Raw genomic sequence first — 288,358 nt, forward strand, 5'->3', positions numbered from 1 at the left:
GTAAATTTTAGCTTTTTGCCACAGTTGTGTTCCTGGTTGTGTTTGAAGCAAAGTATTTCACCTAAAAAGTTGTGTTTATTGTTGGTGATTTCCTAACAATGTACACAACTTTTGTTAAAAGGTGAAATACTTTGCATAAAACACAACCAGGAACACAACTGTGGCAAAAAGCTAAAAATAGAGACCATGACAAGATAGCCAACTTTGGTTGGCAAAGGTATATACTGTTGGTACAGAAGGTACACAAGTTTGGTTAGGGCACAAATCTTTCACACTCTGTCATCCTGCCAGTGTACTCTGCCTTGAGGTGACATAAAGTATAGTGCAAAATTGTCCCTCATTACTGAAACCGTCACAGAACTTCTAGTGGTAATGTCATGGTAATCTTGCAAGGTGGTTTCTTCAGAGGTGTCCTCAATGGAAATGGGTTCCTTGCAGATAACAAAATTGTGGAGTACCACGCAAGCTTTGATCACCTCGTCCACAGTTTCTGTCTTGAGGTTGATCGCAGTCAATAGGACCCGCCATTTGGCTGTCAGAATACCAAAGGTACATTCAACCATTCTTCTTGCTCTTGTGAGGCGGTAATTAAAAATGCGTTTTGGTCTTGTCAATCCTCTGCTAGAGTACGGTTTCAAAAGGTGTTCTGAAAGCTGGAAGGCTTCATCCCCTACACAGACAAATGGCATAGGTGGACCAGATGTTTGCGGCAGCGGTCTAGGTGGTGGGAACTGGAAGGTGTTTCCATACAGTTTACGCCCCATGGCAGACAGTTTGAAAAATTGAGAGTCATTGGAGCGGCCATAGGCCCCAATATCAACCGCAATAAATTTGTATTCCGCGTCAGCGATGGCCATGAGGACAATTGAAAAATATTTCTTGTAATTGAAATATTCCGATCCCGATCCAGCTGGCGTTACAATGCGGATATGTTTCCCGTCCACAGCGCCCAAGCAGTTTGGAAACTGACATATCTGTTGAAACTTGTCAGCAATTTCAATCCACCTCTCTGTTGTGGGCTCTGGTAAAAACTCTTCAGCTAAGGAGTCCCACAGTGCACGGCATGTGTACTTCACAATTCCAGATATGGTGGAAATCCCGAGTCTGTACTGGAAATGCAGTGACGAAAGGGATTCTCCAGTTGCAAGAAATCTGTGGGGAATTAAAAAACAATAAATTAGTTTTAAATCACAGCATTACATACCAAAACTGAGCTATAACACTTGGAGATACAAACTACCACCAACAAGATTGCAGTGAAAGTGTGCTCTGATGCGATCACATCCAATAAATGTGGCTTACCTTAAAGTCACCATCAGACGCTCTGCGGGTGAAACAGAGAAGCGGCAATAGGTGTCCGCTTTTCTTATGAGGTGTGCAATGCGCTCCACCAAGTAATCAAAATTCTCCATTTTCATCCTAACATATCCAAAAAATTTATCCGGGTTTCGTCGAAGGTCCATGCAGAGTGTAGAATAGACCCCACGTGTCATTCTCTTGGCTGTGATGGGGTGGATCCACAAACGTCGTCTACGATGCCTGATGCGCTGCTGTCTCGCTCTCTCCTTCTCCAGAACAATCACCCTCAAACGATTCGCCTCCGCTATAAAATCCGCCAAATTCTTCAAAATATTTCCAATGACAACATCCATCTTCGCCAGTAACTTGCTCTTCTCTCCAACCTGCACTTTCTCCTCTACAACCTGTCAAAGAAGGGCTGTAGGAACATGCTATATATAGTTTTCCAGTAGCCAATCCCGTTCGGAAGGCCACAAGGGTCAATTTTAAAAACCGGATCCGGCGTAATCCGTCGAAAAACGGATGAACCGGATGAGACGGATCCGGTTTTGTCTGTCAAGAAAAAGACGGATCCGGCAGAAAACCGGATCCGTCACATCCGGTTTTACTAAACATTTGCCGAATCCGGCGTTCCGGCACGACGCCGGATCGCGCCTGATGCCGAAAACCTGATGTGTGAAAGTAGCCTTAGGGTTATACACTTAGGGCTCAATTTGTAAAAAAATTACCAAAATATTTGAAATAAAGTCAAAAGTGCTCTATATACATTTGGCATCACCAGAATCGTACTGACCTGGAGAATCATGTTACCGGGTCATGTCTACAGCAAAGGTTGAAAAACAAGCCCTATCCATCAGAAAAAAAAAATAGATAAAATTATGGAATTGTGGGGTAATTTGTTTAATCATTCTATCCTATTTGGAACTTCGTGTTTTTCAGTTACAAGACGTGCTGCAAAAAAACAAGTCCTCATACATCTATGAGGACAGGAAAATAAAAATTAGTTACGGCTTTTAGGAAAAAATATGGGGAGACAATAGCAGTAGCTATCAGTTTATACAGTATTTGTTGGAATAGTAATAACCCAGCTCTTAATAAAAGAGTTAATAATATTTACGGCTTTGGCATAATTGCAAAATTTGCACTAATCTACAACCACAATGGAAAAAACCTTTGCACTGAGCCAAGTATGTGTTTGGGCAGCTACTTTCTATGAATCTGTTTGCAGTAGCTACTGTATGTATGGATCACTGTTTTTCACTCTCAAAGATTTTTCCTATTGATGCCATAGAAAATGGCGCTTTTACAATTATGTCACACCAATAGATTTTTTTTCTGTTTTACAAACAGCAGAGCATATACCTGCAGCATTTGTCTACTTAATTGTATTTTCACTACTTAATGAAGTTAATATTGCAAAAGTAGCATAGTTTCATAGTTGTTAAAGGAGTATCACTACTGGACATCCCCTGTTTAATGTGTTAAGAGATGACCATATTGCCCATGTTTCTAACTTGAAGATCATGTCTAATGTTAATTTTGCATAGTGTGAATAGTGATATGCGCTGACGATGTTTGTATCTGTAGTGATCTGTGTTATTGGTGACGAGGCTATATTCTGCCCATCAACAGTTATTTAACAGGGACAGTTAGTTAAGTTTGGGACTAGCCCGGAGTGGGATTGGTCAAGTTGATGAGAGAGAGAGACAGTTTCCTGGGAGTGAGTTGAGAAATAACCCAGAGTGCATAGTAAGAGGACCTAAGATTCAGTGTGAGCACTGCCGCAGTTTGTGGGTGTCTCCTACTCTTGAGAGGAGACCGAGAAAAAGGGATAGCGTGATAAGTAGCAACAAAGAGGAAAGTGTCTGAGACAGAATGAATTACCAGAGAAAGGTCCTGGGAGAGGACACCTTTTAGTACAGCCCAGAGTTTACAACTAGTGATGAGCAAGCGCTAAAATGCTCGGGTGCTCGTTGCTCAGGTTGAGTAAATTGGAATACTCGGGTACTCTACCCGAGCAATGAGCCCAATGTAAGTCTATGGAAAAACCAAGCATTTTTGCCGTGACCCCCCTGTGGGTCCTTTTAAGGTCTAAAAATGTCTGAAATGAATAGAAACAGTGCTCTAATGACATGGGAACATCATGTGGAATACCCCGGGAAGCATTTCTGACTCCCAGGTCACAGCTGTGAACAATGTTGTCAGAGTCTTACGCCACTTTTACAGGCACACAATAAAACATACAAAAACTAAACCAAAATGGATTTTCTGGGAAATATGTAAAGTAACATCCTTTCCAGGGTAGTGATTTGTATGTAAGGCAAAATAAATAACCCCCCAAAAAAATGTTCTTCCACTAGTTGGGCTATGCTCATACTCAGCGTTTTTGAAGCATTTTTAAACTTTAGCATTGCTTTCAACCAAGACAAATGCATTCACTGGGAAATGTCATTTTAATATTTTACAATCTTATCTGTCCATGTGGTGTGTGACACATCATCAGACACATCCTGTTTCATTTATGAAGGAGGGAATCTGAAAGTCACAAAGTCTATTGTTATAGGGCCAGCAGTTGTCCCTCACTATTCTTAGAGAGCCATCAGCCGGCTATGCTTTGTTGTTCCCATTATTAAACATTGGGTCCCTTATACTGTTATTGCGTATGCAGTGGCAGGGCTGCTCAAAATTTGAGCGCACCCCAACAGCCCATTGAACAGACGTCGTGGATGACCACATGCAACCAAAGTTCCAAGTATTCATTTGTTACTCCCATACTGTTTACTTAAGCATTGAATGCAAGGCCTGCCCTGCACCAAAGTTACACGCACACCAATAAGCCTTTGAACCCACGCACTGGATAGCCACAGGAAAACCAAGTTTCCATTATTATGATATTTTTAAGTCAGCAAAATTTACCCGTGAAGTGAATACATGGCCTGCCCAAAATTTGCACGCACTCCATTCACCCAAGGAAGAAATGTGGAGGATGGTCTTATGTTTTCTTAGTTTAAAGGAGCTGGTCTTCTATACTTGTAATGCCCATACCCTTAGTGTATGGACTGAAAAAAATTTCCCCTGTGGGGAAACATCAACCTACTGTGTAAATATTTTTTTCACAGCCATCATAAACACCCTTGTAAAAAACTATAGTGGCTGTTGCATCACGGAACATGTTCACCACAATTTTAAAGGGAATCTGTCACCTACTTTTGGCGGGCGCTGAAAACGAGGTCGGTCCGGTCCAATGGGCGATGTTCCCGATGTTTGCTGCCTCCCCATCCTTGGCCGCCGTCCGCAGTTTTTTGAGGAGTAGGTGTCTGACATTTTTTGTGCGTGCGCTAAGCATTCTTGGCTCACGCACACGCAGTATGCTTTGCCCAACTGTGGGCAAAGCCGAAAAGCCTGACTGAGCATGCGCCGGTTAACTAAGCCCCGGAACACAGCAAAATACTTCTGGGGCTTAGTTAACCGGAACATGCGCAGTCATGCTTTTCGGCTTTGCCTGCAGTCGGGCAAAGCATACTGCGCGTGCGCGAGCTAAGAATGCTTAGCGCATGCGCAAAAAATGGCAGACACCTACTCCTATTCCTCAAAAACTGCGGATGGCGGCCAAGGATGGGGAGGCGGCAAACATCGGGAACACCGTGTGACGGACTCAGCTCCTGCTGAGCCCATTTTTTGAGTGGACCCTCTGGGTCGTGGCACCCACCCACCGAGGGCGAGCTGACCTTGTGAGAATCCACCCCCTATACAGGGAGTGTCAGGGGCAAGACCAAGGGGGTGAGCCACCACGACTGCTGGGACCAGACGGCCGGCTCAGGGGACACTAGACGAGTGTCTGACGACAAGGACGAGCAGGAAGCAAGACGAGACTAGACGTAGGTGCAAGGTATCTTCATTAGAATAACACAGGATCACATACAGAGTAAACAAGCAAAACGTGCAAGGTGCGCGCGTGGGCACGCCAAGGTCCATAAAATGGTACGTGCCAGATGGCACGCCTAGGCACAGGTAATGGCATGATGGCATCGGACTCCGGACTGCTGGCAAACCGACAGGGTCCAGGGATCAGGCTGCGGACGTCAGCTCCGGACATCAGGCCGCAGTCATCTGGTTCCGGACCTCTGGCAACGGTCGGCAGGTTCCGGGCATCCGGCAGGCAAACCAGGGTTCAGGCAAGGAGGCACGACAGATATCCAAACAGGGTGCGTGTTTAGGGAACACGCCAAGGTCCAAGGCTAGGTGCGTGTGTAGGGGACACGCCAGGGTCCAAGGCTGGGTGCGTGCTAGGAGCGACGCCAGGGTTCAAGGCAGGGTGCGTGCTAGGAGCCACGCAGGGGGCACGCCACACTGGCCAGTGCACACGGCTGTACACAAACACGTGGCACTTACCACGGCACAGGAGACGGCCAAGGGGAACCCACGCCGGGGTTCAATGCAAGTACAAGGCAGGGAACAAGGCAAGGAACACAAGCAGAAACAGAGCCAGGTCAGAGCGAGGACAGAGTCTAGCAGCGGAGCGTAGGCAGAAGCCCAGAGCCGGGCCAAGGGAAGACCTTGGGACTAGACAAAGAAATGAGCACTAAGGAGAGGAGAAACGGTGCGTGTGCCAGGGAGCACTACAGAGCACCATAGGAGAGAGCGAGGCAGAGCAAGCAAAGACTGAGACCATAGGGAGGAACACAAAGCAAGGAATAGCAAGGCAGAGAACACAGGGAGGACTACAAGTCAAAGCATAGCAAAAGCAAGACATGGCAAAACAGGCGAGGCAGAGAACACAGGAAGGACTACAAGTCAAAGCAAAGCTAAGGCGAGACATAGCAAAACAGACTAAGACAAAGAACAGCAGAAGGACTACAAGGCAAAGCAAGGGAAAGACAAACATGGCACGAGAGACAACACAAGACAAGAGGCGGAATACGAGCACGGAGCGTGTGCAGAGACGCACTACAGAGCAAAGTGCAAGGGCACAGAATAGAGGGAGCAACCCCACAGACCCAGAGCCTTGCAGGGAAGCAACACAATAATCAGGCCCTGAGCATAGGAAGAGGCGGCCTGATATAGGGCATAGCACCTCCTCCTCCAGGTCAGGACCAGGGGAGCACTTCCGGGATTCTAGACATGACGAGATGATAGCAGAACCAGACAGTGAAGGATCTTAGGAAACGTCACATGATCAGGGTTTCAGACATGACGAGATGATCACCGAACCAACCAGTGCAGGATCCTAGGAAGAACACATGATCCGGGATTCTAGACATGACGAGATGATTGCAGAACCAGACAGTGCAGGATCTTAAGAAACATCACATGATCAAGGACTCCAGACATGACGAGAAGATCACAGAAGGCAGAGCAGAAACGCAGGGATCCTGCAGCTCAGACATGAGGTGAGTCTGCACACAGCTCTAGCGAACATGCAGGACAGCAGACAAAACATGCGCATGCACATCGCTCCAGGAGTTCTTGAGACAAACAGACATGGCAGACGTGACAGTACCCCCCTCTTTAAGCCCCCTCTCACCGGGGCTGGAAAGAAGAAAAAAAAAAAAAAATTTCTTCGGCAGAAACCAGAGTTTAGTACAAACCACTCCAACAATGTTGATCCGACATCTGAAACGGACACCTGCACCGGTCAAGACACAGGAGCCGCTAACGAGACATGAAGATCCAGTGGAGAGGACTGCGGTTAGACAAGCAAGTCTTCTTACTCTGGCTGCCATCATTTCCAAATGAGTCCAGAGGTCAAGGGCCAGGTCTGATTTACATCAGAAGAGTGGCCGGGGTACCGCCATATTCAGGAGAGTCCAGGAGACAGAGCAGATCAGATTCTATAACAGACGGGTCATCAGACGGGTAGCCGAGGTACCAGCGGAGTCCATGGCCTGATTAACTGTGACGGACTCAGCTCCTGCTGAGCCCATTTTTTGAGTGGACCCTCTGGGTCGTGGCACCCACCCACCGAGGGCGAGCTGACCTTGTGAGAATCCACCCCCTATACAGGGAGTGTCAGGGGCAAGACCAAGGGGGTGAGCCACCACGACTGCTGGGACCAGACGGCCGGCTCAGGGGACACTAGACGAGTGTCTGACGACAAGGACGAGCAGGAAGCAAGACGAGACTAGACGTAGGTGCAAGGTATCTTCATTAGAATAACACAGGATCACATACAGAGTAAACAAGCAAAATGTGCAAGGTGCGCGCGTGGGCACGCCAAGGTCCATAAAATGGTACGTGCCAGATGGCACGCCTAGGCACAGGTAATGGCATGATGGCATCGGACTCCGGACTGCTGGCAAACCGACAGGGTCCAGGGATCAGGCTGCGGACATCAGGCCGCAGTCATCTGGTTCCGGACCTCTGGCAACGGTCGGCAGGTTCCGGGCATCCGGCAGGCAAACCAGGGTTCAGGCAAGGAGGCACGACAGATATCCAAACAGGGTGCGTGTTTAGGGAACACGCCAAGGTCCAAGGCTAGGTGCGTGTGTAGGGGACACGCCAGGGTCCAAGGCTGGGTGCGTGCTAGGAGCGACGCCAGGGTTCAAGGCAGGGTGCGTGCTAGGAGCCACGCAGGGGGCACGCCACACTGGCCAGTGCACACGGCTGTACACAAACACGTGGCACTTACCACGGCACAGGAGACGGCCAAGGTGAACCCATGCCGGGGTTCAATGCAAGTACAAGGCAGGGAACAAGGCAAGGAACACAAGCAGAAACAGAGCCAGGTCAGAGCGAGGACAGAGTCTAGCAGCGGAGCGTAGGCAGAAGCCCAGAGCCGGGCCAAGGGAAGACCTTGGGACTAGACAAAGAAACGAGCACAAAGGAGAGGAGAAATGGTGCGTGTGCCAGGGAGCACTACAGAGCACCATAGGAGAGAGCGAGGAAGAGCAAGCAAAGACTGAGACCATAGGGAGGAACACAAAGCAAGGAATAGCAAGGCAGAGAACACAGGGAGGACTACAAGTCAAAGCATAGCAAAAGCAAGACATGGCAAAACAGGCGAGGCAGAGAACACAGGAAGGACTACAAGTCAAAGCAAAGCTAAGGCGAGACATAGCAAAACAGACTAAGACAAAGAACAGCAGAAGGACTACAAGGCAAAGCAAGGGAAAGACAAACATGGCACGAGAGACAACACAAGACAAGAGGCGGAATACGAGCACGGAGCGTGTGCAGAGACGCACTACAGAGCAAAGTGCAAGGGCACAGAATAGAGGGAGCAACCCCACAGACCCAGAGCCTTGCAGGGAAGCAACACAATAATCAGGCCCTGAGCATAGGAAGAGGCGGCCTGATATAGGGCATAGCACCTCCTCCTCCAGGTCAGGACCAGGGGAGCACTTCCGGGATTCTAGACATGACGAGATGATAGCAGAACCAGACAGTGCAGGATCTTAGGAAACGTCACATGATCAGGGTTTCAGACATGACGAGATGATCACCGAACCAACCAGTGCAGGATCCTAGGAAGAACACATGATCCGGGATTCTAGACATGACGAGATGATTGCAGAACCAGACAGTGCAGGATCTTAAGAAACATCACATGATCAAGGACTCCAGACATGACGAGAAGATCACAGAAGGCAGAGCAGAAACGCAGGGATCCTGCAGCTCAGACATGAGGTGAGTCTGCACACAGCTCTAGCGAACATGCAGGACAGCAGACAAAACATGCGCATGCACATCGCTCCAGGAGTTCTTGAGACAAACAGACATGGCAGACATGGCGGACGTGACACACCGCCCATCGGACCGGACTGACCTTGTTTTCAGCGCCCGCCAAAAGTAGGCGACAGATTCCCTTTAACTAGTATCTTATATGTAATTTTTTAATAAGGCTTATATAAAATTGTTTCCTGACCGTGTTTTTTTCAATCTGCCGGTAGGAATTGATCACGTTCCTTCTTAGCAATTTCTTCTAAATTCTATTAACGGACGATGTCCTCCTCATGTCATATCCAATTGCGAACTACAATTTTAGCTAGTATCTTATATGTAATATTTTAATATGAAATATTGCCATTTCCTTTTTTTTAAATCTCATGAATTCTTTTAATATACATTCATATTGTCCCGTTTCTTTCCAATGAACTATTTTAATTATTGTTAATAATTACTTTTAATCAGTTATTCCTCTATCCATTAATTTTGTGGCTGCGATTTCCGCAAGTCCCCTTTTTATGAGCAAGTCCCTTTCTGCCTCTTATACAATTAAATTCATGTTACTGAATATAAATTTATATATATGCAATTTTTACAATTATACACCCCTCTTTTTACTCCATGTAATAATGACACACAAAATATTTTTTTTATTATTATTAATTCATAGATTTTTTATTAATTAATAATGGCACATTTTTATAAAGACATCAATTTAATTAATTTTAACTTTAATAAATGTTTCTCTTAGTAGGTGTTGGCACTTTTTTATATGTACATAAGTTCTTCATATATATTGAAACTTCCTTTGACTTGAACCTTGGCTCATTGGGCTGATGGATTCATTAATTTGTTTGAGCAATTTTGCGTTTTATTGTGATTCTGCTATTCCACAATTTTTCTTTTCTTTTTATCTCTTCTTCTGTACAGATATTCCGGCAAATGAAAATATTTAATTATAATTATAGCTTATTTTTTTGCATTTTATCAAATCTTGAATCTAGATTCTCATGTGCCGCAATAGGTGTCAGTTATATGAAATTTGACAATATTTGACATGTGATGCTTTTGGCACCAGATTTTGAAAGTGTTATCTATTTAAACAGCATGTGGGAATTTTGAACGTTTATAGCGTCTTCTGAAGTCTGGAGTCACACTTAACGTATAAAAAAAAACGGTACAATTTTGACGAACGAGAATTGCATCAATGTTTTGTGAACAGTGATCAGTATGTAATTCGTTTCCAATGTGAGGATGAGATTTGTAAGTATCCGTGTGACATCTGGCAGCTGTGGGACTGACTGTATGCCGGACAGGTATCATATATTGTTGCTTTTTTATTTTTTTTACAGGAGATCGAGGGCATCATTTTGATTAGCAGAAGAATAAAGATGGCAAAAATGTGTGGTCTGTAACCCCTAATTAACCCATATGCCACCTTTACAGGGCAGTGGGAAGAGAGTGGCTAAGTGCCAGAATTGGCACATCTTACAGATGCAACCTTTGGGGTGGCTGGGTCCAGATGTTTTTAGCCAAGGGAGGGCAATAACCATGGTCCCTTTTGTTACGGGCTGGCAGAACGCACCCAATAAATAAAGATGAATTAATAGAAGAGGTGCGTTCGCAGCTCGGGCCCACCGTGCAGAGGTGACCAACTGCTCCTGAACAATGAGGGAAAAACATGTAAGAGGAAAGCCGGACACCAGTCTGTAACCACTGAGCCGGTGCTTACAGGCACGAGCACCGTTACTTCAGGTAACATGTATCAACCAGCAACAACCACAACCTGTTAGTATCACAGGTCACAGTGGTGTGAACCACAGCTTGCAACGTGTGCAGTGTCCGCCACGACGGATGCCACTAACCAGCCAAACATCGGTGCTGGAAAGCGCATACATCGCGCACGGCGCTACTGTTAGCAGTGGCCAAGGAGGCCTATACTGGCAGACGCCCAAGGCGCTAGCGGTAGATGAGGAGCAACACTGCGGCGCTATGCAGTGTTAGAGCTAATGTGCTGACTCTAATTCCTAACCCTAACTCATGCGTAATATCCAAGGAGGGGGGAATTATAATGCATCAGTCACCAGGCTCATTCATCCATCATCATACATACACTAAATACATTAGCCTCAGAGTCTATCATAGCACATGGAGGGGTGGCCATGCCCTTCCGAGACCTTCCTGATCCTCCAGAAGGACTAATCAGAACTGGAGAAGGACCTGAGCATGTGACTCCCGATCCCCAATGGGAGATCGTTTCATGAGCATGCTCAGTAAGCTGAAGGAAGGACTTAGACTCTGGAGTCTTTTGCTGCTGGACAGGTTGCATTGCCATAACTGGACCAGAGGTGGCAGCAGCAACCGAACCCACAATGCTGGTGTGGGCAGAATGTCGGGATCATGGAGTCTGCTGAGCAGGCGCCACTGCGGCCGGAGGGGAATGGGAGACCGCCGACGGCAAGGCTCAGCATTCCCGCTGTGCAGCGCCTGAAACCCGACGCCTAACATTACCCCCTCTCCTAGGGCCCCCCTCCCTCTGAGCTTTGCTGTGCTTAAATGCCGCGATAAGGATCGGGGCATGGATATTCTCCACTGGCTCCCAGGTCCGAGCCTCAGGACCATGACCCTTCCAGTCCACCAAATAAAATTTTTTGCCACGCACCACCCTGCATCCCACGATGGCATTGACCTCGAACTCGTCCGAAGACAGATCGGATGTCCCTGCAGATGACTCGGAAAACCGGGGCAAGTGGGCAGGCTTAAGGAGGGACACGTGAAAGGTGTCAGAAATGGCCAAGTGGGGAGGAAGAGCCAGGCGATAAACCAAAGGGTTGACATGCTCCAGGACCTTGAAGGGACCAGTGTATCGCAGCGCAAACTTAGTGGACTCGGCCCGCTGCCTGATATTACAGGCAGAGAGCCACACCAAGTCGCCAGGGGCAAAAGTGAGAGCGGGACGCCGATGCGTGTCGGCAGACGCCCTCATTGTCTCCTTAGAGGCCCGGATGGCATCCTGAGTGCGATCCCATTTGTCGCGAGCCTCCACTGCACAGTCTACCACCCTGGAATCAGTGGAAGACACTGGCATCAGGACGGGAACGTGTGGATGCTGGCCATAACTAAGGAGGAACGGGGTCTGACCGGTGGAATCAGCTACTGCGTTGTTCAGTGCAAATTCTGCCCACGGTAGTAAGGATGTCCAGTCATCCTGCCTGGCCGAGACAAAATGTCGCAGATATGTGACCAGAGTTTGGTTAGCTCTCTCAACCAACCCGTTCGTCTTGGGGGGATAGGCGAAGGACAAATTTAGCTCAATGCTGAGCAGACTGCAGAGCTCGCTCCAAAACCGAGAAGCAAATTGGGGACCCCGGTCACAAACTATCTTGTCCGGCATACCATGCAAACGAAATACGTGCTTTATGAACAGCGCAGCGAGACCACGGGCAGAAGGCAGCCGTATGAGTGGCACCAGATGCACCATTTTAGAAAAATGATCGGTGACCACCCAGATGACCGTGCTGCCACTGGACTTGGGCAGGCCGACCACAAAATCCATGCCGACCATCTCCCTGGGTCTGTCTGCCACCAGCAAGGGGTAAAGTAACCCAGCCAGCCTCTGCCTAGAGGACCTGTTCCAAGCACAGGAAACACATGCCTGAATGTATTCTCTCGTGTCCCGAGCCATGTGCGGCCACCAATAAATCCTTGCCAGGAGTTCCGTGGTCCGCCTAGTTCCAAAGTGACCACCCACCCTGGACGCGTGAGCCCACGAGAGGACCTCTGACCGCAGGTGAGGAGGAACAAAGGTCTTGCCCGGTGGCACTGACTCAAGAGCTACCAGAGCCACGGTCCTCAGATTCTCAGAAGGGATGATTAGCCGAGGCTCAGCCTCCTCCTCATCCACTGACACTGCTGAGTAAGAGAGGGCATCAGCCTGGACGTTCTTTTCACCGGACAGAAAGTGCAGGGTGAAGCGGAAGCGGGAGAAAAAAAGACCACCTGGCATGGCGAGAGTTCAAGAGCTGGGCTGTTTGTAAGTGCACTAGGTTTTTATGGTTGGTTTACACCTGAAAGGGAAACCGGGCTCCCTCCAGGAGAAGTCTCCATTCGGAAAAGGCCAACTTCATTGCCAGCAACTCCCTGTCCCCGATGGAGTAGTTTCTCTCTGCCGGTGAGAAGGTCTTGGAGAAAAAGAAGCAGGGATGCTTCCAACCTTGAGCATCCTTCTGGAAAAGGACTGCTCCTGCACCGATGGAAGAGGTATCTACCTCTAGGATAAAAGGTTTATCCACATCGGGACGATGGAGGATAGAAGCGCCGCCGGCAAAATGGGTCTTAAGTGACGAGAAGGCCGTGCACACCTGTTCCGACCAGACCTTAGCATTGGCTCCCTTTTTGGTGAGGGCGACCAGAGGATCCACCAGTGTGGAGAAATGGGGAATGAACTGGGGGTAGTAATTAATGCACCGCTTTAAGAGAGTGGGGCTCCTGCCAGTCCATTACCGCCTGCAATTTGGCAGGATCCATAGCCAACCCCTGGGCCGAGATGATATAGCCCAGGAAAGGCAAAGACTCTTGCTCAAACTGACACTTCTCCAACTTCGCGAAGAGGGAATTCGCCCACAAGCGATCGAAGACTCTGCAGACGTCTCTCCGATGAGAGGCCAAATCTGGAGAAAAGATGAGGATGTCTTCTATATAGATCACCACCGAGGTGGAGAGCATATTGCGAAAGACATCATTCACGAAGTCTTGCAAGACAGCTGGTGCGTTACAGAGGCCGAAGGACATGACCAGATACTCATAATGGCCATCCCTGCTATTAAAGGCTGTCTTCCACTCGTCCCCTTCACATATGCGGATCAGGTTGTAAGCCCCCCATAGATCTAGCTCAGTGAAGATCCGGGCCCCACACAACCTGTCAAACAACTCAGAGATCAGGGGAAGAGGATACTTGTTTTTGGCAGTTGTGGCATTGAGACCTCTGTAATCAATGCACAGACGCAGCTCTCCACTCTTCTTCTGTACAAAGCAGAACCTCACCCCTGCTGGTGACACCAACTTCCTAATAAACCCTCTTGCCAGGTTCTCTCGGATGTATTGTGACATGGCCTCCGTCTCCGGTAGTGACAGAGTATATACGCGGTCTCGAGGAGGCTCCGCGCCTGGCGAAAAATCTATAGGACAGTCGTAGGGACGATGGGGCGGAAGGGTCTCTGCAGATTTTTTAGAGAACATGTTCGTGTACTGTTGGTAGTGTCTTGGGAGTGCGGAGAGGTATGCAGGACCCTCATTGGAGGCTACGCCTCACGCATCTACCCTCGCAGGTCTTGCTCCAACCCAGTATTCTCCCCGAGGACCACTCAATATGAGGAGAGTGGCAATGGAGCCAGGGAACTCCCAGGAGAACCTGGTCGATGCCCTCGGGCATAATGAGCAGAGACGTCTCGTGATGGGACGGCAAGAGTGAAAGCCCAAGGGGTGCTGTCTGAAGTGTGATTTGGGTTGGCAAGGTCGTACCGTTGACCACCCTGATGGAAGTGGCACCAAGGGAATTGCATGCCGTTGAGCGAAGGCCGAGGACATGAAGTACCCCTTTGCCCCTGAGTCCACACAGATCTCTACCTCCCAGGTGGAAGCACCATTCTCTAATGTCCCTCGGAAGGACAGTTTGGAGGAGAAGGTTCCAGTGTCTAGCAGGCCTCCTCTGACTACCACTAGACGCGATTGTTTTCTGACCACTGAGGGCCCCTGTTGGCCAGGTGACCAGGCTGTCGACACTGGAAATGACGTGTGGACATTCGCACCGGGCGCGACTTGGAGCCGGTGCGAGACACCTCCATGGCCTCCGGGGGCATGACTCCCAGAGGGGGGGTTCAAGAGGTTTAGAGAAGGCTGGAGCCAACCCAGGAATGGGTTTAGACAAAGGGGGGCCCTTGGCAAAAATTTAAAGTGGGGCCCCAAATGCTAACATTGTAAAATCATTTATGTTACATTCCATGAACAGTTGGCAGAGGGGCCTGGAGCCAGTGCTTGCACTGTGGCCCCCATATTCAGGGGCTTTATATCGGCCAACGGGTCTGCCACTATTAGCATTACACAGGAGCGTTGCTAGGGTCAGAAAAGATTGGGGGGCCCAAGCCCCAAAGACAAAGAGTTGTCCCCCAGCCCCCTCTTATTTTTTTTTTAACACTGCAGATAACAGCAGGGCTCCCATCCATCCTGCATCCAGCGGGACAGTCGCAATTTTGACATTTCCACCTGTGCAATTGTAGTTTTCCCGCACTGCAAATCAGACGCCACACCCACCTGTCATTTCAGAAGGGACTGTGTACCGATCGCCATACAATTCCCTCTATGCACGGCACACTCCAGAACAGAAGCCCTCCCCGGCTCATGTGACCAGTCACATGACTGCGACCTCATCCTATGTAACACCAGAGATAGCAGAGATAACTCTCTGAGAACAGATAATATAGTAGATGTCACCTGCAGTCCTATGTAACACCACAGATAGTCTTACTCTGAAACGCTATGGCAATGTTCACTTGCATTTTTTTCAGTAGCCAAAACCTGTTCTATTGGCAGTAAAAATGTTGCATTCAAAACACCTGTTTTTCAGCTTGTTTTCTGATGTTCTTTACACTTTTTTCAGCTTTTTTAAAGTGAGGATGTTTGCTTTGTCTACAGTATGTTTAAGGTCATGATCACACGTTGAGGATTCGGTCAGTATTTCACATCAGTATGTGAAGTCAAAACCAGGAGGGTGAGAAATCCAGAAGTGGTGACGTGTTTCTACTATACTTTTCCTCTGATTGTTCCACTGCTGTTTCTGCATTACAAATACTGATGTGAAATCCTGACTAAATACTAAACATGAAAACGACACTTAATAGTTTAATTCACCAAAACCACTTAAAAAATTGCAGCGAAAAATGCCATTGCAATATCTGCAGCTTTCTTTTTTATATTCTTTCATTGCTTTCTACGGGTGAAAACACACTGAATGAAGTGACACGCTGCAGATTTAAAAAGCGCTACAGTCCTGAAATTCAGTCAGAAAAAAAACAAGCGCATGCAGCAGATTTCGGAAATCGTTTTGCTGGCGCTTTAGAAAGCCGCTCTTGGCCACGTTCATATGCAGAATTTTTGCAGCTTTTTCTTCTGCAAATAAGAAGTTTACAGCATTTTACAGCACAAGCAAAAACTGAGATTTTCAGAGATCTCCTCACACCCTTTTATTTTCTCCTGACTGACTTTCCCAACTGCAGCGTTTTTTAAATCTGCAGCGTGTCCCTTCTTTCAGCAATTTTTTTCACCTATAGAAAGCAATGAAAAAGTTTTAGAAAAGCTGCAAATGTCGCAACGCTGTTTTTCGCTGTGTTTTTGGTGTACTCTAGACAAAATGAATACTATACACAAAAAAAACCAGCAAAAGCTCTAAGGGTCTGTGTGCGCAATCAGTAAACTCTGGATGCTGCGTACATCTCCAGCATCCAACCGGCAGCGGCCAGATGTTACAGCATAGTGGATGGGATGAACACATATGGAATCACCTACGTAAGATGGCAGCACTTTAGAGGGAGAACATGTCCGCTGCGTCCAAAGTGCTGCCATTACCGGATCATCTGCACATACGCTAAAAAATGGGCGTTTTGAAAGCAGTGTTTTTACTGCCAAGAGAGCCGGCTTTGGCAGCAACAAAAAAAAAATGCACCAAAAACGCTGATTTCTATGCACACCTGTACTAGTACTATATATATGTATGGTTTACCCTTATTATTTCACATGGAAATTAATTTATTTCTATATCATAAATCCCCTGATTCAGCAGACAATATCCCTGTCTTGTGTCATCCAGACAGTAGTGTCAGGAGGTCGCCCTGTCACATTACAAGCAGTGATTAGTGACTGTGGTCAGAGCCGATGCTGATTGCTGCTGTATGTGGCTGTGAATCTTGATCCTACAGCGATCAGCACAGAGCTCTGGGACCACAGTGAGGAAATCACTGCACTCTGACCTGTTATTGCTGCTCTTACCAGGTTCTGTGGCTTTACTTAGGCATATCCATTCTCCGGACAGTGCTAGGTGCAGCCATGATCAGGACTCAGGACATACAGAGCTGCAGGCATCTTCCTGGCTGTCACTGTGCTGTAATCGGCCCCTCCCCTCACTCTCAACTTTTAACCTGACTGCAGGGAGAAAGAGACAGGGGGGCTCAAGGGGCTTTGCGAGAGACACTCCAAGACTTCAGAGCAATGCACAGCATTATTCACTGCTGTACACCCTCTGGGCACTTGATAAATGGGCTGCAGATGAAGGGGGCCCCCTTTGTAGGTGGGGGCTCCAGGCATCTGCCTGGTTTGCCTGTCCCAAACGCCGGCCCTGAGCCAACCTAACCCTCGGTTTGGACTGAGAACGCTCCAACCCGCGCTCCGTGAAACGGAGATCTATGCAGGTGGAGACGGTAATCAGTTCCTCCAGACTAACAGGAACCTCCCTGGTGGCTAGAGAATCCTTAACGTGCTCAGCCCAACCTCTCCAGAACACAGGGACAAGTGCTTTCTCAGGCCATTCCAGCTCGGAAGCCAGTGTTCGAAAGCAGAAGGCATAATGGCTAACAGAGAGGGGTCCCTCTGTTAGTGCCAACAACTAGAGAGAGTGTGTGACCCGTAGCCCCAAAAAGACCTGCTTTAGAGAAGTCAGGAACTGAGCAGCACTCAGAACCACGGGGTCACCACGCTCCCACAATGGAGTGGCCCATTCCAAAGCCCTGCCCGACAGGAGGGAGATGATAAACCCCACCTTAGCGTGCTCTGAAGGGAATCGTGTGGCCAGTATTTCAAGCTGGATAGAGCACTGGCTCACAAAACCCATACAGGTGGCGCTGTCACCCGAGAACTTGTTGGGCAACGGGAGACGGGACAATGTCAGGGCAGGAATGGATATAGAGGCGCGGGAGACCGCCTCTGCTGCCTGCCGCCTGGACGGCGACTGCAGTGACGTCCGCAGCTGAGGCTGAGCGCACGAGAGCGGACAACCTGCCCTCCAGGTGCTGGACATATCGCTGCAGGTGCTGCTAGTTCGTCATTGTCAGCCAGACCTGGCACTATGATAATGTTACAGGCTGGCGGAATGCACCCAATAAAGAAAGATAAAATAATAGAAGAGATGCGATCGCAACCCGGGCCCACCATGCAGAGGTGACCAACTGCTGCTGAACAATGAGGTAAAGGCGTGTAGGAGGAAAGATGGATGTCAGTGGGTAACCACTGAGCCGGTGGTAGCAGGGACGAGCTCCGTTACTTCACGTAACACGTACCAGCTGGCAACAACCGCAAACTGTTAGCGTCACAGGTCATGGTGGTGTGAACCACTGCTTGCAACCTGTGCAGTGTCCGCCCTGACGGATGCCACTAACCAGCCAAACAACGGTGCTGGAAAGCGCACACGTGGCGCTACTGTAGCGGACGCTGCGGTAGCAGTGGCCAAGGAGGCCTATACTGGCCAACGCCCAAGGCGCTAGCGGTAGATGAGGAGCAACACTGCGGCGCTATGCAGTGTTAGAGCTAATGTGCTGACTAATTCCTAACCCTAGCTCATGCATAATATCCAAGGAGGGGGGAATTATAATGTGTCAGTCACCAGGCTCATTCATCCATCATCATACATACACTAAATACATTAGCCTCATAGTCTATCATAGCACATGGCGGGACGGCTATGCGAGCCTTTTATTGCTGTGCCCTTCCGGGACCTTTCTGATCCTCCAGATGGACCATTCAGAACTGGAGAAGGACCTGAGCATGTGACTCCAGATCCTAATGGGAGATCGTCTCATGAGCATGCTCAGTAGACTGAAGGAAGGACTTAGACTCTGGAGTCTTTTGCTGCTGGACAGATTGCATTGCCATAACTGGACCAGAGGTGTCAACAGCAAGCGAACCCACAATGCTGGTGTGGGCAGAACGCTGGGATCATTGAGTCTGCTGAGCAGGCTCCACTGCGGCCGGAGGGGAATGGGAGACCGCCAACGGCAAGGCTTGGGATTCCTGCTGCACAGCACCTGGAACCTGACACCTTTCTAGGCTTTTTGTATCTGATCTCAGTCACTGGCTTTCCCTTTCTGGTGCAGAAAATTGCACGGGAGCCCATTACCAGTTTTTTCTGTGAATACATTCTTTTATTAAGTACCTACAGCTCCAAAATTTTACACACACGTACTACTAACAGTAGTAGTCACTGACATATATAAATTGAACTGTTCTGCAATGGTTTACTGTATGTAAACCATGTCTCATATCCTGCCGGCTTTTGCAATGAATTTACAGAAGCTGACAAATGAATTAAAAGCTATTCTGCTATCTATATTTCTATGAAATATATATATATATATATACGAATATATATGTGTCACTGACATATATATATATATACTGTGTATGTATATATATATATATATATATATATATACACTGATCAAATGAATAAAGGAAACGCTTAAACAACAGACTATAACTCCAAGTAAATCAAACTTCTGTGAAATAAAACTGTCCACTTAGGAAGCAACACTGATTGACAATTAATTTCACATGCTGTTGTGCAAATGGAATAGACAACAGATGGAAATTATTAGCAGTTATCAAGACACCCTCAATAAAGGAGTGGTTCTGCAGGTGGGGACCACAGACCACATGTCAGTACCAATGCTTTCTGACTGATGTTTTGGTCACTTTTGAATGTTGATTGTGCTTTCACACTCGTGGTAGCATGAGATGGACTTTACAACCCACACAAGTGGCTCAGGTACTGCAGCTCAACCAGGATGGCACATCAATGAGAGCTGTGGCAAAAAGGTTTGCTGTGTCTGTCAGCGTAGTGTCCAGAGGCTGGAGGCGCTACCAGGAAACAGTCCAGTTCACCAGGAGATGTGATGGGGGCCGTAGAAGGGCAACAACCCAGCAGAAGGACCGCTACCTCTTCCTTTGTGCAAGGAGGTACAGGAGGAGCACTGCCAGAACCTTGCAAAATGACCTCCAGCAGACCACAAATGTGCATGTGTCTGCGCAAACGGTTAGAAACCGACTCCATGAGGATTGCCTGAGTGCTCGACGTCCACAAATGGGGGTTGTGCTCACAGCCCAACACCATGCAGGACACTTGGCATTTGCCACAGAACATCAGGATTGGCAAATTTGCCACTGGCGCTCTGTGCTCTTCACAGCTGAAATCAGGTTCACACTGAGCACATGTGACAGACGTGACAGAGTCTGGAGACGCCATGGAGAGCGATCTGCTGCCTGCAACATCTTTCAACATGACCGGTTTGGCAGTGGGTCAGTAATGGTGTGGGGTGGCATTTCTTTGGAGGGCCGTACAGCCCTTTATGTGCTCGCCAGAGGTAGCCAGACTGCCATTTGATACCGAGATGAGAACCTCAGACCCCTTGTGAGACCATATGCTGGTGTGGTTGGCCCTGGGTTCCTCCTAATGCAGAACAATGCCAGACCTCATGTGGCTGAAGTGTGTCAGCAGTTCCTGCAAGATGAAAGCATTGAAGCTATGGACTGGCCCGCCTGTTCCCCAGACCTGAATCTGATTGAGCACATCTGGGACATCATGTCTCGCTCCACCCACCAATGTCACGTTGCACCACAGACTTCCAGGAGTTGGCATATGCTTTACTCCAGGTCTGGGAGGAGATCCCTCAGGAGACCATCTACCGCCTCGTCAGGAGCATGCCCAGGCATTGTAGGGAGGTCATACAGGCACGTGGTGGCCACACACAATACTGCGCATCTCTTCCTTGTCATGAGGCTTTTCCACTGAAGTTGGATTAGCCTGTAATTTGATTTTCCACTTTGATTTTAAGTATCACTCCAATTCCAGACCTCCATGGAACATTCATTTTGATTTACATTGATAATTGTTATGTTTTATTGTTCTGAACACATTCCACTATGCAATGATTAAAAATTATTTATTTGTTACTGGAATACCGTATTTCATTCAGAGATATCTAGGATGTGGTATTTTAGTGTTTCCTTTATTTTTTTGAGCAGTGTATATGTATATATATATATATATATATATATATATATATATACACATATATACTGCATATATATATATATATATATATATATACTGCATATATATATATATATATATATATATATATATACATATATATATATATATACACATATATATATATATATATATATATATATATATATAGTGGGTTCAGAGAGTATTCAGACCCCCTTACATTTTTCACTCTTTGTTTCATTGCAGCCATTTTGTAAATGCAAAAAAGTTATTTTTTTCTCATTAATGTACACTCTGAACCCCATCTTTCCTGAAAAAAACAGAAATTTAGAAATTTTTGCAAATTGGTTAAAAAAGAAAAATTGAAATATCACATGGTCATAAATATTCAGACCCTTTGCTCAGCATTGAGTAGAAGCACCTTTTGTGCTAGTACAGCCATGAGTCTCCTTGGGAATGATGCAACAATTTTTTTACAGCTTAATTTGGGGATCCTCTGCCATTCCTTACAGATCCTCTCCAGTTCCGTCAGGTTGGATGGTGAATGTTGGTAGACAGCCATTTTCAGGTCTCTCCAGAGATGCTCAATTGGGTTTAGGCCAGGGCATTGGCTGGGTCTGTCAAGAATGGTCACAGAGTTGTTCTGAAGCCACTCCTTTGTTATTTTAGCTGTGTGCTTAGGGTCATTGCTTTGTTGGAACCTTTGGCCAAGTCTGAGGTCCAGAGCACTCTGGAAGAGGTTTTCATCCACGATATCTCTGTACTTGGCTGCATTCATGTTTCCTTCAATTGCAGACAATTTTCCTTTCCCTGCAGCTGATAAACACCCCCATAGTATTTTGCTGCCACCACCATGTTTCACTGTTGGGATTTTATTGGGCAGGTTATGAGCAGTGCCTGGTTTTCTCCACACATACCGCTTAGAATTATCGCCAAAAAGTTCTATCTTCATCTCATCAGACCAGAGAATATTATTTTTCATAGTCAAGGAGTCCTTCATGTGTTTTTTTTTTAGAAAACTCTATCCAGGCTTTCATATGTCTTTCACTGAGGAGAGGCTTCCGTAGGGCCACTCTGCCATAAAGGCCTGACTGGTGGAGGACTGCAGTGATAGTTGACTTTGTGGAACTTTCTTCCATCCCCCTACTGCATTTTTGGAGCTCAGCCACAGTGATCTTAGGGTTCTTCTTTACTTCTCTCACCAAGGTTTTTCTCCCACGATTGCTCAGATTGGCTGGACGGCCAGGTCTAGGAAGACTTCTGGTGGTTTGAAACCTCTTCCATTTAAGGATTATGGAGGCCACTGTGCTCTTAGGAACACTGAGTACTGCAGAAATTCATTTTTAACCTTGGCCAGATGTGTGCCTTGCCACAATTCTGTCTCTGAGCGTCTTGGCCAGTTCCTTTGACCTCAGGATTCTCATTTGGTCTGACATGCACTGTGAGCTGTGAGGTCTTATATAGACTGGTGTGCGCCTTTACAAATCAAGTCCTATAAGTTTAACTAAACACAGCTGGGCTTCAATGAAGGAGTAGAACCATCTTACTGAGGATCACAAGGAAATTGAAAACATGTGACGTAAATATGAGTGTCTGAGCACAGGGTCTGAATACTAATGATTATGTGATATGTCAGTTTTTCTTTTTTAATAAATTTGCTAATATTTCTACATTTCTGGTTTTTATCCATCAAGATGGGGCGCAAAGTGTACATTAATGAGAAAAAAATGAACTTTTTTGCATTTAGCAAATGGCTGCATTGAAACAAAGAGTGAAAAATTTAAAGGGGTCTGAATACTTTTTGAATCCACTGTGTTTATACAGTATCCATTCTATCTATTCTATTCTAACCTGTCAGTGTGACTTTACTGTATACTGCACATGAATTGCCAGCTTTTCAAAGGACACTGGTGCATATTTTTCGCAAGTCACACTGATAGTCCATGTGTTGTGCTAGTTTTTCTCGCACCCATATACCTGCATTGGCGATTCTCGGCCGATATACGGTGCTAATCACAGCATGCTGCGATTTCACTCACACATATAATATGGCCGAGAAAAAAATGGATGATGGGAGCTGCCCCTTAGATTAACATTGGTCCGAGTGCTATGCGATTTTTTTCTCACATAGCACTCGTCAGTTTTCCTCTCTAGTGTGACGCCGGCCGAAGAAGAAGTCATTGTGACTTTGAAACGCGTTGAGTAAATAAACCATCATCTTTTATCTATAACACGCCTGGACATTCATTTTTACAGCAGCGCAGATATTATCCACAAAATTTCCAGATTGTGTAAACATTTTTGGAAAGTGCATCATAAACACCCTTGAAAAAAATGACTTGGCAGTTGCATCACAGAACACGTTCACCCTGGCGATCTAGTGGAGGTGTCGGAAGAGACATGGAGGATGGCCTCTGAAAAATGGTTTCTCAGTTTAACCCCTTCATGACCGGCACTTTTTTTGGATTTGTGTTTTCATTTTCCCATCCCCTTCTTCCCAGAGCAATGACTTGAAAAAATTCCAAACTTTAAAAAAAAAAAAAAAAAAAAAAAGTGCCATTTTCCGATACCCGTAGCGTCTCCATTTTTCAGGCTCTCGGATTGAGTGAGGGCTTATTTTTTGTGCACCAAGCTGATGTTTTTAATGACACCATTTTGGTGCAGGTACAATCTTTTGATTGCCCGTTATTGCATTTTAATGCAATGTCGCGGCGTTCAAAAGACACAATTATGGCGTTTAGATTTTTTTTCCCGCTACACCGTTGAACGATCAGGCTGATTCTTTTTTTATTGACAGATCGGGCCATTCTGAACCCAGCGATACCAAACATTTGTATGTTTTATTTTATTTTATTTTTTTTTGAATGGGGCGAAATGGGGGTGATTTGAACTTTTATATATTTTTTATGAACAAGGGCTGGATTAGGGCAGACTTAACCAACCAGAAATGAGTGTCATTGAAAATTTTGATAATGCGTGGGTCACGGGGAAATGCAGCGCAACACAAAGTCTGCCATGCGAGTCAGACTGCTAACTGGCAAGACTTTCATGTACGCAACAACAGGATGATTAACTATGCTGTCCTTCTGCACCTCCTCCTCCCTGTCCTCAGGCCATCCATGCTGAACAGACGGTATGACAGTTGTGCTGTAGTACTGTCTATAGCGCATGAAAGTAGCTCCTGTTCTTCATCTTCCTCATTGTCAACCTATCCACGTTGGGATGACATGAGGCTGGGCTGTGTGTAATCACCCTGTATGGTTCCTTGCTCCATGTCTCATGCTCTACCTGCAATGTATCCTCTTTCATTGTGAGCAGAGAACTTTTCAGGATGCAGAGAAGCAGAATGGTGATGCTAATTATGATGTAATCGCCGCTCACCATCTTGGTGGAGTACTCTAGGTTTTGTAGTATGGTACATACGTCTGACATCCATGTCCACTACTGAGGTCTTATCTGTGGAGTCTGAACTGAATACCAATGGCTTTGTTGTTGCTGGTAGTCAACTACTGCCCTCTACTGCTCACAAATCCTTTCCAACTTATGCAGTGTAGAGTTCCAACTCATGGGGACATCACACACCAGTCGGTGAGTCGGAAGCTGCAAACGCTGCTGAACCACAGCAAGGACAGTTGAAGCTGTAGCTGACTTTCTAAAAGGGGCACACAGGTGACGTACTTTGACAAGCAAATCTGGCATATCTGGGAAGGTTTTGAGAACCCCCACTAAACTACGAGGTTAAGCGCATGGGCTAAGCATGGTACGTGTGGGAGCTCACCTCGCCTCAGAGCCTCCACCAGGTACCAGCTATTGTCACATGCAACCATTCCTGGCTGTAGGTTCAGAGGGGTCAGCCACAGATCTGCCTGCTCTTTCAGAGCTGTCCACAACTCTACAGCATTGTGTAATTTGTCACTTAAGCATATGAGATTCAGCACTGCCTGCTACCGCTTGGCTGAGGCAGTGCTGCAGTGCTTCCGCTATGTTAACCCAGTGTGCCGTCAGTGAGATGTACCATCCCTGGCCACAAGCACTTCTAATCCTATGTCTTTACGATATCTCACTTTCCTCCACCTTTTTGGGCTGATTCAGGATAGCACGGCATACTTTGCTGTTTAACCTTTGCATCATATGAATTGTGTCCTATGCTCATATGACCGCATTTTTCACTTGTACATACTTTTGCTATATATTGTTTTACTTTATTTTTATAATTTTTTTGACTTAATATTTAATCCTGTAGTAACTGAGGAAGGTCGCCTCAGATAGAAACGTTTTCTGTGCTTTGTTTCAACGCAATTAAGTTGAGTGCTAGGTTCTATTTTTACTGTTCAATATGTGGCCTGTATTTTTTACTTTTTGTTTTTTTACCGCAAAACAGTATATAGAACTAGGGTAACAGACAGTAGAAACAGTTGTATGGAGGCCTGAAATGTCACAATTTGTATCCCACAGATAGATGAGGTGTTCAATATGTAGCCTATATTTTTCCACAGCTAAATTGTGTCAATAAGTAGGCTAAGACACTATAAAAAAAAATTCTGTGGAGGGGTGAAATGACACAATTTTGAGTGCAATGATATGCAATCCATGTGGCGGACAAAACCCAGTGTAAAATATCTGCCCTGCAGCTAAAATATTTTGGCAGCTAAGTATTTTTTGGCAGCAAAATGGTCTCAAGAAATTTATATAAGACACTCCATAAAATTCTTATAGTACCACTCACATGTGATGGCTGGGACAGGCAAACCCTTTAAAAAAGCTGCATTCTCTCGTTTTACTATGGGAAGGATCTGGTTATATTCTGCAGCATCAACAAGCAAATGGAGAAAAAAAAAGGGGCTTTGGATTGTTTTGGAATAAAATAATCATGATTAAGATGCTAAAAAAATGTTCTTGGCCACTGATACCTGGGGCTATGTATATGCGGTCAATATATGTAATAGGCAGCAGCAGACAGTAATGGAATGGAATGGACTCTCTTGATATATGCAATGAAGTATGTCACATACAATGCCTGCAACTGATATCTATATACCCACAGACACTCCCTGCCTACCTAGCACTGCAATCTATATATCCCGTAATTAGTCATTAGAAGGACTGTTGATTAAGCTGTATTTGTGTATTCTATTATGGTATACCTACACTAGCGTATTAGCCCCCAAATCTGTCCCTATCTCGGCAGCAACTCTCCCTACACTGTCTGATTCCGGAGGTGACTGTGACGAGCAGGGCGGCGTCAGGTCTCATATAGACCTGATGACACAGTGCCGCCAGCCAATCTCTGCAATGCCATAACCAACATGGCTGTGGCATTACAGTGCATGGTACACAATCCCTGCATATTGATTGGCGCTCTAAAGAGTGTCAAACTTGCAGGGCGGGGATTCGAACTCCCACCGAGCAAACCCGAAAATGCTCGGCGCTCACCGGGTACCGCAAGTGCAGCGATGCTCGGACGAGTACCGAGCATTACCGAGTATGCGACAGGACAGAGAACATGGGACTGAGAGAGTGACCCAGGTGAGAGTTCTAGAGCTTTAGAAAAAGAGAAGAATGAATAAACAGAGGCAAAATATGTGCACCTTTGCTCTACTTAAGAACCACATCCTCAAAATCATTATTGGTCCCAGAGGTCGGACTTGCAGCGATCAACATGATGTTTCTTATCCTTTGGATGGGGGAGAGCTTGAAATAGCTTTTTAATTAATTGACAATCACAGTATCATGTGGCAGAGATTAAAATGCCAGTTAGATGGACATCATTTTTCTGCATCCATATGGGCAGAAATGGGATTAAATACAATAAAATAAAGTTTTCCTCATACCTATTCATGATACTGCAACTCAATGCTGGCCCTGTGCTTGCTCCTTGAGCCCTGGCTCTGGTCTTCTCTTCACCGATGCTGACTTGGTCTCGACACATGTGGAGTGACGTGAAGGGTTGGATGATGATATTACACACATCAAGACCTGGCCAGAGCTGGAAACACCCAATGAAGAGAATAATGAAGCTGAAGATTAGGGGACAACCGGAGGACTATCAGGAAGCTGGGGCGGTACATGCAGATGAGTGGTGAAGCAAGTATGATATTTATTTATAATATGACCCATCCATTTATTACACTTTATTATAAGCTGAGGTTTCTTCAACGTTAAACAGCTTTTTTTTCTAACAGAAAACAGGGAAAACTTGATTTGCATCAAAAAAATTCAATGTAAATTGAATTTCCTGGTTAACATATTTATTAATGACCTTGTAGGGGGCATAGAGAGTAGAATTTCAATATTTGCAGATGACATGAAACTCTGCAGGGTAATCAATACAGAGGAGGACAATTTTATATTGCAGGAGGATTTATGTAAACTAGAAGCTTGGGCTGATAAATGGCAAATGAGCTTTAATGGGGATAAGTGTAAGGTCATGCACTTGGGTAGAACGAACAAGATGTATAATTATGTGCTTAATTGTAAAACACTGGGCAAAACTGTCACTGAAAAAGACCTTGGTGTATGGGTGGACGACGAACTCACATTTAGTGGCCAGTTTCAGGCAGCTGCTGCAAAGGCAAACAACATAATGGGATGCATTAAAAGAGGCATAGATGCTCATGAGGAGAACATAATTTTACCTCTATACAAGTCACTAGTGCGCCCACACTAAGACTACTGTGTACAGTTCTGATCTCCGGTGTATAAGAAAGACAGCTGAACTGGAGCGGGTGCAGAGAAGAGCGACCAAGGTTATTAGGGAACTAGGGGGTCTGCAATACCAAGACAGGTTATTACACTTGGGGTAACATAGTTTGGAAAAACGAAGGGTAAGGGGTGATCTTATTACGATATATAAATATATGCGGGGACAGTACAAAGACCTTTCTAATGATCTTTTTATCCTTAAACTTGAGACAAGGAAAAAGGGGGCATCCTCTACATCTGTATGAAAGAAGGTTTAAGCATACTCACAGACGCGGATTCCTTACTGTAAGAGCAGTGAGACTATGGAACTCTCTGCCATATGATGTAATGAGAGATTCCCTACTAAAATTGAAGAAGGGACTGGATGCCTTTCTTGAAAAGTATATTGTTACAGGTTATATATTATTATTTATAATTATTATTTATTTATATAGCACCATTGATTCCATGGTGCTGAACATGAGAAGGGGTTACATACAAATTACAGATATCACTTCCAGTAAACAAACTAACAATGACAGAGGGTAGAGGACCCTGCCCTTTTGGGCTTACATGCTACAGAATGGTGGGGAAGGAGACAGTAGGTTGGTGGGTTGCAGCAGTTCCGGTGTTGGTTGAGGTGATATCTCTGATAGTGGTGAGAGAGAAGGAGGTAGTGGGGTCATTGCAGGCTGTAGGCTTTCTTGAAGAGGTGGGTTTTCAGGTCCTGTCTGAAGGATCCAATTGTGGTTGAATGTCGGACTTGTTGAGGCAAAGAATTCCAGAGGATAGGGGCAATTCGGGAGAAGTCTTGGAGGCGGTTGGATGAGGAGCGAATAATTGTGGAGGAGAGAAGGAGGTCTTGGGAGGACCGGAGATTATGTGAGGGAAGGTATCGGGAGATTAGTTCAGAGACATATGGGGGAGACAGGTTATAGATGGGCTTGTAGGTCAGTATTAGCAATTTGAACTGGATACGCTGAGGGAATGGGAGCCAGTGAAGAGATTTGCAGAGGGGAGAAGTGGAGGAGTAGCGAGGAGAGAGATGAATTAGTCGGGCAGCAGAGATAAGGATGGACTGGAGAGGTGTGAGGGTGTTAGCAGGGAGACCACAGAAAAGGATGCTGCAGTAGTCGAGACGGGAGATGATGTGGGCATGCACAAGCATTTTAGTAGATTGAGGGTTGAGGAAAGGACGGATTCTGGAAATATTTTTGAGCTGGAGGCAACAGGAGATAGAAAGAGCTTGGATGTGCGGTTTGAAGGACAGGACAGAGTCAAAGGTTACTCCGAGGCAGCGGACTTCCCGTACTGGGGAAAGTGTGATGTCATTAATTGTTATAGCTAGGTCAGGTAAGGAAGATCTGTGAGATGGAGGTAAGATGATGAGTTCAGATTTGTCCACATTGAGCTTGAGGAAGCGAGAGGAGAAAGAGGGTATGGCTGATAGACACTCTGGGATTCTGGACAGCAGAGAGGTAATGTCTGGGCCAGAGAGGTAGATCTGAGTCTCCTCAGCATAAAGGTGGTACTGGAATCCGTGGGACTTTATGAGTTGCCCCAGACCAAGTGTATAGATTGGGAAGAGTAGGGGTCCTAAAACAGAGCCTTGGGGGACTCCAACAGAGAGAGGGTGGGATGAGGAGGTGGTGTGGGAGTGGGAGACGCTAAATGTGCAGTTGGAAAGGTATGAGGAGATCCAGGATAGGGCGAGGTCTTTGATGCCGAAGGAGGAGAGGATCTGTAGTAGGAGGCAGTGGTCAACTGTGTCGAATGCAGAGGACAGGTCTAGAAGCAGGAGTATAGAGTATTGTCCATTTGATTTGGCTGTAAGTAGGTTGTTAGTAATTTTGGTCAGGGCTGTCTCAGTGGAGTGATGGGGCGGAAACAAGATTGTTGATTGTCAAAGAACAAGTTAGATGATAAGTGGTAGGAAAGTTCAGCGTGGACGTGCTGCTCCAGGAGTTCGGATGCGAATGTGAGCAACGATATTAGGCGATAGCTTGACATAGCGGTTGGGTCGAGGGTTGACGTTTTAAGGATAGGCGTGATTGGGGCATGTTTGAAAGCAGAAGGGAAGGTACTGGACGTTAGTGATAGGTTGAAGAGGTGGGTTAAGGATGGAATAAGTGTGGTGGTGAGGTTGGGGAGGAGGTGGGATGGAATGGGGTCAAGTACATAGGTTGTGAGGTGCGATTTGGAGAAGAGACAATTAAGCTCCCCTTCAGTGATGTTGGAGAGTGAGGTTATATACACTAGTCTCCTTGATATTGCGGTGATCCAGGGAGCTAGTCTGATTGCCGTATGTGGAGTCAGAAAGGAATTTTTTTTCCCCAATGTGAAGCTTACTGTTTGCCACATGGTTTTTTTTTTGCCTTCCTCTGGATCAACATGTTAGGCTATGGTTTGAACTAAATAGACTTAAAGTCTTCCTTCAACCTTAAATACTAGGTTACTACTGTATGTTACTATGTAAATTTGCGCAAATTTTGAATCATATCAGATTTCTAAATTCTTCTAAATTCCTGCAATTCTTTTCATTGTTGGGCAATAATAAATCATGTTATTGCTTTTACCATTCAGTAAGATTCATTAAACCACCAAAGAAATGATGAAAAACAATTATATCCTCCAGCGGTAATGTAAAGGCGTTAAGCTGAAATTAGCTGGTCCGTTTCTCCTATCTCTATGGATCTTCTTTGGTGATTTGCTACTACAGTTTTTAATGTGATCAATAAACCTTACCTATTAGATATTTTTGGGCTACTGATGGAGGATACAATTTTTTTTTTACCTTGTATCTCCATGTTTGACACTGGGATTGCTCCGTGCGCTGCCTTACAGACGAAGACTGCTAATCAACATTTGGTGAGCTGACTATTCCTCTACGCCTCATTCCCTTCTGTTCTTTAAGTATTGGCACCAGAGAAAAACTTTAAAAGTCAAAATATGGAACATTTGCTGTGGGATAATCAGGCTTATTGCAACCTGTCATGTCCCACGACTTTGGAATCTTACAGTATTGCGATTGTATTGTTCCTATTACACTACTATGAAATCAGATTTGCCTTTTACAAGTTTGTCTTGTCTCTCTCCCTGTAGCCCAGCCCTGATGTAAGCAACACCTCCCTTCTTCCTCCTGTGTCAGTGTATGTCAGCCATATTCCTCTGAGGCTCATTCCTGTATATCTCTGGTTCAGAATGGTCTTTTCACCGACTGCAATTGTGCATATCTACAAGAATTCAGCTTGAAAATAAACCTTCTTCTGGAATTTTCATACATGCCTCTGCAGTCGAGTTTAAGCTTTCTGATGTTTCCATCTGATGTTTCCTTCATGTAACTATTGGTTCAATGCAGACATCCATAGAAACACGGTCCTAAGAGCCACATACATTCAGTCTAGTTATGGAGTCAGAATATCAGACATTCATTAGACATAATAGAGTTTAATAATTTTATTGCAACAATTTTTTAAACATTTCTAACATCTTCTTGGCATCCAGATTCACTTCCAGTGGGAGCAATCTAGTATGTCACTATTTATTAGAGATCAGCGGATCCATTGGAAGCAAATCAAATTCGCTTGGAATTTTTGCCCAAAATTTGACTTTTGAATATTTGGGGATTCTATTCAAAGCGAAGGGACAAATGCTAACTGTCAATTTGCTGGAGTAATTGTAAAGCATGGAATGAGTGAAGAAAAAAGTATGTAAAGTATACAGATAATGCTCACCTCTCAGCAGCCTTCAACTGTTGAGCCGTACAGCTCACTCTGGCGTTAGTGTCTCCATCGGGTAGGCTCTGGCGCTGACTAGATCTCACAACATCGTGGCATCAGGAGAAGAAGCATGTCCTGATGCAACATCAGGCCTACTCAGTACCATGAGACCTCATGATATTATGAGGCCTGATCCGCAACCAATGCACTGAAGAGCGACTAGAGCCAGAGGGAGTTGAACAGGTGCAAAAGATATATTTTTTTAAATTTGCATTTATTAAACTTTGTGGTCTCACAAGATCGCCGGAGATAATAAATGTCTTTAAAATTTCAAATTTGATTTGCATGAAATACATTTGACATGAATCAAATTTTACAAAATACAAAAAAAACTCTAGATTTTCAAAGCCAGCTTACCCATACACCCCGGTGTGTGAGATCCAATATCAATCCAGGAGAAAGTCTGCACGGAGACCAGAGCAGGAGCCAGCCACGAAAAATTCAAATGAAAAAATAAACCTTTAAACTCCAGCGGACAAAATCCAGGATGCAAATTTTAAAAAGTTTTTTCTTGCATTAGCAAAGATTTTTATTATTAAAGTCCATCATAAAATAAATCCACACTTCTGGACAGTAGATAAATAGATTAGGGGAAGGGGGGGGTTAGCCTCTCAGACATTTCATTTAAATTTTACAAAAATCACACAAATCTGCTGAATCTGAATTTCCATTCTAGTCCTGTAGTTAACTGTTCATAAGGCTAACTCTAAATTGCACATTCCCCATAGCATGACATGACTGCCTCCTATGAAAGTGAATTTTTCTCTTATGAAAGGCAACAAAGCCTGAAGTGAGGATCAGCATTTAAGCCTATATTGTCCTTTAACAATTAGCAAAGAATTTTTCTTAGACTTGAACATTTTCATCCCTAGAAAGCATCTTCAATTTGAAGGGCAACTATAAATTGGCTATAGATGCACAGTATGTCTTATCTGCGAGGGATTGCACAGATTTCATAGGGTAATGGAGAACTAAGTAATCCCACTGCAGGTGAAAGGTCTAGCTTTGCTCCTGATGGAGCCTTGAATGTAAAGTTTTGTAGCAGGGTTGTGAAGAACAGGAACAATTCCATTTTTGCCAAGTTCTCTCCGGCACAACTTCTTTTACCTGTATAAGAAAAACGTTGGAGTTTGAGTACCTGGTTAGAGGTGATGTGAATATATCAGCAGGGTAATCTGTGGTGAATGGACAGGGGACATTTAAACTTCTTCCTACCTGCCTGCATCTAGAGCTCTTGAGTAGCTGGCCTAGTTCAATGTCACATAACATTGCAGCCGGAAAATCAATAAATAAGCCAGAGATGCCATCAGTTAAGAAGTTGTTAGCAAGGAACATATATGGCAGCAAAGGATTATTGATGTGGCTTGTAGAGTTGAGCGAAACAGGTCAGCCCGATTCATAAGTCGCCGACTTATGGCAAAGTCGGGTTTCACCGACCGAAACCCGACCACAGCGTGAAGTCGGCCATGCAGTCGGCAAAACAGGTGCCAAAGTCGGATTTCCCAGAATGCTTGCACGTGACTTTTTTCAGCCTCTGAGCAAGGTGTGGGCAATGACATGACATGTGCAGCGTCTGGGGAGAGAGAGAGGTTTTGCGCACTTTAAAAAAACGGTCCGGCATGTAGGTGTGCTTCCTGTCCTCCACTCCCTGCCGACTTTTCTTCCCCATTGATTTGCATTGGGTTTCATGTTTCAGTCGGCCTTCGACTTTTCCCGATAGTCGGCGGATTTCGCTCTACTCGACTTTTGAGAAAGTCGGGTTTCATGAAACCCGACTCGACCCTAAAAAAAGGCAAAGTCGCTCATCTCTAGTGGCTTGCAAATCGATCTTCACCATCTCTAATCATGAGACACTCACTGATCTCTGAAAACTAGGCTATTGGAAGATTATATATATGTATATTAGGAGTTTTAAATCTTAGACGTTTGGTCAAGGGCCACAGCTCAGGAGGCAGGAACTTGTATCTTCTAAATAGCGGAGTATGGATGCAGTAGAAAGCCTATACTTTCTACTGCATCTATACTTTGCTGTGGTGCGTGCACTCAAGCAAGAGTTGAATGATCCCATCTCCCAATTCACAGCTCTCATGTATCTGCTCAAAACTAAAGTGCATTAAATATTAAAATAAATACAGTTGAAACCAGAAGTTTTCATACACTATATAAAAAGACACATCTGCATGTTTTTCTCAATATCTGACATGAAATCAGAATAAACCTTTCCCATTTTAGGTCAATAAGGATTACCATAATTATTAATATTTAACAAATGCCAGAATAATGAGAGAGAGAGAGAATGTTTTAAGGCATTCTTATTACTTATTTCAAAGTCAAAAGTTTGCATACATTTCATTAGTATTTGGTTCCATTGCCATTACACTGAATGACTTGGGTCAAACGTTTGGGATTTCCTTCCACAAGCTTCTCACAATAGTTGGTTGGAATTTGAGCCCATTCCTCCTGACAAAACTAGTGTAACTGATCCAGGTTTGTAGTTCACATTGCTCGCACCGGACTTTTCAGATTTGCCCTTAAATTTTCAATAGGATTGAGATCAGGGCTTTGTGATAGTCGCTCCAAAACATTGACTTTGTTATCCTTAAGTCACTTTGTTATATTTTGGCAGTATGCTTCGGGTCATTGTCCATTTGGAAGACCCATTTCTACCCAAGCTTTAATTTCCTAGCTGATGTCTTGATATGTTGCTTCAGTATTGCCACATAATCATCTTTTCTCATGATGACATCTATTTAGTGAAAGGCACCCCAGTGTTACACAGTTGGGATTTGTTCTTAGGCTTCCAAACATCTTCCTTTTTCCTCTAAACTTAAAGACTGTCATTATGCCCATAAAGTTAAATTTTAGTTTCAACAGAACACAGGATTTATCTTCAAAAATTAACTTCTGTGTTTCTGTGTGCATTTGCAGACATTAGACTTGCTTTTTATTTTCTTTTGGAGTAATGACTTCTTCCTTTCAGAGTTGCCTTTCAGCCCATGTTGATACAGTAATTGTTTCCCTGTGGATAAATATACATCTTACCAGCTGCCGCCATCATCTTTACAAGATTTTTGCTTTTGTCCTTGGGTTGATATGCAAATGTCGGACCAAAGCACTTTCATCTCTGGGACACAGAACCATTTCCTTCCTGAGCTGGACATTCCCATCTTGTTTATACTTGTATATAATTGTTTGTACAGATGAGCGAGGCACCTTCAGGTATCTTGAAATTGTACCCAAGGATGAGCCGAACTTGTGCAAGTCCACAAGTCTCTTTCTGATATCTTGACTGATTTCTTGAGACTTTCCCATGATGCTACACAAAAAAACAGTGTCTTTCAGTTGTGCATTGAAATACAACCACAGGTGTGTCTCCAATTAACTCAGATGTTGCCAAAAAACCTATTAGAAGCTTCCAAACACATTACATCATCATATGGGCCATCCAGAATTAAAGTCATAGTAATCTTAGTGTATGTAAACTTTTGACTTTGCAGTAAGTAATAAAAATTAGAGGTGAGCAAATTTCTTAAAGTTCAGTTTGGCTCACGATTGCTAAATTTGCAATATTCGCCGATTTAATTGTCAATAAAATTGCTAAATATAGCTGAACATGCATATCACAAAAGCCGGTGTTTCCCTAGCTGTGTGACGGCGTGGGAAACACTGGCGTAGCGTTCCTGATCAATGGTGAAATTATCCCCGCCTGTCAGAGAGCGGCGATTCCCACGCTGTCAGAAGACAGCGTGAGCACTCAGCTGTGATAGGAGGTAAAAAGTTACCTCCGGTCATTGGTGTCAGCTGATGCGACTACAGCTCCCATCAGCAAACACTTGCTGCTGCTGCTAATAACTCCATGGGTTCCCCTGTATTTTTGATAACCAGCCAGGAAAACTCAAAGCTGGAGGCTGCAACCCTCACCTATCAGCATTAGAAAGGTCGGTTATCAAGAATAGAGGGGTCCCCTCAAAAGCCGGCAATTTATGTGCTGCATTCATTAAAACCACAGCATGACAGGTTAGAATAGAATATTATATATATATATATATATATATATATATATATATATATATATATATACAGTAGCTGAAGAGCCCAGCGTTGCCTGGGCATAGTAGCCAACTGTGCTTAGTTATAACAAATTATAATGATTATTTTGCACATAAAAACCATGTATCTAATCCTATTCTGTGCGATACTGTCTGCTGAGCCATGTATCTAATACTATTCTGTGTGATACTTTGTGCTGAGTTGCGTATCTAATCCTATCCTGTGTGATACTGTCTGCTGAGCCGTGTGTCTATTCCTATCCTGTGTGATACTGACTGCTGAGCTGTGCATCTAATCCTATCCTGTGTGATACTGACTGCTGAGCTGTGTATCTAATCCTATCCTGTGTGATACTGCCTGCTGAGCCATGTGTCTAATCCTGTCCAGTGTGATAATGACTGCTGAGCTGTGTATCTAATCCTTTCCTGTGTGATACTGACTGCTGAGCCGTGTATCTAATCCTATCCTGTGTGATACTGGGCTCCCCCTGCAGTCTGTGTCAGAGGGTGGTCTGTGTTGGCACGGTAATAAATTGTGTTATTTCCAGCTTCACAGAAGGATGATAACATGATAGAAATGTGTGGGGTTAAAATTTTGCCTCACAACAAGCCTATGACGCTCTCGGTGTCCAGACGTGTGACTGTGCCAAATTTTGTGGCTGTATACATATGCATACATACACACACACATTGAGCTTTATATATATATATATATATATATATATATATATATATATACTGTATATATATATACTAGCTGAAGAGCCCGGCGCTGCCCGGGCATAGTAACTAACTGTGGTTGGTTATAGCAAATTATAATTATCCTCCATCCCATAGTCCCATGCCCATATACCCATCATACATATCCACCATCCCGTAGTCCCATGCCCATATACCCATCATACATATCCTCCATCCCATAGTCCAGTGCCCATATACCCATCACACATCCTCCATCCCATAGTCCCGTGCCCATATACATATCCGCCATCCCATAGTCCCGTGCCCATATACCCATCATACATATCCTCCATCCCATAGTCCCATGCCCATATACCCATCATACATATCCTCCATCCCATAGTCCTTTGCCCATATACCCATCACACATCCTCCATCCCATAGTCCCGTGCCCATATACCCATCACACATCCTCCATCCCGTAGTCCCATTCCCATATACCCATCACACATCCTCCATCCCATGCCCATATACCCATCATACATATTCGCCATCCCATAGTCAAGTGCCCATATACCCATCACACATCCTTCATCTCATAGTCCCGTGCCCATATACCCATCATAAATATCGTCCATCCCATAGTCCCGTGCCCATATACCCGACATACATATCCTCCATCCCACAGTCAAGTGCCCATATACCCATCACACATCCTCCATTCCATAGTCCCGTGCCCATATACATATCCGACATCACATAGTCCCGTGCCCATATACCCATCATACATATCCTCCATCTCATAGTCCAGTGCCCAGATACCCATCACACATCCCCCATCCCATAGTCAACCATTATGACATCATAATGAGCGGCGGGGCTTAAAACCTATGATGAATCAGCGTCGCCATGGCAACCATTATGACATCATAATGAGGGGCGGGGCTTGATACGCACACACTGTTTCCCCATTATGTAGATAGGGGCATTATGACATCATAATTAGGGGGCGGGGCTTGACACGCACACACTTTTTCCCCAGCATGTAGACAGGGGCAAAATTGTTTGGTGAATTGGAACGTGCGGGGTTAAAATTTCGCCTCACAACATAGCTTAGGACACTCTCGGGGTCCAGGCGTGTGACTGTGCCAAATTTTGTGGCTGTAGCTGCGACGGTGCGGATGCCTATGCTGGACATACACACACACACACATAGATACACACACATACATACATACATACACACTTTGAGCTTTATACATTAGATATATATATATACTGTATACTGCTCAAAAAAATAAAAGGGAACACTATGCGATTTGCAACAGGCTGTTTGTGTTCGCTTTATTTCTTTGAGCTATATATATTACATAGATAGAAGAAAAGCTGGCACTTCAGCAGCTGCGGTAGTGTAAAATAACAGCAGGAGCCGACAGGATAGAAGAGTTAGATTACATACAGTAAATACAAATATAATAGGTAGATATATAGATGTATTTGACAAATAGACTAACTGAAAAAAAACCCTATTAAAATATAACTTTTATTAAGTACAAAAATAACAATATAAAATTGCACAGATGTCCCCTATTATAAAGCCTAGTAAAAAACAGGCTATTGTATTGCTGGAAAGAGATAAGGTATAGCAGTCAAACCAAATCTAACCAGCTGAATCTGCCAATCCAATCATGTGGTCAGAAAAACCTGAATCATAGCAGTTAAAAACTGCACAATACTATTATAGCCCAAAAACATCAAAAAACGGAAAAAAAGGGGAAATGGACATAAAGAAGATGTATAAAAATTGATAATACATGCTACCATCTGATAATAATTTCACTCAGCCGATGTGAAGAAAAGAATGACCTGGCCCTATACAAAATGACTATCTGAACACCTACTTAGGTGCGGAGGTTGGCACCCTAAGAAATACGAGAATGGCGCCCCCGCTCGTGCGATGGCTATCCATAATCTCCTATATCATCCTATAAGATGACAGATTAGAAACAGAGGGCCAGATGGCCTGTATCCATTTGCTTAGAATATCTTCATGAATGCAGTAAAGTAGATTTATACAATCATATATGCATGTGAGGAAAGGTAGAAAGTCCAGACAGTCTGAATAGATGCATAACACTCACACACAGTTGAACCAGTTACATATAAATTTGTAGCAAATTATGCCCTTTCCCAAAACCACTATGTTATGTATATGAAGTATATATAAAAATTGTCACATCAAGTACCCAGATAACAAACTGCCTATTAGACACAATGATGAAACAGTGGTAGGTAAACAGGAACGGCTTATCTGATAACAAATTGTCAGAAATCATGAAAGCAAACAAAGACACCACTGAATGTGCCAGATTTTCAAGTCTCAGTGTAAATTACTAGGGGTGCTACAGCCACTCCAGATATCACATATATATCGTACCCCTAGTTTAAATCACCAGATACTGACAACAATAAGCCCATTCATGGGGAAAAAAAAAAAATCGCCTCATCAATTGGATTAGTCTCCACTGCCAGACCTCTCTGACCAATATGCATCTCTCCTGATGAACCCGCAGTAGGGGGAAATGCGTTGAGAGTGTGCGGACTATATCTGAGGAATGATGTTATCATGGACCTTATGGATATCATTATGAAGGAGTATATATTCACAGATAAGTACTGTTTTGTTTTTTTTCACCCCTACTAATTTACACTGAGTCTTGAAATTTGGCAAAAATTTTGAAAATTTTCCAATTTCCCAACTTTGAATATTTATGCCCTTAAATCACAGAGATATGGCCCACAAAAAACTTAATAAGTAACATTTCCCACATGTTTACTTTACATCAGCACAATTTTGGAACCAAATTTTTTTTTTGTTACCAGCGATTTCTCATTTTTACCACAAAATTTGCAAAACCATTTTTTTATGAACATTTGAAGTCATCTTAAGGGGTCTATATGATAGAAAATACCCAAAAATGAAACCATTCTAAAAACTTCACCCCTGATGGTACTCAAAACCATATTCAAGAAGTTTGTTAACCCTTCAGGTGCTTAAAGTGTTTAAAAAAATTTAACATTTATCTTTTTTTCACAAAAAAATTACTTCAGGTCCAATTTTTTTTAATTTACCAAGGTAGCAGGAGAAATTGGACTGCAAAAGTTATTGTGCAATCTGTCCTGAGTGCGCTGATACCGGATATGTCGGGCAACCACTGTTTTGGTGCATGGCAGAGCTCAGAAAGGAAGGAGCGCTGTTTCACTTTGTCAATGCAATATTAGCTGGAATTGTGATTGGACGCCATGTCACATTTGGAGAGCCCCTGATGTGCCTAAACAGTGGAAATCCCCCCACAAGTGACGCCATTTTGGAAACTAGATCCCCCAAGGAATTTATCTAGATATGTGGTGAGAACTTTGAACCCCCAAGGGTTTCATAGAAGTTTATAACGTACAGCCGTAAAATTAAAAAATCATATTTTTTCCAAAAAAATGATCTTTTCACCCCAAGTTTTGATTTTCCCAAGGGAAACAGGACCCCAAAAGTTATTGTGCAATTTGTCCTGAGTACGCTGGTACCCCATAAGTGGGGATAAACCACTATTTGGGCGCATGGCAGAGCTTGGAAGGGAGTAAGGGCCATTTGACTTTTTCAATGCAGAATTGGCTTTACGCCATACCGCATTTGGAGAGCCCCTGATGTGCCTAAACACTGGAAACCCCCCACAAATGATACCATTTTGGAAACTAGACCCCCCAAACAACTTATCTAGGTGTGTGGTGAGAACTTTGAACCCCCAAGAGCTTCACATAAGTTTATAACGTACAGCCATAAAATTTTAAAAAGTCATATTTTTTCCACAAAAAAAATCTTTTCACCCCCAATTTTTATTTTCCCAATGGAAACAGGACCCCAAAGGTTATTGTGCAATTTGTCCTGAATACGCTAATACCCCATATGTGGGGGTAAACAACTGTTTGGGCGCATGGAAGTGCTCAGAAGGGAAGGAGCACCGCTTGATGCAAAATTGGCTGGAATTGAGATCATGCGCCATGTCGCGTTTGGAGAGCCCCTGATGTGCCTGATCAGTGGAAACCCCCCACAAGTCATCCCATTTTGGAAACTAGACCCCCAAGGAACTTAACTAGATGTGTGATGAGCACTTTGAACCCCCAAGTGCTTCAGAAAAGTTTTTAACGTCCGGGCGTGGAAATAAAAAAACATCACAATTTTTCCACAAACAGGATCTTTTGGTCCCCAATTTTTTATTTTCCCAAGGGTAACATAAGAAATTGGACCCCAAATGTTGTCCAATTTGTTCTGAATATGCTGATACCCCATATGTGGGAGAAAACTACTATATGGGCACACGTTGGGGCTCGGAAGGGAAGTAGTGACATTTTAGAATGCAAACTTTGATGGAATGGTCTGCGGATGTCATGACGAATTTGGACTGCCCCTGATGTGCCTAAACTGTGGAAACCCCCCACAATTGACCCCATTTTGGAAACTAGACCACCCAAGGAACTAATCTAGATGTGTGGTGAGCACTTTTAAAAATATATAAAAATAAAAAAATCATATTTTTTCCACAAGAATGATATTTTGCCCCCATTTTTTTATTTTCCCAAGGGTAACAGGGGAAATTGGACCCCAAAAGCTGTTGTGCAATTTGTCCTGAGTAGGCTGATACCCCATTTGCAGGGTAAACCACTGTTTGGGTACATGGCAGAGAAAAATATGTGTACCCATATCCTTTTTGTACTTTTATTGTTTTTTTTCTATTTGCGAAAAAAAGGAATCTATTAGGGAATATTTTTTATATTTATTTAGGAATTTTTAAAAATTATTTTTACACTTGTTTTTTTTTTTTACTTCAGCGATCTGACAGGCACTGCAGGAGGCTTTCTCAGCGCCTGCTCTCAGCAGGCATTGAGAAAGCCGCCTCACTGCAGGACCCCGAAAACCCCCGTGGCCATAATGGATCTGGGGGCCTACAGGGAGGAGGCCCAGAGGAGCAGGCAAGGAGCCCCCTCCCTGCGTGATTCTTCCCTATGCCGACGGTTAATGTGCCAGGGGTGGTACGTGACCACTCCTGGCACACAGTGCTAAGTGTCAGCTGTGATAATCAGCTGACTCCCGGCCATGACCAGCTGCGCTCCCCCCATGAGCACAGCTGATCCCGATGACGTACTATCCCATCCACGGTCATATGGGCCCGGGTCCCCTGGATGGGATAGGATGTCAAATGTCAGAAAGGGGTTAAACCATACTTACAACCTCACCTAATTCCATCGAAGCCCTGGATCTCCAGTAATAAACAAAAAAAAATAAAACATTATACCATACCTGTCCCTCGCTCTCTCCCATGCCATAATCCATGTCTGGGGGAGAAATGGTTTTCAACCTGGATGGTGCCATGATGTGACAGTCCAGGCTGAAAACCGTTGGTGACTGAACTGCTGCTAGCGAAGCCTCAGTGACTAGTGGTGACGTCACTGAGGCTGCGTTCCCAGCCGGGCTGAACTGCGGTGCATCGTTTTTCACCCATTGAACGGGAGCCGAGTCTGCTGAACCTGCCAGAGTCTGCTGCACACGCCAGTGCTTCCCTCAACCATAGCCGAGTTTGCTGCACCCGCCAGTGCTCACCTCAACGGCAGCTGAACTAGCTGCACCTGCCAGTGCTCACCTCAACGGCAGCAGATCCAGCTGCACCCGCCAGTCCTCACCTCAATGGCAGTCGATATTGCTGCACCCTCCAGTGCTCATCTCTCTATCAAACTGTCCTGTCTGCACCTGCGATTCCTGTCATCTTCTCTGCCTGCCTGCACCTGCTGGCCATCCCCGGGCCATTCCAGCTATCTGCTCCTAGGGATCAGCCGCCATCTACCAAAGGTCAGTCCTGGAGTAGCACCTGGATCACATCCCTTGTCTCTTCAAGGACTGCACTGCAGTGTCGTTAGCTGCTGGTTGTTCATGGTTAGATTGGGTGAGGATCCTAGTCACGTCTCTCCAGGTTTTCCTTGGGCTTTGGCACAATGGTTTCACCACCCAGCCGGTTACATTAGCAGTCTTTACTGATAAGGGAAACCGAGATTTCCAAAAAGGGTAAGGATCATGATTTGTGGACACCACCGGCCTGGGCTCACTGATCGCTCTATTTGCAGCTCCAGGTTTCTTCAACTTCCCCCAGAACATCTCATGCATTGACTATATGGGTGTCACCTTGCTGGAAAATTTTTTTGTGACTGTGACCCTGGATCTTGCAGGACTTCATATGGGCAAGTGTTCTAATCATCTACTCTGCATTGCTTCTTATTCATCCTTTCTATGTATGTAAGAGACATTTTATCTGGCATTCGCTGTATTTGTTGCAGTGTTAAGGGTGGATTGAATCATTTTGACTCCTATTTTTTATCAGTCCATCTAAATATTTTTCTATGTCATATTTATTCCATGGCCTAGATGCTTCTCCATTTTATAACTTGTTTGGGCACCTATCCCAAGATATCAAAAACAGCTCATAGTGCATATATATTTTAATATTTCTTATATTATATTATATTACATTATTATAGTGCTTTTCTTCCAGTGCTATCAGTTTTTTCTGCCAAAGTTATATATTGTGGCCCATTTTCATTGTCTTCTGTGCATAAGAACTGTGTTTATCTTGTCTTTGGGAGTATGCATAGCACAGAGGTATATGCCTGTTTTTGGGTTTCAATCATACTTTATAGACTGTTTGATTGAAACCGCTGATGCTGCTGTGATCACAGGACTAATATCAAGATGTAAATCAAAAATGCAGTACAGGATAATAATGCAAACTTAGATTTAAATTTTGTGGCACGGTTTAAACAATTCACTTTACCTTATATAAATGCATGATGCCATGAACAGGAAATGAGGGAAAGAGATTTACCTAATGAGAAGGGAATGAAGGCTTCATTCTTCTTAAATTTTCCTTCTGAGTCGAGAAAGTGCCCAGGATAAAACTCTTCTGGCTTCTCAAAATAAGCTTTATCTTTAAAAATAGAGTGAAGTAATGGAATGACAGTCGTGCCCTGAAGAAACAAAAGGTAAAATAAATTACCATAAAAAATATAAACTATAACGAAAATATTATAAACATATTGATTAAAATATTGAAAGGAAAACACACACACAGACTTAAGTTATAAAAGAAATCTCCTAACCTTTGGAATATTATAGCCCCTGAATGTGACGTCCGTAGTTGTGGCATGTGGGAGGCTTCCAGGTGCGATGTCCCCAAATCTTTGTATTTCATGAATGACAGCGTCAGTATATGGCATTTCCTTTCTATGTTCTACTTGAGGTTGAGCAGATCCAATAACATTTTCAATTTCATTTTGCACTGTTTCTTAAAGGTAAAAATGGAATGTATTGTGAGTTACAATGCAAATTCTGAAATATATAAAACAAAGTACAAGTTCAATATATGTTAGTCTTGCAAAACAAATTTTTACTTTGTTATTCTGGAAAGATATATACAGTGTCTTGCGAAAGTATTAAGCCCCCTGGAACTTTTCAACCTTTTCCCGCATATCATGCTTCAAAACATAAAGATACCAAATGTAAATTTTTGGTGAAGAATCAACAACAAGTGGGACACAATTGTGAAGTTGAACGAAATGTATTGGTTAGTTTAAATTTTTGTGGAAATTCAAAAACTGAAAAGTGGGCCGTGCAATATTATTCGGCCGCTTTACTTTCAGTGCAGCAAACTCACTCCAGAAGTTCATTGTGGATCTCTGAATGACCCAATGTTGTCCAAAATGACTAATGATGATAAATATATTTCACCTGTGTGTAATGAAGTCTCCGTATAAATGCACCTGCTCTGTGATAGTCTCAGGGCTCTGTTTGATGCACAGAGAGCATCATAAAGACCAAGGAACACATCAGGCAGGTCCATGATACTGTTGTGGAGAAGTTTAAAGCCGGATTTGGATACAAAATGATTTCCAAAACTTTAAGCATCCTAAGGAGCACTGTGCAAGTGATCATATTGAAATAGGAGTATCATACCACTGCAAATCTACCAAGACCCGGCCGTCCCGCTAAACTTTCATCTCAAACAAGGAGAAGACTGATCAGAGATGCAGCCAAGAGGCCCATGATCGCTCTGGATGAATTGCAGAGATCTACAGCTGAGGTAGGACAGTCTGTCCATAGGACAACAATCAGTCGTACACTGCACAAATCTGGCCTTTATGGAAGAGTGGCAAGAAGAAAGCGATTTCTCAAAGATATCCATAAAAAGTGTTATTTAAAGTTTGCAACAAGCCACCTGGGAGACACACCAAACATGTGGAAGAAGGTGCTTTGATCAGATGAAACCAAAATCAAACTTTTTGGCAACAATGCCAAATGATATGTTTTGCGCAAAGTCAACACAGCTCATCACCCTGAACACACCATCCCCACAGTCAAACATGGTGGTGGCAGCATCATGGTTTAGGCCTGATTTTCTTCAGCAGGGACAGGGAAGATGGTTAAATTTGATGGGAAGATGGGAGGAGCCAAATACAGGACCATTCTTGAAGAAAACCTGTTGGAGTCTGCAAAAGACCTGAGACTGGGACGGAGATTTGTCTTCCAACAAGACAATGATCCCAAGCATAAAGCAAAATCTACAATGGAATGGTTCACAAATAAACGTATCCAGGTGTTAGAATGGCCAAGTCAAAGTCCAGACCTGAATCCAATCGAGAATCTGTGGAAAGAGCTGAAAACTACTATTCACAAACAATCTCCATCAAACCTCACTGAGCTCGAGCTGTGTGCTAAGGAAGAATGGGCAAGAATTTCAGTCTCTCAATGTACAAAACTGATAAAGACATACCCCAAGCGACTTGCAGCTGTAATCACAGCAAAAGGTGGCACAACAAACTATTAAGTTAAAGGGACCTAATAATATTGCACGCCCCACTTTTCAGTTTTTGTAGCCCCCTCAGATTGTAATGGATCCCCAAAGTATAATGGAACCCTATCAGACTACAATGTAGCCCCCCTCAGAGTATAATGCAGTCCCCCTAAGAATATCATGCAGCCCCCATCCCATCAGAGTGTACTGCAGCACCTCTCAGAGTATACTGCAGTCCCCCTCAAAGTATATTGCAGCTCCCCTCTGAGTATATTGCAGTCCCCTCAAAATATACTGCAGTTCCTCTTAGCGTATAATGCAGCACTGCATAGAGTATAATACAGCCCCCCTCAAAGTATTATGCAGTACCCCTGAGAATGTAATGCATCCCCACACACACATAGTATAACTTATCGCCTTTTAGAGTATAATGTAGCCCCCTCAGAGTGTAATGTAGCTCCCTCAGAGTATAATGCAGCCCTCTCAGATTATAATACAGCCCCCTCAGAGTATAATGCAGCCCCCCTCGGAGTATAATGCAGCCCCCCTCAGATTATAATGCATCCATCCTCAGAGTATACTACAATACCCCTCAGAGTATAATGTAGCCCACTCAAAGTATAATTCAGCCCTCCACACACAGTGTAATGTAGCCCCCTGATAGTATTATATAGTCCCCTAAGAATATAATGTAGTCCCCTCAGAGTATAATACAGCCCTATCAGAGTACAATGCAGCCCCTTTTCAGAGCATACTGCACCCCCCTCAGAGTACAATGTAGCCCCCTCAGAGTATAATGCAACCCCGCACAAACACACAATAATATTCAGCCCCAATACAGTATAATGCAGCCCCCACACACACAATATAACGTAGTCCCCCATATACACACTATAATGCATCCCCCTACACAGACACTATAATGTTGTCCCCCCACACACAAAGTATAATGTAGTCACATACGCATGCACGCACACACAAATATACACATATAAAATGCTCACCTCTCCTCCTCATTCCCTCGTTTCTCTGTCTTCTGCAGTGTTTCATCAGCCTTACTGTTGGCACATTGTGCCGCACAATGAAGTGACATCATTGTGCGCCTGCTGAGTCACAAGCAGAGGGGAATTCTGGGGGAGAGAGCATCATCCGATGCCCTCTCTTCTCCCCTCCATCACTGCTGTCAACTGTATCAGCATCTATGATGCAGATAAGTTGAATCAGTGATGCGGGTAGAACTGGCGCCGGGCCTCTCATGGGCCCCACAGTAGCCATGTGGTGTGCCGCTGTTGGTGGCACGTCACTTGCTGGGAGCCCCTGGAGGAATGGGAGCCCTAGGCAGTTGCCTGGTGTGCCTGCCCCTAACACCCGCCCTGCTATTGGAGAAAAGACACGATACAGGTACAATTGAACCTGACTGTTTAGGTAGTGCAAATCCATTTGCTGATGTTTTATATGCTGGTGCACCAACTTGATGCACCAGCAGAAAAAAAACATCTGGTCCATTATGTCATATATTTTACTCTTCAGCAGTGTATGAAATAGTGCAGAGCATTTTATTTTGACCAATAAGCATGAATAGAATTTCAAACTGTTCAAATTTTGGGGTATCTGTGAATATTATTAAATTCGACTAAAAGTTAATTTTCAAAGGATCAATTTGATCCCCTCTAGCATAAACCTATCCCATAGAAATATCAGAAAATCATGCTTTGCTTTGTTTTTGTTTGCTTGCCTCACCTTTCAATGCTGATAATTTCACTCCACTCTTTTCTGGATATGCCACACACAGAAGAGAGGTAACAAATACCTTTAACAACCACTACAATAGAGCAACTTTGAAAGCCTTCACAAAAGCTGCAGGAGTGATCAGCTCAACATAGGGTCTTATCCGAGGAGTATGACAGGCAGTAGATTCAAAATTACAGTCACCTTTTATGAATATCTAGAAAGCATGTTATAAAGCACTTCCGTTGCAGCAGATCCTTGGATGAGTAACTGATCATACGATTTTCAGGACAGAAAGGAAAGGTTTTTGGATGATTTCCATGCTTGCTGATAAATGATGAGACATATATTCCAGAATGTCAACTGAAATTGTGGTTTAATCTATGTGTTTCGAAGTACAAGAGACCTCTTCATCAGGAAGGACCACAAATATAACAAAGGAAGCAAGGGTAATGTTTAAATAGTATAGGGATTTCACTACACTATTTAATTGTAACGCTTGCTACCTTTGTTATACTTGTAGTGTAAATCATCCACAAACCTTTCCTTTCTGTCCTGAATATTGAAAACATGGCAGATCCACAAATTTCACTTTAATTTCCAAAATATTTAAAGATTGTACTAGTATTCGCCAAATATATGGTATACATAGACTAATCATTGTATGATTTGTAAAATGTATATAATATTATTATATCAAATCAAAATTTGGCACCATTGACTTTTATATCTTGTGCTTTAAGGCACCGGTGACATCACTCTACAGATACTGTACCTCTGGGTCACATGCTTGATCACCAGGTATCATGACTATGTCCTCTTTATGACATGTACACAATGCTTACAATTGCATTTAGATAACACAATGAAATTAATAAACTGAGGTACATTTAGTGCCCATTGCGGTACCATAAATTACTACATTGATGCAGTACAGAAATCTATGTTTGTATCTGTTTCAGTTCATTGTTCAGTTACAATTTTATATTACTCACGTACTTTGGATTTCAGGATATTTGATCATTAGCAAAAGGCCCCATCGCAGTGTGGTCGATGAGGTCTCCATTCCAGCAGCAAATAGGTTGCCCACCAGTTTGACCAAGTTTTCATCATGAAAGTATAAAGTAGATTCTGGCTTATCCTTTGTAAGATATAAATATACAGTTTGGGTAATTATTTTATGAATTGAATTATGCAACTTAAAGCTTAAGATGATCTGCAACACAATACATAGTATTAACACTATAATAACTTTGTAACATATAATATGAAAATTTCAATTGTCTGTACCACAGGACCAGCAGCCTGCATTCATCATAAATAGCAGACAGTAAGGATGGGGATATAGTTTCAGTGTATCAGATGGTTTCCTGAAAGACTGAGTGACAAGGGGGAAGATAAAGAGCAACAATTGGTGTTAGACAATGTTTGATCCTAAAAAGACTAAGGATACATTTTCATTTTTGTCTTATTTTTTATGTCAATAAAGGGAAATATTGCTTATATCCAAAGCGTTAAATCCCCTATATATAAATCACATAACAATGTACATCCAGATCTCTGGAGATGGACTTGTAATGTTGAGATTTTTGATATTGTTCAATAATTTTTGATTCTCAAGTCGTCGGACGGTTTTCTTCTCCTCTTTCTGTTCTCCATGCTTAGTGTGACTTACACAGACACACAATGCAAAGTCAACTTCTCACCCTTTTGTCTGGTCTCAGGTGTGATTTTCAAATTGCCCACACCTGTTTGAACAAGTTTTTTACATAAATAAAAGGTGTGACCTGCCTTTTTTGTAGCTGGGCATTATATTGATGTGGTCTCCCATAGCTGTGTGTCCATTAGCTGGCCGCAGTCCTTCTCAGTGCATAACCACATGCATGTTGAGCCAGTTTACTGGTCATATTTGGTATATGTTTGAGCGCCCGACAGGGCAGTGGGGATACTTGGTACCGGACTGCTTCTTAAAGGGGCAGTGTCACAGCGGCTGTGACCCAGTCCATGACCCTGGGCATCCAATAAAAGGGGAGTATTTACAAGGGATGAAAAATAAAGGGTTTGTAATGAGTTTGTAATGCCACCTGTGGTATCTGATCAATAGTGACCAGCACTGCAGTCTGGGACTGACGGTGATGCAGCAGAGTTGGTAGAGCTCCCCACAGGTAGAGCTTTGTCCCAGGGCAGGTGAAAGATTTTGAAGAATATATGATGATGTAGTATGGAGCAAGGGATGTAGCCGTGCTGAGAGGATGACACAGGAAGAACTCAAAGGACACAACAGAGTGACGCTTCCTTTTAACTTTTATGGTGCTTTGTAGGTACAGTCCAGGGCTCAAGTTGCAGTTGGTACAGGAGACAGTCAGCCTGGAAGCAATTTGGGAATCTCTCCATACAAGTTGGATGTGAGGCCTCCTTTCTAGCGCTATTCTGAAGTACTTGCAGTTGTGCACTCCACTCAAGTTCCTCTTTCTGTCTGTTACTTAGAACTCCACTCGCATGACAGGCAGCTGTAGCCTCATTCTCTGGCTCACACGTTGCTGCTTTGTCGTTGAGTCTCAGTTGGGAACAGAGGGTCTGCAGCCTCTTATCCTCCGGATTTTGTTGTGGAACCATTAGCATCCACACAGCCTGGGACTCCGGTGCCCGGTTTCTGGCGCTTAGGCCTGGAGATGAGCTCTGCTATAGCTCCGATCTCCAGCTCCTTTTCCCACGTCCTCTCTCTTCCCTGTCCACACACTGACTCCCTTCTTCCCTCCCCCTGACCAGAGAGAGCAGCTCCCCTCAAATTGGGTTTAGAGCTCCCTCTGCTGGCCTACAGCAGGAACTGTGTTGAAAGTAGGAACTATCTGATAAAGAGATCCCTTCACTGCTTCCAGGCATGACATCACTCTCCCTTAGAGGGAGGTAAGGTCACTGTGGCAACCATACTCCTGGGGGTACCACACATATCACTTGACATCTGGTAGGGTTTTTAATGTTAGCGATAGAACTGTCCCAATTATGGTCGCTCTGAAGAGGTGGGATGGTTTTCGCATTTTTTTTTAACAAAAAACATGTTAACTAAGTGCCATATATTTTCATGCACTATGCTATTTATTTATTGCAGGGTTTTTAATCATTATGGTTATGTGTTTGGTTAATTTTGGAAAGGTGGCTAATTTTATCCTGCCCACTTTTGGGTTTGTGTGTGAAATTTTGCTCAATTTACCTTTTTCCCCTTTTTTTGTGTTGTTCGAATACACACAAATGAAATAAACCTGTTTAACAAAACATGTGTGATTGCAATCATTTTCTTGGAGAAATAACTAATTTTCAGAAGCAATTTCAAGGGTGCCAACACTGCAAAGAGCAACTCTCTCTGTAGGAACCGGCACCCCTATCACAACCTATGCCAATAAAATAGAAAAGTTGCAACTTGAACATTGACTACAAATTCATTTAGCTTATGATTGTGGCTTCATTAACATAGGTATGGGATGTCAAAACATGACAACTCTTTCAAGCATCATATATTGTGAAAAACTTCATCATAAGGCGTAAAAATGGGGAGAGCAATCTAAAACTGTATCTTCTAGGATACACTGAAGATTCAGTCACAATGCATCAAAATAGATGGTGGTGAAAAAAGTGATACATGGAAGGTGGTGTTGGGTAGGGAAGGGTCTGAGGGTCTCTAGAAAGAATTTGGTATGTGATTGGGCCATCCGATAGGTCACAGCAAATTAGATTGTGACTTCCTGCCTATTATTAGAGCATGTATTAGACAAGCTGTCATACAGGAAATCACATGACGCCCATATTAAAAGTTTTACTATATATCCATGTAATTGGGATGGGATGAAATAAAAAAACACTGCTAAAATTTTAATAGTTAGTTAGCATTATATGAAGAGAAAAAAAAAATTTAAAGGAGTGTTTCTGTAAAGGCAGTCTGACAGCAATTGTGACCTACAGGGGTAACTAGAAGCCTACTTTTTAAAGGGACTCCTAACAGCACAGAATGACTATGCAAACTAAGTCCCGTCACTCAGTGTATCATGGCAGGGCCAGTTAGTTGAATACACCTTTCCACTTCCTTATTTTCCCTCAATCTCGACCCCCTTCCTCTTTGATTAACAGCTCAAATTTCAAAGAGCCAGAGAAGGGTGGAGAGAGATCGAGACAAAGCAGGTCTGAAGGACGATATACACATTTGGTAAAAATTGTTGGTACCGCTATTTTAATGATAGCATAACCCACAATGGTGACAGAAATAACTTGAATCTGTCAAAAGTAATAATAAATCAAAAATCTATGAAAATGAACAAATGAAAGTCAGACATTGCTTTTCAGCCATTCTTCCACAGAATTAAAAACAAAATGAATCAAATTCATGAAATAGGCCTGGACAGAAAAGATGGTACCCCTGAAAATAATGTGACAAAAGGGACATGTTAAATCAAGGTATGTCCACTAATTGGCATCACTGGTGTCTACAATTTTGGAATCAGTGAGTGGCCTGTATAGAGGGCTACAGATATTCACTGCGCTGTTTGGTGACACAGTGTCTATTACACTCAAAATGGACGAGAGGAAGTGAAGAAAAGAGTTGTCTCAGGAGATTAGAAAGACAATTATAGACAAAGTTGTTAAAGGTAAAAGTTGTAAGACCATCTCCAAGCAGTTAGATGTTCTTGTGACTACAGTTGCACATATTATTCAGAAACTTAAGCTCCAAGGGACTGTAGCCATCCTCTCTGGACGTGGCTGCAAGAGGAAAATTGATGATATATCAAAGAGACGGATAATACGAATGGTAACAGAATAGCCCAGAAAACTTCTAAACAGATAAAAGGTGAACTTCAAGCTCAAAATACATCAGTGTCAGATCACACCATCCGTCGTTGTATGAGCCAAAGTGGACTTCATGGGAGACGACCAATGAGGACACCTTTGTTGAAAAAAAATCATAAAAAAGCCAGATCGGAATTTGCCAAACTACATGTTGACAAGTCACAAAGCTTCTGGGAGAATGTCCAATGGATAGATGAGAAAAAAACTGAATTTTTTGGCAAAGCACATCAGCTCTATGTTCACAGATGGAAAAAAAATGAAGCATATCAAGAAAAGAACACTGTCCCTATTGTAAAACATGGAGGAGGCTCTGTTATGTTCTGTGACTGCTTTGCTGCATCTGGCACAAGGTGTCTAGAATCTATGCAGGGTACAATGAAATCCCAAGACTATTAGGGGATTCTAGAGAGAAATGTGCTACCCAGTGTCAGAAAGCTTGGTATCAGTCACAGGTCATGGGTCTTGCAACAGGATAATGACCCAAAACACACAGCTAAAAACACCCAAGAATGGCTAAGAGAAAAACATTTGACTATTCTGAAGTGGCCTTCTATGAGCCCTGACCTAAATCCTATTGAGCATCTTTGCAAACAGCTGAAACATGCCGTCTGGAAAAGGCAACCTTCAAACACGAGACAACTGGAGCAGTTTGCTCTTGAGGAGTGGGCCAAAATACCTGTCGAGAGGTGCAGAAGTCTCATTGACAGTTACAGGAATCGTTTGACTGTAGTGATTGCCTCATAAGGATGTGCAACAAAATATTAACTTAGGGTACCATCATTTCTGTCCAGGCCTATTTCATGAGTTTTATTTTTTTTTTTAATTCTGTGGAAGCATGGCTGAAAAGCAATGTGTGATTTTCATTAGCTAATTTTCTTAGATATTTGATTTATTATTACTTTTGTCAGATTCAATTTCTTTCTGTGACCATTGTGGATTTTTCTGTAATTAAATGAGGGGTGCCAACAATTTTGACATGTCTGCAAGTAATTGCCTTCGCTATGAAGCACTGAGCATCTGTACTTGGCTTGAGCAGTCATTCTTTGCTGACAGAGTTCCTTTAACCACTTAACCCAGGGAACTTTTTTCGGATTTGAGCTTTCGTTTTTCTCTCCCCTTCTTCCCAGAGCTATAACTTTTTAATTTTCCATCAATATGGCCATGTGAGGACTTGTTATTTGCAGGAGTTGTACTGTTGAACAGCATCATTGGTTTTGCATGTTATATACTAGAAAATGGGAAAAAATTTCCAAGTGCGATGAAATTGCAAAAAAATGCAATCCCACACTTGTTTTTTGTTTGGCTTTTTGACTAGGTTCACTAAATGCTAAAACTGACCTGCCACTATTATTCTCCAGGTCATTACAAGTTCATAAACACCAAACATGGCTAGGTTGTTTTTTGTCTGAGTGGTGAAAAAAAAATTCCAAAGCATATTCCGATAACCGTACAATCTCAATTTTTCGTGATCTCGGTTTCATGGAGGGCTTATTTTTTGCTCGCCGAGCTAACATTTTTAATGATAACATTTTGGTGCAGATACGATCTTTTGATCACCCGTTATTGCATTTTAATTCAATCTCACAGCAACCAAAAAAACATAATCCTGGCGTTTTGTCTTTTTTCCTCGCTACGCCGATTAGCGATCAGGTTAATCCTTTTTTTATTGATAGATTATATAAATAAATTAAACCAAATATGTGTATGCTTGATTTTTTTTATAGTCTTATTTTGAATGGGGTGAAAGTGTGCTGATTTGAACTTTTATATATTTTTTAAATTTTTTATATTTTAAAAAATTTTTTTTTACTATTTTTCATGCTTCAATAGTCTCCATGAGAGACTAGAAGCTGCCATAAACCGATCGGCCCTGCTACATAGAAGCGATGATCTGTTCCCCTCTATAAAGTAGAATTACTCACTTGCTATGAGCACCGTCCACTGGGTGGCATTCACAGCAAGCAGTCACTGACAACCATAGAGGTCTCCAGGCCTCCAGTTGACATGCCAACTCACTGGTGACCCGCGATCACTAGACGCAGATCACCAGTGGGTGGCTTTCCGCTGCGATTGTCTGAAGTGCTTGTTAAATGCCACTGTCAGCATTTGACAGCAGCATTTAATGGGTTAATAGCAGCAGGTGTACCGTGATTCCACTCGCAGGTATTGTGGGCACATGTCAGCTGTTCAAAACAGATGACATGTCCCGGGAAAGATATGGGCTCACCACCGGAGCCCACATCAAGAGAGGGAGTAAATGTACTCCCGATGTGAGAAAGGGGTTAATCATACTTTCCTGTACTTTCTTTCAGTTATAAAGGAATTTAAGCATTTATGCCTTACAATAATCACTCAGGTAGATGTCAGGGGTTTTTGAGCATTTAATGAAGAGATCTCTAAGATTTCTGAAACTTAATATGTAAAAAACAGAATTCATCGTCATTCCCGCATCTCACTCGATCCCCCCAACGGACATATCCATTAAAGTAAATGGCTGCCCACTCTCCCCAGTCCCACAAGCTCACTGCCTCGAGGTAATCCTTGACTCCGATCTCCCTTTCAAACCACATTTCCAAGCCCTTTTCACTTCCTGCCGACTTCAACTCACAAATATTTCACAGATCCATACATTCCTCAACCAAGAATCTGCAAAAACCCTAGTCCATGCCCTCATCATGTCCCACCTTGACCACTACAACCTCCTGCTCTGTGGCCTCCCCTCTTACACTCTCGCACCCCTCCAATCTATTCTAAACTCTGCCGCCCGACTAATCCATCTGTCCCCCTGCTATTCCCCAGCTTCTCCCCTCAATCCCTGCAATGGCTCCCCATTACCCAAAGACTCCAATTCAAAACCCTAACCATGACATACAAAGCCATCCACAACCTGTGTCCTCCATACATCTGTGACCTCGTCTCCCGGTACTTACCTGGACGCAACCTTCGATCTTCACAAGATCTCCTTCTCTACTTCCCTCTTTATCTCCTCTTCCCACAATCGCATACAAGATTTTTCCAGCGCATCCATCCTACTCTGGAACTCTCTACCACAACATATCAGACTCTCGCCTACCATGGAAACCTTCAAAAAGAACTTGAAGACCTACCTCTTCCAACAAGCCTACAACCTGCAATAACCACAGATCGACCAAGCCACTGCACAACCAGCTCTAGCCTCGCCAACTTTATCCCCACCCATCCCTTGTAGATTGTGATCCCTCGCAGGCAGAGTCCTCTCTCCACCTGTACCCGTCGTGACTTGTATTGTTTAAGATTACTGTACTTGTTATAGTGGTTTGAAAAAACCACTATATTGTAATCCGAACGCTGCTAACTTATTCTTCTTCTTCTTATTATTATTATTAAGTTGATTTCCGCAATTAATGCGGCCCGAACCGCTACACGCACAGACTCCGTTGAGGTGTCGTTTCGAAGCCAGCGTCCATGAGAGGTGTGCTAAGTATTTTTCGTGTCGATCGGATTTGTAGTTTTTGCACAATTTGCGTTTGAAAATTTTTTTTCCCGTCATTGGAATGCACTGTCTCCAATGCTTTTCAATAGGAAATGGCAAAACGTGCCCTGAGGCGATTGAAATGACAGTTGAGCTCATTGATATGCGCAGGCACACCCAGTTACTATGCCAACGCCTACGAACTTCACTTGAACCCCAGCACAGAGCCTCTGCCACATAATATCAGCTCTTAAAGCGAAACCCACAGCACAAATGCAAATCTAGCTTCATCACATGACACATGCCCCTAAGAGAGAATGTGTGCGCCAAAGTGGATTTAAAAGAAGCCCAGTGAGCCAAACTAGCTCTTAAAGGGCCAACGCGCCAAAGTGATTGTTAAAGGGCCAGCACACCCAAATGAGTCTTAAAGGGCCGACACACCAAATCGGAGACTGAGCCACCCCGGCCTCCAAATCGGAGGCTGAGCCACCCCGGCCTCCAAATCGGACAATGAGCCACCCCGGCCTCCAAATCGGAGGCTGATCCACCCCGGCCTCCAAATCAGAGCCTGATCCACCCCGGCCTCCAAATCGGAGGCTGATCGACCCAGGCCTCCAAATCAGAGGCTGAGCCACCCCGGCCTCCAAATCGGAGGCGAAGCCACCCCGGCCTCCAAATCGGAGGCTGAGCCACCCCGGCCTCCAAATAGGAGGCTGAGCCACCCCGGCCTCCAAATCGGAGGCTGAGCCACCCCGGCCTCCAAATCAGAGGCTGAGCCACCCCGGCCTCCAAATCAGAGGCGCAGCCACCCCGGCCTCCAAATAGGAGGCTGAGCCACCCCGGCCTCCAAATAGGAGGCTGAGCCACCCCGGCCTCCAAATCGGAGGCTGAGCCACCCCGGCCTCCAAATCGGAGGCTGAGCCACCCCGGCCTCCAAATCGGAGGCTGAGCCACCCCGGCCTCCAAATCGGAGGCTGAGCCACCCCGGCCTCCAAATCGGAGGCTGAGCCACCCCGGCCTCCAAATCGGAGGCTGATCGACCCCGGCCTCCAAATAGAAGGCTGATCGACCCCGGCCTCCAAATCGGAGGCTGATCGACCCCGGCCTCCAAATAGGAGGCTGAGCCACCCTGGCCTCCAAATCGGAGTCTGATCGACCCCGGCCTCCAAATCGGAGGCTGATCGACCCCGGCCTCCAAATCGGAGGCTGAGCCACCCCGGCCTCCAAATCGGAGGCTGAGCCACCCCGGCCTCCAAATCGGAGGCTGAGCCACCCCGGCCTCCAAATCGGAGGCTCATCGACCCCGGCCTCCAAATCAGAAGTTCAACGATCCCGGCCTCCAAATCAGAGGCTCTTTGACCTCGGCCTCCAAATCGGAAGCTCAACGACCCCGGCCTCCAAATTGGAGGCTGAGCGACCCCAGCCTCCAAATCTTACCCAGAGTGGCCCCGCCCACCAAATCGGACCCTGTGGGGCCCCGCCCACCAAATTGGACCCTGAGAGGCCCCGCCCACCAAATTGGACCCAGAGTGGTCCCGCCCACCAAATTGGACCCAGAGTGGTCCCACCCACCAAATTGGACCCAGAGGGGCTCCGCCCACAAAATCAGACCCAGAGGGGCCCCTGCCACAAAATCAGACCCTGAGGGGCCGCGGCCACAAAATCGGACCCTGATGGGCCGCAGTCACAAAATCGGACCCTGAGAGGCCCTGCCCACCAAATTGGACCCAGAGTGGTCCCGCCCACCAAATTGGACCCAGAGGGGCCCCACCCACAAAATCGGACCCAGAGGGGCCCCTGCCACAAAATCGGACCCAGAGGGGCCCCGGCCACAAAATCGGACCCTGAGGGGCCCCTGCCACAAAATCGGACCCTGAGGGGCCCCACCCACAAAATCGGACCCTGAGGGGGCCCCGCCCACCAAATTAGACCCTGAGGGGCTCCACCCTCAAAAGCGGTCCCTGAGGGGCCCCACCCACAAAATCGGACCCTGAGAGACCCCGGCCACAAAATCGAACCCAGAGGGGCTCCAGTCACAAAATCAGACCCTAAGGGGCCCCGGTCACAAAATCGGACCCTGAGGGACCCCAGCCACAAAATCGGACCCTGAGGGGCCCCACCCACAAAATCGGACCCTGAGGGGACCCACCCACAAATCCAGACCCTGAGGGGCCCCGGCCACAAAATCAGACCCTGAGGGGCCCCAGCCACAAAATCAGACACTGAGGGGCCCCACCCACAAATCCAGACCCTGAGGGGCCCCAGCCACAAAATCGGACCCCGAGAGACCCCGGCCACAAAATCGGACCCTGAGGGACCCCAAACACAAAATCAGACCCTGAGGGGCCCCGGTCACAAAATCGGACTCTGAGGGGCCCCACCCACAAAATCAGACCCTGAGGGGCCCCAGCCACAAAATCGGACCCTGAGGGGCCCCACTCACAAAATCGGACCCTGAGGGGCCCCACCCACAAAATCAGACCCTGAGGGGCCCCACCCACCAAATTAGACCCTGAGGGGCCCCACCCTCAAAATCGGTCCCTGAGGGGCCCCACCCTCAAAATTGGTCCCTGAGGGGCCCCGGCCACAAAATCGGACCCTGAGGGGCTCCGGCCACAAAATCGAACCCAGAGGGGCTCCAGCCACAAAATCGGACCCTGAGGGGCCCCACCCACCAAATCGGACCCTGAGGGGCCCCACCCGCAAAATCGGACCATGAGGGGCCCCTCCCGCAAAATCAGACCCTGAGGGGCCCCGGCCGCAAAATCAGACCCTGAGGGGCCCCGCCGCAAAATCAGACTCTGAGGGGCCCCGGCCGCAAAATCGGACCCTGAGGGGCCCCGGCCACAAAATCGGACCATAAGGGGCCCCACCCACAAAATCGGACCCTGAGGCATCCCGGCTACCAATACAAGCCCTGAGGAGCCCAGGCCACCGAATCGGATCCTGAGGGGCCCCACCCACCAAATCAGACCCTGAGGCCAAAGTGGCCCCTGAGAGGCACCCACACTTAAAACAGATCCTGAGTTGAAAGTCTTACAGGGGCAGCAGGCAAGTCTCTCTTAAAGGGGCAGCCCGGGCACCATTTCAAACCACTATCCGTACTTCCTTCAGGAAATACACAGCTAGTATTATTATTACTATTCAGTTGATTTCCGCAATTAATGCGGCCCGAACCGCTACACGCACAGACTCCGTTGAGGTGTCGTTTCGAAGCCAGCGTCCACGAGAGGTGTGCTAAGTATTTTTCGTGTCGATCGGATTTGTAGTTTTTGCGCAATTTGCATTTGAAAAACATTTTCCTGTCATTGGAATGCACAGTCTCAATGCATTTTAATGGGAAAATGTTGCCATAGGGAAAACATGGGGCAATTGCGGGGCCCTGGCGAGATGGGAGGGCCCACTCATGCTGTCTGGGATACCCGCCGGCCGCCGCCACGCCCCCCATGTACTGACCCCGTCCTGCGCCCTCCGCGAGGGACCCACGCAGTGACGCAGCCCCTTAGGCTGAGTGCATACGTCTTTTTAGCCCTGCGGATTTCTTCCTTTTTTCCTGCGGTTTTATTGCGGTTTTTGTGCGGTTTTCCCCCTGCGGATTTGGAGACAGGGGAGATGGAAAACCGCACAAAAGAAGTAACATGCTGCGGATTTTGTACCGCAGGAAAACCGCGTCGAAAAATCCGCAGCGTCTGCACAGCGGTTTTTTTTTCCACTGATTTTAAGGCTACTGTACTTCACAATGCGGATATGCAACGCTTCTGCGCGGTAAAATCCACTGCGGATCCGCTGCAAATCTGCATCGTGTGCACACAGCCTTAGGGCCAGCAATGATCATCGCTTCCTTCGGCTGTAATCTGGTGTGCGGTGCAGGCACAGGACCTGTGATGAGGTCACAGGAGGGGAGGAGTCAGGGGTCACATGATCAGGGCGGCTGCAGGACTCTGCTGTGCTGGTCGCTTGTCATTATGGTGCTAGTCTGGATGGATGAGGTAACGTTTATGTGTGGGACAGTGGGGTCAGGGAGGTGTTTACAAGGTGGATGTAGCAGAGCTGTGTGTGTACTTGTGTGGGGTCAGGAGGGGTTTACAAGGTGGATGTAGCAGAGCTGTGTGTGCACTTGTGTGGGGTCAGGGAGGTGTTTTACAAGGTGGATGTAGCAGAGCCGTGTGTGTACTTTGTGTGGGGTTAGGAGGGGTTTACAAGGTGGATGTAGCAGAGCCGCGTGTGTACTTGTGTGGGGTCAGGGAGGCGTTTTACAAGGTGGATGTAGCAGTGCCGTGTGTGTACTTGTGTGGGGTCAGGAGGGGTTTAACAAGGTGGATGTAGCAGAGCCGTGTGTGTACTCGTGTGGGGTCAGGAGGGGTTTTACAAGGTGGATGTAGCAGAGCCGTGTGTGTACTTGTGTGGGGTCAGGAGGGGTTTAACAAGGTGGATGTAGCAGAGCCGTGTGTGTTCTTGGGTGGGGTCAGGAGGGGTTTACAAGGTGGATGTAGCAGAGCCGTGTGTGTACTTGGGTGGGGTCAGGAGGGGTTTTACAAGGTGGATGTAGCAGAGCCGTGTGTTCTTGTGTGGGGTCAGGAGGGGTTTACAAGGTGTACGGAGCAGAGCCGTGTATGTACGAAGTGTACAGAGCGGAGCCGTGTGTTTATGGAGCAGAGCTGTGTGTTTATGGAGCGGAGCAGAGCCGGGGGTGTACGGAGTGAAGCCGCGTGTGTACAAGGTGTACGAAGCGGAGCTGTGTGTGTACTAGGTGTATGGTGGGGAGCATTTATACCTCCCGAGTCCCAACCGTCCCGGATCCAGCGAGACAGTCCCGATTTTGAGAGAGAGAGACTGCCCCAGCCGAGAGCTTACTTTCCCCGCGGGACACAGGAGTACACAGCAGAGCCCCACGAGCAATTTAAAACTTGCACGTAACGTTCTGCCGGAATTGACGTGCTGGAAGCTGACCAGAAATTAGGAAATTTCAGCAGGAGATTGTGACGGAACCATGGAGGCACTTCAGGGAATGCTTCAGATCCATCACCGTGTCCTCCTCTGACACAGCGGACAGCGGGATCGCCTTGGAATCGGGGATGTCGGCCATGTGAGCGGATCATGATATGTCCTGCACCAAGAGGCTCAGGTGGGCACTACAATGGGAGCTGGGGTGCTATAGTATCTTTATAGAATCTTTCTGTCTCTGTTCTTTCTCTCTCTCTCTGGCCCCGCCCACCAAATCGGCCCCCGAGTGGCCCCCACAGTTAAAATGGATCCAGAGTTGAAAGTCTTGCAGGGGTAGCAGGCAAGTCTCTCTTAAAGGGGCAGCCCGGGCACCATTTCAAACCACTATCTGTACTTCCTTCAGGAAATACACATCTAGTTTTTATAATGTATACCCCTCCTCACATGTAAAGCACCATGGAATAAATGGCGCTATAATAATAAATAATAATAATAATCTGAGAGCACTTCAGGCATGAGAACCACCCTCCAGAGCACTTGTTGGAGATGTGCTCGCTTTGGTAAGACTTAACTTTCACATTCATGCTAATGCTAAAACTGTACTAAATTGTATGTTTAAAGTTGTACTCCCATCTCTAAGATCATATCCCAATATGTAGTAGGTTAAGCTTGCTGTAAAAGAGAAATAGCACAACAGTGCACTTTATCCGGTGTGCAGATAACAATGGCAAGTAATACACTCACCAATTGGAGTTTTGTAACAGGCAATGGAGGATTTGCTGCTGCAGAACCACAGATCCACAAGGGACCAACATAGAAGATTCAGGATAGGAAAAATGTGGTCAGACAATCCACGCTGCAAATCACTAAAAACTCGGATTGTTAAAACAGTGGTCTTTATTCTACGTGTTTCAGAGTCTCACGGAACTCCATCCTCAGGAAAAAAATGCCAGGTGGTTTTTTCCTGAGGAAGGAGTTCTGTGAGACTCTGAAACGCGTAGAATAAAGACCACTATATTAACAATTCGAGTTTTTAGTGATTCGCAGCGCGGATTGTCTGACCACATTTTTCCTATTCTGAAATTAATATGTAGTAGGTGTAGTAATATTACCGAATGCCTCCAATTAGAAATTTAATATAGTTCTGATTCGCTATGTCACTTACCGCATGTGCAGGGCATTGCAGAAGCTTAGGTATCCATGGTTATGACTACTGATGAGCAAATTGCTTGTTATTCGTTTGAGGTTCTAGCACTATGGTACTCAAGATACTCTGCACTCATCCGCCATGCCTGATTCCCCATTCAGCACTATTTCTTCAGCCAATAAACATGAGAATATTACCTGACAATCATGGAAATGCAACGGCCATTTTTGCTACTGGCATTACTGTGATTGGCCGGCTGCATCATGCCATCGGGTCTATATAAGAACTGATTATGAAGAGGAGGATGAATGAACTCATGGAGATCAACATCCGACACTGCGGAGACACCATCACGTGTTTCTCAACGCAGTGATTCTAGAGCACTGCCCCCATCCCTTATGGGAAATATGCAAAACATGCAAAACAGAAGCCGCGGAGACACCATCACGTGTTTCTCAATGCAAGCTTTTTTAATGACCAGCCAGGTCTTTGTCCGGGAAGGAACAACCACGGGAAGGGCAGTCTCAGGAAGGGCAGTCTCCAGCTTGCGTTGAGAAACACGTGATGGTGTCTCCGCGGCTTCTGTTTTGTATATAAGAACTGATGACACACTATTGGGCTCCGTGCATCCAGAGACAGTGTAGTGAGAGAAGCTGTTGGAGAAGGGACAGTTTGCCTGCGCTCCAGTACCTGCTGGTGCAGGTACTTTTCAGGGCTAATTCACAATATTGCTGCTAGCTGTAATTAGTGCATGCTTAGCTGCGGGAGTAGGGCTAGCTTATTACAGGCATTTAGGCAGGGTACATTGCGTTATAGTGTCTGCAACCTTAAAGCAGATGCCTCTATAAGGGCTAATTCAAATAGCTTCTATTCCCAAATAATACTGCTCTGAGCTGCAATTAATGTAGTGAAAGTTTATTTAGAAGGGTAAGTATTTTAGAGGTATCTATTCGGGGATTATGTCCTTACAGCGCTTTGTGCTGGCACCTAACAGCATAAAGTCTTTTTTGGGCAAATTTTAATCAGTTAAATTCTCATTCTCTGAGATTAAATTAGTGTAGGAAACATTTTTGGAGAAGTGAGAGAGTATCTTAGGAGGCATCTATTTCAGGAATATGGCTATACAGTCCTTTGTGCTATCACATCACAGTACAAATTACTTTCAGGGATAATTCAAAAAGCTTTTAAACTCAAATAATACTGTTCTGAGCTGCAATTTGGTTAAAGAAAGTTTATAGTTAAGGGATATTTTCTTAGAGGTATCTATTCAGTGATTATTATTACCTTCCCGTTCTTCATGCTGCAATCTAAAACCAACAGTCCTTATCAGGGTTACATGTATTGTATTCTATTCCCTATTATTACCGATGTTAGCTGCATTTAGTGAAAAGAATAGGTGCTGCCAGAGGGATAATGTGGATTTAAAAAACAAACCATGAACCATAAACCCTTTTTGGGATGGGAAGAGATGCATGGGAATACACCCAAAGTAAAATGCAACATCTAACCCCTGGTCTGGGAACGTAACTAGTGATAAGCAAGTATGCTTGCTGCTCGGGTTTTCCAGAGCATGCTCGGGTAGTCTCCGAGTATATGGAAGTGCTCAGAGAATTAGTTTCTGTTGCTGCAGCTACATGATTTTCGGCTACTTGACAGCCTGAATGTACAGTATGTGGGGATTGCCTGTTTGTTAAGGAATTCCCACATGTATTCAGGCTGTCAAGTAGCCGAAAATCATGTAGCTGCAGCAACAGAAACTAAATCTCCGAGCACTTCCAAATACTCGAAGACCACCCGAGCATGCTCAGTGAAACCTGAGCAATGAGTATACTCGCTCATCACTAAACTTAACACGTGTGAGTGATCTTGGTAACAGTTGTTTGGCTTCACCTTCTAGCCACTCCACTACCTCTTCTTGCCTGTTGCGGTGCTACTTATCCCATCACCAATGAACTGCTGTGCTTGCTCTTCATGGCAGTTTGCCGGTTTGAGTCACTGACTTCAATATCCTCCACCTCGTCTTCTACTTATGCAATTTGGTCCTCCTCCTGTCTTGTTCAATTATCAATGTTACTTGTCAAGTGTGTCTCATTATCATCAACCGCTTGAGACTCTAATTAACGTGCCACACTGTTATTTTCTTCTGATGTGACTGTACAGATATTTGGCCATAATTACATAAGATCTCCTCATGTCCTTTTTGAACTGTCCAAGAAGAGAGGCCAGAATCAATAAATGCAAATGTCAACACTCGCTCCTCGGTGTGTCCAAGCATTATTATTATTATTATTTATTTATATAGCGCCATTAATTCCATGGTGCTGTACATGAGAAGGGGTTACATGCAAAGTTATAGATATCGTTAACAGTAAACAAGTTTACAATGACAGACTGGTGCAGAGGGGAGAAGACCCTGTTCTTGCGGACTTACATTCTACGGGATAGTGGGGAAGAGACAGAAGGTCGGGGGCGCAGCAGCTCTGGTGGTGATGAGGCGGGAGCTCAGGCGGTGGTGAGAAGGCAGAATGGTTATTGCAGGCTGTAAGTTTTCCTGAAAAGATGGGTTTTCAGGTTCCATTTGAAGGATCTGAGGATGGTGGATAATCGGACGTGTTGAGGCATGGAATTCCAGAGGATAGGGGATATTCGGGAGAGATCTTGGAGGCGGTTGTGTGAGGAACGAATAAGTGTGGAGGAGAGTAGGAGGTCTTGGGAGGATCAAAGATTACGTGAGGGTAGATATTGGGAGATTAGTTCAGAGATATAGGGAGGGGGAAGGTTGTGGATGGCTTTGTAGTTCAGCGTTAGTAGTTTGAACTGGATTCGTTGGGGAATTGGGAGCCAATGGAGGGATTTGCAGAGGGGAGAGACAGGGGAGTAGCGAGGAGAGAGGTGGATTAGTCAGGCAGCAGAATTGAGGACAGACTGGAGTGGTGCAAGAGAGTTAGCAGGGAGGCCACAAAGGAGAGTGTTGCAGTAGTAAAGGCGGGAGATGATGAGGGCATGTACAAAAGTTTTAGTAGATTGAGGGCTGAGGAAGGGATGGATTCTGGAAATATTTTTGAGTTGGAGGCGACAGGAGGTGGCAAGAGTTTGGACGTGTGGTTTGAAGGACAGTGCAGAGTCGAGAGTTACTCCAAGGCAGTGGATTTCAGGTGCGGGAGAGAGCGTGATGCCATTTACCATAATAGATAGATCGGGTAGGGAAGATACGTGAGATGGAGGAAAGATAATGAGTTTAGTTTTTGTCTACATTGAGTTTTAGGAAGCGAGAGGTGAAAAAGGAGGATATGGCTGATAGACACTTCGGGATTCTGGACAGCAGAGAGGTGACATCTGGGCCAGAGAGGAAGATCTGAGTGTCATCTGCATACAAGTGGTACTGGAAGCCATGGGACTTTATGAGATGTCCTAGGCCAAGAGTATAGATGGAAAAAAGTAGGGGTCCCAGGACAGAGCTTTGGAGGACTCCAACAGAGAGGGGGCGGGATGAGAAGGTAGTGTGGGAGTGGGAAACGCTGAATGTGCAGTCAGAAAGGTATGAGGAAATCCAGGACAGGGCAAGGTCTTTTATGCCAAGGGAAGAAAGAATCTGTAGCAGTAGGCAGTGATCAATTGTGTTAAAGGCAGAGGACAGATCAAGAAGAAGAAGGATGGAGAACTGTCTGTTAGCTTTGGCTGTGAGTAAGTCATTAGTAATTTTGGTCAGAGCAGTTTCAGTGGAGTGCTGGGGGCGGAAGCCAGATTGCAGGATGTCAAGGAGGGAGTTAGATGAGAGGTGGGAGGAACGTTGAGCATAGACATGCTGTTCAAGGAGTTTGGAAGCAAATGGGAGCAGTGATATGGGATGATAGCTGGGAATAGCAGTTGGGTCAAGGTTTGATTTTGTGAGGATGGGTGTTATGGTGGCATGTTTGAAGGCAGAGGGGAAGGAACCAGAAGTTAGGGATAGGTTGAAGAGATGGATTAGGGCTGGAATGATCATGTTAGTGAGGTTTGGGAGCAGGTGGGAAGGGATGGGGACAAGTGCACAGGTGGTGAGGTATGATTTGGAAAGGAGATGAGTAAGCTCTCATTCAGTGATGTTGGAGAGGGAGGTTATTAGGGAAGGTCAGAGGTCTGGTATGTGGAGTGGTTGGGGTGGTGAAACTGTAAAGGTTTGCCTTGTTTGGTCTATCTTGTTTTTGAAGTAGGTGGCAAAGTCCTCAGCAGAGATGAGGGGAGTTGGAGGTGGCAGTGGTGGGCGGAGGAGAGAGTTAAATGTGCTGAACAGTTGTTTTGTGTTGTGGGATAATGAAGATACAAGGTTTGTGAAATAGGTCTGTTTAGCAGAGGTGAGGGATGATTTAAAGGCAAGTGTAGCTTGCTTGAAAGCAGTGAAGTTGTCTAGCAGGTGTGTTTTCTTACAACACCGCTCCGCGACCCTGGATGCTTGTCGAAGCTTTTTGGTGAGGTTGTTGTGCCAGGGTTGCCTATTGGTGTGTCACACTTTGCCATGCATGAGTGGAGCGACTGAGTCTATGGCTGATGTGAGGGTGGCGTTGTAGAAAGCGGTGGCACTGTCCATGTTGTGGAGTGAAGATATGGAGGACAGATGTAGAAGAGAGTCTGTGAGTGTCTAGGTGTGCAAGGTTTCTGCGAGGATGTGCTAGTGGCTGGACATGGGGGGCAGGTGAGAAGGACAAAGATGAGAAGGTGAGTAGGTGGTGGTCAGATAGGGGGAAGGGAGAGGTTTTGAGATTGGGTAGGGAACAGAGTCAGGTGAAGATGAGGTCTATTGAATGTCCATCTGTGTGGGTGGCTGTGGATGACCACTGAGTAAGTCCAAAGGATGAGGTAAGTGACAGGAGTTTGGAGGCTGCTGGCTGGTGGGTGTCAATGGGGATGTTGAAGTCCCCCATGATGATGGTAGGGATGTCAGAAGAGAGAAAGTGGAGGAGCCAGGTGGAGAATTGGTCGATGAAGGCAGTGGCTGAGCCCAGTGGTCAGTATATGACAGCCATTTGGAGATTAGATGGAGAGTAAATACGGACAGAGTGAGCCTCGAAAGAAGGGAGGATAAGGGAGGGGGTTATGGGATCACTTGTCTCCTGGAACTTGCTATGGTGGGAGGAAGGAGGATCAGGTTGATTTTTAGGTGGTCCAGACTCTTGGCTACTGAGACTGAACTGTGTGGAAGACAGGGTGATGCTGGTCAACATACTTGGAAGCATTATCTGCCATACAGCCCACCACCTGTTTGCACGGTTCTGCTTAAAGCGTGTTGTTCACCAACCGCCAGAAAAATGGGACAGTAAACTAGGTCTCATGGTTGAGCATATCTGCTGGCCCTACAAAATTTATGAGTGTATTTATGAGTTCTACTTGTAGTGTGGGTTGAGGAGGGTGTACAACCAGTAATCAATTTTGTCTTAAAAGCATATAACGCGTGGGTCTCGGGAAATGAAGCTGTACATAAAGATAGCCATGACTGTCAGACTCCCAATAGCTAAGATTTCCCAGTTATCACAAGAAAAAGGACTTTCCATCTCCTCCTCCCTCTCCTCCTCCTAATATTTCAGTATTGCTGTTTAATTAGCAAAAAGGCAGTGAGGCAGATAAGTTAGAATAATTGCTACACTGTCAACCGATGAGCTAACCAAAAATGATTCATTTAGTAATAGCATCTTTTTGAAATAATATAAAAAGGATCTCCCAATCCCAGAATTTAATGAGGTGCCTGTTTGCACTCTCAAGTTTTATCATAGAGGACTGCCTGAGGGCGCTCCCAAATTAATTGTAAAGGGCCTCCTCAGGATCCTCCCAAATCAATGATAGAGGGCCATATGAAGACCCTAGTAATTCTATGGTAGAGAACCACCTGAGGACCCTACCAATTGTATGGTAGAGGACCACATGAGGGCCCTGCCAAATGTATGGCAGAGGACTGCCTGAAGGCCCTCCCAAATGTGCAGCAGAGGGCTTCCTGAAGGCCCTCTCAAATGTTTGGTAGAGAACCACCTGAAGGCCCTCTCAAATTTATGGTAGAGGGCCACCTGAGGGCCTTCCCAAATTAATGGTAGAGGGCCACCCAAAGGCCATCCAAAATGTATGTTAGAGGGCCACCTGAGGGCTCACCAAATGTACGAATGAGGCCTACAAAAATTCTGGTTGAGTGCCACCTGATGGCCTTCCCAAATTTATGGGCCAGCCGACATTCAGGGATTGGGTGGATTTCCTGTACCTAAAGGTATTTGGCATGGTATTGAGTTCAATGTGAGGAACCCCCGAAATGGGACTTCGATCCATGGTGTGTGCAAGTCCTTGTTGAATAGGTCCAGGCTTAGCTAGGTGTCTCTCATGGAGTTCTATTAACGGAACAGTCTGCGGCGTCGGCCTGGAGTCACCTCCTAACGAGGAGGGTAGCGGTGAACTGTCAACTGGTCGCCAACCAGCAGAAATGATCTCTGTCAGGGGTCTGTCAGGATGGCCTGCACCAACAACCAGCTCCACCTTAACTGAGGTCACAGAGCTTGACCCACCACACAGCATTCCCGCATGAGCTCTCCCTCTTTTCCTGCATTGAGCACTATGTAGTCCTGCCTCGCCTTCCCCAGTCACATGACCCAGTTTGTCCTGCACTTTCAAACTTCCCCCCTGCAACAAGGGTGACAGCCCCGGCAGTTCTGGTACCGGCATGTAAAAGATACCCCTGCTGTGGTACTCCTCCTTACATTCTCCCTCTCTTTCAGCTCGCCATTCCACAGGCGAGAGTTTTTCTATCTCACTCTGGCATTCTTCCAAGCCTTGGACTATCTCTTGCCAGACAAACTGATTTTGGTTATAGTGAATAGGTTGTACACCTGCAGTGGAATGTTTGGAGCGCCGTAAAGCAGAAGGAGTGGTAGATTCCATTGGCCTGACTACATCAGGTTGTCCTTGGCGACTGGTAGACATGTTTCCCCTGGCCGGACTGTCAACGTCAGATTCCTCCTCTTCATCTCTTACATGGATCGATGGAACTTCACTCTTGATCTTCCCCTTTGCAACAGCATGGATGACAACCCCAGCATTTCTGGAACCGGTGTGTAAAAGGTACCCCTGCTCTGGTACTCCTCCTGACAATGGCATGGGTGTTTATGGCACATCCAGCCCATAAACTGCAGTGCTTCCCAGGACTCACATCCAAAGATGATATTCCATATTTTTTTATTTCATAGGTTAAAAAAGAGATACAACGCATTTCGGATAGAGTGTATATCCTTCATCAGGTAGACATAAAAACACAGTACAAATCCTAATAGTATAAAAATTCAGTTACACTTATATATAGTAGCAACCTTTTATCCCAGTTTCAGAAACTTGATTTAGGGTGTGGACCAATTTCAGGAACACAGTTCAGGAACACACCCACTGATTGATCCAACCTTGACAGCATAGATGCAAGACGGAAAAGAAAAAAAAAAAAAAAAAGGAAAAAAAAAAAACCCAGAGAGAAAAAAAAGCAATGTTCACACTCTCTCTATGATATCATTCAATCCATTTGGATATAATGTTCCCAGACGATATATCCAAAACATTTCTTTCCGGTTTAAAAGAGCATTCCTATTTGCAACACCAGAGGGTATCTGCTCCACCGGAGTTACTTTTATGTTAAAAATTTTGTTAGGTTTAATTAGTAGATGCCTTGAGAGACTATGTTTTAAAAAGCCGTTTTTTGCTCTATTTCTGTGACCATTAATGCGGGACCGCAGTGTCTGCACAGTGCGTCCCACATATTGCAAACCGCAACTGCATGTGATTACATATACAACAAAATCACTGTTACAACTGAGTCTTTGTGAAATCTCAAAGACCTCACCAGTACTCAGTGGCGTAGCGTGGGTGGGGCGGGGGGGCGGTCCGCCCCAGGCAGCACATGTGTGGGGGCTGCGCGGCAGCAGCAATTTCTCTCTTTGGGAGAAGCACAGAGGCAGTGAGGCTGAGTCACAGTGCAGTGCAGCGGCGGGCAGGGAGCAATCACAGCAGCTCCGCTGCCTGCAAGCGGCAATAGCAGGAGCGGAGCTGCAAGGTTCCGTCCTGCTTCCTGCCCAGAGGCCGCGCTTCCTGTTTCACACAGAAGCGCCGCTGAATGACGTCATCATTCAGTGGCCGCTGCTGTGTGAGCGAGGAAGTGCGGGCGATGCTGCAGACAGGTGAGAGGAGAGAGGTGGTGTCTGTGTGTATGTCTGTCTGTGTGTGTGTATATGTCTGTCTGTGTGTGTGTGTATACAGTATGTCTGTCTGTGTGTGTGTGTGTGTGTGTAGGTTAGCCTGGCCCTGGAGGAGATGGGGACATGAGAAGACTGTGATGGGGAGAGAAGGCCATAATGCCTGGGCCTGGGGTGATGGGAGAAGGCCATGAGGGGGTAATGGGAGAAGGCCATGATGGGGGTGATGCAGAGAAGGCAATGATGGGAGTGATGGAGCAGACAATGATGGGAGTGATGGGGTGATGGAGAAGGCAATGATGGGGAGAAGACAATGATGGGGTGATGGAGCAAGCAATGATGGGAGTGATGGGGAGAAGGCGGTGATGGGGTGAAGGAGAAGGCAATGATGGGAGTGATGGAGCAGGCAATGATGGGGGTGATGGAGCAGACAATGATGGGGGTGATGGGGTGATGGAGCAGGCAATGATGGGAGTCATGGGGAGAAGGCAGTGATGGGGTGATGGAGAAGGCAGTGATGGGGAGAAGGCAGTGATGGGGTGAAGGAGAAGGCAATGATGGGACTGATGGAGCAGGCAATGATGGGGGTGATGGAGCAGACAATGATGGGAGTGATGGGGTGATGGAGCAGGCAATGATGGGAGTCATGGGGAGAAGGCAGTGATGGGGTGATGGAGAAGGCAATGATGGGAGTGATGGGGAGAAGACAATGATGGGGTGATGGAGCAGGCAATGATGGGAGTGATGGGGAGAAGGCAGTGATGGGGTGAAGGAGAAGGCAATGATGGGAGTGATGGAGCAGGCAATGATGGGGGTGATGGAGCAGACAATGATGGGGTGATGGAGCAAGCAATGAAGGGAGTGATGGAGAGAAGGCAGTGATAGGGTGAAGGAGAAGGCAATGATGGGGAGAAGGCAAGGGTGGGGGTGATGGGGAGAAGGTAATGATGGGAGTGATGGGGAGGGCAATGATGGGGTGGTGGGGGAAAAATAAATGATGATGGGGTGGTGGGGGAGAATGCAATGACGGTGGTGGTGGAAAGGGCAATAAATGGGGGTGGTGGAGGAGGAGGAAATGATGGAGGTGGTGGAATGGGCAATGATGGGAGTGGTAGGGGAGAAAGCAAAGATAGTGGTGGGGAGAAGAAAATGATGGAGGTGGTGAAGAGGGCAATGATGGGGTGGGGGAGAGGACAATAATGGGATGTGAGGGGAGGAGGACAATGAGGGGTGTGGGGGATTGGGATGGGAGGAAGGGGGACTTATAATGGCCTTAGGAACAGGGGGAGGTGGAGGAAGACATTATAATTTATTATGTCTGACACAGTCCCTTAGTATATAGTGTACTCACTATGTCTAATACAGTCCCTTAGTATATAGTGTACTCACTAATTCTGTATAACACCATCCTTAGTTACATAGTTTCCTCTTTTATTATGTATAACTAGAGTTGAGCGAAACGGGTCGAAAAAATTCAAAAGTCGCCGACTTTTGTCAAAGTCGGGTTTCATGAAACGAAACCCGACCCTAGGATGAGGTCGGCCACGAGGTCGGCGACTTACGCGCCAAAGTCGCGTTTCAAAAGTTTGTTTTGCGCTCTTTTTCAGCCAATCAGGATCCACGGACACTGTGGGCAACGTGATGACATAGGCACGGGTCACCACCATCTTTCAGAAGGGCATGCAAGTGATTGGCTTGCTTTGGTGGGCGTCACAGGGGGTATAAAAGGGCGTGCACGCCGACCGCCATCTTACTTCTGCCGATCTCAGTATAGGGAGAGGTTGCTGCTGATTCTGTAGGGAGAGCGTTAGGCAGGGAAGAAGACCAAAAAACCGCTTCTGCTGCTAGCGATTTGGCCTGCACAACACACCAGTCACTGTGTGTGCAGTGCAAGGGGAGGCTATATAGTGGTGTATCAGTGGTGTTGGTTGTTGGGCTGCCTTCTAAGGCTTCCTGACAGGCTGGCATTGCTGTTTACCCACTGCTCCGCAAACTGCTTTTTTAAAAGCAATCCAATCTCCCTTATCCTCTAGTCACTTTGGTCACAGCTGTGGCATCGAGCCTGTCACATAGCGCTCAGATATTCATTGGGCCTCAAACTGCTTTTTTAAAAGCAATCCCAATTTTTTTTTTTGTCCTGCTGAGAAGAAAAAAAAACTGCTTCTGCTGCTGATAGCAATTTGGCCTGCACAACACACCAGTCACTGTGTGCAGTGCAAGGGGAGGCTATATAGTGGTGTATCAGTGGTGTTGGTTGTTGGGCTGCCTTTTAAGGCTTCCTGACAGGCTGGCATTGCTGTTTACCCACTGCTCCGCAAACTGCTTTTTTAAAAGCAATCCAATCTCCCTTATCCTCTAGTCACTTAGGTCACAGCTGTGCCATCGAGCCTGTCACATAGCGCTCAGATATTCATTGGGCCTCACACAATCCAAAAGTGACCAGTGTCCAAAAGTGTGTGCAGAGATTCAAAATCTCACTTATCCTCTAGTCACTTAGGTCACAGCTGTGCCATCGAGCCTGTCACATAGCGCTCAGATATTCATTGGGCCTCACACAATCCAAAAGTGTCCAGTGTCCAAAAGTGTGTGCAGAGATTCAAAATCTCACTTATCCTCTAGTCACTTAGGTCACAGCTGTGCCATCGAGCCTGTCACATAGCGCTCAGATATTCATTGGGCCTCACACAAACCAAAAGTGTCCAGTGTCCAAAAGTGTGTGCAGAGATTCAAAATCTCACTTATTCTCTAGTCATTTAGGTCACAGCTGTGCCATCGAGCCTGTCACATAGCGCTCAGATATTCATTGGGCCTCACACAATCCAAAAGTGTCCAGTGTCCAAAAGTGTGTGCAGAGATTCAAAATCTCACTTATTCTCTAGTCACTTAGGTCACAGCTGTGCCATCGAGCCTGTCACATAGCGCTCAGATATCAGTGGGCCTCACACAATCCAAAAGTGTCCAGTGTCCAAAAGTGTGTGCAGAAATTCAAAATCTCCCCTGTCCTATAGACACCTTGTACCTTGTTTTACATACTATATAGTTTGTTGGATTTTGTCTACATTTCTACCAAAAATGAGGAAGGCTGGTGGAAGAGGCCGTGGAATTGGGCGGGGGTTGGCAGCTGGTAATGATGGTGTTGGTGGTGGATCTGATGGTAGTGGCAAGAGCAAAATAGGACCGAATGCAGGAGGTGTTGAGCCTGCGTCATCATCTGGCTACATAAGGCCTCGAACGCTTAGTTTTCTAGGAGTTGGCAAAACGCTTTTAAAGCCAGAGCATCAGGAAAAAGTTTTGTCTTACATTGCTGACTCAGCCTCCAGCTCTATCGCCTCCTCTTCTTCAGTTGTAAAAAGTAAAAGCACTAAGTCGTCATTGGAGGCTCATGTTCATGAACCACACCTTTCCTTGTGTCCTTCACCCCAACCAAGATTGAAGGATGACGCAGGCCATACTACTGATTACTCCATGGAGCTGTTTTCACATACCATGCCTGGATTATCAAGTCAAATGGTGAATTACCCAGGCCAAGATGAATCTGACATGGAGTGCACTGATGCACAGCTGCTGATGGATGATTCTGCTGGTACATTCACTCAGAGCACTACATTGTCCTCGCAGTGTACAGAGCCAGATTCTGACCCTGATGAGACTCAGGTGCCCCTTCCCGCACACAATACCACCATACATGGTGACACAGAGGAAGGTGCACATGACATAGAAGAGGAGGTGATGGATGACCCAGTTGTTGACCCAGATTGGCATCCATTGGGGGAAGAGGGTGCTGCTTCCAATAGCTCAGATGAGGAGCATCCACAGCAGACATCGACATCGCAACAGCTGTTATCTGGCAGGCCCGGAGCACTCCAAAGACAGGTTACAAACATAAAAAGAGTTGCTGGACAGCTTGTCCAGAGGGTCAAAAGATCACAGCGTGCTAGGCCGCAAAATGTCTGCCAAAGTAGGAAGAGTGCAGTGTGGCACTTTTTTGAACAAAATCCTCATGATCAGGCCAAGGTTATCTGTAAGAAGTGCGCAAAGACCTTTAGCCGAGGGAAAAATCTGAAAAATTTGAATACCAGTTGCATGCTTAGACATTTAACCAGCATGCACTTGCAAGCGTGGACACAACACCAAACCTCAAGTGCCACATGTGCAACTGATCACAACGAAGGTAGTCATCAACGCTACATTGTTTCCCCCACTGTAAGCCCACCAGTTAGCACAGCAGCAAATGTTGAGGTGTCGTTGCAAGGCCACAGCAGTCAGGGAATCCCACTGTTATATCAACGAAAGACTGATTCTAGGCCATCAGAAAGAACACCAATTCCATCACCATCATCAACCCTCTCTCAGTCCGCCCTGTCGACCGCTACTTCCACCATATGCAGCTCTCAAGTCCAGCTCACCCTCCCAGACACTATGAGTAGGTCAAGAAAGTACTCAGTCTCTCATCCGCGTACACTGGGTTTGAACGCCCACATTGCCAAACTAATCTCGTTTGAGATGATGCCCTTTCAGTTGGTGGAAAGCACAGCTTTCCGCGAACTCATGGCCTATGCAGTACCACGCTATGACCTACCCAGTCGCCACTTCTTCTCTCGCAAAGCCATCCCAGCCCTCCACCATCATGTGAAAGACCGCATTGTCCATGCACTCAAGCAGTCAGTGAGCGGAAAGGTGCACCTCACAACTGATGCATGGTCCAGTCGGCATGGCCAGGGCCGTTACGTGTCCATCACTGTGCACTGGGTTAATGTGGTGGATGCAGGGTCCACAGGGGACAGCGGTGGTGGGACAGTGCTGCCTAGCCCACGGTATAGGAAACAGTTGGCTGTAGGCGTTCCACCCTCCTCCTCCTCCTCCTCCAGAAGCGAAAGCTCGTCCACAGAGCGCAGTCGTACGAGCACTCCATCTGCAGCTGCCACTGTTGCACACGATGTGTCCCCCTATCGAGCAGCTAGTGGAAAGCGTCAGCAGGCTGTGTTGCAGATGATGTGTTTGGGCGACAGACACACCGCCGAGGTGCTGGCCGAGTACTTGAAGCGACAAACTGAGTCATGGCTGGGCAGTGTACATCTTGAGGCAGGCAAAGTAGTTAGTGATAACGGCCGTAATTTTGTGGCAGCCATAGCCCTTTCAAAACTCAGCCACATACCTTGCTTGGCTCACACCTTGAACCTGGTGGTGCAGTGCTTCCTTGAAAATTATCCGGAGTTAACAGCCCTGCTCCAGAAGGTGCGAAGACTGTGCGCGCTCATCCGCCGGTCGCCTGTACACTCCGTTCGTATGCAGAAGCTGCAGCGATTGCTCCACCTTCCCAACCACCGCCTCATTATCGACATTGCAACAAGGTAGAACTCCACCCTGCACATGGTGGAGCGGCTGTGCGAGCAGAGGCAGGCCATAATGCATTTGTGGGAGGATACACGGCCAGGCACTTTGAGAGCAGACATGGAGTTGACAGGTGTGCAGTGGTCGAAGCTGAAAGACCTCTGTAAAGTCCTTCAGTGTTTTGAGGAATGCACACGGCTGGTAAGCGCAGACGACGCCATCCTAAGCATGAGCATCCCACTTATGCGTCTGCTCATGCAAACTTTGACGCACCTTAAGGAGCAGGCGTCTGCAGCCAATGTTGATGAGGAGGAAGAGGAGGAGGGAATCCTTGATGACATTCAGCCATTGTCTGCTCAGGGACCTCTCCTGGACGAGGTGGAGGAAGAAGAGGAGGAGGATGAGGATGATGGGGATGATTACTTAGGGGAGGAGGATGCATCTCGTGGGGCAAGTGAAAATGTTGGCGTGGCAAGGTCTGGTACAGGGTTTGTGCGTGACTGGAGGGATGTGGATTTGCCAGAAAGTGCTCCTCCAACCAGCACTCGCAGTGCATCATTGACACCGGGAACATTGGCCCACATGTCAGATTATGCCTTGCGGATCCTAAAAAGGGACCCCCGCATTGCCAAAATGATGAACGATGACGACTACTGGTTGGCCAGCATCCTGGATCCACGCTATAAAGGCAAATTACAAAACATCATGCCACAGGAGAACCTTGACCTAATATTGGCTAATAAACAAGCAACTCTGGTAAATCGGTTGCTTGAGGCATTCCCAGCACACAGCAGCGGTGATGGTTCTCACACGAGCCGTACGGGCCGGGGGCAGCTTGGCAGAGGTGTTCGTGGTGCACACAGCAGAAGTGGCGTTGGAGACAGGGGTTTCATGACAATGTTGTGGAGTGATTTTTCAAATACCGCTCACACAACTGGTAATACTGCATCGATGGAAAGTGACAGGAGACAGCAGTTGTCAACCATGGTTACAAACTACTTTTCCTCCCATATCGATGTTCTCCCACACAGGTCATTCCCCTTTGACTATTGGGCCGCTAAACTGGACACCTGGCCTGAATTGGCCCAATATGCCTTACAGGAGCTCGCTTGCCCAGCTGCAAGTGTGCTATCGGAAAGAGTCTTCAGTGCAGCTGGATCAATCCTGACAGAAAAAAGGACCCGTCTGTCAACCCAAAATGTGGATGATCTAACCTTCATTAAAATGAACCATGCATGGGTTTCCAAGGATTTTGTCCCACCTTCCCCTGATGACACATAGGGTGACAGAAAAATGGCTTGCTTTGGTCCACCTCTTCCTGGAACTTGACCTATTTCGCCTTTTGCATCAGCTGAATGTCCAACATCAACATATGCCACTTTCTAAAACTCCCTAACTGTGCTGCCTCCCCCCCATGGCCGGGGTCACCACCTAGCGCACGACACCGTGTGAGTGCTGTTGCCCTGGACAGGTGGGTAGGCCGACTCTTGGGCGCGGGCACTGGCACAGGGTCCCTCATAGTGCAATCAAGTGTCTCTGACTGTGGTGGTGCACACCCGCCGTCAGACACACCGCTGTACTATGAGGGGCCCAGTGTCAGTACCGACGCCCACGAGTGGGCCCCCCTTGCTTGGGCAGGGCTCCAGCATTTGCAATCTTTACCTCTCCCTGCTCCTCCTCTGTGTAATCTGGGCCGTCAAATCCAACTGTGCCTTCCACCGTCTGAGCCTGCCTCCTGAGACATATATTTTGAATGTGTACGCTATCCATACATGTTATCCGGGGATACGGTACCCTTTCTAACCTTTGTGCAATCACGTGCAATCCATACTGGGCCTAACACGTCTGAGCCTGCCTCCTGAGACATATATTTTGAATGTGTACGCTATCCATACATGTTATCCGGGGATACGGTACCCTTTCTAACCTTTGTGCAATCACGTGCAATCCATACTGGGCCTAACACCGTCTGAGCCTGCCTCCTGAGACATATATTTTGAATGTGTACACTATCCATACATGTTATCCAGGGATACGGTACCCTTTCTAACCTTTGTGCAATCACGTGCAATCCATACTGGGCCTAACACCGTCTGAGCCTGCCTCCTGAGACATATATTTTGAATGTGTACGATATCCATACATGTTATCCAGGGATACGGTACCCTTTCTAACCTTTGTGCAATCACATGCAATCCATACTGGGCCTAACACCGTCTGAGCCTGCCTCCTGAGACATATATTTTGAATGTGTACGCTATCCATACATGTTATCCAGGGATACGGTACCCTTTCTAACCTTTGTGCAATCACGTGCAATCCATACTGGGCCTAACACCGTCTGAGTCTGCCTCCTGAGACATATATTTTGAATGTGTACGCTATCCATACATGTTATCCAGGGATACGGTACCCTTTCTAACCTTTGTGCAATCACGTGCAATCCATACTGGGCCTAACACCGTCTGAGCCTGCCTCCTGAGACATATATTTTGAATGTGTACGCTATCCATACATGTTATCCGGGGATACGGTACCCTTTCTAACCTTTGTGCAATCACGTGCAATCCATACTGGGCCTAACACCGTCTGAGCCTGCCTCCTGAGACATATATTTTGAATGTGTACGCTATCCATACATGTTATCCGGGGATACGGTACCCTTTCTAACCTTTGTGCAATCACGTGCAATCCATACTGGGCCTAACACCGTCTGAGCCTGCCTCCTGATGTATAGACATATATTTTGAATGTGTACGCTATCCATACATGTTATCTGGGGATACGGTACCCTTTCTAACCTTTGTGCAATCACGTGCAATCCATACTGGGCCTAACACCGTCTGAGCCTGCCTCCTGAGACATATATTTTGAATGTGTACGCTATCCATACATGTTATCCGGGGATACGGTACCCTTTCTAACCTTTGTGCAATCACGTGCAATCCATACTGGGCCTAACACCGTCTGAGCCTGCCTCCTGAGACATATATTTTGAATGTGTACGCTATCCGTACATGTTATCCGGGGATACGGTACCCTTTCTAACATTTGTGCAATCACGTGCAATTCATACTGGGCCTAACACCGTCTGAGCCTGCCTCCTGAGACATATATTTTGAATGTGTACACTATCCATACATGTTATCCAGGGATACGGTACCCTTTCTAACCTTTGTGCAATCACGTGCAATCCATACTGGGCCTAACACCGTCTGAGTCTGCCTCCTGAGACATATATTTTGAATGTGTACGCTATCCATACATGTTATCCGGGGATACGGTACCCTTTCTAACCTTTGTGCAATCACGTGCAATCCATACTGGGCCTAACACCATCTGAGCCTGCCTCCTGAGACATATATTTTGAATGTGTACGCTATCTATACATGTTATCCGGGGATACGGTACCCTTTCTAACCTTTGTGCAATCACGTGCAATCCATACTGGGCCTAACACCGTCTGAGCCTGCCTCCTGATGTATAGACATATATTTTGAATGTGTACGCTATCCATACATGTTATCTGGGGATACGGTACCCTTTCTAACCTTTGTGCAATCACGTGCAATCCATACTGGGCCTAACACCGTCTGAGCCTGCCTCCTGAGACATATATTTTGAATGTGTACGCTATCCATACATGTTATCCGGGGATACGGTACCCTTTCTAACCTTTGTGCAATCACGTGCAATCCATACTGGGCCTAACACCGTCTGAGCCTGCCTCCTGAGACATATATTTTGAATGTGTACGCTATCCATACATGTTATCCAGGGATACGGTACCCTTTCTAACCTTTGTGCAATCACGTGCAATCCATACTGGGCCTAACAGCGTCTGAGCCTGCCTCCTGAGACATATATTTTGAATGTGTACGCTATCCATACATGTTATCCGGGGATACGGTACCCTTTCTAACCTTTGTGCAATCACGTGCAATCCATACTGGGCCTAACACCGTCTGAGCCTGCCTCCTGAGACATATATTTTGAATGTGTACACTATCCATACATGTTATCCAGGGATACGGTACCCTTTCTAACCTTTGTGCAATCACGTGCAATCCATACTGGGCCTAACACCGTCTGAGCCTGCCTCCTGAGACATATATTTTGAATGTGCACGCTATCCATACATGTTATCCAGGGATACGGTACCCTTTCTAACCTTTGTGCAATCACGTGCAATCCATACTGGGCCTAACACCGTCTGAGCCTGCCTCCTGAGACATATATTTTGAATGTGTACGCTATCCATACATGTTATCCAGGGATACGGTACCCTTTCTAACCTTTGTGCAATCACGTGCAATCCATACTGGGCCTAACACCGTCTGAGCCTGCCTCCTGAGACATATATTTTGAATGTGTACACTATCCATACATGTTATCCAGGGATACGGTACCCTTTCTAACCTTTGTGCAATCACGTGCAATCCATACTGGGCCTAACACCGTCTGAGCCTGCCTCCTGAGACATATATTTTGAATGTGCACGCTATCCATACATGTTATCCAGGGATACGGTACCCTTTCTAACCTTTGTGCAATCACGTGCAATCCATACTGGGCCTAACACCGTCTGAGCCTGCCTCCTGAGACATATATTTTGAATGTGTACGCTATCCATACATGTTATCCAGGGATACGGTACCCTTTCTAACCTTTGTGCAATCACGTGCAATCCATACTGGGCATAACACCGTCTGAGCCTGCCTCCTGAGACATATATTTTGAATGTGTACGCTATCCATACATGTTATCCAGGGATACGGTACCCTTTCTAACCTTTGTGCAATCACGTGCAATCCATACTGGGCCTAACACCGTCTGAGCCTGCCTCCTGAGACATATATTTTGAATGTGTACGCTATCCATACATGTTATCCGGGGATACGGTACCCTTTCTAACCTTTGTGCAATCACGTGCAATCCATACTGGGCCTAACACCGTCTGAGCCTGCCTCCTGAGACATATATTTTGAATGTGTACGCTATCCATACATGTTATCCGGGGATACGGTACCCTTTCTAACCTTTGTGCAATCACGTGCAATCCATACTGGGCCTAACACCGTCTGAGCCTGCCTCCTGATGTATAGACATATATTTTGAATGTGTACGCTATCCATACATGTTATCTGGGGATACGGTACCCTTTCTAACCTTTGTGCAATCACGTGCAATCCATACTGGGCCTAACACCGTCTGAGCCTGCCTCCTGAGACATATATTTTGAATGTGTACGCTATCCATACATGTTATCCGGAGATACGGTACCCTTTCTAACCTTTGTGCAATCACGTGCAATCCATACTGGGCCTAACACCGTCTGAGCCTGCCTCCTGAGACATATATTTTGAATGTGTACGCTATCCATACATGTTATCCAGGGATACGGTACCCTTTCTAACCTTTGTGCAATCACGTGCAATCCATACTGGGCCTAACACCGTCCGAGCCTGCCTCCTGAGACATATATTTTGAATGTGTACGCTATCCATACATGTTATCTGGGGATACGGTACCCTTTCTAACCTTTGTGCAATCACGTGCAATCCATACTGGGCCTAACACCGTATGAGCCTGCCTCCTGAGACATATATTTTGAATGTGTACGCTATCCATACATGTTATCCAGGGATACGGTACCCTTTCTAACCTTTGTGCAATCACGTGCAATCCATACTGGGCCTAACACCATCTGAGCCTGCCTCCTGAGACATATATTTTGAATGTGTACGCTATCCATACATGTTATCCGGGGATACGGTACCCTTTCTAACCTTTGTGCAATCACGTGCAATCCATATTGGGCCTAACACCGTCTGAGCCTGCCTCCTGAGACATATATTTTGAATGTGTACGCTATCCATACATGTTATCCAGGGATACGGTACCCTTTCTAACCTTTGTGCAATCACGTGCAATCCATACTGGGCCTAACACCGTCTGAGCCTGCCTCCTGAGACATATATTTTGAATGTGTACGCTATCCATACATGTTATCCGGGGATACGGTACCCTTTCTAACCTTTGTGCAATCACGTGCAATCCATACTGGGCCTAACACCGTCTGAGCCTGCCTCCTGAGACATATATTTTGAATGTGTACGCTATCCATACATGTTATCCAGGGATACGGTACCCTTTCTAACCTTTGTGCAATCACGTGCAATCCATACTGGGCCTAACACCGTCTGAGCCTGCCTCCTGAGACATATATTTTGAATGTGTACGCTATCCATACATGTTATCTGGGGATACGGTACCCTTTCTAACCTTTGTGCAATCACGTGCAATGCATATTGGGCCTAACACCGTCTGAGCCTGCCTCCTGAGACATATATTTTGAATGTGTACGCTATCCATACATGTTATCCGGGGATACGGTACCCTTTCTAACCTTTGTGCAATCACGTGTAATCCATACTGGGCGTGAGAACGGCTGGCGAGCTGTTAAGCAAGCTACAGCACCTGTGGTTTGCACACGTAAGTTTTTCATTTTTTCAGGAATGACGGTTAGGCCTAATTCCGGAACTGCAGTTGACCTGCACTTACTGGGAAATCATTGTTCACGGGTAATAATTGTAATCAGTGATCCCCATCACTAACGTTGTTCAGCGGGTTATCTGCACCTGTAAGCGACAAACACTGGCCTTTTCAGTGTAGCGCACATGCAGCCACGGACATGTAAGGGCATGACACACCAGTTATTGGCCAATCTCATGTTCCAGAGCCTCACGTGTCCCTCTAGTAAGCCGGACTTGGACCACGGGGCATGACGGAGTCTCGTTCGTTAACGGAATTAAGCTTGCAATGTGTGCATCTGTTCTGTAGCTGGCATGGTTGAGGTTTCCCAGGTGGAGTCGAATTTAACCGTAGGCTCCACTCCTGGTGGTGCCCTTCTGGACATTCCTTTAAGGTTCAGCTTTGCAACCATACTGCCCACGTAAAACAAACACTTTGCCTTCATGAACGCTGTTTGGAGGGTCATGACTCGTGGGAATAACGCCGCCCAAACAGTTAACCTGCTAGAGAGATCGTTCGTTGCTCCCAAGCATGACATCACACTCCCTAGGAAGAAGGTAATGCCACTGTGGCGACCGTACTCCTGGGGGTGACACAAGTGCACTGATGCCCAGCCACTGCTCGATGAATCTGCTGGTACATTGACCCAGACCACTACATTCCCCTCGCACGCTACACGGCCTGAATCTGACCCTGATGAAATTCAGGTTACCCTTCCCATATACAGTTCCATCTTACACGGTGACAAAGAGGAAGCTGCAGATGAAAGTGCAGGTTCGGCCCACCCGCCATCAGACACACCACCGTACTATCAGAGGCCCTGTGCCAGTGCCGTAGCCAACGAGTGTGCCCCCCCTGCTTGCTCAGGATCACAGCACTTGCAAGGTTGAAATACTGTGCAGTGAGATGGAAGATGGGGACGACGAGGAGTCCAGACTAGTACAGGGATTCCCTAGCGAGGAGACTTATTTGATTGTTTTCAATGTTGGGACAGCAATTTTTGGGGAGCACTATACTCTGGAGACTGATAGATGGGGCCCACCATACACTGGAACATTCCAAAGGTGGACATCAGACACTGGAGCAGCATTTACAGGGCCCATTATACACTAGAGCATTAGAAATGGGGCCCATTATGTTTGGAGCATTATTTGGGCCCATTAGACAGTGGAGCTTCATCCATGGGGACCAACATATACTGTAGCATTATGTGGAGCTCATCATATACTGTTTCAAACATTATATGGGACCAATGATTCTGTATGGAGAAATAGATGGGCCTTGTCATGAGATGTAAAAAGTGAAGTATTTTTCATTGTACTATACCGCTATTTCTCTTCCGTATCGGAGCATGATGAGTTGTGGTATGTGTTAAAGGGGCGCTCTTTCGCCCAGGGCACATGAAAACCTGCAGCCAGCCCTCCCCCCCCCACAACTTTAGCCAAATAACCCCCATTTTTCAGTGCGTAACTTGTATTATGAAGTTAATTAAGGTTGACAAGCTTAAGTAAGAAGAATTGATGCCTTTGGCATTCAAATGGGCACTGTAGGTGTGTTTCCTGTCCTCCTCTCACTGCCGACTTTTATTCCCCATTGACTTACATTGGGTTTCGTGTTTCGGGACGACCCCGACTTTTCCCTATAATCGGACGATCTTGCTCGACCCGACTTTTGGAAAAGTCTGGTTTCACGAAACGAAACTCGACCCTAAAAAAACAAAAGTCGCTCAACTCTATGTATAACACCATCCCTTATTACGTACCATCCTCTCTAGTTATATATGATGCCGTCCCTTATTATATAGCTTCCTCTGCTGTTATGTATAGTGCTGTCTCTTACATAGTGTATTCTTGTTAATTTTGTTATTTACAGTGCCCTCTTTTATTACATAGCCCCCTCTCTTTTTAGATATAAAATGACTGCTGATCGAGGATCCGGTGACCAGACTACCAGTCCATCAGCTCCTCCATTAGAAAGGAAGCTTTCCCATGCTCCATCAGCCATCATTGCATTATACAGCTAACAAGACAGGACGGTACGCAATAAAAAACAGGGCTCTATATAATCCAATATGTAAGGTCTGTCACATTATTAAAAATTATTATTAAAAAAGCCATTAGGTCTTCATCCAGCATCATCAAGCTAATACATACATATATATAGAGAACTGCAAGAAGATGAAAGTCTAGAAATAATAACAGCAGAGTTAGTAGCAGACTAAAAATTAGATCTTTGAGTGTAGTGTGGGCTCTTCGGATGCTTCCGGATTATCAACGTCCAAAGGGGCGGCAAATTTTTCAACCGCCCCGGGCGCCACAAACAGTTGCTACGCCACTGCCAGTACTATTACATTTGATAGTTTTAGCCCCGTGATCTATGATCCCACAGGTACAACATTTTTTAGAGGTGCATTTAAAAACTCCGGTTCCTTGAGAAACACCACATAAAATTTGATCCATACTTTTTTTTTATAGTTTTTTCCTTTTGAATCCAACTGTTTTTTTAATTTACTGGGGGCCACCAAATTTTTCAAAGTTTTCCCCCTTGCACCTCTAAAAAATGTTGTACCTGTGGGATCCTACATCACGGGGCTAAAACCATCAAAGGTAATAGTACTGGTGAGGTCTTTGAGATTTCACAAAGACTCACCTGTAGCAGTGATTTTGTTGTATATGTAATCACATGCAGTTGCGGTTTGCAATATGTGGGCGCACTGTGCAGACACTGCGGTCCCGCATTAATGGTCACAGAAATAGAGCAAAAAACGGCTTTTTAAAACATAGTCTCTCAAGGCATCTACTAATTAAACATAACAAAATTTTTAACATAAAAGTAACTCCGGTGGAGCAGATACCCTCTGGTGTTGCAAATAGGAATGCTCTTTTAAACCGGAAAGAAATGTTTTGGATATATCGTCTGGGAACATTATATCCAATTGGATTGAATGATATCAAAGAGAGAGTTTGAACGTTGCTTTTTTTTTTTTTTTCTCTCTCTCTCTCTGGGTTTTTTTTTTTTTTCTTTTCTGTCTTGCATCTATGTTGTCAAGGTTGGATCAATCAGTGGGTGTGTTTCTGAACTGTGTTCCTGAACTTGGTCCACACCCTAAATCAAGTTTCTGAGACTGGGATAAAAGGTTGCTACTATATATAAGTGTAACTGAATTTTATACTATTAGGATTTGTACTATGTTTTTATGATACCTGATGAAGGATATACACTGTATCCGAAACGCGCTGTATCTCTTTTTTAACCTATGAAATAAAAAAAATATGGAATATCATCTTTGGATGTGAGTCCTGGGAAGCGCTGCCGTTTATGGGCTGGATGTGTTTTTCTTGATTTACTCATCCTGTGTGAGCCTGAACCTGGCTCTTTCACCTGGATCCACCCGAGGCAAGCTGCAAGCCCTGTCTTCTGGGAAGTATCCCAAAAGGAAGGATTTTTGAGGATACATAATCCAAAGCTTTATAGTCTTCTATCAGGTGAGTGCATAAAATTGTGCACCCTTTAAAGACTACAATATTGTGTTTACGCACTTAGGGCGCCGCGAATTGTCTGTTCTCTCCCAAACAGGGTTTTCTTTGGCATGGGTGTTGTTATGAGACACGTGCTGATGTAAGGCGAGGGATGTACGCCACAATGAGGCTGCGGAAACCCAAAGTGTCCCCAAGTCTGAAAGGCAAGATTTCCAGGGCAAGAAGTCTGTAAATATGACCATTTAGCCTGTGGGTGGCTGGGTATTTTGCTTGTGCTATAAGACATTTGGTAAGGACAGCTTAAACCTACGTTGGGACAAGCAGGTGGAAGTGTTTAATGATTGTGCTTGTGAATGTGCAATGGCAGTGGCAGGGCTCGACACATGCATGTGTGCCTCCTGGACAGGGGGATTGACAAGCACAAAGCATTCTGTGCACTTTCTTCTTCCATCTCTGTCTGGTCTATATGAAAACCTTCCTCTTTAACTGTGAGCAGGGAGCGTTTGAATAGATATATGCAAATTGTCTCTTCAGAAAGGAAGAGGACTAAAACTATAGTGCCTCCTAGAGGAAGTAGCAATCCTAAAAGACAATATCAACTCTCCAACAAGCTTTGTCACAGGACTTAGGATAAAAGCCAAGGTTACACTAGAGTTCTGGTTTTCTTCCTCTTGAGCTGTATAAAGTGTTTGATATGAGTAATGTGCACCCAGGCATTTTATTGCTTTCTCATCACTAGTTACGACTTCTAATATAGTGATAGTTAATTGTTACTGGTTGTAATCATGGATACCTAAGCTACTGTAATGCCTTGCACATGGGGTTAGCGAAGTAGCTTATCAGAAAAAGTATACTACATTTCTAATTGAAGGTATTTGCTAATCTTATTATTATTGTTACTACTACTAATACAAGGCTAGTTTCACACTAGCGTTCTCGGGCCAAGCGCAGGGCCGCCACTAAGACCCGCCCCCGGCCGCGTCCCCTCCGGTCAGTTCCTCCTCTGATTGCATGACTCTGCATGCAATCAGTGTACCCTATATTTAGCGTTGGGTATGCTTACCGTGCGCTGGTCGGGTGCTGGTTTGATTTTACTAGCGCTGCACCCTTTTCACGCTGCGCCCAGTGCGCAAAAATGCAACACAGCATGTTTTTGTGTGCTGGGCGCAGAGCCAGCAAAATCATACCAGCGCACGGCCAGCTAACGGTCAGTGTACCCAACGCTAAATATAGAGTACACTGATCGCATGCAGCGTCTTGTGATCCTAGGAGGAGCTGACCAGAGGGGGCACAGCCGGGGGCGGGGCTTAGCGGAGGCCCTGCACTGCACCCGAGAACGCTAGTGTGAAACTAGCCTAAGATCTTGGAGATGGGAATACCCCTTTTAGGACCTCTACTGCTCTCCTATTCTGAACGATCAGCATTTTATAGGAACAAAATTTGCTGACAGACCCCTTTTAAATACTAGCATACCATACCTCTTGTTGCTTTGCAAGGAAGGCATCAATAAGGTTTCTCTGATTGTTCACATCCAGTTCTCTCTGCTTTCTTGTGAAGGTCTCCCTTACAAAGTTTTGCACCTCGAGGTGGTTTTTGCTCATTGTTCTATGACTCCCTGGCAGCCAGCCAACCAGTGAGGGATAACTGTTGTATAGCTTCAAATACAAAAAGTCACATTATTCCATCAAATATATATATATATATATATATATAAAAAGTTTCAAAACTCACACAAACTAAGAGTTATTCAACAATCAAAGCATAGATAATAATAATAATAATAAATTTTATTTCTATAGCGCCGACATATTCCGCAGCACTTTACATTTCAGAGGGGATTTGTACAGACAATAGACATTACAGCATAACAATAATCACATACATCATAACAGATACCAAGAGGAAAGAGGGCCCTGCTCGCAAGCTTACAATCTATGAGGAAAAAAGGGAGACACGAAAGGTGGGTGGTAACAGTTGCCCTGATTGTATGGACCAGCCATAATGTTAAATGTGTAACAGTACCGACCCAGAGGGCTAATGGATGCATAAAGCATGTGGGAACATGATGCGGGGATCCTGGTTATGGTAAAAACTTTTGGCTGTGCCACATAGGGATAGATTAGGTTAATGTGTTGAGGCGGTAGGCCAGTCTGAATAAATGAGTTTTCAGGGCACGCTTAAAATTGTGGGGATTGGGGACTAATCATATTGACCTGGGAAGTGCATTCCAAAGAATTGGCGCAGCACGTGTATAGTCTTGGAGACGGGAGTGGGAGGTTCTGATTATTGAGGATGCTAACCTCAGGTCATCAGCAGAACGGAGGGCGCAGGTAGGATGGTATACTGAAACAAGGGAGAAGATGTAGGGTGGTGCTGAGCCATGAAGAGCTTTGTGGGTGAGGGTAATAAGTTTGCACTGGATTCTGGAGTGGATGGGTAGCCAGTGTAATGACTGGCACAAGGTGGCATCGGTGTAACAATTGGCGAGGAATATGATCCTGGCAGCAGCATTCAAGACAGATTGGAGGGGGGAGAGTTTGGTAAGAGGGAGACTGATTAGAAGAGAGTTACAATAGTCAAGACGAGAATGAATAAGAGAAACAATAAGAGATTTTTTGCGGAGTCAAAAGTAAGAAAAGGTCAAATTCTAGAAATGTTTTTGAGAGCGAGCCAGTGATCGTATGTGGGGGACAAAGGAAAGCTCGGAGTCAAGCATGACCCCAAGACAGCGGGCATGTTGCTGGGGAGTAATAGTGGAACCACACACGGAAATTGCAATGTCGAGTATAGGTACATTAGTAGTGGGAGGAAACACAAGGAGTTCAGTCTGACAGGTTCAGTTTCAGATATAGTGAGGACATGATGTTAGACACAGCGTTTAGACAATCGCCGGTGTTTTCTAGAAAGGCTGGCGTGGTGTCAGGAGAAGAAGCGTATAATTGGGTGTCATCAGCATAGAGATGGTACTGGAAACCAAATATACTGATTGTTTGACCAATAGGGGCAGTGTACAAAGAGAAGAGGAGGGGGCCTAGGACTAATCCTTGAGGAACCCCAACAGTAAGGGGAAGATGAGAGGAGGAGGAGCCAGCAAAAGATACAATAAAGGAACGGTCAGAGAGAAAGGAGGAGAACCAGGAGAGAATGGTGTCCTTGAGGCCAATGGAATGGAGCATAGTGAGGAGGAGCTGATGTTCCACAGTGTCGAATGCTGCAGAGAGATCCAAGAGAATTAGCATGGAGTAATGACCTTTTGATTTAGCTGTAAGCAGATCATTAGAGACTTTAGTGAGGGCAGTTTCAGTAGAGTGTAAAGAGCTGAAACCGGATTGGAGAGGGTCGAGAAGAGAGTTATCAAAGAGATAGCGGATAAGACGGTAGTAGACCAGGCGTTCTAGGAGTTTAGAGATGAAGGGAAGATTAGAGACTGGTCTATAGTTAGCGGCACAGTTTTGGTCGAGGGATAATTTTTTAAGTAGTGGATGTATGACGGCATGCTTAAATGAGGAGGGAAAGATACCAGAAGAGAGCGAGAGGCTAAATATTTTAGTTACGTGAGGGGTGACAACAGGGGAAGGGGACTGGAGTAGATGTGACGGAAATGGGTCACTGGTGCAAGTGGTTGGGCGAGAAGATGCAAGGAGCCTGCATACTTCTTCTGTGACTGGTTCAAAATCAGAGAGTGAGCTAGATGCAGTGAGGGAGGGAGGACAGTGCATGGTATAAGGTGATTGGGAGATAGTTTCCTGTTGGATCTGGTCAATTTTTTCTTTGAAGTAATTGGCCAGATCGTCAGCTTGAAGCTCTGTGGTTGGACCCTGTACTCTTGGGGTGAGTAGAGAATGAAAAGTGTCAAAGAGATGTTTAGGGTTATTGGACAGTGAGGTGATGATGGTGTTGAAATTGTTTTTTTTGAGGTGAAGGGCAGTGTTGTATGTTTGAAGCATAAACTTATAATGGATGAAATCTTTTCGGGTAGGTTGGATTTTCTCCACAGACGTTCGGCGCACCTGGAGCACCGCTGCATGAAACGTGTTTGCAGGGTGTGCCAGGGTTGTCGCCGTCTGTGTTGTGGTGTTCTAAGTATAGGAGGTGCAAATTCAACCAGGGCACTCTGAAGTGTTTCATTGTAATGCTTCAGTGCAGAATTAAGACATGAGAGGGAGGAGATAGGAGCCAATGAAGACTGCAAGTTCTTCATAAGGTTCTGGGTGTTAATGGCCTGTATGTTTCTATAAGTATGGACAGTGGGGGTGACCTGAGCAGCCTGGCAGTTCTTGATAGAGAATGAAAGAAGGTTGTGGTCAGAGAGCAGGAGAGGGGAGTTTGCAAAATCATCCACTGCACAAATCTGAGAGAAGACCAAGTCGAGGGAGTTTCCATCTTCATGTGTTGGAGAATTAGTAAACTGCAAAGAGCCAAACGAGGAGGTTAGAGATAAAAGGTGAGTAGCAGATGGGGAGAGGGGAAGAGCAATGTGGAAGCCAAGTGGCAAAATGATCCAGGAACTGATGGGAGGGGCCGGGAGGACGATACACCACCGCCACTCGCATGGAGAAGGGGGTGTAGAGTCTGACGGCATGGACCTCAAAAGAAGGAAAAACAAGTGAGGGTACTTGAGGGATAACCTGAAAGGTACATTTGGGTGATAGGAGCAGACCAACGCCTCCACCTGCTCTATTGTCTAATCTTGGGGTATGAGAGAAGTGTAGTCCACCATATGAAAGAGCAGCAGCAGCTGCTGAGAAAAAACTTTTTTTCACCCATGAAACTCAGACATCTCATGCACCAAACATTAAAGTTAAGAAACTGAAAAATAATGAATGTGAATTTTCTTTCCCTGGTCTTTCTCATTGGCCAAATCACTCCACCCATTATTTAAGCTGATTTAAAAAGTATGTGGAGTTTTCTTGACACTCAATGTACTGTATTTTAATCCATTAAATCATTTGTTTCATAGGAAAACTTCTTAATTATTTAATTAATTTACAATAGGTTGGACTAATTTTTGTGCACTGGCTGTCAGATTTTCGAGGAACCTGGAAAGAAGACAGAAGCAGTAAAGCAGTTTTTTGTCCTCTGTTTAAACATACATGTGTTTGTAATCAATAGAGGCCCCCAAAATATTATATTTTATTATAGATAAATTTCAAGCCTATAAATTTTATTATTTATGGAGCTACATTGGTAACAAAAAAGTCAACGAATACTTTCTGTGATAACATATTCATAGTTACATTTGAAATCTGCATTATTATTATTATTATTATGCATTTATTCCATGGCGCTTTACATGTGAAAAGGGGAAATATAGACAAGTACAATAAGCATGTGTAAGACAAGGGACACACAAGTACATAAGGAGAGATGACCCTGCCCGCGAGGGCTCACAGTCTATATGGATGGGTGAGGATACAGTAGGAGAGGGGAGAGCTGGTTGTGCGGTGGTTCAGTAGATTGAGGATCATTGCAGGCTGTAGACTTGTCGGAACAGGTGAGCATTAAACTTCATTTTAATTTTGGGGGTGAGGAGTGTTAAGTAAGAATTAGTGATGAGCGAACGTGCTCGCCACTACTCGTTACTTGCCCAAGTACCACTGTTCTCGGTGGACTCGGCGAGCACCAAGCATTTCCAGGATTACTCGGCGGGAACTTGGGTCTCCACCCAGCAATTTTGGCCATCTTAAGGGACCCAATAGCCATGCAGGGGTTGTCTGCCAGGCACTGTAACGCCACAGCCATCTTTGTTGTAGCCTTGCAATGATTGGCTGGCTGCACAGCATCATCAGGGGTATAAGAGACAGGACGCCGCCCTGCTTGCCGCATTCAGCTCCGGATTGAGATAGTGTAGGGAGAGCGGCTGCCAAGAAAGGTTCACATTTGGGGATTTATTAGTCAGCGTGGGGTCTACCATCCTAAACAACTCAAATCCAGCTAAACCAACAGTCCTTCTAAGGACTAATTCCGGAGTATATTGGTTCCAGTGTTAGGCAGGCAGGGGAGTGTACGTTGCTCTATACACATCAGTGCAAGGCCTGCAGGCACTGTATGTGTGTATATAGATATCATTGCATACATCAAGAGGGTCCATTCCATTACTGTCTGCTGCTGCTACCTATAGCATATATTGACTGTATATAACTAGCTCATGGTGTAATTGGCTAGGAAATTTTTTTTTTGCCAGGTTAATAGAGATTATTTTATTGCAAAGCTTACAGAGCCCTTTTTTTCTCCATTTGCTTTTTGACACTGCACAATACAGCCAGATCTTTTTCTTAGCACAGCATGAAAATGCAGCAATTTTAAAGGGGTCCCAAAAATCACTTTTGAGTCATAGCTCCCAAGCGTCCTGATTCCCGCGGGACAGTCCCGTTTTTGACACCCCCCTCCCGCATCCCTCCCGGGACGGTATTTTTCCCGCATTTCACTGAGCCGCCACGTCACGCCCCCCATCCACCGACGCCATGCTTGCCGTCCTAGATTAACGCACCGCAGCCTGCAATGATGTGGCGGGGCTGTGTGTGTTCTGTCTGTGCGCAGCGGACCTGTGAGAGGGGAGGAGTCAGGGGTCACGTAATCAGGGGCTGTGTCTGCCTCCATGTCTGTCTGCACTCTGCAGGAGTCTGGTCTGCTGTGCTAGTTGTCATGCTGGATGACGTAAAGTTTCTGTGTGGGGTCAGGAGAGGTTTACAGTGTGGATGTAGCAGAGCCGTGTGTGTACGAGGTGTATGGAGCAGAGCTGTGTGTGTACGAGGTGTACGAAGAGCCACGTGTGTATGAAGTGAGCGGAGCCGCGCGTGTACGAGCTGTATGGAGCGGAGCCGCGCATGTACGAGGTGTATGGAGCGGAGCTGCACGTGTACAAGGTGTGGGGAGTTGCGCCACATGTGTACGAGGTGTACAGAGCGGAGACGCATGTGTACGAGGCATACGGAGCGGAGCCACATGTGTACGAGGTGTACAGAGCGGAACAGCGCGTGTACGGGGCGTACGGAGAAGAGTCGCGTGTGTATGGTGCGGAGCCACGCGTGTACGAGGTGTACGGAGTGGAGCCACTCGTGTACGAGGTGTATGGAGCGGAGTCGTGTGTCTACTTGGTGTACGGAGCGGAGGCGCGTGTGTACTTGGTGTACGAAGCGGAGCCACGTGTGAATGGGGTATGCGAAGCCGTGTGTGTGCGGAGTGGAGCCATATGTGAACTGGATGTACGGAGTGGAGCCAAGTGTGTACGAGGCATACAAAGTGGGCGTTTCCCACGGACACAGGAGTACACGGCAGAGCCCCAAGGAGCACTTTACAACTCGCACATGACGTTCCACCGGAAGTGATGTGCTGGAAGCTGATGGGAAATGAGGTAATTTCATGACGAGATTGTGACAGAACCAGGAATGCTTCAGATCCATCACCGTGTCCTCCTCTGACAGCAGGATCACCTTGGAATCAGGGATGCCGGCCATGTGAGCGGATCATGATATGTCCGGCACTGGGAGGCTCAGGTGGGCACTTCAATGGGAGTCGGGCTGCTATAGTATCTTTATAGAAACTTTCTTTCTTTCTCTCTGTTTATTTATTTCTCTGTTCTTTCTTTCTCTCTGTTTCTTTCCCATTCTCTGTTCTGTCTTTCCCTCTCTTTTTCTTCCTCTCTCTCTGTTCTTTCTTTCTTTTCTCTCTTTCTTTCTTTCTTTCTCTCTGTGCTTTCTTTCTTTACTTCTTTCTTTCTCTCCCTCTTTTCTTTCTCAGTCTCTCTCTGTGTTCTTTCTTTCCCCTCTTTCTTTCTCTCTATCGCTCTCTTCTTTCTTTCTCTCTGTTCTTTCTTTCATTTTTTTCTCTTTCTTTCTTTCTCTCTCTGTTCTTTCTTCCCCTCTTTCTTTCTCTCTATCGCTCTGTTCTTTCTTTCCCCCTTTCTTTCTTTTTTTCTCTTTCTTTCTCTCTCTCTCTATTCTCTCTTTCTTTCCCCTCTTTCTTTCTTTCTTTCGCTCTCCCTCTGTTCTTTTTTTCTGCCCCCTCTTTCTTTCTCTCTCTGTTCTTTCTTTCCCCTCTTTCTTTCTCTCTCTGTTCTTTCTTTTTTCTTTCCCCTCTTTCTTTCTCTCTGTTCTTTCTCTCTTTTTCTCTGTTCTTTCTTTATTTCACCTCTTTATTTTTCTCTGTTCTTTCTTTCTTTCTTTCTCCTTTCTTTCTCTCTCTCTGTTCTTTCTTTCCCTCTCTGTTCTTTCTTTCCCCTCTTTCTTTCTCTCTGTTCTTTCTTCTTTCTCTCTCTGCTCTTTCTCTCTCTGTTCATTCTTTCTCTCTCTTTGGTATATCTGTGGCATGCCTCATACAACCGTGTGATAAAAATTTGGGCATTTTAGGCCTAAATTCCATTTTTCTACAGTCTGTCACTCTAGTTATATACAGCACTATTTTGCATTAAAAAAAACAGGCGACATATTTGGCAGTGTGGTATCTCCGTGCCAGGCCTCATATATCTGCGTTGTCCAATTTTGTCCATTTTTTTTCCTGTCTGTCACTCTAGTTATATAAAGAACTATTTAGCACTAAAAAAAAACAGGCCACATATTTTACAGTGTGGTATATCTGTGACACGCATCATACATCCATATGCTAAAAATTTAGGCATTTTAGGCCTAAATTCATATTTTTTCCTGTCTGTCACTCTAGTTATAAACAGCACTATTTAGCTTTTTTTCTTTTAAAAAACAAGCCACATATTTGGCAGTGCGGTATCTCCATGACAGCACTCATTTATCTGTGGAAAAAATTTGGCCATTTTAGGCCTACATATTCTAGTATTTTTGCAGTCTGTTACCTTACTTATTGACACCAATTTGATAACCCAAAAATTTTTTTAACTAGAGTCCAGATAGGTTAAAGTGTGGTTTTCCCGCACACGCATCACATTCAAGTTCACTCCCAATTCAGCCATTTGTAGTGAACGTGTATAATCTAGTCCATATGGACGTGATGGTGATTGTGTGTAATACAATGGCCGCAGGGTAGTTTCTGCGGCCGCTCTAGTACCCACTGCGCTGGAGGCTGTTTCATCTCCGGTATGCTGTCCACTTTGGGGACACAAATGACTGCAGACCGAGACCAGAAACAAATATAACAACTCAGCTTTATTCTCTTCAGGGCACAGCACGTCCACCATGGCTACAGGACTCTTTACTCGGTAACAGCAATACATCTTCATCTACAGCAGTACGTCACTTCTTCCTTCACTTCACACGTATGAACCACACAGACAAACTGACACGTCACACGGAGCACGATGAACACGGAACACTTCTCTTCTTCCAGAGCCCGACTTCAGCCCACAAAGATACCTGACTTATCCGTTACAGCTCACCCCTTTACGGCACTGTTGCTCCTGTACGTGTCCTAGGTTTGCAGCTCAATAGATTCTTCACAAAGCCTCCGTACTCCAGCTGCTACTCCCACAGGGGACTCTCCCATGGATCTCCCTGGCTTGCACTTTTCCAGACACGAGCTGGAATCAATAGACTGGCTTGGGTTGTCACTTCAGCTCTTCCCTTACTATCTGACTTGACCGATGAGACTCCTTCTTCCGTCTCTCTAGCTTTACAGTCCCCAGTCTCTGACTGCAAGGCTTCCAGTACCACTACATACTGGCTACTGCTGTAGGCACTCCGCTGTTCTTCACTTCTGTCCTGTGTCGCTACCCCCGGCTCAACTGACTCTGGAGGGAAAAACTCTCTTCTTTTCTGTCTCTTACTAGCAAATCCTCTCAGGCCCTCTCCTAACAGTCTTCTCGCTCAGTGCCCCATCTAGTGGCCCTTTTCTAATACTACAACTAACTATCTATCCAATGTTGTGTGGACGCAAACACACACACAACATACAACACACAGATAATACACAATAATGTTACTATTTACAGGGCGAGGCCCTTGACCTCCTTACTGGTTCATGCCAAGGCCATGGACAATCTTCAATTGGGCCACCAAAAACACCCACATCTTCTCGCTGGACCTTAGTGTCCAAAGTACCAGGGGCCCGTGGCAAGAGAGCACTATTGAAGCTAGAGCAGTGTGAAAAATGTGTTGGTTGGATAGCAGATAAAACTTTTAGTTACTTATCCACCACCACCAGCACCCTGTCTTCCACATGGTCAAGTCTGAGTAGCCGTGAATCTGGACCGCATATTTCTCACCCTGATTCTCCTTCCTCCCACCATGCTGAGTGCCCAGAGACAACTGATACCACACTCGGACACTCCGAAGAACTGTTCAGTTTTCCATTTATAGATTTGTGTCTAACGCCTGGTCCACTTCAAGCGGGGCAAGATGACATTCCATGTAGCAATGCAACATATTTGAGCAGCCACTGTCACAAGCTGTAAACGAGGATGAGACACAATTGCTGGAAAGCCAGGAGGAGGCCCAGGGTACGTAAGTGGAAGATGAGGTGGTGGATGATATAGTAACTGACCCAACATGGCAGGAGGACATGGAGAGTGAGGACAGCAGCACAAAGAGGGAGGGAGGCATAGCACCCCTTCAGACAGGAAGGAGCAGTGTGGTGGCTGCAGACAGAAGGCAGGCAACTGTTCCCCATAACATCAGCGTGACGGAAGTTGCCAGTCCAACTGTTAGGTCTTCCCGAGTCTGGTCATTTTTTAAAGACTCTGCCGATAACCCCAAACAAGTAATTTGCAACACCTGTCATGCCAGCATCAGCAGGGGTAGCAAAACTACCACTCTTACCACCACCAGCATGATCAGACACATGGCAGCAAAGCACCAGACTTTGTGGGCCCAATCCCAGGCTCCAGGAACGTTGTCTGCGGGTGACACCACTGCTTCTTCCACTGTTGTGTGTGCAAGCCAATCCCCTGTCCACGGTGCATGCAAAGATGCCTCCTGCCCGTCATCTGCCTTTCCCACAGTCAAATAGCACCATCATCAAGCACGTCCATGTCCTTGTCCCAGTGCAGCCTTCAGTTGTCCATACCCCAGTCATTGGAACGTAAGCGGAAATTTGCAGCCAACGCCCCAAAGGCCACATTACTAATTTCACACATTTCTCATCTGCTTGCACTCGAAATGTTGCCTTTTAGGCTCGTGGAGGAGGAAGCTTTCTGCAACCTGATAGCGGCAGCCGTCCCAAGGTACTCGGTCCCCAGCCGCCACTATTTCTCCCGCTGTGCCGACCCGGCATTACACAAGCACGTGTCCCACAACATTGTCCTCAACAATGTAGTTACTGGGAAAGTACACCTAAACATGGACACATGGACAAGTGCTTGTGGGCAGGGACTTTACATCTCGCTGATGGCACACTGGGTTAACATAGTGGAAGCCTGGACCCAGTCAGACCGTGGGATGGAACATGTCCTCCCGACACCAAGGATTGCGGGCCCTACGTTAATCAGTGTTGCCCCCACAGTGTACAGCTCCTGCACCTCCTCCTCCTCTTCAGCCTCCATCTCCGAATTGAGCACATTAGTCCAAAGCTGGAAGCACTGCCAAAGCCAAGCGGCAACAGGCTGTGCTGAAGATAATTTGCTTAGGTGACAAACCGCACAATGCTGAAGAGTTGTTGACAGCTATGAAAGAGCAAGCAGAAGTGTGACTGACACCTCTGAACCTCCAGCAAAGCGTAGTTGTGTGTGACAATGGCAGGAACCTGGTGGTGGCTCTGAGGCGAGGCGAACTGACATACGTAACATGCCTGGCCCATGTGCTTAATCTCGTTCTTCAACGGTTTCTGAAAAACTACCCAGAGCTGCCGGATCTGCTTGTGAAAGTACACCGCCTGTGTGCCCATTTTAGAAAGTCAGGTACAGCTTCACTTGCCCTTGCCGTGCTTCAGCAGCGATGGCAGATTCCAGCTCAATGACTGGTGTGTGATGTCCCCACACGTTGGAACTCTACACTGCAAATGTTGGAATGGATTTGTGAGCAGAAGAGAGCAGTTGTTGAATACTAGCATCAACAAGTCCATTGTTATTCAGGTTTGACTGCACACGTAAGACCTCAGGAGTGGACATGGATGTCAGACATATGTAACATCCTCCAGAACTTTGAGGAGTCCACCAAGATGGTGATCGGTCATAATTAGCATCACCATCCCACTTCACTGCGTTCTGAAACTCTCTCTGCTCACAATGAAACAGGATGCATTGCAGGCGAAACACAAGGACATGGAGCAAGGAACCATACAGGGTGATTACACACAGCCCAGCCTCACGTCATCCCAACATGGATTGGTTGACAATGAGGAAGAGGATGAGGAAGAACAGGAGCTACTTTCATGCACTATAGATGGTACTACAAGGACAACTGTCATACTGTCTGTTCAGCGTGGATGGCCTAAGGACAGGGAGGAAGAGGAGGAGTAGGAGGAGGAATGACACCTTGGTCAGTCATCCTATGGTGAGGACATGGAAGGCTTGCCTGTTACCAGTCTGGCACGTATGACTGACTTTATGTTGGCTGCCTTTCCAGTGACCCTCGTATTGTAAAAATATTGGGTAACAGTCATTACTGGGTAGTGACACTTTTAGACCCACGCTACAAGAAGAACTTTCAATCTCTTGTTCCAGAGGCAGACAGGTGTACTAAAATGGTGCAGTAAGAGAGGGTCATTGTTGAAGAATATTAAAAAAATTCCCATCTCAAAACGCTGGCAGCAGACATAACAGTTTGTTGGACAACCAAGGAGTACAGGCGAGAGAGACTCAACTCCAATCCAGCAGATACAGTGGAACACTGGCAAAGTTCTGGGAGAGTTTTCTAAGATGCTCCCATCACCCTGGCTCTGAGGTGCGGGGTAATGTCGCAAGGAAAGGAATGTTTGGGAAGATGCTGAGAGAGTACCTTGCTGACCGTACCAACATCCTCTGTGATTCCTCTGTGCCTTTTAAATATTCAGTATCCAAGCTGGACACATGGCATGAACTCGCTCTCTACACCTAGAAGGTCCTGGCCTGCCCTGCCGCTAGCATCTTGTCAGAGCTGGTTTTTAGTGCCGATGTTGGAATTATCACAGATAAGCGCATTCACCTGTCACCTGTCAACTCTTATAAAAATGAACAAGAGATGGATTGGCAAATTATGGCAGCGAAGCATAACCTCCAATGTAGTGTCTTTTTGGGAGGTGTATTGCCATGCACCTCTTCATACCCACACATGGGTATACGCTTCCTGATTTTGGCTATTTGGTATTCTCCTCCTCCTTCTCCTCATCCTCACTATCCACCACCACTCGAACACCAGGGTGAACGTATTCCATCATGATCCAGCCACTCTAGTTTTTGGCAAGGGTGAAATGATGCCTGTCACCAAATTTAAAAAAAATATGCACCCCTCGAGGGGAAATTTTTCTCAGCCCATACACTTAGGGTATGGGCATTAAAGGTCTAGGAGAGCCGTTTCTTTCAATTGGGCCTATTTTTTAATGAGACCTTCCTCCACGTCTCATCATCCACCGCCACTAGATCACCAGGGTTAACGTGTTCTGTGCTGTTCCAGCCAGTGTCAATTTCCTAACAAGTGTGGGTGGTTATACTGGGCGTAAAATACTTGTTATGAAAAAGGTTGCGGTGTACCCCACAGGGGAAAATGTTTGCCATCCAATACACTTAGTGTATGGGCATTAAAAGTCTAGAAGACGCACTCCTTTAAATTGAGCATATTTTTTAATGAGGCCATCCTCCACGTCTCATCATCCACCGCCACTAGATCACCAGGTTTAACGTGTTCCGTGCTGCTCCAGCCAGTGTATATTTCTTAACAAGGGTGGGTGGTTATGCTTGGCGTAAAATACTTGTTATGAAAAAGGTTGAGGTTTACTGTCATGTTCCATTATTTAGAATCATACAGACAGTACTGCATTTAATCATATTGTTGGTTTTCATTGCTGTATATAGATCTGTCCCTTTTAGAGGTTTCCTCCTCCCCCCTTGCATGTGACTCTCATTTCCGTAACCCCTCCCTTCTTCTCCATCTCTGAGTCTTTCTCCATCTTGGAGACACATGTTTTATACAGCTTTGTACAAGGAAAGTCTCTTTTTACCTACTGTACCTGTGCATTATGCAAGGATTCAGCTGAGAATAAACCTTCTACTGGACCCTTCAAACGTGCTCTCTTCAGTCAAGTTAAAGCTATCTGCGGACATCAGTAAACGTGAGTAACGGTCAACAGACTCCATGGGATGGCAGTCTGAGCGCCCAACACTTACAGTTTGGCCATAGAAGCAGAATAGTAAAAAGAGACTCCTGCAGTTACATATGTTAAGTCGTCTCCAGCTTCTACAAGTCAGAGCAGACATCAGAAGATCTGCTTACATCATATAGAGACCATCAGCTTGTGTGCAGCATAGCCCCTCTTCCAGCCTTCACCCTGCAGAGACTGTAGCAGTTCATATTACACAGATGTCATCTGTAGAGATGAGCGACTTTGCCTTTTTTAGGGTCGAGTTGGGTTTCATGAAATCCGACTTTCTCAAAAGTCGAGTCGAACGAAATCAGCCGACTATAGGGAAAAGTCTAAGGTCCGACTGAAAACACGAAACCCAATGCAAGTCAATGGGGAAGCAAAGTTGGCAGGGAGTGGAGGACACCTACATGCCAGACCGCGTTTTTAAAGTGCGCTAAATCTCTCTCTCGACGCTGCACATGTCATCTCGTTGCCCACAGTGTAAGTCCTTACTCATTGGCTTGCTCATTGGCTGAAAAAAATAGTCACGTGCAAGCATTCTGTGAAATTCGACTTTGGTGCTGGGCTCGCCGACCGCATGGCTGACCTCACGCTATGGTCGGGTTTCGCTCGGCGAAACACGACTTTGGTGAAAGTCGGTGACTTTTGAAACTGACCAACCTGTTTTGCTCAACTCTAGTCATCTGCCTGTGAATTACAATGGCTGAAGGAAAGTCTGCAATATCTTTACATGAGGACTCAGCCACTGACAGACGCAGGCGCTCTGCTAAGCCGTCAAGGAATGCTATAGAGAACCTTGAAATCATTAAATATGAACTTTCTTGTAATATATCCGTCTTATGGTAAAGACTGCAGAGTCACATTAACAGCATCTCACAGTATGCCTTTCACGAGTTACCACCAGAGGGAGCCCTTGAACAATTGTACTCCGCGTACCAGGCTTACAAAGACATTTGGAGAAAATACATCTCAACTCTACTGAAATTAAATACGAAGAAAAAACACAAAAATTGAGCTTGGTTTGAGTGGAGACACATGCATCATAAAACCTACAAAATACAAAGTGAGCAAAAACCCTGCTGTAACTAAATAAGTAAAAGCAAAAGTGCATCTATATAATACAGATTTTTTATTAATACTGTTTTTGATCAAAAAGTCTCATGAAAGCCATCCCACCACGACACGGTAACTCTGTTCGGGATAGTCCTAAACTGTCTAATATTAAAAACCTGGGATGGCTTTCATGTGACTTTTGATCAAAACAGTATTACTGAAAACTCTGTATTAGTTAGATGCACTTTTGCTTTTACTTATTTAGTTACAGCAGGGTTTTTGCTCACTTTTGTGGGTTTAAAATTAAATACATCAGAGTCGTTAAAGGAATGTCAGGTCAGCTCAATGCCGAACGAGATAGCACCGTGCCCGACATCGTGAACAAAACAGAAGCAAAAATCCCACAAATGTCAGAAGTGACATCGCACAGATCCAGGTCTGCAAGGAGCTCAAAGCACTCAATCAAGTCAAGCTCATCAAGGTACTCAACCCTCAGTGAGCAGTTCATAAGAGTGCATGCCGAAGCAGAATCTACGAAAGTGCAAGCCATTTTCGCCCAAAAGAAAGCAGAGATAGAAATGGAATCTGCAAGCAAGAAAGCAGAGATGGAAACCAGTAGCATAGCTACCGGGGGGCAGAGTGGGTTCTGAGGGGGCCCACCCGGATCTCTTCTCAGCCAGAGGATGAGGACACAGGAGGGGAGGAGTCGAGATCACATGATCAGGGGCCTCAGTATATGCACTATGCAGGACTCTGCTAAGCTGGTTGTCATGGTGCGCTGGATAAGGGGAAGTTTATGTGGGGGGTTAGGAGGGGTTTACAGGGTGCATGTAGCAGAGCCGTGTGTGTACGGGGTTTATGGAGCGGAGCCGTGTGTGTACAAGGTGTACGGAGCAGAGCCGCGTGTGTACGAGGTGTACGGAGCAGAGCCGCATGTGTACGAGGTGTACGGAGTGGAGCCGTGTGTGTATGAGCCGCGTGTGTATGAGGTGTACGGAGCCGTTTGTGTACGAGGTATAAAATAGCGGAGCCACGTGTGTAAGAGGTGTACGGAGAGAGCTGCGTGTGTACAAGGTGTACGGAGCAGAGTCGCATGTGTATGAGGTGTACGGAGCAGAGCTGCATGTGTACGGGGTGTACGGAGCGGAGCCGCGTCTGTGCGAGGTGTACGGAGCGGAGCTGCGCATGTTCGAGGTGTGCGGAGCGGAGCCGCATGTGTACGATGTGTACAGAGTGGAACTGCATGTGTACGAGGTGTATGGAGCAAAGCCGTATGTGTGCAAGGTTTACGGAGTGGAGCCATGTGTGTACAAGGTGTACAGGGCATGGTGCGTGTGTACAAGGTGTACGGAGCAGAGCCGCATGTGTACGAGGTATACGGAGTGAAGCCATGTGTGTACTGAGTAAAGCCGTGTGTTTGTGAGGTGTACGGAGCGGAGTCATGTGTATATGAGGTGACAGAGCGGAGCCGTGTGTGTACGAGGCATAGAAAGTGGAACCGTGTGTGTATGAGGTGTGCGGAGCTATGCGTGTACAAGGTGTATGGTGGGGAGCATTCATACCTCACAACCATCTCGATTTTGAGAGAGAGTCTGCCCCAGTCGTGAGCTTCCTTTCCCGCGGACACAGGAGTACATGGCAGAGCCCCGAGGAGCATTTTATAATTTGCACGTGACATTCCACTGGAAGTAACGTGCAGGAAGCTGAATGGAAATGAGGTAATTTCGGGAGGAGATTGTGATGGAACCATGGAGGCACTTCAAGGAATGCTTCAGATCCATCACCGTCTCCTCCGACAGCGCGGGCAGCGGGATCGCCTTGGATTCGGGGATGTCGGCCATGTGAGCAGATCATGATATGTCCTGCATCGGGAGGCTCAGGTGGGCACTACAATGGGAGCCGGGCTGCTATAGTATCTTTATAGAATCTTTCTTTCTCTCTCTGTTTGTCTCTCTATCTGTTCTTTCTCTCTCTGTTCTTTCTCTCTCTTCTTTCTTTCTTTCTTTCTCTCTGTTCTTTCTTTCCCCTCTTCCTTTCTTTCTGTTCTTTCTTTTGCTCTGATTTTTCTTTCTTTCCCATCTTTTTTTCTCTCTAATCTCTCTCTCTCTGTTCTTTCTCTATGTTCTCTTTCTTTCTCTGTTCTTTATTTCTTTCTCTCTCTCTCTGTTCTTTCCTCTCTCTCTGTTCTTTCTTTCTCTCTGTTTTTTCTCTCTCTCGCTGTTCGCTCTTTCTCTATAATGTAGCCTCCTTCATATGGTATAATACAGCCCCCCCAAGAATATAATGTAGCCCCTTCAGAATATAATGCACCCCCCTCATAGGGTATCATGCTGCCCCCCTCATGGGGTATCATGCTGCCCTCCCTTATATGGGGTATCATGCTGCCCCCCCTCATGATGGGTATCATACTATCCCCCCCATCATACAGGGTATAATGCTGCCCCCTCCTCATGCGTGGTATATCATGCTGTCCCCTCATACGGGTATCATACTGCCACCACCCCATAAGGGGTATAATAATCATGCAAACAGGACTCACTATATAAATTTAAAAAAAAAACTATACTTGGCTCTCCTCCTCACTCCCATGCTGATTTCAGCGGCGACTCTGCTCTGATGTCAGGAGCTGTGTTGCAGTCCGACCGGCACACAGTGGGGACGCGATGAAGTGACGTCATGACACACCCACTGTTTGTCAGAGGAAGAGGGTAATGATGGGAGAGGGAGCGTACTGTGACGCTCTCTCTTCCATTATTGCGGCGTGCACTGGGGGGCCGTGCTAACGCCACAATAATGGAACATATATATTATATATTATACAGATATACACCGGCACTACCAATAGAAAGGGAGGGCTGCTGGTGCCTAGACAGAAGCTGTGCTTGTTCTGCCAAAAAAGCGTTAATAAGTAAATAGAGAAAGGCACCTCACAGGAGGATTCACAGACGATAACGTGAAAGTGAAAGTCCTGCCTTTCACACATAATCCCGATACTCAAAGCATGCAGGAGATAAAAATCTACCACAGCAAGATACACTGATGAACGGTAAAGGACTTATACAAACTTACCCTAGCTCTGCTGAATGAAGGTGCTGTGCTGATCACAGTGAATGATCCACAGAAATGCAGGATAAGCAGGTGAGAAGCTGGGAGGATGAAGTGAATGAGCTCGGCTGACTGGGGTGCAAGTAATGAAGAGAGCTGGGCAGAGCCAGGATAGCTCCGGCCGGTAGCGTCCTGGATGCACAGCTGAGGGGGGCCGACACTGTCCTGCACTGACAGCGTGTGACGTCAGAGGCTAAGGCTACGGAGCCTAGCTAGGGCCAAAAACCTACGCGCTTCAAAGCAAAACGTGCTTCTTCATCAGGGTTACTGCCCACCCAGTCTAGCTGTCATATATAGTGTGTATAAGTTCAAACACCTGTTTAACTCTTGGATTGAACACGCACCCCCACCCTCCCAGTAAAAGGCTAATTAATGATTAAAATAATATCATACATTTAAAAAGAAAGAGAAAAGAATAGCCATAGCGTATACCTCACAAAAATGGGTTGTAATATTGAGAATAATAAGGAATGTTAAAAACTATAACTTTATTATGCTGATAAATTTTTTAACATTTTAATATGAATAAAATCGAATATGAATATATAAAAAAAAAAAACTATGCGCGTAAAAATAAAATATGTTCCACCTACTGCGACTACTCAAACAAAAAGCAGATATCGAAAATATGAATACAGAAAATATGGTAGGGGAAGGCAAATGCATCTATCTAAAAAATAAAATAAATAAATAAAAATATTTGTAAAACCACATAATGTATATATGGCTAATAAAATTAGTCATAAACAGCCTCTATGTATGCATTTCACAATACTAATATTGGTTATAAACGTTGTTCTATTGCATACCAAATATTAGTATAACTAGTGAGTATAATGATTAAAATTACTTGTATATAAATACCCCTTATAGATAAAGTAAAAATACAGTTTGAATATTAATAAAAATAGAATAAATGTGAAAGAACTGGTTAAAAATAGTTAATAGGTACATGAAACCTCTAATGCAAGCATCCATATGTATTCATTTGTCTACAATCATATTAGAAGGCATATAATTCCAGTTCATGATTCAGGCCTTTTGGGGCCAAACTGTCCAAGGAGAATATCCAATAGGACTCTGCTCTAGACACTGCCTTGAGGAAATCACCCCCTCTCTGGTTATGATGGACCACCTGAATGCCGCAAAAGTGAACGCCTTTCAAAGATTGGCTATGTTTGTCTTTAAAATGGCGTGAGAGAGGGTGCCCTATAAAGCCATCAAACGACGTTTGGTGCGGCCCACATACAATTTGTTACATGGGCACCTAATGCAATATATAACCCCCCTGGAAAAACAGGATATGTTCTCTGTGATATTAAACTCTATCGTACCACTGGAGTTAGAAAAGGTCAATTGGCGTGTCTTTTTAAAAGAGGTGTTCATACACCCAAAACACCCTCCACATGGTAAAAAGCCTGTATTGCCTTGATTGAGGGCCTTCCAGGGACCTAAAGGGCCCCTGAAAGCCATCTTTGTAGTTGGGGCCACAAGGTTCCCTAACGTTTGTGACTTCCTATATACAAATCTAGGGTTGCTAGGGAGGAATTCCCCTATCACTTTATCCTTCTGAAGGAATGGCCAATGTTTGCATATAATGTTGGCAAACGTATTGTAACCCATGTTAAACTGAGTAATGATTGGGAGTTTTGAAATCTGTTCCTGTATACTAGAGCCTGTAAGGTCATTTAATTGCGTGTTGCTGGTCAAGTTTTCTCTAGAAATTGAGTCAATGTCTTGCCGAGCCTGTTCAAGTAGGGCACTAGGGTACCCCTTATCCAAAAATTGTTGAGCTAAATGATCAGCTTCACTATTAAAATCATCCATTTTAGAACAGTTACGCCTAATCTTCGTGTATTGCCCTTTTGGTATATTTGTGAGCCAGAGCGGAAGGTGGCAACTGGTGATATGGATAAAACTATTTGAGTCAACCTCCTTCCGGTGGCATCTGGTATTCAGTCGGTTGTTTTCCACATAAATATTCAAATCTAAGAAAGTCACACTACTTGTACTAATATTTGGGGTAAACTCAAGGCCATAAGAGTTCTCATTAAGGCTAACAATAAAGGTGTTTAACTCAATTTCAGAGCCTTCCCATATAAACAAAATGTCATCAATAAAGCGACGCCACATAAATTCATTCTGCATTAAATTCATTCTGCAGCACAATTATTTTGTTTATGAGGGTAATTTTTATCTTCAGACTTTGGGTACAGCTATGGGGACGCGATTTGCCCCAAGCTATGCCAATTTATATGTTGCCAAGTGGGAGGAGTCGCATATTCAGCCTTTTAGACAATTACGTCCAGACTTAATTATGTCAGGGATATCACTGAGGAAGGTGCCAGGAAGGGCGCCGAAATGCGTAGGAAGGAATAAAGAAGTACTTTGTTACTACATCTTGCATCCCAGGTGATTTTGTGGATTCAGCAGCGCGGACTGTGGCACATCTTGCTTCCCATATTCTCTGGCAGTGTTTCTCTTTTTGTCTTCCAGGTTTCTAGGACGCCGTTGATCATCATCGTAACACATCATGTCAAGTTGAATCAACATGAAATCTAAAGATTTCAGACAGGGAGTGTCATGTTCCATGATTTAGAATCATACAGACAGTACTGCATTTAATCATATTGTTGTTTTCAGTGCTGTATATAGAGCCGTCCCTTTTAGAGGTTTTCTCCTCCCCCTTGCATGTGACTCTCATTTCTGTAACCCCTCCCTTCTTCTCCATCTTTGAGTCTTTCTCCATCTTGGGGACACACGTTTATACCAGGGGAAGAGTCTTGAGGAGATCATTTGCATATTCCCAGTGCCTTCTGGGATAAGTGAAGAGTCTCCGCGAGCTCAACAATCACTGGGTTTTGGCCGTTGCAGCTGAAAAGAGGAAATCGGAAAACCAGGGGAAGAGTCTTGAGGAGATCATTTGCATATTCCCAGTGCCTTCTGGGATAAGTGAAGAGTCTCCGCGAGCTCAACGATCACTGGGTTTTGGCCGTTGCCGCTGAAAAGAGGAAATCGGAAAACCAGGGGAAGAGTCTTGAGTCGGCGCGCGAAATTTGGCACATCTTTCATCGTTTTTAAGAAATCTCAAGATGGAAGAGGCCAGGAGCCATTTGGTGAGCTGTATTTCTTGCTACATGTTCACAGATTTACCAGTGGAAAAGCCGAACTTCACATGCCACAAATGCAAGCTTGTGTCCCTGTTGGAGGAAAAGTTGCAAAATCTCGAAGAGAGGTTAGCTACGTTGAAGATCATTAAGGAAGGTGAAGAGTTCTTGGACAGAGCAGAATTATCTCTTCATGTTACAGAAAGAGAAGAAATTCGAAGTGCACCTGAAGAAACAGAGGAATGGAGACATGTGACCCAGAGAAGCAGGAGGATCAGGAGGCAGTCAGCACCCATACTGCTCAGAAACCAGTACCAGGCTCTCACGCAGGAAAACGATGAAGAAATACATCAGGATAAGACTTTGCCAACAAACAGCAACCTTGTACGCCCTCAGAGTCCTCCAGGATGGAGAAAGAAAAATGTTGTGAAGAAGAAACGGAGAGTGGTAGTCATGGGGGATTCCCTGCTGAGAGGAACAGAGGCCGCTATCTGCAGACCGGATATAACTTCAAGAGAAATGTGCTGTCTTCCAGGTGCAAAAATTAAAGATGTGTATGATAGGATATCAGGACTCTTCAGACCTACAGATGACTACCCATTCCTGCTACTACATGTGGGGACAAATGACACCGCAAGAAACGACCTGGAAACCATCTGCAGAGACTTTGAAGACTTAGGCAAGAAAGTGAAAGAACTGGGAGCGCAGGTGGTCTTCTCTTCCATCCTCCCAGTGGATGGCCATGGAACAAGGAGGTGGAATAAGATTCTGCAGGTGAACAACTGGCTACGTCGATGGTGCCGTCAGCAACGATTTGGATTTCTGAATCACAGAGTGAACTACTTATACGATGGACTACTTGCTAGAGATGGGGTGCACCTTACGAAGACTGGAAAGCATGTATTTGGAAGTCGCCTTGCTACACTTGTAAGGAGAGCTTTAAACTAGAACAACATGGGAAGGGAAGTAAAAGACCAGAAAAAGCCATACACCTGACAAATGCTATTGAGAACTCTGCTATTAGAAGTGGAAAGGAAGAACAAAGACGAAATAATCTAATTAATAAAAATATTGGAGAAAGAGAAACCAATCACAAACTAAAATGTTTCTATACTAATGCACAAAGCATGGGCAACAAATAAGGAGAATTGGAACTACTAACACAGGAAAAGAAATATGATGTCATTGGAATCACTGAAACTTGGTGGGACAATACACATGATTGGAATACAAGACTAGAAGGATACAACTTATTTGCAAGAAACAGACTTGATAAACGAGGAGGGGGTGTTGCATTGTATGTTAGAAAAGCGTATATCTGCACAGAGATTGAAGCTTCAGAAACTGGGAGTTCTGTGGAAACTGTTTGGGTAAGAATACAAGGACAGAACAATGGAAAGGACACCATTGTAGGCATTTACTACAGGCCGCCTGTGCAAGCCGAAGATATGGATGAACTCTTTATGCATCAGATGGCCAAGTTCTCCAAAAAATATGATATAGTTGTCATGGGAGATTTCAACTATCCAGACATTTGTTGGGAATCTCTCTCAGGCAAAACTAACAGGTCAAGGAAATTCTTATCCTCTCTTGCTGACAACTTTATCTTCCAAAAGGTAAGGGAGAAAACAAGGGGAACTGCTACCTTGGATCTAATCCTTATAAACAGGGAGGAAATGGTTGAGGAGGTAAAAGTGGCTGGGACCCTAGGAGGTAGCGACCATGCTATTTTAGAATTTTGGATAACTAGAGGCGGAAGACCTGTGAAGACTCAGACGTCAAGGTTAGATTTCAGAAAGGCAGATTTTAAGGGATTCAGAAAGAGAATTGGAGGGATCCAATGGCTGGATATCCTTAAAGACAAAAATGTCCAGGAAGGATGGGAAATCTTGAAAAATGAAATTCTCAAAGCACAGTTGTTAACAATTCCGAAAAGAGGGAAGAATAGGAAGCATTTAAGGAAACCAGGATGGATGAACACAGAACTTAAGCACATGCTAAAAAGGAAGAAAAAAAATGTTTATAAAATGGAAAGAGGGAGGCATATCTAAAGAAGAATATAATGCTGTCTGCAGAACCTGCAGGGCACAAATCAGATTAGCTAAAGCTGAAAATGAGCTGAGGCTTGCAAGAGATGTCAAAAGCAATAATAAAGGATTTTGGGGATATGTCAAAAGTAAAAGAAAAGTCAAAGATGCTATAGGATTTTTACAGGATGAAAATGATGAAATGGTAAGACAGGATGTTGAGAAGGCTGAACTTTTAAATTCCTATTTTGCATCTGTTTTCTCTCAGAAAGGAAATGCAACATCAACTGTTATTCACTGTCCTATTAAGGGAATAGAAGAATCCAGGATATCTATAAACAGAAAGATAGTGAGGAAACACTTAGCTAACCTAAATGAATTCAAGTCTCCAGGTCCAGATGAATTACACCCCAGAGTACTGAAGGAGATAGCATAAGAAATTTTTGAACCCCTCTCCATAATCTTTGAAAATTCTTGGAGAACAGGAGAAGTGCCAGAAGACTGGAGAAGAGCAAATGTTGTTCCTATCTTCAAAAAGGGGAAGAAGGTGGACCCAGGCAACTATAGGCCGGTGAGTCTGACTTCTATACCAGGAAAGATCTTTGAACAAATTATTAAACAACATGTATGTCAATACCTGGATAAGAATGAAGTGATTAAACAGAGTCAGCATGGGTTTGTAACTAATAAGTCATGTCAGACTAACTTAATTTCCTTCTATGACGGTATCACTGATTGGGTGGATCAAGGAAATGCTGTAGATATAGTATATCTTGACTTCAGCAAAGCATTTGACAAAGTCTCTCATACAATCCTTATTGAAAAAATGACTAAGTATGGAATGGACAAGGCAACTGTTAGGTGGATTCATAACTGGCTTAGTGATCGGACCCAAAGAGTGGTCGTAAATGGCTGCACATCCAGTTGGAAGAATGTCTCAAGTGGGGTACCACAGGGCTCTGTCCTGGGCCCTGTATTGTTCAACATCTTTATCAATGATTTAGATGAAGGAATTGAGAGTAAACTGATTAAATTTGCTGATGACACAAAGCTAGGAGGGATAGCTAATACTAGAGAAGAGAGAGAGAGGATTCAAAAAGATTTAAATAAACTGGAGAAGTGGGCAGCAACTAACAGAATGGTTTTTAACAGGGAGAAATGCAAAGTACTACATCTGGGCAATAAAAATGAAAAAAGCATATATAGAATGGGAGGAATAGGGCTAAGTGACAGCACATGTGAAAAAGACTTGGGTATACTAATAGATCACAGACTGAATATGAGTCAACAGTGTGATGCAGCAGCAAAAAAGGCAAATGCAATTCTAGGATGTATTAACAGAAGCATACAGTCTAGATCACGTGAAGTCATTATTTCCCTCTACTCCTCTTTGGTCAGACCTCATCTGGAATATTGTGTCCAGTTTTGGGCACCACATTTTAAAAAAGACATCAACAAACTGGAGCAAGTTCAGAAAAGAGCGACCAGAATGGTGACCGGTCTGCAAACCCTGTCTTATGAGGAAAGGTTGCAGGATTTGGGAATGTTTAGTTTGCAAAAGAGAAGACTGAGAGGAGACTTAATAGCTGTCTACAAATATCTAAAGGGCTGTCACATTGTAGAAGGATCAACTTTATTCTCATTTGCACAAGGAAAGACTAGAAGCAATGGGATGAAACTGAATGGGAGGAGACACAGATTAGATATTAGAAAAAACTTTTTGACAGTTAGAGTGATCAATGAGTGGAACAGGCTGCCACGAGAAGTGGTGAGTTCTCCTTCAATGGAAGTCTTCAAACAGAGGCTGGACAGACATCTGACTGGGATGATTTAGCGAATCCTGCTTTGAGCAGGGGGTTGGACCAGATGGCCCAGGAGGTCCCTTCCAACTCTACGATTGTATGATTCTATGATTCTATGATTATATAGCTCTGTACAAGGAAAGTCTCTTTTTGCCTACTGTAACTGTGCATTATGCAATGATTCAGCTGAGAATAAACCTTCTACTGGTCTCTTCAACGTGCTCTTTTCAGTCAAGTTTAAGCTATCTGCGGAGATCACTAAACAGGAGTAATGGTAAACAGACGCGATGGGATGGCAGTCTGAGCACCCAACACTTACAGTTTGGCCATGAGGCAGAATATTTTCCCCACAGGGGAAAATGTTTGCCAGTCCATACACTTAGTGTATGGGCATTACAAGTCTAGGAGACCTGCTCCTTTGTAATGGGACATTTTTTATGATGCCCTCCTCCATGTTTCTTCCAAGGGGGGATTTGGGTTATTGGGGTGCATATGACTTGGTAGCAGGGCAGACCTTGCAGTCAATGCATAAGAAAACAGAATGGGAGTACAAAATGAATAATGTCAAGTGGATTTTCCTGTGCCCATCCAGTACCTTGGTTCAAAGGCATATTGGGGTGCATATGACTTGGCAGTAGGGCAGGCCTAAAAAATGAGTACTGGAGTACAAAACGAATAATGTGAAGTGGATTTTCCTGTGTCCTTCCAGTACGTGGCTTGAAAAGCTTATCTCGGTGCATGTAACTTTGAGACAGGCCAGGCCTTGTATTCAATGCAACATTTTTTCAGGAAGCTCTCCTGTACCTCTCGTGAAAGGGGTATTGGGGTGCGTCGCAATTCTTGGCTCTGTGACTTTAAGAGTTCCTCTTTCATAAATGAAACAAGATATGTCTGCTTATGCATCACACACCACATGGCCAGCTAGGGTTGGTAAATGTTACAATGACATTTCCCAGTGAATGCATTTGTATTGGTTGAAAGCAATGTTAAACTTGCACAACGCCTCAAAAACGCTGTGTGTGAACATAGCCCAAGTGGTGGAGGAACATTTTTGTTTTGGGTTAATTATTTTGGCTTTGATAAAAGTCATTAACCTGGAAAGGATATTTCTTAATATATTTCCCAGCAAAATCCATTTTGTTTTTGCTTTTGTCGTTTTTTTGGAGCGCCTGTAAGAAGGGCGTGAAATTCTGACAACATTGTTTAGAGCTGTGACCTAAGAGTGAGAAATGCTTCCAGGGGCAGTTGCCATGATGTTCCTGTGGCATTTTAGCAGTGTTTCCATTACTTTCTGACATTTTTAGACCTTGAAAGGACTCCCAGGGGGATTGTGGTAAAAATGCTCGGGTCATTGGGCTCGTTGTTCTGTCCGAGTATCTGAGTATTCCAATTTACTCGACCCGAACAATGAGCACCTGAGCATTTTAGTGCTCGCGCATCACTAGTAAGAATTTCTTTTTCTTCACTTTATATATGTTTTTTTCTTTTTTACATTATATTTTTACTAACTTTTAGATTTTTAAGTACTACTAAAATTTAGCATTTTATTACTTTAAATTTGCCTGTTTCATTAACATTAACAAAATTTGATTCATTGAAAATCATCTCAAGAATGAAAACTGTCTTGATAAGAAATGTCAAATCAATGTCAGATCAAAGCATAAGATAGCGAGATTCTGAAAACCAGAACAGAAGGAAAGAGTTGACTGAGTTACAGAGAGATCAAGGTGAGATGAATCAGAAAACTGACTGGAAGACTAGGACACTGAGTGAGACAGGTCTTTGTACTAGATGGACCAGAGCATGCAACGAAGTGAGTGTCTCGTCTATGACTTTCTTAGGCTTCAACAACCTACAAGCAAGTTCCAGCCATATTGGCATTATCCCTTTAAAAGGAAAAAGTCAAGGAACCGCATGAAGAAAAGATGACTTTTATGGACTGTAATGTGTTACTAGACTGGTTTGTGCAGAAACAAGTGAGATCCAGAGAATTAAAAGAAGTGTAGAGAAAATGTATAGAGATACTTAGTGATATTGAAGCATATGAGAAGAAATATGCCGCTGCCTCATGTATATAGTTGTCATCAGACTTTTTGTTCAGTAAAACTATATTTTTGAAGTACTGTTGGTCTCCCTCATTGTACAGTGAATCATCTGGTCCTGGAAAACCAACAACATCATTTGGCCTTCACCAGTGGAACACCCTCACAGCACAAGCCCACATACCCGACCAGGAATCGCACTTTCATGTAATGTGTCGAGGAGCAACAGATGAGTACATCACCCACTGCTATTGTTACTACAGTTTTGAGACACAAATGTTGGTGACAGAGCAGACACTGGAGCATTAGCAAGCCACTGGCTATGCTGCCTGAGCAAAACACCCGCCTGCGTTTCTCTGATGTGACTTCATCTGGGAAATTGTGCATTTTTCCTGGCATCTAAATGAAGCCATGTGCAAATACCCATAGTACTGTCAAAGTGATCTCAACATATATAGTGGTGGGTAAATGGAGGGTAGCAGTTTATCAATGCTGTGCTGTCACACACTATCTGTAATGTTTAATCAGTGCTTTATGGCTTAGTTCCTTTAATCTATAGTCAAGCAAAGATGTCATTCACAACTCACTGTATTTCCTGATGCTGCTTTTATACAGACCTGATTAGCTGTGCTATAACTTGTTATTTGTCAGCTTCAAGCATCAGGAGGAAACTTGAAGGGTCACACCTGAGGTCATATGAGCCTTCTCTTGCTCTTTAATCTTATGCTTTGTGAAAAATGTCAGGAAGAATTTTTTGGACAATATATGTGAATGGAATCAAATTGTTTGAATACTCCAGTTTAAGGAAATTTAATCTCTTATCAAAGGAAGCAGCTTTATAACTTTTCATAACATTAAAAAAAAAAACCTTTTGGCTAAGCTATATATGGTCCTGGAAATGTAAAACACCATAAGTTAATAAGATTAAAGAAGTTGTCACATGACACCGGCTCCCATTAATTCCTGGAGTCACTGTCCCCGCTGTTATGATTGGGTCACTGAGGAGGAAAGCAAGACCAAGCTAAGCCACAGAAAACTAGAGAGGTTGGTAACTAAGCGGATTGCAGTCCCTGATCCTATCCACACAACTAGCAGTAGCTGTGGAGCGTACATACGATGATTCTAGACACCTCGACACAGCCGGAGAACTAAATAAGCCTAAAGCAAGAAAGGGGAAAACTAACCTGCCCCAGAACAGACCCCAAAGGAATAGATAGCCCCCAAACATATATTGTTGGTGAGACAAGATGAAAACACAAACGCAGGTAGGAAAATAGACTGAGCAAAAGATGGGACCCACACTAACTAGACAGGACAGGAAAGGAAAGACTCTATCTGCATTCACGCAAAAAAACCCTGCAAAACATGCCCTGCTAGAAAAATACTGAAGTCACTAGACTTCGCCCGCTATATCAGCACTCTGGTATATTCTGAAAGCAGAGCAAAAAGAGGCCAATCTAATAATGGACAAAAACAAACTGGCACAAACTGTAACATAAGGATGGAAACTAAGCACAGCCCCAACCGGGGCTGGCTGACCACACAAAACTGAAATAGACAAAACCAAATCAAATGTGAACAATAGCAAAAGAACACTTAGCTTGAGCATGCAGAGACAGAGCTGGAAGCTAAGTCCTCAGGAGGCAGGAAAAATCACCAGCAGGGATAGAGGGAGTCGGCTGTCTAAAATTCAGTCAGAGACTCCAGATCTCCGGTCATCCTCCTCATTATCAGGTGGCAGGCCTCTGTTAATTAGATCAGCTCCATTACCTCTGGTAACCACCAGAGGGAGCCTGGGATGAGAACTCGCGACCCCTCTATCAATATAACCAGCTCCACTACCTTCACTTATAACCAGAGGTAGGCCAGAAAGAGAATGCACAATACCCCGCAATGACGGACAATCAGCATCTTCAGTGGTACGTCTAGCAGCTTGAGAGCAGGTTGACCACACTTGAGCAGGCCTTTTCAGCTGTGGACCTCACCACAATAGTAGCACAAGCAGCCGCTGAAGCCACTACTAAAGTTACTACTGCAGCTCCTGTTTCCTCTGGGAAAGGCTTGTAGAGGGTTTGTGAATCAGTGCTCAATCAACCTTGAGATAATAGCTTCACGATACCAAACACAGCTAACCAAGGTGGGTTTTATAGTTTCCCTTTTGTCAGGCAGGGCGTTGGACTGGGCTAATCTATTTTGGGAAAGAGATGATCACCTGATCCTTAGCGCCTCTCGTTTTCTGATTGCCCTGAAAGAGGTTTTTTGGGGGCCAATTTTTACCCATGATACCGCACTCCGACACCTGGCTTTAGCTCAGGAGTCATCCTTGGATAGCCAGTTTGCCATTCAGTTTTGTTCCCTGGCTACCCAGTTGGAGTGACCTGATAAGTTTCTAATATCTATCTTCTGGAGGGGATAAGCTGATCATGTCAGGGACGCTTTGGCCACTATGGAGATTCCAACTTCCCTGAAGGAACTAAAATCAATGGCCACCAGCATAGATCTGCGGCATGTTGACCATGGTTTGGAGCGAGCTCATACTAAACCTATGGTTCTGTTGGCTCCGAACTTCGCCAATTCCATGTGTCCCTCAACTCAGGTTGATGACTCTGTAGAGCCCATGGAAGTTTCTCGAGCGGAACCAATTTCTCACTCTGTACGTCCGCAGCCGACTTGTTTTGCCTGCAGGCAAGGCGATCACTTTGCCAATAAATGTAGCAAGTATCAGAAAGAGTCACAGCCTGAGGTGGCCTTGGGGGGAGGTTCACTAGTTCCTGTTGAGGTATCACCCAAGTTGGCTTTTGGAGTTTCTCTGACATATGGGTCAGATACTCTCACAGCACAGGCTTGCGTGGTCTCCGGGGGCAGAGGGCAATTTCATGTCTGCTACCTTTGCCCAACAACACGAAATCCCATTGGCAATGCTACCTAAGCTGAAGTCTTTTCCGGTAGCTAACGGGGCTATTTTGACAACCCCAGTTTCCCATCAGACTGTCCCCTTTACCCTCTCTGTGTCTCGGAACCATCAGGAGATGATCTCCTTTCTAGTTATTTCTGAGGGTATGGATGAGGCACTTTTGGGGATACCGTGACTGCGCCTCCATTCCCCCCCAGATTGATTGGACAACAGGTAGCATACAAAAATGGGGCAGTTTTTGTGAGAACCTATGTTTCAAGGCCCAGGTTTTCCCAGGCAAGATCTATGTACCATCCAGTGCTTCAGCCAACCATCAAAAACATATCCATGCCTCCCAGCGTATGGTGGCTTTCAAGCGTGGTAACATTGTCGGGGAGGGGGTGTTAGCGGGGTGGGGGGTAATGTTAGGCACTGTGATTTTTCCACTGGGCGGGGTAGATCCCAGGCCTTGTCTTGTACTGTGGTCTCCCATTCATACTCAGCTGCTGGGATGACTGATCGGCACAGACTCTGGCCCCAATGCCTTGCCCAGGCTCATGCTGCATGTGTAGTTGCTGCTGGCTCTCCAGCTAAGCCTATGGTTACTACTGGTATACACATGCAGCGTTGTACTCTAGAGTCTAAGACAAGATTTCATCCTACTGAGCATGTCCGTGATGTGGCACCTTCTCATTGGTGCTCAGATGTCAGCTGCTCTGGTGATGTGGCAGCTTCAGATTGGTCCACAGGCAAGGTCCTGTCTGTCTGAACATGAGCTTAAGATATAAAAGGGTCTCAATGGCGCACGTCTGTGCTCTAGTATCACTTGTGTTTTGTGTGTGAATGGACACGCTGCCACTCTGTGTACATGTATGCGGCCTCTAGTGCGACAATTATGTGTCTAGGCAGGCAGTGTAGGGTGGGAACTTTCACTTGGCTCAGCATCTGACTCTGGGTGTCCTAAGTCGTATGTGTGAGTCTGCACAGCCGACTTCAGAGTGAGCACAGCCACCAGCCTAGACTTCCCAGGGGGGTTAAGCGATAGGGACCCCAACTAGCATCATAATTGTCCTACTCCTGTGTTTTCCAACATGGTAGAGCTTAAGTGTTCAGTTGTCTTAATACCGCTGTGTGGAGTAACAGAGCTAGTACACCGCGCACAGTTCACACTGAGTGACATTTAACTCAGTGTGACTGTAGTGATTTCTCGCAGCCTTGCTCTGCCATTGTTTTAGCTGCGGTTTCTCCATCACTGTATGGTGGACCCTGGGTTGCGAACGCACTTTATCATTATATTTTATTTAGTGTGTTCTGCCAACCCTAACACTGGGCTTAGATGTTTTAGTATGTTCCTTCTGCTTGTTTTTTTTTACAGATATTCAAGGGTGTATCAATAACTGTCGCAGTGAACGCAACTATACAGTAGTGATGGGGGACTGACACAGAGCTGCAATAGCTATTCAAGCCACTAGTCAATTAATGGCTGGTCGCTGATGTCAGCATACTTGTTGTTGGTGACATTTCTACTATGCGGCGCCCATCCCCATTGCACCAAATATGAAGCAGGAAAAGCACGCTACTCATAGTCATGAGTAAGGACAGGTAAGAAAAATGGCTAATTTTTTTATTGTCAATGTGTTGAAGAAGAGCGTCAGTTCAGGGGACATTATTATGCGACAGAACAAATTATTACAGGATAGGAACAGGACTTAAGACATTAATACAGTGGCTTGCACATCTGACCAATATACTGATGGGGTCCTATGTCACATTTTGCACCAGAACCCTTACAACTCTAGTTACATGACTGCCAATATCCCATTTCTTCTGGAATAGTGATAAAAGTATACATACCCGAACCATCCTACTTTCCATGATCCTGATAATTTCATTCACTAGATAAATGAGTTTTATGATTGTAGGATCATCATATTCATATCTTTGACCCAGCAGGATGCACACGATTATGTTGGCCACAGCAGCAGTTAAGATGGTTTGGTTATTGAATGGTTTCCCTGAAAATACAACATGGGGAAATGTTTAGTTCAAGGAATGAAAATAAAGTTTGTTGGGTCAAAAACAACACAAAATTAAACTAATTTATTTGCTACTTTGTATGTCATTACCGGTATGTGGGATTGTTCTAATTAAGGTTTTTATTACTCCAATCCATCTAAAATAAAAATTAAGCAACTTTCCAAACACTCTTGATAATAACAAGAAAAATCATCCTTCTGTTTTGACTATCAGGCTTCTGTGTAGACACATGAAGACATTTTATGAACTGAATTACCTCCATGAGATCTGATTGCCTGTAATAAGCAGTCACACTCTTCGGTGATCTTGTTTTCTACATCCTTTCTCCCCATTCCATAGTCTCGTAATGTAGATAGAGTGAATCTTCTCATCACTTTCCAGTTCTCTCCATTGGAGAAGAGGATACCTGCATGGATAGAGGACAGGTAATTGCTGTTAAAATAATTGCTAAAAATTGATGCTATGGGATAAGCCCAAGCCAGTTCTCCAGCCTTGAGGAGTTTTGTATACAGCAGTATGTGGCTTATAAGCTCTATGCATATGCATTTTTGACAATGTTATCATGACAACCCCTATCTACTGTATACTTTCCAATTAGAGGTTCTCTTTACATGACTTATCTTACTGGGTGCCGTACAAGAGATGTCTAGCTGGTCACTGTTTCACTGGTAACATCCGTTTCTTTGCAGAGACAAAGGAAGAAGAACCTGGTGTGAGCGGCTGATCATCCCATAGCTGCATTTTGAAATAAGTGATGGTATTCTACTCCTCAGCATTCATTCAACGGAAGTTATTGGAAAAACTTAATTACATTATTCATTTGACATGATTGATATTTGCCATGAGAGAAAATTCACTCAGCAATTCCAGAGATGGTGAATCACTCTATTTCCACAATCTTCAGTAAAATACTTTAGTATCTACCCAGTACCTGTGGTCTGTGTTGATTCTCAATTTTCTGAATTATAATGTGCTTTACTTGTTGTTCTCTCTCTCTGATCCTCTGTAAGCATATTATTTTTGTGTCTTGCTATTATTCCACCTTGAATTATTGTGTTCCTCTTGTCCTCACTCCCTTCCTTTTACATCCCCCTTCTCACCTTTGATTTTATTTCAATTTGTCAAACAAAAAAAGTTTAGCAGTACTAAAAAACAGATTGTGGGACACTTTCGAGAAATGGCCGGTCCACTGGTTACACAAGCAGATCAACTCAGCGCCGAGCTGCTAGTGTACCTGATATGAAGATTAGAAGGATTCATCTACTGTACATGATGCCACCCCACACAATAAACCGATGTGATGTTGCACAACGTCCTCAGCAAGAGCCAAGCAGGGTTCATGCCAAACCACCACACTACTGACCACAAATACACCCTGCACAGCCTCATTCAGAGACACGTCCACAATACAAAGAACGGGAAGATATATGCCTGTTTCGTGGACTTTAAAAAGGCCTTTGATTCGGTGTGGCACCCAGGCTTATTCCTGAAACTGCTGGTGAGCGGAATAGGAGGAAAGACCTACGATGTTATCAAAGCTCCTACACTGAGAACCTCTGCAGAGTGAGTGTGAACGGCAGAAGAACGGCCTATTTCCAGCAGAGCCGGGGAGTCAGACAAGGCTGCAGCCTAAGCCCAACGCTCTTCAACATTTACATCAACGAGCTGGCTACCGCTCTGGAATCTTCCACAGCACCATGTCTCACCCTCCATGATGCGCAGGTGAAATTCCTGCTGTATGCAGATGACCTGCTGCTTCTATCACCAGCCGAGAAAGGCCTCCAAGGCAACCTGAAAATCTTAGAGAAATTCAGCTCCACCTGGGCACTACCGGTCAACCTAAAGAAAACCAACATCATGGTTCTCCAGAAGAGAAAGAGAAAATCAGACGAGCACACTTCATTTGTCCTCAACAACTGTGCCCTTACAGGAAAGGACAAATATACCTACCTGGGCCTAGAGATTCACCGGTTAGGGAGCATCAAACAAGCCACAGAGACCCTGAATGACAAGGCCTGCAAAACCTTCTATGCCATCTGAAGGAAACTCTACCATCTGAAGCCGCCAGTGAGGGTCTGGTTAAAAATCTTCGACTCTATCATTGCCCCAATCCTGTATGGCAGTGAAGTCTGGGGTCCTCACACCTACCCAGACTGGTCAAGGTGGGATTCAAGCCCAACAGAAATATTCCACCTGGAATTCTGCAAGCACCTTCTCCAAGTCCATCGGAGTACCTCCAGCAGTGCTTACCTGGCCGAGCTGGGCAGATTCCCTCTACACCTAACGGTTCTAAAGAGGGCACTGTCATTCCGGGCTCACCTACATAGGAGCAAACCAAGCTCCCATCACCATAAAGCCCTGAAACATGTAGGTGAAACAGAAAAACCATGACCCTTGGAACAGCTCACCCAAACGCAACCTGACCAGAACACCAATCAGAACAACCTGTCAAAAGCCAGAATCAAGAAGATGTTAGACGAAGGCCAGAAGAGGTACGTAAGTGACTGGAAAAACGACATCATCAGCTCACAGAAACTGACCATGTACCGGAGTCTACAGAGAGACTACAGACTGGCCCCATATCTGGAGAAACTCCCAGATCCCAGAGACCGCAAGATCCTGAGCCGATATAGACTCAGTGTCCACAGTCTGGCCTTCGAATCCGGCCGACACAGGCAGAGCTACAAGCCCAGGGAGGAAAGACTGTGCCAACACTGCGACCAGGAGGCCCTGGAGGACGAAACCCACTTCCTGCTACACTGCCCCAAATACCCAGCAGTGAGGGACGCTCTCTTCAGGAGACTCTCACATCTCTTCCCGGATTTCATCACCATGAAGGAGGAAGAGAAAACATATCCTGCTGGGGGTAGAAGAGAGAGCAGTGGAGATAGCAGCGCAATATGTGAGCGAATGTCATAGACTGTGAGAAAGAGAGCTATGATATACCATGGACTTCTATGGCCCCCTCCCTGGATATGCCCCATGCCCCCCCATTCACCTTCCCTATGCCATGGACTTCTATAGTCCCACCCTGGATCTGCCCCATCACCCATCAACCTTTCCTACAGCCCCTACCCAACATCCCTACAGTCCCTATCCCTATTCCCTTTTGTACATTTGCTTTAGCAAAACTAATGTGTATTTAGTCCTGCCAATAAAGCTTCTTTGAATTTGAAATTGAATTTGAATGTTTCTTCATGAAGACCTCTTCATGGCATTGCCTATATAGTCTCCACTTCAGATAAAACTGTGGCTATAATTATATCCAAGAGAAATGGGACTCAACACTGAAGAGGACATACCTTCATCTGGAGACCACGTTTGCAAAGAAATAAAAAGGCCTTCATGAGGGAACATTACACCAGTCCTGTTTCCAGGATTCTAGTGTGGGGTGGTATAATATATGATAACTGGATTCCTCTAGTCTTCATTCCCAGTGCACTAATAGCTTGGAGTTATATTGATTTGGTTGCGTAACTGTGGTGAGAGCATTTCTACTAATTGTTTCGGATCAGTTTTTCAACAGAACAGCACCAGACCCCATGCTACTGTAAACAACCTGTGTGGCCTAAACCTGCTACCATGGTCTTTAGCACCTCTGCGGACTCATCTCCCATCAAGCACATCTGGAACGTCCTAGGTCAGAAATTACGATGGGAACTGCTAGAAGCGGATCCTTATGATTTCTATGCTCAAGTGCATTTAGCGCCACAGAACCTTCTAGAAACAATCACTGATAACCTCACTGATAGCAACAAAGGTGAAACAGTTTGTGTTTTTCTGTGAATGACACTTATATACAATACAGAAGAAAACAAGAACTTTCAAAATTTTTGAGTTCTTGCAATTTCAAAGCTGAGGAAAGTATGAGATGGCATCGATACTGATGACATAGCCTTATGACTGGTCATCCACATAACATAGATTGGGGTCTGACACCCAGAACCCCGAACTTGCAGTTTCCACTTCAGCTGAATGTAAAATGGTGGGCAGAATTGGAAAAGCACAGCTCTGTGCACAATTTAATAGCTGTTCTCAGGTAATGTTCCCTTTACCCTCACCCACAGGATAAACTGCATCTTTTGAAACATTGCCTAGCAGTGACACTAATTACCTTGTGAAAACAGACAAATGGGTATGATCTCACTGTAATAATTTCTATATATACTATTCTCACGTCTGCCACCAATTATTCCCATTTTCTTGTCTAAGGTGCCTCCATGTTTTCTCGTGATCCTACTGCATAAACACATTTTTTTAACTACAAATGCTCTTTTGGATATACCTGTTCTGTATATATCTTGTATATATTTTGTCTATTTTTGATTCTTATTGTATATATTTTCTCTTTTTTCAGCGACTATGTGATAAAGGCCGCTATCAGGCCGAAACGTCAGCTGTCGCTTCATCACCGTCAAGAAATAAATATTCACTTTAAGCATATTCTACGTGTGCAGTGATTCTATACTGAACTCAGGTAATGTTAGTCAGCTTCTATTCATGTAAATAGGAGCTGAGCTGGCTGCCATGGATCTGCAAACAGCTGATCAGTTGGGGTGCCCGGAGTTGGACTCCCAATATTAAGTAATCAATATCCAAGTCCCAGAAAACCCCATGTAAAATGTTGTAATAAGATATTCAAAATTATGAAGCTTAGAAAAAACCTAATTTAGGCTAGTTTAACACTAGCGTACTCGGGCGCAGCGCAGGGCCGCCGCTTAGCTCCGCCCCGGCCACGCCCCTCCGGTCAGCTCCTCCTAGGATCGCATGACGCTGCATGCGAGCAGCGTACCCTATACTTAGCATTGGGTATGCTGATCATGCGCTGGTCGTGCGCTGGTATGATCTTGCTGGCGTTGCGCCCTTTTGGTGCTGCGCCCAGCACACAAAAATGCAACACAGCACGTTTTTGTGCGCTGGGCACAGCGCCAAAAGGGCGCAACGCCAGCAAGATCATACCAGCGCACGACCAGCGCATGATCAGCATACCAAACGCTAAGTATAGGGTATGCTGATCGCATGCAGCGTCATGCGATCCTAGGAGGAGCTGACCGGAGGGGACGCGGCCGGGGCGGAGCTAAGTGGCGGCCCTGCGCTGTGCCCGAGAACGCTAGTGTGAAACTAGCCTTATTTGTATAATACCTGTGTGGTCAGTACACAGGATGGCATGTAACTTCTTACAAAGAACATTCATTATATGTGGAGGAAAGACTACTGGTAGCTAAATAGGAAAGAGTTCTTTACAGTTAGAGCAGTCAGACTGTGGAATGCCGACCACAAGAGGAAGTAATGGCCAACAGTATAACAGTAAGTACAGGAGAGCTGGATGCTTTGCTTACATCCAATGGCATTGTGGGTGATAACAAATCTAGTGAAAGCGAATGTAGAAATGGTGGCGAAAGGTTGAACTTTATGGACCCTAGTCTTTTTTTTCACTTATGTAACAGTTAGTATTCGGAATCAGATATCATTTCAATATCGTTTATTACTTACCATGCTCGTTTGATACTTTAGAACCTATCGCCGTACACGGTCTGCCAGCAAATTCCTCGGCGTGGTTGACGAGAGCATCTTTCACCGTGTCATAACCACACAGGATAACCAGCCTTTGGGCACCTACATAGACTGTGAATATTGGTCCATATTTCTTTGACATCTGGATAAACATAAGATATTAGGAATATATATTAAAATTATTTTACAGCTTATCATTAAAAGCCTCCATTGGATGCATTTTTTGCCGCAGCTAGTCTACATGTCGAATTCTGTTGTCTTCAATGCTGACAGAAAATCTAATGCCCTAATATCCTTTTCCTGAAAAGTGTTTTCTGATATTTTGTAAAAAGTGAGCCACAAGGAAAAAAATTAAATAAAATAAAGAAGTATCTCATAGTCCCCTATCTGACAAACTGTTGACTTCAGGACTGCCGTGCTGGTGGTGGTCTTCGGTCTCTGGTTACTTCCTGTGGCAATGGTGTATTATTCATACACACAGTCCCCACCAGGGAAAAATATTGATGTTGAGCACAGGGACTGGAGTAATCCATGACTGCAGAATCCACAAAGGGTTTGTTTGTTGTTTTCATTAAGAGGACATGAAGGTGCTGATTAAACAAAATTATAAGATTTATGGGATTTATAAATTGAAGGAGTGTCTGGGACTTCAAAATTGGTGTCCTATCTTTTGGAGAGGTCATCAGTGTCTGATCCTTGGGGTGCGGCATCCTGCATTCCCACAAATTAGCTGTTCCTGCTGCTGTCATCATCTAGAACTGCTCCATTCTGTACAATCACAGGAACATCACCATCAAATGTATAACAACCACAGCTGGTTGCTACACAAGTTGCCTCCTATTGGTATGTATAACATTGAAATTTCATTACTCCTCTAGAAAATAATAAAAAACAAAGATAATTAGTGCATAAATTGGCTAATTCATGTAAGCCCAGCAGCCACAACAAGGCAATTTTCTTTACTGGGAACTTAACCTAATGTGTTTCCTCTCTTGGGTTGATAGCTTACATTTATATGGGTAGGTAGGATCCTGCTGTGATTAAAACCACCATAGGCTGATGGGTTGTGTGCTCAGTCAGATAGCCTATGCACACAAACATCAAAAGAATAGCAATCACTTCCAAAAAGAACAGGTGTGAACAGGTGCATACTAAAAGTAGCAATCTCCATATATAACTATCAGACTATGGTGGTTTTAATAACAGCAGGATGCTACCTACCCATATAAATGTAGGCTATCATCCCAAGAGAGGAAACACAATAGGTTCCCTGCAAAGTAGATTGTCTTGTTTTGGCTGCTGGGCATGCATGAATTGACAGAATTATGTGCTAAATATCATAGATTTTAACTTTTCTGGATAAGAAATGAAATTCCAATTTCATATATTTCATGTTTACATGCTATAGCAATAAAGAGTGCAACTTTATTTGTTAGTCCAATTGGTATGAATATGGGGTACATGTGCAGTACCTGCCACAGCCACTATTGCATTGATAGAGCTGCGCAGCTCCGCAACTTAGCATTTCTGAACCCAGCACCAGGAAAAGCTGATCACACCCCCATGGATCAGACATTGATGACCTATCATTAAGAGTTTTTAAAAATATGCTGAATCTTATATTGGAATAAGATTTGAAGCACATTAATTGAAGTCATGAAGTCAATACTGTACAAAAGCATTGACAAGTAAAGCCATATGCAATCGGAACACTCCGCCAAGAATAAGAATCAAAATGTAATGCACACTACATCTGTACATACAGTGGAGAGTCTCTTACCTCTGTGAAGGACTTTTGGGGATTTAATGTGTTGATCACATGCATATTTCCTATGATCGGTAAAGGCATAGGACCAGGAGGGTAGTTGATGGATTTTTTCTGGTTCTTAAAAACATTGACCAGAATTAAAATGACCACAAAGGACACGAGAATGAATATGGGATACATCATGATCATGTCTGCAAAAGCCTAGAAAACAGGGAATAAAATGCAGATAATTAAATATTCAGTGTTCTCAGAATCAGGGAACCAATCCCTCAATCTGCCACAAGAGCAATGGCACAAAAACATCCTGGAAGGGTTGGAAACTTTAAAGGAACAGTCCAGACAACTAATACCCAGCAAATTCCGCCACTGGACTGAAAGAGTGGACCATGATGCAAGTAAAATCAAACCTGTGTCCTGTACCCTTCCTCAAGTCCAGCAATACGCAAAAAACACATCAGCTTTGCCCTGAATGTTCCCAGAAAAATCCACTTTCGCTGATCCCGGCTCACAGGACATGGCGTCCACCAGTGGTGATATAAACTGAAAGCTACCAAACTTTCATAATAAATTTAATTATCTCTCATGCTTAAAGCTAATGAGAAATAAAATTTATATTTTAGAAAATCCGTTCCTTCGGTGCATATAAAATAAACCTTATAGTAAGTGCAGGCGGCTCCTCACCTCGTCCCCATACTCGGGTGAATCAATTTTGTCAATATAAGATCCATATAAGCTTTAGACAAAGACCTGCACTTGGGTTCATATTTGTGACCACATAAAAACAAATAATGATCTCATCTATTCTCTAAGTCATCCCAAGGAGCCCGAGTCGTCCTCGCGTATGGCTGGTCTACTGGTCAATACAGGAAAAGCTGGGAGGATCGTCAGTGTGAACATTTTATGCTATGTTCTCATACAACTTTTCTTAGGGCTTTTTTCTGCAGTGATTTTTGGGGTAAAGATTACATGTCTGCTTGTTTAATAAAGTTAGTTTAATTCAGCAAAAAATGCTTGTTGCCTTTTTTCACTTTTCCATTGATTTTTATGGGTGCAAAAATCGCAACAAAAAGCCGGAAAAATGGCAGGTTTCCTCACTTTAGCATCATTTTCATCCCTTATGTCTTCCTAAATACATTCATATTTCCTTGATACATTACCTTCATTTTCTACCAAAGCGAATAGCTTTGGCTAGTAATAGGTTAAAAACAACATATTTTTATTCTCACCTGTCCTAGGTCCACCCTCACATTTCCCAATATTACAGCTATCCCCCAATACTTTGCTCCCTCTCCCTTTGGTCTTGTGTTGAAGTTAGGAAGGTCTTCTGGTGCCGATCAGGGTTGATGAGGTCAAGTTGGGGTACGACACACATCATTGGCAAAACCAAAGGAAGTGAGAGGAGCACTGGTTAGGGAACGACAACAGGTGAGCGGTGGACACCAAACAATATTTTATTGTCTAACTTCTTCCTGACTTGATTGAATGAATCTATGGGGTAAGTAGATAAATCTGTCCGGTGCAAAATTTGGAAGATTTGCTTATTTCTATATGTGATCTTATATTTCTTCCCATCTATTGTACCTTCTAAATGGGTCACCCAAAAACGTATAGCAAATTCACACATAAGACCCCCAATCAATTCTTTGCACAACTATTATTTCAAAATAAATTATGGCGGGAAAAATAAATAAAAATTGTTCTTTGCGGCGGTGCGCTCTTCATAGAAAATCTGCAACCAATACTTCAATCGTAAGCACATTGTCGCAATAACTAAGCACCAACCGACATTGTACCATTTTCTTGACTAAATCTAGTAAGTTTAGGTTAACAAATGTTTTCTCGGAAGTGGAAGCAAAATCAGCTGAGTTTTGTATAGAGGTATACACTTAAGGAAACACTGCATATTTTTTATGATTTTTTTTTCCTTTGTGCATTTTCTAAAGAGATTTTGGAAGCAATTTTGTTTTTTTACCCCAGTCTGTCAAGTCCAAAGGACGCTAAGCAATATCAAGGTTGGAACTGATTCTGGAAGAAATCCACCTCGAAGTAGTAGCAAGACTTTTATTTTAAAGTTTTCAGAAACCTCATCTGGAAAAATAAACACACCACTCATCTTTTGAATAAAAGAGTGGATTTTCCATTTAAATGGAAGATTAATCATTATGGTTCACTCACACTGGAAGAGTAGCCAATTCTATGGATGTATGCAACACCTCGAACTGCACTCAGAATTCATCAGAGTGCAGTCTGAAATACACTGAACACTGACTCACAGATTGGAAAAGGTGGACACTTTTTCTGCTCACAGCTCTGTGTGAACATACCTGTCTCCTTTCTCATTTTCTTACTAAAAAGTACAAATTCTATCTGAATGAGCTCACTGATTCACATTCAACTGATGCCCTTGTCATCTGCAAAAGAGTTAAAAATAAAAAACAACAATATTCCTCACCTTTCCATGGAGATGCTGCTAATCCATTTGTCCCACGATGGGTCTAATTCTGCTACATCTAGATGGCAGGCTGCATGGTTGCATGATGCGACCATACAGCTTGTCATCCAGCAGAAACACTGAGCAGCATGTGCTTAGTGTCTCCCTGTGAACTTCTATTCCCTGTCTGAGGGCACAGCGAGCGTGATAAAGTTCTCCAGCTCGAGGTGCCATCAGACAGGTCCTGTGAGTTCACAGCCAATGAAAGTAACTTCACCTATGTGATGTGAGGGCAGTGGGAAATTTTCAAACTCTCTTGCAGATGACAATGGTGTTGATGGAATGAGCGAGCTCATAAGTATAGTTTAATTAGGATTTATTAAAGGAGTCTGTGTCTTTCTTTTAATTAAAGAACTTTATTCTAGGTATCTGTGTTTTCATGCAATGTGACTATAGGGTTAGTAATGGGGGCATCTTATTGATGCCTCTCCATTACTAACCTCGGGGCTTGATATCACCTGACAATACAATGGTAACATCAACCCTCCCAAATTTCACCTCACTTGCCACCGCTACAGAGCAAGTGGGAAGAGCGAGGCTAAGTGCCAGAATTGACGCATCTTATCATCTTTTCTGGGGTGGCTGACAGCTGATGTTTTAAGCCTGGGGGGCCAGTATCCATGGCCCCTTCCTAGGCTATTAATATCAGCCCACAGCTGTCTGCATAGCCTTTGCTGGTTATTAATTATATGGTGACCCTACGTAATTTTTTAGGATCCCCTATTTTAATAGCCAGTAAAGGCTAAGTATGCAGCTGTGAGCTGATATTAATAGCCTGGGAAGCTCCTTGGGTATCACACCCTTCCTAGGCTATAAACCGCAGCCACGAGCTGTTGGCTTTCCCTCTGCTCGTTAAGAAAATTATGCGGGAGCCCACGCCATTTTTTTCAGAAAAAATATCTTTTTTTAATTAAATACATGTACAGTAAGCTACACACACACTGTACTCATTGTATTTGTAACAGATATCTGTATATCTATCTATTCTATGTGCATTTACTGTGTGTCATCCATCTCTTCTATCCTGTTGGGTCCTGTTGTGATTTTAGAAACTCGTCTGACCTTAACACCATAGAGAATCTATGTGGTAATTTCAAGAGGAAGATGAGAGACACCAGACTCAACAATGAAGATGAGCAGAATGCTGATATCAAAGCAACCTGGGCTTCCATAACATCTCAGCAGTGCCACAGGCTGATCGCCTGCATGCTGCTCTGCAGTGATGCAGTAATTGATGCCAAAGGAGCCCCGACCAAGTATTGAGTGCATTTACAGAATAAACATTTCAGTAAGCCAACAATTCGGAATTTGAAATCATTTTTTCAAGCTTGTGTTATAAAGTATTCTAATTTATTGAGATAATGACTTTTGGGTTTTCATTGGCTGTAAGCCATAATCATCAACATTAAAATACAGTAAGTAAACACTTGAAATAGATCACTCTGCTTGTAATGACTCTATATAATATATGAGTTATACTTTTTGTATTAAATAACAGAAATAAATTAACTTTTTGATAATATTCTAATTTTGTGAGATGCACCTGTACATACAGTCATATGTAAAAGTTTGGGCACCCCTATTAATGTTGACCTTTTTTCTTTATAACATTTTTGGTTTTTGCAACAGGTATTTCAGTTTCATATATCTAATAACTGATGGACTCAGTTATATTTCTGGATTCAAATGAGGTTTATTGTACTAACAGAAAATGTGCAATCTGCATTTAAACAAAATTTGACCGGTGCAAAAGTATGGGCACCCTTATCATTTTCTTGATTTGAACACTCCTAACTACTTTTTACTGACTTCCTGAAGCACTAAATTGGTTTTGTAACCTCATTGAGCTTTGAACTTCATAGCCAGGTGTATCAAATCATGAGAAAAGGTATTTAAAGTGGCCACTTGCAAGTAGTTCTCCTATTTGATTCTCCTATGAAGAGTGGCATCATGGGCTCCTCAAAACAACTCTCAAATGATCTGAAAACAAAGATTATTCAACATAGCTTTTCAGGGGAAGGATACAAAAAGTTGTCTCAGAGATTTAACCAGTCAGTTTCCACTGTGAGGAACATAGTAAGGAAATGGAAGAACACAGGTACAGTTCTTGTTAAGCCCGGAAGTGGCAGGCCAAGAAAAATATCAGAAAGGCAGAGAAGAAGAATGGTGAGAACAGTCAAGGACAATCCACAGACCACCTCCAAAGACCGGCAGCATCATCTTACTGCAGATGGTGTCACTGTGCATCGGTCAACAATACAGCGCACTTTGCACAAGGAGAAGCTGTATGGGAGAGTGATGCGAAAGAAGCCGTTTGTGCAAGCACGCCACAAACAGAGTCGCCTGAGGTATGCAAAAGCACATTTGGACAAGCCAGTTACATTTTGGAAGAAGGTCCTGTGAACTGATGAAACAAAGATTGAGTTGTTTGGTCATACAAAAAGGCGTTATGCATGCGCTGTATTGTTGACCGATGCACAGTGACACCATCTGCAGCAAGATGATGCTGCAGGTCTTTGGAGGTGGTCTGTGGATTGTCCTTGACTGTTCTCACCATTCTTCTTCTCTGCCTTTCTGATATTTTTCTTGGCCTGCCACTTCTGGGCTTAACAAGAACTGTACCTGTGTTCTTCCATTTCCTTACTATGTTCCTCACAGTGGAAACTGACTGGTTAAATCTCTGAGACAACTTTTTGTATCCTTCCCCTGAAAAGCTATGTTGAATAATCTTTGTTTTCAGATGATTTGAGAGTTGTTTTGAGGAGCCCATGATGCCACTCTTCATAGGAGAATCAAATAGGAGAACTACTTGCAAGTGGCCACCTTAAATACCTTTTCTCATGATTTGATACACCTGGCTATGAAGTTCAAAGCTCAATGAGGTTACAAAACCAATTTAGTGCTTCAGGAAGTCAGTAAAAAGTAGTTAGGAGTGTTCAAATCAAGAAAATGATAAGGGTGCCCATACTTTTGCACCGGTCAAATTTTGTTTAAATGCAGATTGCACATTTTCTGTTAGTACAATAAACCTCATTTGAATCCAGAAATATAACTGAGTCCATCAGTTATTAGATATATGAAACTGAAATACCTGTTGCAAAAAACAAAATTGTTATAAAGAAAAAAGGTTAACATTAATAGGGGTGCCCAAACTTTTACATATGACTGTATATATGTGTCACTAAGGCTGGTTTCACACTTGCGTTTTTTTGCGCTGGATTTTAGCGCTAAAAAACGCATGCTTTTTTTCCCCTATATTTTGCATGGGATGCGCTTATGTGCGCATACACATGCATTTGTATGCGTTTTTCCGCGCATGCGTTTTTTTGCGGTATGCGCTCGGGCGCACAAAATGCATCCTGTTGCATTTTTTGGGCATCCGACTTGCCTCAAAAAAACGCATGCGCGCGCAATGCGTTTTTTTTACAGCAAGACACCCATTATAAGTCTATGGGTTTGCATATGTGCGCATTGGCATGCTTATGTATGCGTTTTTTTGCGCATGCGTTTTTTTTTTACCATTAGACAATGGAATTTAGGGGTTTGGGTTAGAGTTAGGGTAAGTTAAGGGGATTTAGGGTTAGGGTTAGGGTTAGCTAGGGTTTAGGGTTAGGGTTTGGGTTAGGGTTAGTAGGGTTTGGTTAAGGGTTAGGGTTAGTATGGTTTGGTTAAGGGTTAGGGTCAATGTTAGGGTTAGGGTTAGGGTCAGGGTTAGGGTCAGGGTTATGGTTAGGGTTAGGATTAGGGCATGGTTTGGTTAAGGGTTAGGGTTAGGGTCAGGGTTAGGGTCAGGGTTAGGGTTAGTAAAGTCATGGTTTGGGTTAGTGTGAGGGGCCACCTAATGTTGGAAAAAAATGCAAACGCGGTAAAAACGCACTAAAAACGCATACAAATGCATAAAAACGCTGCGTTTTTTTCATGCATGCTCATAAAAATGCTTGAAAAAAACACAGCATTTGTATGCGTTTGTATGCGTTTTTTCAATGCATTTTTTTGCGGGAAAAAGAAGCTGCAAAAAAAAGCAAGTGTGAAAGTAGCCTTACATCTGTATATCTAGGTATTGCATATCTATTCTATCCTAAACTCTCAGACTGTGATTTTACTGTATGCGGCACATGAATTGCCGGCTTTTATTCTATCTTCCTATCTTATATATGTTTTTTTTATGAAAATTTCTTTGAAATCGATGTGTAAATGACATGAAAGCTATGAGGGATAGCTAATGCTAGAGAAGAGAGAGAGAGGATTCAAAAAGATATAAATAAACTGGAGCAGTGGACAGCAACTAACAGAATGTTTTTTAAAAGGTATAAGTACAAAGTACTACATCTGATCAATAAAAATTAAAAAGCATATACAGAATGGGAGGAATAGGGCTAAGCAACAGCACATGTGAAAAAGACTTGGGAATACTAATAGATCACAGACTAAACATGAGTCAACAATGTGATGCAGTAGCAAAAAAGCCAAATTCAATTCTGGGATGAATTAACAGAAGCATACAGTCTATATCAGGTGAAGTCATTTTGCCTTCTACTCCTCTTTGGTCAGGCCTCATTCTAGAATACTGTGTCCAGTTTTGGGCACTACATTTTAAAAAAGACATCAACAAACTGGAGCACGTTCAGAGAAGAGCAACCAAAATGGTGACCGGTCTGCAAACCATGCCCTATGAGGAACAGTTACGGGATTTGGGAATGTTTAGCTTGCAGAAAAGAAGATTGCGAGGAGACTTAATAGCTGTCTACAAATATCTCAAGGGTTGTCACATTGTAGAAGGATCTTCTTTAATCTCATTTGAACAATTGAAGACTAGAAGCAATGGGATAAAACTGAATGGAAGGAGACACCGATTAGATATTAGAAAAAACTTTTTGACAGTTAGGGTGATCAATGAGTTGCTGCCAGTGGTGGTGAGTTCTCCTTCAATGGAAGTCTTCAAACAGAGGCTGGACAGACATCTGTCTGAGATGGTTTAGTGAATCCTGCTTTGAGCAGGAGGTTGGACCAGATGACCCAGGAGGTCTCCTCCAACTCTGCACTGTTTCTGTGACGTAGAGTTACTCTATGTAAAAACTTAAAATCGCATTGCAATCGGATAGTAATAGCACTGCATTAGGATGTAAATCAGATGCTACTTGTGAAAAATCAGATTGTACTCGCATGTCAGTCACATGACAATTGCATTACACTCGTGAGACTCTCGGCATGGAGACTTGGACCAACTTTTCATATGTACTCCGGCCTTAGGTCAGGGTCACATTTGCATGTGTGATACGAGAATCCTGCGCGAGTCTCTTGCATCAGTACCCGACACTGCTTCCGGCACTCAGGACCGGAGTGTGCGGCTGCATGTATTTCTATGCAGCCTCACACTCGGTCCCGAGTGCCAGCAGCAGTGCTGGATATTGAGAGAGACTCGCGCTAGTTTTTCACATCACACACGCAAGTGTGACCCCAGCTTAAGGGTATAGATCACTTAATTGTTCAACCAAACCTGAAAAACTGCAATTTGTTTGCTTCTCTGCGTTTGCTATAAAATGGTCAAAATTTAAGATGGAAAACAAGTAGGAGGAAAGGCGCACTGAACTATTTGGCCACACCAAGGGTGCACAAAGCACCAGTGCTTGGTTTGAACAGTCAATCTGTGATGGCAGAATCCCTTTTTAGTAGCTATATGGTAATTAAAAAGTAAGGTTTGAAACTGGAAGAAAAACTGTCAAAAAGAGCGCTACCAAAATATTGTGTTGAACGTTTGCTTCTCACAATCGTCAATGGGTGTAAAAATGATGTACCCCAAGGTTGAGCACTGAGTCCACTATTATTATGGAAAAGTGTAGTTATTTAATTAGGCATCATATGTTCTAACATAAGAAAAAGTAGGAGAGTTACAAATCATTTTAATACTAAGGGGCCAATTCACCAAAGCAATTTCTGCAGAACTCTAGCATAACTTGCTTTGAAAAGTTGCAAAATTTATGCACAACACAAAACTGAGCAAAAGATTTGGGAACTTTTAACATTTTGGCATTTTCACGAGAGTCACAATCTTCCTCATGCATCTTAAGGCCTCAGACGGGAGACCACAACACACTGCCATCAAGAGAAAGCAAAAATGTGCATGAACAGAGAAACACCAAGGGTGAGAAAATTAAAACATGTTAATATAAGGAAGAAAGGGAATGCTAAAGAGAGCCAAAAGAAAAAGGAACAAGTGTACCCTCCCAGAAACCAAAAGAGGTGAAACGAAGATGAACTGAGAAGGAAAATAAACAGACTCACTGCAGGATTTGAGTTGGTGCTTACCATGCAAGGTAAACCTTTTTGCTCAAGGTCTGGAACTCTGAAACCAAAGACCAATTAGAGGTATAACCAGCAAGGAAGTACAGTGAAGAATGAACATATAACACTGAGCCGAGAATGTGACAGGACGTACCAAAACAGATAAATGGAAAACACGAGGATAAAAGAAAACCTAGAAGGGAGAACAAAGAAAATTGGAACCATCAGCATTTGGACAGGGAAGAAAAATCAATAGCTCAGCAGACTATGAAACTGACCACGGAGCAACACATCAGCAGATCAAATCCCTAAACTGAGCCATATCACTGTCTTGATCACTCAGATTCTTGCACTTGTCCATATTTCCTGCAAAAAATCTGTCAGTTTAACTTTATGCCTAATATATCTGACCCGTGGAGTGCCAAAGGTACTTGATTGTCAATGTTCTTCAAGTCACTTGTCAGTGATTTTGCGGGAAAGCTACAATACATGGCAGCCTGCTATGGTGCGAGATCTAAAACGGATCAGTGAATTAATAATTGATTGTCAGAAATCAGTTTGCAAACCCACAAGACTCATTGTAGATTTCAGATGTATCTAAAAGCATTGTAATATATTCAGTGCACCTAAAACTATTTCTTACATTTACATTACATGCTTATATTATATTCAATGAAGGTGTAAATATCAGCAGAGAAAGTTCTCACCGTGCAGTGTCGATCATCCAGCCAGCTCTGTCTTTTCTCTGAGTTGTGTGCTATATATGTGAATATCTAAGCCTTCTACTGACAGCATCTGTGATTGATGTCCATCCCTTACATTACCATGTTGCTTTACTTAACCCCTTAGGGTGGATTCACATGGGATAGATATTGGGAACATTTCACAATTTAATGCAGCTTTTTTGAGCCAATGTTAGAATGCATTCAGAAAGAATAAGAGCTATGAAAGGAAGGTTATACTCTGTACCTCCTACTAATGGAGCCAGATTTGACTCAGTAGAGTATGGTAATTTTTTTCCAAAAAGGATGCACCAGAGAAAACACTAAAACTGGGGGGGGGTAGAAATACACTGCAAAAAAATTATACCTCCCTAATAAAATACAACCATCTGGCTGCAGTTTTTCTTGCAGTAAAATAATTGCAAAACCCCTCTTCTAAGAGCTCATCCACGTGTCCATGTTTAAACACTAGTTGTGGGCGAGCACTAAAATGCTCGGGTGCTCGTTGCTAGGGTCGAGCAAATTGGAATACTCGGGTGCTCGACCCGAGCAACGAGCACAATGTAAGTCTATGAGGAACCCGAGCTTTTTTGCCGTGACCCCCCTTCCCCCGGAGGTTTTTTTAGGGTATCAAAATGTTGGAATTCTATGGGAACAGTGCTCAAATGACACGGGAACATCATGGGGAAGACCCTTGGAAACATTTATGACTAGGTCCCTGCTGTGAACAATGTTGTCAGAGTGTTACGCCACTTTTACACTAACACATACAAAAAAAAAAACAAAATGGATTTTCCTGGGAAATATGTTAAGGAACATCCTTTCCAGGGTAATAATTTGTATGTAAGGCAAAATAAAGAATATAAAACAAAATGTACCTCCACCACTTAGGCTATGTTCACACGTAGCTTTTTGATGCGTTTTTGAACTTTAGCATTGCTTTCACCCAATACAAATGCATTCACTGGGAAATGTCATTTTAACTTTTAACAACCTTTGCTGGCCATGTGGTGTGTGACACATCATCAAACACATCCTGCTTCATTTATGAAGGAGAGACTCAGAAAGTGCTTTTTTATAGGACTATCAGGCAGCATTAATATTCTTAAATGGCCATCAGCCAGCTATGCTTTGTTGTTCCCATTATTAAACAGTGGGTCTCCTATACTGTTATTGCCTATGCAGTGAGTGGCAGGGCTGCCAAAATTAGGATGCACCCCAATACTCATTTGATGAGATGCACAGGAGGACCTCATGACAAAAATGTTCCCATTATAAGAAAGTTCGTCTCCCATAGTTTTTGCCTATGCATTGAATGCAAGGCCTGCCTTTCCCCAAAGTTACATGAACCCTAATTAGCCTTTGAACCGACATATTGGATGGCCACATGAAACCAAAGTTCTCATTATTATTTATTTGGTACTGCCATACTGTTTGCCTATGCATTCAATTTAAGGCCCGCCTTGCCACAAAGTTGCATGCACCCCAATAACCCTTTGAACCGACTTAGTGGATGACCACATGTAACAAAACAAATAGACCAGTAATGCATTAATCCTAAAGAAAGTGCTGATGCAATAAAGCTATAGTGCCAATCTAATATGAAGCTCAATGTGTGTGTGTGTGTGTATGTTTGTAAGTATGTATGTATGTATGTGTGTATGTCTGGGATTGGCATCTGCACCGTCACCGCTACAGCCACAAAATTTTGCACAGTCACATGTCTGGACCCCGAGAGCGTCATAGGCTATGTTGTGAGGCAAAATTTTAACCCTGCACGTTCCAATTCACCAAACAACTTTGACTATTATTCTTATCATTTCTATGGTGTTATAATCCTTCTGTAAAGCTGGAAATAACACAATTTATTACCGTGCCAACACAGACCACCCTCTGACACAGACTGCAGGGGGAGCCCAGTATCACACAGGAGAGGATTAGACACACTGCTCAGCAGTCAGTATCACACATGATAGGATTAGATACACGGCTCAGCAGTCAGTATCACACAGGATAGGATTAGATACACAGCTCAGCAGTCAGTATCACACAAGATAGGATTAGACACATGGCTCAGCAGTCAGCATCACACAGGAGAGGATTAGATACACAGCTCAGCAGTCAGTATCACACAGGAGAGGATTAGACACATGGCTCAACAGTCAGTATCACACAGGATAGGATTAGATACACAGCTCAGCAGTCAGTATCACACAGGATAGGAATAGATATACAGCTCAGCAGACATTATCACACAGGATATGATTAGATACACAGCTCAACACACAGTATCACATAGAATAGTATTAGACGGCTCAGCAGACAGTATCACACAGAATAGGATTAGATACATGGCTCAGCAGTCAGTATCACACAGGATAGGATTAGATACACAGCTCAGCAGTCAGTATCACACAGAATAGTATTAGATAGATGGCTCAGCAGACAGTATCACACAGAATAGGATTAGATACATGGCTCAGCAGTCAATATCACACAGGATAGGATTAGATGCTCAGCTTAGCAGTCACTATCACACAGGATAGGATTAGATACACGGCTGAGCATTCAGTAACACACATGATAGGATTAGGTACACAGTTCAGCAGTCAGTATCACACAGAATAGGGTTAGATACACGGCTCAGCAGACGGTATCACACAGGATAGGATTAGATACACTGCTCAGCAGGCAGTATCACACAGGATAGGATTAGATACACAGCTCAGCAGTCAGTATCACACAGGAGAGGATTAGATACACGGCTCAGCAGTCAGTATCAGACAGGATAGGATTAGATACACGGCTCAGCACACAGTATCACACAGAATAGTATTAGAAAGACGGCTCAGCAGACAGTATCACACAGAATAGGATTAGATACATGGCTCAGCAGTCAGTATCACACAGGATAAGATTAGATGCACAGCTCAGCAGTCAGTATCACACAGGATAGGATTAGATACACGCCTGAGCAGTCAGTAACACATGATAGGATTAGATACACAGCTCAGCAGAAAGTATCACACAGGATAGGGTTAGATACACAGCTCAGAAACAGGATGTGCCAAAGGAGAGGACATTTTCATTCCAAGAATTCCACTCATTCCATCTGATTTGATTTTTGATTTTAAATGCCTCCAGTTTCCAGTTCACCTGCTGTTTGCAATGTCCATTAACAATGCTCAGGGACAGTCCTTGAAAGTAGAAGGGATCGATTTGTAATCTCCATGTTTTTCTCAAGGTCAACTTTACATGGTCTGTTCAAGAGTTGGAACTGCCAAAAATCTGTTCATCTTTACACCGAAAGGAAAATCCAAAAATGTTGTTTATCAAAAGGCTCTTGAATGAGTAGAAAATAAAATACTATCAATACTTGGGTAATCGTTTAGGTAATTTGTGTTGCAAATCTGTAGTGTTGAATATATGATGTGAAATGTTTTTATGTGCAATATAATCATTATTAGTGTTGAGCATTCCGATACTGCAAATATCGGGTATCGGCCGATATTCGCTGTATCGGAATTCCGATACCGAGTGCCGATATTTTTCAATATCGGATATTGGAATCGGAAGTTCCCATAATGCAAAGAGCCACTGCTGTGGCTCTGATTGGCTGCCGAAATGACGTCATCATGATGCGCGGTCTGTGCGCATCATGATGCGCCGTCAGTTCGGGCCTTCCGGGGGGGTCTATGCCGACTGCCCGGGGTTCTGTACCGGCCTGCCGGGGGTCTGTGCCGACTACCCGGGGTCTGTGCGGACTGACGGGGGTCCGTACCGGCCTCCCGGTGGTCTGTGCCGACTGCCCGGGGGTCTGTACCGGCCTGCTGGTGGTCTGTGCTGACTGCCCGGGGGTCTGTGCCGAATGCCCGGGGGTCTGTGCTGACTGCCCGGGGGTCTGTACCGACTGCCCGGGGGTCTGTACCGGCCTGCCGGGGGGTTGTGCCGGCCTGCCGGTGGTCTGTACCGACTGTCCGGGGGTCTGAGCGGACTGCCGAGGGTCTGTACCGGCCTGCCTGGGGGCTGTACCGACTGTCCGGGGGGCTGAGCGGCCTGCCGGGGGGCTGAGCTGGCCTACCAGGGGGCTGTGCCGACTGTCCGGGGGTCTGTGCAGGTTGCGGGGGTCTGTGCAGGCATCGTCCGATGGGACTACAAGTCCCATCGGGCGATGCCTGCTACCATGATGGTGATTGACACATTAGCCAATGATGAGACAGTAGTAGTCCCATCATCCGGCCTATGTGTTGAAAGAAAAAAAAAAAAAAACATACTACATACATACTACATGCTACATACATACTACATACATGCTACATACATGCAACATACATACATACTGTATATATACCACATGCATGCAACATGCATACCACATATATACTACATGCATGCAAGATGCATACTACATATATACCACATATATACTACATGCATGCAACATGCATACTACATATATACCATATATACCGGGGGGCTGTGCCGACTGTCCGGGGGTCTGTGCCGACTGACCGGGGGTCTGTACCGGCCTGCCGGTAGTCTGTACCGACTGTGCGGGGGTCTGTGCAGGCTTTGGGGGGCTGTGCCGGCCTGCCGGTGGTCTGTACCGACTGTCCGGGGGTATGAACCGGCCTGCCGGGGGGCTGTGCCGGCCTGCAGGTGGTCTGTACCGACTGTCCCGGGGTCTGTGCAGGCTGCGGGGATCTGTACCGGCCTGCCGGGGGGCTGTGCCGGCCTGCCAGTGGTCTATACCGACTGTCCGGGGGTCTGAGTGGACTGCCGGGGTCTGTACCTGCCTGCCGGGGGGCTGTGCCGGCCTGCCGGTGGTCTGTACCGACTGTCCGGGGGTCTGTGCAGGCTGCGGGGGTCTGTACCGGCTTGCCGGGGGGCTGTGCCGGCCTGCCGGTGGTCTGTACCGACTGTCCGGGGGTCTGAGCGGACTGCCGGGGGTCTGTACTGGCCTGCTGGGGGGCTGTGCCGGCCTGCCGATGGTCTGTACCGACTGTCCGTGGGTCTGAGCGGCCTGCCGGGCGTCTGAACCTGCCTGCCTGGGGACTGTGCTGGCCTGCCGGGGGGATGTGCCGACTGTCCGGGGGTCTGTGCAGGCTGCGGGGGTCTGTGCAGGCATCGTCCGATGGGACTACAAGTCCCATCGGGCGATGCCTGCTACCATGACGGTGATTGACACATTAGCCAATGATGGGACAGTAGTAGTCCCATCATCCGGCCTATGTGTTGAATGTAAGAAAAAAAAAATACATACTACATGCTACATACATACTACATACATGCTACATACATGCAACATATATACTACATGCATGCAGCATACATACATACTGCATATATACCACATGCATGTAACATGCATACTACATATATACCACATATATACTACATGCATGCAACATGCATACTACATATATACCACATATACCGGGGGCTGTGCCGACTGTCCGGGGGTCTGTGCCGACTGCCCGGGGGTCTGTACCGACTGTCCGGGGGTCTGTGCAGGCTGCGGGGGTCTGTACCAGCCTGCCGGGGGGGCTGTGCCAGCCTGCCAGTGGTCTATACCGACTGTCTGGGGGTCTGAGCGGACTGCCGGGGTCTGTACCTGCCTGCCGGGGGGCTGTGCCGGCCTGCCGGGGGGCTGTGCCGACTGTCCGGGGGTCTGTAGCGGCCTTCCGGGGGGCTGTGCTGGCCTGCCGGGGGGCTGTGCCGACTGTCCAGGGGTCTGTGCAGGCTGCGGGGGTATGTGCAGGCTGCGGGGGTATGTGCAGGCATCGTCCGATGGGACTACAAGTCCCATCGGGCGATGCCTGCTACCATGACGGTGATTGACACATTAGCCAATGATGGGAAAGTAGTAGTCCCATCATCCGGCCTATGTGTTGAATGTAAGAAAAAAAAAATACATACTACATACTACATACATGCTACATACATGCAACATATATACTACATGCATGCAACATGCATACTACATATATACCACATATATACTGCATGCATGCAACATGCATACTACATATATACCACATATACCGGGGGGCTGTGCCGACTGTCCGGGGGTCTGTGCCGAATGCCTGGGGGTCTGTGCCGGCCTGCCGGGGGGCTGTGCCGGCCTGACGGTGGTCAGTACCGACTGTCCGGGGGTCTGTGCAGGCTGTGGGGGTCTGTACCGGCCTGCCGGGGGGCTGTGCCGGCCTGCCGGTGGTCTGTACCGACTGTCCGGGGGTCTGAGCGGACTGCCGGGGGTCTGTACCAGCCTGCCGGGGGGCTGTGCCGGCCTGCTGGTGGTCTGTACCGACTGTCCGGGGGTCTGAGCAGCCTGCCGGGGGTCTGTACCGGCCTGCCGGGGGTCTGTACCGGCCTGCCGGAGGGCTGTGTTGGCCTGCCAGGGGGTTGTGCCGACTGTCCGGGGGTCTGTGCAGGCTGCGGGGGTCTGTGCAGGCATCGTCCGATGGGACTACAAGTCCCATTGGGCGATGCCTGCTACCATGACAGTGATTGACACATTAGCCAATGATGGGACAGTAGTAGTCCCATCACCCGGATAATGTGCTGAATGTAAGAAAAAAAAAATACATACTACATACAGTCATGGCCAAAAGTATTGACACCCCTGCAATTCTGTTAGATAATACTCAGTTTCTTCCTGAAAATGATTGCAAACACAAATTCTTTGGTATTATTATCTTCATTTAATTTGTCTTAAATGAAAAAACACAAAAAGAATTGTCCTAAAGCCAAATTGAATCATAGAATCATAGAATCGTAGAGTTGGAAGGGACCTCCTGGGCCATCTGGTCCAACCCCCTGCTCAAAGCAGGATTCGCTAAATCATCCCAGTCAGATGTCTGTCCAGCCTCTGTTTGAAGACTTCCATTGAAGGAGAACTCACCACTTATCGTGGCAGCCTGTTCCACTCATTGATCACTCTAACTGTCCAAAAGTTTTTTCTAATATCTAATCTGTGTCTCTTCCCATTCAGTTTCATCCCATTGCTTCTAGTCTTTCCTTGTGCAAATGAGAATAAAGTTGATCCTTCTACAATGTGACAGCCCTTTAGATATTTGTAGACAGCTATTAAGTCTCCTCTCAGTCTTCTCTTTTGCAAACTAAACATTCCCAAATCCTGCAACCTTTCCTCATAAGACAGGGTTTGCAGACCGGTCACCATTCTGGTCGCTCTTTTCTGAACTTGCTCCAGTTTGTTGATGTCTTTTTTAAAATGTGGTGCCCAAAACTGGACACAATATTCCAGATGAGGTCTGACCAAAGAGGAGTAGAGGGAAATAATGACTTCACGTGATCTAGACTGTATGCTTCTGTTAATACATCCTAGAATTGCATTTGCCTTTTTTGCTGCTGCATCACACTGTTGACTCATATTCAGTCTGTGATCTATTAGTATACCCAAGTCTTTTTCACATGTGCTGTCACTTAGCCCTATTCCTCCCATTCTATATATGCTTTTTTCATTTTTATTGCCCAGATGTAGTACTTTGCATTTCTCCCTGTTAAAAACCATTCTGTTAGTTGCTGCCCACTTCTCCAGTTTATTTAAATCTTTTTGAATCCTCTCTCTCTCTTCTCTAGTATTAGCTATCCCTCCTAGCTTTGTGTCATCAGCAAATTTAATCAGTTTACCCTCAATTCCTTCATCTAAATCGTTGATAAAGATGTTGAACAATACAGGGCCCAGGACAGAGCCCTGTGGTACCCCACTTGAGACATTCTTCCAACTGGATGTGCAGCCATTTACGACCACTCTTTGGGTCCGATCACTAAGCCAGTTATGAATCCACCTAACAGTTGCCTTGTCCATTCCATACTTAGTCATTTTTTCAATAAGGATTGTATGAGAGACTTTGTCAAATGCTTTGCTGAAGTCAAGATATACTATATCTACAGCATTTCCTTGATCCACCCAATCAGTGATACCGTCATAGAAGGAAATTAAGTTAGTCTGACATGACTTATTAGTTAGAAACCCATGCTGACTCTGTTTAATCACTTCATTCTTATCCAGGTATTGACATACATGTTGTTTAATAATTTGTTCAAAGATCTTTCCTGGTATAGAAGTCAGACTCACCGGCCTATAGTTGCCTGGGTCCACCTTCTTCCCCTTTTTGAAGATAGGAACAACATTTGCTCTTCTCCAGTCTTCTGGCACTTCTCCTGTTCTCCAAGAATTTTCAAAGATTATGGAGAGGGGTTCAAAAATTTCTTCTGCTATCTCCTTCAGTACTCTGGGGTGTAATTCATCTGGACCTGGAGACTTGAATTCATTTAGGTTAGCTAAGTGTTTCCTCACTATCTTTCTGTTTATAGATATCCTGGATTCTTCTATTCCCTTAATAGGACAGTGAATAACAGTTGATGTTGCATTTCCTTTCTGAGAGAAAACAGATGCAAAATAGGAATTTAAAAGTTCAGCCTTCTCAACATCCTGTCTTACCATTTCATCATTTTCATCCTGTAAAAATCCTATAGCATCTTTGACTTTTCTTTTACTTTTGACATATCCCCAAAATCCTTTATTATTGCTTTTGACATCTCTTGCAAGCCTCAGTTCATTTTCAGCTTTAGCTAATCTGATTTGTGCCCTGCAGGTTCTGCAGACAGCATTATATTCTTCTTTAGATATGCCTCCCTCTTTCCATTTTATAAACATTTTTTTCTTCCTTTTTAGCATGTGCTTAAGTTCTGTGTTCATCCATCCTGGTTTCCTTAAATGCTTCCTATTCTTCCCTCTTTTCGGAATTGTTAACAACTGTGCTTTGAGAATTTCATTTTTCAAGATTTCCCATCCTTCCTGGACATTTTTGTCTTTAAGGATATCCAGCCATTGGATCCCTCCAATTCTCTTTCTGAATCCCTTAAAATCTGCCTTTCTGAAATCTAACCTTGACGTCTGAGTCTTCACAGGTCTTCCACCTCTAGTAATCCAAAATTCTAAAATAGCATGGTCGCTACCTCCTAGGGTCCCAGCCACTTTTACCTCCTCAACCATTTCCTCCCTGTTTATAAGGATTAGATCCAAGGTAGCAGTTCCCCTTGTTTTCTCCCTTACCTTTTGGAAGATAAAGTTGTCAGCAAGAGAGAATAAGAATTTCCTTGACCTGTTAGTTTTGCCTGAGAGAGATTCCCAACAAATGTCTGGATAGTTGAAATCTCCCATGACAACTATGTCATATTTTTTGGAGAACTTGGCCATCTGATGCATAAAGAGTTCATCTATATCTTCGGCTTGCACAGGCGGCCTGTAGTAAATGCCTACAATGGTGTCCTTTCCATTGTTCTGTCCTTGTATTCTTACCCAAACAGTTTCCACAGAACTCCCAGTCTCTGAAGCTTCAATCTCTGTGCAGATATACGCGTTTCGAACATACAATGCGACACCCCCTCCTCGTTTATCAAGTCTGTTTCTTGCAAATAAGTTGTATCCTTCTAGTCTTGTATTCCAATCATGTGTATTGTCCCACCAAGTTTCAGTGATTCCAATTACATCATATTTCTGTTCCTGTGTTAGTAGTTCCAATTCTCCTTGTTTGTTGCCCATGCTTTGTGCATTAGTATAGAAACATTTTAGTTTGTGATTGGTTTCTCTTTCTCCAATATTTTTAGTAATTAGATTCTTTCGTCTTTGTTCTTCCTTTCCACTTCTAATAGCAGAGTTCTCAATAGCATTTGTCAGGTGTATGGCTTTTTCTGGTCTTTTGCTTCCCTTCCCATGTTGTTCTAGTTTAAAGCTCTCCTTACAAGTGTAGCAAGGCGACTTCCAAATACATGCTTTCCAGTCTTCGTAAGGTGCACCCCATCTCTAGCAAGTAGTCCATCGTATAAGTAGTTCACTCCGTGATCCAGAAATCCAAATCGTTGCTGACGGCACCATCGACGTAGCCAGTTGTTCACCTGCAGAATCTTATTCCACCTCCTTGTTCCATGGCCATCCACTGGGAGGATGGAAGAGAAGACCACCTGCGCTCCCAGTTCTTTCACTTTCTTGCCTAAGTCTTCAAAGTCTCTGCAGATGATTTCCAGGTCGTTTCTTGCGGTGTCATTTGTCCCCACATGTAGTAGCAGGAATGGGTAGTCATCTGTAGGTCTGAAGAGTCCTGATATCCTGTCAGACACATCTTTAATTTTTGCACCTGGAAGACAGCACATTTCTCTTGTAGTTATATCCGGTCTGCAGATAGTGGCCTCTGTTCCTCTCAGCAGGGAATCCCCCATGACCACCACTCTCCGTTTCTTCTTCACAACATTTTTCTTTCTCCATCCAGGAGGACTCTGAGGGCGTACAAGGTTGCTGTTTGTTGGCAAAGTCTTATCCTGATGTATTTCTTCATCGTTTTCCTGCGTGAGAGCCTGGTACTGGTTCCTGAGCAGTATGGGTGCTGACTGCCTCCTGATCCTCCTGCTTCTCTGGGTCACATGTCTCCATTCCTCTGTTTCTTCAGGTGCACTTCGAATTTCTTCTCTTTCTGTAACATGAAGAGATAATTCTGCTCTGTCCAAGAACTCTTCACCTTCCTTAATGATCTTCAACGTAGCTAACCTCTCTTCGAGACTTTGCAACTTTTCCTCCAACAGGGACACAAGCTTGCATTTGTGGCATGTGAAGTTTGGCTTTTCCACTGGTACATCTGTGAACATGTAGCAAGAAATGCAGCTCACCAAATGGCTCCTGGCCTCTTCCATCTTGAGATTTCTTAAAAACGATGAAAGATGAGCCAAATTTCAACCAAATTGAAATGGTTTTTCCAATTTCCTCTTTTCAGCTGCAACGGCCAAAACCCAGTGATCGTTGAGCTCGCGGAGACTCTTCACTTATCCCAGAAGGCACTGGGAATATGCAAATGATCTCCTCAAGACTCTTCCCCTGGTTTTCCAATTTCCTCTTTTCAGCTGCAACGGCCAAAACCCAGTGATCGTTGAGCTCGCGGAGACTCTTCACTTATCCCAGAAGGCACTGGGAATATGCAAATGATCTCCTCAAGACTCTTCCCCTGGTTTTCCAATTTCCTCTTTTCAGCTGCAACGGCCAAAACCCAGTGATCGTTGAGCTCGCGGAGACTCTTCACTTATCCCAGAAGGCACTGGGAATATGCAAATGATCTCCTCAAGACTCTTCCCCTGGTTTTCCAATTTCCTCTTTTCAGCTGCAACGGCCAAAACCCAGTGATCGTTGAGCTCGCGGAGACTCTTCACTTATCCCAGAAGGCACTGGGAATATGCAAATGATCTCCTCAAGACTCTTCCCCTGGTTTTCCAATTTCCTCTTTTCAGCTGCAACGGCCAAAACCCAGTGATCGTTGAGCTCGCGGAGACTCTTCACTTATCCCAGAAGGCACTGGGAATATGCAAATGATCTCCTCAAGACTCTTCCCCTGGTTTTCCAATTTCCTCTTTTCAGCTGCAACGGCCAAAACCCAGTGATCGTTGAGCTCGCAGAGACTCTTCACTTATCCCAGAAGGCACTGGGAATATGCAAATGATCTCCTCAAGACTCTTCCCCTGGTTTATCAATTTCCTCTTTTCAGCTGCAACGGCCAAAACCCAGTGATCGTTGAGCTCACGGAGACTCTTCACTTATCCCAGAAGGCACTGGGAATATGCAAATGATCTCCTCAAGACTCTTCCCCTGGTTTTCCAATTTCCTCTTTTCAGCTGCAACGGCCAAAACCCAGTGATCGTTGAGCTCGCGGAGACTCTTCACTTATCCCAGAAGGCACTGGGAATATGCAAATGATCTCCTCAAGACTCTTCCCCTGGTTTTCCAATTTCCTCTTTTCAGCTGCAACGGCCAAAACCCAGTGATCGTTGAGCTCGCGGAGACTCTTCACTTATCCCAGAAGGCACTGGGAATATGCAAATGATCTCCTCAAGACTCTTCCCCTGGTTTGGATATAATTCCACACCAAACATAAAAAAGAGGGTGGACAAAAGTATTGGCACTGTTTGAAAAATCATGTGATGCTTCTCTAATTTGTGTAATTAACAGCACCTGTAACTTACCTGTGGCACCTAACAGGTGTTGGCAATAACTAAATCACACTTGCAGCCAGTTGACATGGATTAAAGTTGACTCAACCTCTGTCCTGTGTCCTTGTGTGTACCACATTGAGCATGGAGAAAAGAAAGAAGACCAAAGAACTGTCTGAGGACTTGAGAAACCAAATTGTGAGGAAGCATGAGCAATCTCAAGGCTATAAGTCCAACTCCAAAGACCTGAATGTTCCTGTGTCTACCGTGCACAGTGTCATCAAGAAGTTTAAAGCCCATGGCATTGTGGCTAACCTCCCTAGATGTGGCCGGAAAATAAAAATTGGCAAGAGATTTCAACGCATGATTGTGCGGATGTTGGATAAAGAACCTCCACTAACATCCAAACAAGTTCAAGCTGCCCTGCAGTCTGAGGGTACAACGGTGTCAACCCGTACTATCCATCGGCATCTGAATGAAAAGGGACTGTATGATAGGAGACCCAGGAAGACCCCACTTCTTACCCCGAGACATAAAAAAGCCAGGCTGGAGTTTGCCAAAACTTACCTGAAAAAGCCTAAAACATTTTGGAAGAATGTTCTCTGGTCAGATGAGACAAAAGTAGAGCTTTTAGGGCATAAGCATCAACATAGAGTTTACAGGAGAAAAAAGAGGCATTCAAAGAAAAGTACACGGTCCCTACAGTCAAACATGGCGGAGGTTCCCTGATGTTTTGGGGTTGCTTTGCTGCCTCTGGCACTGGACTGCTTGACCGTGTGCATGGCATTATGAAGTCAGAAGACTACCAGCAAATTTTGCAGCATAATTTAGGGCCCAGTGTGAGAAAGCTGGGTCTACCTCAGAGGTCATGGGTCTTCCAGCAGGACAATAACCCAAAACACACTTCAAAAAGCACTAGAAAATGGTTTGAGAGAAAGCACTGGAGACTTCTAAGGTGGCCAGCAATGAGTCCAGACCTGAATCCCATAGAACACCTGTGGAGAGATCTAAAAATGGCAGTTTGGAGAAGGCACCCTTCAAATATCAGGGACCTGGAGTAGTTTGCCAAAGAAGAATGGTCTAAAATTCCAGCAGAGCATTGTAAGAAACTCATTGATGGTTACCGGAAGCGGTTGGTCGCAGTTATTTTGGCTAAAGGTTGTGCAACCAAGTATTAGGCTGAGGGTGCCAATACTTTTGTCTGGCCCATTTTTGGAGTTTTGTGTGAAATGATCAATGTTTTGCTTTTTGCTTCATTCTCTTTTGTGTTTTTTCATTTAAGACAAATTAAATGAAGATAATACCAAAGAATTTGTGTTTGCAATCACTTTCAGGAAGAAACTGAATATTATCTGACAGAATTGCAGGGGTGTCAATACTTTTGGCCATGACTGTACATACTACATGCTACATACATACTACATACATGCAACATATATACTGCATGCATGCAACATACATACATACTGCATATATACCACATGCATGCAACATGCATACTACATATATACCACATATATACTACATGCATGCAACATGCATACTACATATATACCACACATATACTACATGCATGCAACATGCATACTACATATAAACCACATATACCGGGGGTCTGTGCCGACTGCCCGGGGGTCTGTACTGGCCTGCGGGGGCTGTGCCGGCCTGCCGGTGGTCTGTACCGACTGTCCGGGGGTCTGTGTAGGCTGAGGGGGTCTGTACCAGCCTGCCGGGGGGCTGTGCCGGCCTGCCGGTGGTCTGTACCGACTGTCCGGGGGTCTGAGCGGACTGCCGGGGGTCTGTACCGGCCTGCCGGGGGGCTGTGCCGGCCTGCCGGTGGTCTGTACCAACTGTCCGGGGGTCTGAGCGGAATGCCGGGGGTCTGTACCGGCCAGCCGGGGGTCTGTGCCGACCTGCCGGGGGGCTGTGCCGGCCTGCCGGTGGTCTATACCGACTGTCCGGGGGTCTGAGCAGGCATCGTCCGATGGGACTACAAGTCCCATCGGGCGATGCCTGCTACCATGATGGTGATTGACACATTAGCCAATGATGGGACAGTAGTAGTCCCATCATCCGGATAATGTGCTGAATGTAAGAAAAAAAAAATACATACTACATGCTACATACATACTACATACATGCTACATACATGCAACATATATACTGCATGCATGCAACATACATGCATACTGCATATATACCACATTCATGCAACATGCATACTACATACACTCACTGGCCACTTTATTAGGTACACCTGTCCAACTGTGTGTTAAAACTTAATTTCTAATCAGCCAATCACATGGCGGCAACTCAGTGCATTTAGGCATGTAGACATGGTCAAGACAATCTCCTGCAGTTCAAACCGAGCATCAGTATGGGGAAGAAAGGTGATTTGAGTGCCTTTGAACGTGGCATGATTGTTGGTGCCAGAAGGGCTGGTCTGAGAATTTCAGAAACTGCTGATCTACTGGGATTTTCACGCACAACCATCTCTAGGGTTTACAGAGAATGGTCCGAAAAAGAAAAAAAATCCAGTGAGCGGCAGTTCTGTGGCCGGAAATGCCATGTTGATGCCAGAGGTCAGAGGAGAATGGGCAGACTGGTTCGAGCTGATAGAAAGGCAACAGTGACTCAAATTGCCACCCGTTACAACCAAGGTAGGCAGAAGAGCATCTCTGAACGCACAGTGCGTCGAACTTTGAGGCAGATGGGCTACAGCAGCAGAAGACCACACTGGGTACCACTCCTCTCAGCTAAACTGAGGCTACAATTTGCACAAGCTCATCGAAATTGGACAGTAGAAGATTGGAAAAACGTTGCCTGGTCTGATGAGTCTCGATTTCTGCTGCGACATTCGGATGGTAGGGTCAGAATTTGGCGTAAACAACATGAAAGCATGGATCCATCCTGCCTTGTATCAACGGTTCAGGCTGGTGGTGGTGGTGTCATGGTGTGGGGAATTTTTTCTGGGCACTCTTTGGGCCCCTTGGTACCAATTGAGCATCGTTGCAACGCCACAGCCTACCTGAGTATTGTTGCTGACCATGTCCATCCCTTTATGACCACAATGTACCCAACATCTGATGGCTACTTTCAGCAGGATAATGCGCCATGTCATAAAGCTCGAATCATCTCAGATTGGTTTCTTGAACATGACAATGAGTTTACTGTACTCAAATGGCCTCCTCAGTCACCAGATCTCAATCCAATAGAGCATCTTTGGGATGTGGTGGAACGGGGGATTCGCATCAGGGATGTGCAGCCGACAAATCTGCGCCAACTGTGTGATGCCATCATGTCAATATGGTCCAAAATCTCTGAGGAATGCTTCCAGCACCTTGTTGAATCTCTGCCACGAAGAATTGAGGCAGTTCTGAAGGCAAAAGGGGGTCTAACCCCTTACTAGCATGGTGTACCTAATAAAGTGGCCAGTGAGTGTATATACCACATATATACTACATGCATGCAACATGCATAATACATATATACCACATATACCGGGGGGCTGTGCCGACTGTCCGGGGGTCTGTGCCGGCCTGCCAGGGGGCTGTGCCGGCCTGCCGGTGGTCTGTACCGACTGTCTGGGGGTCTGTGCAGGCTGCAGGGGTCTGTACCGGCCTGCTGGGGGGCTGTGCCGGCCTGCCGGTGGTCTGTACCGACTGTCCGGGGGTCTGAGCGGACTGCCGGGGGGCTGTGCTGGCCTGCCAGGGGGCTGTGCCGACTGTCCGGGGGTCTGTGCCGACTGTCCGGGGGTCTGTGCAGGCTGCAGGGGTCTGTACCGGCCTGCTGGGGGGCTGTGCCGGCCTGCCGGTGGTCTGTACCGACTGTCCGGGGGTCTGAGCGGACTGCCGGGGTGCTGTGCCGACTGTCCGGGGGTCTGTGCAGGCATCGTCCGATGGGACTACAAGTCCCATCGGGCGATGCCTGCTACCATGACGGTGATTGACACATTAGCCAATGATGGGACAGTAGTAGTCCTATCATCCGGCCTATGTGTTGAATGTAAGAAAAAAAAATACATACTACATACATACTACATACATACTATCTATTTACCACATATATACTACATGCATGCAACATGCATACTACATATATACCACATATATACTACATGCATGCAACATACATATACTACATATATACTACATGCAACATACATACTACATATATACTACATGCATGCAACATGCATACTACATATATACTACATGCATGCAACATGCATACTACATATATATTCTACATATATGCTACATGCATGTGTCGTAGCTGCTTTTGTTCTGACCAAGCGTCAGCTGTCCATATCACCAGTGAGTCCCAATTGTGAGGTTTCTCGCCTTTCTGTTTGCAAGCGCTTGGAGACAAAGTGACACACACACGGCTCGTGCTAAATCACTTTATCTGACGTAATGAAATATAAGACATGTTTTTATATCATTTACAACAATATGTGACTCTATGGAGCTCATTTGTCCTCCACCATCACCTCAGGGTCGTACGTACCTTGTTTACAATATACCCAGAACACGTTGTTGAGAACAAATATGATAACAAGTATAGTTTCCTTGAAGACAGAGACTACTAGTCTACATAAGAATAATTCTAGCAATAATAAGGCAAAAGGCAATTGAAGTCTTAAAGGCATTTAAAGGGATATAAAAGCAAACCATTAACTCTTCTATATCAATTTCCCCCTTTTGTAAATGGTATAACCTTTGCCACAGGGTCAGCTGATGTCCACAAAGGAGCTGCTGTCTCATGGGTCTAGTACCCATAAGGGGGCTTCCTACCTGCTTCGCCCATCCACCCTCAGTGTGGACTCTCACTTTCCCCATCAGCAATGGCCACCTGGGGTCTATGATACACTACAGAAGGTTCAGCCTTAGATTTTTTTTCCACACATACATTATTCAGTAGCTTAAGTAATACATATATTAGTGCTTTTACGGCTACATAAAATAAGCAAAACAACAAAATTTGCATACAAGTCTATATAATGCCAAAAATCCATCCTGCAAGGCCATTAAACCAATTTGCTGGATTTAGGAAAGAGAATGTGTTACCCACCAGGAGTCTCTGTTTGCACTGTGTTGTTTTAACCATTGGTCTCTAAGTTCACCTATTTTGTCTATACTGGCCCTGATCTGGAGATTGCCAGCAGGGTCGATATAATTACAACAGGTGGGACCAATTATCTGACACATTCCTCCTTCTTTTGCTGTCAGGTAATCTAGTACTATAGTATGTTGGTTAGTAACTACGATTAATTGTCTCTGTATTGTATTAGTTTCATTAAGAACTTCAAGAATCTGGAAAATCTGATCGTCCAGGTAGTCGGTAGCTTCCACTAATTTATCCCACATTTGTGTTATGAAGGGGTATATTAGCATACTACGGAATATTTTATTTGTTATCCCCATTTCTACTAGATGCGGCCTACCATTTGGTCGGGGCTTATTATCTGCAGCCCTTTAATACAAAGTGTGAATTGGGACTGCTGCAGTGTCTATTTTACTATGAGGAACTATGAAAGTGGCTGGTGTTATTTTGGCAAGAGTGCAGACCCCTCTTATGTCTGGGCTCACCCACCTGTGGGCACGATGTCCGCAAACCAAGAATACTCCATCAGGGAGAACACAAACGTGACCAGGAGTCTGTATACATTGGTATAAACTCAAAAGTCCTGACATAGGTTTATGGGCACACCAAGTATTATTCATTTGTTTTCCCCTTATACCAGATGTACATTTACCCCTTTCTTTCCTTATTATTTTACCCGTAGATGCTCTACAGCCTTCAGAACCATCTTGGTACACCGTTTCATTAACCTGTGTTTGATCATGAGTGTATATGCGGAAGCAATTATTGTCCTCACCACAGGTGTTTGCTCCAGTGTGTTGAAGACTAAACCATAGTCCATCATTGGGAATGGGGTCTGAGTGAGGGATTTCAGTCCTCCTCCTGGCGACCATATTTCCGACATCTGAATCATATTCCCGCCACCACATTTGTACCTTAGGCCGCGTTATATTAAACTGAAACCAGGGATTAGTGACCCATCCGATTATAGCCAATGAGGCAGATATATCACGGGGCACATCTTTTCCCCAAAACCTAGATTGAGTCCAAGTCTCATTGTGCATGCAGTGTGGGGTTAATACCTCCCATGGCTCCAGAGGTAAGGCTAAGTACGGCATAGTCCTCGCAGATACTGGGCTGTGTGTACAGATCCAACAGTCTTTCGGTTTCTGTCCTTCCATGTCCTTTATAAGAAGGGCATGATGCCGAATAAGTTTGTTGTCCCAGTCAACATTTAAGAGTTTGCCCTGTGTCTCTGTAGAGTGCAGTAAACCTGTCACTGCCAGCAAGGTGATGAGGAGAACAGTCATTCTGCTGTTGACAGGACCTTCTTGCAGTGACTGGCGTGGATCCAGGTGGGCTTTCCCTCAAGTTTTACTGAGGTGGATGTGGTCAGCTGGACTTGGAAGGGGCCATCAAATCGTGGGTCCAGGCTCCTTCTCACGTGCCTGCGTATAACCACCCAATCACCTGGATTCAGCTGATGCACATCTGCACTGGCATTAGGATCTGGAATGGATGAGAACACATGTTTATGCACCACATTAAGTCTTTCCTGTAAGGCCTGGACGTAGGCTGTCATAGACCCGTGTTGCATTTGTAGCACCTGTGGGAAGTACAGACCAGTCTTTGGTGCACTACCAAACAGGACTTCAAAGAGAGACAAGCCTGTCTTTCTATTTGGAGTGTGTCTGACTGGATAGAGTGCAAGAGGCAAGCACTCTACCTGGCTCTTTCCTGTGTCTGCCATGGCCTTTTGAATTTTCAGTTTAAGTGTCCCATTTAGTCTTTCTACCTTCCCACTACTTTGTGGCCTATATGGTGTATGAAATGCTTGCTGTACACCCAGGGCCTGCATGACTTCCCTCATTATTTCTCCCGTGAAGTGTGTACCCCTATCACTTTCTATGGTTTCTGGGACACCATACCTGCAGATCAGTTCTTTCATCAGCTTGTCTGCAGTTGTTTTAGCAGTTGCACATTTTACCGGATAGGCTTCCGGCCAACCAGAGAAGAGATCTACACATACTAGGACAAATTCATACACTCCTACCTTTGGTAGCTGTATGTAATCAATCTGCAGTCTCTGAAATGGGTAGAGAGGCCTAGGTGTCGCTTTCTTAGGGACTTTTACTGTTTTACCTGGGTTGTGCTGTGCACAGATGAGGCATGATTGTACAAGTTTCGCGGCTGCGTAACTGAAACCAGGAGCGATCCAGAAGGCATCTACCATGGCACACATGTGACTTTTTGAGGCGTGCGTGGGGCCATGTGTTGCTTGCGCCATAATCGGAAACAGGGACTTCGGTAGACACAACTTATCCTTATTCTCCCATACTCCATTTGAGTTCAGCTCAGCTCCCAGTCTCCCCCAGTGTTCCTTCTCTGTTTGGGCAGCCTGTTGCTGGAGAGATTTCAGCACATCTAAGCTCAGTGTGGCTGGAATATGCTGACTCCCCGCCACCGTCCACTGCTTCCTAGGCCACCTGGCTGCTACTTTAGCAGCCTCGTCCGCCCTTCTGTTGCCTTCTACCTCCACGGAGTCACCTTTTGCGTGTGCTTTTACCTTGACAATGCCAACCTGGACTGGTAACATCAATGCCTCCATCAATTGTTTCACCAGCTCTGCATTTTTAATGGGCTTACCGGCTGATGTAAGGAACGCTCTGCTTCTCCAGATAGGGCCACAATCATGGGCTATTCCCCATGCATAGTTCGAATCAGTGTAAATATTAGCGACTTTACCTGAAGCGGCTCTACACGCCTCAGTGAGTGCCTTTAACTCTGCCTCCTGCGCCGACATGTGAGGAGAGAGTGGTTCAGCTTGGATTACCTCATGTGAGGATACTACTGCATATCCAGTGTAGAATCGTTTTCCTGGTGGTATCTGGAGCCATCTACAAAAAACTCAAAGTCTGCATTAGGAACAGGTTTTTCATGAACGTGTGCAAACCCAACTGTCTCCTGACTCATTAGTTCCATGCAGTCATGTTCATGTGTCATGTCAAAGTATTCTTCCTCACTTGCTAAAACGGTCACCAATTCCCCCTTTTCTGAATCCACAGGCAGGAGGGTGGCTGGATTCAGAATGTTACACCTTTTGAGGGTGACATACTCAGGAATTAGTAGAGCACACTCAAGTCGCAGCTGTCTGGCCATAGACAGATGTTTCGGTTGAACTTGTACGAGTATGGCATGGATGTCATGTGGGGAATAGATTGTTAAAGGAAACGTCAATGTGATCTCACATGCCTTTCCTAGTAGCAGTGCCGCTGCTCCTACCGCACGGACACACGTAGGTGACCCTCGGATCACTGGGTCTAATTGTGCTGAGTAGTAAGCTATTGGTCTGTTTCCCTCCATGTTGTTGTGTCAGTACTGCGGTAGCATGTCCTCTCTGCTCCGTGCAAAACAAGAAAAATGGCTGGTCATAATTTGGAATGCCTAAGGCCGGGGCTGAAACAATGAGCAGTTTGAGAGAATGGAAGGAATCAATTGCTTCTTGAGTGAGGTCATATGGGTCTGATGACAAGCAGTCATCATTTGTGAAGCAGACCTTATCCAAGGACTGCAGTAGGTCACTAAACCTAGGAAGGTGCGTAGATGCTGATGTGACCTGGGTAGAAGGAGATTTTGAATTGCCTGTTTCCTGTCTTCAGTCAGGTGTCTTGTACCTTCGGCAATACAATGTCCCAAAAATGTCACCTTTTGTTTGCAATACTGTAATTTGTCACGTGAGACCTTGCAACCCTTTTCTGCTAAAAAACATAGCAAGGAAACTGTAGCTTCCTTGCAGGACGTCTGGTCCGGGCAGCAGAGCAAAAGGTCATCCACGTACTGCAAAAGTACTCCCTGTGGATGAGGTGGTTGCCATTGCTCAAGGACCCCTGCCATTGCTGTTGAATAGACGGTAGGGGAGTTTTTTCCTCCTTGTGGGAGGACTGTCCAACAATATTGTTTACCTTCATGAGTAAAGGAAAAAAGATCCTGACAGTCAGGTTGCAGTGGTACAGAGAAGAATGCATTTGCCAAATCAATGACTGTGAAACATGTTGCTGTTGCTGGGATCTGTGACAGTATTGTGTGTGGGTTAGGGACAATGGACGTCACACTTTCCGTAACATCATTAATAGCCCTTAAGTCATGAACCATCCGGTAAGTGTCAGGGGAACCCTTTGGTCCTTTTTTCTTAATGGGGTACAAAGGGGTATTGCAGGGGGAAGATTTTTGCACCAGAACCCCTGCCTTAACATACTCTTCAATATCTCTGCTCAGGGCCATTGATTTGGCCAGGCTCAAGGGGTATTGCTTTAAACAAGGAGGAGTGGTTCCTTCTTTCAGTTTAATCATGACAGGGGGAATGGGCAGCCGACCCACATCAGTTTTTCCCCTTGCCCAAACAGTGTCGGGCACTTGTCCCATTTCCTCATCCTCAGGCATTTTGGTGTCAGGTGTTAGTTTCACCGCTTTTGTCATATACACCATTGTCGCAATCTTACACAAATGTTTATCTGAGAGGGGACTTGTGACTGTAATACCCTCAGGAGAGTACTGTATCGCAGTCAGCACATCTGCTCCCAGTAAATTCATAGGGGTATTGTCACTAACTATAAGTTTTGTAAGCACCTCTTGGCTATCTCGTAATTTTAGTCTTATTTGTTTAGTCATAGGGGCTTCTGTCACTTGCCCCTCTACCCCCACACATTCCACAATCTCATTAGTAATCATGTCTGGCATTATCAAGTCTCTGTGTACCACAGTCCCGGCTGCCCCAGTGTCAATCAAAAATTCTGCCTCTTTCCCTCCCGGCATTGTTATGGTGGTCATCAAGGCAGGACCAGGTCCGGAGGGGACAAGAACAGGGTACACATTTGTCACTGGGTTGCCAGTTTCCTAGTCTGTATGCGAGGGAGGTGGAAGATTGGTCTGCTTATTTTCCATTACAGGGTTTCTGCAATGGCTGGCATAGTGCCCATTCTCACCACAATTCCAGCACTTCACTGTTTCCATGTCCTTAGGTCCCTTGCTACGCCTCCACTGTTTTCCCTGTGTTCCAGCATACATGACAGGTCGTCTTATTGTCCTAGTCTGTTCAACTCCTTTTGCCACCTTTAGGAGATCTGTTGGATCTACATTTCTCCATTCAGGTCTGGCTGTCTGTACTGCGTCTCGTAAACCTTTGCTCATACCGTCAATGAATGCATTTACCAGTATCTTAACGTCAAGTGGGCTTATTGGACTGTACCCCATGTCTGCCCATTTCAGCTGTAACCGTCCAAAGTACATCTCCACACTCTCTCCTTTTTGCTGTGTCACGTCAGTCAGGAGAACGGACTGCTCTGATAGTTTTACTATAGCCCATTGTTTTAGTGATTCACAATATATCTCCCCAGACCGTGCAGATTTATCATCCATGCCCAGAGCTTGATCCTTTGTCATATCTGTATGTGTTTTAATTATGTGTCCTAGTACGTCACCTGCCTTTGAACTCACCAAGCTCTCTAGGTCTGCCCAGGTACACTTATATGCCCGCTGTATTTCCTTTAGTTGTCTGTAAAACGGGAATGGTTGGTTTTCAGGGTTAGGCAATTGTTTTAACATAGCCAGCTGATCAGAGGGGCTCCAGGGATAATACTCCTGTTTCTGTCTTATTCTAGTCACCATTTTCGGTCTCGCTGTGGGTACTTCTCTAGTCATAGGTCTGGTCGTGGAGGTCACTGGATGATCGGTGGGCATGACATGCTGCTCCCTAGCTTCCTCTTCCTCGGGCCCACTACTAGCTTCTTCCCCAAAAGTCAATGCTCTCTCTAGTGAGTCAGCTTCCTCTGTCACTACATGTGATCTTGTCCGGACAGGATTTAGTGCAATTTGCTTAGGTCGGGTTGCAGTACAGGTCATACAAGTGTTTCTCCAGCCTAAGTTTGGCTGACCACAGTGTTTACAAGTCCAACTGTCTTGTCTCAGTCTCTGAAGATGCAGAGGTGGGGCGCTAGCAGTCATAGATCTTTGTGTATCGAAACAGTCATAATACACCCTACTTCCTACTGTAGTCTCTTTACATCCATACTGTTGTATTTCTTCTGCCACACGACACCATTTATTCACTTGTTGCTCTTTCTTTTTGTCTTTTATCCACCCCCTATTCTCCTCTCTGAAACTGTGCCATTTTTGTACATCCAAACATCCACACTCTGGCATTTTCGCCTTTTTAAATATTGGTCTCACATCTTTTACTGCTTCCTTTCCTTCTCTGTCTTTCACAATCTGCATAGCTGTCTTGGATCCTATTGGGGGCACCGATCGCATACAGAAAAAGTTGCCCATGGCTTCAACCTTTTTCTACCGACAGCTCACCTTTCTTCTGAAATGCCCTCCCAGTGTGCCTGGACCTCTGTCTTACAGGCCACACTTAGCAAGTCAGAGAGAGCCTGCCAAGGTGTAGCGGGAAGGCTCCTTGCCTCTCACCCGGTAGACCTACAGGATGTAGCGGGAAGGCTCTCTGCCTCTCACCCGTTAGATCAGCTGGCTAGAATAGGATCAGGCCTGCATCCTTCCAGCCCAGCTCCATGGATTGTTGTGGGAAGGCTATTTCAACTTTAGACAGCTCACCTTTATTCTGAAATGCCCCTCTAGTGTGCCTAACCATATCTACGGGCGGCCACACGTAGCAAGTCAGAGCGAGCCTGCCAAGGTATATCCAGAGGGCTCCTTGCCCTCGCCTCTCATCCACAACAATAAAACCTGCTGACTAAAGTAAGAAGGCCCAGGTGTGATAGGCCTCTAACCCACTTTATCAGCCATACAGTCGGCTACCTCCTCTGTGGATCCACAGTCAGCTATGCATCAATCATTTGACTTGAAGCAGATGAATCTTTTACCAATCATTCAATCACACTGAAGATCAAACAATCTTCCACAATTTTTCTTAAAATAGGCAGTTTCTTTCCTCCCCTCTTTGTACAGCACTGTTGCTTTAAACAAACCACAAATCTTTCAGCGCGTACCTTGAGGTTAGAATTACAGAGAATTTTGAGCGCAGCTCGTATTCAGCAGAGATAAGAGATAAGAGTGAAGGGAGAAGAAAAAATTACGCAGCGGTATCATTCCCCCCTCCCATCAGACTGTAGTATCTTTCACTGAATTCCTTAGTTCTTTAGACTTAATCAGAATCAATCTCCTCAAAACCCTCATCAATCTCTGGTGACCACTGAACTTCACTGTATGGGCAAATAACTGTACAATGTGAGTATCCACGCCTTGCCCTTGCCTGGCCAAATGATTCCAGAAAACTTACCAATGTCATACCACATATAACACGAGTTATATCATTACTCAATTCATTCAATCTCAGATGCAGATTGAAATATCTGTAAAGTACCCGTCCTGGACCTTGCACTAGAACTGGAAAGGTAACAACATTAGGAGTCCATGAAAAAATTCTGTAGGGCTCTGCCCCTTGACTTAGTACCCCTAGAACTCCTCTGCAATCTTCACAGAATGGTGCAAATTCATCAAATTCATTCATGCGTGCACATTCGGGGATTTCTTTTTTTTTTTTCCTCTTTCACTTAGCGGTTATTTGATTTTACAAAAAGAAGATAGCAAAAATCCCTTATCTCAATCACTCCGCCTAATTCAGCTCAAAATGAGTTGAATGATGTCCTCTGTCACATATAGAGGACCACGCCTAACGGAACCCCTCATCAATCAGGGATTTATTTATATCCCTTATACTCAATTACTCATCTCTCATCTCATTCAGAGGTTCTCATAGACATAAATACAAGGATTCACACAGCCTGCCTATCTTGGACCTTGGATTTAACACCTTAACCTACAGCAGTGTCCACTGTCACCCTTGAGAACACCAAAGCCAACTTTTTAAACAACAAGAATCAATGAAAACCAAACCAACCAAAAACAACCACAGCCCTATACAAAATACAGCCTCATATGATTTTACTGCAAATCAAAAACAACAACAACAACAACCACTGCACAGAGTCTATCCCAGACTTTGGTTGTGCTACACAGTACACCAGTTCACAACCAGTTAGTATATTAGTATATTGCTAGAGCAGATTGACAGATAATACAGATGACAATTATTATCTTATTACTCTATTATTCAACTCTCATACAGACATACTCACCACTCACTGGTGATGTGGGTTCTTTTGAACCGTGTTGCACAGTCTTATCCAGAGATATGTAGAGATCCCTAGAGAAGCTGTAGATGCAGAATCAATGTAAGAATAAATGTTCTCACCTGCTGCAGCCTGGATTCTGCATATTCAACCTCCCAGGAAGCTCCCACATACGGATTCTGAATAGGCTGGTTTCCACGGCCCCCGTTGGGCGTCAAACTGTCGTACATACGTACATACATATATACTACATGCATGCAACATGCATACTACATATATACCACATATATACTACATGCATGCAACATACATATATACTACATATATACTACATGCATGCAACATACATACTATATATACCACATGCATGCAACATGCATACTATATATACCACATACATACTACATGCATGCAACATACATATATACTACATATATACCACATATATACTACATGCATGCAACATGCATACTACATATATACCACATATATACTACATGCATGCAACATACATATATACTACATATATACTACATGCATGCAACATACATACTATATATACCACATGCATGCAACATGCATACTATATATACCACATACATACTACATGCATGCAACATACATATATACTACATACATGCAACATATATACTACATGCATGCAACATGCATACAACATATATACCACATATATACTACATGCATGCAACATACATATATTCTACATATATACTACATGCATGCAACATACATACTACATATATACCACAAGCATGCAACATGCATACTATATATACCACATACATACTACATGCATGCAACATATATATAATACATATATACTACATGCAACATACATACTACATACATACTACATATATACCACATGCATGCAACATGCATACTACATATATACTACATGCATGCAACATACATATATACTACATACAATACATACATATAGACATACAGTACATATAACATAGAGTACATACTCACCATCACTTGTCACTTTAATCCCCGAAGCCATTGTCATCTATGGAATAAATATTAAAATAACAAAGCACCAATATACTCACCCCTGATCCACAGAAGTCCACGGGTGTCCCACGACGATCTTGCGTGGAGAACAGCAGCATCAGCTGATGCTACTGTTGTCTACGGGCTCCAGGAAACCAGTGTCGGGAGGTAGGTATCCTTCCGCCCTGTATTCCTCCGCCTACCTCCCAACACTGGTTTCCTGGAGCCCGTAGAGAACGGTAGCATCAGCTGATGCTGCCGTTCTCCACGCAAGATCGTCGTGGGACACCCGTGGACTTCTGCGGATCAGGGGTGAGTATATTGGTGCTTTATTATTTTAATATTTATTCCATAGATGTCAATGGCTTCGGGGATCAAAGTGACAAGTGATGGTGAGTATGTACTCTATGTTATATGTACTGTATGTCTATAAGTATGTATTGTATGAATGTATTGTATGTAGTATATATGTATGTTGCATGCATGTAGTACATATGTAGTATGCATGTTGCATGCATGTGGTATATATGTAGTATGTATGTTGCATGCATGTAGTATATAAGTATGTTGCATGCATGTAGTATATATGTAGTATGCATGTTGCATGCATGTGGTATATATGTAGTATGTATGTTGCATGTAGTATATATGTATTATATATATGTTGCATGCATGTAGTATATATGTGGTATATATGTAGTATATGTATGTTGCATGCATGTAGTATATATGTGGTATATATGTAGTATGCATGTTGCATGCATGTGGTATATATGTAATATATATGTAGTATGTATGTTGCATGCATGTAGTTTATATGTAGTATGTATGTTGCATGTAGTATATATCTTGTATATATGTATGTTGCATGCATGTGGTATATATGTAGTATGCATGTAGTATATATGTGGTATATAATGTATGTAGTATGCATGTTGCATGCATGTGGTATATATGTAGTATGTATGTAGCATGTAGTATGTATGTAGTATGTATTTTTTTTTTTTTTACATTCAACACATAGGCTGGATAATGGGACTACTACTGTCCCATCATTGGCTAATGTGTCAATCACCGTCATGGTAGCAGGCATCACCCGATGGGACTTGTAGTCCCATCGGACGATCCTGCACAGACCACCGCAGCCTGCTCAGACCCCCGGACAGTCGGTATAGACCACCGGCAGGTCGGCACAGCCCCCCGGCAGGCCGGTACAGACCCCCGGCAGGCCGGTACAGACCCCCGGCAGTCCGCTCAGACCCCCAGACAGTCGGTACAGACCACCGGCAGGCCGGCACAGCCCCCCGGCATGCCGGTACAGACCCCCGGCAGTCTGCTCAGACCCCCGGACAGTCGGTACAGACCACCGGCAGGCCGGCACAGCCCCCCGGCAGGTCGGTACAGACCCCCGCAGCCTGCACAGACCCCCGGACAGTCGATACAGACCATCGGCAGGCCGGCACAGCCCCCCGGCAGGCCGGTGCAGACCCCCGGGCAGTCGGCACAGACCCCCGGACAGTCCGCACAGCCCCCCCGGTATATGTGGTATATATGTAGTATGCATGTTGCATGCATGTAGTATATATGTGGTATATATGTAGTATGCATGTTGCATGCATGTAGTATATATGTGGTATATATGTAGTATGCATGTTTCATGCATGTTTCAATGTGTCAATCACCGTCATGGTAGCAGGCATCGCCCAATGGGATTGTAGTCCCATCGGACGATGCCTGCACAGACCCCCACAGCCTGCACAGACCCCCGGACAGTCGGCACAGCCCGCTGCAGGCCAGCAAAGCCCCCCGGCAGGCTGGTACAGACCCCCGGCAGTCCGCTCAGACCCCCGGACAGTCGGTACACACCACCGGCAGGTCGGTACAGACCCCCGGCAGGCCGGTACAGACCCCCGGAAGTCCGCTCAGACCCCCGGCAGTCCGCTCAGAACCCCAGACAGTCGGTACAGCCCCCCGGCAGGCCGGTACAGACCCCCAGACAGTCGGTACAGACCACCGGCAGGCCGGCACAGCCTCCCGGCAGGCCGGTACAGACCCCCGCAGCCTGCACAGACCCCGGACAGTCGGTACAGACCACCAGGCCGGCACAGCCCCCCGGCAGGCCGGTACAGACCCCCGCAGCCTGCACAGACCCCCGGACTGTCGGTACAGACCACCGGCAGGCCGGCACAGCCCCCTGGCAGGCCGGTACAGATCCCCGGCAGTCCGCTCAGACACCCAGACAGTCGGTATAGACCACCGGCAGGCCGGCACAGCCCCCCCGGCAGGCCGGTACAGACCCCCGCAGCCTGCACAGACTCCCGCACAGTCGGTACAGACCACCGGCAGGCCAGCACAGCCCCCCGGCAGTCCGGTACAGACCCCCGGCAGGCCGGTACTGACCCCTGGCAGTCCGCTCAGACCCCCGGACAGTCGGTACAGACCACCGGCAGGCCGGCACAGCCCCCCGGCAGGCCGGTACAGACCCCCGCAGCCTGCACAGACCCCTGGACAGTCGGTACAGACCACCGGCAGGCCGGCACAGCCCCCCGGCAGGCCGGTACAGACCCCCGGGCAGTCGGGACAGCCCCCCGGACAGTCGGCACAGCCCCCCTGTATATGTGGTATATATGTAGTATGCATGTTGCATGCATGTAGTATATATGTGGTATATATGTAGTATGCATGTTGCATGCATGTAGTATATATGCAGTGTGTATGTTGCATGCATGTAGTATATATGACTTATGTATAAGTATTACTTATGACTGTTGTGTTTGAAACTGTTCAACTGTAAAGCGCTGCGGAATATGTTGGCGCTATATAAATAAAGATTATTATTATTATTATTATTATATGTTGCATGCATGTAGCATGTATGTAGTATGTATGTAGCATGTAGTATGTATGTAGTATGCATTTTTTTTTTCTTACATTCAACACATAGGCCGGATGATGGGACTACTACTGTCCCATCATTGGCTAATGTGTCAATCACCGTCATGATAGCAGGCATCGCCCGATGGGACTTGTAATCCCATCGGACGATGCCAGCACAGCCCCCCGGCAGGCCAGCACAGCCACCCGGCAGGCCGGTACAGACCCCCGGCAGTCCGCACAGACCCCCGGGCAGTTGGCACAGACCACTAGACAGTCGTCACAGCCCCACGGCAGGCCGGCACAGCCCCCCGGCAGGCCGGTACAGACCCCCGGCAGTCCACTCAGACCCCCCGGACAGTCGGTACAGACCACCGGCAGGCCGGCACAGCCCCCCGGCAGGCCGGTACAGACCCCTGCAGCCTGCACATACCCCCGGACAGTCGGTACAGACCACCGGCAGGCCGGCACAGCCCCCCGGACAGTCGGTACAGACCCCCGGCAGTCCGCTCAGACCCCGGACAGTCGGTATAGACCACCGGCAGGCCGGCACAGCCCCCCGGCAGGCCGGTACAGACCCCCGCAGCCTGCACAGACCCCCGCACAGTCGGTACAGACCACCGGCAGGCCAGCACTCCACCTGGCAGGCCGGTACAGACCCCCGGCAGGCTGGTACAGACCCCCGGACAGTCGGTACAGACCCCCGGGCAGTCGGCACAGACCCCCGGACAGTCGGCACAGCCCCCCGGTATATGTGGTATATATGTAGTATGCATGTTGCCATGTTGCATGCATGTAGTATATATGTGGTATATATGTAGTATGCATGTTGCATGCATGTAGTATGCATGTTGCATGCATGTGGTATATATGCAGTATGTATGTATGTTGCATGCACGTAGTATATATGTTGCATGTATGTAGCATGCATGTAGTATGTATGTAGTATGTAGTATGTATGTAGTATGTATTTTTTTTTTTTTGTACATTCAACACATTAGCCGGATGATGGGACTACTACTGTCCCATCATTGGCTAATGTGTCAATCACCATCATGTTAGCAGGCATCGCCCGATGGGACTTGTAGTCCCATCGGACGGTCCTGCACAGACACCCGCAGTCTGGTCAGACCCCCGGACAGTTGGCACAGACCACCGGCAGGCCGGCACAGCCCCCCGGCAGTCCGCACAGACCCCCGGGCAGTCGGTACAGACCAACGGCAGGCCGGCACAGCCCCCTGTCAGTCCGCACAGACCCCCGGGCAGTCGGTACAGACCACCGGCAGGCCGGCACATCCCCCTCAGCCTGCACAGACCCCCGGGCAGTCGGTACAGTCCACCGGCAGGCCGGCACAGCCCCCCGCAGCCTGCACAGACACCCGGACAGTCGGTACAGACCACCGGCAGGCCGGCACAGACCACTGGCAGTCCGCACAGTCCCCCGGACAGTTGGCACAGACCACCGGCAGGCCGGCACAGCCCCCCGGCAGTCTGCTCAGACCCCCGGACAGTTGGCACAGACCACCGGCAGGCCGGCACAGCCCCCCGGCAGTCCGCACAGACCCCCGGGCAGTCGGTACAGACCAACGGCAGGCCGGCACAGCCCCCCGTCAGTCCGCACAGACCCCCGGGCAGTCGGTACAGACCACCGGCAGGCCGGCACATCCCCCTCAGCCTGTACAGACCCCCGGGCAGTCGGTACAGTCCACCGGCAGGCCGGCACAGCCCCCCGCAGCCTGCACAGACACCCGGACAGTCGGTACAGACCACCAGCAGGCCGGCACAGACCACTGGCAGTCCGCACAGTCCCCCGGGCAGTCGGCACAGACCCCCGGAAGGTCTGTACACCCCCCCGAGAGGCTGTACAAGGACAGAAAAGGGTTTTTCTTATTCCAATACCGGAACTCCCATGGACTTGAATGGGACTTCCGGTATCGGAATCGGCGATACCCGATACTTTTTTCGTATCGGGCCGATACCATCCGATCCGATATTTTAGGGTATGGGATGGTATCGCTCAACACTAATCATTATAATTTGTGATAACTAACCACAGTTGGTTACTATGCCCAGGCAACGCTGGGCTTTTCAGCTAGTATCATAATATGTACAATGCTATTAAAGGATTATAATTATAAAGTGACAGTGCACACAAAAATATCCCTGTAGCAATATGAAAATTAAGAAAAAGTGACCTTAGTGCATACTGATTGGGCCAAACAATACCCTATTCAATAAATAGACCAAAAATAAAGTGACAATGAATAAAGATCCAATTAGATTCAGGCAGCTTAAGAGCACATAATAATGTCAATAAAACTAATCGGACATTTGCCGAATAAAGTGCATAAACTGAAAAATAAATGGCTTACATGTGGATGAAGCTCTAACCCCCGCCTGCCGCCTCAATGCATGTTTCGCCGTTCTTCATCAGGAGGTGTGGCTTGGGTTAGGCTTGTATCCGTATAAATAATGGGGACTGGCCAATGAGCAAGTAGGCGCATGAGTAAGTGCCGCTACACCACGTGGAACACTTACCCCAAAGCTCCCTGAAAGGCCAATGAGCAGATAAGGATATACTGTGACATCGGCTAATAAGCGGCGCATGTGCAGGTGCCACTACACCACGTGGTACACTTCCCTCAGTGCTCCTGGAACGCAAGCCATCCACCACTGCTAAGCAGCAGGGATCACGCGCGGACAACGTGAGCACGTCAGGAAGGTCCTGGTGGAGCAGAGTCAGGGCATGCGCTCTAGCCTGATAACGAAAAGGAAAGCTTGGGCAAGATAACAACTAAAATAATGTGACAAGGATCTAAATCAAAGAGAGCCCATGATTCCTGATATTCTTATTGGAAACATAGAAAAATTATATTATAGCCAAGCACGGAGGACGAAAAGAAGAGAAAAGTAGTAAAAAGAAGAAAGTGTTCTGGTAAAGCTAACTAAAAAATATAATTGTAGTGATAAACAAAATATAAGAAAATAAACATGAAAAATCTTAGGACCAAAAGCTATAAAGTGAATAAAAATATATTTGGAGTATATATTATTTAAATATTGTATAAAAATAATGAGTGAATAAATAGATATAATTTTTTTGAAAAAAAAAAGAAAATATAAAATAACAAAAATAGCTAAATAATAATAAATAATAGTGACAAGGATAAGTGGATATCCCTCAGAAAATGGACACAAAAAGGAAACATGGCATATGTCCCATAGATATATAGAATCATATATAAAAGCAATAAAGCACAAAAGGTCACTTAGTTTTTCATTAGTCCGTAAACAATATCCTGGTAACAGCATCAGCTTTTTCCAAACTTTTCTCATATTTTCCATATTATTATTGTGGAAGAAAAAAGGGGAGGGGGGAATTCAACTTGTTCTCCTGAATTTAGAAAGAGCAAAGCACTTTCAGAAGGATCCAAAGAAGTTCCTCATATGGTCATAGGTCACAAAAGGTTGAAAATCGACACTAAATAGGAAATATATCTAGAAAATATATGAAAGAAAACAAGTTAGATAAAACTAAAGAACAATAATTCAATAAATATATATTGTCGGTGAGACAAGATGAGGCACAAACGCAGGCAGAAAATAGAGTGAGCAAATGATGGGGCCCACACTGTCTAGATAGGACAGGACAGAAAAGATACTGTCTGCAATCATGCAAAAACCGTAAAAAAATCCAACACGTCTGATATACAAAAACACTGAGGCCACACGACCTCTACCCCACTAGATCAGCAGCCTAACGTATTCTCCTCCCCAACCTTTAGACCTTTTCACAACCATAAAAGATATCCACTTCTTTGCCAGGAAGGTCATTTTAAAGAGATTCCATGAAAAAACTAATATAGGACTGACATGGAACACTGAAGAGGAGAGTGAGGCCCTTGCTATCTTGGAATCTTTAGTGGAGGAGAGCAATCCCTCTGAGACTGTGAGCACATTTCCTACATTTCTTTTCAATAAATCGAGAAAAGTCCCTAATATTAATACATGTTCCGCAGTTGAAATTTTTGTAAAACTGGTCACCAAAGATTTAGAGGACATGAATCGTAAATATTATTTTGGACCATCTGATCTGAGGGATAGACATATTATCCGGGAATTACAGAGCTGGAAGGATGTGACTTTTAAAATGGCCGATAAAGGAGGTAATTTAGTAATATGGCCATATGAGAAAAATGTTCCCAATACAAAGGAGCGGGTCTCCTATACTTGTAACTCCCATACACTAAGTGTATGGGCTGACAAACATTTCCCCCTGGGGGTACACATTAACATACTGTGTAAAAAATTTTTTTACGGGCATCATAAACACCCTTGAAAACAATAATGTTGTTTCCTACACAGTTGCTGCTGGGAAGGTGCAGGTTTTTAGCAGAAATACAGCGGACAAGACTTTGGATGAAGTGATCAGGAAAAGGGGCATGGTGACGGCAGGAATGGGAACGTACAGGATTAATAACAGTGGGGCTATAGGAGGTATGAGATCCAGGATCAAGCCTGCAATGATTAGTTGTTTACCCACCACTATTATGGAAATTTGGTTAGGATAAATCTATCCCTGTGTGTGCTGCGGCCGTTCCCAATTAGACTGAGTATTTTGAGCACTCAAAGAAATGACACTGTACACTCATGGTTACAGGATAACATTCCCTCAATACTCTAAAGGTTTATTGCACATACATGGTTTTATAATTACATGTACAAAGGGGTGGTTAGTTAATTACCATATTGTCAAGCTTCAATGTTATTGGCTGTTTGAGTATATGGAGGATTCTAGTTAAGGCATAACAAAAAGACTGGTTTAGCAATTTATGAGTAACTGTGCCTTTTGCTGCTATTCAGCAAAAATCGAGACTTCAGCTTGGGCCATCTGGTGTTGTTCCTGTTTTTGATGTTGGGAAAGTACCATGGAGCTGTCTGGTTTGCACTTGTCTGGTTTATGGGGTCATTAGGTCATTCTAAGAAATTGATTATAGGGTACATGTTTGTTGTGAGTATATATAAGTATATATGCAAGTGAGATCTATATGAGATACATATATAATTCTATCACAATCCCCCCTTAGATATCACTTGCCCTAATCCTAACCTCCTGTCCCAAAGCACTGGAACTTTTTTATGCTGCCAGTGGGCTAACGCATGCCTAGTGCATACACCCCTCTCTGCACACACTTTCACAAGTGGGCAGTCAGGAAATCTTTCCCTAATGGGGGTTCGTTGCAATCAAAGTCTCTTAGTCAACAGTATGTGTAGTCAGTGGTGTGTATTCTACATTAGGTAGGTCATTTATTCGGTCAGGTAGGGCATCCACAGCATCATTCTGGCTTGGGTGTATCTTCTGGTATGGGAGCTTTCTTGCAATGCGATGCATGGATCCAAGTGGGTGTTCCCTCCAGGTTGGTGTCATCAGCAGCACTTGGAAGGGCCATCAAATCTGGGATCAAGCATTCTCCTTACAAACTTTTTTCACCAAAACTCAGTCTCCTTGCTTCAGGGAGTGCATACCAGGTACCGAATCTGGATCTGACAATGAAGAAAAAAACTCGAGAATGGACATTAGCAAGTTTCTTGGTGAGTTCAATTACATAAGCAGACAAAGTATCATATTGCATAGTCAACTGCTCATGGAAGAATACCCCTCACCTGTGACTAGACCCAAACAAAATTTCATACAGCGACAGCTTTTCTGGGCTCCGGGGAGTGTTCATTACACTAAACAGTGTGATTGATAGTGTCTCATGGGAATTTCTCTTGGTCAACTTTCAACATCCTGTTCTTAAATGTCCCATTTAGTCTTTCTATTTTCCCATTACTTTGGGGATGGTGGGAAGTGTGCAGGCCTAAATAATAATAATAATAATAATAAATTTTATTTTTATAGCGCCGACATATTCCGCAGCACTTTACATTTCAGAGGGGATTTGTACAGACAATAGACATTACAGCATAACAATAATCACATACAGTAGATTATAACAAATACCAAGAGGAAAGAGGGCCCTGCTCGCAAGCTTACATTCTATGAGGAAAGTGGTAGACATGAAAGGTGGGTGGTAACAGTTGCCCTGATTGTATGGACCAGCCATAATGTTAAGTGTGTAACAGTACAGACACAGAGGGCTAATGGATGCATAAAGCATGTGGGAACATGATGCGGGAAATCTGGTTATGGTAAAACTTTTGGCTGTGCCACACAGGGATAGATTAGGTTAAAGTGTTGAGGCGATAGGCCAGTCTGAATAAATGCATTTTAAGGACACGCTTAAAATTGTGGGGATTGGGGACTAATCGTATTGACCTGGGAAGTGCATTCCAAAGAATTGGCGGGGCACGTGTAAAGTCTTGGAGACGGGAGTGGGAGGTTCTGACTATTGAGGATACTAACCTCAGGTCATCAGCAGAACGGAGGGCGCAGGTAGGGTGGTATACTGAAACAAGGGAGGAGATGTACGGTGGTGCTGAGCCATGGAGGGCTTTGTGGGTGAGGGTAATAAGTTTATACTGAATTCTGGAGTGGATGGGTAGCCAGTGTAATGACTGGCACAAGGTAGAGGCATCGGTGTAACGATTGGTGAGGAATATGATCCTGGCTGCAGCATTCAAGACAGATTGGAGAGGGGAGAGTTTGGTAAGAGGGAGACCGATTAGAAGAGAGTTACAATAGTCGAGGCGAGAATGAATAAGAGAAACAGTAAGAGTTTTTGCAGAGTCAAAAGTAAGAAAAGGTCGAATTCTAGAAATGTTTTTGAGGTGCAGATGACAAGAGCGAGCCAGTGATCGAATGTGGGGGGCAAAGGAAAGCTCGGAATCAAGTATGACCCCAAGACAGCGGGCCTGTTGCTGGGGAGTAATAGTGGAACCACACACAGAAATGGCAATGTCGGGTATAGGTACATTAGTAGAGGGAGGAAACACCAGGAGTTCAGTCTTTGACAGGTTCAGTTTCAGATATAGTGAGGACATGATATTAGACACAGCGATTAGACAATCGCCGGTGTTTTCTAGAAAGGCTGGCGTGATGTCAGGAGAAGAAGCGTATAATTGGGTGTCATCAGCATAGAGATGGTACTGGAAACCAAATCTACTGATTGTTTGACCAATAGGGGCAGTGTACAAGGAGAAGAGGAGGGGGCCTAGAACCGATCCTTGGGGGACCCCAACAGTAAGGGGAAGATGAGAGGAGGAACCGGCAAAAGATACAGTAAAGGAGCGGTCGGAGAGATAGGAGGAGAACCAGGAGAGAATGGTGTCCTTGAGGCCAATGGAATGGAGCATAGTGAGGAGGAGCTGATGATCCACAGTGTCGAATGCTGCAGAGAGATCCAAGAGAATTAGCATGGAGTAATGACCATTTGATTTAGCTGTTAGCAGATCATTAGAGACTTTAGTGAGGGCAGTTTCAGTGGAGTGTAAAGAGCGGAAACCGGATTGGAGAGGGTCGAGAACAGAGTTTTCTGAGAGATAGCGGATAAGATGGGAGTGGACCAGGAGTTTAGAGATGAAGGGAAGATTAGAGACAGGTCTATAGTTAGCGGCACAGTTTTGGTCGAAGGATGGTTTTTTAAGTAGTGGATGTATGATGGCATGCTTAAATGAGGAGGGAAAAATACCAGAAGAGAGAGAGAGGTTAAATATTTTAGTTAGGTGAGGGATGACAGCAGGGGAAAGGGACTGGAGGAGATGTGACGGAAATGGGTCACTGGTGCAAGTAGTTGGGCGTGAAGATGCAAGGAGCCTGCTTACTTCTTGACCTATGACCCTATTGCTGACCAGATCTCTTGTGTCAAGTTTGCTTTGAATGTGGGCCCCTGATCACTCTCTATCACTTCTGGAACCCCATATCTGCACACTATTTCTGAGAGTAGCTTCTTTGCAGTAGGCTTTACCGACTGGTTCCTCACTGGGAATGCTTCTGGCCAGATGATGTGCGGGAACTTTTTTCCACTTGTCCAGGGTTGCATTTGCCGCAGGTCAAACAGCTGCTAGGAAATTTGGCCTTTAGGGTAGAAATCCCTGGAGCGAACCAGTAAGCACCAATCAGATCATTCATCTGTGTCTTCGATCTGTGTGTGGGCCCATGTGCCCATTGAACCACCACAGGGTACATACTTGGAGGTAGACAGGGTCTGGAGTCCAATGCTTTGAGGTAGACAGGGTTTAGAGTTCAATGCTTTGAGGTAGACAGGGTTTGGTGTCCAAAGCTTTTGCGCTTCTTTCATATGTTGCCCCTTCTGCATCCAGCTTTCCTTCTCCTCCTTTGGAGCCTGGTCCTGCAACTTCTTGAACAGATCCCAGGACATCATTTTGTCAGGTTTCTTGTCCTAAGTCGCCATATAGTAGCCATCCGACGCTATGACCTCCCCCACCTCTCCATATTGTCTTCCTTTGGCTGCTTCTTTGGCTGCCATGTCCGCCATGTTATTGCCTAGTGCCTCTACTGTGTTTAGTTTTCTGTGTGCCTTAATCTTTAACACTGCCACCACCTTTGGAAGTTGGAGTGCATCCAGCAGGTCCCTCATGGCTCCATGATGCTTCACAGTTGTCCCACTTGCTGTGATGAAGTCCCTCGCAGCCCAGATGGGTCCAAAGTCAAGTGCTATGCCATGCGAGTACCTGGAATCGGTATAGATGTTCGCAGTAGTTTTGTCCTTTGTAATTTGGCAGGCCTTCTTTAGCGCTATCCGTTCTGCTTCCTGGGCTGACAAGTTGGTGACAGACTTCTGGGCCATAGGATTTCTTGATTGCTGGTCACTGCACATCCCGTGTGGAATCTTCCTTCATCATCTGCAAATCTGGAGCCATCTACATAAAGAATCAACTTTGGGTTGGTCAATGGCTTATCTACCACATTGGGTAATCCTGCTGTTTCCTGTTGCAGGATGCTGAAACAATCATGGTCGTCCGGTCGGAGCAAATCCAGATCCTTGTGAAAGGTATCCTGCAGATTTTGTTCTGAAGAGTTCATATCCGCATGTAGATTTTGTTCTGAAGAGTCCATATCCGCATCCCCTCTTGGGAGTGGGAGTAGAGTGGCCGGGTTGAGGATGGGGCATTTGGAGATGGTGACATTGTCAGGCAAAAGCAAAGGGCACTGGAGGCATAGATGCTTGGCAGGAGAGATGTTTTGGCTGGGTTTGACTGATAATTTCTGAGATGTCGTGCGGAGCCAGGATCTCCAGTGGATGTCCAAGAATGATGTCAGCAGTCTTGTCCAAGAGGGTGTGTGCTGCAAACACTGCCCTCATGCAGGAGGAGCTCCCTTGCAACTGGATCCAGGCGGGCTGAGAAGTAGCCTAGAGGTCTGTTTTCCTCCGTGGATCTGGGTCAGGACACCAATAGCATGACCTTCTTTTTCCATCAGGTAAAGAAGGAATGGCTTCTCATAGTCAGTGAGGCCTAGTTGTGGCTCGGAGACTATGTCTTTCAATTTCCTGAATGAGATGAAGGCTGCATCCGACAGGAGGAATGGGGTTGCATTGATGCAACCGTACAGAGGCTGCATTATGACCAAGGCATCAGGGATCCAAGTTCTGCAATACGAAACTAGACCAAGGAAGGCCTGCAGCATCTTTGGAGTTGCTGGGGGAGCATCTTCTCCACAGTGGCCTTCCGATCATCTGTCAGGTGTTTCGTTTGGTGAGCAATACAGTGTCACAGAAACGTAACTTGCTTTTGACACCACTGGACTTTGTTTTTCAAGAACTTGCATTGCTGCTTCACCAGGTAGAGTAGGAGAGACAAGGAAAAGGCTGTGCAGGTATCGAGGTCAGCTGCTCAAAAGAGAAGGTCATCCACGTACTGTAGAAGAGTGACTTCTGCATGTTCTGCAATCCAGTGGATGAGGATAGAGGACATTGCTTTGGTGAACTGTGAAAGGCTGTTCTGGGCCCCCTGGGGCATCACTGTCCATGTGTACTGTGTCCCTTACTGCATGAAGGCAAACAGAAACTGGTCATCCGGGTGAAGGGGAACACTGATTTCAAATATCGTAGCCTCGTTCAAGGCCTTCAGGTCATGCACCATTCTGAATTCGGCTGGTTCTCCTTTCACAGTCTTTTTCTTGACTAAGAAAAGCGGGGATTGCATAATGATTCCTATGGACGAGGCGGCCCAGTCTTGCCTTGCTCTCACAATGAAATAACAGATTCCCATCTTCTGGCATGGAGCTAGCAGGAAAAAAGCTGTTCACTGGGATCCACATTACGAGAGATGACCAGCAGAGCTTTCTTGTTCTCCACCAAGGCGGTCACTGTGTTAACACCTGCTCTGATCACAGGGGTTCTCTTCATTGGGACATCTCCTTTACCAGCTGCTTTCTGCTCAGCACGGGCCATCAGCCATGTTTTTTTCCTCCAGCTTGGTCTCAGGTCAGTATTTGTGCACCAGTTTGAAGAGCTGTGTGGCTGTCTGCCGGTCCAGAGCTTTCTTGTTCTCCACCAAGGCGGTCACTGTGTTAACACCTGCTCTGATCACAGGGGTTCTCTTCATTGGGACATCTCCTTTACCAGCTGCTTTCTGCTCAGCACGGGCCATCAGCCATGTTTTTTTCCTCCAGCTTGGTCTCAGGTCAGTATTTGTGCACCAGTTTGAAGAGCTGTGTGGCTGTCTGCCGGTCCAGAGCCTGGATGAACTGGTTGATTGCAGGGAGCACCTTCAGAATCTTGTACAAGATGGTCCTTTGGCACTGGAGCTGGATGTAGCACAGCCATTTCACGAAGTGGGTAAGGTCCCTTTCGGGTTGAATTTCCTGGTCAATGCCAAAGTTCTTAGGCCGTTTCTCAAACAGCGGGTTCACTTAGACCTTAAGTTGGTCAGAGACACGTTGGGATGGACAGGGGATACTGGGCCTTATGAGGGTGCTGGGGTCCCAGACTTGAGTGACACCAGCACTGGGGCAACTTGAAGTTTCCCCACATCCTGGGGTCCCTTGGATCATAGACTTTCTGGTACTATGTCCAGCACCTCCTGGGGTAGGTCTGCGTTGGTTGTTTGGGGCTCCTGCAGGGCCGCCAGCATGATTGATTCTTCTTGAGCCAGGGGTGGAGAAAGTGTCATGGTCCCATCTTCCTGGAACACTATGGTCACCTTCACCTCCTGCAGTAGGTCTGCTCCCAGCAGGTTGAGAGGGCAGGTCCTTGACACCACAACTGGGACAGGATTGAGTGTCCTGGCTGTGTCCACACGCTCAGAGGCTTTGCAAGCTGGGAATGTCTGACTTGACGATCAATCCCCATGCAAGACAAAGAGGATTCTGACAGGCAGGTGGGGTTGGGGAGTTCCACATGTCTCATCACACTTATGGCTGCACCAGTGTCCACAAGAGAAAAATCTGACAACTCCATCCACTTTCAGGGAAATTTGGGGTATTGGTTCCACTGGTGGGGTTTTACATGTTTGGAACGTGGTGCCTTGCGGACCTGGCTTGTCCCTGTCCAGTGAACAGGGTTCTTCACTGCTTTCTGTGTTTCTTTCTTGGCCTGTTCCTCTGAGCAATGTCCTGGGTTGCGGGAGTGCTCTGCACTGGTTCTGGAAATGGCCAAGTTTGCCACAGTTGTAATATCTGACGTTTCTTCTGTCCTTATACTGTGGTTGTTCATCTGGGTCTGTGGCCACCTTCAGGGGGGTTGTCTTCCACACTCCTCGTTGGGACTCCATCCCTTTGGCAACTGTGAGCAGGGTATCCATTGCTATTGACCTGTACTCAGGCCTGGCCACTATCAGTAGTTGAACCACGATAAAAAAAACCCTAGGCCTTTTTTTAAAAAAAAAATGTTTTTGATACAATAGAGTAAATATATGTAGACAAATATAACTGACAGCACCTAGAACAAGGTAGGTTTTGAAAAAAACGATACAGATAATCTCAAAAAGAGGGGAATGTCAAATATAAGCCCTCTTGAATACCAATAGAAACAATATTTTTATTTGACAAAAATTTATAAAAGTAGTCCTATTGCAATAGAGTGCTACAAAGACTACATAATTAATAGTATATTACAAAAAACAAAACCAACCTATCACCACTAGTGTTGAGCGATACCGTTCGATACCCAAAAATATCGTATCGGATGGTATCGCCCGATACAAAAAAATATCGGGTATCGCCGATTACGATACCGGAAGTCCCATTCAAGTCAATGGGACTTCCGGTATCGGAATTAAAAAAAACCCTTTATTTCCTTGTTGGCTAATTCTACATAATTGAAAACAAATAAGAGTCATGTAGAATGTATTGTGGGAGGTGGAGGAGACATTAAAGGCATAGTGGTTTATTCAAATCACATGACAGCATTAATTCCAATTTTTTTTTTCAAGACGTTCGGAGTTAAAAAGATATTGACTATGTTAACTTTTTTATATTTTGTCAGATATGTATGTTTCACAACTTCCATGCTCTTCACCTTCTTTTGTACTTCTCCCACACTTTCTCCTTCATGATCCGCAGCAGTAGCATTTTTTTATCAACTTTTTCTTCACCTTATTCATCTTCTTCTTCTTCACCTTCTTCCCATTATTTTTTTTTTTCCATTCTTCATATTCTTCTTATTCAGCTATTATTAATTTTCATATGCTATTTCTTCATCTTCTTCCTATTCTTCTTTTTCTTCATTTTCTCATGGTGACAGGCATTCCTGTAGTACTTATCTATAAAAGTTATAAGATTACACCTTACGCTCTGCCTGTCACAAAAGATTTACAACAGGATTTGTCCACGTTCAGTTTGGCCTGCAGCAGCAGGCATTTTCCAGGGGCACCACGAGGAGGAACGGACTCACCCCCATTTACTGCTTAGTCTTCTTCTGCTTATAATTTTGATTTCTTCTATGCTGATTTTTAGTCTTATGCTTAATGTTCTTCTGCTTTCTGTTCTTCTGCTTTTGCTTCTTCTGCTTCTTGTTCTTCTGTCTTTTGTTCTGTATCTTGGTGGTTGTCTTCATGTTCTTTGTCCTCTTGGTCATATTATTTAGGGTCATATTTCTGGTCTTCTTTGGTGTGGTCTTCAGGGTCGTCGTCATCAGGGTCATCGTCATGGAGATCAATAAGGATTACCAAAGACAATTTCAAAAAGCTTGATCTTGGAAATGTAGCAGAAGGTACAAGAAGGCTGAGAAACTGGCGAGAACCAGCTGACAGTACTGGAACCCGTAGTGGCAGCAGAAGGAACAAGAGCCAATGGCACTACCGAGGACCAACTGACGGTGCTGGACCACAGTTACTAAGCAGAAGGTACCTGTGCTAAAAAGCACTACCAAGGACCAGCTGACGGTGCTGGACCTCGGATACCGAGATGGAGGCACCTAGGCCAAAGGCTGTGGCGAGAACCAGCAGACAGTGCTGGCACCCGGATGGGTAGCAGAAGGTACAAGAGCCAATGGCACTACCGAGGACCAACTGACGGTGCTGGACCACGGTTACTAAGCAGAAGGTACCTGTGCTAAAAAGCACTACCAAGGACCAGCTGACGGTGCTGGACCTCGGATACCAAGATGGAGGCACCTAGGCCAAAGGCTCTGGCGAGAACCAGCAGACAGTGCTGGAACCCGGGTGGGTAGCAGAAGGTACCCATTCAAAGCAAAGTAGCCAGGCCGCAAGCCAGCTGCAGTTACCGAAACCCACAGTCCTACAGGGGGTCCATGTCCCATTGGCACTACGGATCCAGCCTTCAGTGCCAGTTCCCGCAGCCCACATAGGAGTCACCTAAACTGCAGGCACCGTAGAGTCGGCTAACCCGGCCGCAAGACGACAGGACAACGGATTGGTGGCATAGTGACCTTGACACTACCCGGAAACAGCAGGCGTGCTGAAAACAGGCTGGGCAACAGGGAGTACCCATGCCAAAGACACTGCCGAGAACCAGCTGACGGTGCTGGAACCCACATGGGTAGCAAAAGCTACAAGAGCCAATGGCACTACCGAGGAACAGCTGACGGTGCTGGACCACGGTTACTAGGCAGGAGGTACCTGTGCTAGAAAGCACTACCGAGGACCAGCTGACGGTGCTGGACTTCGGATACCGAGATGGAGGCACCTAGGCCAAAGGCTCTGGCGAGAACCAGCAGACAGTGCTGGCACCCGGATGGGTAGCAGAAGGAACAAGAGCCAATGGCACTACCGAGGACCAACTGACGGTGCTCGACTACGGTTACTAAGCAGAAGGTACCTGTGCTAAAAAGCACTACCAAGGACCAGCTGACGGTGCTGGACCTCGGATACCGAGATGGAGGCACCTAGGCCAAAGGCTGTGGCGAGAACCAGCAGACAGTGCTGGCACCCGGATGGGTAGCAGAAGGAACAAGAGCCAATGGCACTACCGAGGACCAACTGACGGTGCTGGACCACGGTTACTAAGCAGAAGGTACCTGTGCTAAAAAGCACTACCAAGGACCAGCTGACGGTGCTGGACCTCGGATACCGAGATGGAGGCACCTAGGCCAAAGGCTGTGGCGAGAACCAGCAGACAGTGCTGGCACCCGGATGGGTAGCAGAAGGAACAAGAGCCAATGGCACTACCGAGGACCAACTGACGGTGCTGGACCACGGTTACTAAGCAGAAGGTACCTGTGCAAAAAAGCACTACCAAGGACCAGCTGACGGTGCTGGACCTCGGATACCGAGATGGAGGCACCTAGGCCAAAGGCTGTGGCAAGAACCAGCAGACAGTGCTGGCACCCGGATGGGTAGCAGAAGGAACAAGAGCCAATGGCACTACCGAGGACCAACTGACGGTGCTGGACCACGGTTACTAAGCAGAAGGTACCTGTGCTAAAAAGCACTACCAAGGACCAGCTGACGGTGCTGGACTTCGGATACCGAGATGGAGGCACCTAGGCCAAAGGCTCTGGCGAGAACCAGCAGACAGTGCTGGAACCCGGGTGGGTAGCAGAAGGTACCCATTCAAAGCAAAGTAGCCAGGCCGCAAGCCGGCCGCAGTTACCGAAACCCACAGTCCTACAGGGGGTCCATGTCCCATTGGCACTACGGATCCAGCCTTCAGTGCCAGTTCCCGCAGCCCACATAGGAGTCACCTAAACTGCAGGCACCGTAGAGTCGGCTAACCCGGCCGCAAGACGACAGGACAACGGATTGGTGGCATAGTGACCTTGACACTACCCGGAAACAGCAGGCGTGCTGAAAACAGGCTGGGCAACAGGGAGTACCCGTGCCAAAGACACTGCCGAGAACCAGCTGACGGTGCTGGAACCCAGATGGGTAGCAAAAGCTACAAGAGCCAATGGCACTACTGAGGAACAGCTGACGGTGCTGGACCATGGTTACTAGGCAGGAGGTACCTGTGCTAGAAAGCACTACCAAGGACCAGCTGACGGTGCTGGACTTCGGATACCGAGATGGAGGCACCTAGGCCAAAGGCACTGGCGAGAACCAGCAGACAGTGCTGGCACCCGGATGGGTAGCAGAAGGAACAAGAGCCAATGGCACTACCGAGGACCAACTGACGGTGCTGGACCACGGTAACTAAGCAGAAGGTACCTGTGCTAAAAAGCACTACCAAGGACCAGCTAACGGTGCTGGACTTCGGATACCGAGATGGAGGCACCTAGGCCAAAGGCTCTGGCGAGAACCAGCAGACAGTGCTGGAACCCGGGTGGGTAGCAGAAGGTACCCATTCAAGGCAAAGTAGCCAGGCCGCAAGCCGGCCGCAGTTACCGAAACCCACAGTCCTGCAGGGGATCCATGTCCCATTGGCACTACGGATCCAGCCTTCAGTGCCAGTTCCCGCAGCCCACATAGGAGTCACCTAAACTGCAGGCACCGTAGAGTCGGCTAACCCGGCCGCAAGACGACAGGACAACGGATTGGTGGCATAGTGACCTTGACACTACCCGGAAACAGCTGGCGTGCTGGAACCAGGCTGGGCAGCAGGGAGTACCCGTGCCAAAGACACTGCCGAGCACCAACTGGCGTTGTTGGAGCCCAGGGACAATCATGGTGTAGGCCGAGGCCTACTTGGTGGTAGTTTTAGATTGTTTGTAGGCTACAACAGACTGTCAACGTGCTCCAATTAGGCATCTGTCTCCACTCTGTTTCCAGGATTTCACGTGACCACCAACACCGCCAGTTTATGCGTACAGCAGCCGTCTGCCCAATCCACACGTGTTCCTGTGTTACTGGGGTTCTGTAATGTCAGCAGATCCCCTGATGTGTGTCTGCCACTGTCTCCTGCTCTGTCCACATTCCCACCACTTGCAGTGGGAAGGTGGACAGCGCAGGAGACAGTGCCGGACACACATTGGGGGATCAGCTCACGTTACAGAACACCAGGAACACAGGAACAAGTGTGGAATGCGTGGACGGCAACTGTGAGCAGGAACTGGCGGTGTTGGAGGTCAGGGGAAATACTAGAGACAGAGTGGAGACAGAGGCCAAATCAGAGAATGTTTAAATCTGAAGTAGTTACAATTTGGAGGCAGCAGCAGTTTGCCCTCCACACAGCAGGGGATCAGCTGACGTTACTGACCCCCACTTTCACATGAACAAGTGTGTTTTTCTGTGTGGACAGCACTTCCGAGCAACAACTGACGATGTTGGAGCCCAGAGAATGTCATTTTGTAGGCTGAGGCCTACTTGGAGGCAGTTAAAGACAAGACGTTGTTTGAATTTGGAGGCAGCAGCAGTTTGCCCTCCACACAGCAGGGGATCAGCTGACGTTACCGAACCCCACTTTCACATGAATGTGTTTTTCTGTGTGGACAGCACTTCCGAGCACCAACTAGCGTTGTTGGAGCCCAGGGACAACCATGGTGCTGGCCGAGGCCTACTTGGTGGCAGTTTTAGCTTGTTTGTAGGCTACAACAGACTGTCAACGTGCTCCAATTAGGCATCTGTCTCCACTCTGTTTCCAGGATTTCACGTGACCACCAACACCGCCAGTTTATGCGTACAGCAGCCGTCTACCCAATCCACACGTGTTCCTGTGTTACTGGGGTTCTGTAATGTCAGCAGATCCCCTGATGTGTGTCTGCCACTGTCTCCTGCTCTGTCCACATTCCCACCACTTGCAGTGGGAAGGTGGACAGCGCAGGAGACAGTGGCGGACACATATTGGGGGATCTGCTGACGTTACAGAACCCCAGTAACACAGTAACACGTGTGGAATGCGCGGACGGCAACTGTGTGCAGGAACTGGCGGTATTGGAGGTCAGGGGAAATACTAGAGACAGAGTGGAGACAGAGGCCAAATCAGAGAATGTTTAAATCTGAAGTAGTTACAATTTGGAGGCAGCAGCAGTTTGCCCTCCACACAGCAGGGGATCAGCTGACGTTACTGACCCCCACTTTCACATGAACAAGTGTGTTTTTCTATGTGGACAGCACTTCCGAGCAACAACTGACGATGTTGGAGCCCAGGGATAGTCATTTTGTAGGCTGAGGCCTACTAGGAGCCAGTTGTAAAGCTGAGGTATTTTGACTTTGGAGAGAGAAGGACACTTTGCCCTCCACACAGCAGGGGATCAGCTGACGTTACTGCCCCCCATTTTCACATGAACAAGTGTGTTTTTCTGTGTGGACAGCACTTCCGATCACCAACTAGCGTTGTTGGAACCCTGGGAAAATCAGGTTGTAGGCCGAGGCCTACTTGGAGCCAGGTGTAAATCTGAGGTTGTTTGACTGTGGAGGGAGCAGGACACTTTGCCATACACACAGCAGGGGATCAGCTGACGTTACCGAACCCCACTTACACATGAGCGAGTGTTTTGTCTGTGCGGACAGCACTTCTGAGCACCAACTGGCGGTGTCGGAGCCCAGGGAAAATCAGGTAGTAGGCCGAGGCTTACTTGGTGGCAGTTTGCGATTGTTTCTAGACTACTACTAACTGTCAACGTACTCCAATTAGGCCTCTGTCTTCACTCTGTTTCGAGTATTTCCTCTGGCTTCCAACCACACCAGTTGCTGCTCTGAAATGCCGTCTGCACAACCCACACTTGTTCCTGTGTTACTGGGGTTCTGTATCAGCAGCTTCTCCCTAGAGGTGAGTCAGGCAATGTCTCCTGCTCTGTCCACATTTCCACTACAAGTAGTGGGAATGTAGACAAAGCAGGAGACATTGCTGTGCTCACCTCTGGAGATGAGCAGATGTTACAGGACCCAGGTAACACAGGAACAAGTGTGGATTGTGCAGACGGCACTTGAGAGCAGAAACAGGCGGTGTTGTAGGCCGGAGGAAATACTCAAAACAGAGTGGAGACAGAGGGCAAATCAGAGAACATATTAAATCAGAGGTAGTCAGAAGTTGTAGGCGGCAGGAGAGTTTGCTGTACACACACAGCAGTGGATCAGCTGACGTTACCGAACCCCACTTACACATGAGCGAGTGTTTTGCCTGTGCGGACAGCACTTCTGAGCACCAACTGGCGTTGTCGGAGCCCAGAGAAAATCAGGTAGTAGGCCGAGGCCTACTTGGAGCCAGGTGTAAATCTGAGGTTGTTTGACTGTGGAGGGAGCAGGACACTTTGCCATACACACAGCAGGGGATCAGCTGACGTTACCGAACCCCACTTACACATGAGCGAGTGTTTTGTCTGTGCGGACAGCACTTCTGAGCACCAACTGGCGGTGTCGGAGCCCAGGGAAAATCAGGTAGTAGGCCGAGGCCTACTTGGAGCCAGGTGTAAATCTGAGGATGTTTGACTGTGGAGGGAGCAGGACACTTTGCCATACACACAGCAGGGGATCAGCTGACGTTACCGAACCCCACTTACACATGAGCGAGTGTTTTGTCTGTGCGGACAGCACTTCTGAGCACCAACTGGCGGTGTCGGAGCCCAGGGAAAATCAGGTAGTAGGCCGAGGCCTACTTGGTGGCAGTTTGCGATTGTTTCTAGACTACTACTAACTGTCAACGTACTCCAATTAGGCCTCTGTCTTCACTCTGTTTTGAGTATTTCCTCTGGCTTCCAACCACGCCAGTTGCTGCTCTGAAATGCCGTCTGCACAACCCACACTTGTTCCTGTGTTACTGGGGTTCTGTAACAGCAGCTTCTCCCTAGAGGTGAGTCAGGCAATGTCTCCTGCTCTGTCCACATTTCCACTACAAGTAGTGGGAATGTAGACAAAGCAGGAGACATTGCCGTGCTCACCTCTGGAGATGAGCAGATGTTACAGGACCCAGGTAACACAGGAACAAGTGTGGATTGTGCAGACGGCACTTGAGAGCAGAAACAGGTGGTGTTGTAGGCCGGAGGAAATACTCAAAACAGAGTGGAGACAGAGGGCAAATCAGACAACATATTAAATCAGAGGTAGTCAGAAGTTGTAGGCAGCAGGAGAGTTTGCCGTACACACAGCAGGGGATCAGCTGACGTTACCGAACCCCACTTACACATGAGCGAGTGTTTTGTCTGTGTGGACAGCACTTCTGAGCAACAACGGGCGTTGCCGTAGCCCAGGAAATAAAGTTCAGGTCATAGAAACATGAACACAACAGGAGACCTGGATCCTGTTGCCAGCCAATTATTGATTCCGGAAGAGGACTGGCAAATTCAGGTGAGATCCAGGCCATGTTCATTTTCAGAAAAGTAAGCCGGTCAACATTATCGGCGGATAGTCGCGTGCGACGGTCTGTTACCACACCACCTGCAGCACTAAAGACACGTTCAGATAATACACTGGCAGCAGGGCAAGCCAGCACCTCCAATGCATACTGGCTAAGCTCTGGCCATGTATCCAGCTTAGAGACCCAATACTTGAACGGGGAAGAGCCGTCTGGGAGAACACTAACAGGGCAAGACAAGTAGTCTGTCACCATCTGACGGAAACGTTGCCTCCAGTTGACTGGAGCCGTCTGTGATGGTGTAGCCATTTGTGGCGGTCCCACAAAACTTTTCCACATTTGGGCCATACTGGCCTTGCCTTGTCCTGCGGCACTGCCTCTGCTACCTCTTTGTGCAGAGCTTCCTCCACTGCCTCTACCCACATGGCTGCTTTGAAAAGCACTACCAGCAACACTTGCGGGGGGAATGGAGAACATGATGGCCTGCACAAGTGTTTCTTGGTACTCCCGCATTTTTCGCTCCCGGTTCAACTGTGGTATGAGGCTTTGTAAGTTGTCCCGGTAGCGAGGATCTAGGAGGGTGTACACCCAATAATCAGCCGTGTGGAGAATGTTGGCGATGCGGCGGTCATTTAACAAGCACTGCAGCATGAAATCAACCATGTGCTGCAGACTGCCAACTGGACCGGAAACGCTGTCCCCAGCTTGAGGCAGCATCTCTGCCTGCTCAGCATTACCCCACCCTCGCTGTACACACTGACTACTAGAGCCTTGTGTACCTCCCTCCTCTGGAGAGATGTGTTTCTCCTCCTCCATTGACTCCTCGTCATCCTCCTCACTAAGTGTCCCCTGCCTGGGCCTTTGTGTGGAAGCACATTGCGCAGACTTGCCAGAAGCAGATGGCATTTGTGACTGCTCATCCTCGACCTCTTCAAAAACCTCCTCACTTAGTGCTTGTAAGGTTTTTTGAAGCAGACAGATGAGGGGGACAGTCATGCTGATTAGTGCACCATCTGCACTGGCCATCCGCGTGGAGTCATCGAAGGCACACAAAACTTGGCAGATGTCCCTCATAGTGGCCCACTCAGTGGTGGTGAAGTGTGTCCGGCGCACAGTGCGACTTGTTTGCGCCTGATGCAGCTGGTACTCCAATACTGCTGCCTGCTGCTCACACAACCGCTCCAACATATGTAACGTTGAATTCCACCTGGTGGGGAGGTCACATATGATGCGATGTTCTGGCAGGCGGAATCGGCGTTGCAGAGATGCAATGCGCGATCTTGCCATGCTGGAACGCCGCAAGTGAGCACATTCTAGGCGAACCTTGTGCAGCAGTGCATCAAGATCCGGATAGTCCCTCAGAAAGCTCTGCACGACCAAATTGAGCACGTGTGCCAGACATGGTATGTGAGTGAGGTTGCCTAGGCCCACAGCTGCCACTAGATTTCGGCCATTGTCACTCACTACCAAACCTGGCTGGAGATTCGCTGGCACAAACCACACATCGCTCTCCTGCTTGATGGCATTCCAGAGCTCCTGTGCTGTGTGGCTCCGATTCCCCAAAGAAATTAATTTAAGGACGGCCTGTTGACGTTTGGCCACACCTGTGCTCATATCTGGCCAAACAGGCTCACGCAGTGCTGATTCCGAGGAACTAGAGTAGGAGGAGGACTCAATATGTACAGACTGCATTCCTGCAATCCTTGGAGTTGGCAGAATACGTACAGAGCCACTCTCCAGATCTGTACCCGGCTCCACAACATTGACCCAATGGGCAGTGAGGGAAAGGTATCGTCCCTGTCCATGGCTACTGGTCCACGCATCGGTGGTCAGGTGGACCTTGCTACTGACGGCATTTAGTAGCGCATTTTTAATTTTTCCCTCCACATGCTTTTGCAGGGCAGGGACGGCTTGCCTGCTGAAATAAAAGCGGCTGGGCACATTGTATTGTGGAACTGCCAATGACATAAAGTTCCGGAAGGTGTCAGTCTCCACCAGCCTGAATGACAGCATCTCAAGGGCCAGTAGTTTGGCAATGCCGGCATTCAGAGCCAGTGCTCGGGGATGGTTTGCCGAGTATGGCCGCTTTTTCTCCCATGCCTGTGCTACCGATTGCTGGTGAGTGGCCTGGGAGTGTGCTGATGACTGCGAACGTGGTTCAGTGGGTGGAATTTCACTGGGTCTCTGGACAACAGTGGCAGTGGTTCTTCCATGGCGTTCCAGTGAGGAAGCCGAACCAGCTGTGTGTGAGCTGGAGGAAGAGGCCCCAACACGAGCTGTAGAGGTGGTAGGTGCTGCTGAAGGTTGGCCTACATCTTCAGTGTGTCTGTGTAACTCCACTTCGTGCTTGGTACGCACATGTTTCCACATATTTGTGGTATTGAGGTTGCTCACATTTTTCCCTCGTTTCACTTTATGATGACACAGCTTGCATTTGACAAAGCAAATGTCATCTGCAACTGTGTCAAAAAAAGACCACGCACTGCAAGTCCTGGGAGCGCCCATTTTGTGTTTTGGAAGAGGATTGCTCCTCACGGGTGCCAAAGTGGAGGCTACAGGCAACCAAGTCTGCCCCCGCCCTCTCCCTCCTCTTTTGGCCGTTCGGGGAATCTCTTCCTCAGAGCTGCTCCCACCACCTTCCTGTGGCTGACGCCATGATGGGTCAAGGACCTCATCATCTCCACTCCCCTCTTCAAGCACCGGCTGGTCCTGGGTTGTCTCGCCAGCACCGTACGCACCAGAAATTGGCAACTGAGTCTCATCATCATCAGATGAGCACTGAGGTGTGCTGACAATAGGCACTGGCCCACCCGCCTCTTCAGATTCAGAGGGACAAAGCAGTTGCGCATCACTGCATACTCCCTCTTCTTCACGCTCTAGAATGCTGCTTGGCTGGCCACCTCTTTCCAAGCCAACAGATTCTGAGAACAGAAGTAAAGATTGAGATGGCTCCTGTCCAGGGCTCTCAGACTGCCTGGGCAATTTGGCAGGTGGTGAAGAGACAGATGGTTGCTCTTCAGTGCTCTGGCCTTGGGAGGATGCGGAAGTCATTGAAGTGGATGCGTTAGCTGCCATCCATCCGACAACGGCTTCAATTTGTTCGTCACGCAGCAGTGGGGTACGGCGAGATCCTACAAAGCTGCGCATGAAGGACTGTTGCCTGATAAAAGTGGGGGATGCCGGGTCACTGGTGGCCGCAGCAGACACCGAATCCCCACATCCTCTCCCTGCTGAATCCCCCTGTCCTCTCCCTGCTGAAACTCCACGGCCACGACCACGTGCCTTACTCCCTGCCTTCTTCATCTTGGTAGACTGATAGATAGGCAGAAAAGTAAAAAAGGGGTGGCTTAGTGTTCTTATTCCTGAACACCTGCTAACCAGTATAAGAAACACTAATTTGGCTAAGAGTGTGTGTACTACACTTTAATATGATCTAATGTGGCCTAGACAACTGTAAAGTGGAGTGTTTGGTGAACTTTATTTCCTTTTTTTTTTTGGGGGGGGAAGAAAAGGATGTGACCAAAGTTTGAAAGCTATAGTATCACAAACTTTTTGGAGCGATTACAATGCAGGAAGCTAACCTACAATGCAATTGATGAGGCTCCAAAAAATAGGGTGATACTAGTCTGGCTGGCCCTGAAGGGCACAAGCCAGCAAAAAGGCTCCTCTATCTAATCCTATATAGTGTTTGCAACCAACCAATGACAATGGATGCGGTTGGAAGCACACTAATATAGGAGCAAAAATCTGGCTAAATTAGCTGCAAAAAAAGGACTATGTATGAGGCAGTGACGCACGCTGAGCGGACTACAGCTAGCGGTGGCTGTAGAACACACTGCAACGTGAGCTGTACTCACACACAGAGAGACCTATCAGACAGCCAAAAACAGTGCAGAGAAATGGGCTATAGCACTGAAAGGCTGCTGAAAGGCTCCGCTGTCCACTCCTTTAGTGTTTGCAACCAACGTATATGGATACTTATGGAAGAACACTATAGAGGAGAAAAAAAAAGCAGCAATAAAAGAAAAATGTGTATGAGGCAGAGACACATGCTGGGCGGCCTACAAGCAGACGTGCCTGCAGGACACACTACACAGCATAGGTCTGCACTCACACAGCCCTTGCAGACAGCTATTAAAACAGCGCTGCTGGGCTACAAAAATGCTACAGTGGTGGATTATGTAGCCTGGGTAGAGCAATAGATATTTTGGATGATCGCTATTTCTAACTGTCCCTCACAGTCTTCAACAGCAGCCTGTCCCTAACTGAATTCACAGCAGAGTGAACCCGAAATGGCGGCTGCAGCGGTTTTTATAGTGCATCATGACATCATTTCAGCAGCCAATCACAGCCATGCCAGTAGTTAACATGCCTACATGCCTAACAGGATGTGCCCACACTTCTGAGGATCCCCATTGGCTGAATCAAATCGAGCGGGCTCCTAGCATTATGGGAACTTCCGATTCCGGTATTCGATATGAAAAAAGTATCGGAACTAAGTATCGGAATTCCGATACAGCTAATATCGGCCGATACCCGATACTTGCGGTATCGGAATGCTCAACACTAATCACCACCCAACCATATGAAACAGCAAAAAGAGCAAAGAGGTTTACCCGTATAGGCCTCCAGACAAATGCACTATCAGACACACAAAAAAACAGCTGAATAGCCAGTAGAGTTTATATGTCTTTGAGGAAAAGAGCAGCTGCTCCTAAATTGAAGCAGTGTGAACTACAGTATAGCTCACTAAACTTGGTGAAAACATTGCCTCAAAAAATGCCCATAAAAAACTGACCCTCAATAAGAGTTATTCTTCGCCAGCTAGTCATCCCGTGGACTGGGCCATATAAAGTACTAGATGGCCAAGAATTCCGCTACCTGGATGTAATATGCCTAGTCTAGAAACTTTCCCTCAAGCAATAAACAAAATGGGCTCTTATAATGAAATGCACATAAGCTTCATGTACAAACTGCTACTCAGCTAGTAAATATCTGAACATGCTTAGTAATTTATAGTCCTTATCAAATACAGGAATCCTATATCATAGTTTTGGTGTTTAGTACAATCAATCCCAAGACCACAAGAAAAAAAAAAGCAAAAAGCATGCCCACAAAAGACCATAATAGGTTACTTATCTGAATCCAGTCCCAATAGCATCATCCCTACGCGTTTCACCCCCTCCCAGTGTCAGGGCTCATCAGGGGACCACAATTAAGGAGTAATCCATAATGGCATGGCTGTTGAATGTGGGTGAAAAAAAGCCAGCTCAGTATCTCTTTATAGGACAAATGCAGTAATGACCCTAAAACTCCCTCTTGACTCAAATGAACTCCCACACAGAAACTCATTCAGATACCTCAGTCTCAGGGTTTCCTCCCATTTCCGGGAGCAGGTACAAAATCACCCCTACTGACAAGTGCACTGAAAGTCCCCATATAGCTAGAGTGCAGAGGCAATTTCAGACATGCGCACTAAAGGGCTTATCAAAGCCTTCAGGGCTGCAGAGTGCAAGTGCGATTAATCGTCACTGACATGCGTAGTGGCAATACCGCTGCTCATAATCTACTTAATGCTGCCAAAATAAAGTGAGATTCCTGACATGCGCACCAGAGGGACCGCTTCTCATACTGACGTGCACAGTGGTAAAACCACCGCTCATAATGTACTTAACACTGCCAGATGACAATTCCTAGCATACGCACAAGGAGGACCACTTCTCACATTGGCACAGAGCTAACATATGCACCAGAGAGACCATTTCTTCTCATTAGCACAAACCTGATATATGTCCAGGCTCACATTATAGCTAGTGTTGAGCATTCCGATACCGCAAATATCGGGTATCGGCCGATATTTGCGGTATCGGAATTCCGATACTGAGTTCCGACACTTTTTGCATATCGAATACTGGAATCGGAAGTTCCCATAATGCTATGAGCCAGTTTGATTTGATTCAGCCAATGAGGAATCCTAAGAAGTGTGGGCACATCCTGTTAGGCATGTAGGCATGTTAACTAATGGCATGGCTGTGATTGGCTGCTGAAATGATGTCATGATGCACTATAAAAGCCCCCGCCGCCATTTTGGGTTCACTCTGCTGTGAATTCAGTTAGGGACAGGACGCTGCTCTTGTGACTCTGAGGGACAGTTAGAAATATCGATTTGCTAGATTGTGCTTTACCCAGGCTAGTTTAGCAACCCCTGTGAGAAGCTTTCTTTTGCCTTGCAGCGCTGTTCACAGCTGTCTGCAAGGTCTGTGTGAGTGCAGCTCACGCTGTAGTGTGTTCTGCAGCCACCTCTGGTTGTAGGCCGCTCAGCATGCGTCACCGCCTCATACATATTTATTTTTGTTTTATTGCTGCTCATTTTTCATTAATTCTCCTATTAGTGTGCATCCATCCGTATCCATCTACATTGGTTGCAAACACTATATAGGAGTAGACAGCGGAGTCTTTCTGCAGCCTTTCAGTGCTAGTGCACAGTTCTCTGCACTGTTCACGGCTGTCTGTGAGGTCTCTGTGTGTGAGTGCAGCTCACGCTGTAGTGTGTTCTGCAGCTACCTCTGGTTGTAGTCCGCTCAGCGTGCGTCACTGCCTCATACATTGTCCTTTTTGCTGAAGTGCTGCTTATTTTTCCTGAATTTCTCCTATTAGTGTGCTTCCATCTGTATCCAGCTAGATTGGTTGCAAACACTATATAGGAGTAGATAGAGGAGCTTTTTTTCTGGCATGTGCCCTGCAGCCCCAGTCAGATTAGTATTAGCCTATTTTTTGGAGCCTCATCTATTGCATTGTAGTTTACCTTCCTGCATTGTAATAGCTCCAAAAAGTTTGTGATACTATCGCTTTCACATCTTTGGTCACATCCTTTTTGTTTTTTTGAAAAAAACACGTAAATAAAGTTCACCAAACACTCCACTTGACAGTTGTGTAGGCCACATTAGCTCATATTAAAGTGTAGTCCACACACTTTATAAAATTAGTGTTTCTTATACCTGTTAGCAGCTGTTCAGGAATAAGCACACTAAGCCCCCTCTTTGTACTTTTCTGCCTATCTTTATCAGTCTACCAAGATGAAGAAGGCAGGGAGTAAGGCACGTGGTCGTGGGCGTGGAGTTTCAGCAGGGAGAGGATGTGGGGATTCTGTGCCTGCTGCGGGCACCAGTGACTCAGCATCCCCCAGTTTTACCAGGGAACAGTCCTTTATGCGCAGATTTGTAGGACCTCACCATACCCTACTGCAGCGGGATGATCAAATTGAAGCCGTTGTCAGATGGATGGCAGCTAACACATCGACTTCAATTACTTCCACATCCTCTCAGGGCCAGAGCGCTGAAGAGCAACCATCGTCTCTTCACCACCTGACAACTTGCCCAGGCAGTCAGAGAGCCCTGGACAGGAGCCATCTCTATTTCTGTTCTCTGAATCTCTTGGCTTGGAAACAGGGGGCCAGCCAAGCAGCATTCTAGAATGTGAAGAAGAGGGAGTATGCAGTGATGCGCAACTGCTTTGTCCCTCTGAATCTGAAGAGGTGGGTGGGCCAGTGCCTATGGTCAGCACACCTCAGTATGCATCAGATGATGAGACTCAGGTGCCACTTTCTGGTGCATACTGTGCTGGCGAGACTACCCAGGAGAAGCAGGTGTTTGAAGAGGGGAGTGTAGATGATGAGGTCGTTGACCCATCATGGTGTGAGGAACGGGAAGGTGGTGGGAGCAGCTCTGAGGAAGAGATTCCCCGAATGGCCAAAACAGGAGGGAAAGGAGGGGACAGACTTGGTTGCTTTTAGCCTCCACTTCGGCACCCATTAGGAGCATTCCTCTTCCAAAAGCCAAAACGGGCGCTCCCAGGACTTGCAGTGCTTGGTCGTTTTTAGACACAGTTGCAGATGACGTTTGCTTTGTCAAATGCAAGCTGTGTAATCAGAAAGTCAAAAGAGGGAAAAGTGTCAGCAACCTGAATACCACAAATATGTGGAAACATGTGGGGACCAAGCACGTGGTGGAGTTACAAAGACACACTGAAGACGTAGGCCAACCTACAGCACCACCTACCACCTCTTCAGCTCGTGTTGTAGCCTCTTCCTCCAGCTCACACACAGCTGGTTCGGCTTCCTCACAGGATCGCCATGGAAGAACCTCTGGCACTGTTGTCCAGAGACCAAGTGACATTCCACCCACAGCACCACATTCCCTGTCGTCCTCACACTCCCAGGCCACTCTACAGCCATCGGTAGCACAGGCATGGGAGAAAAGGCAGCCATACTCGGCAAGCCATCCCCGAGCACAGGCTCTGAATGCTGGCATTGCAAAACTACTGGCAATTGAAATGCTCTCATTCAGGCTGGTGGAGACTGACACCTTCCGTAACTTCATGGCATTGGCAGTCCCACAATACACCGTGCCCAGCCGCTTTTATTTCAGCAGGCAAGCCGTCCCTGCCCTGCAAAAGCATGTGGAGGGAAAAATTAAACATGCGCTACTAAACGCCGTCAGTAGCAAGGTCCACCTTACCAACGATGCGTGGACCAGTAACCATGGACAGGGACGATACCTTTCCCTCACTGCCTATTGGGTCAATGTTGTGGAGCCAGGTACAGATCTTGAGAGTGGTGCTGTATGTGTTCTGCCAACTCCAAGGATTGCAGGAATCCAGTCTGTACACATTGACTCCTCCTCATACTCCAGTTCCTCAGAATCAGCACTGCAGAAGCCGTCACGGTCTACCTCCACATGGACCCGTGAACGCTTACCTGTTACAACCGATATGAGCACAGCCATGGCCAAACGTCAACAGGCCATACTGAAATTAATTTATTTGGGGAATCGAAGCCACACAGCGCATGAGCTCTGGAATGCCATCAAGCAGGAGAGCGACGTGTGGTTTGTGCCAGCGAATCTCCAGCCAGGCTCGGTAGTGTGTGACAATGGCCGAAATCTGGTGGCAGCTCAGGGCCTAGGCAACCTCACTCACATCCCATGTCTGGCACATGTGCTCAACTTGGTCGTGCAGAGCTTTCTGAGGGACTATCCGGATTTTGATGAACTGCTGCACAAGGTCCGCATAGAGTGCGCTCACTTGCGGCGTTCCACCATGGCAAGATCGTGCCTTGCTGCTCTGCAGCGCCGATCCCGCCTTCCGGAACATCGCATCATATGTGACCTACCCACCAGGTGGAGTTCAACGTTACATATGTTGGAGCGGTTGTGTGAGCAGTAGAGTTGAGCGAAATGGGTCGAAAAAATTCAAAAGTCGCCGACTTTTGGCAAAGTCGGGTTTCATGAAACGAAACCCGACCCTAGGATGAGGTCGGCCACGAGGTCGGCGACTTACGCGCCAAAGTCGCGTTTCAAAAGTTTGTTTTGCGCTCTTTTTCAGCCAATCAGGACCCACGGACACTGTGTGATCAACGTGATGACCTAGGCACGGGTCACCACCATCTTTCAGAAGGGCATTCAAGTGATTGGCTTGCTTTGGTGGGCGTCACAGGGGGTATAAAAGGGCGTGCACGCCGACCGCCATCTTACTTCTGCCGATCTTAGTATAGGGAGAGGTTGCTGCTGATTCTGTAGGGAGAGCGTTAGGCAGGGAAGAAGACAAAAAAACTGCTTCTGCTGCTAGCGATTTGACCTGCACAACACACAAGTCACTGTGTGTGCAGTGCAAGGGGAGGCTATATTGTGGTGTATCAGTGGTGTTGGTTGTTGGGCTGCCTCTTAAGGCTTCCTGACTCGCTGGCATTGCTGTTTACCCACTGCTCCGCAAACTTCTTTTTTAAAAGCAATCCAATCTCCCTTATCCTCTAGTGACTTTTGTCACAGCTGTGCCATCGAGCCTGTCACATAGCGCTCAGATATCAGTGGGCCTCACACAATCCACAAGTGTCCAGTGTCCAAAAGTGTGCGCAGAGATTCAAAATCTCCATTATCCTCTCGTCACTTTGGTCACAGGCAGCTGTGCCATCGAACGTGTCACAAAGCGCTCAGATATCAGTGGGCCTCACACAATCCAAAAGTGTCCAGTGTCCAAAAGTGTACGCAGAGATTCAAAATCTCCATTATCCTCTCGTCACTTTGGTCACAGGCAGCTGTGCCATCGAGCGTGTCACATAGCGCTCAGATATCAGTGGGCCTCACACAATCCACAAGTGTCCAGTGTCCAAAAGTGTACGCAGAGATTCAAAATCTCCATTATCCTCTCGTCACTTTGGTCACAGGCAGCTGTGCCATCGAGCGTGTCACATAGCGCTCAGATATCAGTGGGCCTCACACAATCCACAAGTGTCCAGTGTCCAAAAGTGTACGCAGAGATTCAAAATCTCCATTATCCTCTCGTCACTTTGGTCACAGGCAGCTGTGCCATCGAGCGTGTCACATAGCGCTCAGATATCAGTGGGCCTCACACAATCCACAAGTGTCCAGTGTCCAAAAGTGTACGCAGAGATTCAAAATCTCCATTATCCTCTCGTCACTTTGGTCACAGGCAGCTGTGCCATCGAGCGTGTCACATAGCGCTCAGTTATCAGTGGGCCTCACACAATCCACAAGTGTCCAGTGTCCAAAAGTGTACGCAGAGATTAAAAGTCTCCATTATCCTCTCGTCACTTTGGTCACAGGCAGCCGTGCCATCGAGCGTGTCACATAGCGCTCAGATATCAGTGGGCCTCACACAATCTACAAGTGCCCAGTGTCCAAAAGTGTACGCAGAGATTCAAAATCTCCATTATCCTCTCGTCACTTTGGTCATAGGCAGCTGTGCCATCGAGCGTGTCACATAGCGTTCAGATATCAGTGGGCCTCACACAATCCACAAGTGTCCAGTGTCCAAAAGTGTACGCAGAGATTCAAAATCTCCATTATCCTCTCGTCACTTTGGTCACAGGCAGCTGTGCCATCGAGCGTGTCACATAGCGCTCAGATATCAGTGGGCCTCACACAATCCACAAGTGTCCAGTGTCCAAAAGTGTACGCAGAGATTCAAAATCTCCATTATCCTCTCGTCACTTTGGTCACAGGCAGCTGTGCCATCGAGCGTGTCACATAGCGCTCAGATATCAGTGGGCCTCACACAATCCAAAAGTGTCCACTGTCCACAAGTGTGTGCAGAAATTCTAAATCTCCCCTGTCCTATAGACAACTTGTACCTTGTTTTACATTACTATATAGTTTGTTGGATTTTGTCTACATTTCTACCAAAAATGAGGAAGGCTGGTGGAAGAGGCCGTGGAATTGGGCGGGGGTTGGCAGCTGGTAATGATGGTGTTGGTGGTGGATCTGATGGTAGTGGCAAGAGCAAAATAGGACCGAATGCAGGAGGTGCTGACCCTGCGTCATCGTCTGGCTACATAAGGCCTCGAACGCTTAGTTTTCTAGGAGTTGGCAAACCGCTTTTAAAGGCAGAGCATCAGGAAAAAGTTTTGTCTTACATTGCTGACTCAGCCTCCAGCTCTATCGCCTCCTCTTCTTCAGTTGTAAAAAGTAAAAGCACTGAGTCGTCATTGGAGGCTCATGTTCATGAACCACACCTTTCCTTGTGTCCTTCACCCCAACCAAGATTGAAGGATGACGCAGGCCATACTACTGATTACTCCATGGAGCTGTTTTCACATACCATGCCTGGATTATCAAGTCAAATGGTGAATTACCCAGGCCAAGATGAATCTGACATGGAGTGCACTGATGCACAGCCGCTGATGGATGATTCTGCTGGTACATTCACTCAGAGCACTACATTGTCCTCGCAGTGTACAGAGCCAGATTTTGACCCTGATGAGACTCAGGTGCCCCTTCCCGCACACTATACCACCATACACGGTGACACAGAGAAAGGTGCACATGACATAGAAGAGGAGGTGATGGATGACCCAGTTGTTGACCCAGATTGGCATCCATTGGGGGAAGAGGGTGCTGCTTCCAATAGCTCAGATGAGGAGCATCCACAGCAGACATCGACATCGCAACAGCTGTTATCTGGCAGGCCCGGAGCACTCCAAAGACAGGTTCCAAACATCAAAAGAGTTGCTGGACAGCTTGTCCAGAGGGTCAAAAGATCACAGCGTGCTAGGCCGCAAAATGTCTGCCAAAGTAGGAAGAGTGCAGTGTGGCACTTTTTTGAACAAAATCCTCATGATCAGGCCAAGGTTATCTGTAAGAAGTGCGCAAAGACCTTTAGCCGAGGGAAAAATCTGAAAAATTTGAATACCAGTTGCATGCTTAGACATTTAACCAGCATGCACTTGCAAGCGTGGACACAACACCAAACCTCAAGTGCCACATGTGCAACTGATCACAACGAAGGTAGTCAGCAACGCTACATTGTTTCCCCCACTGTAAGCCCACCGGTTAGCACAGCAGCAAATGTTGAGGTGTCATTGCAAGGCCACAGCAGTCAGGGAATCCCACTGTTATATCAACGAAAGACTGATTCTAGGCCATCAGAAAGAACACCAACTCCATCACCATCATCAACCCTCTCTCAGTCCGCCCTGTCCACCGCTACTTCCACCATATGCAGCTCTCAAGTCCAGCTCACCCTCCCAGACACTATGAGTAGGTCAAGAAAGTACTCAGTCTCTCATCCGCGTACACTGGGTTTGAACGCCCACATTGCCAAACTAATCTCGTTTGAGATGATGCCCTTTCGGTTGGTGGAAAGCACAGCTTTCCGCGAACTCATGGCCTATGCAGTACCACGCTATGACCTACCCAGTCGCCACTTCTTCTCTCGCAAAGCCATCCCAGCCCTCCACCATCATGTGAAAGACCGCATTGTCCATGCACTCAAGCAGTCAGTGAGCGGAAAGGTGCACCTCACAACTGATGCATGGTCCAGTCGGCATGGCCAGGGCCGTTACGTGTCCATCACTGCGCACTGGGTTAATGTGGTGGATGCAGGGTCCACAGGGGACAGCGGTGGTGGGACAGTGCTGCCTAGCCCACGGTATAGGAAACAGTTGGCTGTAGGCGTTCGACCCTCCTCCTCCTCCTCCAGAAGCGAAAGCTCGTCCACAGAGCGCAGTCGTACGAGCACTCCATCTGCAGCTGCCACTGTTGCACACGATGTGTCCCCCTATCGAGCAGCTAGTGGAAAGCGTCAGCAGGCTGTGTTGCAGATGATGTGTTTGGGCGACAGACACACCGCCGAGGTGCTGGCCGAGTACTTGAAGCGACAAACTGAGTCATGGCTGGGCAGTGTACATCTTGAGGCAGGCAAGGTAGTTAGTGATAACGGCCGTAATTTTGTGGCAGCCATAGCCCTTTCAAAACTCAGCCACATACCTTGCTTGGCTCACACCTTGAACCTGGTGGTGCAGTGCTTCCTCAAAAATTATCCGGAGTTAACAGCCCTGCTCCAGAAGGTGCGAAGACTGTGCGCACACATCCGCCGGTCGCCTGTACACTCCGTTCGTATGCAGAAGCTGCAGCGATTGCTCCACCTTCCCAACCACCGCCTCATTATCGACATTGCAACAAGGTGGAACTCCACCCTGCACATGGTGGAGCGGCTGTGCGAGCAGAGGCAGGCCATAATGCATTTGTGGGAGGATACACGGCCAGGCACTTTGAGAGCAGACATGGAGTTGACAGGCGTGCAGTGGTCGAAGCTGAAAGACCTTTGTAAAGTCCTTCAGTGTTTTGAGGAATGCACACGGCTGGTAAGCGCAGACGACGCCATCCTAAGCATGAGCATCCCACTTATGCGTCTGCTCATGCAAACTTTGACGCACCTTAAGGAGCAGGCGTCTGCAGCCAATGTTGATGAGGAGGAAGAGGAGGAGGGAATCCTTGATGACATTCAGCCATTGTCTGCTCAGGGACCTCTCCTGGACGAGGTGGAGGAAGAAGAGGAGGAGGAGGAGGAGGATGATGGGGATGATAACTTAGGGGAGGAGGATGCATCTCGTGGGGCAAGTGAAAATGTTGGCATGGCAAGGTCTGGTACAGGGTTTGTGCGTGACTGGAGGGATGTGGATTTGCCAGAAAGTGCTCCTCCAACCAGCACTCGCAGTGCATCATTGACACCGGGAATATTGGCCCACATGTCAGATTATGCCTTGCGGATCCTAAAAAGGGACCCCCGCATTGCCAAAATGATGAACGATGATGACTACTGGTTGGCCAGCATCCTGGATCCACGCTATAAAGGCAAATTACAAAACATCATGCCACAGGAGAACCTTGACCTAATATTGGCTAATAAACAAGCAACTCTGGTAAATCGGTTGCTTGAGGCATTCCCAGCACACAGCAGCGGTGATGGTTCTCACACGAGCCGTACGGGCCGGGGGCAGCTTGGCAGAGGTGTTCGTGGTGCACACAGCAGAAGTGGCGTTGGAGACAGGGGTTTCATGACAATGTTGTGGACTGATTTTTCAAATACCGCTCACACAACTGTAATACTGCATCGATGGAAAGTGACAGTTGTCAACTATGGTTACAAACTACTTTTCCTCCCATATCGATGTTCTCCCACACAGGTCATTCCCCTTTGACTATTGGGCCGCTAAACTGGACACCTGGCCTGAATTGGCCCAATATGCCTTACAGGAGCTCGCTTGCCCAGCTGCAAGTGTGCTATCGGAAAGAGTCTTCAGTGCAGCTGGATCAATCCTGACAGAAAAAAGGACCCGTCTGTCAACCCAAAATGTGGATGATCTAACCTTCATTAAAATGAACCACGCATGGGTTTCCAAGGATTTTGTCCCACCTTCCCCTGATGACACATAGGGTGACAGAAAAATGGCTTGCTTTGGTCCACCTCTTCCTGGTACTTCACCTATTTCGCCTTTTGCATCAGCTGAATGTCCAACATCAACATATGCCACTTTCTAAAACTCCCTAACTGTGCTGCCTCCCCCCCCCATGGCCGGGGTAACCACCTAGCGCACGACACCGTGTGAGTGCCGTTGCCCTGGACAGGTGGGTAGGCCGACTCTTGGGCGCGGGCACTGGCACAGGGTCCCTCATAGTGCAATCAAGTGTCTCTGACGGTGGTGGTGCACACCCGCCGTCAGACACACCGCTGTACTATGAGGGGCCCAGTGCCAGTACCGACGCCCACGAGTGGGCCCCCCTTGCTTGGGCAGGGCCCCAGCATTTGCAATCTTTACCTCTCCCTGTTCCTCCGCTGTGTAATCTGGGCCGTCAAATCCATACTGTGCCTGACACCGTCTGAGCCTGCCTCCTGAGACATATATTTTGAATGTGTACGCTATCCATACATGTTATCCAGGGATACGGTACCCTTTCTAACCTTTGTGCAATCACGTGCAATCCATACTGGGCCTAACACCGTCTGAGCCTGCCTCATGCTGTATAGACATATATTTTGAATGTGTACGCTATCCATACATGTTATCCAGGGATACGGTACCCTTTCTAACCTTTGTGCAATCACGTGCAATCCATACTGGGCCTAACACCGTCTGAACCTGCCTCATGCTGTATAGACATATATTTTGAATGTGTACGCTATCCATACATGTTATCCAGGGATACGGTACCCTTTCTAACCTTTGTGCAATCACGTGCAATCCATACTGGGCCTAACACCATCTGAGCCTGCCTCATGCTGTATAGACATATATTTTGAATGTGTACGCTATCCATACATGTTATCCAGGGATACGGTACCCTTTCTAACCTTTGTGCAATCACGTGCAATCCATACTGGGCCTAACACCGTCTGAGCCTGCCTCATGCTGTATAGACATATATTTTGAATGTGTACGCTATCCATACATGTTATCCAGGGATACGGTACCCTTTCTAACCTTTGTGCAATCACGTGCAATCCATACTGGGCCTAACACCGTCTGAGCCTGCCTCATGCTGTATAGACATATATTTTGAATGTGTACGCTATCCATACATGTTATCCAGGGATACGGTACCCTTTCTAACCTTTGTGCAATCACGTGCATTCCATACTGGGCCTAACACCGTCTGAACCTGCCTCATGCTGTATAGACATATATTTTGAATGTGTACGCTATCCATACATGTTATCCAGGGATACGGTACCCTTTCTAACCTTTGTGCAATCACGTGCAATCCATACTGGGCCTAACACCGTCTGAGCCTGCCTCATGCTGTATAGACATATATTTTGAATGTGTACGCTATCCATACATGTTATCCAGGGATACGGTACCCTTTCTAACCTTTGTGCAATCACTTGCAATCCATACTGGGCCTAACACCGTCTGAGCCTGCCTCATGCTGTATAGACATATATTTTGAATGTGTACGCTATCCATACATGTTATCCGGGGATACGGTACCCTTTCTAACCTTTGTGCAATGACGTGCAATCCATACTGGGCCTAACACCGTCTGAGCCTGCCTCATGCTGTATAGACATATATTTTGAATGTGTACGCTATCCATACATGTTATCCAGGGATACAGTACCCTTTCTAACCTTTGTGCAATCACGTGCAATCCATACTGGGCCTAACACCGTCTGAGCCTGCCTCATGCTGTATAGACATACATTTTGAATGTGTACGCTATCCATACATGTTATCCGGGGATACGGTACCCTTTCTAACCTTTGTGCAATCACGTGCAATCCATACTGGGCCTAACACCGCCTGAGCTTGCCTCATGCTGTATAGACATATATTTTGAATGTGTACGCTATCCATACATGTTATCTAGGGATACGGTACCCTTTCTAACCTTTGTGCAATGACGTGCAATCCATACTGGGCCTAACACCGTCTGAGCCTGCCTCATGCTGTATAGACATATATTTTGAATGTGTACGCTATCCATACATGTTATCCAGGGATACGGTACCCTTTCTAACCTTTGTGCAATCATGTGCAATCCATACTGGGCCTAACACCGTCTGAGCCTGTCTCATGCTATATAGACATATATTTTGAATGTGTACGCTATCCATACATGTTATCCGGGGATACGGTACCCTTTCTAACCTTTGTGCAATCATGTGCAATCCATACTGGGCCTAACACCGTCTGAGCCTGCCTCATGCTGTATAGACATATATTTTGAATGTGTACGCTATCCATACATGTTATCCGGGGATACGGTACCCTTTCTAACCTTTGTGCAATCACGTGCAATCCATACTGGGCCTAACACCGTCTGAGCCTGCCTCATGCTGTATAGACATATATTTTGAATGTGTACGCTATCCATACATGTTATCCGGGGATACGGTACCCTTTCTAACCTTTGTGCAATGACGTGCAATCCATACTGGGCCTAACACCGTCTGAGCCTGCCTCATGCTGTATAGACATATATTTTGAATGTGTACGCTATCCATACATGTTATCCAGGGATACGGTACCCTTTCTAACCTTTGTGCAATGACGTGCAATCCATACTGGGCCTAACACCGTCTGAGCCTGCCTCATGCTGTATAGACATATATTTTGAATGTGTACGCTATCCATACATGTTATCCGGGGATACGGTACCCTTTCTAACCTTTGTGCAATCACGTGCAATCCATACTGGGCCTAACACCGTCTGAGCCTGCCTCATGCTGTATAGACATATATTTTGAATGTGTACGCTATCCATACATGTTATCCAGGGATACGGTACCCTTTCTAACCTTTGTGCAATGACGTGCAATCCATACTGGGCCTAACACCGTCTGAGCCTGCCTCATGCTGTATAGACATATATTTTGAATGTGTACGCTATCCATACATGTTATCCAGGTATACGGTACCCTTTCTAACCTTTGTGCAATCACGTGCAATCCATACTGGGCCTAACACCGTCTGAGCCTGCCTCATGCTGTGTAGACATATATTTTGAATGTGTACGCTATCCATACATGTTATCCAGGGATACGGTACCCTTTCTAACCTTTGTGCAATGACGTGCAATCCATACTGGGCCTAACACCGTCTGAGCCTGCCTCATGCTGTATAGACATATATTTTGAATGTGTACGCTATCCATACATGTTATCCAGGGATACGGTACCCTTTCTAACCTTTGTGCAATGACGTGCAATCCATACTGGGCGTGAGAACGGCTGTCGAGCTGTTAAGCAAGCTACAGCACCTGTCCAGACAAGTACAGGGATTCCCTAGCGAGGAGACTTATTTGATTGTTTTCAATGTTGGGACAGCAATTTTTGGGGAGCACTATACTCTGGAGAATGATAGATGGGGCCCACCATACACTGGAACATTCCAAAGGTGGACATCTGTAAAATAATGCATATCCTGCAAAATACTCAGGACTAGTTACCAGATAAAAATATAGTGGTTTATTTGGATTCTTCCATCAAAGAAAGGTTATTACAGAAAAACAGGTGAATAAAAATAAGTGAAAGAGAGATTGTCCATTAGATCATGCTCTGAGATCTCACATGGCAAGAGCAACATGTATTCTTCTTCTCTCCGGGATCTCACATGGCAAATGGCGTCTGTCTCTCAGTTCGGCTTCTTCGTAATAAAGTAACATACCAGCTGTTGAGTTATGTCATCTTGCGTCTGTGTCTCATGATGGTGAGGGAAGAAGAAGAGCGACCTCTACAGTTAGCCATGAATTATATACGTCTCCTAAAGCACGTGGTCTCTACATATATGGAGCTGTCTTTCTACCATGAGCCAAGCTTAAAAATAGCCTATGTCATGTAAGCTAAAGCATTCTACAGAACTGGGTGTAATAAGAAATATTTAACGAATTATTAATATTTAACAATTCCCCCTTTTGAGGGAGACAGACATTAATTGGAACCCTCAAATATAACAAGATCTTCTTTCTTCTTTTCTTCTTCTTTGACAAAATAATTTAATATCAATAATAATAATAATAATAATAATATCAGATTACCGTTATAAGTACTCAATGACATAATTGACGTGAATTCATTTTATGGTAAGCCGTGAACAATATTCATATAAAATATGTATAATTATACTTCCCTAAGTCTAAATTGAAGCATCTCAGGTCCAGTCATCATCATCTGATGTCATCTGGTCTTCATTTTGATGTCTTCTGTCTTCTTCTTGGTTCTTTTAAAAACACAGTTTTTCTATAGCATATAGAAATTGTGTTGTGTATCAAATCAAAGTCCATAATTTCAAATGTTAATACGAAAACAAAGTCTATGCAGCTTTAATATCTGTGCAGTGTCATCTTTAAAAACCTGGGCTTAAATTGGCTCGCCTTGGATATTCTGGAATCCTCCATCGGCACTGGTCTTTGAACAGGTGTGACGTCTTTGGTCAGCAAAGCAAGGGTTAAAATGACTCTTCCTTGCTAAACATAGCACCATAACCAGTCCTTGTCCTAATGCACAGGACATATGTCAGGGTTGTAGCTTCCTGACAATTACCTTATTGTTCACCAGCTTTCATCGAAGCTTTTCAGGTGATTGAAAACCTCTGGAACTTGATAAGAACGTGATAACACCGTTCATCTCAGCATCATAGGATCATCGTCCTCTGGTTGTCAGGTTAGACACTTTAATTGTGACTGTCGGTGGTGGATACTGCACTTGTGACTGTCAGTGGTGGATACTGCACTTGTGACTGTCAGTGGTGGATACTGCATTTGTAATTAACACAGTCTATTACTCAGTAATCACAGCTTTGTTACCTTCTGGGATTTCTGGATCGCGGCATTCTTCTTCTTGCAACTGATAAAAATCAATGAAGTTTAGAAATGTGAAAAGTCTTTATTAACATAATTTCAGTATCTTGCTTGAAGTCTTCATTCCCTATTCTATACCAAATCTGGTAATTTCCCTATCCTATAATATCACAGCGTACCATAGCAATCAGTAATATCCATATAATTATTATCAGAATTTGTACCATATATGGATTTCAATATTTGAAATAATAAACCAATAATAAGTGATAATACATTATTATCCATATTTTTCATGTGATAGAACATTTTTTTTATGTCATAGGTGTAATTACCTTTTTCAACCCATAGGTGTCACTGTGTTTTATGTAACCAGTGTTATCATCTTTATTAATAAGGAATATATTTATTATACTAATAATATGTAGGAATGTAAAGCCATGAACCAAAATAAGAATATATGAGTGAGCGAATGAATGAATAAAAGAATTGTTGCATATAACTCAGAAGTGAAACATTTTCTTAGTAATAGAACCATATAATTGCTATATTTAATGAAGCAATATTCTCAGTAGATATTACTTTACTAAATATTGGTGAAAGAATTAAAAATAATGAAAAATAAGAATGAAAAATAAGAATAAGAATAAGGCCTTTATGTTGATGCAGAGTAGTTATGTCTTCAGTAACATATACCCTTAATATTTCCATGATCTGGATTATTTCATAATTGTCATAAACTTGTGTTATCAAAATATTCAAATTATGCAACTTTGCATGTAATTCCTCTTAGTGTAAAGAAATGACTCTTTATAATACTTGTTATTATACCCAATACTTATACCATTGCACCTTATTAATATTTTTTTTCCTATTAAAATGTGTGAAGAAGAGGTATTAATCAAATGTGATTATGTAGTCAGGATAAAAAACATATTTCCCCCTTAATACCAAAAAATATTGTTTCATGAAATAATTCATTTATCAAAACCAAAATTAAAAATAATTAATGTATAAATTATGTGAATTTATACTTGCTTATACCATTATTTGTCTGAAGATGTGTAACCATCAAAATTAATTTGAATATCATAAAATTATCCTTTGGAAAAATTAATTTAAATGTAGTTTAAGATTAACACACTTGGACAGAGAAGGAAGGTCCACTATTCCCAGATGCAGCTGGTGAATACCAGGCTCTGTGCTGGTGCCTGTTTAAAAGAGCTAAAGCTGATAAGGAAAGAATAGATTCTCTTCCTAAACTATTTTCTATTTTGTTGTGCGATTGCACTTATCCACAATTAACTAAATCAAGAAATAATTACTATAGAAATACAGAAATATATGTTGTATAGATAATATTTCATTATATATCCTAATATTCTAATAATCTAACTGATCTGCATATTTCTCCTAAAGATAAAAGCTTTGGGGTTTTTTCTTTCCTCATTCAGAATCCTGAGGCCTCATACAAACGTATCACATTACTCGCTCAGCAGCTGCTCATACACTCAGTCACTGTCACTCAGACTGTGTCACATATTAACTTTAAACCAAATACCTCACATATGAAGGTGTGATGAATACACGTATTTTAACCCAAATTATCCTAATTATCAATGCATTGTAAACTATTTCAATTTAGTCTCTTAATATTTCTTTGAATATTCCCCAAATACACATGACATAAATATATGTATAGCTATACTTGACATTTAGGCCTGGAAAAAAAATTCCATTGCTTTGCAAAAGTTGAGACCCCCTTTAAAATTCTTTTCCTAAGGAACAGGGACATAGTATACTGGTATACTTGTATTATTAGAACAAGGTTCAAATTCCCCTGCTGTGATTGTCATTCAAACCATGCGGTAAAGCACACACCCAGAACATTTTAAAAAGCAATTAGTTATTTCCTTTTAAGGGTTAGATATATAAAATCATGCAATATTGCAACTTCCTGTGTAAATAAAGGCATAAATCCTTGGAAGAGAATTTTTCTCGATTAAGTCCTGCTTTGAAATGAAAATTCTAAGGAAACATAAAAAATAAGGTTAATATCATATTCATATTCTAAATATTATTACTGATGTAGATTTTAATTTTCATTAAAAAATACAGTTCTACTATTTCTACTTCTACAAACACTCTATATATACTGTATAACTATGTATATATCCACAAACCATAAAACTACAGGATTATACTCTATAACTCACTAATTGTATAACACTGTTACACAATATATATTACTTTTTTCCTAGCCAATTCCTACACCCATACTTATTTCTCTGCAAAAAATATCCTGAAAGGTTCTTGCCATTTTAAAGCTGATAGATTCTTGGAGCAGAGTATTCAGTTTACAGGCCATGATGTCACTCACCACCTGTTTCTGTCTGTTAAATTCGGCCATCTTTGTTACAGAAAGAAAATCAGAACTCATCATTTTTCTTAATTCCATTTGTGTCTTTTCGGTGTTCTTTTGCATCATTCCATATGGCTTATAACAAACATGTGATTTTCTTTTTCTTTCTTCGTAGATTTGATTTTGGGGAAATCTCATTTTAGAAGGCTTTGCTAATACAGGCTTCTGATAAGATTTTACTCTGCCTGTCTTTACAAAATTAGCACAATTTACTTTCCTCTCACGATTCTCGTGTTTTCTGGCAAAATCAAGGGATTGCGCACATTCAAACAAAGAATCTTTTTGTGACGCAATAACACGAGATGCAGGATTTAGAAACCAAAATTTGCTTACAAAACTCCTTATGAGGGACGGTGTTTTGACATTCTCACTCAGCATTTTGTACAAACGTTCATATATGGACATGAACGTAAAAATACATTCCTTCCGACCAATTCTTAATTTTTGAAGAATATCAATATCTGGATGATTTTCATTTGATGAACAAAAAATGAGAATTTTTAATCTGTCTTTATCAGTTAAATTCTCATGTGTTTCACCAGATAACTTTAAAGACAATCTCCTAGCAAAATTTACAGGGATCCACATTTTGAACAACTGATTCTTCTCCTCGTTAGATAAATCAAATTTATCAGAACAACTTTCATAAATCTCAGAGTTTCTACAAACATCTATTTTGTTGTCATAAGCAGGAATTATTTGGCATATTTTTATCAAATTCTTCCTCACGCTACTTCGGATTTGGGCCTGTGAGTCTTCTATTTTTAGTGGTACGTCTTTCCCTTGTACGTCCTCTACGTCAGTTCTGAAGTCTCCTCCTACTTCTCCATCTTGTTCCACGTCTGCAAGGTCACCTTCAATGGCCGCTACAGACACTTGATTACAGTCAATCTCCCTAACTTTACAGCCAATCTCGAGAACATCACAACAATCATTTTTGGATTTCTCTGACACAGATCTATGAAATATATCTACCATCTGTAGAATATTTTTTAATCTCTCTCTTTCTCTATTGAAAAACTTAGAATCTAACCTCTGATTCTCGAGTTCACACTCGGCATATAAACTTAACCATAAAACTTCTGAATTAGAATTGTCTACAGACTTAAATTTCAATTTACTCTGCTTAGCAAGACAATTAATGACATCCATTTTATCTTACCTTGAAATGTCTCAGCTTGTTCCCTTTGATGGACAACGCTGGGTTCCTGTCTTTACACGTCTGGCTTACATCTGGTACTTTTGGCACTTGTAGTACTTCTCAATCTATCTGGTACTTCTTACTTCTAGGTTCTATGTGATTCTTGTAAGTAGTGGAATTCCCGATAACTTGCACATATGATTTGACGTTAGCAAAGTCCAATCCCCCGTGTGGGCAAGTTGAGGGAAATCCGCAAAAAAGTACAAAAATTCAGATCTGGCTGGCTTGCCAATGTAAAATAATGCATATCCTGCAAAATACTCAGGACTAGTTACCAGATAAAAATATAGTGGTTTATTTGGATTCTTCCATCAAAGAAAGGTTATTACAGAAAAACAGGTGAATAAAAATAAGTGAAAGAGAGATTGTCCATTAGATCATGCTCTGAGATCCCACATGGCAAAAGCAACATGTATTCTTCTTCTCTCCGGGATCTCACATGGCAAATGGCGTCTGTCTCTCAGTTCGGCTTCTTCGTAATAAAGTAACATACCAGCTGTTGAGTTATGTCATCTTGCGTCTGTGTCTCATGATGGTGAGGGAAGAAGAAGAGCGACCTCTACAGTTAGCCATGAATTATATACGTCTCCTAAAGCACGTGGTCTCTACATATATGGAGCTGTCTTTCTACCATGAGCCAAGCTTAAAAATAGCCTATGTCATGTAAGCTAAAGCATTCTACAGAACTGGGTGTAATAAGAAATATTTAACGAATTATTAATATTTAACAACATCAGACACTGGAGCAGCATTTACAGGGCCCATTATACACTAGAGCATTAGAAATGGGGCCCATTATGTTTGGAGCATTATTTGGGCCCATAAGACAGTGGAGCTTCATCCATGGGGACCAACATATACTGTAGCATTATGTGGAGCTCATCATATACTGTTTCAAACATTATATGGGACCAATGATTCTGTATGGAGAAATAGATGGGCCTCGTCATGAGATGTAAAAAGTGAGGTATTTTTCATTGTACTATACCGCTATTTATCTGCCGTATCGGAGCATGATGAGTTGTGGTATGTGTTAAAGGGGAGCTCTTTCGCCCAGGGCACATGAAAACCTGCAGCCAGCCCTCCCCCCCACAACTTTAGCCAAATAACCCCCATTTTTCAGTGCGTAACTTATATTATGAAGTTAATTAAGGTTGACAAGCTTAAGTAAGAAGAATTGATGCTTTTGGCATTCAAATGGGCACTGTAGGTGTGTTTCCTGTCCTCCTCTCACTGCCGACTTTTATTCCCCATTGACTTACATTTGGTTTCGTGTTTCGGGACGACCCCGACTTTTCCCTATAATCGGACGATCTTGCTCGACCCGACTTTTGGAAAAGTCGGGTTTCACGAAACGAAACGCGACCCTAAAAAACCAAAAGTCGCTCAACTCTAGTGAGCAGCAGGCAGCAGTAATGGAGTACCAGCTGCATCAGGTGCAAATAAGTCGCACTGCGCGCCGGTCACACTTCACCACCACTGAGTGGGCCTCTATGAAGGACATCTGCCACGTTTTGCGTGCCTTCGATGATTCCACGCAGATGGCTAGTGCAGATGATGCACTAGTCAGCATGACTGTCCCCCTTATCTGCCTGCTTCAAAAAACACTGCAAGCACTAAGGGAGGAGGTTTTGGAAGAGGTGTAGGATGAGGAGTCACATATGCCATCTGCTTCTGGACAGTCTGCGCAACGTGGTTCCTCACAAAGGCCTAGGCAGGGGACACTTTGAGAGGAGGATGAGGAGGAGTCAATGGAGGAGGAAGACATCTCTCCAGAGGAGGGAGGTACACAATGCTCTAGTAGTCAGTATGTAGAGCGAGGGTGGGGTGATGCAGAGCAGGCAGAGATGATGCCTCAAGCAGGGGACAGCGTTTCTTGGCCAGTTGGGAGTCTGCAGCACATGGTTGATTTCATAATGCAGTGCCTGAGGAACGACCGCCGCATCGCCCACATTCTCAACACGGCTGATTATTGGGTGTACACCATCCTAGATCCTCGCTACCGGGACAACTTACAAAGCCTAATAACACCGTTGAACTGGGAGTGTAAAATGCGGGAGTACCAAGACACACTGGTGCATTCCATCATGTTTTCCATTCCACCCGAGAGCAGTGCTGCTAGAGCTTTACAAAGCAGCTCTGTGCGTCGAGGCAGTGGAGGAAGCTCTGCACAGAGGGAGCACAAGCAGCGCCTCAGCACAAGGCAAGACCAGTATGGCCAAAATGTGGCAAAGTTTTGTGTGCCCGCCACAAATGTCTACACTATGACAGACGGCTCCGGTCAGCAGGAGGCAACGTTTTCGTCAGATGGTGACAGACTACATGTCTTGCCCTGTCAGTGTACTCCCAGACGGCTCTTCCCCCTTCAAGTTTTGGGTCTCTAAGCTGGATACCTGGCCAGAGCTTAGCCAGGATGCATTGGAGGTGCTGGCTTGCCCTGCTGCTAGTGTATTATCGGAACGCATCTTTAGTGCCGCAGGTGGTGTACTAACAGACCGTCGCATGCGACTATCCTCCGATAGGGTTGACCGGCTTACTTTTCTGAAAATGAACAAGGCCTGTATCTCGCCTGAATTTGCCAGTTCTCTTCCAGATTAAATAATTGGTTGGCAACAGTATCCATTTCTCCTGTTGTGTTCATGTTTCTACCACCTGAACTGTAATCACTGGGCTCCAACACGACCAGTTGCTGCTCAGAAGTGCCGTCTGCACAGAGAAAAACACTAGCTCCTGTGTTAGTAGGGTTCAGTAACGTCAGCTGCTCCCCTGCTGTGTGTCCGGCAATATCTCCTGCTCCCTCCACATTCACCCCGCATCAAATATTAAACTTGCTCCAATTAGGCCTCAGCCTACTCCACGATTGATCCTGTACTCCAACACCGCCAGTTGTTGCTCGGAAGTGCCGTCTGCACAGAGAAAAACACTAGCTCCTGTGTAAGTGGGGTTCAGTAATGTCAGCTGCTCCCCTGCTGTGTGTCCAGCAATATCTCCTTCTCCCTCCACAATCACCCCGCATCAGATATTGAACTTGCTCCAATTAGGCCTCAGCCTACTCCATGATTGACCCTGAGATCCAACACCGCCAGTTACTGCTCAGAAGTGCAGTTTGCACCATTCTGCACAGAGAAAAACACTAGCTCCTGTGTTAGTGAGATTCAGTAACGCCAGCTGCTCCCCTGCTGTGTGTACGGCAATATCTCCTGCTCCCTCCACATTCAAACTACATCAGATTTTAAACTTGCTCCAAGTAGGCCTCAGCCTACACCATGATTGATCCTGGGCTCCAACACCGCCAGTTGCTGCTCGGAAGTGCCGTCTGCACAGAGAAAAACACTAGTTCCTGTGTTAGTGGGGTTTAGTAACATCAGCTGCTCCCCTGCTGTGTGTCCAGCCATATCTCCTGCTCCCTCCACATTCACCCCGCATCAGATATTAAACTTGCTCCAATTAGGCCTCAGCCTACTCCTTGATTGACCCTGGGCTCCAACACCACCAGTTGCTGCTCAGAAGTGCCGTCCGCACAGAGAAAAACACTAGCTCCTGTGTTAGTGGGGTTCAGTAACGCCAGCTGCTCCCCTTCTGTGTGTCCGGCAATGTCTCCTGCTCCCTCCACATTCAAACTACATCAGATATTAAACTTACTTCAAGTAGGCCTCAGCCTACACCATGATTGATGCTGGGCTCCAACACCGCCAGTTGTTGCTCAGAAGTGCCGTCTGTACAGAAATAAACACTAGCTCCTGTGTTATTGGGGTTCAGTAATGCCAGCTGCTCCCCTGCTGTGTGTCCGGCATTATCTCCTGCTCCCTCCAAAATCAGACTACATCAGATTTTAAACTTTCTCCAAGTAGGCCTCAGCCTACACCATGATTGATCCTGTACTCCAACACCGCCAGTTTATGCTCAGAAGTGCCGTCTGCACAGAAAAAAACAATAGCTCCTGTGTTAGTAGGGTTCAGTAACGTCAGCTGCTCCCCTGCTGTGTGTCCGGCAATATCTCCTGCTCCCTCCACATTCACCCCGCATCAAATATTAAACTTGCTCCAATTAGGCCTCAGCCTACTCCATGATTGATCCTGTACTCCAACACCGCCAGTTGTTGCTCGGAAGTGCCGTCTGCACAGAGAAAAACACTAGCTCCTGTGTAAGTGAGATTCAGTAACGCCAGCTGCTCCCCTGCTGTGTGTACGGCAATATCTCCTGCTCCCTCCACATTCAAACTACATCAGATTTTAAATTTGCTCCAAATAGGCCTCAGCCTACACCATGATTGATCCTGGGCTCCAACATCGCCAGTTGTTGCTCAGAAGTGCCATCTGCACAGAAATAAACACTAGCTCCTGTGTTAGTGGGGTTCAGTAACGCCAGCTGCTCCCCTACTGTGTGTGCAGCAATATCTCCTGCTCCCTCCAAAATCAGACTACATGAGATTTTAAACTTGCTCCAAGTAGGCCTCAGCCTACACCATGATTGATCCTGGGCTCCAACACCACCAGTTTATGCTCAGAAGTGCCGTCTGCACAGAAAAAAACAATAGCTCCTGTGTTAGTGGGGTTCAGTAATGCCAGCTGCTCCCCTGCTGTGTGTCCGGCATTATCTCCTGCTCCCTCCACATTCAAACTACATCAGATTTTAAATTTGCTCCAAATAGGCCTCAGCCTACACCATGATTGATCCTGGGCTCCAACATCGCCAGTTGTTGCTCAGAAGTGCCATCTGCACAGAAATAAACACTAGCTCCTGTGTTAGTGGGGTTCAGTAACGCCAGCTGCTCCCCTACTGTGTGTGCAGCAATATCTCCTGCTCCCTCCAAAATCAGACTACATGAGATTTTAAACTTGCTCCAAGTAGGCCTCAGCCTACACCATGATTGATCCTGGGCTCCAACACCGCCAGTTGCTGCTCAGAAGTGCCATCTACACAGAAATAAACACTAGCTCCTGTGTTAGTGGGGTTCAGTAATGCCAGCTGCTCCCCTGCTGTGTGTCCGGCAATATCTTCTTGCTCCCTCCAAAATCAGACTACATCAAATCTTAAACTTGCTCCAAGTAGGCCTCAGCCTACACCATGATTGATCCTGGGCTCCAGCACCGCCAGTTGCTGCTCAGATGTGCCATCTGCACAGTCAACATATGCTCCAGTGTTATTGGGGTTCAGTAATGTCAGCTGATCCCCAACTGTGTGTCCGGCAATTTCTCCTGCTCTGTCCACACTCACACAACTAAAGATTTTAAACTTGCTGCAATTAGGACTCTTCCTTCACTCTGTTTGTACTGTAATCCCTGGGCTCCATCACCACCAGTTGCTGCTCAGAAGTGCCATCTGCACAGTCAACATATGCTCCAGTTTTAGTGGGGTTCAGTAATGTCAGCTGATCCCCAGCTGTGTGTCCGTCATTTTCTCCTGCTCTGTCGACACTCACACAACTACAGATTTTAAACTTGCTGCAATTAGGACTCTGTCTCCACTCTGTTTGTACTGTAATCCCTGGGCTCCCACAACGCCAGTTGCTGCTCAGAAGTGTCTTTGGTACAGGTATTCCCTCCTGCCCAGCACGCCAGCTGTTTCCGGGAAGTGTCAACGTCCCTTTGTCACCAATACGTTGTCCTGTCGTGTTGCGGTCGGGTTAGCCGACTCTATGGTGCCTGCAGTTTAGGTGCTTCCAATGTGGGCTGCGGGATCTGGCAATAAAGGCTGGTTCCGTAGTGTCAATAGGACAAGCACCCCCTGTAGGACTGTGGGTTTCGGTAACTGCAGCCGGCTCGCGGCCTTGCAACTTTGTTTTTCATGGGTACTTTCTGCTACCCATCCGGGTTCCAGTACCGTCAGCTGGTTCTCAGCAGTGCCTTTGGCTTAGGTGCCTCCATCTCGGTATCCGAGTTCCAGCAACGTCTGCTGGTCCTTAGTAGTGCTTTCTAGCACAGGTACCTCCTGCTTACTAACCGGGTTCCAGTACCGTCAGCTGGTCCTGGGTAGTGCCATTGGCTCTTGTCGCTTCTGCTACCTATCCGGGTTCCAGCACCGTCAGCTGGTCCTCGGTAGTTCCATTGCATCTTGTTCCTTCTGCTGCCCCTCCGGGTTCCAGCACCGTCAGTTGGTTCTCGGCAGTGCCTTTGGCTTAGGTGCCTCCATCTCGGTATCCGAGTTCCAGCAACGTCTGCTGGTCATTGGTAGTGCTTTCAAGCACAGGTACCTCCTGCTTAGTAATCGGGTTCCAGCACCGTCAGCTGGTCCTCGGTAGTGCCATTGGCTCTTGTAGCTTCTGCTACCCATCCGGGTTTCCAGCACCGTCAGCTCGTTCTCGGCAGTGTCTTTGGCACAGGTACTCCCTCCTGCCCAGCCTGGTTCCAGCACGCCAGCTGTTTACGGGAAATGTCAACGTCACTTTGGCACCAATACGTTGTCCTGTCGTGTTGCGGTCGGGTTAGCCGACTCTATGGTGCCTGCAGTTTTGGTGCTTCCTATGTAGGCTGCGGGTTCTGGCAATAAAGGCTGGTTCCGTAGTGCCAATATGACAAGCACCCCCTGTAGGTCTGTGGGTTTTGGTAAATGCGGCCGGCTCGCGGCCTTGCAACTTTGTTTTTCATGGGTACCTTCTGCTACCCATTCAGGTTCCAGCAATGTCAGCTGGTTCTCGGCAGTGCCTTTGGCTTAGGTGCCTCCTTCTCGGTATCCGAGTTCCAGCAATGTCTGCTGGTCCTTGGCAGTGCTTTCTAGCACAGGTACCTCCTGCTTAGTAACCGGGTTCCAGCACCGTCAGCTGGTCCTCGGTAGTGCCATTGGCTCTTGTAGCTTCTGCTACCCATCCGGGTTTCCAGCACTGTCAGCTGGTTCTCGGCAGTGTCTTTGGCACGGGTACTCCCTCCTGCCCAGCCTGGTTCCAGCACGCCAGCTGTTTCCAGGAAGTGTCAACGTCACTTAGGCACCAATACGTTGTCCTGTCATGTTGCGATCGGGTTAGCCGACTCTATGGTGCCTGCAGTTTAGGTGCTTCCTATGTGGGCTGCGGGATCTGGCAATAAAGGCTGGTTCCGTAGTGCCAATAGGACAAGCACCCACTGTAGGACTGTGGGCTTCGGTAACTGCGGCCGGCTCGCGGCCTTGCAACTTTGTTTTTCATGGGTGCCTTCTGCTACCCATCCAGGTTCCAGTACCATCAGCTGGTTCTCGGCAGTGCCTTTGGCTTAGGTGCCTCCATCTCGGTATCCGAGTTCCAGCAACGTCTGCTGGTCCTTAGTAGTGCTTTCTAGCACAGGTTCCTCCTGCTTACTAAGGCTACTTTCACACATCAGGTTTTCGGCGTCAGGCGCGATCCGGCGTCGTGCCGGAACGCCGGATCCGGCAAATGTTTTGTAAAACCGGATGTGACGGATCCGGTTTTCTGCCGGATCCGTCTTTTTCCTGACAGACAAAACCGGATCCGTCTCATCCGGTTCATCCGTTTTTCTATCCGTTTTTCGACGGATTACGCCGGATCCGGTTTTTAAAATTGACCCTTGTGGCTACTGAGCATGCTCAGACCAAAAAAACCGGATCCGGCCACCGGATCCGGCTTTCGCCGGATCCGGCGCATTGCGGCGCTCATAGGCTTCCATTGTGTGAAAAAGCCAGACGCGCCGGATCCGGCGTGTCCGGCTTTTTCGCCGGAGACAAAAAACGTTACAGTAAACGTTTTTTCCAGACGCCGGATCCGGACACATTGCCGGATCCGGCGAAAACCGGATGAAACGCATGGCCATCCGGCGCGATCCGGCGCAAATGCAAGTCAATGGGGGGGAAACCGGATCCGGCATTGCATTTCGCCGGATCCGGTTTCTGTCAAAAGCGCCGGATCGCGCCTGAAGGCGAAAACCTGATGTGTGAAAGAGGCCTAACTGGGTTCCAGTACCGTCAGCTGGTCCTCGGTAGTGCCAATGGCTCATGTAGCTTCTGCTACCCATCCGGGTTCCAGCACCATCACCTGGTCCTCGGTAGTTCCATTGCCTCTTGTTCCTTCTGCTGCCCCTCCGGGTTCCAGCACTGTCAGCTGCTTCTCGGCAGTGCCTTTGGCTTAGGTGCCTCCATCTCAATATCCGAGTTCCAGCAACTTCTGCTGGTCATTGGTACTGCTTTCTAGCACAGGTACCTCCTGCCTAGTAACCAGGTTCCAGCACCATCAACTGGTCCACGGTAGTGCCGTTGGCTCTTGTAGCGTCTGCTACCCATTCGGGTTTCCAGCACCGTCAGCTGGCTCTCGGCAGTGTCTTTGTCACGGGTACTCCCTCCTGCCTAGCCTAGTTCCAGCACGCCAGCTGTTTCCGGGAAGTGTCAACGTCAGTTTCGCACCAATACGTTGTCCTGTCGTGTTGCGGTCGGGTTAGCCGACTCTATGGTGCCTGCAGTCTTGGTGCTTCCTATGTAGGCTGCGGGTTCTGGCAATAAAGGCTGGTTCCGTAGTGCCAATATGACAAGCACCCCCTGTAGGTCTGTGGGTTTTGGTAAATGCGGCCGGCTCGCGGCCTTGCAACTTTGTTTTTCATGGGTACCTTCTGCTACCCATTCGGGTTCCAGCAATGTCAGCTGGTTCTCGGCAGTGCCTTTGGCTTAGGTGCCTCCTTCTCGGTATCCGAGTTCCAGCAACGTCTGCTGGTCCTTGGCAGTGCTTTCTAGCACAGGTACCTCCTGCTTAGTAACCGGGTTCCAGCACCGTCAGCTGGTCCTCGGTAGTGCCATTGGCTCTTGTAGCTTCTGCTACCCATCCGGGTTTCCAGCACTGTCAGCTGGTTCTCGGCAGTGTCTTTGGCACGGGTACTCCCTCCTGCCCAGCCTGGTTCCAGCACGCCAGCTGTTTCCGGGAAGTGTCAACGTCACTTAGGCACCAATACGTTGTCCTGTCATGTTGCGATCGGGTTAGCCGACTCTATGGTGCCTGCAGTTTAGGTGCTTCCTATGTGGGCTGCGGGATCTGGCAATAAAGGCTGGTTCCGTAGTGCCAATAGGACAAGCACCCACTGTAGGACTGTGGGCTTCGGTAACTGCGGCCGGCTCGCGGCCTTGCAACTTTGTTTTTCATGGGTGCCTTCTGCTACCCATCCAGGTTCCAGTACCATCAGCTGGTTCTCGGCAGTGCCTTTGGCTTAGGTGCCTCCATCTCGGTATCCGAGTTCCAGCAACGTCTGCTGGTCCTTAGTAGTACTTTCTAGCACAGGTTCCTCCTGCTTACTAACTGGGTTCCAGTACCGTCAGCTGGTCCTCGGTAGTGCCAATGGCTCATGTAGCTTCTGCTACCCATCCGGGTTCCAGCACCATCACCTGGTCCTCGGTAGTTCCATTGCCTCTTGTTCCTTCTGCTGCCCCTCCGGGTTCCAGCACTGTCAGCTGCTTCTCGGCAGTGCCTTTGGCTTAGGTGCCTCCATCTCAATATCCGAGTTCCAGCAACTTCTGCTGGTCATTGGTACTGCTTTCTAGCACAGGTACCTCCTGCCTAGTAACCAGGTTCCAGCACCATCAACTGGTCCACGGTAGTGCCGTTGGCTCTTGTAGCGTCTGCTACCCATTCGGGTTTCCAGCACCGTCAGCTGGCTCTCGGCAGTGTCTTTGTCACGGGTACTCCCTCCTGCCTAGCCTAGTTCCAGCACGCCAGCTGTTTCCGGGAAGTGTCAACGTCACTTTCGCACCAATACGTTGTCCTGTCGTGTTGCGGTCGGGTTAGCCGACTCTATGGTGCCTGCAGTTTTGGTGCTTCCTATGTAGGCTGCGGGTTCTGGCAATAAAGGCTGGTTCCGTAGTGCCAATATGACATGCACCCCCTGTAGGTCTGTGGGTTTTGGTAAATGCGGCCGGCTCGCGGCCTTGCAACTTTGTTTTTCATGGGTACCTTCTGCTACCCATTCGGGTTCCAGCAATGTCAGCTGGTTCTCGGCAGTGCCTTTGGCTTAGGTGCCTCCTTCTCGGTATCCGAGTTCCAGCAACGTCTGCTGGTCCTTGGCAGTGCTTTCTAGCACAGGTACCTCCTGCTTAGTAACCGGGTTCCAGCACCGTCAGCTGGTCCTGGGTAGTGCCATTGGCTCTTGTAGCTTCTGCTACCCATCCGGGTTTCCAGCACTGTCAGCTGGTTCTCGGCAGTGTCTTTGGCACGGGTACTCCCTCCTGCCCAGCCTGGTTCCAGCACGCCAGCTGTTTCCGGGAAGTGTCAACGTCACTTAGGCACCAATACGTTGTCCTGTCATGTTGCGATCGGGTTAGCCGACTCTATGGTGCCTGCAGTTTAGGTGCTTCCTATGTGGGCTGCGGGATCTGGCAATAAAGGCTGGTTCCGTAGTGCCAATAGGACAAGCACCCACTGTAGGACTGTGGGCTTCGGTAACTGCGGCCGGCTCGCGGCCTTGCAACTTTGTTTTTCATGGGTGCCTTCTGCTACCCATCCAGGTTCCAGTACCATCAGCTGGTTCTCGGCAGTGCCTTTGGCTTAGGTGCCTCCATCTCGGTATCCGAGTTCCAGCAACGTCTGCTGGTCCTTAGTAGTGCTTTCTAGCACAGGTTCCTCCTGCTTACTAACTGGGTTCCAGTACCGTCAGCTGGTCCTCGGTAGTGCCAATGGCTCATGTAGCTTCTGCTACCCATCCGGGTTCCAGCACCGTCACCTGGTCCTCGGTAGTTCCATTGCCTCTTGTTCCTTCTGCTGCCCCTCCGGGTTCCAGCACTGTCAGCTGCTTCTCGGCAGTGCCTTTGGCTTAGGTGCCTCCATCTCAATATCCGAGTTCCAGCAACTTCTGCTGGTCATTGGTACTGCTTTCTAGCACAGGTACCTCCTGCCTAGTAACCAGGTTCCAGCACCGTCAACTGGTCCACGGTAGTGCCGTTGGCTCTTGTAGCGTCTGCTATCCATTCGGGTTTCCAGCACCGTCAGCTGGTTCTCCGCAGTGTCTTTGTCACGGGTACTCCCTCCTGCCTAGCCTAGTTCCAGCACGCCAGCTGTTTCCGGGAAGTGTCAACGTCACTTTCGCACCAATACGTTGTCTTGTTGTGTTGCGGTCGGGTTAGTCGTCTCTATGGTGCCTGCAGTTTAGGTGCTTCCAATGTGGGCTGCGGGTTCTGGCAATAAAAACTCATTCCGTAGTGCCAATAGGACAAGCACCCCCTGTAGGACTGTGGGTTTCGGTAACTCGCGGCCTTGCAACTTTGCTTTTCATGGGTACCTTCTGCTACCCATCCAGGTTCCACTACCGTCAGCTGGTTCTCGGCAGTACCTTTGGCTTAGATGCCTCCATCTCTGTATCCGAGTTCCAGCAACGTCTGCTGTTCCTTGGTAGTGCTTTCTAGCACAGGTACCTCCTGCTTACTAACCGAGTTCCAGCACCGTCAGCTGGTCCTCCGTAGTGCCATTGGCTCTTGTTCCTTCTGCTGCCCCTCCGGGTTCCAGCACCGTTTGCTGTTTCAGGGAAGTGTCAACGTCACTTTAGCTCCAATACATTGTCCTGTCGTGTTACGGTCGGGTTAGCCGACTCTATGGTGCCTGCAGTTTAGGTGCTTCCTATGTGGGTACCTCCTGCTTAGTAACTGGGTTCCAGTATCATCAGCTGGTCCTCGGTAGTTCCATTGGCTCTTGTTCCTTCTGCTACCCATCCGGGTTCCAGTACTGTCAGCTGGTTCTCGGCAGTTCCTCAGCCTTCCTGTACCTTCTGCTACTTTTCCAAGTTCCAACTTTTTGAAATGGTTTTCGGTAATCACTCTGGATCTCCCTGACGACGATCCTGAAGACCACCCCAAAGAAGACCAAAAAGATGACCCTGAAGAAGATGACCAAGAGGACAAAGAACATGAAGACAACCACCAAGATACAGAACAACAAGAGACAGAAGACCAAGAAGCAGAACAACAAAAAGCAGAAGAACATTAAGCATAAGACTAAAAATCAGAGCAAATGATATTATCTAAATTATAAGCAGAAGAAGACTAAGCAGTGTATGGGGGTGAGTCTGTTCCTCCTCGTGGTGCCCCTGGAAAATGCCTGCTGCTGCAGGCCAAACTGAACGCGGACAAATCCTGTTGTAAATCTTTTGTGACAGGCAGAACGGCAGGTGTAATCTTCAAACTTGTATAGATAACAACTACAGGAATGACTGTCACAAATAAGAATATGATGAAGAAGAATAGAAAGAAGATGAAGAAATAAAATATGAAGAAGAATAATAGTTTAGTATGAACAATATGAAGAATGTAAAATAAAAGAATAATAGGAAGAAGGTGAAGAAGAAGAAGATGAATAAGGTGAAGATGAAGTTGATGAAAAAGATGCTGCTGCTGCTGAGGATCATGAAGGAGAAAGTGTGGGAGAAGTAAAAAAGAAGGTGAAGAGCATGGAAGTAGTGAAACATACATATCTGACAAAATATAAAAAGGGTTAACATAGTCAATATCTTTGTAACTCCGAACGTCTTAAAAAAAAAAAAAAAATTATTCCTGCTATTCCATTTGATTGGGCTAAACCTCTATGGCTTTAATGTCTCCTCCACCTCCCCCAATACACTCTACATTATTAGTTGTTTTTCTTCATGTAGAATTAACCTACAAGGAAAGAAAGGGTTTATTTTAATTCCGATATGTCTGTCCCATTGACTTGCATTGGTTTCCGGTATCGGAATCGGCGATATCCGATACTTTTTGGGTATCGGTCCGATCCAATCTGATCCGATATTTCACGATATCGCAAGGTATCGCTCAACACTAATTATAGCACAAGCCTAAAGTTAGTGATGTTCTCAAGCAAAGTATATATAGAACCTTAGCATATAAGGTGCCACTGGTATAATGCCAGAAGTAGCGGACACCAGCAGATAGCTGCGTCCTTCCTTAACAGGAATGCATCCATATGTTACCTATTTCTAAAAGGGTCACTATCCATTCATATCCATAAAAAAGAAAACCAAAAGGGGTGGGGTGGGGGTAATAACGGATAAGTTGATTGACCTGTCCCACTTGACATTAACAGTTCAACCACTATTTAGATCAAAACATACTCGCCACTCCCCAAATATGAAATAGTTAACCCACACAGATAAGTAATGTCGGGTGTCAGAAATATAGAGAGGGTATCGGCCTAGAACCAATAGAACACCCTCTTCATGAAAGTGCATGTCCAAATCGTAGATATAATGATACTGCAACAACAAAAAACAAAATTAGTTCAAAAATGGACAAAAAGGTAAATCTATCCCAAATACAGACACAAATACGGCTCAGATGAAACTGGTAACATTTTGTTGCTCATTAATGCCTCCAGGGCTCATAATCTCCAATCAAAAGATACAGCGGCATTCCCTCTGGAGGATCTTTTTGTCCCAATCTCCTTGTCTAATTGATGGATGGACCACCTGGATGACTTTAAATATGATCTCATCTGGATTACCATTGTGTTGGGAATTAACGTGTCTCGCAGGGGGTGTCTCTCTTTTTCCTGATATCCCCCAAGTGCTCCCCTATTCTGACACATAGTTGTCTTTTGGTTTTCCCAACGTAGTCCATGGGACAGAAGCATGAACACATAAACCACTCCCTCCGCTTTGCAATTTGCAAAACATTTGTTTTTATAGACCCGTTTAGTTACTGAGCTTTATAGGTATTGGATGATGCGATATACCTACAGAAGCTACAGTGTCCACATTTAAATGTGCCAATGTCTCTATTCACAAGCCAGGTTTCTGTCTTTTTTGGGGGGTTATAATAATGGCTGTTCACTACACGATCTTTAATAGACCTTCCTTTCCTGTAGGTTACAGAAGGATAAGGAGAAATCCACTTTGCCAGGTCGGGGTTGGCTTTTAAAATGCCCCAGTGTTTTCTAAGGATGCTCTTTATATTCACATTCTGATCATCATAAGTACCAATTATCCTTGTTATTGAGTCACTCTGTGACCTAGTGTGAGAATTGAGCAATGTTGCTCTATCTGTAATCCTGGCATTAAAGTGTGCCCCATCAACTACCCTTCTGGGGTACCCCTGATTGGCAAATCTCTTTTTAATATCTTTAGCTTTATTATTATAGTCCATATCTCGAGAACAATTCCTACGCAGCCTCAGGAATTGCCCTTTGGGTATTCCACTTTTCAGTGACAAGGGATGGAAACTTTCCCATCTTAAGAGACTATTTGCTGCCGTAGGTTTTCGATAGATTGTCATTTTAATTAGTCCAGCCTCATCTATTGAGATTTTTGTATCCAAAAAGGCTATATCCCTGCCGCCTACCTCATTTGTGAATTTAAGCCCCAAGGTATTGGTGTTAAGAGATTCCATGAAGTCATGGAAAGTGGGCAAATCTCCGGTCCAGAGGACGAGGATATCGTCTATGTAACTGCCCCAAAATTGGATATGAGGGCCCCAGACCACATCCCAGTTTCCAAAGACCACCGTTTCCTCCCACCAGCCCAGGAGCAAATTAGCGTAAGTTGGTGCACAAGGCCTACCCATCGCGGTGCCCCTGATCTGGTGGTAGAATTTGTTATTGAATAAAAAATAGTTATGGTGTAGAATTTATTCCAATAGTTCCACAACAAACTCATTGTGTGGAAATAGTTATACCTCTCGTATTTAAGAAGTACTGTACCGCTCTCAGGCCCGCTTGATGATGTATACTAGAATACAGGGCCCCCACATCTATTGAAAACAACATGGTACCTGCTTCGACCGTTAGTCCATCCAGTTTATTTAACAGATCGGTGGTGTCCCTTATATAGGAAGGTAAAGCCAGAACAAATGGTCTTAAAATTTGATCAAGATAGGCGCTACAGTTCTGCGCTGGAGCATCTATCCCTGAAACTATCCGTCTCCCCTTAAGGGGGATTTTTTTTAGGGATCGCTTAGAACATTGCAATCATAGGGTTTTTAGACAACAAAAAGTGAATTTTTTAGTGGAAATCAGATTCTTGGTCTTTGCTTTACCCAAAATATCACCAAGTTCTTTTTTATACGTTGGGGAAGGCAATTGACGTAAAATCTCGCATGTTGTGTCATCGTAGACTATATCCAAGCACAATTTGACATAATCCAATCTATTCATAATAACAGTGTTGCCCCCTTTATCAGAGGGCTTTATTACCACTGACAGACTCGATTGGAGTCCCTCCAAAGCCTTCTTCTCCACATCAGTAATATTGGAAATCACAGAATTATGCCTAGGGTTAACCTCCCTGATCTCCTCGACCACCAATTTTTGGAATACATCAATAATCCCTTGATCACTCAATGGTGGCATCTTAATGTTTTTTGGTTTCAGATTGGTAAATGGGCCTTCTCCCAGACCCCTGGCTCCCTCCTCAGTCATTTCAGTGAGAAGATTTGCATCACCCAATTCATCTGGTCTTATGCCTAGTTGTTGGCATCTGTTATGGTCATTAAGGGTAAAAAAAAATTTCCACCTTAATTTCCTCAAGCATAAGTCTATATGTTTAACCCATGAAAAGGGATCAAAATTGGTCGTGGGGACAAAAGTAAGCCCGGCCTGTAATATAGTTTTTTCATCCATTGTCAGGGATTGATCAGACAGATTGATAATATAATTCCTGTCTGAACCCCCCTTATGCCGATTTTGAATTAGGTCATCTGCATCAACTACATGGGGGCCACTGTTTGTCCTCTCAAATGATATCGTATGTCCCTGTTCTCTAAAAAAGTGTTAGGCGTGAGGTTCCTGTCGCTGCACAGCGGGAATCCAGAGCCTTGCTTCCGGCGGTCTCCCATTCCCCTTCTGCTGCAGAGGAGGATGCTCAGCAGACATGTCGGTCCCGGCACTCTGCCCAGACTAGCTCCTTCAGTGTGGTTGCTGCTGCCACCTCTGGTCCAGCTATAGCAATGCATGCTGATCAGCAGCGAGCTACTCCAGGGACTAAGTCCTCCTTTCGGTCCACTGAGCATGCCCGTGGGATGATCTCTCATTGGAGATCTGAGGTCACATGCTCAGGTCCTTCTCAGTTCGAATTGGATCATCAGAGAGGTCAGGAAGGTCCTGGCAGGACGCGGCTATAAAAGGTTTGCATGGCCACTCAGCCATGCGCTAGTATAGACTGCATTACCAGACTATGAGGAGTGAGTGTTGTATGCAAGTATGAATGTCTCTGGTGACTGACTCATTTGAAACTCCTACCCTTGGTACGCATGTGTTGTGCAGCCTAGCCTGTTAAGCGCCCAGGCTTAGGTGTAGGTAGAGGCAGAGTCTGAGACTAACATCAGTGTCCACCGGTGGCTCTGTTCGACACTCCACCTTATTCAGCAGCTATAGTGGCGTCTGCAGGTGCGATGCCGCGCGCTCAGTAGGTCTAGAGGGACTCAGACCTCGTGTCCTTGGGGATGAGTTCTTTGACCGCATACTGAGCGCTCTCTTGCCGAGTGCTGTGATTTTATCAGGCTCCAGCATTTATGTTCAGCGGTGGCGCAGCTCTGTGTCATTACAAAGTTCACTTCTGCTCACACAGGTTGATGTTAACCCACATGTGACCTCTTGTATACCGCTTTATACTTCCGCCTTTACTAAGCAGCAGTTTACCACCCCTGCACGGTGGACCCCGGGCTGCAAACGCACCTTACTATTATTTTATTATTTGGTGCGTTCCACCATCCCTAGCATTATCCTAGTGCAAGGGTCTGGCTAGTAATGGCGGATAAACAACGACGGCAGCGGTACATCCAGCAGCTGGAGGGCAGGCTGGTGGCTCTTGAGCACTCAGTCTCGGCTGTGGATGTTACCGCAGTCGCTGTTCAGGCAGCCACAGATGCTGTCTCCCGTGTGTCCCCTGCCATCCCTGCCCCAACTTTGTCCCTCCTCCCATTGTCCAAGAAGTTCTCGGGCGACAGTGCTTCTTGTAGGGGTTTCATGAGCCAGTGTGCCATACAGCTGGAGCTGCTGACTGCACAATTCGCCTTAAAGCGGGCTAAAGTGGGATTTGTTATTTCCCTCTTGTCGGGCAGGGCTCTAGAGTGGGCCACACCGCTGTGGGAGTGTGGTGATCATGTGGTGCAGAGTGCCTCGCGGTTCTTGGGCACTCTGAAGCAGGTCTTTTTGGGACCGTGAGTCACCCATGATACCGCGCTCCAGCTGCTGGCCTTATCACAGGGCTCATCTCTGGTCAGCCATTATGCCATCCAGTTCCGGACGCTGGCTTCAGAGCTGGAGTGGTCAGATAAGACCCTCATTCCGGTGTTCTGCAGAGGTCTGTCTGGCCATGTAATGGACTCCCTGGCCACCAGGGAGATTACCGCCACACTGGAGGAGCTTATCACCATCTCCACCCGCATAGACCTTCATTTTTCGGAGCGAAGGTTGGAGTGGTCCCAGTGTAGGCAGAGGTTTAGGTTCGCACCTAGTTTTACTAAACCTCCGGAACCTCCCTATCAGGCGTCCGAGTTCCAAGAGGCCATGGGGAATTCTTGCACGGGATCCAGGTCTCGGTCCGTGCGAGCACCTGTGGTCTGTCACATTTGCCGGCAGTCTGGTCACCCTGCCAACAGGTGCCCACAGCGGCCAGGAAAACGCTCACGTCTAGTGGCTGTTGCAAGAGGCCTACTAGATACTGCAATGTTTTCCTCCAAGCTGTCCTTTGAGGGCACTCTTGAATTTGGCTCTTCCACTCTGACGGTGGTTTGCGTGGATTCCAGGGCAGGACGGCAATTTCATGTCGTCTGCCTTCGCCCAACGGCATTCAATTTCTCTGGTTTTACTAGCTCAGCCAGTCACCATCAGAGTGGTGAATGAAGCGACATTACCCTCTCAGATCACCCACCAGACCACCCCGCTGATACTCTCGTTGTCTCCTTCCCATCAGGAGATGCTATCTCTCCTTGTCATGCCCGAGGGTATCGACCAGGTCCTCTTAGGGGTCCCCTGGTTGCGTCATCACTCTCCCCATATAGAGTGGTCCTCAGGGAGAATTCTCGGGTGTAATAAATCCTGTGAGGGTAGATGTCAGAAGGAGTGCATTCAGGTTGCCGCCACTGAAGTCACCGCAGACCTTTCCTCTCTCCTCAAATGCTATCGACAGTATGCAGACTTATTTTCCAAGAAGGAGGCGGAGACCCTTCCGCCTCACCACCCCTACGACTGTCCTATTGACCTCTTCCCTGGTGCGGGGTCAAGTCCATCTCCTATCTCTCCCGGAGACAGAAGCCATGTCTCAGTATATCAGGGAGAATCTGGCAAGAGGATTCATTTTGAAGTCGGTGTCACCAGCGGGGATGGGATTCTTCTTCGTCCGGAAGAATGGAGAATTACGTCCCTGCATCGATTACAGGGGTCTTAACGACTTCAATGTTAAGAATAAGTATCCTATATCCCTGATATCGAAACTGTTCGATAGGCTATGGGGAGCGAGAGTGTTTACTAAGCTTGATCTGCGGGGGGCTTACAACCTGATTCGCATCCATGAGGGGGATGAATGGAAGACAGCATTTAACACCAGGGATGGACACTATGAATACCTGGTGATGCCCTTCGGGCTCTCTAACGCTCCAGCTGTCTTCCAAGACTTTGTAAATGACATCTTCAGGGGTATGCTCACCACCTCAGTTATAGTCTATCTGGTTGATATCCTCATCTACTCTCCAGATATTGACTCTCACCGGAGAGATGTTTGTAAAGTTTTTGACCTCCTACGGGCAAACTCCCTCTATGCCAAGTTGGAGACATGTATGTTTGAGCAGGAGTCCTTGCCTTTCCTGGGCTATATCATCTCCGCTCAAGGATTGGCCATGGATCCTGCCAAGCTACAGGCGGTGATGGATTGGCAGGAGCCCCATTCTCTCAAAGCGGTGCAGCGCTTTATGGGGTTCATAAATTATTACCGCCAATTCATCCCCCACTTCTCAACGTTGGTAGCCCCCTTGGTGGCCCTCAAAAAGAAGGATGCAAATCCCAAGTTGTGGTCGGAACCTGTCTCCAAGGCCTTCTTCTCCATTAAGTCCCATTTCGCTAGTGCTCCCATTCTACATTGCCCCGATGTAGATAAACCCTTCATTCTGGAAGTGGATGCCTCTTCCGTCGGTGCTGGAGCGGTCCTGTTTCAGAAGGACACGCAAGGTTGGAAGCCCCCATGCTTCTTGTTCTCCAAGACCTTCACACGGGTAGAGAGGAATTATTCCATTGGGGACAGGGAGTTGCTAGCGATGAAGTTGGCCTTCTCGGAGTGGAGACACATCTTGGAGGGGGCTCGCCACCCTTTCCAGGTGTTCACCGACCACAAGAACTTGGTGTATTTGCAAACAGCCCAGCGGCTAAATTCTCGCCAGGCCAGATGGTCCTTGTTCTTCTCCCGATTCCACTTCAACCTCCATTTTCTCTCTGGGGAGAAGAACGTCCAGGCTGATGCTCTCTACCACTCGGTGGTGTCATCGGAGGAAGAGGAGTAGGAGCCTTGGCTTCGGTCGCCCTTGAGTCAGTACCTCCAGGCAAGACATTTGTCTCTGCCCATCTGCGACCGGAGGTCTTCTCTTGGGCTCATTCGTCCAGGGTGGGTGGACATTTCGGGACAAAACGGACCTCTGAGCTTCTGGTGAGGACATACTGATGGCCAATGACATCAGGGACTATATTCAGGTGTGCGTCTCTTGCGCCCAGAATAGGTCCTCTCGGCAGTGGCCTGCTGGGCTACTTTATCGCCTGCCGGTAGTGGACAGGCACTGGGAGATGGTCAGTATGGACTTTGTGGTGGGGCTACCCAAGTCCAATGGCAGTACGGTCATTTGGGTTCTCACCGACCATTTCTCCAAGATGGTGCACCTGGTGCCTATCTCCCGGTTAACTTCTGCACGGGGCCTGTCAGCATTGTTCATTAAGCACGTTTTCTGCCTGCAAGGCATGCCGGACAAGATTGGTCCCCAGTTTGCGTCTCGGTTCTGGAGAGAGCTCAGTAGCCTGCTCAGCATTGAGCTAAATCTCTTCTGGGCCTACCATCCTGAGATGAACAGGTTGGTAGAGAGAGCCAACCAGACCCTGGTCACATATCTACGACATTTTGTCTCGGCCAGGCAGGATGACTGGGCATCCTTGCCGCTGTGGACGGAGACCGCTTTGAACAACGCTGTGGCCGACTCCACTGGCCAGACCCCATTCCACCTAAATTGCGGCCAGCATCCGCACGTCCCTGTGCCCATGCCCGTGTCATCCACCGATTCCAGGGTGGCAGACTGGGCGGTGGAGGCACATGACATTTGGGATTGCACTCAGGATGCTATCCCGGCCTCCATGGAGAGAATGAGGGCCTCTGCTGACACGCACCGGCGCCCCGCTCTGACCTTTGCTCCTGGTGACTTTGTGTGGCTCGCCGCCCGTAACATCAGGCTGCGGGTCGAGTCCACAAAATTTGCACCACGCTACATTGGCCCCTTCAAGGTCCTTGAGCAGGTCAACCCTGTGGTCTACCGTCTGGTCCTTCCACCACATCTGGCTATTTCCGAAACCTTCCACATGTTCCTCATTAAGCCTGTCCTCATGTCCCGGTTCTCCGAGTCATCTGCCGGGTAATCTGACCTGTCCTCAGACGAGTTTCAGGTTAATGCCATCGTGGGATGCAGGGTGGTGCGTGGTAAAACGTTTTATTTGGTGGACTGGAATGGTGATGGTCCAGAGGCTAGGACCTGGGAGCCAGTGGAGAACATCCGTGCTCCTCTTCTCAATGCGGAATTTGAGCCGTGCGAGCCTCAGAGAGGAGGTGGCCCTATGAGAGGGGTAATGTTAGGCGTTGGGTTCCTGTCGCTGCACAGTGGGAATCGAGAGCCTTGCTTCCGGCGGTCTCCCATTCCTCTCCAGCCGCAGAGGAGGTTGCTCAGCAGACTCGTCGGTCTCGGCGCTCTTCCCAGACTAGCTCTGTGGGTTTGGTTGCTGCTGCCACCTCTGGTACAGCTATAGCAATGCATGCTGGTCAGCAGCGAGCTACTCCAGGGACTAAGCCCTCCTTTCGGTCCACTGAGCATGCCCGTGGGACGATCTCTCATTGGAGATCTGAGGTCACATGCTCAGGTCCTTCTCCAGCTCGGATTGGACCAACAGAAAGGTCAGGAAGGTCCCGGAAGGACGCGGCTATAAAGGGTTTGCATGGCCACTCGGCCATACGCTAGTATAGACTGCATTACCAGTCTATGAGGAGTGAGTGTTGTATGCAAGTATGAATGTCTCTGGTGACTGACTCATTTGAAGCCCCTACCCTTGGTACGCATGTGTTGTGCAGCCTAGCCTGTTAAGTGCCCAGGCTTAGGTGTGGGTAGAGGCAGAGTCTGAGACTAACATCAGTGTCCACCGGTGGCTCTGCACACCACGGTGCACGTGCTCGACACTCCACCTTAGTCAGCAGCTATAGTGGCGTCTGAAGGTGCGACGCCACGCGCTCAGTAGGTCTAGAGGGACTCAGTCCTGGGGGCTGAGTTCTGTGACCGCATACTGTGCGCTCTCTTGCCGATTGTTGTGATTTTTACAGGGTCCAGCATTTATGTTCAGCGGTGGCGCGGCTCTGTGTCGTAACAGAGTTCGCTTCTGTTCACACTGGTTGACATTAACCCACGTGTGACCTCTTGTATACCGCTTTATACTTCCGCCATTACTAAGCAGCAGTTAACCACCACTGCATGGTGGACCACGGGCTGTGAACGCACCTTACTATTATTTTATTATTTGGTGCATTCCGCCAGCCCTAACAAAAAGATGGAGTAGCTGATGAAGGACCAGACGATGATGGTGCATAGGTGTCCATACGTTCTGGTCCCCGCCATCTTGATGTACCTCATCTCTTTTCTTTTCCCTTAAATCTCTATAGGGCCTAAAGGACTCCCTTGAATGGTTTTCAGGGTCTGACGACTCAATGTCTGAGGAAGAGATATCTGCTGTAGTAGTGGGTTTTTTTAACAGCTATAGGGTTGTCCCCAAAAGAATAAGCTCTTTTATCTTTAAATTCTGCCAAGTCTCTAATGAATTTTTTATGCTTCCTATCCTTTATAGCAGTCTTTAATTTTTCTACTGCTGTTTTCAAATCTTCCTCTTTAGCAACAAAATCTGGTGCAGTTTTAAGTTTCAAGATATCATCTTTCTGTTTTTTTAGATTTTTAGATGTAATTTCAAAAGTGCATTTTTCTTCCTCTAATAAAATTCGCATAAACCTCAAGGATGAAGAGATGGACTCTTTTTCCTACCTTTCAAGTAATCTTTTGGTTCTACTCCTTAGGGCTGGGTAAACATTTATTCTAAGCCCTCGTGGGACAATACTTTGTATAATATAGTTGTCTAGTGATTGCACTTCCCACCACGATTTCATATTCTCTTTGAGGGCTTAGAATAAATGTTTGCCCAGCCCCAAGGTGTAGAACCACAAGATTCCTAGAAAGATGATATTTTGAAACATAAAACTGCACCAGATTTTGCTACTAAAGAGGAAGATTTGAAAACAAATAGTCTCTTAAGATGGGAAAGTTTCCATTCCTCGTCCTGAAGAGTGGAATACACAAAGGGCAATTTCTGAGACTACGTAGGAATTGTTCTCGAGATATGGACTATAATAATAAAGCTAAAGATCTTAAAAAGAGATTTGCCAATCGGGGGTTCCCCAGAATGGTAGTTGATGGGGCACACTTTAATTCCAGGATAACAGAGAGAGCAACATTGCTCAATTCTCACACTAGGTCACAGAGTGACTCAATAACAAGGCTAATTGGTACTTATGATGATCAGAATATGAAACTAAAGAGCATCCTTAGAAAACACTGTGGCATTTTAAAAGCAGACCCCGACCTGGCAAAGTGGATTTCTCCTTATCCTTCAGTAACCTACAGGAAAGGAAGGTCTATTAAAGATCGTGTAGTGAACAGCCATTATTATAACCCCCCCGAAGAAGACAGAAACCTGGCTTGTGAATAGAGACATTGGCACATTTAAATGTGGACACTGTAGCTTCTGTAGGTATATCACACCAACCAATACCTATAAAGCTCCGTAACTAAACGGGTCTATAAAAGCAAATGTTTTGCAAATTGCAAAATGGAGGGTGTGGTTTATGTGTTCATGCTTCTGTCCCATGGACTACGTTGGGAAAAGCAAAAGACAACTACGTGTCAGAATAGGGGAGCGCTTGGGGGATATCAGGGAAAAGAGATACACCCCCTGCGAGACACGTTAATTCCCAACACAACAGGAATCCAGATGAGATCACATTTAAAGTCATCAAGGTGGTCCATCCATCAATTAGACAAGGAGATTAGGACAAAAAGATCCTCCACAGGGAATGCCGCTGGGTCTTTTGATTGGAGAGTATGAGCCCTGGAGGCATTAATGAGCAACAAAATGTTACCAGTTTCATCTGAGCCGTATTTGTGTCTGTATTTGGGATAGATTAACCTTTTTGTCCATTTTTGAACTAATTTTGTTTTTTTTGTTGCGGTATCATTATATCTGCGATTTGGACATGCACTTTCATGAAGAGGGTGTTCTATTGGTTCTGAGCCGATACCCTCTCTATATTTCTGACACCCGACATTACTTATCTGTGTGGGTGAACTATTTTATATTTGGGGAGTGGCGAGTATGTTTTGATCTAAATAGTGGATGACCTGTTAATGTCAAGTGGGACAGGTCGATCAACTTATCCATTATTACCCCCACCCCACCCCTTTTGGTTTTCTTTTTTATGGATATGAATGGATAGTGACCCTTTTAGAAATTGGTAACATATGGATGCATTCCTATTAAGGAAGGACGCAGCTATCTGCTGGTGTCCGCTACTTCTGGCATTATACCAGTGGCACCTTATATGCTAAGGTTCTACAGTTAGGTCCATATATAATTGGACAGATGCAATCTTTTTCTAATTTTGGTTCTAGACATTACCACAATGAATTTTAAACAAAACAATTCAGATGCAGTTGAAGTTCAGACTTTCAGCTTTCATTTGAGGGTATCCACATTAAAACAGGTTGAAAGGTTTAGGAATTTCATCTCCTTAACATGTGCCACCCTGTTTTTATAGGGACTAAAAGTAGTTGGACAGATTAAATAATTGTAAATAAAATGTAAATTTCTAGTACTTGGATGAAAACCCTTTGTTGGCAATGACTGCCTGAAGACTTGAACTCATGGACATCACCAGACGCTGTGTTTCCTCCGTTTTGATGCTCTGCCAGGCCTTCACTGCGGTGGTTTTCAGTTGCTGTTTGGTTGTGGGCCTTTCTGTCTGAAGTTTAGTCTTTAACAAGTGAAATGCATTCTCAATTGGGTTGAGATCAGGTGACTGACTTAGCCATTCAAGAATATTCCACTTCTTTGCTTTAATAAACTCCTGGGTTGCTTTGGCTTTATCTTTTGGGTCATTGTCCATCTGTAGTATGAAACGACGACCAATCAGTTTGGCTCCATTTGGCTGGATCTGAGCAAACAGATTTTTTTGAAAAAAGTGCTTGGGTTTTCTTTATGGTGGTTCAACTGAGTATACCCATATATTAGCAAATGCTTTAGGTGTTCCGCTATCAGTAGTTTCCTGATTTTTTCTCTTAGTCCATGCACAAATCTTGGAATACTTGCATTAATCTGCTGTTGTGAGTTCATTTTTCCCTTCAGCGTCGATGTCTGATGAACTCCCTCTTCTGGTGAAGGAAGGTAGTGAGGTTGATTACCAAACACTAGAGTTGAGCGACTTTTGCTTTTTTAGGGTCGCGTTTCGTTTCGTGAAACCCGACTTTTCCAAAAGTCGGGTCGAGCAAGATCGTCCGATTATAGGGAAAAGTCGGGGTCGTCCCGAAACACGAAACCCAATGTAAGTCAATGGGGAATAAAAGTCGGCAGTGAGAGGAGGACAGGAAACACACCTACAGTGCCCATTTGAATGCCAAAAGCATCAATTCTTCTTACTTAAGCTTGTCAACCTTAATTAACTTCATAATACAAGTTACGCACTGAAAAATGGGGGTTATTTGGCTAAATTTGTGGGGGGGGAGGGCTGGCTGCAGGTTTTCATGTGCCCTGGGCGAAAGAGCGCCCCTTTAACACATACCACAACTCATCATGCTCCGATACGGCAGAGAAATAGCGGTATAGTACAATGAAAAATACCTCACTTTTTACATCTCATGACGAGGCCCATCTATTTCTCCATACAAAATCATTGGTCCCATATAATGTTTGAAACAGTATATGATGAGCTCCACATAATGCTACAGTATATGTTGGTCCCCATGGATGAAGCTCCACTGTCTTATGGGCCCAAATAATGCTCCAAACATAATGGGCCCCATTTCTACTGCTCTAGTGTATAATGGGCCCTGTAAATGCTGCTCCAGTGTCTGATGTCCACCTTTGGAATGTTCCAGTGTATGGTGGGCCCCATCTATCATTCTCCAGAGTATAGTGCTCCCCAAAAATTGCTGTCCCAACATAGAAAACAATCAAATAAGTCTCCTCGCTAGGGAATCCCTGTACTTGTCTGGACAGGTGCTGTAGCTTGCTTAACAGCTCGCCAGCCGTTCTCACGCCCAGTATGGATTGCACGTGATTGCACAAAGGTTAGAAAGGGTACCGTATCCCTGGATAACATGTATGGATAGCGTACACATTCAAAATATATGTCTATACAGCATGAGGCAGGCTCAGACGGTGTTAGGCCCAGTATGGATTGCACGTCATTGCACAAAGGTTAGAAGGGGTACCGTATCCCCGGATGACATGTATGGATAGTGTACACATTCAAAATATATGTCTATACAGCATGAGGCAGGCTCAGACGGTGTTAGGCCCAGTATGGATTGCACGTCATTGCACAAAGGTTAGAAGGGGTACCGTATCCCCGGATAACATGTATGGATAGCGTACACATTCAAAATATATGTCTATACAGCATGAGGCAGGCTCAGACGGTGTTAGGCCCAGTATGGATTGCACGTCATTGCACAAAGGTTAGAAAGGGTACCGTATCCCTGGATAACATGTATGGATAGCGTACACATTCAAAATATATGTCTATACAGCATGAGGCAGGCTCAGACGGTGTTAGGCCCAGTATGGATTGCACGTCATTGCACAAAGGTTAGAAGGGGTACCGTATCCCCGGATAACATGTATGGATAGCGTACACATTCAAAATATATGTCTATACAGCATGAGGCAGGCTCAGATGGTGTTAGGCCCAGTATGGATTGCACGTCATTGCACAAAGGTTAGAAGGGGTACCGTATCCCCGGATAACATGTATGGATAGTGTACACATTCAAAATATATGTCTATACAGCATGAGGCAGGCTCAGACGGTGTTAGGCCCAGTATGGATTGCACGTCATTGCACAAAGGTTAGAAAGGGTACCGTATCCCTGGATAACATGTATGGATAGCGTACACATTCAAAATATATGTCTATACAGCATGAGGCAGGCTCAGACGGTGTTAGGCCCAGTATGGATTGCACGTCATTGCACAAAAGTTAGAAAGGGTACCGTATCCCTGGATAACATGTATGGATAGCGTACACATTCAAAATATATGTCTATACAGCATGAGGCAGGCTCAGACGGTGTTAGGCCCAGTATGGATTGCACGTCATTGCACAAAGGTTAGAAGGGGTACCGTATCCCCGGATAACATGTATGGATAGCGTACACATTCAAAATATATGTCTATACAGCATGAGGCAGGCTCAGACGGTGTTAGGCCCAGTATGGATTGCACGTCATTGCACAAAGGTTAGAAGGGGTACCGTATCCCCGGATAACATGTATGGATAGCGTACACATTCAAAATATATGTCTATACAGCATGAGGCAGGCTCAGACGGTGTTAGGCCCATTATGGATTGCACGTCATTGCACAAAGGTTAGAAGGGGTACCGTATCCCTGGATAACATGTATGGATAGCGTACACATTCAAAATATATGTCTATACAGCATGAGGCAGGCTCAGACGGTGTTAGGCCCAGTATGGATTGCACGTCATTGCACAAAGGTTAGAAAGGGTACAGTATCCCCGGATAACATGTATGGATAGCGTACACATTCAAAATATATGTCTATACAGCATGAGGCAGGCTCAGACAGTGTTAGGCCCAGTATGGATTGCACGTCATTGCACAAAGGTTAGAAGGGGTACCGTATCCCCGGATAACATGTATGGATAGCGTACACATTCAAAATATATGTCTATACAGCATGAGGCAGGCTCAGACGGTGTTAGGCCCAGTATGGATTGCACGTCATTGCACAAAGGTTAGAAAGGGTACCGTATCCCTGGATAACATGTATGGATAGCGTACACATTCAAAATATATGTCTATACAGCATGAGGCAGGCTCAGACGGTGTTAGGCCCAGTATGGATTGCACGTCATTGCACAAAGGTTAGAAGGGGTACCGTATCCCCGGATAACATGTATGGATAGCGTACACATTCAAAATATATGTCTCAGGAGGCAGGCTCAGACGGTGTCAGGCACAGTATGGATTTGACGGCCCAGATTACACAGCGGAGGAGCAGGGAGAGGTAAAGATTGCAAATGCTGCGGCCCTGGCCAAGCAAGGGGGGCCCACTCGTGGGCGTCGGTACTGGCACTGGGCCCCTCATAGTACAGCGGTGTGTCTGACGGCGGGTGTGCACCACCGCCGTCATAGACACTTGATTGCACTATGAGGGAGCCTGTGCCAGTGCCCGCGCCCAAGAGTCGGCCTACCCACCTGTCCAGGGCAACGGCACTCGCACGGTGTCGTGCGCTATGTGGTGACCCCGGCCATGGGGGGGAGGCAGCACAGTTAGGTAGTTTTAGAAAGTGGCATATGTTGATGTTGGATATTCAACTGATGCAAAAGGCGAAATAGGTGAAGTACCAGGAAGAGGTGGACCAAAGCAAGCCATTTTTCTGTCACCCTATGTGTCATCAGGGGAAGGTGGGACAAAATCCTTGGAAACCCATGCGTGGTTCATTTTAATGAAGGTTAGATCATCCACATTTTGGGTTGACAGACGGGTCCTTTTTTCTGTCAGGATTGATCCAGCTGCACTGAAGACTCTTTCCGATAGCACACTTGCAGCTGGGAAAGCGAGCTCCTGTAAGGCATATTGGGCCAATTCAGGCCAGGTGTCCAGTTTAGCGGCCCAATAGTCAAAGGGGAATGACCTGTGTGGGAGAACATCGATATGGGAGGAAAAGTAGTTTGTAACCATAGTTGACAACTGCTGTCTCCTGTCACTTTCCATCGATGCAGTATTACCAGTTGTGTGAGCGGTATTTGAAAAATCAGTCCACAACATTGTCATGAAACCCCTGTCTCCAACGCCACTTCTGCTGTGTGCACCACGAACACCTCTGCCAAGCTGCCCCCGGCCCGTACGGCTCGTGTGAGAACCATCACCGCTGCTGTGTGCTGGGAATGCCTCAAGCAACCGATTTACCAGAGTTGCTTGTTTATTAGCCAATATTAGGACAAGGTTCTCCTGTGGCATGATGTTTTGTAATTTGCCTTTATAGCGTGGATCCAGGATGCTGGCCAACCAGTAGTCGTCATCGTTCATCATTTTGGCAATGCTGGGGTCCCTTTTTTAGGATCCGCAAGGCATAATCTGACATGTGGGCCAATGTTCCCGGTGTCAATGATACACTGCGAGTGCTGGGTGGAGGAGCACTTTCTGGCAAATCCACATCCCTCCAGTCATGCACAAACCCTGTACCAGACCTTGCCACGCCAACATTTTCACTTGCCCCACGAGATGCATCCTCCTCCCCTAAGTAATCATCCCCATCATCCTCCTCCTCCTCCTCCTCTTCTTCCTCCACCTCGTCCAGGAGAGGTCCCTGAGCAGACAATGGCTGAATGTCATCAAGGATTCCCTCCTCCTCTTCCTCCTCATCAACATTGGCTGCAGACGCCTGCTCCTTAAGGTGCGTCAAAGTTTGCATGAGCAGACGCATAAGTGGGATGCTCATGCTTAGGATGGCGTCGTCTGCGCTTACCAGCCGTGTGCATTCCTCAAAACACTGAAGGACTTTACAAAGGTCTTTCAGCTTCGACCACTGCACGCCTGTCAACTCCATGTCTGCTCTCAAAGTGCCTGGCCGTGTATCCTCCCACAAATGCATTATGGCCTGCCTCTGCTCGCACAGCCGCTCCACCATGTGCAGGGTGGAGTTCCACCTTGTTGCAATGTCGATAATGAGGCGGTGGTTGGGAAGGTGGAGCAATCGCTGCAGCTTCTGCATACGAACGGAGTGTACAGGCGACCGGCGGATGTGCGCGCACAGTCTTCGCACCTTATGGAGCAGGGCTGTTAACTCTGGATAATTTTTGAGGAAGCACTGCACCACCAGGTTCAAGGTGTGAGCCAAGCAAGGTATGTGGCTGAGTTTTGAAAGGGCTATGGCTGCCACAAAATTACGGCCGTTATCACTAACTACCTTGCCTGCCTCAAGATGTACACTGCCCAGCCATGACTCAGTTTGTCGCTTCAAGTACTCGGCCAGCACCTCGGCAGTGTGTCTGTCGCCCAAACACATCATCTGCAACACAGCCTGCTGACGCTTTCCACTAGCTGCTCGATAGGGGGACACATCGTGTGCAACAGTGGCAGCTGCAGATGGAGTGCTCGTACGACTGCGCTCTGTGGACGAGCTGTCGCTTCTGGAGGAGGAGGAGGAGGGTCGAACGCCTACAGCCATCTGTTTCCTATACCGTGGACTAGGCAGCACTGTCCCACCACCGCTGTCCCCTGTGGACCCTGCATCCACCACATTAACCCAGTGCGCAGTGATGGACACGTAACGGCCCTGGCCATGCCGACTGGACCATGCATCAGTTGTGAGGTGCACCTTTCCGCTCACTGACTGCTTGAGTGCATGGACAATGCGGTCTTTCACATGATGGTGGAGGGCTGGGATGGCTTTGCGAGAGAAGAAGTGGCGACTGGGTAGGTCATAGCGTGGTACTGCATAGGCCATGAGTTCGCGGAAAGCTGTGCTTTCCACCAACCGAAAGGGCATCATCTCAAACGAGATTAGTTTGGCAATGTGGGCGTTCAAACCCAGTGTACGCGGATGAGAGACTGAGTACTTTCTTGACCTACTCATAGTGTCTGGGAGGGTGAGCTGGACTTGAGAGCTGCATATGGTGGAAGTAGCGGTGGACAGGGCGGACTGAGAGAGGGTTGATGATGGTGATGGAGTTGGTGTTCTTTCTGATGGCCTAGAATCAGTCTTTCGTTGATATAACAGTGGGATTCCCTGACTGCTGTGGCCTTGCAACGACACCTCAACATTTGCTGCTGTGCTAACCGGTGGGCTTACAGTGGGGGAAACAATGTAGCGTTGCTGGCTACCTTCGTTGTGATCAGTTGCACATGTGGCACTTGAGATTTGGTGTTGTGTCCACGCTTGCAAGTGCATGCTGGTTAAATGTCTAAGCATGCAACTGGTATTCAAATTTTTCAGATTTTTCCCTCGGCTAAAGGTCTTTGCGCACTTCTTACAGATAACCATGGCCTGATCATTAGGATTTTGTTCAAAAGAGTGCCACACTGCACTCTTCCTACTTTGGCAGACATTTTGCGGCCTAGCACGCTGTGATCTTTTGACCCTCTGGACAAGCTGTCCAGCAACTCTTGATGTTTGGAACCTGTCTTTGGAGTGCTCCGGGCCTGCCAGATAACAGCTGTTGCGTTGTCGATGTCTGCTGTGGATGCTCCTCATCTGAGCTATTGGAAGCAGCACCTTCGTCTCCCAATGGATGCCAATCTGGGTCAACAACTGGGTCATCCATCACCTCCTCTTCTATGTCATGTGCACCTTTCTCTGTGTCACCGTGTATGGTGGTATAGTGTGCGGGAAGGGGCACCTGAGTCTCATCAGGGTCAAAATCTGGCTCTGTACACTGCGAGGACAATGTAGTGCTCTGAGTGAATGTACCAGCAGAATCATCCATCAGCGGCTGTGCATCAGTGCACTCCATGTCAGATTCATCTTGGCCTGGGTAATTCACCATTTGACTTGATAATCCAGGCATGGTATGTGAAAACAGCTCCATGGAGTAATCAGTAGTATGGCCTGCGTCATCCTTCAATCTTGGTTGGGGTGAAGGACACAAGGAAAGGTGTGGTTCATGAACATGAGCCTCCAATGACGACTCAGTGCTTTTACTTTTTACAACTGAAGAAGAGGAGGCGATAGAGCTGGAGGCTGAGTCAGCAATGTAAGACAAAACTTTTTCCTGATGCTCTGCCTTTAAAAGCGGTTTGCCAACTCCTAGAAAACTAAGCGTTCGAGGCCTTATGTAGCCAGACGATGACGCAGGGTCAGCACCTCCTGCATTCGGTCCTATTTTGCTCTTGCCACTACCATCAGATCCACCACCAACACCATCATTACCAGCTGCCAACCCCCGCCCAATTCCACGGCCTCTTCCACCAGCCTTCCTCATTTTTGGTAGAAATGTAGACAAAATCCAACAAACTATATAGTAATGTAAAACAAGGTACAAGGTGTCTATAGGACAGGGGAGTTTTAGAATTTCTGCACACACTTGTGGACAGTGGACACTTGTGGATTGTGTGCGGCCCACTGATATCTGAGTGCTATGTGACACGCTCGATGGCACAGCTGCCTGTGACCAAAGTGACGAGAGGATAATGGAGATTTTGAATCTCTGCGTACACTTTGGACACTGGACACTTGTGGATTGTGTGCGGCCCACTGATATCTGAGCACTATGTGACACGCTCGATGGCACAGCTGCCTGTGACCAAAGTGACGCGAGGATAATGGAGATTTTGAATCTCTGCGTACACTTGTGGACAGTGGACACTTGTGGATTGTGTGCGGCCCACTGATATCTGAGCGCTATGTGACACGCTCGATGGCACAGCTGCCTGTGACCAAAGTGACGAGAGGATAATGGAGATTTTGAATCTCTGCGTACACTTTTGGACACTGGACACTTGTGGATTGTGTGCGGCCCACTGATATCTGAGCGCTATGTGACACGCTCGATGGCACAGCTGCCTGTGACCAAAGTGACGAGAGGATAATGGAGATTTTGAATCTCTGCATACACTTTTGGACACTTGACACTTGTGGATTGTGTGCGGCCCACTGATATCTGAGCGCTATGTGACACGCTCGATGGCACAGCTGCCTGTGACCAAAGTGACGAGAGGTTAATGGAGATTTTGAATCTCTGCGTACACTTTTGGACACTGGACACTTGTGGATTGTGTGCGGCCCAGTGATATCTGAGCGCTATGTGACACGCTCGATGGCACAGCTGCCTGTGACCAAAGTGACGAGAGGATAATGGAGATTTTGAATCTCTGCGTACACTTTTGGACACTGGACACTTGTGGATTGTGTGCGGCCCAGTGATATCTGAGCGCTATGTGACACGCTCGATGGCACAGCTGCCTGTGACCAAAGTGACGAGAGGATAATGGAGATTTTGAATCTCTGCGTACACTTTTGGACACTGGACACTTGTGGATTGTGTGCGGCCCACTGATATCTGAGCGCTATGTGACACGCTCGATGGCACAGCTGCCTGTGACCAAAGTGACGAGAGGATAATGGAGATTTTGAATCTCTGCGTACACTTTTGGACACTGGACACTTGTGGATTGTGTGCGGCCCACTGATATCTGAGCGCTATGTGACACGCTCGATGGCACAGCTGCCTGTGACCAAAGTGACGAGAGGATAATGGAGATTTTGAATCTCTGCGTACACTTGTGGACAGTGGACACTTGTGGATTGTGTGCGGCCCACTGATATCTGAGCGCTATGTGACACGCTCGATGGCACAGCTGCCTGTGACCAAAGTGACGAGAGAATAAGGGAGATTGGATTGCTTTTAAAAAAGCAGTTTGCAGAGCAGTGGGTAAACAGCAATGCCAGCGTGTCAGGAAGCCTTAAAAGGCAGCCCAACAACCAACACCACTGATACACCACAATATAGCCTCCCCTTGCACTGCACACACAGTGACTTGTGTGTTGTGCAGGCCAAATCGCTAGCAGCAGAAGCAGTTTTTTTGTCTTCTTCCCTGCCTAACGCTCTCCCTACAGAATCAGCAGCAACCTCTCCCTATACTAAGATCGGCAGAAGTAAGATGGAGGTCGGCGTGCACGCCCTTTTATACCCCCTGTGACGCCCACCAAAGCAAGCCAATCACTTGCATGCCCTTCTGAAAGATGGTGGTGACCCGTGCCTATGTCATCACGTTGCCCACAGTGTCTGTGGATCCTGATTGGCTGAAAAAGAGCGCAAAACAAACTTTTGAAACGCGACTTTGGCGCGTAAGTCGCCGACCTCATGGCCGACCTCATCCTAGGGTCGGGTTTCGTTTCATGAAACCCGACTTTGCCAAAAGTCGGCGACTTTTGAATTTTTTCGACCCATTTCGCTCAACTCTACCAAACACGTGATCTGGTTGATGATGACTGGGTAACAGGAAATTCTGACTGGATATAAGGCAGCCGACGCCCTTCTGAGTCGCTGGTGATTTCTGTGCTGGATTCTGGGAGACCAGTCTGATTCCTGCTTCCCAAAGATAAATTTTTGCTATGCTATTGAACTTATTAGTTTTGTTTTGTTTACCTTGTTTTTTGGAGTTCAGCCATCCCCGGTCGGGGGTGTGCTGAGTTCCATTTTTGTCTCTGATCAGTTTGTCTCTTTGCTCTGTCTTCAGACTTTACCTGAGTGCTGATATAGTCTTTTTGAAGTCCTAGCGACTTCAGGGCCTGTTTTTCCTATCAGACGGTTGGGACATTTTTTGGAAGGGTTTTTTTACGGATTGCAGACAGCAGCTTTTCTATCCTGTCCTTTTTAGTTAGCTTGGGCCCCATCGTTTGCTCAACCTATCTTTCTATCTGTGTTAGTGTTTTCATCTTGCTTCACCATCATTATATGTTGGGGGCTGCCTATTGCTTTGGGGTCTGCTCTGGGGCAGTTTAGATTTCCCCTTTCTTTCTTTAGGCCTATTTAGTTCTCTGGTTGTGTTCGAGGGGTCTAGGGCATCATAGGAACCCCCCACGGCAACTGTTAGTTGTTGTGGATAGGATCAGGGGTCTGCAAGTCGATAGCTACCAACCTCTCTGGTTTTCTGGACTTAGCTTGTATTTTTGTTTTTTCCTCCTTCGGTGACTCATTCATAACAGAATCACCAGCCATACCGCAGATCCTAGGGTACTCAATAGCAGGAAAGAATTGTAAAAAAAAAAAAAAAAAAGTGTTTGTCAGAATTTTTTTTTTTGTGTATATTTTTTCCTCTATGTCTCTGAGGCCGTAGGGGGAATTTTTTTTTTCTCTTTCTCAATGGAGATGAAGCAATTGTCTGATCATGTGGAGCAGCTCACTGCTGAAATGCGGGGAATTTCCGCCTATCTTGCTCATTCACATGCTGCTGAACCAAAGATCCCTACTCCTGATGTGTTTTTTGGGGATCAGTCTAAATTTTTGAATTTTAAGAATAATTGTAAATTATTTTTTGCCTTGAAGCCTAACTCGTCGGGGTGCTCCACACAGCAGGTTAAAATTGTGATCTCTTTGCTGCACGGCGATCCCCAGGATTGGGCGTTTTCTTTGAAACCTGATGATCCTATTCTTACTAATGTGAATGCATTTTTTCAAGCCTTGGGGTTGTGGTATGATGAACCTAATGCTACTGATCAGGCTGAAAAGGCCCTGTTGGCATTGAGCCAGGGTCAGGATTCTGCAGAGTTGTACTGTCAAAAATTCCAAAAGTGGGCGGTCCTTACTACCTGGAATGATGGTGCCTTGGCAGCTCTCTTTCGGAAGGGTATGTCAGAAACCGTAAAAGATACTATGGTGGGATTTCCTGTTCCCTCTGGTCTTGACGATTCTATGTCATTAGCCATTCAGGTTGATTGGCGTTTGCGTGAACGCAAAACCGCACGAGAGGTGCTGCCACCTGTTGAACAAATGTCTGAACCTTTGCAATGTGATAGAGTTTTGTCTGTGGCACAATGTCAGGTGTTCAGAAGGCGTAATAAGCTGTGTTTCTTCTGTGGTGATGCCTCGCATATTATTTCTGTCTGCCCTAAACGAGAGAAACGTTTTGCACACACATTTGCTGTGGGTGGTGTTCAACCTAAGTTTCTTCTGGCAATTACTCTGATCTGCTCCCTGTCCACATTTTCCGCTAAGGCTTTTGTGGATTCTGGAGCAGCTCTGAACCTGATGGACTTGGATTTTGCTAAACGTTGTGGATTTCCTATGACACCTCTGCGGACGCCTATCCCTTTGAGGGGTATTGATGCTACTCCTTTGGCGAAGAATAAACCTCAGTTTTGGACCCAGGTGGTAATGCGGGTCGCCCCAGACCATAAAGAGAATTGCAGATTTTTGGTGTTGCATAATTTGCATGATACCATTGTTCTGGGGTTTCCCTGGTTGCAAATCCATAATCCAGTTTTGGATTGGAAATCTGTGTCTGTGGTGAGTTGGGGTTGTCGGTGTGCCCTTAGTGATGCTCCTGTTTTCTCCACCTCTCCCCAGTCGCATGATGTTCCTGACTATTTGGCTGATTAATATGATGTATTTAGTGAGAATGAGTCTGTGTCTTTGCCTCCTCATAGGAGTTATGACTGTGCAATTGAGCTGAGCCCTGGGTGTAAATTTCCCAAGGGTCGACCTTTCAATTTATCTGTACCCGAGCACAAGGCTATGCGATCCTATATTAAGGAGTCGTTGGAGAAGGGTCATATTAGACCATCCTCTTCACCCTTAGGTGCTGGTTTTTCTTTTCGTGGCTAAGAAAGATGGGTCATTAAGGCTTTGTATTGACTATCGTTTCCTCAACAAAATTACTGTTAAATATCAGTATACGTTACCCCTGATTTCTGATCTATTCTCCAGAGTTAAAGGTGCTTGCTGGTTTACAAAGCTTGACCTCAGGGGGGCGTATAATCTTATTAGCATTAAGCATGGGGATGAATGGAAGATGGCGTTTAATACTCCGGAGGGACATTTTGAGTACCTGGTGATGCCTTTTGGGCTCACTAATGCCCCTTCTGTCTTCCAGTGCTTCATGAATGATATTTTCCGGGACTTGGTGGATAAATTTTTGATCATCTATCTGGATGATATTTTGATCTTTTCCAAGGATTGGAACTCTCATGTGGAAAATGTTTGGACTGTGTTCCGGATTTTGAGGGCGAATTCCCTGTATGTCAAGGGATCGAAATGCCTTTTTGGTGTACAGAGGATTTCATTTTTGGGATTTATTTTGTCTCCGGCAACTATTGAAATGGACCCATCCAAGGTACAGGCCATTTATGATTGGGTTCAGCCCACTTCTTTGAAGGCCCTCCAGAAGTTTTTGGGTTTTGCTAATTTTTATCGAAAATTTATAGCTAATTTTTCTGGTATTGCCAAACCATTGACTGATTTGACTAAGAAGGGTGCTGAATTGGTCTCCGGAGGCTGTTTCTTCCTTTCAGGAGCTGAAGCGAAGGTTCACTTCTGCTCCGGTTTTGCGACAACCTGATGTCTCACTCCCGTTTCAGGTAGAGGTGGACGCTTCTGAGATTGGTGCAGGAGCTGTTTTGTCCCAAAAAGATCCTGTAACATCTAAAATGAATCCCTGTGCTTTCTTTTCCTGAAAGTTCTCCCCATCCGAACGTAACTATGACACGGGGAATCGGGAACTGTTAGCCATGAAATGGGCATTTGTGGAGTGGAGACATTGGTTGGAGGGAGCTAAACATCAAGTCATGGTCCTTACTGACCACAAGAATTTGATTTACCTGGAATCGGCCAAACGCTTGAATCCTAGACAGGCTAGGTGGGCCTTGTTTTTCACACGTTTTGATTTTGTGGTCTCTTTTCTTCCGGGCACTAAGAATGTCAAGGTAGACGCCCTCTCTCAGAGTTTCTTTGCTGATTCTCCTGTTGTGACCAAGCCTGCTACATCTTAGGTGAGGGGGTAGTTCTTTCTGCCATCTCGCCCCATTTGAGACGTGCTCTGGAAGAGTTTCAGGAGGACAAACCTGAGCATTGTCCCATTGGAAAATTGTATGTTCCTGACCAGTGGAGGAAGAGAGTGATGTCTGAAGTTCATTGCTCTGCATTGGCTGGTCATCCAGGTATTTTTGGTACTAGAGATTTGGTGAGTCGGTCTTTTTGGTGGCCCGCCATGTCTCGTGAAGTCAGGAATTTTGTGCAGTCCTGTGGGACTTGCTCTCAGTCTAAACCTTGTTCTCGCTCTATTGGGTTGTCGATGCCTTTGCCGGTGCCCAGGAGGCCATGGACCCATTTTTCAATGGATTTTTATCTCTGATATGCCTGTCTCTCAGAGAATGACTGTTATTTGGGTGATTTGTGATAGATTCTCTAAGATGGTCCATCTTGTAACACTCCCTAAGTTGCCATCTTCCTAAGAGTTGGTGCCCTTGTTTTTGCAACAGGTGGTTCGCTAGCACGGGATTCCTGAGAACATTGTATCTGACAGGAGTTCAGTTTGTGTCTAGATTTTGGAGGACTTTCTGTTCCAAGCTGGGAATTCAGTTGTCCTTCTCCTCTGCGTTTCACCCTTAGACTAATGGGCAGACGGAGAAAACAAACCAGACTTTGGAGTCGTATTTGAGATGTTTTATTTCTGCTGATCAGGATGATTGGGTTTCATTTTTGCCCTTGGCCGAATTTTCTTTAAATAATAGAGCTAGTTCTGCCACTTTGATGTCACCTTTTTTTTGTAACTTTGGGTTTCATCCTCGATTCTCTTCAGGGCAGGTGGAGCCTTCTGCCTGTCCAGGTGTTGACACTGTGGTGGAGAGAATGCACCAGATCTGGGACCAAGTGGTGGATAAGTTGTCTCTCTCCCAGGAAAAGGCCCAGCGGTTTTCCAACCGGCATAGGACCATTGGTCCCCAGTTTAAGGTGGGTGATATGGTTTGGTTGTCATCAAAGAATATCGCTATGAAGGTGGCTTCTCCAAAGTTTAAACCTAGATTTATTGGACCTTACAAGATTTTGGAGATTCTTAATCCAGTCTCTTTTCGATTGGCTCTTCCTGTTACATTTAAGATCCATAACGTGTTTCATAAGTCTCTGTTAAAGAGGTTTGTTGAGCCAGTAGTTCCTGTGGTGGCACCTCCTGACCCGGTATTGGTTGAAGGTAATGTGGAATATGAGGTTGAGAAGATACTGGATTCTCGCCTGGCTAGACGGAGAGTCCAGTATTTGGTTAAATGGAAGGGTTATGGCCAGGAGGATAATTCTTGGGTCCCTGCATCCGATATTCATGCCGAAAGATTGGTTCGTGCCTTTCATCGGGCCCATCCTGATCGCCCTGGTGGTGTGGATGAGGGTTTGGTGACCCCTCCTCAAGGGGGAGGTACTGTTGTGAGTTCATTTTCCCTTCACCGTCGATGTCTGATGAACTCCCTCTTCTGGTGAAGGAAAGTAGTGAGGCTGATTACCAAACACCTGATCTGGTAGATGATGACTGGGTAACAAGAAATTCTGACTGGATATAAGGCAGCCGACGCCCTTCTGAGTTGCTGGTGATTTATCTGCTGGATTCTTGGAGACCTGCTTCCCAAAGATAAGTTTTTGCTCTGCTATTGAACTTATTAGTTTTGCTTTGTTTACCTTGTTTTTTGGAGTTCAGCCATTCCTGGTCGGGGGTGTGCTGAGTTCCATTTTTGTCTCTGATCAGTTTGTCTCTTTGCTCTGTCTTCAGAATTTACCTGAGTGCTGATATAGTCTTTTTGAAGTCCTAGCGACTTCAGGGCCTTTTTTTCCAATCAGACGGTTGGGACATTTTTTTGTAGGGTTTTTTACGGATTGCAGACAGCAGCTTTTCTATCCTGTCCTTTTTAGTTAGATTGGGCCCCATCGTTTGCTCAACCTATCCTTCTATCTGTGTTAGTGTTTTCATCTTGCTTCACCGTCATTATATGTTGGGGGCTGCCTATTGCTTTGGGGTCTGCTCTGGGGCAGTTTAGATTTCCCCTTTCTTTCTTTAGGCCTATTTAGTTCTCCGGCTGTGTTCGAGGGGTCTAGGGCATCATAGGAACCCCCCATGGCTACTGTTAGTTGTTGTGGATAGGATCAGGGGTCTGCAATCCGATAGCTACCAATCTCTCCAGTTTTCTGGACTTAGCTTGTATTTTTGTTTTTTCCTCCTTCGGTGACTCATTCATAACACTCTGCCGTGAAACTTCTCCACAGACTCTGTCTTGTCTTGGCTCATGTCATGTAAACTGAGGGCTTGCCCTGCCAATCTGCCTTTGGCCCACTCTCTGAGCTGCTTAATTAGATTTGGTCCTGTCTCCCAGGAGTGCACATCTAATTCTGCTGGAAGCTTGAAGTTTTCCTTCTTGATTGGCCAGAATGTATCACCTGCTTTTATTTCCATTATGGCCCAGAGATTAATCCAGGTTGCAGCATATGTTTCCTGGTTCTGGTGCGTTCTTTGGTAAAATGGCATGGGGTGCTTCTCTGGGTGTGGCAGATTATTCAGAATACTGGTCACCTGACTTGGGGTGAAGGGCACATAGTGTAAGGGTGATGTCTCTATCTGCCCCTGCCTTCTTGGTGCCTGTGGGTTTCTTTCCCTAGCACTGGACAGCATGTATGACGTTTCCTCTTCATCTACATCAGAGGAAAAGCTGTGATATTGTGTTTGGATCATGCACTGGCTGATATTTGGACTTAGAAGTTGCCTTGCTGCATGGGGATGTCCCCCCCGAGGCTGCATTAGATTAGGATTAAAGTTCCATGATGGTATAAATGTTGGCAGCTCTGTCTGGTACTGAGGTTCCTCATTTTCACCTGCTGCAGCAGCTGCGTCCCCCCCTGCAGCCCGAGCTGAGCTGTCTCCTCCCTGCTGTGTCTGGGGGCTGCCTGCAGCGCAATGTGTAGGGAGATTTCTTCTCCCGATACCATAACTGGCACTGGTTGTACTGTGCTTGGGACAGAGAAGGTGCCCTGTTCCCCTGGCATTGGGTACAGGGACTTCACATTGTTTGGATTGGACATTGGCCCAGCTGGTAATGATGAAGGAAAAGGAGGAGGAGAAAAGAGGTATGAAAAAGAAAGAGAAGGGAGTGACAGAGAAGGAGGAGAAGAGCGGTGTGAAGGAGGAGAGAGGAGTGGCAGAGTAAAAGGAGGAGGAGGATGAATGAGTGACAGAGGAGGAGGAGGAGAGAGGTGTGAAGAAGGAGGAGAGAGGAGTAGCAGAGGAAAAGGAGGAGGAGGATGAATGATTGACAGAGGAGGAGGAGGAGACAGGTGTGAAGAAGGAAGAGAAAGGAGGGAAGAAAAGAAGGAGAGATACGCCCCCAATGCAGCTTGAGAGGGAATGGTTGGAACAATGGTGCATTCTCCCTGTAGTGAGAAATAAAGAGCACCACAACCTGCACAAATTTCCTGTACCATGGACTCTGTCAGGAGCAGACTGCACATGTCCGATATCTCTCGTCCGCATATGGGGGAGACACTGATAACTTAAAATCTTTTCCCATCTTATACACATAAAAATCACTTCCTAGTCAGTTCACATAACTTTCTGTACCTCCTTAGGCCATGTGCACACGTTGCGGATTGTGCTGTGAATCTTTCCGCGCAGATTTGGAAAAATCTGCAGGTAAATCCGCAGATCAAAAGACCTATGTTTTACCTGCAGATTAGCCTGTGGTTATCCCCTGTGGTTTGACACCTGGACAATGGGGTAGGTGTAAACCCGCTGCAGATTCCGCACAAAGAATTGACATGCTGTGTAGTTAAAACCGCAGCAAATCCGCGCCGACAAATCCGCAGCGTGTGCACTGCGCTTTTCATTTTCCCTTGGCTATAGTGGTACTGTACACCGCAGCAGAAGTCTGCTGCAACTTCTATACCATGCAGTCAGCAACCTAGCTTCAACTAACTTCCCTCTTTCCTTTCAATACATCATGTCATGCCGCAGCGTGGAGACTGCCTGTAAATACACATGCTTAAATCAACCATCTAAAATTCTTCACATACTTAACCTTCCTGTTCACCTAATGTGTCTATTCCAAAAAACTTCAAAAAAGGTTGATAAAAAAAAATTCAAAGAAGCTGGTACAAATTCTAACACCTTAGTCAGTGCGTCTTTGAAGAAGAAAAAAAACAAAATCAAAAAGTAGATACAAAGACCTAACACTTCTGTCTGTGCTCGGACGCAGTCAGACATATACTGTACACACACACTTCCCCCGTTTCTCTGCTCGTGTATCTATACTCACTAAAGTCACGTATCTCAAAACAGGCTATCACTCTGCACAATCACAGATACAGCTCAGTTCCTCAAAACTTCTACGCTACACTACAGCTAGAAATTGGCTCCGAATATAAAAAAAATCCACAGGAAACAGAGCAAAAACAGATGTGACAATGTGATTTGCAAGAGAGAAGTGTGAAAAATGCTTTCTGTTCTAACTCTACTTTTAAAACAATAGTACATTGCATTACAAAAATAAACAAACATGAATAGACATCCAGGAGAAATCGATACCCTCTTTATTATTCTATGACACGTAAATCCCGTTCTGGTAACCGACAGCTGCCAATCACACAGAGCACTCAAATGCTCGGGAATGCTATCACCCTGTGCACGGGTCATCCTACCTGGCTCACCGGTAACAGTAATCTGTGATAATCCCTCAAAGTTATCACCACCCGTGCTTGGAAATCCGAGAGCACCTGTCCCTTCGATGCACAGGTGAATCTGTGACAACTTGTCAAGTGATATGACTTCCTGTGATCAGTTTCCCAGCAACCACAAGCAAAATTAGTCACTGTTCCAACTATCTCCCGGATCTACACAGAAATGAAACACATACAGCACGCAGCAGACACCTTGGCCTATATCCCAGGGTTTGGATAAGAGCATGGACTTTTTACACTACCTGGGAAATGCAGTGGTGACCACACCTGACCGGCAAGAGGTAAAGACCCGGACTGGGCACAGGGGATATTCAGGTAAGATGACCAGATTTTCTTACCTTACTTATGGAGTTGCGCAGTCTCCATTCTGTGAGCCAAGGCCGTGGCCAACACCTCCGTCTCTGCGATCAGTAGGGTCCCCGTGCATTTAGTCCACTGCCTCGTGTGCAGGCGCCAGATGTTATGGAAATTTTGTTAGGATAAATCTATCCCTGTATGCACTGCCGCCGTTCCCAATTAGACTGAGTATTTTGAGTCCTCAAAGAAATGACAGTGTACACTCACGGTTACAGGATAACATTCCCTCAACACTTTGAAGGTTTATTGCACATACATGGTTTCATAATTACGTATAGAAAGGGGTGGTTAGTTAATTACCAGATTGTCAAGCATCAATGTTATTGGCTGTTTGAGTATATGGAGGATTCTAGTTAAGGCATAACAAAAAGACTGGTTTAGCAATTTATGAGTAACTGTGCCTTTTCCTGCTATTCAGCAAAAATCGAAACATCAGCTTGGGCCATGTGGTGTTGTTCCTGTTTTTGATGTCGTTAAAATACCAAGGAGCTGTCTGGTTTGCACTTGTCTGGTTTATGAGGTCATTAGGTCATTCAAATCAATTGATTATAGGGTATATGTTAGCTGTGAGTATATATAAGTATATATGCAAGTGAGATCTATATGAGATACATATATATTTCCATCACACCATCAATTACCAGAATGATGCCCGTTAGAAAATAGGTGTAACAGCAGCGCGTCTGAAGCTCGGCCTGAAAGCTGCCCGTGAGAAATTGGTTGCCAAAAATGCACGTGTCCATATAAAGGGTAAAGTACAAGATGCTCATGAGATGCTTAATTGTAGAAAGCAGTAGATCAGTTTTTGAGGAAAAATAAATTATACTGATGGATGCTCATGAAAAACTTATTTTAAAGAGGAGTGCACCGACTGTAACCATCAGCTCACCCGTGGCACAAGGTTCTTCATCTTCACCCAAACATATTACCAAGAACGTCCAAATTTCACAGCCAAAAACTATTTGTTCAGGCGTAATTAACACTGTTAAGGGAATGCCGAAAAATGTAGTTAACCATAAACTTGAGAAGCAACATATTTCCTATTTACAAGATGTGGACGATGATGGTATCGATGACGACTTGGTACTTTCTCAGATGAAGATCACAGTTACCAACACTGTGTAAAAAAGGCTAGGAATCTCTGGAATTTCATTTTCTTTTGGTCAAATCTTACCTCTTACTAAAGTGGTACAGAATGATGCCTACACCGCTCCCATGTATACTCAGCACTAGTGCTGAGTGAGCACTAAAATGCTCGGGTGATCGTTGTCCGGGTAGAGCAAATTTGTAAGTCTATGGGAGACCAGAGCATTTTTACTGCGATCCCCCCGGGGGTCCTTTTAAGGTCTAAAACATCTGAAAATGATGGAAACATTGCTCAGATGACACGGGGACATCATGGGGATGGCCTCTGGAAGCATTCCTGACTCCTAGTTCACAGCTTTAAACAATGTTGTCAGAGTTTCATGCCATTTTTGCCGGTGCACCTAAAAACATACCAAAAAAAAACAAAATAGATTTTGTTGGGAAATATGTTAAGGTACAACCTTTCCAGGTATATAAGGCAAAATAATTGACACCAGACCAAAATGTTCCTCCACCACTTGGGCTATGTTCAGACACAGCTCTTTTGAAGCATTTTCCAACTTTTACATTGCTTTCAACCAAAACAAATGCATTCACTGGGAAATGTCATTGCAACCTTTACCAACCCTAGCTGGCCATGTGGTGTGTGACACATAAGCAGACAAATCTCGTTTAAATTATGAAGGAGGGACACTTAAAGTCACAGAGCCTATTTTTTACAGGGGCCTCAGGCAGCAATTAATCTGCTTAAAGGGCCATTATTAAACAGTGGGTCTCCCAATCTGTTATAGCCTATGCTGTGAAAGGATGGGCTGCCAAGAATTATGACGTACCCCAATACCTCCTTCACGAGATGTCCAAGATGGATTCCATTAAAAAATATTGCATTGAATGCAAGGCCTGCCCTGCTACCAAGTAATATGCACCAGGGACCCTTACATCAATTTATAGATATAGATATGCATAAAAGTTAAACCTTTAATGAAGCCTAAATAGTAGACAAAACAACCACACATAGAACAAACAACCGTGTCACCTATTGTACCCTACAATAGGGTCCTGATATCAAAGCTGCCTAACAACGGAGGATGGCACCGTAAACATAATCAAGATTGGCGCCCCCGTTCCATGACGGCTGAACCCTAAAACTCCTAAATGACCCTGAATATGTGCCACAATTAGTCAATCAATTATTCAGAAAAGTAGTGTATAGGGGTTGCCAAATAGGTAGCTGAATAGGGAACAATACAAATGAAGTTGTTTGACCTTACTGAGGTAATTTTGGTTTGAAAATTTACAAGTCATATGCACCCCAATAAGCCCTTGAACCCACATAATGGATGGGCACAAGAAAATCTACTTCACATTATTCATTTTTTACTCCCATATTGTTTTCTTATGGATTGACTGCAAGGCCTGCTCTACTACGAAATCATTTGCACCCCAATTAGCCTTTGAACCCGCATACTGGATGGGCACCGGAAAATCCATTATACATTTTGTACTCCCATTCTGTTTTCTTATGCATTAACAGCAAGGCCTGCCCTGCTGCCAAGTCATCTGCACCCCAATATGCCTTTGAACCCAGGTAGTGGATGTGCACAGGAGAATCCACTTCACATTATTCATTTTGTACTCCCATTCTGTTTTCTTATGCATTGACTGCAAGGCCTGCCCTTCTGCCAAGTCATATGCACCCCAATCCCCCCTTGAAAAAAACATGGAGGAGGGCCTCTTAACAAAAAATATCCCATTAAAAAGGAGCGTGTCTCCTAGACTTGTAATGCAAAACACTAAGTGTATTGACTGGCAAACATGTTCCCCTGTGGGGTACTCCTCAACCTTTTCCATGACAAGTATTTTACGCCCAGCAAAACGACCCACCCTTGTTCGTGTGACGACTCCTGGAGTGGACCCTCTGGGCCGTGATACCAACCCAACACGGGCGAGCTGACCTATTGAAGACCACCCCCTATACAAGGAGCGTCAGGGGCAGGCCCAGGTGTTGTGAGTTCATTTTCCCCTTCGTCACTGAGGTCTGGTGAACTCCCTATTCTGGTAAAGGAAGGTAATGAGCCTGATTATCAGGCACCTGAGCCTAATGATGATGACTGGCTGAGTGGAGTCACGGACTGGATATAAGGCTGCCGACGCCCTTCTGCCCTGCGGGTGATTTCTCTGTGGACTTCTAGGAAACCAGTCTGATTCCTGCTCCCCTAAAGCTAAGTTTTCTGCTTTGCCTTTTAGCATTTGTGTTTTGTTTTTGTTTGCCTTGCTTTTCTGGATTCTGCCATTCCCTGCTGGGGTGAGCTGATTCTCCTTTTGCCGGTTGCTCTGTCTTCAGAATATTCCTGAGTACTGACATAGTCTTTTTGAAGCCTAGCGTCTTCAGGGCCTTTTTCACTGTCAGTCTGTTGGCTCTTATTTTCATAGGGTTTTTCACGGATTGCAGACAGCAGCCTTTCTGTCCTTTCCTATCTAGTTAGCTTGGGCCCCGTCTTTGCTCAGTCTATCTTTCTGTCTGTGTTGTGTTCTTTCTTCTTGCTTCACCGTCATTATATGTGGGGGGCTGCCTTTTGCTTTGGGGTCTGCTCTGGGGCAGTTTAGATTTCCCTTTCTGTCTTTAGGCTATTGAATTCTCCGGCTGTGATCGAGGGGTCTAGGGCATCGTAGGAAACCCCACGGCTACTGCTAGTTGTGTTGATAGGTTCAGGGGTCTGCAATCCGATAGCTGCCAACCTCTCTGGTTTTCTGGACTTAGCTAGCATTTCTGTTTTTGCCTCCTACGGTGACTCAATCATAACCCCTGCCCTTTATACAGACATGTGCATGTTTGGCAACATATTTGGGATGTGCATTTCTTAGGGCGAGTCTCACACGCACATCTAGTACACCGATCTTCTGATGGGCATGAAACCGATTATGGTAATTGATGGTGGCTCAACGACAAATCATTGTTGGCTGTATCCTGGATGTCATATCTCCCATAGCCACTGTTGTTGTTAATCATATACTTTCACATTCCTGTCAACACGATGCCCCTTTTCCAGATCACTTCATCCAATGATTCGCCCGCCATATTTTTACTAAAAATCTTCACCTTCCCAGCAGCAACTGTGTATGAAACCACGTTACAGTTTTGCAAGGTGTTTATGATGCCCCCCGAAAAGAAGGCCACACTATGTTGATATCTACACCGAGGGGGAAATGTTTGCCAGCCCATACACTTAGTGTATGGGCATTCCAAGTCTAGGAGACCAGCTCCTTTAAATTGGGCATAGTTTTAAATCAGGCCTTCCTCCTCGTCTCATCATCCTCCCCCACTAGATCAACAGGGTTAACGTGTTTCGTGCTGCAACAGCCAGTGTCGAATTCCGAACTTTTATGCTGCTCTCACTGCGTACCTCCGCAGCTGATGCATGCCACCTGACGTCTTCACTTCCAGTCTTGCGTCCGGCGCTGAGGTCCCATAGGGTGCGAGCGCGTGCTCTTTGCTACTGACTCTGCAGCTGCGCGCCACGTACCAGGTCCATTCAGCGTCTTGTGCACAATCTACAGCTCTGACTGCACCCACACTGACTCTGACGTAGCTATGGTCCTGGAGGACCTGACCTGGAAGTCACGGTGCGCATTCCCTATATCAGGATGCCTCTTCCTGTAGGCGGTGCCTGAATATCACTTTTGCTTCCTTGCTAGGCCTTCTTGGTGCCTGCATGGTGGCTCTCTGTACTCAGGTCCACTACCTTGTACTCTGGCATGCTTCCAAGCACACTCTCTGCTCTGTCTTGTACCCAGATGTGCTTCCCAGCATGTGCTCTGCTCTGTCTTGTACCCAGGCATGCTTCCCAGTACATGTCCTGCACCATCCTGTACCCTGCGTGCCCCTGTATACACGCTGTATGAACATATCCATACCATCCATACCCAGCATGCCCATTGGTGTCTAATAGAAAAGACTTGCACGTTCAATGATGGGCGTAAGGATCTTTTCCAGTACTAAGGCTATTGGTGAAAGAATGGAATCAGTCAGTGAAACTATGGGTCTACCTGATGGTTTCTGTAGTCTCTTATGGATCTTCGGCAAGGTGTAGAACACGGGAGTTATGGGATCGGTTTTGATTAAAAATTCATAATTTTTTTGTCAATCGACCGCTCCTCCAAATGTTTATCCAAAATCACTTTGATCTTAGAGGCTATCTGTGCCAATGGATTGCATGGTATTTCTTTATAGACCTCAATGTCACTTAGCTGCCTATAAAATTCCTCAAGATAATCCGATCTATCCATAATAACTGTAGCCCCTCCCTTATCAGCTGGTTTTATAATCAGGGTTTTGTCTGAGGATAATTGGTCTAAGGACAACCTTTCCTCCTGGGTAAGATTAGTCTGGGAATAAAATTTTCCCTGATTAAAGTCATGAATGAAATTATCAATGTCCCTATCTACTAGGGACACAAACATTTCCACGGGCGGGTTGTCCTTAGGTGGCATGTAGTTGCTCAGAGTCCTAAGGCCTAGGTTATGGAGTTCCACTAGAGCTGGAGTCTCATTGGCTATTAATGTCTGTTTTGGGGATTGTTGTGAAAAATGTGCCCTTAAATGGAGATTGCGATAGAATCTCTGTAAATCCATGTTTAAGTCAAAAGTATTGAACTTGTACATTGGGCAGAAGGAGAGACCCTTCTGCAAGATAGACAATTGTTGGACTTTAAGGCTTTTAGAAGAAATATTTATCACCAAGGGGGGTATGTACCTGTGATCGAGTTGGCATCGGGTTTCTGAAGTCCCCGGTGGCATTGGCCCCCCCCTCCTCGACTTTCGTAGGAGCAGCCCCGTTTGTGTCCTAAAAAAAACCTTGTAGTTGGAGCATTTGAACCAGATCTGCTGTCGTCCAAACCAGAGGAGCTTTGGGAGGTGTGCCTTTTGTGAACTCCTTTGCTCAGGTTTCTGAGCCGAGGCTCCCTCTGCTCCCTCTGGTGGATACTGAGAGTAGTGAAGCTGGCTCGGTGGATGGAGGTTCTCCACCTGCCGATGATAATTGGGAATCTGGGATTGCTTGCTGGGAGCATATAATGGAGCTGGCTGCTCTTGAAGGTTGCTGGTGATTTTTTCCTCTGTGTGCATTTGGAGCTCTTTTGTCCCCTGCCTGATCTGCATGTTCAGCTAAGTGATTCTTTTGCTAATCCTTTGCATCTAATCTGGTTTTGTCTTTTTTTGCTTTCGGTTGTGCTGTTAGGGTTCAGTGTGCTCCCTGCTGGGGGCAGCGCTGGGCCCTGCTTCATATGTTGCAGCTTGTTCAGTCCCCTGCTATGTTAGAATCTTTTTGCTTGCTGCCAGTTTATACCAGAGTGCTGATCTAGTGGGGTTTTTTTGTATATCAGAAGTGTTGGACTTTTTCAGGGTTTTGTGTGTGATTGCAGACAGTATCTTTTTCTGTCCTGTCTAGACAGCTTGGGCCCCACCGTTTCCTCAGTCTGTTCTCTGCCTGTGTTTGTGTCTCATCTTGTCTCACCGACCATATATGTTTGGGCGCTGTCTATTCCTTTGGGGATTTGCTCTGGGGCAGTTTAGCTTTCATCTTTCTGTCTTTAGGCTTAGCTGGTCCTCAGACTGTGACGAAGTATCTAGGGCATAGTAGGAACGCCCCACAGTTACTGATAGTTGTGCGGATAGGATTAGGGGTCTGCACTCCGCTTAATTACCAACCTCTCTGGTCTTCTGGTGGCTTAGCCTGTTCCTGCCATCCTCTTCAGTGACCAATTCATAACAGAATCACCAGCCTAACAGCAGACTCTAGCGTACTCAAAAGAAGGAAAGAATTGTAAAGGGAAAAAAAAAAAAAGAAGTGTCAGAATTTTTTTTAATATATTTTTTCCTCTTTTTCTATGTGGCTGTTGGGGGATTTATTTTTTTCTTTAATGGAGACTAAGCAATTATCTGATCGTGTTGAGCAACTTGCTGCTGAAGTGCGGGGAATTTCTGCCTATCTTGCTCAATCATCTGCTATAGAACCAAAAATCCCTACTCCTGATGTATTTTCTGGGGATTGGTCTAAATTTTTGAATTTCAAGAATAACTGTAAACTATTTCTTGCCTTGAAGCCTAATTCATCGGGGAGCTCGGTGCAGCAGGTTAAAATTGTCATCTCCCTGCTGCGCGGCGATTCCCAGGATTGGGCTTTCTCATTGCGGAATTTGAGCCGTGCGAGGCTCAGAGAGGAGGTGGCCCTAGGAGGGGGGTAATGTTAGGCATCGGCTTCCTGTTACTGCACAGCGGGAATCCCGAGCCTTGCTTCCAGCGGTCTCCCATTCCTCTCCAGACGTAGAGGAGGTTGCTCAGCAGACTCGTCGATGCCGGCGCTCTGCCCAGACTAGCTCCATGGGTTTGGTTGCTGCTGCCACCTCTGGTACAGCTATAGCAATGCATTCTGGTCAGCAGCAAGCTACTCCAGGGACTAAGTCCTCCTTTCGGTCCACTGAGCATGCCCGTGGGACGATCACTCATTGGAGATCTGTCACATGCTCAGGTTCTTCTCCAGCTCGGATTGAACCAACAGAAAGGTCAGGAAAGTCCCGACAGGACACGGCTATAAAAGGTTTGCATGACCGCTCGGCCATGCGTTAGTATAGACTGCATTACCAGTCTATGAGGAGTGAGTGTTGTATGCAAGTATGAATGTCTCTGGTGACTGACTTATTTGAAACCCCTACCCTTGGTACACATGTGTTGTGCAGCCTAGCCTGTTAAGTGCCCAGGCTTAGGTGTGGGTAGAGGCAGAGTCTGAGACTAACATCAGTGTCCATCGGTGGCTCTGCACGCCACGGTGCACGTGCTCGACACTCCACCTTAGTCAGCAGCTATAGTGGCGTCTGCAGGTGCGACGCCACACGCTCAATAGGTCTAGAGGGACTCAGACCTCATGTCCTTGGGGCTGAGTTCTGTGACCGCATACTGTGCGCTCTCTTGCCGATTGCAGTGATTTTAACAGGCTCCGGTATTTATGTTCAGCGGTGGCGCGGCTCTGTGTCGTAACAGAGTTCGCTTCTGTTCACACTGGTTGACGTCAACCCACGTGTGACCTCTTGTATATCGCTTAATACTTACGCCATTATTAAGCAGCAGTTTACCACCACTGCACATTGGACCCCGGGCTGTGAACGCACCTTACTATTATTTTATTATTTGGTGCGTTCCGCCAGCCCTAACAAAAAGATGGAGTAGCTGATGAAGGACCAGACGATGATGGTGTATAGGTGTCCATATGTTCTTCCGAAACGTGCGTCGGGGCGCGTTCACTGTGGCAATCCGCCTCCACCACTGCTCTTCACCCACCGGGTAATATATTATGCTTTACCTAGCTTTATGCCCTTTTCACCACTGAGCGCTGGACATTTTGTTTAGTCCACCATACCATTGATCCAGTCTGGTGCTGGATTAGACTTAGTCTTGCACTGGCCCATGTTTACTACATAGCGCTACATGATAATTTAATCTACCCCATGGGTTACCATATTAGGTTATGTACTCCATTACTAAGCACTTTATTCATTGCACGGTTTAACATAGCATCTTTTTTGTGCTGGTTTATGTTTTATATTTAGTGCTACATGGTGGTTTATTATATTATATTGGGTTTATTGTTTTTTGTGTTATAGAAGCGCCGGATTATTCACTTATTGCGTACACAGTGCGCTAGAGACATATATACAATTTTTTTTCACACAATCGCTTATTAGATTGTAGATTGTACTTTTCTGTCTCTATGCTGGCCCATGTTTACTACATAGCGCTACATGGCAGTTTAATCCACCACATGGGTTTTGTGTTAACATTTGAGGATTTGATACTCAGCCTTTTGTATATATGTTATGGATGGTATTTTTGTGCTGGTTCATGTCCATCCCTATAGCACCTTGTGGTAATCCAATCTATTACATTAAGCTATATACCTTGTGATTGATTCCAACATATAGCGCTATATGTCCATTCATTCTAGGCTTCATGTCTTGCTATTAAGCGCTATATAGTTTACATACTGGTATTGCACATTGGCGAACAAATTTTGTTTACCCAACTATTTCAGCAGTTTATACTATATATATTTTTCACAATCTTTATTATATTATTGACACATATTAATAGCATATATATTATCACAATTGTCACACAGTGTTTTACATTTGACATTTTTTCATTGTGTACCTTTTCACATTAAATATTTTTTTCTTGTTTTTTCACTTTATTTATTTTTATACACGTATACTGATATATATATATGTATTTTTTCTGCTGTTCTATTGGGGACTACTACATAATTTTGTTCCTCACCATACAAAAAATTTTCCTTTGCAGTGGTAAAAATATCAAAGTATGTAATTACTAGAGTTGAGCGACTTTTGTTTTTTTAGGGTCGCGTTTCGTTTCGTGAAACCCGACTTTTCCAAAAGTCGGGTCGAGCAAGATCGTCCGATTATAGTGAAAAGTCGGGGTCGTCCCGAAACACGAAACCCAATGTAAGTCAATCGGGAATAAAAGTCGGCAGTGAGAGGAGGACAGGAAACACACCTACAGTGCCCATTTGAATGCCAAAAGCATCAATTCTTCTTACTTAAGCTTGTCAACCTTAATTAACTTCATAATACAAGTTACGCACTGAAAAATGGGGGTTATTTGGCTAAAGTTGTGGGGGGGGAGGGCTGGCTGCAGGTTTTCATGTGCCCTGGGCGAAAGAGCACCCCTTTAACACATACCACAACTCATCATGCTCCGATACGGCAGAGAAATAGCGGTATAGTACAATGAAAAATACCTCACTTTTTACATCTCATGACGAGGCCCATCTATTTCTCCATACAGAAGCATTGGTCCCATATAATGTTTGAAACAGTATATGATGAGCTCCACATAATGCTACAGTATATGTTGGTCCCCATGGATGAAGCTCCACTGTCTTATGGGCCCAAATAATGCTCCAAACATAATGGGCCCCATTTCTAATGCTCTAGTGTATAATGGGCCCTGTAAATGCTGCTCCAGTGTCTGATGTCCACCTTTGGAATGTTCCAGTGTATGGTGGGCCCCATCTATCATTCTCCAGAGTATAGTGCTCCCCAAAAATTGCTGTCCCAACATTGAAAACAATCAAATAAGTCTCCTCGCTAGGGAATCCCTGTACTTGTCTGGATTCCTCGTCGTCCCCATCTTCCATCTCACTGCACAGTATTTCAACTTTGCAAGTGCTGTGATCCTGGGCAAGCAGGGGGGGGGCACTCGTTGGCGACGGCACTGGCACAGGGCCCCTGATAGTACGGTGGTGTGTCTGATGGCGGGTGGGCCGAACCTGCACTTTCATCTGCAGCTTCCTCTTTGTCACCGTGTAAGATGGAACTGTATATGGGAAGGGTAACCTGAGTTTCATCAGGGTCAGATTCAGGTCGTGTAGCGTGCGAGGGGAATGTAGTGGTCTGGGTCAATGTACCAGCAGATTCATCGAGCAGTGACTGGGCATCAGTGCACTTGTGTCGCCCCCAGGAGTACGGTCGCCACAGTGGCATTACCTTCTTCCTAGGGAGTGTGATGTCATGCTTGGGAGCAATGAAGGATCTCTCTAGCAGGTTAACTGATTGGGCGGCGTTATTCCCACGAGTCATGACCCTCCAAACAGCGTTCATGAAGGCAAAGTGTTTGTTTTACGTGGGCAGTATGGTTGCAAAGCTGAACCTTAAAGGAATGTCCAGAAGGGCACCACCAGGAGTGGAGACTATGGTTAAATTCGACTCCACCTGGGAAACCTCAACCATGCCAGCTACAGAACAGATGCACACATTGCAAGCTTAATTCCATTAACGAACGAGACTCAGTCATGCCCCGCGGTCCGAGTCCGGCTTACGAGAGGGACACGTGAGGCTCTGGCACATGAGATTGGCCAATAACTGGTGTGTCATGCCCTTACATGTCCGTGGCTGCATGTGCGCTACACTGAAAAGGCCAGCGTTTGTCGCTTACAGGTGCAGATAACCCGCTGAACAACGTTAGTGATGGGGATCACTGACTACAATTATTAACCGCGAACAATGATTTCCCAGTAAGTGCAGGTCAACCGCAGTTCCGGAATTAGGCCTAACCGTCATTCCTGAAAAAATGAAAAACTTACGTGTGCAAACCACAGGTGCTGTAGCTTGCTTAACAGCTCGCCAGCCGTTCTCACGCCCAGTATGGATTACACGTGATTGCACAAAGGTGAGAAAGAGTACCGTATCCCCAGATAACATGTATGGATAGCGTACACATTCAAAATATATGTCTATACATCAGGAGGCAGGCTCAGACGGTGTTAGGCCCAGTATGGATTGCACGTGATTGCACAAAGGTTAGAAAGGGTACCGTTTCCCCGGATAACATGTATGGATAGCGTACACATTCAAAATATATGTCTCAGGAGGCAGGCTCAGACGGTGTTAGGCCCAGTATGGATTGCACGTGATTGCACAAAGGTTAGAAAGAGTACCGTATCCCCAGATAACATGTATGGATAGCGTACACATTCAAAATATATGTCTCAGGAGGCAATCTAAGACGGTGTTAAGCCCAGTATGGATTGCACGTGATTGCACAAAGGTTAGAAAGGGTACCGTATCCCCGGATAACATGTAGGGATAGCGTACACATTCAAAATATATGTCTCAGGAGGCAGGCTCAGACGGTGTTAGTCCCAGTATGGATTGCACGTGATTGCACAAAGGTTAGAAAGGGTACCGTATCCCCGGATAACATGTATGGATAGCGTACACATTCAAAATATATGTCTCAGGAGGCAGGCTCAGACGGTGTTAGGCCCAGTATGGATTGCACGTGATTGCACAAAGGTTAGAAAGGGTACCGTTTCCCCGGATAACATGTATGGATAGCATACACATTCAAAATATATGTCTATACATCAGGAGGCAGGCTCAGACGGTGTCAGGCACAGTATGGATTTGACGGCCCAGACTACACAGCGGAGGAGCAGGGAGAGGTAAAGATTGCAAATGCTGGGGCCCTGCCCAAGCAAGGGTGGCCCACTCGTGGGCGTCGGTACTGGCACTGGGTCCCTCATAGTACGGCGGTGTGTCTGACGGCGGGTGTGCACCACCACCGTCAGAGACACTTGATTGCACTATGAAGGACCCTGTACCAGTGCCCGCGCCCAAGAGTCGGCCTACCCACCTGTCCAGGGCAACGGCACTCGCACGGTGTCATGCGCTAGGTGGTGACCCCGGCCATGGGGGGGGGAGGCAGCACAGTTAGGGAGTTTTAGAAAGTGGCATATGTTGATGTTGGACATTCAGCTGATGCAAAAGGTGAAATAGGTCAAGTCCCAGGAAGAGGTGGACCAAAGCAAGCCATTTTTCTGTCACCCTATGTGTCATCAGAGGAAGGTGGGACAAAATCCTTGGAAACCCATGCGTGGTTCATTTTAATGAAGGTTAGATCATCCACATTTTGGGTTGACAGACGGGTCCTTTTTTCTGTCAGGATTGATCCAGCTGCACTGAAGACTCTTTCCGATAGCACACTTGCAGCTGGGCAAGCGAGCTCCTGTAAGGCATATTGGGCCAATTCAGGCCAGGTGTCCAGTTTAGCGGCCCAATAGTCAAAGGGGAATGACCAGTGTGGGAGAACATCGATATGGGAGGAAAAGTAGTTTGTAACCATAGTTGACAACTGCTGTCTCCTGTCACTTTCCATCGATGCAGTATTACCAGTTGTGTGAGCGGTACTTGAAAAATCAGTCCACAACATTGTCATGAAACCCCTGTCTCCAACGCCACTTCTGCTGTGTGCACCACGAACACCTCTGCCAAGCTGACCCCGGCCCGTACGGCTCGTGTGAGAACCATCACCGCTGCTGTGTGCTGGGAATGCCTCAAGCAACCGATTTACCAGAGTTGCTTGTTTATTAGCCAATATTAGGTCAAGGTTCTCCTGTGGCATGATGTTTTGTAATTTGCCTTTATAGCGTGGATCCAGGATGCTGGCCAACCAGTAGTCGTCATCGTTCATCATTTTGGCAATGCGTGGGTCCCTTTTTAGGATCTGCAAGGCATAATCTGACATGTGGGCCAATGTTCCCGGTGTCAATGATGCACTGCGAGTGCTGGTTGGAGGAGCACTTTCTGGCAAATCCACATCCCTCCAGTCACGCACAAACCCTGTACCAGACCTTGCCACGCCAACATTTTCACTTGCCCCACGAGATGCATCCTCCTCCCCTAAGTAATCATCCCCATCATCCTCCTCCTCCTCTTCTTCCTCCACCTCGTCCAGGAGAGGTCCCTGAGCAGACAATGGCTGAATGTCATCAAGGATTCCCTCCTCCTCTTCCTCCTCATCAACATTGGCTGCAGACGCCTGCTCCTTAAGGTGCGTCAAAGTTTGCATGAGCAGACGCATAAGTGGGATGCTCATGCTTAGGATGGCGTCGTCTGCGCTTACCAGCCGTGTGCATTCCTCAAAACACTGAAGGACTTTACAGAGGTCTTTCAGCTTCGACCACTGCACACCTGTCAACTCCATGTCTGCTCTCAAAGTGCCTGGCCATGTATCCTCCCACATATGCATTATGGCCTGCCTCTGCTCGCACAGCCGCTCCACCATGTGCAGGGTGGAGTTCCACCTTGTTGCAATGTCGATAATGAGGCGGTGGTTGGGAAGGTGGAGCAATCGCTGCAGCTTCTGCATACGAACGGAGTGTACAGGCGACCAGCGGATGTGCGCGCACAGTCTTCGCACCTTCTGGAGCAGGGCTGTTAACTCCGGATAATTTTTGAGGAAGCACTGCACCACCAGGTTCAAGGTGTGAGCCAAGCAAGGTATATGGCTGAGTTTTGAAAGGGCTATGGCTGCCACAAAATTACGGCCGTTATCACTAACTACCTTGCCTGCCTCAAGATGTACACTGCCCAGCCATGACTCAGTTTGTTGCTTCAAGTACTCGGCCAGCACCTCGGCGGTGTGTCTGTTGCCCAAACACATCATCTGCAACACAGGGTGCTGACGCTTTCCACTAGCTGCTCGATAGGGGGACACATCGTGTGCAACAGTGGCAGCTGCAGATGGAGTGCTCGTACGACTGCGCTCTGTGGACGAGCTTTCGCTTCTGGAGGAGGAGGAGGGTCGAACGCCTACAGCCAACTGTTTCCTATACCGTGGGCTAGGCAGCACTGTCCCACCACCGCTGTCCCCTGTGGACCCTGCATCCACCACATAAACCCAGTGCGCAGTGATGGACACGTAACGGCCCTGGCCATGCCGACTGGACCATGCATCAGTTGTGAGGTGCACCTTTCCGCTCACTGACTGCTTGAGTGCATGGACAATGCGGTCTTTCACATGATGGTGGAGGGCTGGGATGGCTTTGCGAGAGAAGTGGCGACTGGGTAGGTCATAGCGTGGTACTGCATAGGCCATGAGTTCGCGGAAAGCTGTGCTTTCCACCAACCGAAAGGGCATCATCTCAAACGAGATTAGTTTGGCAATGTGGGCGTTCAAACCCAGTGTACGCGGATGAGAGACTGAGTACTTTCTTGACCTACTCATAGTGTCTTGGAGGGTGAGCTGGACTTGAGAGCTGCATATGGTGGAAGTAGCGGTGGACAGGGCGGACTGAGACAGGGTTGATGATGGTGATGGAGTTGGTGTTCTTTCTGATGGCCTAGAATCAGTCTTTCGTTGATATAACAGTGGGATTCCCTGACTGCTGTGGCCTTGCAACGACACCTCAACATTTGCTGCTGTGCTAACCGGTGGGCTTACAGTGGGGGAAACAATGTAGCGTTGCTGACTACCTTCGTTGTGATCAGTTGCACATGTGGCACTTGAGGTTTGGTGTTGTGTCCACGCTTGCAAGTGCATGCTGGTTAAATGTCTAAGCATGCAACTGGTATTCAAATTTTTCAGATTTTTCCCTCGGCTAAAGGTCTTTGCGCACTTCTTACAGATAACCTTGGCCTGATCATGAGGATTTTGTTCAAAAAAGTGCCACACTGCACTCTTCCTACTTTGGCAGACATTTTGCAGCCTAGCACGCTGTGATCTTTTGACCCTCTGGACAAGCTGTCCAGCAACTCTTCTGATGTTTAGAACCTGTCTTTGGAGTGCTCCGGGCCTGCCAGATAACAGCTGTTGCGATGTCGATGTCTGCAGTGGATGCTCCTCATCTGAGCTATTGGAAGCAGCACCCTCTTCCCCCAATGGATGCCAATCTGGGTCAACAACTGGGTCATCCATCACCTCCTCTTCTATGTCATGTGCACCTTCCTCTGTGTCACCGTGTATGGTGGTATAGTGTGCGGGAAGGGGCACATCTCAGTCTCATCAGGGTCAGAATCTGGCTCTGTACACTGCGAGGACAATGTAGTGCTCTGAGTGAATGTACCAGCAGAATCATCCATCAGTGGCTGTGCATCAGTGCACTCCATGTCAGATTCATCTTGGCCTGGGTAATTCACCATTTGACTTGATAATCCAGGCATGGTACGTGAAAACAACTCCATGGAGTAATCAGTAGTATGGCCTGCGTCATCCTTCAATCTTGGTTGGGGTGAAGGACACAAGGAAAGGTGTGGTTCATGAACATGAGCCTCCAATGACGACTCAGTGCTTTTACTTTTTACAACTGAAGAAGAGGAGGCGATAGAGCTGGAGGCTGAGTCAGCAATGTAAGACAAAACTTTTTCCTGATGCTCTGGCTTTAAAAGCGGTTTGCCAACTCCTAGAAAACTAAGCGTTCGAGGCCTTATGCAGCCAGACGATGACGCAGGCTCAACACCTCCTGCATTCGGTCCTATTTTGCTCTTGCCACTACCATCAGATCCACCACCAACACCATCATTACCAGCTGCCAACCCGCGCCCAATTCCACGGCCTCTTCCACCAGCCTTCCTCATTTTTGGTAGAAATGTAGACAAAATCCAACAAACTATATAGTAATGTAAAACAAGGTACAAGGTGTCTATAGGACAGGGGAGATTTTGAATTTCTGCAGACACTTGTGGACACTGGACACTTTTGGATTGTGTGAGGCCCACTGATATCTGAGCGCTATGTGACAGGCTCGATGGCACAGCTGTGACCAAAGTGACTAGAGGATAAGGGAGATTTTGAATTTCTGCAGACACTTGTGGACACTGGACACTTTTGGATTGTGTGAGGCCCAATGAATATCTGAGCGCTATGTGACAGGCTCGATGGCACAGCTGTGACCAAAGTGACTAGAGGATAAGGGAGATTTTGAATCTCTGCACACACTTTTGGACACTGGACACTTTTGGATTGTGTGAGGCCCAATGAATATCTGAGCACTATGTGACAGGCTCGATGGCACAGCTGTGACCAAAGTGACTAGAGGATAAGGGAGATTTTGAATCTCTGCACACACTTTTGGACACTGGACACTTTTGTATTGTGTGAGGCCCAATGAATATCTGAGCGCTATGTGACAGGCTCGATGGCACAACTGTGACCAAAGAGACTAGAGGATAAGGGAGATTTTGAATCTCTGCACACACTTTTGGACACTGGACACTTTTGGATTGTGCGAGGCCCAATGAATATCTGAGCGCTATGTGACAGGCTCGATGGCACAGCTGTGACCAAAGTGACTAGAGGATAAGGGAGATTTTGAATCTCTGCACACACTTTTGGACACTGGACACTTTTGGATTGTGTGAGGCCCACTGATATCTGAGCGCTATGTCACAGGCTCGATGGCACAGCTGTGACAAAAGTGACTAGAGAATAAGGGAGATTGGATTGCTTTAAAAAAGCAGTTTGCAGAGCAGTGGGTAAACAGCAATGCCAGCCTGTCAGGAAGCCTTAAAAGGCAGCCCAACAACCAACACCACTGATACACCACAATATAGCCTCCCCTTGCACTGCACACACAGTGACTGGTGTGTTGTGCAGGCCAAATTGCTAGCAGCAGAAGCAGTTTTTTTTTCTTCTCAGCAGGACAAAAAAAAAAAATTGGGATTGCTTTTAAAAAAGCAGTTTGCGGAGCAGTGGGTAAACAGCAATGCAGGAATGTCAGGAAGCCTTAGAAGGCAGCCCAACAACCAACACCACTGATACACCACTATATAGCCTCCCCTTGCACTGCACACACAGTGACTGGTGTGTTGTGCAGGCCAAATCGCTAGCAGCAGAAGCAGCTTTTTGTCTTCTTCCCTGCCTAACGCTCTCCCTACAGAATCAGCAGCAACCTCTCCCTATACTGAGATCGGCAGAAGTAAGATGGCGGTCGGCGTGCACGCCCTTTTATACCCCCTGTGACGCCCACCAAAGCAAGCCAATCACTTGCATGCCCTTCTGAAAGATGGTGGTGACCCCTGCCTATGTCATCACGTTGCCCACAGTGTCCGTGGATCCTGATTGGCTGAAAAAGAGCGCAAAACAAACTTTTGAAACGCGACTTTGGCGCGTAAGTCGCCGACCTCGTGGCCGACCTCATCCTAGGGTCGGGTTTCGTTTCAGGAAACCCGACTTTGCCAAAAGTCGGCGACTTTTGAAATTTTTCGACCCGTTTCGCTCAACTCTAGTAATTACTAATATATTGAGGTGTTCTTTGTGCCACATTTTATAATTATTTTATTTGTCTTTTATATTGTTGTTATTATAAATTCTATCACAATATACAATAAACATTATCTTCTTTATATATTCCTTGGATTTTCTTCATTCATATTTACACAATTATTAACCTGTGGTTCGTGTACATCACATGGTAGTTTCTTTTCTTCCTTAGGGCTAGGTAAACATTTATTCGAAGCCCTCTTGGGGCAATACTTTGTATAATATAGTTGTCTAGTGATTGCACTTCCCACCACAATTTCATATTCTCTTCGAGGGCTTAGAATAAATGTTTGCCCAGCCCCAAGGTGTAGAACCACAAGATTCCTAGAAAGATGTTATTTTGAAACATAAATCTGCACCAGATTTTCCTGATAAAGAGGAATGTTTGAAAACAAATAGTCTCTTAAGATGGGAAAGTTTCCACCCCTCGTTCCTGAAGAGTGGAATACCCAAAGGGCAATTCCTGAGGCTACGTAGGAATTGTTCTCGAGATATGGACTATAATAATAAAGCTAAAGATCTTAAAAAGAGATTTGCTGATCAGGGGTTCTCCAGAAGGGTAGTTGATGGGGCACACTTTAATGCCAGTGGGTCGCCCTCCCAGGGCTGTGGGGTACTCGGTACCTGGCCGGTCTCTCAGAGGAGATTGTCACAGCAGCGGTGACCCGGTCCGTGGCTCTGGGCACCCAAGAAAAAGGGGATTGAGTGATGGGAATAAAGTTTTGAATGATTTGTGACGCCACCTGTGGTGTTCGGCAATGAAGATATTAAGCCGACGCTGCAGACAGATCCTCTGGGACAGATGGTGGGGTGCAGCAGTGATGTTATAGCCCTACACAGGCAGGGCTGTAGTCCCAGGGCAGTGTAGCGTAATGTTTAGGGAGAAGGTGCAGTGTTTGGCACAGAGATGTAGCAGTGAGGAGGATGCTGCAGGAAGGAGGCAAGGACACAACAGGGTTTAGTTTCTTTACCTTTACTTGGCAAACGCAGTCCAGGGTCCTGATTACAGATGGCAAATGAGAAGGCTAGCCTGGAAGCAACTCAGGAATCTCTCTGTCAGATGGGTTGTGTAGTCTCCTTCCTAGCGCTGGCTTGAGGCACATCATGTACTATGTTACACTGAAGTTCCTCCTTCTTATATTCTCTTAGAACTACCTCGTATGGCAGACAGCTGTAGCCCTCTATCTCTCTTGGCTCACCGGTCGCTGTTGTGCCTCCGAGTCTTAGTTGGGAATACAGCATTTTCAGCTTCCTATTCCTCTGGTTTCTGTTACAGGACCTTCAGTATCCATACAACCGTGGAGACCAGGCTCGAGATCATGCGCTTTCACTGGGAGGGAGCTCTCTATCCTCAGCTCAACCTCCAGCTTCTCTCCACGCTCCTACACACATTGCCCTTCTCACACTAGCTAACCACTCCTTCCTCTTGGCCCTCAGAGAGCACTCCTCCCCTTAATTCCGGTTCAGAGTCCACCCTGCTGGCCCGGAGTGGAACTGTGTTGCATGTATAGGTTAACTGCAAGAGAGACCCTTCATTGCCTCCAAGCCTGGAATTACCCTCCCTGGAGGAAGGCAAAGCCACTGTGGCGGCCATACTCCTGGGGGTGCCACATTCCCACTAGTGCAAGTCAGCACTCCTGGGCTGAACAAAACATGTAAAGCATAAACAGTTAGATAATGTAAACAATTATAATTGTACAAGATTTGTAAAAGGGAAAAAATTTACAAAAACCAAGAGCTCCAAAAATAGTCCTATGATGATAAGTCCAGCATCAATGTCCATGGTCCATTCCTGGGCAAATGGTAAACTATTTACAAGTTGGTTTTGGCCACACAAGTCCTGTGGTCCAATGTCCATGAAACAAGGTAAAAACTGGAAAATTCAGAGGAAACTCTTACAGATTACCTGTAGGCACAAAACTTGAAAACAGTTACATATATATACATACAATTTCAACATTTACATTTACTTATCTATACACGATATCTGATTGGTGGTATACCTTGTGTAGCATGGGTAGACCTGCGTAACTCTGGTGTGGGTAAACTAGGTAGTATTCTCCTATGGACTCTTAGATTCACCATGGGTATGACAGATTCATGACTGGCAGGGCGAGGGTTCTCTGGCTCCACTGCTGGTATTGCATCTACTACCTGAACTTCCTGATTCTCAGAGTTCTCATGAGTCACTTCTTCTTGTACTACCAGTAGGGGAAATGTCAACACTGGCACCACTATACTACATATATACTATATTCAACATACATACTACATATATACTACATGCATGCAGCACACATACATACTACATACATACTACATGTATACTGCATGCATACTACATATATTCCACATGCATGCAACATACATATATACAACATATATACTACATGCATGCAACATACATATATACAGCATATATACTACATACAACATACTTACTACATGTATGCTGCATATATACTACATGCATGCAACATACATATATACTACATTCAACATACATACTACATATATACTACATGCATGCAGCACACATACATACTACATACATACTACATATATACTACATGCATACTACATATATACCATATGCATGCAACATACATATATACTACATATATACTACATGCAACATACATACTACATATATACTACATGCATGCAACACACATACATACTACATACATACTACATATATACTACATGCACACTACATATATACCACATGCATGCAACATACATATATGCAACATATATACTACGTGCATGCAACATACATATATACAACATATATACTACATACAACATACATACTACATATATACTACATATATACTACATGCATGCAACATACATATATACTACATATATACTACATGCAACATACATACTACATATATACTACATGCATGCAGCACACATACATACTACATACATACTACATATATACTACATGCATACTACATATATACCACATGCATGCAACACACATATATACAACATATATACTACGTGCATGCAACATACATATATACAACATATATACTACATGCATACTACATATATACCACATATATACTACATGCATGCAACATACATATATACTACATATATACCACATGCATGCAACATGCATACTACATATATAATACATGCATGCAACATACATACATACATACTACATATATACCACATGCATGCATCATGCATACTACATATATACTACATATATACTACATGAATACTACATACTGTATATACCACATGCATGCAACATACATTTATACTACATGCAACATACATACCACATATATACCACATGCATGCAACATGCATACTACATATATACTATATGCATGCAACATACATACATACTACATATATACCACATGCATGCAACATGCATACTACATATATACTACATGCATGCAACATACATACATACTACATACAATACATTCATACATTCATACAATACATACATATAGACACACAGTACATATAACATAGAGTACATACTCACCATCACTTTTCACTTTGTTCCCCGAAGCCATTTTCATCTGTGGAATAAATATTAAAATAACAAACCACCAATATACTTACCCCTGATCCGCAGAATTCCACGAGTGTCCCACGACGATCTTGCGTGGAGAACAGCAGCTTCAGCTCATGCTACCGTTCTCTACGGGCTCCAGGAATCCAATGACAGGAGGTAGGTATCCTTCCGCACTGCATTCCTCTGCCACTGTAAAAAAAAAGTCCTTAGTCTCACTTTAATGCATTGCTGTGTGAGAAAGTTCCCACGCAGCTTTTGCCATAAAGTGAGACTAGGGACTTTTTTTTACTACTACTGTCCCATCATTGGCTAATGTGTCAATCACTGTCATGGTAGCAGGCATCGTCCGATGGGACTTGTAGTCTCATTGGACGATGACTGCACAGACCCCTGCAACCTGCACAGACCCCCGGACAGTCGGCACAGACCACCGGCAGGCCGGCACAGCCCCCTGGCAGGCCGGTACAGACCCCCGGCAGTCAGCACAGACCCCCGGGCAGTCAGCACAGACCCCCGGCAGGCCGGCACAGACCCCCGGTAGGCCGCACAGACCCCCAGGCAGTCAGCACAGACCCCCGGCAGGCCGGCACAGACCCCCGGCAGGCCGGTACAGACCCCTGGGCAGTCGGCACAGACCCCCTGGAAGGCCCGAACTGACGGCGCATCATGATGCGCACAGACCGCGCATCATGATGACATTATTTCAGCAGCCAATCAGAGCCACAACAGTGGCTCATTGCATTATGGGAACTCCGATTCCGATATCCGATATTGAAAAAATATCGGTACTCGGTATCGGAATTCCGATACAGCGAATATCGGCCGATACCCGATATTTGCAGTATCGGAATGCTCAACACTACTAATAAGGCACACCTTGGTATTGTCAAAGTTTGAGGGTAGAATGGTGTAAGGTTCAGCTTCCCATTGGTCAACGGAGGGAGCATATATAACACATCATGGGCCTCCTTATGAAATCCTTTTACAGGAGGGAAATGCGTTGAGGCGATATTTCATCGGCCATGAGCTAAGTTTTTATTAATTTGCTAATTTTGCTGATTTACTAATTGGGGATAGTGTAATTTGAGCCGAGTGATCAACGTCTTATTTTTGGGCATGATGCTACCCCCTTTGTTTGCAATTGCCTCTGTTAATCACTATAACCCCGCATACTACATTGGTTTGCAGATATATTGTTGTTTTTGGGGGGAAGTGTAGGGGTCAGTAAGGGTCAGCCAACGTGGAGCGGGGGCACCAGAGTAACGTAGGGTGAAAAAGCTCCACTGTTAGGCAGGGAGACTGTTAAATAGGGAAATATAGGTGTTTCCCTCCCAAAGCAAATATATATACGTGCCAAAAAGTAATGTTTTTTCCGGTTACTAATTTCCACACCTTTTCCTTTTGTTTTTGGTGGTTTGTGGCATGGGGTTATTATTTGTGAAATTGTTATACCCGGCCATCTGTTGTTCTCCAGTTTGATGTCTTTTAGATAGGAGTCAACAGGGTGATTAGGGAGAGCCACCGAGAAGCGGGGGCGCCATTTCCATATCAAGAGGGTGCCAACCTCCGCTGTCAGGTAGGAGTGAGATATAGGGCCCTATAGGGATAAACAGATTTGTGATCCTCTACCTGACATTGGAATTAATCTCAATTTTGTGCCTGGATTTTTAAAAATCAGCAAAACATTTTTTGCCTGTTTGTCAAAGTTTCTTCAAAAATTTTTTTAAATGATTGATTAATAAAGTATCTTTTAAGGATTAATTTTTTCGTATATGAGCAGTTGGATAATTAATCTAAAATTATATACAATTCCTTTGTTTCGTCTTTTTATAATAATATGGCTGGTTTTCTGTCAGGACCAATTAATGTTGAGTCCTGGGTTAATGAGGCTAATCAGGTATTTTCGGCTGAAGCAAACTATACGGGTACTGATTTCACACCATCCATTTATTCCGTGTTTAAGGAGTTAACTGATTGCTATAAGAATTATTTAAAATCCTGGTGGGAAATTAAAGCACTAGAGAACTATATAAAAAATAACATCGTACCAAGAGGATTACGTATCCATATCTCTCCTTCCCCCAGAATTAGTAACCCTAATCTCCTGAAAGTGTGGAGAGAGGAGTCCATAGCTTCATCAATCAGGTTTATGAAAATTATTTTGGAGGAGGAGTAAAGAAACCTTGAGCTGGTTTCGAAAAAACTTAATGAGCTGATTGAAAAGACGCTGAAATTTAAGTCAGATCCTGACTTTAAGGCTGAGTTCACATGTTGCATTTTTTTCGCGTTTCCGTGGCGGTTTTAACCGCGCGATTTTGCTGCGAAAATGCGAGAAATAAGCATCCCATGCATTCCTATGGGATTCTGCAGTGCTGTGCTAATGCTGCGTTTTTTACCACGGTGGAATTGCTTCGCGGTTAAAAACCGCAGCATGCTCATTAATTTTGCGGAATCACGGCGATCCCGCACCCATAGGAATGCATTGTTCCGCTTACTTCCCGCATGTGGCTGTGCACACCATGCGGAAAGTAAGCAGAACATTTGCGGAGGGTACCCACGGTCCAGAGGAGAGGAGACTGTCCTCCGGGCTTTGGGTACCATATCCCTGTAAAAAATAGAATTTAAAATAAAAAATATTGCTATTCTTACCTTCCGACGTCCCGCGCAGCCTTCCTGCCTCTCTCCACGCTTTCGTTCCCAGTAATCCTTTGCGAAAATGCCCGCTATGGCGTCCGTTCTCGCAGGATCGCAAAGTCTCGCGGTCATTCGCGCGACGTCATCGCGTATAACCGCGAGACGTCGCGATCCCGCGAGAACGTACGTCATCGCAGGCATTTTCGCAAAGGATTACTGGGAACGGCTGCCCGGGACGTCGGAAGGTAAGAATAAGGCCTCTTTCACACATCAGGTTTTCGCCGTCAGGCGCGATCCGGCGCTTTTGACAGAAACTGGATCCGGCGAAATGCAATGCCGGATCCGGTTTCCCCCCATTGACTTGCATTTGCGCCGGATCGCGCCGGATGGCCATGCGTTTCATCCGGTTTTCGCCGGATCCGGCAATGTGTCGCGATCCGGCGTCTGGAAAAAACGGCTACTGTAACGTTTTTTGTCTCCGGCGAAAAAGCCGGACACGCCGGATCCGGCGCGTCCGGCTTTTTCACACAATGAAAGCCTATGAGCGCCGCAATGCGCCGGATCCGGTTTTTTGGTCTGAGCATGCTCAGTAGCTCTTCCCACAGGAGATATATAAAAGCAAGACAATGGGACCCTCAGCCACACCCAACATGCCACCCAAGCCAAGAACCAGGAGCAGGAGAAGGCAGCAGACATCTGCAGCAGCAGCACCATCAGCACCACCCCAAATGGAGCAGCAAATGGAACACGCTGAGGAGGGGAGTCCAGCAGCAGATGAGAGATGGTAATTATCAAATCCCCCATTCCTCCAAACTAGGGCCATGGAATATCAAGATATTCATTGGCCCTTTGTTTCTCTTTATTCAACAGCCGCCAAAGAGATGCAGCAGTAGCAGCAGCAGCAGAAATGGCATCACTGGCAGCAGCAACAGCAGCAGCAATACCCACAGCCATGGAGTCTGGCCATCAACAGGACAGCACATCTTCTTCTGGGAGCCCTCCCTTGCATCGTCAGCGTTTGACGGTAAGTTTTTATTTCCAAAATCCATCATCTCTGTAATATATGTCTATTCATTGCCTTTTATTTCAAAACAGGAATCACAAGATGAAGAGGAGCTCCCAGAAGAAGAAGGAAGGGGTGGACAGACACCTGGAGTGGGCTCACAATTGGTAAGTTTTTTGCATCAAACGCAGAAACACAACATCACACTACACACAACACATAGAAAACAATGTTCTGCAGACCACACACAGCAAACAAATGCCTACATCCAAAGACATAACATTTTTTGTTTTCTTCTCTAGTCTTCCCAATCTGGTGCTCGGCCAAGAGGTCCTCGCAGTGCCTCCCAGGGTCGTCGGCGACAGCAACGCGGCGGTCACCAGCGTGTAAGTATAAATATTTTTGCTTTGTTTTTTTGCACTTTTTATTTCATTTCTTTTGTGGAGGCTAATGTTATTTTTGTCTTTTTCTTTAACAGCCTTCACAGCGTGCTCCCGACTCTGACGGTGAGGATGGAGGACTCGATGTGGACCACCTCATCGATCTCGTCAGAGAAAGGGAGCCACTCTGGAATATGGCTGACCGCCGCCACGCTGACCTGATAGTTACCCGACGACTCTGGGAGGAAATCTGTTCTCTCCTTGTGGGCCGCTGGGAGGACCTCGAAGCTCGGGCCCAGATTAAAGAGCGTAAGTATATACAGTACCGGTTGCTTGATGTAAACCAGTGTTTCCCGAACTCCAGTCCTCGTGGTCCCCACGGATCATGTGTTCAGGATTTCTATTTACTATGGAAATCCTGAAAACATGACCCCTGGGGACCATGAGGACTGGAGTTTGTGAAACACTGATGTTGTATACTAACCACTCCTTTCTCGTTTCAGGGAACAGAATTGTGAATCGGTGGCGGTCTGTGAGGGATCGTTTCAAGAAGGAGTTCAATAAAGAGATGCGGGCCCCGAGTGGATCTGGAGGACGCAGGAGCAAGTACAAGTACGCAGAAGCCCTGTCGTTCCTCCGGGAAACAATGCTCACCAGAAGGTAAATATTACACACCACATGTGAAAAAAATGTTAGATGTAACTTTTTTTTTTCAGCCAGGGCCATACCATGTCAGTATTTTAATTGTTTTTTTTTCTCTTTATTCCACAGCACGGTGAGCAGCACTCGGGAGCCTGCACGATTGGACCCTTCTGAGGCGATCCCTGAGGAGACCGGCACCGAGGGACACTTCGACCGCCCCGGTACATCTGCACCTTCCCAGCCTTCCCACACATTCGACCCATCTGTCCCATCCACCAGCACAGGAGCATCGTGGCCGCCTACATTACATGAAGCTGCTGGTGAGGAGATCGCTTTCCCTTTACCCCACCCTTCTGCCCCTGCCACCTCTAGTACACCTGCGGGTACTGGGCGGCAGCGGCAGAGGGGTCAGGAAAAGAGTTATGCGCAAGAGTTCTTGCATCTGAATGCATCTTTCCAGAACTGTCTAAAAGTCTTGTCAGAGAAAATCTCCGCAGGCTTTCAGCAGATCAACTCCAGCATTCTGGAGGTGAAGACACTTCTGCAAACCATGCATTCAGAAGCAAGATCTTCGCCAAACCACACCTTTTTCAGGTCTGTTGTGGAGCGCATGGCAACACTATCTCCTACCCAGCAGATGCATGTAATGCATTCGTGCCACGGTGCTCTACAGCAGGTTACCTCCCAACCTCCACCTCCCACCACTGTAGTTCCTCCACCTGCACCCCCTCCAGCCACTTTCCATCCTCCCCCTCCTATTACATCTGCACCCCCTCCAGCCACTTTCCATCCTCCCCCTCCTATTACATCTGCACCCCCTCCAGCCACTTTCCATCCTCCCCCTCCTATTACATCTGCACCCCCTCCAGCCACTTTCCATCCTCCCCCTCCTATTACATACCAGCAACCTCACCAGTACCAGCAACCTCCCCAGTACCAGACATCTCCCCACTTCCAGCAACCTGCCCCGTACCAAACTCCTTCCCCGTACCAAACTCCTTCCCCATACAACTTTCCATCAACATCATCTGCTCCTACAGTCCCTGCCCAACCCTCCACTCCACCGCCCACCACCTCTTCTGCCTCCAACATGTCCACCCATTCTGTAGCTTTTTCCACACCTTCACCTCTAACTGTTCCTTCCCCACCACGATCCCAGTCCTCTCTCCACACACCCAGTGTCGAAGTGTCCCGCAGCCCCTCCAGCAGTATTTCCACCCCACACTACACAGATTTGTAATGTGTGTTTTTTAATAAAAATGCCCATTGGGTTTAAAACCTTTATTAAAAAAGTTTTTTGCACTTTAAAAACATTTTACAAAAAAAAAAAATTTTTAAATAAAAGTTAAATTATTGTTTCACAATGGTTGTCTGTCTTTTCTTTCTGCGGCGAACTATGTTTAAAAAAAAGGTTAAATACAGGGTATTTCAAAGGTAAAAAGGTATTCAAAACCAGGTATATAACTGTGGGTAAATTTTAGCTTTTTGCCACAGTTGTGTTCCTGGTTGTGTTTGAAGCAAAGTATTTCACCTAAAAAGTTGTGTTTATTGTTGGTGATTTCCTAACAATGTACACAACTTTTGTTAAAAGGTGAAATACTTTGCATAAAACACAACCAGGTACACACCTGTGGCCTAAAGCTAAAAATAGTAGACCATGACAAGATAGCCAACTTTGGTTGGCAAAGGTATATACTGTTGGTCCAGAAGGTACACAAGTTTGGTTAGGGCACAAATCTTTCACACTCTGTCATCCTGCCAGTGTACTCTGCCTTGAGGGGCCACAAGGGTCAATTTTAAAAACCGGATCCGGCGTAATCCGTCGAAAAACGGATAGAAAAACGGATGAACCGGATGAGACGGATCCGGTTTTGTCTGTCAAGAACAAGACGGATCCGGCAGAAAACCAGATCCGGCACATCAGGTTTTACAAAACATTTGCCGGATCCGGCATTCCGGCACGACGCCGGATCGCGCCTGACGCCGAAAACCTGATGTGTGAAAGTAGCCTAACACCATTTTTTATTTTTTTTTACATTTTATCTTTTAATACTAGTGTTGAGCGATACTTAAAAGTATCGGATCGGATGGTATCGGCCGATCTAAAAAAAATATCGGGTATCGCCGATTCCGATACCGGAAGTCCCATTCAAGTCTATGGGACTTCCGGTATCGGAATAAGAAAAACCCTATTTTTGCCTTGTACAGCCTCTCTGGGGTCTGTACGGGCCTTTTGGGGGGCTGTGCCGGCCTGCCGGGGGGTCTGTAGTATGCATGTTGCATGCATGTGGTATATATGTAGTATGTATGTTGCATGCATGTAGTGTATGTATGTAGTATGTATGTAGTATGTATGTGGCATGTATGTAGTATGTAGTATGCATGTAGTATGTTGCATGTATGTAGCATGTAGTGTGTATGTTGCATGTATGTAGTATATATGTAGTATGTATGTTACATGTAGTATATATAGTATATATGTAGTATGCATGTTGCATGCATGTAGTATATGTTGTATGTATGTTGCATGCATGTAGTATATATGTATTATGTATGTAGCATGTATGTAGCATGTATGTTACATGTAGTATATATGTAGTATGCATGTTTTATGTATGTAGCATGTATGTAGCATGTAATTTTTTTTTTTTATTTTTTTTTTACATTCAACAGATTAGCTGGATGATGGGACTACTACTGTCCCATTATTGGCTAATGTGTCAATCACTGTCATGGTAGCAGGCATCGCCCGATGAGACTTGTAGTCCCATCGGACGATGCCTGCACAGACCCCCGGAGCCTGCACAGACCACCGGCAGGCCAGCACAGCCCCCCGGCAGGCCGGCACAGACCACCGGCAGGCCGGCACAGCCCCCCGGCAGGCCGGCACAGACCACCGGAGCCTGCACAGACCACCGGCAGGCCGGAACAGACCCCCGGACAGTCGGCACAGCCCCCCCGAAGGCCCGAACTGACGGCGCATCATGATACGCACAGACAGCGCATCATGATGACGTCATTTCGGCAGCCAATCAGAGCCACAAAAGTGGCTCATTGCATTTTGGACTTCCGATTCCGGTATCCGATACGAAAAAAGTATCGGTACTCGGTATCGGAATTCCGATACGGCAAATATCGGCCGATACCCGATACTTGCGGTATCGGAAAGCTCAACACTATTTACTACTGATAGTACTTTACAAATTTCAGTTGAGAGATGTCAGAACCATATTAAAAATCGTTAACACACTCAGTTCATTAGAGATTCGAATAAATTTAAGGCTAATAAAGCCTATTTTTTTGAGGGCCAACAAGGAAGAGATAAAGACGTAGGGTCAGAACTCTCCTCCTCTGAGGCGGAGACATCAGATACTGAGAGAAGCTTTGGAAATGCCACTTGGAGACAGAGGGGTTGAAGTGGTAGCCAATTTTATAAAGGTAAATTGCGAATTCAAAGAGGGAATACAAGAGGTCAGTATGGGAGTAGAGGACGGGGTTATAATCAATCCGGCCCCACAATGACGGGGGAGCAGACCTTGGGATCTGCAAGTCTGGTACCCTCTTCCTCTGGACCCTCCTCCTCTTTTTTGGATCAGTGAGCCCCTTTGGGTTACGACCTGAGAAAGCGGACTGGTCTGGGTGACAACCAGATCATTAATCTGAATAGACATGTCCTTTAGCCAGGGGAGTTAAATGTTTTGAGTAAGGGGCTATCATTTGTCCCAACTACCCGCTTTGATTCATTCTCATGGATTAAGGACATTAACCTCTTTTGTCGTAAATTAAAATGGAGGAAATTCTTCTCTCAGAATAACAGAGAGCAATGCTTAAGATTGGGCATTGCTGAGGAAGAATTGGAGGGGTTCAATGTCCTGGTGGAACTTTTAGATGAGAATGAAAGGGATCGGGGTTTGGGTCCACACAGAGATGTGAAATTGAAAAGCAAAAAGATGCCTCCACCTGGGGATTATAATAACATTGAGATCTTTTTGAAAGTGGTCGAGGATGACTTGAAGAAACTCCATACTAACAATCCTAATGTTGTCTCTCTCCAACTTAAGTGCGAGTGAGTTGGAGGCTCTGGCTGGCTTGGAATGAAATGGTGAGATCATAGTCAAGCCATAGGATAAAGGGGGCAATCTAGTCATCCTTGACCACGAGAATTATACGGACATGTGTAAAAGGATTTTGGATGATAAGGATACATATGGAAGGCCTGAAAGAAATCCTACACTTGAATTCACTGAGGCCCTGATGGTCATTTTGGACAGAGGCCTTAATGACAGGATTATCTCTGCCAACGAGTATAAGTTAATGGCTCCAGTCTCCCCTGTGATACCAACATTTTATGCCCTCCCCAAAATCCATAAGGGGTTGGTACCCCTACGTGGAAGACCTATAGTGTCGGGGGTAGGCTCTTTAAGTCAGAATGTTGGTATTTATTTAGACAAGGTATTACATCCTTTTGTTATGGCTTTACCATCGTACATATGGGACACATCTGATTTACTACTTAAAATCGATGTTATTAGTGTGGAAAAGGAAGCCCTCTTGGGCTCCATAGACGTTGAAGCCCTTTATAGCAGCATCCCGCATGAGATGGGCCTAAAAGCCTTGGACTATTATTTGGGAACTATGGCTACGTATTTCCGGGGTCATAACAAGTTGGTATATGAACTAATGGATTTCATTTTGACACACAACTACTTTACCTTTGATGGCAAGAACTTCTACCAGCTCAGGGGGGACCGCAATGGGTTGTTCCTATGCGCCCTCGCATGCGAATCTCCTCCTGGGCTGGTGGGAGGAAACAATGGTTTTTACCAGTGCCGATGAATGGTGGACTAATAAGGTGGCCGCTTGGTACCGTTATATAGATGACGTGTTCGTCATATGGTTGGGATCAAAAGCGGAGTTTGAAACATTCGTGCAGGAACTGAATGTAAATCCTATTGGTTTGAGATTCACCTCGAAAAGTAGTGAGAAGGAGTTGGCCTTTCTTGACATAAAAATCACTAAAGATCCTCAGGGAGCCTTACTGACAAGTGTGTACCGGAAGCCCACAGCCACGAATTCCCTCTTGCGGTGGGACAGTTGTCATCCTGTCCCACTCAAGCGTGGTATTCCACGTGGCCAATATCTTAGAACCAGAAGGAATTGTTCTGACCCGGAGACCTTCGGAGTGCAGGCATATGAACTTAGGAATAGGTTTAGGGAACGGGGATATCCCGATCATGTCTTGGAACCCGCTTTTAAATGTGCCCTAAGAAGGGAGAGATATACACTGTTGCAGCCCAATGCCCGAATTGAGGACAGTGGTGTTGTAAGAGTGATAGGGACAGTTGATAACCAAGTGGATCAGATATATAGGATTCTTAACAAACATTGGAGTATTCTACAGGCGGATGTGGATTTATCGGACATGATTTCAAGAAAACCTGAAATTACGTTTCGCAATGGCCTCTCCACTAGAGAGACTTGTACATAGCCATTATAGAAGAGCAAAACAGGAGGGTACGTGGTTGAATAGGAAGATCTGTGGTACCTTTAGATGTGGGAACTGCTCGTTCTGTGGATATGTGGCTTCTGGAAAAAACTTTACAAGTGTGGCCAATGGAAAAAGATTCTTCGCTAGAGATTTTGCGAATTGCAAAACTGTAGAGGTTGTTTATATGGCAACTTGCCCCTGCCCCAAAAATTATATCGGTAAAACAAAAAGGAAGTTTATGAGAAGAATAAGCGAGCACTTGGGGGACGTAAGGAATAAGAGGGACACCCCTCTGGTCCTCCATATATGGGAGGAACATGGGGGTAATGGAAACGTTCTTTCCTTCTGTGTTCTGGAGGTGGTCAAACAGAGTGGAAAACAGGGTGACTGGAACAGGTTAATTCTACAAAAGGAGGCTCGGTGGATCTTTAGAATGGAATCCATGGTCCCTAGGGGCCTTAATGATCGACTCACGTATGGATGCTTAATTTGAGAACTACCCAATATGATTAGTTCTGTATCTAATTGCCCTTATTGTTACCAATGCAGTAAAATCTTGGTCCATCCATAGATCTAGGAGATGATTTGTGGTGTTTTTTGTGGGTATAATGGGGCTATCAATTCCCACTATCAATTTTTATATTAATAATATGTATAATGGGGTGGTAATTCGAATTTAACCCTTTAAGAGGTCTCACGATGTATTCCCCATATAAGATCAGGGGGATTTCATATTAATTGTGGAGACCACCAGAGATGGAAGGTGTTTTTACATGGTAAATAGGGACTATTCTTTGCAGGGTTAATTCTCACTAAGGTTTGATATGCCTGGCATTTTTAGGTGCGGCCTGAGGAATTGAAATTTCACATTTGTCATGGGTATAGGTGACACTCTGGAATGGATTAATTGCGCAGGGCCTTTGTGTATTATGATCCTGATAGGCGCGCTATGATATAGGAGCGCGCACTTGTTTAGATGAAGGAAACTTCTCCCGTCTGGTTTGGGCATGTACGATGCGTCTGTGAATCTTTATATCCGACTGGCACTAGGGATCCATGATGTAGTGGTTTGCTACTTTAGTCTGGACATGCGCGCTAGGAGAAGGGGATCCCAGATATGTACAGTGCTCCTGTGGCTTGGACGTCCGACGCGCGAGACGCGTCCAGGACTTGTGACGTCAGCTGGGGCATGCATACTGATACATGGGGGACATCTTAGCACTAAAGTGGTTGTAACGGTAAATGTTCCACCATCTAATGGCGGCGCTGGACAGGAAATGAAAGAAGGTACCTTTAGGGCCTGGCATCATGGCGCAGGTGCAATACATGTGGTGGAGACACACAAGGAGTATTAGTACTATGAACCATTTCCTACATCATTTTGATCAGGCTGCGGGGTCGTTATAAATGACCATTGATCACCACACTCCCATTGATACCTGCAACCAGGCATGACATCTAATGCTCAGAGGGAGCATACATAACACATCATGGGCCTCCTGATGAACTCCTTTTACAGGAGGGAAACGCGTCGAGGTGATATTTCATCAGCCATGAGCTAAGTTTTTATGAATTTGCTAATTTTGCTGATTTACTAATTTGGTGATAGTGTAATTTGAGCCGAGTGATCAACGGCTTATTTTTGGGCATGATGCAATATGAAAAATGTGTTGTTTATTGTTGGGGGAATGGAGGTAATAGCAGCTGTTGGTAATCTGAGAATTGTTTAATAATGCTGCTTAGAACACATTATTGGTTGTGTATCTGAATTGATTGACATACATCCTACCCCCTTTGTTTGCAATTGCCTCTGTTAATCACTATAACTCTGCATACTACATTGGTTTGCAGATATATTTGTGGCGCCCCTGAGGCTCAGTCGCCACAGAGGTACTGCACCTTCTCCTAAGGTGTAGTGCCCCACCATCCGGGTAAGGTGGGAACTCCTTTCCACACTCCAACGCTCGCACCCCACACAACAAGGTAGTTCTGCACAACCACATTGCGGCTCCTTGCTCAGAGGTTAGCAGAGCACCTTTGGTGGTTCCCTGCTTGGAACACTGGACGTGCTGGGAGGTGGGTGGAGTTAAGATACATAAAAGAGAGGGAAAGTGTAGGAGGACAGGTCAGTCTGACAGCAGGTCAGTCGGGTAGGAAGTCACTCAAACTGGAGTGAGGATCCCTGGAAGAAGGGATGGAGGAAGGAGTGCTGCTGCTGCCTCAGTGATCTGAGCCAGCTGGCACGGGAAATGAAAAGAAGGAGAAAGACGTAGAACTGAAATCTAAGCTTTCATAAGAAATAAAGACAAGTACGGAATGAAGGAGTAGAGAGAACAGAGAGAACGTGGGTTAGAGGAGGAACCCTGCCTATAGGTTCTCAGCGCAAGGCCGGGGCCCGGTCCCCGAGGTTGTATGGACACTTATGGTTCTGCAGCAGACACCAGTGGAGTTGTGGGCTGTAAATGCACTACTCCCATCTAAGACTTGGGGCACAACAGCAATTGGATAGAGAGCAGGGACTCAGGAGAAGGGAGTCCCCGAAGCAGGCTACAGCTATCTGCCGTACAAGTAGAGTTCTTGGGAACATCAGACAGGAGGAACTCCACTGTAACTCAGTACTAGGAGATCTTCACACTTTAAGGCACTATAGAGGAGTCGTTAAGGAAGGTACATGTTGGCGGAGTGTTGGAGGGGAGAATCCTAACTTGCCCGGAGGTTGATTGAGTCTCTGACCCGGAGGACACGGCCCGGAGGCAGGCACCTGTGTGTGCACAACGGACTGTGAGTAAAGCTTTGGAACTACAAGCCCCTGTGTCCTCCATTCATTTGTGCACTAACACATTCAGCACCACTATAGCTGGGTACCATTCTCCACATCGCCTGCACCTCTCCTCTTCCATTGCTTCCACGATGCCCTGGGGCTACAGCTTCACCTGTGTGGAGCTACACCATCTAGGCTGCAACACACCACCAGCCCCAGAGGATCTGCATGCGGCGTCGGCCTAACATCCTACTTGCTGAACACCACAGGGGGCATCACGAACTATTCCATTAACTACATTCCACCATTTGCATTCCCCCATTGATTTGGGTGCCCAGGGCCACGGACGGGGTCACCGCTGCTGTGACACATCCCGCTGACACTGGCCCGATACCGAGTACACCCCGCGGCCCTGTGAGGGTGACCCATATTATGCTCTGACACCCTCCTCCCTGGTTTTAGGTGAGAAGTGTAGGAGTCAGTAAGGGTCAGCCAACGTGGAGCGGGGGCACCAGAGTGACGTAGGGTGAAAAAGCTCCGCTGTTAGGCAGGGAGACTGTTAAATAGGGAAATATAGGTGTTTCCCTCCCAAAGCAAATATATACAGTCATATGTAAAAGTTTGGGCACCCCTATTAATATTAACCTTTTTTCTTTATAACAATTTTGGTTTTTGCAACAGGTATTTCAGTTTCATATATCTAATAACTGATGGACTCAGTTATATTTCTGGATTCAAATGAGGTTTATTGTACTAACAGTAAATGTGCAATCTGCATTTAAACAAAATTTGACCGGTGCAAAAGTATGGGCACCCTTATCATTTTCTTGATTTGAACACTCCTAACTACTTTTTACTGACTTCCTGAAGCACTAAATTGGTTTTGTAACCTCATTGAGCTTTGAACTTCATAGCCAGGTGTATCAAATCATGAGAAAAGGTATTTAAAGTGGCCACTTGCAAGTAGTTCTCCTATTTGATTCTCCTATGAAGAGTGGCATCATGGGCTCCTCAAAACAACTCTCAAATGATCTGAAAACAAAGATTATTCAACATAGCTTTTCAGGGGAAGGATACAAAAAGTTGTCTCTGAGATTTAACCTGTCAGTTTCCACTGTGAGGAACATAGTAAGGAAATGGAAGAACACAGGTACAGTTCTTGTTAAGCCCAGAAGTGGCAGGCCAAGAAAAATATCAGAAAGGCAGAGAAGAAGAATGGTGAGAACAGTCAAGGACAATCCACAGACCACCTCCAAAGACCTGCAGCATCATCTTGCTGCAGATGGTGTCACTGTGCATCGGTCAACAATACAGCGCACTTTGCACAAGGAGAAGCTGTATGGGAGAGTGATGCGAAAGAAGCCGTTTCTGCAAGCACGCCACAAACAGAGTCGCCTGAGGTATGCAAAAGCACATTAGGACAAGCCAGTTACATTTTGGAAGAAGGTCCTGTGAACTGATGAAACAAAAATTGAGTTGTTTGGTCATACAAAAAGGCGTTATGCATGCGCTGTATTGTTGACCGATGCACAGTGACACCATCTGCAGCAAGATGATGCTGCAGGTCTTTGGAGGTGGTCTGTGGATTGTCCTTGACTGTTCTCACCATTCTTCTTCTCTGCCTTTCTGATATTTTTCTTGGCCTGCCACTTCTGGGCTTAACAAGAACTGTACCTGTGTTCTTCCATTTCCTTACTATGTTCCTCACAGTGGAAACTGACAGGTTAAATCTCAGAGACAACTTTTTGTATCCTTCCCCTGAAAAGCTATGTTGAATAATCTTTGTTTTCAGATCTTTTGAGAGTTGTTTTGAGGAGCCCATGATGCCACTCTTCATAGGAGAATCAAATAGGAGAACTACTTGCAAGTGGCCACTTTAAATATCTTTTCTCGTGATTTGATACACCTGGCTATGAAGTTCAAAGCTCAATGAGGTTACAAAACCAATTTAGTGCTTCAGGAAGTCAGTAAAAAGTAGTTAGGAGTGTTCAAATCAAGAAAATGATAAGGGTGCCCATACTTTTGCACCGGTCAAATTTTGTTTAAATGCAGATTGCACATTTTCTGTTAGTACAATAAACCTCATTTGAATCCAGAAATATAACTGAGTCCATCAGTTATTAGATATATGAAACTGAAATACCTGTTTCAAAAACCAAAATTGTTATAAAGAAAAAAGGTTAATATTAATAGGGGTGCCCAAACTTTTACATATGACTGTATACGTGCCAAAAAGTAATGTTTTTTTCCGGTTACTAATTTCCACACCTTTTCCTTTTGTTTTTGGTGGTTTGTGGCATGGGGTTATTATTTGTGAAATTGTTATACCCGGCCATCTGTTGTTCTCCAGTTTGATGTCTTTTAGATAGGAGTCAACAGGGTGATTAGGGAGAGCCACCGAGGAGCGGGGGCGCCATTTCCATATCAAGAGGGTGCCAACCTCCGCTGTCAGGTAAGAGTGAGATATAGGGCCCTATAGGGATAAACAGATTTGTGATCCTCTACCTGACATTGGAATTAATCTCCATTTTGTGGCTGGATTTGGAAAAACCAGCAAAAATTTTTTTGCCTGTTTGTCAAAGTTTCTTCAAAAAACTTTTTAAATGATTGATTAATAAAGTATCTTTTAAGGATTAATTTTTTCATATATGAGCAATTTCAAAAGTGCATTTTTCTTCCTCTAATAAAATTTGCATAAACCTCAAGGATGAAGAGATGGACCCTTTTTCCTACCTTTCAAGTAATCTTTTGGTTCTACTCCTTAGGGCTGGGTAAACATTTATTCTAAGCCCTCGTGGGACAATACTTTGTATAATATAGTTGTCTAGTGATTGCACTTCCCACCACGATTTCATATTCTCTTTCAGGGCTTAGAATAAATGTTTGCACAGCCCCAAGGTGTAGAACCACAAGATTCCTAGAAAGATGTTATTTTGAAACATAAAACTGCACCAGATTTTGCTGATAAAGAGGAAGATTTGAAAACAAATAGTCTCTTAAGATGGGAAATTTTCCACCCCTCGTTCCTGATAAGTAAAATACCCAAAGGGCAATTCCGGAGACTGCGTAGGAATTGTTCTCGAGATATGGACTATAATAATAAAGCTAAAGATCTTAAAAAGAGATTTGCCGATCAGGGGTTCCCCAGAAGGGTAGTTGATGGGGCACACTTTAATGCCAGTAGGTCGCCCTCCCAGGGCTGTGGGGTACTCGATACCGGGCCGGTCTCTCAGAGGGGATTGTCACAGCAGCGGTGACCCGGTCTGTGGCCCTTGGCGCCCATGAAAAAGGGGATTGAATGATGGGAATAAAGTTTATGAATGTTTCGTGACGCCACCTGTGGTGTTCGGCAATGAAGATGTTAAGCCGACGCTGCAGACAGATCCTCTGAGACAGATGGTGGGGTGCAGCAGTGATGTTATAGCCCTACACAGGCAGGGCTGTAGTCCCAGGGCAGTATAGCGTAATGTTTAGGGAGAAGGTGCAGTGTTTGGCACAGAGATGTAGCAGTGCAGAGGATGTTGCAGGAAGGAGGCAATGACACAACAGGGTGCAGTTTCTTTACCTTTACTTGGCAAACGCAGTCCAGGGTCCTGATTACAGATGGCACAGGAGCAGGCTAGCCTGGAAGCAGCTCAGGGATCTCTCTATCAGATGGGTTGTGTAGTCTCCTTCCTAGCGCTGGCTTGAGGCACATCCAGTACTATGTTACACTGAAGTTCCTCCTTCTTATCTTCTCTTAGAACTACCATGTATGGCAGACAGCTGTAGCCCTCTATCTCTCTTGGCTCACCGGTCGCTGTTGTGCTTCCGAGTCTTAGTTGGGAATACAGCATTTACAGCTTCCTATTCCTCTGGTTTCTCTTGCAGGACCTTCAGTATCCATACAACCGTGGAGACCAGGCTCCAGATCATGCGCTTTCACTGGGAGGGAGCTCTCTATCCTCAGCTCAACCTCCAGCTTCTCTCCATGCGTCTACACACATTGCCCACCTCACACTAACTAACCACTCCTTCCTCTTGGCCCTCAGAGAGCACTCCTCCCCTTAATTCCAGTTCAGAGTCCCCCCTGCTGGCCCCGAGTGGAACTGTGTTGCATGTATAGGTTACCTGCGAGAGAGACCCTTCATTGCCTCCAAGCCTGGCATTACCTTCCCTGGAGGAAGGCAAAGCCACTGTGTCGGCCATACTCCTGGGGGCACCACATTCCCCCCTAGTTCAAGTCAGCTCTCCTGGGATGAACAAAACATGAAAAACATATAAACAGTTAGACAATGTGAACATTTATAATTGTACAAGATTTGTAAGGCTAAGTGCACACGTACTTGTTGTTCTCCCTCTTCTGGTGAAGGAAGGTAGTGAGGCTGATTTGGATGAAAGAAACCAAACACCTGATCAGGTGGATTGTGACTGGGTAACGGGAACTTCAGACCGGATATTATGCAGCCGACGCCCTTCTGAGTGGCTGGTGATTTCTCTGCTGGATTCTTGGAGACCAGTCTGATTCCTGCTTCCCAAAGATAAGTTCAATAGCAGAGCAAAAACTTATTTGTTTTGCTTTTGTTTTCCTTGTTTTCTGAGTTCAGCCATCCCCGACTGAGGGTGTGCTGGATTCTTTTTCCTTGATCAGTGTTCTCTTTTGCTCTGCTTTCAGAATATTCTGAGTGCTGATATAGGGTTTGAAGTCTAGTGACTTCAGGGTCCTTTTTGCTTATCAGTTGTGTTGGTAATATTTTTAGCAGGGTTTTCTCGGATTGCAGACAGCAGCTTTTCTGTCATGTCCTTTTTAGTTAGCTTGGGCCCCATCGTTTGCTCATCCTATCTTTCTATCTGTGTTAGTGTTTTCATCTTGCTTCACCGTCATTATATGTTGGGGGCTGCCTATTGCTTTGGGGTCTGCTCTGGGGCAGTCAGTTTTTCCCTTTTCTCTCTTTAGGCTTATGTAGATCTCCGGCTGTGACGAGGTGTCTAGGATCACCATAGGAACACTCCACGGCTACTGCTAGTTGTGTGATAGGATTAGGGGTCTGCAATCCGCTAGTTTCCAACCTCTCTGATTTACTGGGCTGAGCCTATGTTTTGTTTTTTCCTCCTCGGTGACTCAATCATAACAGAATCACCAGCCATACCGCAGATTCTAGGGTACTCAAAAGCAGGAAGGAATTGTTAAAAGGGAAAAAAAAAAAAGAAAAAAAGTGTCAGAACTTTTTTTTTTGTGTGTATATTTTTTCCTCTTTTTCTTTGAGGCCGTAGGAGGAATATTTTTTCTGATGGAGTTTAAGCAATTGTCTGATCGTGTGGAGCAGCTTGCTGCTGAAGTGAGAGGAATTTCCGCCTATCTTGCTCATTCACACGCTGCTGAACCAAAAATCCCCACTCCTGATGTGTTTTTTGGGGATCGGTCTAAATTTTTGAATTTTAAGAATAATTGTAAATTATTTCTTGCCTTGAAGCCTAACTCATCGGGGAACTCTGCGCAGCAGGTTGAAATTGTCATCTCCTTGCTGCGCGGCGATCCCCAGGATTGGGCATTTTCTTTAGTACCAGATGATCCTATTCTAACAAATGTGGATGCATTTTTTCAGGCCTTGAGGTTGTTGTACGATGAACCTAATGCGATTGATAAGGCTGAAAAGACCCTGTTGGCATTGAGCCAGGGTCAAGATTCTGCAGAACAGTACTGTCAAAAATTCCGAAAGTGGGTGGTCCTCACCACTTGGAATGATGGTGCCTTGGCAGCTCTCTTTCGGAAGGGTTTGTCAGAAACCGTAAAAGATACTATGATGGGATTTCCTGTTCCCTCTGGTCTTGACGATTCTATGTCATTAGCCATTCAGGTTTATCGGCGTTTACGTGAACGTAATATTACACGGGAAATGCTGCCACCTGTTGAACAAATGTCTGAACCTATGCAATGTGATAGAGTTTTGTCTAGGGCGCAACGTCAGGAGTTTAGAAGACGTAATAAGCTGTGTTTTTTTCTGTGGAGATGCCTCTCATATTATTTCTGTCTGCCCTAAACGAGAGAAACGTTTTGCACACACATTTGCTGTAGGTGGTGTACAACCTAAGTTTCTTCCGGCAATTACTCTGATCTGCTCCCTGTCTACATTTTCCGCTAAAGCCTTTGTGGACTCAGGAGCGGCTTTGAACCTAATGGATTTGGATTTTGCTAATCGTTGTGGTTTCCCTATGACACCCCTGCGGACGCCTATGCTACTCCGTTGCCAAAGAATAAACCTCAGTTTTGGACCCAGGTGGTACTGCGGGTCGCCCCAGACCATCAAGAAAATTGCAGATTTTTGGTGTTGCATAATTTGCATGATACCATCGTTCTGGTTGCAAATCCATAATCCAGTTTTGGATTGGAAATCTGTGTCTGTGGTGAGTTGGGGTTGTCGGTGTGCTCTTAGTGACACTCCTGTTTTCTCCACCTCTCCCCAGTAGTCCCTGACTATTTGGCTGATTTTTGTGATGTGTTTAGTGAGAGTAAGTCTGCGTCTTTGCCTCCTCATAGGAGTTATGACTGTGCAATTGAGCTGAGTCCGGGGTGTAAATTTCCAAAGGGTTGACTTTTTAATTTATCTGTACCCGAACATGAGGC

At 45.8% G+C, this 288,358-nt stretch overlaps 1 protein-coding gene, 1 long non-coding RNA gene and 1 pseudogene across 2 annotated transcripts; 1 reads left to right on the forward strand and 2 right to left on the reverse strand.

Moving 5' to 3' along the window:
- Nucleotides 1-31,970: 31,970 nt before the first annotated feature.
- On the reverse strand, nucleotides 31,971-151,149 carry LOC141098568 (cytochrome P450 2C5-like). Its single transcript, XM_073586474.1, has 10 exons — nucleotides 150,828-151,149; nucleotides 124,275-124,463; nucleotides 122,474-122,636; nucleotides 117,237-117,386; nucleotides 116,798-116,958; nucleotides 86,212-86,388; nucleotides 47,822-47,963; nucleotides 43,404-43,588; nucleotides 43,130-43,271; nucleotides 31,971-32,583 (listed from the first exon to the last, which is right to left on the reverse strand). The coding sequence occupies exons 1-10, from the start codon at nucleotides 150,861-150,863 to the stop codon at nucleotides 32,405-32,407; spliced, it is 1,524 nt and encodes a 507-aa protein (XP_073442575.1). The 5' UTR covers nucleotides 150,864-151,149; the 3' UTR covers nucleotides 31,971-32,404.
- Nucleotides 84,368-121,445, forward strand: LOC141098569 (uncharacterized). The gene is made up of 4 exons (XR_012234286.1): nucleotides 84,368-84,739; nucleotides 116,319-116,545; nucleotides 117,320-117,405; nucleotides 117,670-121,445. It is a non-coding gene; the product is annotated as an uncharacterized lncRNA (long non-coding RNA).
- A 21,764-nt stretch (nucleotides 151,150-172,913) lies between the features above and the next one.
- Nucleotides 172,914-173,956, reverse strand: LOC141098649 (large ribosomal subunit protein eL8 pseudogene; annotated as a pseudogene).
- Between the last annotated feature and the right edge of the window lie 114,402 nt (nucleotides 173,957-288,358).

The sequence above is a fragment of the Dendrobates tinctorius genome, unplaced genomic scaffold (assembly GCF_039654945.1).
Source record: "Dendrobates tinctorius isolate UK_male_01 unplaced genomic scaffold, ASM3965494v1 ptg000093l, whole genome shotgun sequence".
In the NCBI taxonomy this organism is placed as follows: domain Eukaryota; kingdom Metazoa; phylum Chordata; class Amphibia; order Anura; family Dendrobatidae; genus Dendrobates; species Dendrobates tinctorius.

Bases quoted from the DNA above. Each gene is read 5' to 3' on its own strand.
- LOC141098568 (XM_073586474.1), bottom strand. From the start codon at position 150,863: ATGGTTAAAACAACACAGTGCAAACAGAGACTCCTG. The intron at 116,959-117,236 runs GTAATTCAGTTC...TTGTATTTTCAG, and splicing joins GGCAATCAGATCTCATGGAG to GGAAACCATTCAATAACCAA. The intron at 43,272-43,403 runs GTTAGGAGATTT...TTGTTTCTTCAG, and splicing joins GGGGCTATAATATTCCAAAG to GGCACGACTGTCATTCCATT.